The sequence below is a fragment of the Cordyceps javanica genome, chromosome 4 (genome assembly GCF_051103115.1).
Source record: "Cordyceps javanica chromosome 4, complete sequence".
NCBI classification, from domain to species: domain Eukaryota; kingdom Fungi; phylum Ascomycota; class Sordariomycetes; order Hypocreales; family Cordycipitaceae; genus Cordyceps; species Cordyceps javanica.
The window spans coordinates 1341280-1583135 of NC_139298.1; the positions used below are offsets into that span (position 1 = coordinate 1341280).

The 241856-nt window shown below is 53.4% G+C and overlaps 77 protein-coding genes across 77 annotated transcripts; 30 read left to right on the forward strand and 47 right to left on the reverse strand.

The window, feature by feature from the left end:
* Window positions 1–2977: 2977 nt before the first annotated feature.
* On the forward strand, window positions 2978–4324 carry V2A60_006286 (iron permease FTR1/Fip1/EfeU; the record flags this gene model as incomplete). The annotated part of the gene is made up of 4 exons (XM_083257580.1): window positions 2978–3133; window positions 3273–3715; window positions 3765–3963; window positions 4025–4324. The coding sequence occupies 4 exons, from the start codon at window positions 2978–2980 to the stop codon at window positions 4322–4324; spliced, it is 1098 nt and encodes a 365-aa protein (XP_083113706.1).
* Window positions 4325–6126: 1802 nt separating this feature from the next.
* On the reverse strand, window positions 6127–8577 carry V2A60_006287 (uncharacterized protein; the record flags this gene model as incomplete). The annotated part of the gene is made up of 2 exons (XM_083257581.1): window positions 6127–6303; window positions 6352–8577. The coding sequence occupies 2 exons, from the start codon at window positions 8575–8577 to the stop codon at window positions 6127–6129; spliced, it is 2403 nt and encodes an 800-aa protein (XP_083113707.1).
* A 2591-nt stretch (window positions 8578–11168) lies between these two features.
* V2A60_006288 (DUF2470 domain-containing protein) lies at window positions 11169–11840 on the forward strand (the record flags this gene model as incomplete). Its single annotated transcript, XM_083257582.1, has 1 exon — window positions 11169–11840. One exon carries the CDS (start codon window positions 11169–11171, stop codon window positions 11838–11840), a length of 672 nt encoding a protein of 223 aa, XP_083113708.1.
* Window positions 11841–11924: 84 nt separating this feature from the next.
* On the reverse strand, window positions 11925–13507 carry V2A60_006289 (P-loop containing nucleoside triphosphate hydrolase protein; the record flags this gene model as incomplete). Its single annotated transcript, XM_083257583.1, has 4 exons — window positions 11925–13127; window positions 13174–13208; window positions 13258–13376; window positions 13428–13507. The coding sequence occupies 4 exons, from the start codon at window positions 13505–13507 to the stop codon at window positions 11925–11927; spliced, it is 1437 nt and encodes a 478-aa protein (XP_083113709.1).
* A 1229-nt stretch (window positions 13508–14736) lies between these two features.
* Window positions 14737–17680, forward strand: V2A60_006290 (RAM signaling pathway protein-domain-containing protein; the record flags this gene model as incomplete). Its single annotated transcript, XM_083257584.1, has 3 exons — window positions 14737–15170; window positions 15224–15335; window positions 15389–17680. 3 exons carry the CDS (start codon window positions 14737–14739, stop codon window positions 17678–17680), a joined length of 2838 nt encoding a protein of 945 aa, XP_083113710.1.
* A 639-nt stretch (window positions 17681–18319) lies between these two features.
* Window positions 18320–19150, forward strand: V2A60_006291 (uncharacterized protein; the record flags this gene model as incomplete). The annotated part of the gene is made up of 1 exon (XM_083257585.1): window positions 18320–19150. One exon carries the CDS (start codon window positions 18320–18322, stop codon window positions 19148–19150), a length of 831 nt encoding a protein of 276 aa, XP_083113711.1.
* A 311-nt stretch (window positions 19151–19461) lies between these two features.
* Window positions 19462–20536, reverse strand: V2A60_006292 (trans-2-enoyl-CoA reductase (NADPH) TSC13; the record flags this gene model as incomplete). Its single annotated transcript, XM_083257586.1, has 3 exons — window positions 19462–20126; window positions 20179–20403; window positions 20500–20536. 3 exons carry the CDS (start codon window positions 20534–20536, stop codon window positions 19462–19464), a joined length of 927 nt encoding a protein of 308 aa, XP_083113712.1.
* A 3184-nt stretch (window positions 20537–23720) lies between these two features.
* V2A60_006293 (40S ribosomal eS8 domain-containing protein) lies at window positions 23721–24545 on the forward strand (the record flags this gene model as incomplete). The annotated part of the gene is made up of 2 exons (XM_083257587.1): window positions 23721–23784; window positions 24001–24545. 2 exons carry the CDS (start codon window positions 23721–23723, stop codon window positions 24543–24545), a joined length of 609 nt encoding a protein of 202 aa, XP_083113713.1.
* Window positions 24546–25200: 655 nt separating this feature from the next.
* Window positions 25201–28038, reverse strand: V2A60_006294 (rab-GTPase-TBC domain-containing protein; the record flags this gene model as incomplete). The annotated part of the gene is made up of 4 exons (XM_083257588.1): window positions 25201–25263; window positions 25317–27490; window positions 27550–27847; window positions 27955–28038. The coding sequence occupies 4 exons, from the start codon at window positions 28036–28038 to the stop codon at window positions 25201–25203; spliced, it is 2619 nt and encodes an 872-aa protein (XP_083113714.1).
* A 3165-nt stretch (window positions 28039–31203) lies between these two features.
* V2A60_006295 (E3 ubiquitin-protein ligase TOM1) lies at window positions 31204–43279 on the forward strand (the record flags this gene model as incomplete). The annotated part of the gene is made up of 4 exons (XM_083257589.1): window positions 31204–31251; window positions 31315–38128; window positions 38183–43129; window positions 43185–43279. The coding sequence occupies 4 exons, from the start codon at window positions 31204–31206 to the stop codon at window positions 43277–43279; spliced, it is 11904 nt and encodes a 3967-aa protein (XP_083113715.1).
* Window positions 43280–44037: 758 nt separating this feature from the next.
* Window positions 44038–45634, reverse strand: V2A60_006296 (40S ribosomal protein eS6; the record flags this gene model as incomplete). The annotated part of the gene is made up of 5 exons (XM_083257590.1): window positions 44038–44133; window positions 44203–44370; window positions 44752–45114; window positions 45321–45407; window positions 45629–45634. 5 exons carry the CDS (start codon window positions 45632–45634, stop codon window positions 44038–44040), a joined length of 720 nt encoding a protein of 239 aa, XP_083113716.1.
* A 516-nt stretch (window positions 45635–46150) lies between these two features.
* On the forward strand, window positions 46151–46612 carry V2A60_006297 (chromosome transmission fidelity protein 8; the record flags this gene model as incomplete). The annotated part of the gene is made up of 1 exon (XM_083257591.1): window positions 46151–46612. One exon carries the CDS (start codon window positions 46151–46153, stop codon window positions 46610–46612), a length of 462 nt encoding a protein of 153 aa, XP_083113717.1.
* A 114-nt stretch (window positions 46613–46726) lies between these two features.
* On the reverse strand, window positions 46727–47623 carry V2A60_006298 (kinase-like domain-containing protein; the record flags this gene model as incomplete). Its single annotated transcript, XM_083257592.1, has 1 exon — window positions 46727–47623. One exon carries the CDS (start codon window positions 47621–47623, stop codon window positions 46727–46729), a length of 897 nt encoding a protein of 298 aa, XP_083113718.1.
* Window positions 47624–48011: 388 nt separating this feature from the next.
* Window positions 48012–49473, reverse strand: V2A60_006299 (2-(3-amino-3-carboxypropyl)histidine synthase; the record flags this gene model as incomplete). Its single annotated transcript, XM_083257593.1, has 2 exons — window positions 48012–49183; window positions 49248–49473. 2 exons carry the CDS (start codon window positions 49471–49473, stop codon window positions 48012–48014), a joined length of 1398 nt encoding a protein of 465 aa, XP_083113719.1.
* Window positions 49474–50077: 604 nt separating this feature from the next.
* On the reverse strand, window positions 50078–51385 carry V2A60_006300 (galactose mutarotase-like domain-containing protein; the record flags this gene model as incomplete). Its single annotated transcript, XM_083257594.1, has 2 exons — window positions 50078–50457; window positions 50530–51385. The coding sequence occupies 2 exons, from the start codon at window positions 51383–51385 to the stop codon at window positions 50078–50080; spliced, it is 1236 nt and encodes a 411-aa protein (XP_083113720.1).
* Window positions 51386–52992: 1607 nt separating this feature from the next.
* On the reverse strand, window positions 52993–54885 carry V2A60_006301 (H(+)-transporting V1 sector ATPase subunit B; the record flags this gene model as incomplete). The annotated part of the gene is made up of 7 exons (XM_083257595.1): window positions 52993–53788; window positions 53842–54167; window positions 54222–54383; window positions 54444–54479; window positions 54534–54553; window positions 54607–54691; window positions 54787–54885. 7 exons carry the CDS (start codon window positions 54883–54885, stop codon window positions 52993–52995), a joined length of 1524 nt encoding a protein of 507 aa, XP_083113721.1.
* A 991-nt stretch (window positions 54886–55876) lies between these two features.
* On the reverse strand, window positions 55877–57054 carry V2A60_006302 (hydroxymethylglutaryl-CoA lyase; the record flags this gene model as incomplete). Its single annotated transcript, XM_083257596.1, has 2 exons — window positions 55877–56728; window positions 56797–57054. The coding sequence occupies 2 exons, from the start codon at window positions 57052–57054 to the stop codon at window positions 55877–55879; spliced, it is 1110 nt and encodes a 369-aa protein (XP_083113722.1).
* Window positions 57055–57445: 391 nt separating this feature from the next.
* Window positions 57446–59327, reverse strand: V2A60_006303 (tubulin alpha chain; the record flags this gene model as incomplete). Its single annotated transcript, XM_083257597.1, has 7 exons — window positions 57446–57671; window positions 57722–58145; window positions 58206–58736; window positions 58836–58911; window positions 58992–59018; window positions 59093–59133; window positions 59303–59327. The coding sequence occupies 7 exons, from the start codon at window positions 59325–59327 to the stop codon at window positions 57446–57448; spliced, it is 1350 nt and encodes a 449-aa protein (XP_083113723.1).
* A 1672-nt stretch (window positions 59328–60999) lies between these two features.
* Window positions 61000–61829, forward strand: V2A60_006304 (uncharacterized protein; the record flags this gene model as incomplete). Its single annotated transcript, XM_083257598.1, has 2 exons — window positions 61000–61284; window positions 61398–61829. 2 exons carry the CDS (start codon window positions 61000–61002, stop codon window positions 61827–61829), a joined length of 717 nt encoding a protein of 238 aa, XP_083113724.1.
* A 477-nt stretch (window positions 61830–62306) lies between these two features.
* On the reverse strand, window positions 62307–63650 carry V2A60_006305 (WW domain-containing protein; the record flags this gene model as incomplete). The annotated part of the gene is made up of 3 exons (XM_083257599.1): window positions 62307–62840; window positions 62900–63220; window positions 63312–63650. The coding sequence occupies 3 exons, from the start codon at window positions 63648–63650 to the stop codon at window positions 62307–62309; spliced, it is 1194 nt and encodes a 397-aa protein (XP_083113725.1).
* Window positions 63651–64977: 1327 nt separating this feature from the next.
* V2A60_006306 (uncharacterized protein) lies at window positions 64978–66195 on the reverse strand (the record flags this gene model as incomplete). The annotated part of the gene is made up of 1 exon (XM_083257600.1): window positions 64978–66195. The coding sequence occupies one exon, from the start codon at window positions 66193–66195 to the stop codon at window positions 64978–64980; it is 1218 nt and encodes a 405-aa protein (XP_083113726.1).
* A 4780-nt stretch (window positions 66196–70975) lies between these two features.
* V2A60_006307 (uncharacterized protein) lies at window positions 70976–73656 on the reverse strand (the record flags this gene model as incomplete). The annotated part of the gene is made up of 3 exons (XM_083257601.1): window positions 70976–73118; window positions 73170–73539; window positions 73596–73656. 3 exons carry the CDS (start codon window positions 73654–73656, stop codon window positions 70976–70978), a joined length of 2574 nt encoding a protein of 857 aa, XP_083113727.1.
* A 1575-nt stretch (window positions 73657–75231) lies between these two features.
* V2A60_006308 (ubiquinol--cytochrome-c reductase subunit 2) lies at window positions 75232–76770 on the reverse strand (the record flags this gene model as incomplete). The annotated part of the gene is made up of 4 exons (XM_083257602.1): window positions 75232–75327; window positions 75382–76226; window positions 76282–76456; window positions 76516–76770. 4 exons carry the CDS (start codon window positions 76768–76770, stop codon window positions 75232–75234), a joined length of 1371 nt encoding a protein of 456 aa, XP_083113728.1.
* A 570-nt stretch (window positions 76771–77340) lies between these two features.
* V2A60_006309 (DNA-directed RNA polymerase III subunit C82) lies at window positions 77341–79400 on the forward strand (the record flags this gene model as incomplete). The annotated part of the gene is made up of 3 exons (XM_083257603.1): window positions 77341–77349; window positions 77407–77469; window positions 77544–79400. The coding sequence occupies 3 exons, from the start codon at window positions 77341–77343 to the stop codon at window positions 79398–79400; spliced, it is 1929 nt and encodes a 642-aa protein (XP_083113729.1).
* A 636-nt stretch (window positions 79401–80036) lies between these two features.
* V2A60_006310 (mitochondrial carrier domain-containing protein) lies at window positions 80037–81416 on the forward strand (the record flags this gene model as incomplete). Its single annotated transcript, XM_083257604.1, has 7 exons — window positions 80037–80097; window positions 80209–80246; window positions 80309–80350; window positions 80450–80697; window positions 80777–80954; window positions 81012–81266; window positions 81330–81416. 7 exons carry the CDS (start codon window positions 80037–80039, stop codon window positions 81414–81416), a joined length of 909 nt encoding a protein of 302 aa, XP_083113730.1.
* Window positions 81417–82008: 592 nt separating this feature from the next.
* V2A60_006311 (uncharacterized protein) lies at window positions 82009–87768 on the forward strand (the record flags this gene model as incomplete). Its single annotated transcript, XM_083257605.1, has 2 exons — window positions 82009–82109; window positions 82239–87768. The coding sequence occupies 2 exons, from the start codon at window positions 82009–82011 to the stop codon at window positions 87766–87768; spliced, it is 5631 nt and encodes a 1876-aa protein (XP_083113731.1).
* A 406-nt stretch (window positions 87769–88174) lies between these two features.
* V2A60_006312 (DASH complex subunit Dad3-domain-containing protein) lies at window positions 88175–88740 on the forward strand (the record flags this gene model as incomplete). Its single annotated transcript, XM_083257606.1, has 2 exons — window positions 88175–88270; window positions 88498–88740. 2 exons carry the CDS (start codon window positions 88175–88177, stop codon window positions 88738–88740), a joined length of 339 nt encoding a protein of 112 aa, XP_083113732.1.
* A 509-nt stretch (window positions 88741–89249) lies between these two features.
* Window positions 89250–90925, reverse strand: V2A60_006313 (mitochondrial 37S ribosomal protein uS5m; the record flags this gene model as incomplete). The annotated part of the gene is made up of 2 exons (XM_083257607.1): window positions 89250–89470; window positions 89605–90925. The coding sequence occupies 2 exons, from the start codon at window positions 90923–90925 to the stop codon at window positions 89250–89252; spliced, it is 1542 nt and encodes a 513-aa protein (XP_083113733.1).
* Window positions 90926–94712: 3787 nt separating this feature from the next.
* V2A60_006314 (uncharacterized protein) lies at window positions 94713–97084 on the reverse strand (the record flags this gene model as incomplete). Its single annotated transcript, XM_083257608.1, has 4 exons — window positions 94713–95406; window positions 95459–96061; window positions 96170–96802; window positions 96858–97084. 4 exons carry the CDS (start codon window positions 97082–97084, stop codon window positions 94713–94715), a joined length of 2157 nt encoding a protein of 718 aa, XP_083113734.1.
* Window positions 97085–103832: 6748 nt separating this feature from the next.
* V2A60_006315 (tRNA threonylcarbamoyladenosine dehydratase) lies at window positions 103833–105179 on the reverse strand (the record flags this gene model as incomplete). The annotated part of the gene is made up of 1 exon (XM_083257609.1): window positions 103833–105179. The coding sequence occupies one exon, from the start codon at window positions 105177–105179 to the stop codon at window positions 103833–103835; it is 1347 nt and encodes a 448-aa protein (XP_083113735.1).
* A 766-nt stretch (window positions 105180–105945) lies between these two features.
* On the forward strand, window positions 105946–107373 carry V2A60_006316 (uncharacterized protein; the record flags this gene model as incomplete). The annotated part of the gene is made up of 1 exon (XM_083257610.1): window positions 105946–107373. The coding sequence occupies one exon, from the start codon at window positions 105946–105948 to the stop codon at window positions 107371–107373; it is 1428 nt and encodes a 475-aa protein (XP_083113736.1).
* Window positions 107374–107739: 366 nt separating this feature from the next.
* V2A60_006317 (uncharacterized protein) lies at window positions 107740–110714 on the reverse strand (the record flags this gene model as incomplete). The annotated part of the gene is made up of 8 exons (XM_083257611.1): window positions 107740–108000; window positions 108057–108712; window positions 108772–108887; window positions 109334–109430; window positions 109484–110400; window positions 110453–110462; window positions 110518–110590; window positions 110643–110714. The coding sequence occupies 8 exons, from the start codon at window positions 110712–110714 to the stop codon at window positions 107740–107742; spliced, it is 2202 nt and encodes a 733-aa protein (XP_083113737.1).
* Window positions 110715–111873: 1159 nt separating this feature from the next.
* V2A60_006318 (thioredoxin domain-containing protein) lies at window positions 111874–114183 on the forward strand (the record flags this gene model as incomplete). Its single annotated transcript, XM_083257612.1, has 3 exons — window positions 111874–112123; window positions 112178–113788; window positions 113846–114183. 3 exons carry the CDS (start codon window positions 111874–111876, stop codon window positions 114181–114183), a joined length of 2199 nt encoding a protein of 732 aa, XP_083113738.1.
* Window positions 114184–114525: 342 nt separating this feature from the next.
* V2A60_006319 (dynein light intermediate chain-domain-containing protein) lies at window positions 114526–116521 on the reverse strand (the record flags this gene model as incomplete). Its single annotated transcript, XM_083257613.1, has 7 exons — window positions 114526–114610; window positions 114661–114815; window positions 114879–115519; window positions 115571–115664; window positions 115718–116103; window positions 116159–116308; window positions 116368–116521. 7 exons carry the CDS (start codon window positions 116519–116521, stop codon window positions 114526–114528), a joined length of 1665 nt encoding a protein of 554 aa, XP_083113739.1.
* A 506-nt stretch (window positions 116522–117027) lies between these two features.
* Window positions 117028–118107, forward strand: V2A60_006320 (IST3 family RNA-binding protein; the record flags this gene model as incomplete). Its single annotated transcript, XM_083257614.1, has 3 exons — window positions 117028–117083; window positions 117140–117645; window positions 117704–118107. 3 exons carry the CDS (start codon window positions 117028–117030, stop codon window positions 118105–118107), a joined length of 966 nt encoding a protein of 321 aa, XP_083113740.1.
* A 39-nt stretch (window positions 118108–118146) lies between these two features.
* On the reverse strand, window positions 118147–119458 carry V2A60_006321 (phosphatidylinositol-3,5-bisphosphate binding protein HSV2; the record flags this gene model as incomplete). The annotated part of the gene is made up of 3 exons (XM_083257615.1): window positions 118147–119037; window positions 119101–119198; window positions 119350–119458. The coding sequence occupies 3 exons, from the start codon at window positions 119456–119458 to the stop codon at window positions 118147–118149; spliced, it is 1098 nt and encodes a 365-aa protein (XP_083113741.1).
* Window positions 119459–120831: 1373 nt separating this feature from the next.
* Window positions 120832–123143, forward strand: V2A60_006322 (fungal specific transcription factor domain-containing protein; the record flags this gene model as incomplete). The annotated part of the gene is made up of 6 exons (XM_083257616.1): window positions 120832–120846; window positions 120896–121135; window positions 121192–121288; window positions 121345–121497; window positions 121806–121896; window positions 121952–123143. 6 exons carry the CDS (start codon window positions 120832–120834, stop codon window positions 123141–123143), a joined length of 1788 nt encoding a protein of 595 aa, XP_083113742.1.
* A 592-nt stretch (window positions 123144–123735) lies between these two features.
* V2A60_006323 (FMN adenylyltransferase) lies at window positions 123736–124721 on the forward strand (the record flags this gene model as incomplete). The annotated part of the gene is made up of 3 exons (XM_083257617.1): window positions 123736–123941; window positions 124045–124474; window positions 124542–124721. 3 exons carry the CDS (start codon window positions 123736–123738, stop codon window positions 124719–124721), a joined length of 816 nt encoding a protein of 271 aa, XP_083113743.1.
* A 1373-nt stretch (window positions 124722–126094) lies between these two features.
* Window positions 126095–127734, forward strand: V2A60_006324 (Septin-domain-containing protein; the record flags this gene model as incomplete). Its single annotated transcript, XM_083257618.1, has 7 exons — window positions 126095–126106; window positions 126289–126361; window positions 126455–126571; window positions 126625–126712; window positions 126774–126911; window positions 126963–127427; window positions 127485–127734. 7 exons carry the CDS (start codon window positions 126095–126097, stop codon window positions 127732–127734), a joined length of 1143 nt encoding a protein of 380 aa, XP_083113744.1.
* Window positions 127735–128549: 815 nt separating this feature from the next.
* V2A60_006325 (inhibitor of apoptosis-promoting Bax1-domain-containing protein) lies at window positions 128550–129581 on the reverse strand (the record flags this gene model as incomplete). The annotated part of the gene is made up of 3 exons (XM_083257619.1): window positions 128550–129041; window positions 129116–129289; window positions 129396–129581. 3 exons carry the CDS (start codon window positions 129579–129581, stop codon window positions 128550–128552), a joined length of 852 nt encoding a protein of 283 aa, XP_083113745.1.
* Window positions 129582–133137: 3556 nt separating this feature from the next.
* V2A60_006326 (TLC domain-containing protein) lies at window positions 133138–134814 on the forward strand (the record flags this gene model as incomplete). The annotated part of the gene is made up of 4 exons (XM_083257620.1): window positions 133138–133354; window positions 133502–133815; window positions 133873–134160; window positions 134215–134814. The coding sequence occupies 4 exons, from the start codon at window positions 133138–133140 to the stop codon at window positions 134812–134814; spliced, it is 1419 nt and encodes a 472-aa protein (XP_083113746.1).
* A 632-nt stretch (window positions 134815–135446) lies between these two features.
* V2A60_006327 (uncharacterized protein) lies at window positions 135447–137669 on the reverse strand (the record flags this gene model as incomplete). The annotated part of the gene is made up of 2 exons (XM_083257621.1): window positions 135447–137285; window positions 137529–137669. The coding sequence occupies 2 exons, from the start codon at window positions 137667–137669 to the stop codon at window positions 135447–135449; spliced, it is 1980 nt and encodes a 659-aa protein (XP_083113747.1).
* A 908-nt stretch (window positions 137670–138577) lies between these two features.
* On the reverse strand, window positions 138578–140692 carry V2A60_006328 (serine hydrolase domain-containing protein; the record flags this gene model as incomplete). The annotated part of the gene is made up of 3 exons (XM_083257622.1): window positions 138578–139445; window positions 139568–139952; window positions 140086–140692. 3 exons carry the CDS (start codon window positions 140690–140692, stop codon window positions 138578–138580), a joined length of 1860 nt encoding a protein of 619 aa, XP_083113748.1.
* A 470-nt stretch (window positions 140693–141162) lies between these two features.
* On the reverse strand, window positions 141163–142524 carry V2A60_006329 (uncharacterized protein; the record flags this gene model as incomplete). Its single annotated transcript, XM_083257623.1, has 1 exon — window positions 141163–142524. The coding sequence occupies one exon, from the start codon at window positions 142522–142524 to the stop codon at window positions 141163–141165; it is 1362 nt and encodes a 453-aa protein (XP_083113749.1).
* A 1344-nt stretch (window positions 142525–143868) lies between these two features.
* V2A60_006330 (nucleotide-diphospho-sugar transferase) lies at window positions 143869–145023 on the reverse strand (the record flags this gene model as incomplete). Its single annotated transcript, XM_083257624.1, has 2 exons — window positions 143869–143921; window positions 143973–145023. The coding sequence occupies 2 exons, from the start codon at window positions 145021–145023 to the stop codon at window positions 143869–143871; spliced, it is 1104 nt and encodes a 367-aa protein (XP_083113750.1).
* Window positions 145024–148636: 3613 nt separating this feature from the next.
* On the forward strand, window positions 148637–150649 carry V2A60_006331 (uncharacterized protein; the record flags this gene model as incomplete). The annotated part of the gene is made up of 2 exons (XM_083257625.1): window positions 148637–148989; window positions 149044–150649. 2 exons carry the CDS (start codon window positions 148637–148639, stop codon window positions 150647–150649), a joined length of 1959 nt encoding a protein of 652 aa, XP_083113751.1.
* Window positions 150650–151018: 369 nt separating this feature from the next.
* V2A60_006332 (nicotinate-nucleotide diphosphorylase (carboxylating)) lies at window positions 151019–152012 on the reverse strand (the record flags this gene model as incomplete). The annotated part of the gene is made up of 2 exons (XM_083257626.1): window positions 151019–151095; window positions 151166–152012. The coding sequence occupies 2 exons, from the start codon at window positions 152010–152012 to the stop codon at window positions 151019–151021; spliced, it is 924 nt and encodes a 307-aa protein (XP_083113752.1).
* Window positions 152013–152783: 771 nt separating this feature from the next.
* Window positions 152784–154183, reverse strand: V2A60_006333 (epoxide hydrolase; the record flags this gene model as incomplete). Its single annotated transcript, XM_083257627.1, has 4 exons — window positions 152784–152861; window positions 152916–153071; window positions 153140–153305; window positions 153360–154183. 4 exons carry the CDS (start codon window positions 154181–154183, stop codon window positions 152784–152786), a joined length of 1224 nt encoding a protein of 407 aa, XP_083113753.1.
* Window positions 154184–155038: 855 nt separating this feature from the next.
* On the forward strand, window positions 155039–156706 carry V2A60_006334 (uncharacterized protein; the record flags this gene model as incomplete). Its single annotated transcript, XM_083257628.1, has 1 exon — window positions 155039–156706. The coding sequence occupies one exon, from the start codon at window positions 155039–155041 to the stop codon at window positions 156704–156706; it is 1668 nt and encodes a 555-aa protein (XP_083113754.1).
* Window positions 156707–157056: 350 nt separating this feature from the next.
* Window positions 157057–158763, reverse strand: V2A60_006335 (autophagy-related protein 22-like protein; the record flags this gene model as incomplete). Its single annotated transcript, XM_083257629.1, has 1 exon — window positions 157057–158763. The coding sequence occupies one exon, from the start codon at window positions 158761–158763 to the stop codon at window positions 157057–157059; it is 1707 nt and encodes a 568-aa protein (XP_083113755.1).
* Window positions 158764–160477: 1714 nt separating this feature from the next.
* Window positions 160478–161419, reverse strand: V2A60_006336 (uncharacterized protein; the record flags this gene model as incomplete). Its single annotated transcript, XM_083257630.1, has 1 exon — window positions 160478–161419. The coding sequence occupies one exon, from the start codon at window positions 161417–161419 to the stop codon at window positions 160478–160480; it is 942 nt and encodes a 313-aa protein (XP_083113756.1).
* A 2768-nt stretch (window positions 161420–164187) lies between these two features.
* On the reverse strand, window positions 164188–164988 carry V2A60_006337 (FMN-binding negative transcriptional regulator; the record flags this gene model as incomplete). Its single annotated transcript, XM_083257631.1, has 1 exon — window positions 164188–164988. The coding sequence occupies one exon, from the start codon at window positions 164986–164988 to the stop codon at window positions 164188–164190; it is 801 nt and encodes a 266-aa protein (XP_083113757.1).
* Window positions 164989–169079: 4091 nt separating this feature from the next.
* On the forward strand, window positions 169080–171566 carry V2A60_006338 (RNA 3'-terminal phosphate cyclase-domain-containing protein; the record flags this gene model as incomplete). Its single annotated transcript, XM_083257632.1, has 2 exons — window positions 169080–169248; window positions 170482–171566. 2 exons carry the CDS (start codon window positions 169080–169082, stop codon window positions 171564–171566), a joined length of 1254 nt encoding a protein of 417 aa, XP_083113758.1.
* A 515-nt stretch (window positions 171567–172081) lies between these two features.
* On the forward strand, window positions 172082–173531 carry V2A60_006339 (uncharacterized protein; the record flags this gene model as incomplete). Its single annotated transcript, XM_083257633.1, has 2 exons — window positions 172082–172170; window positions 172253–173531. The coding sequence occupies 2 exons, from the start codon at window positions 172082–172084 to the stop codon at window positions 173529–173531; spliced, it is 1368 nt and encodes a 455-aa protein (XP_083113759.1).
* A 632-nt stretch (window positions 173532–174163) lies between these two features.
* On the reverse strand, window positions 174164–175570 carry V2A60_006340 (uncharacterized protein; the record flags this gene model as incomplete). Its single annotated transcript, XM_083257634.1, has 1 exon — window positions 174164–175570. One exon carries the CDS (start codon window positions 175568–175570, stop codon window positions 174164–174166), a length of 1407 nt encoding a protein of 468 aa, XP_083113760.1.
* Window positions 175571–176758: 1188 nt separating this feature from the next.
* V2A60_006341 (leucine-rich repeat domain-containing protein) lies at window positions 176759–178336 on the reverse strand (the record flags this gene model as incomplete). The annotated part of the gene is made up of 1 exon (XM_083257635.1): window positions 176759–178336. One exon carries the CDS (start codon window positions 178334–178336, stop codon window positions 176759–176761), a length of 1578 nt encoding a protein of 525 aa, XP_083113761.1.
* Window positions 178337–178805: 469 nt separating this feature from the next.
* Window positions 178806–179607, reverse strand: V2A60_006342 (thioredoxin-like protein; the record flags this gene model as incomplete). The annotated part of the gene is made up of 2 exons (XM_083257636.1): window positions 178806–179490; window positions 179543–179607. The coding sequence occupies 2 exons, from the start codon at window positions 179605–179607 to the stop codon at window positions 178806–178808; spliced, it is 750 nt and encodes a 249-aa protein (XP_083113762.1).
* Window positions 179608–180129: 522 nt separating this feature from the next.
* Window positions 180130–180687, forward strand: V2A60_006343 (40S ribosomal protein eS27; the record flags this gene model as incomplete). The annotated part of the gene is made up of 3 exons (XM_083257637.1): window positions 180130–180132; window positions 180369–180431; window positions 180505–180687. 3 exons carry the CDS (start codon window positions 180130–180132, stop codon window positions 180685–180687), a joined length of 249 nt encoding a protein of 82 aa, XP_083113763.1.
* A 4173-nt stretch (window positions 180688–184860) lies between these two features.
* V2A60_006344 (ribonucleotide reductase inhibitor-domain-containing protein) lies at window positions 184861–185532 on the forward strand (the record flags this gene model as incomplete). The annotated part of the gene is made up of 1 exon (XM_083257638.1): window positions 184861–185532. One exon carries the CDS (start codon window positions 184861–184863, stop codon window positions 185530–185532), a length of 672 nt encoding a protein of 223 aa, XP_083113764.1.
* Window positions 185533–185819: 287 nt separating this feature from the next.
* On the reverse strand, window positions 185820–187317 carry V2A60_006345 (SIP1 domain-containing protein; the record flags this gene model as incomplete). Its single annotated transcript, XM_083257639.1, has 2 exons — window positions 185820–187035; window positions 187094–187317. 2 exons carry the CDS (start codon window positions 187315–187317, stop codon window positions 185820–185822), a joined length of 1440 nt encoding a protein of 479 aa, XP_083113765.1.
* Window positions 187318–187615: 298 nt separating this feature from the next.
* Window positions 187616–189139, forward strand: V2A60_006346 (glutamyl-tRNA(Gln) amidotransferase subunit HER2; the record flags this gene model as incomplete). The annotated part of the gene is made up of 1 exon (XM_083257640.1): window positions 187616–189139. The coding sequence occupies one exon, from the start codon at window positions 187616–187618 to the stop codon at window positions 189137–189139; it is 1524 nt and encodes a 507-aa protein (XP_083113766.1).
* A 267-nt stretch (window positions 189140–189406) lies between these two features.
* On the reverse strand, window positions 189407–190183 carry V2A60_006347 (PRP38 family-domain-containing protein; the record flags this gene model as incomplete). The annotated part of the gene is made up of 1 exon (XM_083257641.1): window positions 189407–190183. One exon carries the CDS (start codon window positions 190181–190183, stop codon window positions 189407–189409), a length of 777 nt encoding a protein of 258 aa, XP_083113767.1.
* Window positions 190184–190483: 300 nt separating this feature from the next.
* V2A60_006348 (uncharacterized protein) lies at window positions 190484–191152 on the forward strand (the record flags this gene model as incomplete). The annotated part of the gene is made up of 2 exons (XM_083257642.1): window positions 190484–190541; window positions 190650–191152. 2 exons carry the CDS (start codon window positions 190484–190486, stop codon window positions 191150–191152), a joined length of 561 nt encoding a protein of 186 aa, XP_083113768.1.
* A 1513-nt stretch (window positions 191153–192665) lies between these two features.
* Window positions 192666–195165, forward strand: V2A60_006349 (uncharacterized protein; the record flags this gene model as incomplete). The annotated part of the gene is made up of 6 exons (XM_083257643.1): window positions 192666–192965; window positions 193027–193229; window positions 193303–193543; window positions 193612–193974; window positions 194024–194231; window positions 194315–195165. The coding sequence occupies 6 exons, from the start codon at window positions 192666–192668 to the stop codon at window positions 195163–195165; spliced, it is 2166 nt and encodes a 721-aa protein (XP_083113769.1).
* Window positions 195166–198020: 2855 nt separating this feature from the next.
* On the reverse strand, window positions 198021–198806 carry V2A60_006350 (uncharacterized protein; the record flags this gene model as incomplete). The annotated part of the gene is made up of 1 exon (XM_083257644.1): window positions 198021–198806. One exon carries the CDS (start codon window positions 198804–198806, stop codon window positions 198021–198023), a length of 786 nt encoding a protein of 261 aa, XP_083113770.1.
* Window positions 198807–211508: 12702 nt separating this feature from the next.
* On the forward strand, window positions 211509–213833 carry V2A60_006351 (uncharacterized protein; the record flags this gene model as incomplete). Its single annotated transcript, XM_083257645.1, has 1 exon — window positions 211509–213833. The coding sequence occupies one exon, from the start codon at window positions 211509–211511 to the stop codon at window positions 213831–213833; it is 2325 nt and encodes a 774-aa protein (XP_083113771.1).
* A 192-nt stretch (window positions 213834–214025) lies between these two features.
* On the reverse strand, window positions 214026–215018 carry V2A60_006352 (uncharacterized protein; the record flags this gene model as incomplete). The annotated part of the gene is made up of 1 exon (XM_083257646.1): window positions 214026–215018. The coding sequence occupies one exon, from the start codon at window positions 215016–215018 to the stop codon at window positions 214026–214028; it is 993 nt and encodes a 330-aa protein (XP_083113772.1).
* A 714-nt stretch (window positions 215019–215732) lies between these two features.
* V2A60_006353 (cytochrome c oxidase assembly protein COX16-domain-containing protein) lies at window positions 215733–216264 on the reverse strand (the record flags this gene model as incomplete). The annotated part of the gene is made up of 2 exons (XM_083257647.1): window positions 215733–215819; window positions 215998–216264. The coding sequence occupies 2 exons, from the start codon at window positions 216262–216264 to the stop codon at window positions 215733–215735; spliced, it is 354 nt and encodes a 117-aa protein (XP_083113773.1).
* Window positions 216265–216918: 654 nt separating this feature from the next.
* Window positions 216919–219165, reverse strand: V2A60_006354 (uncharacterized protein; the record flags this gene model as incomplete). Its single annotated transcript, XM_083257648.1, has 1 exon — window positions 216919–219165. One exon carries the CDS (start codon window positions 219163–219165, stop codon window positions 216919–216921), a length of 2247 nt encoding a protein of 748 aa, XP_083113774.1.
* Window positions 219166–220077: 912 nt separating this feature from the next.
* On the forward strand, window positions 220078–220634 carry V2A60_006355 (reactive mitochondrial oxygen species modulator 1-domain-containing protein; the record flags this gene model as incomplete). The annotated part of the gene is made up of 5 exons (XM_083257649.1): window positions 220078–220138; window positions 220195–220221; window positions 220282–220311; window positions 220366–220456; window positions 220508–220634. The coding sequence occupies 5 exons, from the start codon at window positions 220078–220080 to the stop codon at window positions 220632–220634; spliced, it is 336 nt and encodes a 111-aa protein (XP_083113775.1).
* A 479-nt stretch (window positions 220635–221113) lies between these two features.
* V2A60_006356 (DHS-like NAD/FAD-binding domain-containing protein) lies at window positions 221114–222386 on the reverse strand (the record flags this gene model as incomplete). Its single annotated transcript, XM_083257650.1, has 2 exons — window positions 221114–222180; window positions 222233–222386. The coding sequence occupies 2 exons, from the start codon at window positions 222384–222386 to the stop codon at window positions 221114–221116; spliced, it is 1221 nt and encodes a 406-aa protein (XP_083113776.1).
* Window positions 222387–222924: 538 nt separating this feature from the next.
* On the reverse strand, window positions 222925–223721 carry V2A60_006357 (negative cofactor 2 transcription regulator complex subunit NCB2; the record flags this gene model as incomplete). The annotated part of the gene is made up of 4 exons (XM_083257651.1): window positions 222925–223032; window positions 223145–223404; window positions 223539–223565; window positions 223700–223721. 4 exons carry the CDS (start codon window positions 223719–223721, stop codon window positions 222925–222927), a joined length of 417 nt encoding a protein of 138 aa, XP_083113777.1.
* Window positions 223722–225207: 1486 nt separating this feature from the next.
* Window positions 225208–226161, reverse strand: V2A60_006358 (uncharacterized protein; the record flags this gene model as incomplete). The annotated part of the gene is made up of 4 exons (XM_083257652.1): window positions 225208–225244; window positions 225295–225665; window positions 225727–225885; window positions 225979–226161. 4 exons carry the CDS (start codon window positions 226159–226161, stop codon window positions 225208–225210), a joined length of 750 nt encoding a protein of 249 aa, XP_083113778.1.
* Window positions 226162–226518: 357 nt separating this feature from the next.
* Window positions 226519–227652, reverse strand: V2A60_006359 (Homocysteine S-methyltransferase; the record flags this gene model as incomplete). Its single annotated transcript, XM_083257653.1, has 1 exon — window positions 226519–227652. One exon carries the CDS (start codon window positions 227650–227652, stop codon window positions 226519–226521), a length of 1134 nt encoding a protein of 377 aa, XP_083113779.1.
* Window positions 227653–228496: 844 nt separating this feature from the next.
* V2A60_006360 (uncharacterized protein) lies at window positions 228497–230772 on the reverse strand (the record flags this gene model as incomplete). The annotated part of the gene is made up of 5 exons (XM_083257654.1): window positions 228497–228604; window positions 228722–229530; window positions 229688–229961; window positions 230321–230509; window positions 230659–230772. 5 exons carry the CDS (start codon window positions 230770–230772, stop codon window positions 228497–228499), a joined length of 1494 nt encoding a protein of 497 aa, XP_083113780.1.
* Window positions 230773–232873: 2101 nt separating this feature from the next.
* On the reverse strand, window positions 232874–235508 carry V2A60_006361 (Zn(II)2Cys6 transcription factor; the record flags this gene model as incomplete). Its single annotated transcript, XM_083257655.1, has 4 exons — window positions 232874–234122; window positions 234189–234346; window positions 234471–235289; window positions 235407–235508. 4 exons carry the CDS (start codon window positions 235506–235508, stop codon window positions 232874–232876), a joined length of 2328 nt encoding a protein of 775 aa, XP_083113781.1.
* Window positions 235509–236451: 943 nt separating this feature from the next.
* V2A60_006362 (orotidine 5'-phosphate decarboxylase) lies at window positions 236452–237552 on the reverse strand (the record flags this gene model as incomplete). The annotated part of the gene is made up of 1 exon (XM_083257656.1): window positions 236452–237552. The coding sequence occupies one exon, from the start codon at window positions 237550–237552 to the stop codon at window positions 236452–236454; it is 1101 nt and encodes a 366-aa protein (XP_083113782.1).
* Between the last annotated feature and the right edge of the window lie 4304 nt (window positions 237553–241856).

Here is a 241856-nt window from a genome sequence, read left to right on the forward strand (position 1 = left end):
GGGTTTTACTACTGCAGCTTGGTGGCAGGAGCGATGAACAGGCGGGACGATGGCCATGCGGCTGCAGAGAGCCAAAAGCAGGACAGGGAAGCTGGACAGCGAGGGGACGGGACCGGGGGTTGACTTACAGGTGTGGGTAGCCTGCCTAAGTACCTACTTGCCTACCTAGGTAGCAACCTAGGTATCTATCCAGTCGCTAATGGGCCATTGCCGGAGCAGAAGATGCAGAGAGGTACAATAACAGAGAACAGAGAGGCATAACAGCGGCATGGAAAGGCACAGAGAGGCGAGAGGCAAGAGGCTAGAGCTGCCCGAATGGGGCAAGCAGCAGGGATTCTTTTAGTGGACTGACCTCCCCCCTCTATTTTAGTGGCGTCAAGATTGCCAGGGTGCGTTTTTTTTTAAGTGGGCGGCCAGCTGAAAATCTGCCACAGGGTCGTGTTGTACTCCTTGACCGGCCGGGACCTTGTGGGAAGCGGACAGTGCACAATGCTCGGTTGTCGGAGGGGTAAGTAAGTAGGATTCCCTGGCGCAGACGGCAAAGTACATCGAATCTGGCTCGGCGTGTTGTTGAAAAAAATCATGTCCCGTAAAAACCAAAATCGACGTGCTACCGAGTGACTGTTGGATGAATCGCCTGCTGATTGAGCCGACCCATGCCATGCTAGTCATGTACATTAAATACACTTCGAAGCCGTGTGTATGTGTGTGTGTGTGTGTGTATGTCTGCTCAAAAGTCTCATTCTAGCTTCTGACAGGAATCTTCCGGGCCGGTTGTGCTATTCCCTGCTTTGGTACGGAGCACGGATTAGAGATTAGAGAACTTGAGCCGCTCCAGCTGGTCCAGCGGCTCCAGCTGCTCGAGGTAACATGGGATCGGCGGCACATGGCAAGATGGCCTGCCGCGACAACGAAACAAGCAGGGGAGGGACCCGCTCAAAGAAGCGTCTCCGCCAGCAAAGAAAAAAAAAAGAAGGACGGTGGCAGGTGACCTGATTTCGCTTTTCCCGCGAGCATCACCAATACGAATATAGCTTTTTCGCGCACCTGGGGCTTATAGGTTGCAAGGCTGGGCCCCCAGAACCGCGGGCTAGGCTTGATGAGGCGTCGCGGGCGAGCAGCGATTGGACAGAGGGATCTGATTATCATGGGGCTTGGATGGAGTGGGAAGAGCGCCACCGCCGCGTTAATTAGTCGTGGGTACCATCAACTGATTGATAAGTTTTGAGGAGAAAGAAGAAGAAGACGAAATCTTTTGACCTCGTATGTACGGGCAAGGGGTATCCATCAGCCAGGGTTGTTGGTGGTACTCGTGGTGCGTGCAGGCTCTTCTTCCTCGCGTGGTCGATAGCAACCATGGCAGTCTTTGGTATTGATTCTCTATATTGATTGGATTGGCACTGGGGACCAACTGACCAGAGCAGGGCGCGAGTGGTCTGATGGCGGCCGCCTCAGCTAGTCATTGCCATCGGCGTTGCTTGACCTTGATGGGACCATCGGGAGATGTGTCATGACACGGTAATGTGTGCTGATGTGGCTGGTGCGTGCTGGCAAAAAGTCAAATGAAGCCGAGATGGATGGATGGAGATGAATAGATGGAGATGAATGGATGGAGATGGCTTGGGTTGGTTGTGCGCGACAAGAGCCAAAGTAACTTGGCTGGCCGATGTGTAGGTACCAAGTAAGTAGGTAGCCGTAACTACTGAGAATGGACATCCCGACTGTCGATGGCTTTTTTTTTTCTCAAGGTGCAGGGCAACAAAGACACCCACTGTATTTCGGCAACTGCCCGGCGGCCTTGTGCCCCGCCAAATCGTTCGCCAAGCACCACCGTCACCCGTTTGCATCGATGCAAGTTTGCTTGGCTGCTTGGCAGAGCGAGCTCTTCAAGACAAACAGGAAGGACCCTGCAAACGCATACTACGCTGTCTGACCCGGCATCTCGGTTCACCCCAAGCCCAAACAATCAGCATCATCCATCACAAGAGCCATTCGGTGAAACAACAGAAACAAAACGAAAAGGTTGCATGGCAACTAAAAGTCACCCGGACTTTTTCGCTTCCAAGCAACCGCACCACTACATACCACCACGGCATAAAACTGCCGGTGGCTGGATGGAGACTTTGCACGAGAGCTTGGGGCGCGCCAATGCACCTAAACCCAAACGCTAACTACCTAACAGAAAAACGATATAGAAACGAGGCACGGATTACTCCGTATAGGTCAAAAAGATAAACAAAATGCACTAACAGAAATCCCTCCCCACCAACCCATACGATGTCTACCATACCATGGTCCATACCTAGCTGCTAGGCACTAATAAACATGGCTCTTGACTTGCCTGCCTGCCTCCCTGTCTTTGAACCTTGGTATTAATTCAGGTAATGCGAAATCGCTTCTCTCGTCCTCCTCCTCCACTTCCACCTCAAGCCATCTTCACCCGACGACCCTCATCAAACGCCACAGACAGACATCACCGCCTCTCCATTCCTATTATCTGATCCGAACCGACCCCCTCGGTTTCCGCGCCTCGCCGTTTTATTCTCTTCCTCTCTATTCCCCTCGTCCCGCACTCTGCGAATGACTATCCCCAGAGAAGCAACTCCAACCACGACCGCAACCACTTCCATCTGTTATACCTCCCCCCCACCGCAGCTGAAACCCTGGTCTCCTCCGGTTCTCACCCTCTCTCTCCATATGGTCCCTTGATCGACCGTTTTTTTTTCTTCAACTTTGGCAATTGCCGACTCGCATCAAATTTCCCTCGTGGCCTGTTTTTTTTTTTCTTTTTTGCCTCGTGGCCGGCCCATCTCCTTCTTCTCCTGGTGCGGACCCGAGCTCCATACTTGCCCTTGTTGCTCTCAACTGAACGCAAATCGGCACAACCACAAAACCAACTCGCCATCCTCTGCCGCGGCCTGCAAAACACCAGACTATCTTTTTTTTTTTACTGGCACAGCAAACATCACCCGCAGCCATGGCCAACAACGTCTTTGCTGTCCCCGTGTTCATTGTTGTCTTCCGCGAGGCTCTCGAGGCAGTCATCATTGTCTCTATCCTCCTCGCTTTCCTCAAACAGGCTCTCGGTGGTCCCGATGGCGACATCAAGGCTTATAAAAAGCTGCGCAAACAGGTATGTTCTCGCTGGAACCCAGGTCGAATTGAACGAAAAGAAAAAGCAAAAGAAAAAGCAGCCAGGATCAACCAAGACCAAGTTGCAATGAAAAAAAAAGGGCCACAATCCCTCACTAACACGTCTCCTTGCCTCACAGGTCTGGCTAGGTAGCTTGGTTGGCTTCTTCATCTGCATGGTTGTCGCCAGCGGCATCATCGGCGTCTTCTACACCGTTGGCCGCTCCTCCTGGAGTGAGAATGGCCTCTACTACGAGGGCGCCTTCTCCCTTTTTGGCTCCATTATCATCACCATCATGGGTGCCGCCCTTCTCCGCGTAACCAAAATGCAGGACAAGTGGCGCGTCAAGCTTGCCAAGGCCGTCGAAAATCCCCTCCGCGTCGGTGGCCGCAAGGGTATCTTTAAGCGCTTCTTGGAAAAGTACGCCATGTTCGTCCTGCCCTTTGTCACCGTCCTTCGTGAGGGCATCGAGGCTGTCGTCTTCGTTGCCGGTGTGTCCTTTACCGCACCCGCCACCGCGTTCCCGCTGCCCGTCGTCTGCGGTTTGCTCGTTGGTGGCATCGTTGGTTACATTCTCTACCGGTGGGTGCTACTTTTCATTACGCATTCTTCCGCCACTAACAACATCCAGTGGTGGTGTTGGCACCAAGCTCCAGGTCTTCCTCGTATTCTCCACCTGCCTTCTCTATCTCGTCGCCGCTGGCCTCTTCTCCCGCGCCGTCTGGGCCTTTGAGTCGGCCAAGTGGAACAAGGTCGTCGGCGGTGACGCTGCCGAGGTCGGCAACGGCCCTGGCTCCTACGACATTGACAACAGTGTCTGGCACGTCAACGTGAGTACCACTCTGCTCCCATCTCCCTCTAAAATCCCGTCCTCATACCAACTCTCCATAGTGCTGCGGTCCGGAGGCGCCTGGCACTCAGGCTTGGGGTATCCTCAACGCCATCTTTGGCTGGACCAACTCGGCAACCTACGGCTCCGTCATCTCCTACAATGTCTACTGGATCTTCGTCATTGCCGGCTTCATCATCATGCGCTTCCATGAGTCCACCGGCCGTTACCCCTTTATGAAGGCTAAGGCCAAGGCGTCCGAAGAAGACAGCGACCGAAACAGTACCAGCACCGGCAGCCATGGCGGCGCTGTTGAATCCAAGGCTCAGATGCAAGAAAAGACAACAACTGTCTCTGCTTAATATTATTCGGAATCAAAGATGCACGGGAAAACAAACAGCCATTCTTGTTTGATCAAGGAACGAAAATTTATCGACACATATACCACCAAGTTGTATTGTTTATATCGGCTTTGCTAACCGACGACAAGTACGTTGTCATTTTGGCCAGAGAGAAGATGGATACAATATAAAATTAAGACGGCTTGGAGAAATCACAAAACCACTTTGACAGATACCTGCATACTTGAAATGAGATTAGCATTAATAATTTCCAAAAAGCTTTTTTTATGTCACCAAAGTGTTTGCGGAACTTGCTGTCTCATTGCTGTCTCTCTGTGTCAGCAACCGTACGCATCAGCCCTTTAAAACGTGTCGATGGGTACTGCTCGATCCTGTGTACTCTTGGAAGCCGGCTGTACGTGCTGTGGCGAGAAATATGATGATGCATAGACTCGGTCGCGAAGGTTTCGTCTTCCGAGAAAAGTAATTGCCAATACACTCATAACCATTAGGTAGGAGGAAATTGGTACCTGAGCGCGACGTCTGTGTGTGCAACTTGTTCATGGTCAAATGCCCTTTCCAGTGTGCCGAGGCCGCTCGCCATAGTTGAGAGATCTCCTGATATGAATGACGGTCATAAATCGTGTACAGTAATCAACATACCGCACAAGCCTCTGACACTCCTTGAGAAGCCACCCATTGTCCCGGTCTCGAAGCCCTTTCCTCGTCGTGCATCAGATCAAAGATGTCGGGGCTCTGATCGAGAGCCAGCGCTTGGCCGTTTACGCCAGCACTGTGTATGGTTGCCCATCTGGCGAGAAGATCTGACCAAAGCAGAAACTCGGAAACAAGCCCTCTAGACTGCTTCCTGGGTGAGTCCTAATTTCGTTCGTTCCATTGTCCAAGCAACAAAAAAAAACCGCCACTGCCTTTTTCCGTTCTTCTGTCGGGCACTGCGTTTAAAGCGACTGAAGAAAGTAGACGGGAGCGAGGGAGAGTCTGGAAATCTACAGTGCTTTTGCCAACTCGGGTCTGAAGAGAGGCCAGGTGAATTCGTGCGCGAGCTTCTGGTCCCTTCGAGGCTCGTATAGAGGTCATCACAAAAGATTGCGGGGCCACGGAGAGCGCAGCAACCCGCGCGACGGACTGAGAAATGCAAGTCGAGTGGAAAGATTGTTCATGGTCTCATTTGCAAAGCCGGGCCCAACGCAGATCGAGGGTGCCGGTGAGCGTGAAGCGTATCGGCGTGTTGTCATGTTTTCAGAATCGCGGAAAAGAGATCCATTTTCTTTGAGCAGCTGCAGGAACTGGGGAGATCACAAATATTCAAGCGCGATTTCCCAGTCCCCCCAGGCTTCTGGTATCACTAATATACAGGCTGCATCAAGGTAGGCTTGAGTAACCGGAACGAGATAAAACAATAGCTTTGTGCAGAAAGAACAGAAACAAAAAAGAAACCAAAAAAAGACCCTTTGAGTCGTCAAACATGGAAGAAATTGCACATCAAAAACTCCAAAAATCGCAATCCAGCCGCCTTTTTCTTTACTCCTCTTGGGGAGAATCATTCCATGCGTGTTTTCATTTCGATTCAAGTTCGTGTACGTTGCCACACATGCACAACAAAGGAGACGCAACGGCAACTGCTCAACCAAAGAATGGTTCTTCAATCTCGCAGAGACCTTTTCTCCAGACATCTGTTCTCCGATCTATAACCCGCAGAAAAATACAACGTCAGCCTTGCTTGACAAAATATCTCTCCGCATCGTGACGGGCCATTTATGCCACTAAGCTGGACCGGAAAGAAAAAAAAAACGCTGTTGGTTTCAGCCGAGCTCCCAAGACTCACCCCATAGCTCATTCAGATTGATGCCTAGCAGCTCTAGGCTCGGGTCGAGATTGAAGGGCTGCGTGGTGTCACCATTGTTCATGAGCCACGGCGCAGAGGAAGGATCCATTGGCGCAGACGGCATTGATGGCGTAAAGGCAAACGGTGTAACAGACTGTAGCGCGTTAGGATTGTCTGCAAAGTGACTGCTCGGCTTGCATACCTTTGGTCTGTCGGGCACATCAAGAGGTAGCCCCGTGCTTGCGCCCGTGGCCATGGGCGGCGGCATGGTCATGCCGACCTCGGCCAGCTGGCTCGACGATGTGGGCGGCTCCTGGTTGGCCAGCAGACGATAGTGGAGGTTCACGAAACGCTCAGCAGAGGATGACTTGGCCACCTCGGACGGTTTAGTGCCCAGGTGGGCTTCGAGAAGACCCAGGGCGGCACACATGATGGAGTATCCCCACGGCTCGTTGTTGCCACAACGCAGTAGCCGGTCCTCCTTCATGTTGAGACACTTTTCAATCAGCTTCAAGGTGTGATGCGAGTTAATCATAATCATGTTGGTGGATCCTTTGGGTTGCAGCATTGTGACGCTGCACAGGTTGATGGCCGTAGTCAGAGCATCCTCCCGCAGGAAGTTGAGCGCGCGAATCCCCTGCTCGTAAAGTTTGTCGTGCAGCAGCACGATATCTCGTGCGGCATTATAGTAGATGATTTCCGAGTACTGGTACTTGGAGTTCTGCTTGCGAAGCTTCAGGTATGGCTGGTGCAGGGGAATTATGTACTGTCGCAGCTGCACATGTAGCAGAGTATATGCGATGAGGGGATTCTTCTTGCTCTTGGTCGGATCCACGTTGGTATCCCATGATGGAAGGGCATCAATCTCTTGGGTCAAGTCGTTGGTGTAGCGAATGACTTGGTCGTAATCAATATCGGAAGTCGGGCCTGTCAGCAGACGGCTGAGCTCCAGACGCAGTGGCAAACTCGAGCGCGCCAGATTTTGGAAAGAGGAAAATGTGTAATCCTTGGCAGGCTTGGAGGGTGCCAACTCCGTTGTGTTTTCGTCAAAGTCCTCGTCATCGAGGTTGCGAGGTGGACTGGTGTCGTAGTGCAGCTGACTCAGCAGTGTAGGCAGACCGTGATCAAACGACGCCTGCATGTCGAATTCCTGTATCGTGGTCCAGATTCTGCGACGCATCTCCTGATTGTAAATTGTAATCTTGTTGGCCATGTGGCTCGGCTCACGATGGAGGCCGACAGCAATGCCATTCTGGATCAGAGCGCCGGAGCCGGTCCAGAAGCGCTTCTTCTTATAGGTATTGACACGTTTGGCCAAGTACAGTAGGCAGGCAATTTGGTAGTGAATGAGGCGCCGATGTTTCTGGCTCTGATTGTTGTGCCAGTCGTCGGCGGCCTTGATCCATTTCTCGGCGCAGTGGCGGGCGCTGGACATCATACCCACGAATTTGAGGCTCTCGTGGGTATGCACGGTACTGGTAACGGCCATCATGGCCAGAAGCATGGCTGTAAAGGCAGAATAGCGCTTGTTGGCGCCAGGAGTCCAATAGGCCTCGTACTCCTTCTTGAAGGTGGGGATGTGCACAATTCGATGAATCTGTTCGAATTGGTCAAGATAGATGCTGACAAGCGCGTCGGCCTCCTCCTTGCTCGGTAGCAAAGTTTCAAGCTCGGGGTCAGGCTGCTCAAACATGAGCTCTCGCTCCTCCTGGCGACGCTTGCGGTCCTTGCGATCGTGAATAATGACGGGACGGAGCCACTCATCGGCGGTCTCGCGCATGAAGGGGCAGAGGCCGGTCAGCTCAACAAATGCCATGCTGGCATTGTGGGGACCAAAATAACGCGTGCGGAAGCCTTTGCCGCGGAAGAAACGGAGCTCGACCTTTTCGTCGGAAGCATTGGTGGCATCGATGCACTCCTGCACTTCCGGTCGGGGAGCGTTGGGGTCCGCTTCGTGGGGCGACGTTTCGTCCTTTTGCGTGGCGGGCGAGTTGGTGCCGGCGACGGTGCTGCCGTCAAAGGAAGCGGAGGCGCCGGGGCGGAGCAGCTGGGTCTTGAGCTGGGCAATTTCCAGCTCGAGGCGGCGGATGCGGTCGTGATCCTGGCGGAGGACATCCGGGTCACGCGAGGCGAAGCCGGCGACGGCGTCGGCCAGGCCAAAGCGGCGGGAGTCGAGCTGAGCAAACTGCGGCGGGACGCCGGCCGACGCGTTGACGACCTCGCCGGTGCGGGACTCGTATGAGCAACGGTCCGGCGTGCCGCTCTTGATGCACCGCTCGCACGGGAAGCCGCGGTCGCACGAGAGCTTGCGGCGGCGGCACTCGAGACAGCTGAGCCTCACGCGCTGCCTCTTGCGGGCGGGGGGCTGGTCTGCGTGGTGGGAGCCAGACTCGCCGTCAGAATCCGGGGAATCGCTGCGATCAGACATGGTTTTGCGGTTCGTTATATATAGTTCGGTCGGAGAATGAAGCTGTCGATGCGATGGCAGACGAGAAAGCAGTCGGAGTTACGACATTTGACGTTGAGAGAAAAATAGGGGTGGAATTTTTCGTGGGACGCCGGTGAGGAGCGCAGGACTGGGCGAGGGCAGTCAGGGCTGGGGTTCGGACAGGCAGGTTTTTTGGTTCGGCCAGCTATGGCGCGAGCGGAGGGGCGTGAATGGGCAGGGTCAATTTTTATCAATCTGATCTGATAAGAAACCACGCAGAAAACTTTGCGCCGAGACTAGTGGGTCTTAACGCCGAGTCCAAATCCGAGCCGGCATCGGTCTACAGCGCCCTTTTCAGTGGACTACTGGCGACTTACAGCGTGCTGAAGTTTGTTTTAGCGGTACTTTTGAAGGAGCCGGTGTGGATCACGCTGCTTGGCAATGGTTCAACGGCTCGGAAGCCGAGCTATTTTGTAAGTCACGGCAACTCAAAAGGCCGTCGCTCCAGCATAAGTTGATGGGTTCTTGAATATCATTTAAGTCTACTTCTATCGTCATCTAGATGCCATGCTGCAGGCTTTGCCACATGTGACCCGCGCGCCCCGATCTCGTTAATATGGCACAAGCTAGAAACGAATTTAACGGTCGATACATAACCCCGGAACGCCCTATTCGGCTAGCAAGTCCGGTTCTTGCAAGTCGGCTTTTTGGGCAGTGATATAGAGTGATTTATTTACATTGGCCTTGGACAGCTTGCTACTCCGTACAACCCTACGCCGGAATGCCATGAACGGCCAATTCGTTGACAACCACAACTTATGACTCGTACAGCAAGTACCCAACAAGCACTGACAGCAACACTGCTGCCTCAGTCTCGTTTTCGCACATTCTCTCTCTCACTTGCCGTCATTTGTAAGCGGCAGTCCAGCTTCAGCTTTCAGCTTTTAGCCTCGTTTCTCCCCTCAGTGGGGTCCGGCTCGTGTAGCCCCTGCTCTCGCCATCGAGGTTTCACACACCTTCATGGACATGGGGGGATCGGGGGACAAGGACAAGCTCTTTCTTGGTTGTGCGCCGCTTGACTCACCGCCAATAAAAAGTGGTCGACTCACGGTGGTTCGTGGAAACTTAAAACACTGACTTATTAGCACTGGGCACGGGATCAACCAAGGAAATCATCCATCGCTGATACCAGGCGGAACCATTCCATCCGACTTGCCTGATTTGCCCTCTCCGGTACTCGGATGCCAACAGGTTTCGGCCTGTAATAAAAATAAAGCACTGTAGTGGCCGTGAAGTCATACCAGGCCTTGGCGTGGCGACCTTCACGCCGACTTTCGGTCTACTGATGCCTGACTTGGAAATGACGGGCCCTTGACGGCCAAGTTCTACATGCCTATTTTAGACAGGCTAGACCTTTTACAACGCAGTTATATTCATATGTGCATAGACCGTCGTCAAACATATGTGGGAGCCGCAAATAGCTTGTTCTTGTGCATTGTTCCGCGTCGACTATCCTTCTACAGGAACCAGGGGACGTGGCGGATGGGTATGCGACCAAGTACTCTACCACGAGCCTCCAACCTCTACTTAGACGGCACCACATAGTTCAACGAGAATGACGAATGATCATTTTCATGTAGTGGAATTCGAGTCTGCCGTTTGCATTGCCACAGGACCAATTTTCGTCTGCTTTTTCTTCTGTATTCAACACTAATTCTGCTCCTACCCAGTTGGCCGGCGTGTTTCGAGTTCGTAAAAGGTCATGTGGCTTCGCTCCAATTCTTGCCAAACACAAATCCAAGTAGAATGTAAACAGTTTTGCACTGATCCGCTCTCCAGTTCACGGATTCCGATCACATCAGTGTAAATTTCCGACTGCGTGACCATCTTGATAACCTGGTCACTTGACCGACCCTAGCCAAGATTAACGAGGGCGTATATTAGTGACAAAAAAATTGATTGCAATGAAGATGATGCAGCTTGAAGGCGTAGACCCCATGAAGATCATGACGATGAGTGAGGGGCCGCTGCATTCTGCCTTTTCCTGCGTTGAATATAAAATGCTTCTTCAAAGAGTTAAAAGGCGGTATGGGTCTAGAGGCTCCTCATTACCATTTTCTTTGTTCGGGAAGTAGGCTCAAGACTGAGCATATCGTAGCCTAGACGAAGCGCCGTTCGTGCTAATAGGGCACTTCGACTCGAAGAACATGCTTCGGCGACAAAATGTGGCTGCTTTAAAAATCGGTCGTTGTCGTCGTTCGTCTCCTGCTGCTGGTGGACAGTATCCCCACGCGTCTACAAAGAAATTGAAAGCCAACAGAGATGGCCGACAGCTATTTTGTGTCAAAAAAAAGAGCAGAGGTATTTCACGGGCACTGTGGACTAGAAGACACATTGAAATAGCTTTGAGATGCAAGTATAACCTAGAGCGGTAGTATGCGACGATGATGCAGCCCCTGATAATTATGAGAGGTCTAGGTGCTCCACCCCGCCCCAACCCCCAAACTTGCATCTTAATCAACAATACCAGCACTATTGTCTACTTGGCATCCTACCGATACTGAAGTCGTCAATCCGCTCAACTTTTAGCCATGGCTGCGGCAGAGGAAGATGAAGCCCGAAAGGACAGGATCATATCGCACATGAACCGCGACCACACGCGCGAGATGAGCAACTACCTCCGGCATTACAACAGCCTCTCCAAGCGCCAGGCCGCCAACCCCTCGATGCGCGACGTCTCGCTGGACACGATGCACATCCGCGCCGGCGGCTTCAACCACACCGTGCCCTTTGTCCCGCCGCTCCAGAGCTGGAGCGAGATCCGGCCCCGCCTCGTGGCCATGGACGCCGTCGCCCGCAAGGAGCTGGGCATCAGCGACATCACCGTCACCACCTACGTGGCCCCGCGGCCCGGCGACTGGGTCGTCTTCCTGGCCGTCACATTTTACTTTGTCAGCGCCGCATCGCTGCCCTGGATCGTCCCGGGGTCGACCGCCTGGAGCCTGCTCGACAGGGGCTTCCCCGGCGGCGCCGCCATGTTCCGCTGGCTGGTCAAGGTCATTTTTGTCCCCGTCCTGGGCATCCACGTCACCGAGTGCTATCTACTGGACCGCCTCCGCCTCAGCCGTCACGGCGTGGAACGGTTTACCGGCACATGGCTTCTCTGGGAGGTGAGCTGCTTCCTCGAGGGTCTCATGACCTGGCGTCGCTTTGACGAGCTAGTTGCCAAGAAGCAGCAGGAAAAGGACGCGAAAAAGCATTGACCGGTGTGTGTCCTATCTGTCTTGCAGCGAGCATAGCATGTATATTTGATAGAGGAACCGGTACAAGTGTTCTCTTTTCTAGCTTCAATAATCGTCATAGTATCCATCATAAGTCCCTTGCATTGCCTGGGTGCTTACCCATTCCTCACTTGCCAGTCCCTCTCTGAATCGTTCTTCCAGATCCTCTGCATCCTTGTCAAAGTCGCAGGCAAAGTCACATCCTGGTATCACAGCTTCGCCAAAATATTTGCAAATTTCAGCATGTCGACAAGATTTTATGTTCTCGCAGTAGAGCGCGAGCGCTTGCAGGCTGCGAAGCCGTGCCTGGTAGCTGGTGCCGTCTTTGGAGTCCCCCTTTACCATTCGCGTGACCCGTTCTAGATCCTCACGGCTATAATACAAGAAGCAGTAGCTTGCGTTGCCATCCCGCCCAGCACGACCTGCTTCTTGGTAGTAGCCCTCGAATGACTTTGGCAACCGCCAGTGCACGACAAAGCGTACATCGTTCTTGTCAATACCCATGCCGAATGCAGTCGTAGCCACGATAATATCGTAGCCCTGTTCATTGTTAATCCATCGGTTGAGCGTATCTTCCTTGACTTCTTTCGGCAATTTTGCGTGGAAGGGCCGCGCACCGATGCCTTGAGCTCGCAGTGCAGCCGAGAGTGTCTCGCATTCGTCCCGAGATATTGTATAGATGATCCCCGGAACACTCTCGATCCTTTCTCCCAGCTGCCGGAGTTCTTCTTTGCGAGGCTCCGCCCTGCGGCGATCGTATACAGATTGCAGCCATGCCAAGAAATCTGATAAACGATTGTCATCTTCATCCCTTGTGTACCGTATCTCTATATGCAGATTCGCTCTTGAGGGGCTCATCAAAAACATCCTCATACGTTCTGGAGTGCCATCAAGCCTCAACACGCTGAGGATATCCTGACGCACTCGAGGGTTTGCCGTAGCCGTCAAACACATGATCGGCACAGTGGGAAACGTCTCGCGAAACCAGGAAAGCCGTTTAAAATCTTTTCGAAAATCATGGCCCCATTCAGATATACAATGTGCTTCGTCAATTGCAACTCGAGCGAGCTCCTTTTGCTCGTGTACCTTTTGCAAACGCTCACGGAAACGCGAACCGGAGCATAATTCAGGTGTTACGTATAACAACCGTGTCAATGGATGGCCTGTTTCCAGATCACGGTGTATTCTTTCCTTTTCTGGATATGGCGTGTTGCTATTCAAAGCGCTCGCATTAATTCCAGATGCACGCAATGCTTCAACCTGGTTGATCTGTAAAGGTCAGCCCGTGCCTCCGTACAGTCGATGGGGCAATTACCATCAATGAAAGAAGTGGCGACACTACAACAGTGACTATGACGTGTCAGTATATTTTCTTCTTTCGTTCTATCAGTAGACGTACTACCAGTGTCAATCACTGCGGGGAGCTGAAAGCATAAGCTCTTGCCGAAGGACGTGGCAGCCTGCACGTAGATATCAAACCCGGCCAAAGCTGCTTCGATGATTTCGCGCTGATGGGGTCTCGAGATTTCGTTAGCATTACAGATACAGTCATCAATCCATTACGGTTACCTGAAGGCAGGTTTGCCAAACTGACGCCGGAGCGTGAAGCCAATATCCGTGCATGAGTTGGTCCGCTGGAGTGTAGGCATGATTTTGCAGCTATCGGTGGAATTGGCGCTCAAGAGCTCTCAGAAGCTATTGTGACGCATTCTTGGCGCGCTGAATCGCACTATAGCCTTTATTTAATGTCTTTTCTCTATTGGACGCGTCAATCTAGTTCGATTCACGTTGTATGAAAGGGTGCGGTTAAGTTAGCGTACAGTAGCGCGCCGGCAGCGAAGCTCGCGGTCCACCAAGCTACCTATGCAGTTGGACCTGCAACCATGAAACAAAATTGAACAAATTTAAAGAAAAAGGGCTGGGGCTGGAAAACAACACATATGCTGCGTCTGTTGGCTACCAGAATATTGCCACTTGGGAATTAGGCGACTTCCCAATTTTACAAGTATTCAAAAAATTAGAGGTCGCCTATAGTGGCCCAAGAGGCCATGCACGAACAAGGATCAGTCTATAATTAGTACAACAGAGCAAAACAAGAAGTTGTTTCAACCACCGGGCGGCAAGGGGGCAATTATTTGCCGTCTGTCTCCAAATTGCATCATTCGAAGGACAATTGGCTGTTGTTGAGAGATCGTGTGTTACAAGTCGGATGCCTCGCACTGTACAAGCCCAGCACATGCGGCAAGGGCTCTACCGTCCACTGCCAGCGCACAGCACTGATCGCACTGTACGTCCACTCCTGCAAGTGCCTCATTCGTCCGAGCCTAACTAAATTAAATGTTTCTGTGAGCAAGTCGGGAGACAAAACTCTGCACGCGCCCAATACTCCAGCCAGTATTCAGATCCAAAAATCGTCTGTCTCGATACCGAATTAGGCCACTGTACGCCTCCGTGAAGGCGTTGAGTCCCGCTGGCGCGGCCATTCTGACTGACAGCCCAGAAGAAACACCACGACGCCGAACCCACCAGCCCGTCGACAGGCAGAGCTCCCTTCCTCCCCTAAACCCGCAGCTCCATCCAATTCAACCGTCATGCGCAGCGGGCCCGGCCCGGCTTCAATTTGATAGCCTCAGATCGGCTTTTGCAAATAATTCGCTTGGCTTTAAATTCACCTGTTTGAGACTTGGAAACGCTGCCGTCTGCGCGACAGAGGGGCTTCTCCTGAAACATTGCCGCGCCCGCCCTCCGTCACCGAAACTTTTGGGTGCTCGATCATCGAGCCGCGCTGAACCGTCGCGCACCGTCTTTCTACCTTGAAACGCGCTTCTAGAAGCTGCACCAACCTCGCGTGGTCGCTCATCCCATCGAGTTGATTGCCATGGAGCGGCAGGATCGCACAGATCGGGCACCGCCTCCCGCGACTGTTGCTATGACGGCGGCTGCGGCCATGACCTCGACCTCGACCTCTGGTGTTCGCGGCCTGCCTGAGAATCCTGCTCAGGGTCGCCGACCCGTCCCAAATTCGGCCGCTATGTCCAACGGTTCAACCCCCCCACCCCCTCCTCCGATCCCGACCGGTATAAGCGCTCCTCCAAACGGAAATCTCGCGGTGTCCAGAGCTCTTACGCCGACGCAAGTAATAGGCTTGGCACGCGATGCTATGCGCATGGCCTTGGAGAGTGAAGGCCAGACAGTCGAAGCCAGCAGCGTGGGAACTGGCTTGAAGTCCGGTGTGACGGTTGACCTCAGCAGGAAGAACATACAAAAGCTGCCGGAAGAGGTGGTGGACATAGTTAAAGATGAGCTTGAGCGGTTCGTACAGGTTTTGTAACATCTCTCGGATCAGACTTGCTAATTCGAATTAGGCTTGCTCTTTCTCACAACCAATTGTCGGCTCTCCCAACTCGATTTTCCGAATGCACGTCCTTGCGCTACCTGAATATACGCGGCAATCTCATCAAGGAGTTCCCCATGACTGTTTGTCCAAACCCCGACCATGCCATACCCCAGCAGCTACTGATCAATAATAGCTATGCGACCTGACTTCCCTAGAGATCCTCGATCTCGGGAGAAACCAACTGCGTGCTCTGCCGAACGAGATCGGAAGGCTCGTTAGCCTCAAGGTCTTATCCGTGCCCAAGAATCACATACGTGAGCTGCCAGTATGCCTTGCCGATATGGTATCCCTTCAAGTCTTGAAATTCGAAGGAAACCCGATCAGCTTCCCGCCCAAAGACGCGTTGCGGTTACAGACAACCAGTCCCTCCAACGAAGCTAGAGAAACTGAGTTCACTGAAGTAGCTGTGACCGCTCACATCAAAAAGTTCATGCGTCAATTCGCTCTCAGCGGAAAGATGGATGGGGATGGCACTGGTGATGAATCAAGCGAGAATGCAGAGACTCCCCGCTATCCTTTGAAGCGTGCAGCCAGCGGCCGGTTCCCAATCAAGGTTAATGGATCTGATCCGCCCGATATACGGTCCCCAAATCTTAGCGCTAGAGCTCCTCCTATCCCCTCTCGATCTCATTATCGTGGCCTCTCGCAGCAAAACACAGCAATCCGACGGCCAAGTGTGATGCCTCTCACGATTGGCAATGTAAACGAACGTTTACGAAGTAACTCGGAGAGCCTCTTGAGACCAGATCGGCCCGATGGTCGTAACCGACGCATGGGTATAGTTTCGAAGAAAACAGAACTCGACACCCTCGAAGAGGCGGAGCCCAATAACAGATTCAGCCACTATCGCGGCTTGAGCCATGGGTCCGCGATGCAAGAGACTCCAGCAGGCACGAAAAGTCCGGCTACTCCGACTGATAGCATCTTGCAACGTCCTATATACGTTCGCCGATTATCAGTCTTGCCAGAGCGGCGGCGAGAATCAAAGGTTTACGATCCAGTCATTGAATCTGCGAAAGGAATTCTCTATTCTGTTTTCCAAATACACCCTATGATCCAAATGCTCATGACGTTGACGAATGACGGGTCAACGAAAAGATCCAGCCTCGAAATTGTTTTCTATAATACAAACTCTCACGTGGAAGAACTTGAGCAAGAGATTCAGAGATATGAAAGCGCCATCTTGGAGGAGGGCGAATATAACACAAAGGACAATCAGAACGTGCACCGCGCATGTCAGACGTTAGTCAGTGCGTACGGTCATGTTTGCACACTACTCGCAGACAACATTGATACGTTTGTTAACAACGGAGATGCACGATATATTCGGTCACTCCTAATGTTACTTTACAACAGTATCATGGAACTGCGAGTCACCTTATGTTCTGTAACTTCGCACTCCGGCCAGGCCATCCCACAACTTCAATACGAGGCCAACAACGACACCATTAAGCCGTACACTCAAAATGGCCAGGCCCATTCGACCCCGATGGATAGAAATGGGCAGCAGCGCAGCCGTCAAGGTACAATACGGCACAGTCCAGCCAACTCTAGATCTTCTTCGGATCACCAGGGCCCATACATGAGTGGCCCCCGACGGCCCAATGCATACATGCCCAACGATCAGATGGGCCAGATGGGCCAAACGGGTCTTCAGCTTTCTACTTACAATACTGCGGAAGATGATATGCAATTCGAGAGAATATTGGTCTCCCTACAAAAGTCTGCCGACATTGTTCTGCAGGTATTGCCTAATTTCAGCATGCAATTAACTGGGCGACTTCGTACTGCAGCGCAGCAACGAGCTCCTGAGGGCGCCTTGCGCGATTTGAAGGGCCTTATCAATATCTGCAACGACACCGTTCAACAAAGTGACGTTCTGAAAAATCAACTGGGCACTTTGACGCGAAAAGACCCGAGTTTGCGTACTCAGCCTGGGTTTGGAGTAATGTGCAGAAACTTCTTCTCCAGCTGGGCAAGCACTGCTGGAATGGTCAAAGAATTGACTAAGCGTCTACCTCTGCCACCGGACACTCGTGTGCGATTGCGGCCGATTCAGCTGATGATAAAAGACACAAGCAACTTGATTGTGCAGTCTCCTTGGCAGCACCTCATTCGAGCGCCTGGTCCTCCTAGCATATATCCTAGCGGCATTATGTCGCCTTCAAATGTTCCTATTACGCCGCAGAGCGCAGCCCTCGGCCCCGCGATGCAGGCTACCGTGCCCGTGACACCGCAAAGCGCATCTTTTGCTCGGGCTTTCCACGGCAATGTCTTTGATCGGGCCGACGCGCTAATTGCCAATCCTGGCATCTCCATGTCGAGGAGCGGCCCAATGAGTCGAGGTCATTCAAACCTCAGTTCATTGTCCTCAATATCCTCCATCTCTTCGGACGGTGCTCCCACGCCATCTTCCAATTATTGATGATTTGAATTCAGTACTACGCACATGCGACTTTGGATTATGTATTATGATTGTTGATTGTATTAGCGGCGGAGATTTTACGACTGCCGGGCCAGCATAGCAATGGCGTTTGGAATGATACGGATTTAGTGCCGAGTATTGTGTATCTTTGATGTAGCAGCATTTTATAGGAGGGCGGGCTGGTCATTCAGCCCCTGTGATAATATTGACTGTAATATACATGTTCTCGCCATCATGAGTCGATAGTACGATGTTTGATGGCTTTGGAGATGAGATGCATATCAACTATCCGTACAAGGAGCTGATATGAACGGTTCATTGGCTTTCATGGTTGCATGATTGCGCCCGTTGAACTTCAGTTTCCTTGCATGGTGCCTGCATGCAAAGAAGGGGACAGAGGGGCAGCCCAGTCACCCCACCAAACTTACATGATCACCTGCAGCTGCACGCCCCCAATTGATGAAACACGGTGTGCCATAGGTAGTACGCATTGGTCTCGTTTTTCATTCAACATCAGATCGGATTTCTCAATCACGCTCGATTTGAAGGATGTCCGGAGCAGCTGGGTCACCAGCCGCCATAGCGACACGGGAGCAACGACAGCCCAGCCACCACCACCAAATGCAACCGCAAGTCGCCATGAGCGCCAGCAGCGCCAGCAACACGAGCACCGGGTCTTCACGTCGCGCCGCAGCCTCATCCGCCGCCTCGTCGTCTCACTCGGTCAGTCGCGCCACGCCTGCAACAACCATGAGCGCGCGCAACACCGCCGCGCATCTGCAGCACCCGCAACCGCAACCGCAGCAAGCCTCTCCACGGCCGCCGCCGCCGCCGCCGCTCCTTGAGACGCTGCCGTCGGCCGAGACACAGCGCCACATTGCCGAGGCCCGCGCGGCCGTGGTCGCGTCCATCGGCAACATGCTCGACACGGAGCTGCAGGGCCGCGCGACCATGCTGCACGACAACGCCGGCGCGCTCGACAAGCAGGAGCGGGACGTGCTGGCGGCGACGGAGGGCCTGCGCCGGGAGCGCGAGAAGCTGGCGCGGGAGGCGGACAGCGCGGCGCGGCGCCTCAAGGAGGTGGGCAACGTGCAGAACTGGGCCGAAGTGCTGGAGCGCGGGTTCCTGGTGCTGGAGGAGACGGTGCGGCTGGCGGGCCGCGGCGGCGACAGCAACGGGTCCGGGTCGTGGTCCGGCTCCGGTTCGGGCAGCGACTGCAGCTGTAGCGACTGCGGGCGGACGCTGGACGGAGAGCCCGGGGTCGAGCACGAGATGGACTTGGATGGCGGCGGGAAGGAAGACCCGGTTGCGGCCACGCGCAAAGGGAAGGAGGCGGATGTAGTGATGATGGACGGCCTGGAGACCATGTCTGAGACAAGTCGAAGCCTGTTTGACGGGGAGTCGAGCACGGCTCATGGCACGGGCAAGGCCAAAAACTCGGAGACCGCGTCACTGTCGACAACAAGCTGATGGATCGTCCTGGCAGACTGAAGGAAGCTGCCAAGACAGCATCCACCAATTGAACGAACTATTGAACGAATTATTAACGAGTCATTGAACGAATTATTGAACGAGTCATTGAACGAATGATAGGAACGAATTATAAGAACAAATTTGATACATATTACGATGATTCTTAATGAAATTGGTTAGAGTTTGTATTCTTCATTAGCATGTACCACATGGCCGGCTCACTACAGTCTCTTCCTCAGTACACCTCACGGTTCCGGTAGCTAACCAGGCTTCCAATCACATTTAAACGTCTTTGGTAGTGATGGTATCTACAGAAGACCTGGCAGAATGGCAAAGCGCTTCTTCTTATACTTGTCTCCAAACTCCTTGCGATAAGCCTTTTCCTTGCCCTTAGCCCAAACATACATCTGCGCTCCGCCAATCGCAATCGAAAGCGCGACGGCCCAGTCGCGGCTGACAATGACAATTCCAATCCACGCGAGGATCTCGTACATGTAGTTGGGGCAGGTGACGAAGCCAAAGCCATAACCTGCCGGGATCTTGCGCTCAGTGCCGCCTGGGGAGCGGAGGGTCGACAGGTAGTAGTGGACGAGTGCGTTGCCAATCTCGCCAAAGAGGCAGAGGGCCGTGCCGACGGCATCAATGGCTGGCTCGCTGGCCTTGGCAGCAAGCGAGCTGGGCCAGTAGAGGGAGACGGCGGAGAGAAGGCCGAAGAAGGCCCAGTAGAAGAAGCTATTCTTGAAGACGTTGGAGACGGGCATGGTGTTGGCAGAGAACTTGTGAATAAAGGCCGTCTCAAACTCGCGCTTGAGGAAGTGTGCCACGATCAGGGAGAAGCTAAGCCACTGTGTGTTGGACATGGGCGCGTCGCCGCCCGGGAAAATGTAGGGTCGGGCGCCGATGACGGCGGCATGGATGGGGATTGGGCCAAAGTACTCGATGAGGAAGACGGTTCGCCAAGCAATCTGTGGACCTATCGTTCAGTCAGTCTCTTGTCACCTTTCGGGTAGTGTTCTCATGCGTACCGAGGTCCTTGACCAGCACCTCGCCAGCGTCAGAGACGGCAGGTATGTCCGCGACAAGGGCCCGACGGTCCTTGAGGGTCTTCTTGGTGGCCGTGTCGAAGAGGCCAATACGGTTGAAATCGCCCACTCCCGCCTGCTTGGCGATGGCCTTCTTCACATCCTCGACGGTCGAACCGGCAGGCAGCTCGACGCTGGCCGGAAGGCGCTTGATGGGTTGCTTCGGAGCTGTGGCGGGGGAAAAGGAGCGGCAGTTGTTAGCTTCGAAGAGTCGCACGAAGTGCTAGCAGAGCAATCCGGATCGAGTTTGATTGAGGGACATACAGCGGTTGGTAAGCTTGAGCGTGATAGCAGCTGCCATTTTTCCTGGGCCGTGCTTTATCCAGAGCGAAGAATGAAAACGGGTGGCACAGCTTGGAAGAAACAAACAGGAATCTAGCCTGATTTACAAGAAGTTTGTTGAGAGTTCCAGCACAGTAATTTGTAGGTTTAAAGTGGGCCGATGTGCACAGGGGCCGGCATTTACAGTCAAGTCCGTTTATTCTTCAAGGTGACAGGAAAACAAGATAATGATTTAGTAACTCCCTCGCTCTCTTCCTCTCCTTCAAATTATTACCTCTTGAATTTCTGCATCCTGGCCCAATATGATGCCTTGAACTTGCATCATCAACTAGCTGTACCGTTGTGGCTTGTCACAGACAAGGCCGGGTCAGTGGGTACCTCACTTACACAGCGCATCACATGCTAGGAATTGTTGGGTAGCAAGTTGCTTGTTCGGTTACCTGCATTGTATTTCCAAGCCTAAGATCGTACATTTTTTTTAATACCTTGTTACAGGTCAATCAATTCCTGAAGCCAATCGGGTAATTCTCTCACAGACAGCCCAGTTCTCCCACACTGAGCCTCCATGGCTAGCCCGTCATCCACGGGCCATATGCCGAATGATAATTCACCTGAATCAGCGCAGAATTTCCGCTGCCAACTCCCTCCATATACCTTTTCAGGATGGGGAAGTCGACGCCTCGTGTTGTCCGCGCGTCTGTCTCCCTCCTCTTTGAGCTGAACAATTGTAGGCCAAGCCTCTCCATTTTTTGTGGTATTATCTCCTTCAAAGCAGTTATTCGTCAAGACAAAGAGCGAGTGGCCTCTCATGGGCGTTCTAGGGCCGAGCTTCCCCTTCTTGGATAGCTCCGCCGTAAGTCGCTCGACCTTGATAGCAATAACTTTTCGCCGCTCCTCTGCTATTGTGACCTTCAAAGCGGCCAGCTCGACTGCATTTTGGGGCAGAAATGGCGAGCGGTCAGCGCCAATATAATGAATGTTTTGACGCATCTTGTGATATGCCATGAGCTCCTTCTTCTCGCCGCTCGTCCACCGTTTCGAGTTAGACCATAATAGCGATGCTCTGCTGTCAAGAATCTTTTGTGCATCGCACTTGAAATTTCCGGTCTCTCGACGCCGAAGACTGGAAGGCTCCGGAGGGGCATTCGTTGGTGCCCGCCGGCCCACCTGCTCCGGTCGGTCAGATAGCCTTCCAGCAGTGCCTCGCGTTGGGCTGTTGCTTGCCACAGCTGCACAGGAATTTTCCGATCGGGCCGAGAAATGCGAGGCATTGACACTCTCACGCCGAGAGCTGCGCTGAGAGTTCACATTCGAGCCGGTAGGTGATTTGGCATGCCCTGAGGAGTGGGAGCTAGTGGACGAGTTGCTTTCGTGTGAGTACTAGTTGCCACGACGCGGACCCCGTTTCATAGCGATAGTTCCAGTACACAGCGACTCTATCTCTCGATTTACGACAGTCGCATCTGCTTCTCGAGCAGGATTGTGTCTGCTATAAGGCGATAACAGGTAGTAGTACTGATGTAAAGGGTTCGCGAAGCCTAGAGGTACCGATGGCGGCCAGGGCGGCAAAGGATGATGATACTGGGGGCCGGTTGTTTGTTTATACTGTCCAAGTGAGTAACTATTTACTGACAACCCGAAGGTGAAGTCAGGCAATGCGTAACACGGGGCTTCTCGAGGCGAATAGTCCATAGACAAGCCCAAAGAAGGATGAGCCGCGTACGTCGTATCGACCTAACCACCGGTCAGCCACAGGGGGAACAGCAACGCCTGTGATTTTGACCTACAGGAAGAGGTATAGCCAGGGAGTCTGAAGGAAGGTCAAGTTTGCTCGAGTCCGGCCCACGTGGGTCTTCTTCGTTGCACAGGACGAGAGTGTCTGCGCTACGACGCGGCTGTGTACTCGACCCATCGGGCTCAAATACTGCAGCGCAGGGATTCATCGGCTTTAGTCGCGCGGTTCAGGCGTCCCGATAAGTATCTTTAGTAAGCCGAGCAAAATGGCCGAATATTAGCAACGGCGTCGTTGATACGGTCGAGGACGAGGAGGAGTAAAGCCTTAAGGGTTAGGAGGCTCCTAACCTCCGCAGTAACAAACTCAGTTGAGAATCTCTCCAGCAACGTGGAGCAATGGTTGGAGAGTCACAAGTAGAAATGGAGGCCTTTTCCAATCTCCCTGGGGCTGATCTCAAGGTCGCAAACGGGTATCAACACTTGGCAGACAACAAATCTACAGCAGCTAGTGTTTAGTTGACAGAGTTGGCAAACGAATAACTTCAATTCGACGATGAGACATATTAGCAGAATATGAATAATATGCATCAATCAAGGTTATTTCGCATGCGAATGGCATTTGATCTTTTAAATCAATAAGAGATGTGAAATCGCTGATCCAGCTGTTCACCGCATTACGAAGAACAGTGGTTAGAGTCACGGCAGGAAATCGCAGGGTTCATTTGGCGGTGTGCTACCAGAATAGTTTTTTTCTAGTTCGGTAAGAGAGTCTTCCAGACGCGGCGAAGAGTGTGTGGTAGTCAGAGCTCGTGAAATAGTGCTTAACCAAGAGGAGAGGGAGCAAACGCCGTACACATAGTTCTGATCTGCACTCGGTATGGAGTATCCGTACGGACAGACTACGGATACTGTTACAAGATCTGGGACGGTCCCACTTTCCATTTTCGATCTCGCTTAAGAGCGAGGGATCGCACGTGACTTTGTTCCAAAGGTCGGCGGAACAACCATTCGCCGAATCACTGTCGGTCTGCAAGAAAAGCCCTGACCGGCAGGGTACGTACCTGGGGCTAGCGCAGCCCCCAGCCCACAACCACAATTTTCCAGTTGTGCCCTCCACCGTCAGGTCCCCAAAGTCGAAAAGTTCACTTCTCCCACATCCGACAATTTTAGATTGCAACTGGTGACCAGCAGAATCATCAGGTCAGTGAATCTTCTTGTACGCCTTGTACAGACCACGACGAAAGCAACGACGACAACGACTGTTCTTCAACATATCACTAGCGAATTGAAGCCAGCCTCGAATATCACAATTCACTTCTGGTGTCGCCCAGTGCTGGTTGAAGCGACTCGTCGTTTTCGCATTCCCATTGCCAATCATCGTGTCTCTGGAGGCCTTGTCTATCCTCTCTTTTCCGTCTTGCACGTTCAATCGTTGCTAACTTCGCACTCTCTCCGCAGAACTCGCAATCATGGGTATCTCTCGCGACTCCCGTCACAAGCGCTCCGCCACCGGCGCCAAGCGTGCCTACTACCGTGCGTACTGATCCTTATAACATTCAATGCGAAAGAATATATCTGTGTTTTGGGGAGGAGAAGAGCAAGGAAGGGGCTGCCGAAATGCTACTCTCTCTGCGTAACAGTGGAGAGGTGAAGGTTTTTCCTGGTCGCTCCTTGCTTGACTCTTTTTTGCCGAAAGCCCGTATGTTTCAGCATTTGCTTGAGAACATGCGTTCTGACCTTTGACAATAGGGAAGAAGCGCGCTTTCGAGGCTGGCCGCCAGGGTTCTAGCACCCGTATCGGCGCCAAGCGTGTCCACACCGTCCGCACCCGCGGCGGTAACCACAAGTACCGCGCCCTGCGCCTCGACTCGGGTAACTTTGCCTGGGCCTCCGAGGGTTGCACCCGCAAGACCCGTGTCATCGCCGTCGCTTACCACCCGTCCAACAACGAGCTGGTCCGCACCAACACCCTGACGCGCAGCGCCGTTGTCCAGGTCGACGCCGCCCCCTTCCGTCAGTGGTACGAGGCCCACTACGGTCAGCCCATCGGCCGTCGCCGCCAGAAGGCCCAGGGTATCAAGGAAGAGGAGGTCAAGCGCTCCAAGTCGGTCGAGAAGAAGCAGGCCGAGCGCTACGCCGCCCAGGGCAAGGTCGAGAACACCATCGAGAAGCAGTTCGAGGCCGGTCGCCTTTTCGCCATCATCTCCAGCCGTCCTGGCCAGTCCGGCCGCTGCGACGGCTACATCCTGGAGGGTGAGGAGCTCGCTTTCTACCAGAAGAAGCTCCACAAGTAAACGTTGCGCTCGCGCGTTTACTTGGTTTGTTTTAAAAAACGGAAAAACTTGACATTGGCTCGGCCCGGAGGACATTATCGTCTGGTAGCGGTGGGCTGTTTTCTCCATGGCCTCTTTGGTATGGTGTTCAAGAATTTTTGTCCCTGTCTTTTGCACATTCTACATTTGGCATTTGCAGGGCATGATGAGCTTCACGTAAGCATCGGAATGGGTCCATTAGGGAGTTTGCAAAAAAAATTAAACTACATGAATTCATTCATCCGGTCCACACGCTTCTTAGCGCTGGCAGTCGTGATTCCTTGTGTAGTGATGTATCATCATTAACCATGCTTTATTGCTCTTTGATGAAGGATGCATGATCGTGAATCTATACGTCATGCGTAACTAGGGAAAAAAGTTTGACTAGGCATAAATGGTTTGTGCTTCTTCTAGCAATCCTGCGCTGCCCAGTGGAATATAATAGTGCATGCCTGAAACACTACCACTCTCAAAATTCATATCTATTGCCACCATCCAGTTCGTTATTGTATAACTCCAAAAAAGCGCGTCTCATGCGCGGCTTACCAAGAGAATATGTACAGTTTCAACTGTTCTACAGTCATTTTTCCCCCTCCGGATAATCCGCGTCGAAAAGAAGACAACGGCGGGACCCAAGTTATGCGAATTGTCGCTTAAGATCACTCCATTTTCTGTTGAGCGTCTCATGCTGAGAGTTAATCTATACCCGGAAGGTCAGTCAAGAATTCGAGGACCAAGGAGGGGCCAACTCACCTCTGCGTATTGCATCTTGGTCCGAACGAGTACCTCCTCCAACTCTGCCAACTCTTGCTCCAACTTCCTGTTTTCTTCATGGACGTTTTCGTTGCGCTTCATGAGACTGTCTCTTTCGAGCTTCCAAGCTTCTTCTATCTCTAATGGCTGCTTCTCAATCACGACTCGAAGCTCCTGGACTTGACCTTTGAGACTTTCATTTTCATCCTTTAACTCTTGGTTTTCGACCTTTGTGTGTACGAGCTCGGTTGCAAGATCAGCTTGTTCGCGATCGCAAGCCTCGACTCTTTCTTCCAATTTGCGGAGCTGGATAGCATAACTCTGGTTGGCCATTTTCAGGTCTTGAAGCTCTGTCTCGCGGTCCTTTTCAGCCTTGGTCTTTTCCTCCCACTCCACGGTATACATTTTCAATGTTTCGGGAGTGAGTTTGACTTCAGATGCATCCTTGACTAGCTGGTCCGCCCTGTAGACTTCCTTGTCCATGCTGGCACTTGAACTGCCGAAGAATCCATTTTCCAGCAAACTTCCCGCACTAGGGTCTTTGTCAATGTACACATCAAAGACCTTGTCCTTGAGATGTGTTGTGAGCTGTTGCATATCGGATATGGCGAGTAAAAGATGCGCGTTTTTTTGCATCAGCACAATGCCAAATCTCAAAATAGCGGAGAGGCCCTCAGAGAAGATGAGATCGTAGATGCGAAGGACAAGCTGCAAAGGGAAGCGGTAAGCAAAAAGCGTGAGGAACCATTGCGTGGCATAGAGGTGGGAAGAAATCCCGCGACGTTTAAGATGGCAGTACAGGGCTGGCTCCACGTCCTCGAGGAGTCGCTCAAATTGATACAATCTCATGTGAAGACCAGGCATATCCTGAATGAATAGTTCTCGAAGGTCGTAGTTGTGCATGAGACGGACAAGCAAGCAAAAGGCTTCTTCTTCCGGCATATTGAATAGAAGTGGCATTATGAGAAAGTTCATGCCTTGCGCATATCCGACACCTTCATCGTAAAGAGCGTATGCTTTGCAGACGCCAAACAAACCATCCTGCAGGCCTGCTGAAGCAGCGTACTTGGAGTAACTGGTTCTGGCGCCAAGATCACGCTTGATAGTCTTCTCAAGCTTCTGTAAAGCTGCAGCCTCCTCCTTTTCCCTCTTCTTGCGCTCAGCAGCGGCTACAGCCTGCGCCTTCGGGTTTGGCTCACTTGTCTTCTCAGCTTTTGATGACGTGCTGGTATTCGTTCCAGAGCGGTCAGATTTGACCGAAGAAGCTGATGATGTAATGGTCTCTCCATTCTGAACGCTGTTTCCGCTGCTTGATGCGCTGGCAGTAGTGCTGCCGCTGTGACGTTTTTTCTCCTTGTCTGTGCCCTTGACAACCAGGTCCTTGTACGCAGCTTCCAGCTCAGCGTTCTTGCTTTGCGCTAATACTTGCCAAATAACACCTCGGATCGCGCTAGGAATTCCCGTAGTGATGGCGCGGTTAAGTTCCTCAGCACTAGTGCGTGCGACAACAGCAGGACCTTCGTAGACAACCGACTGCCACAGGTCCCAGTCTACCAGGGCCTCTGGCATTGCAGAAGGGCCGGCATTAACTCCAGATACAGTTCCAGGTGCGAGATCCACCGTGGGAGTCGGTACAGGGCTAGGTGAAGCCAGTTCGCTGGCAACTGATCCTGTGTCGCCGCTGACCAATCCGAGACCAGCCCCATTGGTACCATTATCGTCCTCCAGCACATGGGGAGGAATGCCGGCCTCTTGCTGTAGGCGTAGCAGTTTGAATCTGTCCTTGAGACTTTTTCTGGCTTCCGTTTTGCCATTCTCGGTTTCTTCTTCGAGCTTGCCAAGCATCATTTCAGGGTTGCTCGTCAGAGTGCCGACGGAGCTGGCAGTGTTTCGTCGCTGCTTAGTCTGTTGGGTCGGCACCGCATCTTTAGTAGATGAGTTTCGAGACAGCCACGAAAAGGCCCCAGTGAGTTTTCTGGTCGGCGGTGGCGGAGCTTGCGTCGGTACAGCGCTAGATGGCGTAGCCGTTGTGGTGGTAGACGATGCTCCGGGGCTTTTTGCGGGTGATGTACCGCCAGGCGGGGACCATGGCAAAGAGGGAAGCGCGCTCGTAATGCTGCTAAGGGACAAGGTCTTAGGGGGTTGTTCGCTTTCGGTGGAAACTTTTGATCTTGCTGTGAGCGAGCCATTAGCTTGCTGAGCAACATGCTTGAAGTATACAAGTATATTATACCATCAGCCGAGGGAGCAGCTTCGTCATCTAGATTGACATTATCGAGGTTCGACGTGGTAGACAGCCGTCTAGACAAGGGAGATGATTCGCGATGCGACTTGGTATCGGTTTCTTGAGCGGCCTCGAGTTCGGTCTGGCGTGCATGATTGTGCGTACTCTGCTCGGTTTGCTCTTCAGGGGTGGGCTCTTCGGGAGCAGGAACCTTGGAGGTTGAGGCGGTTCTCTTGGTGAGAGATCGCACTGACACGGAGTCAACATTGTCAACGGCGTCCTCGAAGGATTCTTCATTTTCGACAGCCTGCGGCATGTTAGTATCGTGGCAATCGCAGCGGACACTTGGCCGTTCGTGTTTGCTCAGTAAGAACTGCAACATTCGCATAGCGGCAGCGCAAACAAAGCACGTACAGCTTCTCCATCAGATGCTTCCGGTGAGCGCTTGTCCTCGACAGACTTGCGTTCTTCGTCGTGGGCGGTACCGTGCTGAGACATGCTTGCGTGGTACTTGAAGGCTCGGAAAAAAAGGGCGATTGCTAGTCTTGTGACGCGGTGATGGTTCGAGGCCAGGGACGCACGTGCATCCGCGGCAGTGGTATGCTAGGCCAGCTAGGCAATGGAAGCAGGTATGATGTTGTATAATCTGAAGGGTATCTTTGCTATGGCAGTAGAAGATGCGTAGCTGCGAGAGAAGGGAACGGTGGCAGCAGCGTGAAGGATCAACGAGAGGGGCCCGGGCCTCGAGGACAATGTTTAGTTTATTAGGGTGGCGCTGGTGGGAGTTGGCGATGTGGCCGGCCCCCCATGGCCCCCTTGCGATTCCCCTTAACTGGAGCCGCTGGCACGCTATTTACGGGCTGTGGGCGGAGAGATGCGTTAAGCCGGCTGGGCTCGTTGAAATGACTTTTTTCAAGCAACCCATGGCGTGTGGTACCGCGATATACTGCCTCTTATTACCATGGATGACTCGGGCGAGGCAGAATGCTTTGAATTGTTCCTATGCCTGGTTCTGGCAACATGCGGCCTGCGAACTGTTAGCGCCGGCAAGGGCTCAGGAACCGGTCTGCAGCCAACAGCGAGTGGGCTGGCCCCCAGCGCCGCCAGCCGTTGTTGAGGTTTAGCGTCGTTTCAGGCCCCTGTGACGCTCATTCTCGGAATCTTTTTGGTTGCGTGTGCCCTGGCAGCATTGCAGGATCTCCGGGGCACTCAATGCGCTGTCTGGGGGGCGCAGATGTTGTGGCTACTGTGGTGGATGTGCGGGCGCGCCGTGCTTCAAGACGTCGGTTGTACTACGTAGTACTCAGTACTCCGTAGCAGATTTAGGCGGGTTTACTAGCAAAGAATGGAATGAATATGTTTTGTACAAATATGTACTCTATTATAATATCAAATCTCGCTTCTATTATCTTTCCATTTGATTTATGTTTTTGTGGATTTGGCAATCATGCGTCCATGATAAAATAGCTGCGTTTTGGCCTATGTAGTCAGTCATATAGGTAGGGACATGCGTATGTGCTCCGTTTTTTACACCAGGCATAACCAGAGGCAGCCAAACAGTCGACTCTTATTATTACAACTTGATGATACGGTGTGCACTTGCCATTTTAGCGGGCTTTATACTTATTCGTCCTTTCCATCTGGTGTGTTGGCCATGTACTCACTCATCAGGCATCTTTCTACACAATCCACCACCACGATCTAGTAGCAAGCAGGACGAGTACCGACAGCCCATTCAAGTGTCTCTAGCAATAAATTGCTTGTTGGGCTAAGTACGGAGTACTTAGGTAGCTTCCTTGCTTTGCCGGCGGCTCCGTCTTTCATCAACCACGGATACGCTGTTAATGCTGGTGTCACGCAGAACACACGACACTCAATCTTTTCAGCTTGTATTGCACCTCTCCCATTTCCCAGCCCAGCTTTGACGTTGCCGTTGCCGTCGATCGACGCCGTATCCGTGCCTAATACAATACACGTCATACTCCCCTTGTCAATACTCTCTATTTGGGCACACTCACGCCCTACAGTTACTGCATTCCCTCTGATTCTTACCAACCACTCTCTCCACCAGAGCATGACGTGGCCTGCGGTGCCGACTTCGCGACTGCTTTTGATTGGAGACGATTTTCTCTTATATATATATATATATTGGCGTCAGCAGGCCCATACCTGACTTTGACAGACCTCGAGGCATTGGCAGATACCTTATTCGCGGCTTCGGTCAAAAGATTTATGATTCGTAGGCAGGATTTTGTGCTTCTCCAGGTGCTGTATTCCGTTGCGTGACATGTCAGTGTGGTAATGGCGGCTTCGTACCACAGAAAAACTACATTAGTTGTGTAGGCGGCTGGCTCCCGAGTGTAGCAGGGCAGCAAATACAGAGCACTCTCGCGAATTAATACAATCCCCTAGGGCACACTGCCTAAAAACCAAACTCAGCCCAAGATTTGTTTGGTCACTGTGGAATTGACATCGCCCGTGCTTGAGATCCTGTTAGCAAAAGAGAAGCTTTTCTACGATAAATAGAAACATTCAAGCTCACAGGTACAGGGTATCATCCGCTGAATTAACTAGCCTAGCTGCAGATTAAAACCTCGTGGGGGTTTCCAGCTTCACCGAAACAAACTGCTGGCTTTGGTGCTAGCGCCCCTGCTACTTAGGTACCGCACCAATAGGTCGTGAGATACTAAGCCAACTATGTTTACAACCATACACTGTAGGTAGTGATTCATCTCTTAGTACAGATGGGTATAGGCTACAAACCACCTACATACTAATATACTGTGATGCTGTGTGCCTGATCAACCTTACCTCTATTCACGGAGGCTTGGAAGCCTAACTGATCAGCTGGCATATCACTGCCGACCTACCTACCTACCTGCCTACCTACGGTAGGTACCTACCTCCTAGAGGTTGGTAGGTAAGTACCTTACTTGTCAGTTACCTGATAACCATCGCTTGTATGTACATTGGTAGTCGCGCTACACCCAAAAGGTACCTGCTCGCCAGCGTTCCAAACTGTCCACTGTGCTCCGTCGTTTGACACGCCCATTACGCAAAGGCCCACCTCGTGGCACCTGGACCAGGCCTTGCCTGGACTTTTTTGATACCGCATCTCTTCTCCCCATCACCACCACCAACAACTCTCCAACATCGTCATCCAGTTTCTGCTTCGTGTTTTCGCACGCGAGCAAAGCTGGCTTTCTTTTCCGACTGCAGCTCGGTAGCACGACTGTCCGAAATACCCACCCACCTACTATCGTCTACGTCACAACTAAAGTTGGGAAAAGCTCTTTGACGGCGACCTGCACCCGCCTTTAAAGTTGCGCCTGGCTGACGTTCCGAGCTCTTGCAAAGAATTTTATCAACTCTGCTTACCCCCAAAATCCTGTCAATACAGCCCTCGCTACTAGTTAGCTTGATATATTGAAGCCGGCCGCTGTTCTGCGAGTCTCACGGGTTGTCCAGAACCGAAGCTAAACTTTTCGTCGCCCTCAACACATACGCACGAAACATTCCAACCTCAAATACAAGAGGCCCAGGGGTTGTCCATCCGAGGACACTCCGCCCACGCAGGAAAAGCTGTCGCCGCAACAGACTGATTAAGAGAGTGGAGGGGACGCCTGTATTTGTTCATGCGGCCCTGCCGCTTCTGCTTTCACGATGGGCAAGATCACAAAGGAGATGCAACTTAAGCATCGTGATAGTTTGGTAATCCTATATACGTCCCTGAAAACATCTTTGGTCTTGACACACTAACCCATCGCTTCACAGTCACCATGGCTCAAGAGCTATGTCGAGGTCGCCTCCACAATATCCCTTCCACTACTGCCACAACACCTCGCTACATACCCGACACGATGGCCATTTGGACGGGGTGATTTGTATCACTGGATTCCTCTCTTGAATCGCTTTGATGCTATCTTGGAAGTGTTCTGCACCACATACAAGCTGAATCTTGGACCCCAGACCGATGACTTCGACTCATACATCCTTCGCAACCTGTCCGGGCAAGGAGCGTTTGCCGACGAGAAACAATGGGACGATCAAGAGCTGAAAAAGCTCGGATATAGCCAGGAAGGTGATCGAGAGCTTGTTGAAGCCATTCTGACATTCTCTCGTCTACTGCTGGAGCACTGCGGCAACAGAAGCATCTACGCAAGTAGTGCTCATCTTAGCGACCTCCTAAACAGCAAGGCTCTGTCGCTCTTGATATCTGCCCTTGAAGTAGGCTCTGAGCTTGCACAGAGATACCAGGCTTCGGTGAAGCGAATCGGCAACTCCTCTAAGCACATTAGCGCAGCCCTTCTCGCCAATCACTACAACATTGATCTGGATCGCGTCCAGCAAATAGCACAAGCCTTTTCCAAAGCAACGGTAGTAAACCTTGCTGACCCGGGCCCAGTGACGACACCCACTCCGCGCTCTAAAGATAAAACGCCGGTGCAGACCAAGGGTACTACGAAGTCTCATGCCACGGATTTGGTAGCACTCGCCACATCTGAAGACCAGCGCTGGTCAGATTGGGGCGATGTGCGGGTGCGATATTACCCCAAAGATGCCAGAGTATCCCATGATGTGCTTGCTGAAGGGGGTCGCTCTTCCCAACCTTCCACGCCGACACCTCTGCGGCGCAGTTCGACAATCGCTGGAACACAACACACCCCCAAGCCTCGCAACACCCACATCGAGGAGTCATCTCCTTCGGTATCCCGTATGCCTGGCATGGTGGATGAGGTAGATGGGTCTGCGCAGAAGACATTTGACATTCCGCAGTCGATACTTATTTCATCCAGTATGAGTCAGCTATTGGACAAACTTCCAAATGACATGACCGAAGCATCCAAGTACGAGGCCTTTCACCGATTCCGAGTGGCCAAAGCCCTTACTGGATCTCAAAAGTCTCGCCAGAAAATTCTTGGAGCCCGCCTGCTTGCCATTACCAACTTGGCCTATATTCACACAGAGTCAAATTTTGTGGAAAAAGTGTTGAGACAAGACATGGACGAGACACGCCGATACCAACTTGTTTACCAACTTGCAGAACTCATTCATCCGTCTTCAGACGGTAACGCTGATTCACCGTTATGGCTTCAGACAATCTCCCTCGCTCTCATGGAAGCAATGTCTAGCTTTCCCTGTCGGGCGCAGGATGTTCTGTCCGCTCTCAATGCCAACGTTAACCATGGTGTTCTTCTTTACGTCATCCGCAAAGCTGTGGCTGGGATGGAGGTTCCCAGTGCTGAAGACGATGGTGATCAGGTAACTGAGACCGACAACTGGCGCAACAACCTGTTCTCCCTCACGCTCAATCTATCTATGGCAACGAGAATTGGAAGCGAAATGGCTTCTGCAGGTCTTATGGAGATCCTCGTTCACATCCTGAATATTCGCTCATCAGTAGCTGAGCGGCACCACTCTATGGTTCTGGCGTTCTTGGATGGTTTGATCTGGGCATTCTCTCCCGCGTTCATGGCCTTTTTCAGTGCTGATGGTCTTGATGCTGTCTCGAAACTGGTTGTTGATACTGTAGCTGAGGCAAAAAATTTGGTAGCAGCCTCCAAGGGTATTACTCCGGAGCACCAGTCAAGTGCGGTTGACTACGAGGTGCCATACTATCAGCAACAGACGCTCAAGTGGCTCTTGAAATTTATCCACCGCATCATGTCCAACTCGTACAATTATAGCGGCAACACAGAACGATTACTGCGAAACCTGGCTGAGAAATCCGATCTCCTTGCTAGCCTACGTGACATAATCGGAGATAAGACGTCTTTTGGTTCTGTTATTTGGACGAACTCTGTTCTTATTTTGAGCGACTTCATCAATAATGATCCTACCAGTTACGCAGCCATTTCAGAATCTGGAATGATCAAGACGTATCTCGAGGCAATTACTGGTCGAAGTATTACCGATATGTCGCCGCAGGATGAAATCAGGGATGCAGAAGAAGGTTCAAACGAGGCTTCAGAGGCGTCTGACGTAACAGCCATGATTGAGAGAGATCAGCGACCGCATCCCCCGAGTGAAGAATTGCTTCGCACCTCCAAACATGGTGACGTTACTGCCGGAGGCATTCTAGCATCTTCCGAAGCCATAAATGTGGTGCCGCAAGTACTCAATTCCATCTCTCTCAACAACTCTGGAATGAAGCTGGTAGTATCTTCTCGTGCATTTGACAGTTACTTGGAAATCTTTGAGAGCCCCGAGCATGTCAGGTGCATGGAGCTAGATATTGATCTGCCTAATGCTATTGGCGGAAGCTTTGATGAATTGGCTCGCCATCACCCTCCTCTCAGGACTGCTATCTCGAATGCAGTCATCGACATGGTTGCTAAAGTGCGCTATTTTGGCATTCGCAAGGCAGAAGAAGATAACTGGGGTGTTCGCCTGCTCGGTACTGATGAAACCGGAAAAGTCGTTTCGATCGATCAACATGGGCATGTTACAAGAAAGAGCGAGGATCTCACACCTGCGAAGCCAACGAGGAACTCAGATGTAACCATGCAGGACTCGGCGACTCCTCAGATTGTCGAAGATGACACGAGCGAGCCCGTCTCAAGCAGGAAACCGGATACTATTACGCCTTATATTTATGCCTTGGCCACTTTTCTCACATCATATCTTTCCAGCACCTTCATCAAGACCAACTTCGTCGAAAAAGGCGGCATCGAGCTGCTTCTCGACATCTGCGAGTTGCCCAGTCTGCCCGCTAACTACAGCGAATCTCCAGCGGCTAGATCGATGAATTTAGTTGTTGCGCAGCTTGTAGAGCATGCCCCTGTGCGAAGTCTCCCGTCTCTTTTGAAACGTGCTCAAAATTCGATTGACACTCTTCGGCCTCTAGCCATGAAGACGGAGGCGCTTCCGCCATACTTCGGCCCGTTTCTCTCGCCAAACCTGGAACTGCCCGGCCTAAATCTTCCAGAGCCGCTGCTGTCTGGCACCAAGATAGTCAAGGCTCTCTTGAACGCGCAAAATTTCATCAAGATCCTCTCTGACTGCTTCAACTCATCTCGATCGCATTCGCTCCAGTTCTATCCTGTCAATGCTTTTGATTACTACCTGCAACTAATCAAATCCATGGGCCCACTGCTTCGGGGAGTCCTTGCTGAGGAGGCCGGCGAACTGGCAACTGTTCCCCAGCACTGGTCAATCAAGCGTGGTGGATCGAGTCCTGAAGGCGAACCACCCGTCAACAATGCGGTCTTCGGCAACGACAGTACATCGCTGCCCGACGTTTTGAAAAGTACAGGCGCTTGGAAGCAACCTGAAGGGGCCGAGATTCCGAAGTCGCCTACAGAGGAGGAACAGAAATCCACGCGATTCCACAACTACGAGGCTCTCAAACTGCTCCTGCATCCTATGATCCCAACTTCATTCCCGCTCTTCCAGAATATCGGCAAAGCGCTGGTTCCAAGACGCGAGGTAACTCACGGAGACCCATTCCCTAGGCCTAGACATTTGGAACTGGCAAAGGAGTTGGCAGCTACTGTGCTTGATCAGTTGTCGCCATCTGTTTCGACACCTAATCCAGGTTCCAAGGAATTCCACTACTGGATTATCATGATGCATACCATTCACGAGATGCTCATCGACAATCAGCCAGGCCGACAGCCTGACCGAACTCATGTCCATATTATAATCCCCGTGCTTCTTGCTTTCAAGGAGCAAGGAGGCTTAGACGTGCTCAATACTATCCTCAGAATCTTCACAAATGCTGTTCGTGAAGGCTCGAATGCCAGCCGCCCTGATGAACTATCGAAGGCCAAGGTCGCGGCATTCGGCCTGAAGAAGATTCTTGAACTATATGTTCTACTTGTCAACGGCAAGTACCTGGTTGATACCAGTAATCAGTTTAACCTTCAACGCCACACCGACAGAAATCAGGTTGTGTCCAACATTTACCAGCAAATCGTTGTGGAATTTCGCTGTGCAATTCTGCCGCCAATGCTCGAAATGTGGGACTCGACCTTGGTCGAACATGTTTCGGATGAGACGGCAAAGCGGATTTTAGATATCCTCAAGCTGGTTGCTACTGCCGAAAATGAACCCGCCTCAACGCCCAAGGACAAGGCTCCCTTTCTGCTTCTCAACTATACCGATGTTCGCTTCGATTGGCGCCCTCTCCGTGGGATCATAAGTGATTTATCAAACGTTGGGTTCGACGCGGATCTCGTCCACGAAGCTGTCTTCCGTGCAAATGGCAATCCGTCCAATGCTCGAGAATACTGCCGAGCTCATAAAGCCGGTCTTGCAGGGCCGCGAAACCCTATTCCAGCAGAGGATGCCGATGTCAATACAAGCAAAACTCCAGAATCATCGAGATCTCGACAGCGGGCTCCATCTACCGGAACTAGCACTTCCGAACCAGACCGCATGTCCTTGGATACATTCACGGAAGGTTTAGATGATGACGGTCTTGTCGACACAGAAGCTCAAGCTCCGGAAGAAAGTGATTGTGCCGCTGGCACAGCCCAAGCCCAAGTCAACGAGCAAAGTTCCAGACCGGTCACAAAAGATGGCCTCGCCCAAGCCGAATTCTCAGGCACCAAAGAGGAGCTTGATGCTTTGAGGTTGAGGCTTCGCTCCAACCTGATTGATCACTCTTTGGATGTCATACGCACCCACCCTGACTGCGCTATTGAAGTATCCGAGTTGATACAAACGATGGTTTTGCAACACCAAGATCAAGAAACTCACGAGGAGGTTGGCAGTGTGCTCACGTCTGCTCTCTCATCTTTAGCCCTCGACCCGGAGGAAAAAAAGAAGAACGGCAAATGTATTGCCGCTTATGCTCACTTGCTAGCCTTGCTACTTCAAGACCAAGCCTTCTTTGAGAACAATGTTGATGGGTTACGAGACAAGGTTGGGGAATATGTTGATTTCCTCAAGGTTCCAAATTCTAGTGCGATTGATGAACTGTCGCCTTGGATCCCTTACATTTTGCTTGTTCTGGAGCCGCTTTTGTCGCATGACGAGCGACCAGTCGCAGCTCAGTGGTTGGCTCCAAGGACTGTTGATGATCCCGTTCAGCCTGCTGTGGTACAACTCGGCATCTCTCTCATCAGTGACCAACAGCGCTCAGACATTCTGGAATCACTGCTAGACTTACTGCCGCGCGTTGGGAAGCAAGAGATTCTGGCGACCTCCATTTTGAGAGTCTTGGTAATTGTTACCCGCAGGCGCTCGCTCGCAAAGCAAATGGGACGAAAAAAGAACCTCCAGCGTCTATTTCTCATGGCCAAACAATTGGCAGGGCATGGTTCTGAGAGAATGAAGCAAATCCGTGCCACGTCGCATATTATTGCAATTTTGAGGCATATTGTTGAAGATGAGGAGACTCTCCGGCAAATTATTCGCGCCGAGATCAAGGCCGAATTTCCAAATGTCCAGCGTAACAATCGTGGGCACGCAGACGTTTCTACCTATTTACGAACGCTGGCACCTATTGCTCTTCGGGCGCCTGAGCTGTTTGTGGAAGTCTCGAACGAAATGCTTCGATTTTCTAGATGGTCTCCCGCTGAGAGTGAGACAGCAGGCAGATTGAATTCTGTTGCTCTAAAAGACGGAATTGGTGCTTCCAGCGATTCTGGGCCTTTAGCCGACGCTGGAAGCAGCAAAGACCAGCCAAGCGGAACAGATGCCTCAAATACTGCCGATGAGGTCAAGCCATCAACTGAGTTGACTGACAAGGAAATGGCTGACGCCCCTAAAATCACTGACAGCAAGCGTCCAGTAGTTGAGAACCCAGATGGCGTCGTTCATTTTCTTTTGTGTGAACTGGTCAACTACAGAGAAGTCGATGATAAAGAACCAGCGGCAAATGCGTTGAAAGATGCCCAACCGGAGCTTGATGTGAGTGACGCTGGCTCTGAACAATTCGAAAAGGAGCCAACCACTGGCGAAGGAGGCGACAAGAAGCAGATCAAGCCACAGTTCAAGTCCGAGGAGCATCCCATCTTTGTGTATAGGTGCTTCCTGCTCAATTGCTTGTCGGAGCTTCTGCAAAGCTACACTCGAACCAAGGTCGAGTTTATCAACTTTAAACGAAGCGCTCCCCCGATTTCCACTGGAACTCCCATCAAACCGAGAACCGGAATTCTGAACTATCTCATATATGACTTGCTTTGCCAAGGTAATCTCGCTGGCACCGCGGACAATATAGCTGCGAAGAAGAAACTTGCCACCTCTGCACAAACTCAACGTGTACTGGTTGCCTTGGTTTCCAAAACAAGCGAGAAACCTGCGAGCCAAAGCCAAGAAAAGTTTGCGTACGATGACGAGCCAGACTTGCTCTTCGTCCGCAAATTCGTGCTCGACACAATCTTGAGAGCTTATGAAAGAGCTCCTTTATCTGACGAACCTTTCGAAACAAGATACTCTCGAATGCAGTCCCTCGCGGAGCTTATGATGCACATGATTGGCGATAGAGACAAAGACCAGCATCGACCCGGCGCCAGGAACGCGGAGAAGAGTCAGTCTCGCTCTCAGGCACAGATTCGTCGTCTCATGTATGAAAAAGGCTACTTGGACAAGCTGACCACATCCATCGCCGAGCTTAGTCTGAACTACCCTGGTGTCAAACGTGCCATTAAATATATTCTGCGAGTGCTTCGAATTTTGACTGACACCGCAAAAGAGCTCAGTCACTCTAACTTGGTACCCTCTGACCCAGGTGCTGAGCAAAGCGAAGACGAATGCGATGAATCCTCTTCATCCTTGTCTGATCTCGAGGACGATCGAGAAGAAACACCAGATTTATATCGTAACTCTGCCCTGGGGATGCTTGAGCCAAGAGATGAAGATGATGAGTCTGAGTCCGAAGATGAGGACGAAGATGCCGACATGTATGGGGACGAGTATGATGAAGAGATGGACTATGGGGATGAAGAAATGTCTGATGGTGAAGATGATATCAGTGACGACGACGAAGAGTTGGGCGAGATGGGCGATATCGAGGGTCTGCATGGGGAGCCTGGCGTCGTGGAAGTCATCATGGACGACGATGAGAATGACGAAGATGAGGACGACGACGAAAGTGACGGCGAGGGTGACTCTGCCGACTCGGCTGACATGGAAGACATGGAAGACCGTGTGGAGATTGTGGATGAAGATGGTAACCCGATCGAGGACGATTCCGCTTGGGAAAGTGACAGTGATATGGACGAAAACGATGAGCAACCAACTGAAGACGTGGACTATGAGGCAGAAGTGCAAGATGAAGTAGAAGCGCGTATCCACGGCATGGGGCCAAGAGATCTTCTTGATAACATGGCGCGCGCTATTATGGGTGACGATGAAGGGTATGGCCAGGAGATTATGGATGGACTTGACGACCATTACATGGATGAAGATCAAGATGATGTCGAGGATGATGAAGAAGATGAGGAGGAGATTGAGGATGAAGAGTACTTCGACGAAGACGACTTTTACGCTCCTGAGGACCATCTCCCCCATCTACCTTCTGGTGGATGGGATGGCATGAACCCAGAGGTTGATGATAGACACCGACTGCTACTTCTAGAAAACAACCGGCGACCAGTTTTCACTAGAATGGAAAATCGAGGCGGCCTCCCCGCCCGGTTCGTTGGGACGCATCGTGACGGCGGCGACTTCAGAAGCTACTTTTCTCGCATGCACCGCCCGCCGGGCCAGCAAAGCCACCCCGAAGACGGATCAAACCCCTTGCTTCGCCGTAACGATACTGAAACTGAAAACTCCTCAAGGGCAGGCAATCCCAACTCATTTGGACTTCGCTTGCCAGAAACGATTTTCACCGGAGGCGGCCGCCACATGATCGATGGGCCTATGAGTTTTCTAGGCGAGCTTATGGAGTTCTTGCCAATGATGGGTCGTAATAATAACGGCCAAGCATTCCACGTGCAGATCAGCAGACCGGGCGGTCCTCGTGGGGAATTTGCACCTATCCGCCCTGGCAGACATGACGCACGACGAGAAGTCGCCCAGGAGCCTCACCAAGCAGTTGCCTTCACTACGGAATCAACTGTCAGCCGATACAGCGAAGAAGCAAGAATGATCTTTGGAACGAACCATGTTCTCGAAGCATCCAAGCTCAGCAACGCCATCAGTGCTGCCCTTACTCCAGCAGCTGTAGAGCATCAAAAGAAAGTCATGGCTGTTGATGAAGAAAACCGCAAGAGGGCAGAGGAGATCCGCCAGAAGCTCGAGGAAGAGCAGAAAGAAAAGGACGCGAAAGAAGCGGAGGAACGTGCTGAAAAGGAGCGACAAGAGAATGAGGAGCGAGAACGTCAGGCAGCCCTCGATGCAGCTGTTGCAGCCGATGCGGATCAAGCGCAGGATGGCGAACAAAGCACTGCAATGGAAGGCGTTGAGAGCGCAAATAGCGGAGGACCAGTAAATCAGCCTGAAGCCAGCTCGGCCCCCAGAGTCACGACGACCATCAGAGGAGAAGAAGTCGACATCACAGAGCTAGGTATTGATCCGGATTACCTGGCAGCCCTCCCTGAAGAATTCCGCGAAGAAGTGATTGCTCAAACCGTCAGTGAACGACGCTCCCAGGCGCTTCAAACAGCTCCTGCCGGAGAATCCACTGAGGTTTTTCAGGAGTTTCTTGATGCCCTACCGGAGGAACTCCGCTTGGAAATTGCGCAGCAGGAGCGACAAGAACAGCGCCGACGCGAAGGAAACCGAAGACAAGCCGGTAATGCTGGTATCGCACGCCCGGCTGACATGGACACGGCCAGTATCCTGCAGACTTTCCCGCCCGAGCTTCGTGACGAGGTTCTGCTTCAGCAAGGCCAGAGCCTGATGGATCAGCTGACCCCCGAAATGGCGGCTCAAAGTCGAGCGCTCAATCAGCATACCACACCCGCGGGCCTACAGCGCGGGCTACACAGCGCGGCTCCCTCGGGCGGAAACAACTTGAATGCTGAGGCTGGCAAAGATGCAGAGAGCAAGCCACCTCGGAGGACAGTTGTCCAGATGCTTGATAAAGCGGGCGTGGCAACTCTACTTCGGCTCATGTTTATTACGCATCAAGGGTCCTTCAGAAACTACCTCTTCGCTGTATTCGCTGATGTGTGCGAGAACCGACAAAGCAGACTGGAAGTCGTCAGCACTCTCCTTCAGATTCTACAAGATGGCAGCACGGATGTCAATGCCGTTGAGCGCAGTTTTGGACAGCTGTCCATTAAGGCCAAGCGACTCAAGGACAAGGAGAGAGAGATCGAACCGCGTACTCCACAAAGTCTCAAGCGAACCTTAACCTCTCTCAGTGTCTCCAGCACTGCACAGACCAGTTCCGAGACCTCACCATTGCTGATCGTCCAGCAATGCCTGGATCTGCTTGTGGACCTTTGCGCTAGAAACCCTCATATTCCATGGCTCTTTTTAACTGAACACGAAACAGTTGGTGCCTCGCTTCGTAAAGCTTTTGGCCGCAAGGGCAAGGCGAAGGACTCCAAGGCCAGCAAATATGCCATCAATGCACTGTTGACGCTGCTGGATCGCGAACTCATCACTGAGAGCTCTTTGGTCATGACTCATCTCGCTGACCTCCTGAACCGAGTGACGCTGCCGTTGCAAAACCTCGAGCGTCGCCGCAGAGAATCGCTCGATGCCGTCACTACCAAGCCAGAAAAGTCAGGCGATGGAGAACAAGACGGCGAAGTGCAGTCGGGTACCGCGGGAGGTGCCAATGAGGGCCCAGCAAGTGACAAGTCTCGGAAGCAAAATAATGTGCCTCAAAAGCGTTCTCGGCAACTACAGCCTCCCGTTATCCCCGAAGAGAATCTAACACTGGTTGTGAGAATTTTTGTTGCCAGAGAATGCAGTTCTAAGACTTTTCAAAACACGATTGCTACCATCAAGAATCTTTGCGCTATTCCTGGAACAAAGGCTATCTTTGGGCAGGAGCTCATTCGCCAAGCCCGTGCTCTGAGCGAGAATATCGTGACAGACCTGAACGAACTCCTGCCACACATTCTTGCAGCCAGCTCTGGAACAGAGATTCAAGGAGTTGCCCTTGCCAAATTTTCTCCAGGAGCTTCCGATCAGAATAAGCTTTTGCGAGTGCTTACTGCCTTGGACCATCTTTTCGAGCCAAAGAAGAAGGCAGGTCAAAATACGTCTGATGAACATGACGAGGGCAAGCAAGATTTGCTCACCTCTCTGTATCATAATCAGACATTTTTGAGTATGTGGGACAAGCTAAGCAGCTGCTTGAGTGCCATTCGACAACGCGAGAACATGCTTAGCGTTGCAACAATCTTGCTACCTCTTATCGAGTCTCTCATGGTTGTCTGCAAAAATACGACTACCAAAGATGATGCTCTTCCCAGTCAGCAACCCGGCGAGGAGCCACTCGCGAGCCCCGTGGCCGAATCACAGACCGCCAGTTTGTTCTTCTCTTTTACTGAAGAGCACCGCCGTATCCTCAACGAGCTTGTTCGGCACAGCCCCAAGCTCATGTCCGGTACATTTGCTCTGCTCGTGCGAAACCCCAAGGTCCTCGAGTTCGACAACAAGCGCAATTACTTCAACCGGACTGTTCATTCTCGAGCTGCGCATGGCCAGAGTCGACCCTCGTATCCGCCCTTGCAGCTATCAGTTCGACGCGAATCCGTGTACCGCGATTCATTTGCTAACCTCTATTACAAGAGCGGAGACGAGATCAAGTATGGCAAACTTAATATCAGATTCGGTGGTGAAGAGGGCGTGGATGCTGGCGGTGTCACAAGAGAATGGTTTCAGGTCTTAGCACGCCAAATGTTTGACCCAAACAACGCCTTATTCATCCCGGTTTCCTCTGACCGAACCACTTTTCACCCCAACAAACTCAGCAAATTCCATTTGAACGAAGATTCCAACGCTGGCGAGAGCACTGACAGTATCCATTTCAAGTTTATTGGCAGAATCATTGGCAAAGCCTTGTATGAAGGCAGACTCTTGGATTGTTTCTTCAGCCGTGCCGTGTACAAGCGCATTCTTGGCAAGTCAGTGTCTGTCAAAGACATGGAATCCTTTGACCCCGACTACTACAAGTCTCTCTGCTGGATGCTCGAGAACGACATCACCGATATTATCACGGAGACGTTTTCAGAAGAAGAGGATGAATTTGGTGTAACTAAGATTGTTGATCTTGTTCCAAACGGTCGTGAAATTCCCGTCACCGAGGAGAATAAACAGGAATACGTACGCCTAGTTGTTGAACACCGCCTGCTGACGTCGGTCAAGGATCAGATGGAGAGCTTTTTGAAGGGTTTCCATGAGATCATTCCCGCGGAGCTGATCTCCATCTTCAACGAACAGGAACTGGAGCTACTGATCTCGGGTTTGCCTGACATTGATATTGATGACTGGCGCAGCAATACTGAGTATCATAACTACACGCCATCGTCCCAGCAGGTCCAGTGGTTCTGGAGAGCAGTGCGCTCCTTTGACAAAGAAGAGCTGGCCAAGTTGCTTCAATTTGTCACCGGGACCAGCAAGGTTCCTCTCAATGGCTTCAAGGAGCTTGAGGGTATGAACGGTATCAGCCGGTTCAACATTCACCGCGATTACGGCGATAAAGATCGCCTGCCTACATCTCATACTTGCTTCAATCGTAAGTGACTTTGTAACCTATTCAAAGTGAACTGTATACTAACGGCCTATGATAGAACTTGATATTCCGGAATACGACAGTTATGATACACTACGTGCTCAACTTTACAAAGCTATAACGGCCGGAAATGAATACTTTGGTTTTGCCTAGACTTAACACCGTATAGAGCCAGAAGTCGTTCTGTGCGCCAAGCGAGCAGGCCAGTCTCTTCACGACAGAAGCGTGGATATACAATTTTATTCTGGTAGTGCAGGTTCTGATGAAAACGAAAGAGGGTTCATGGGAGGTTCAGCCACACCGCGAGCTAATTGCCGTGCGAAGGGGAAGTGCAGGCCCCCAGAGCTGGCAAAGTGGTATTACGCTGTGCAGAACCTAGGAAGTTACGGATTGTAGGAGTTCTTTTCTTTTAGCAATGGTAAATAGAGAATATCGGACCTCATTAATTCATTATGCCTCGTGGCTTCTTATGATTGAACAGGAATGGTTTCGAGTCCACGAATTAGGTTATCTTGGAGCGTTCGCCGTGAAAGATATGAAGCACAGAGGCATTTTGAACCAAGCAAGTCACTAGTTGAAAGCTGACGAGATTTCAAGCGCTGCAAAAGTATATTTTGCCGTTTCCATCATGTGTCGGTACATTCATGAAGCAGTGCACAGTATGCCGATGCCACAACGATTGGGGAGCGCCAACAGTTTATTACTCCGCCTATGCATTACACGACACAATGAGGTGTAGGATTTCTGATTTTTTTTATTTCCCCGCATGAACTTTCCTAATCTTTGATTTAAAAAAGAAATTTTCTTTTCGCTGAAACCTCTTTTGACCCCGTTTTCTCAAGCATCTTCATTACAAAAGAGAGGATAAAATGGGGGACCAACGCCTCGTGAAACACACGCATACAGCATATTTACTTGCGCATGGAGGAAGCGCGACGCTTGCGGGCGTCAGCCTTGTCAGCCTTGGCCTCGGCGACACGCTTGGCAAGGATCTGAGCGTACTCGTTCTGAGAATTGGTGTTAGCTACAATGCCGGGAGAATTTTTTTGCTGACGGGGAAAAGCTAGATGACTTACGGCCTCGTCCTTGACCTTCTCAGCCTGGCGGCGCTTGAGGGCGGCACGGTGGCGCTTATGCTGGAGACGCTGGGGGGTGACGAGTCTCTGAATCTTGGGAGCCTTGGTGTAGGCGGACTTGCCCTCGCCCTTGGGCTGGACCTCGCGGCGAATGACGTACTTGCGGACCTATTGAGGGTTGGAGCGGTTAGTTATCATGTTGGGGATACGTAACTCGGGAAACTCGTGCAATCGTTTTGCCCTTTGGTCGACCTTGGATGGAACAAGCTTCTTGTCCTTTTTTGTCATCGCATTTTCCATTGTTCCTTTCCCTGCCCGTGGGAAATTGCAAGCAACAGGTCCAAAATTGAATCAAAAAGAAGGAAGCAAGATGCTCGTCCCACCCGAGGGGACATGCCAGGTGCAAAAAGAAAACGACCGACTTTTCTCACACTCTATCCCGGCCGGGCATGCAGGATGAAGACAGAACATGCTGTCCCCTTCGAGCACATCCGGCGCGTGATAGGCGATGACCGAGTATGATGGAAGGAAGGGCGCGAAGCAACATACATCGTCATCCTTGGTGAGGCCGAAGAAGCGGCGGATCTTGGTGGCGCGCTTGGGGCCGAGACGCTTGGGGTGGACAACGTCGGTCAGGCCGGGGATGTCGGACTCGCCCTGCTTGACGACAGAAAGGGCCAGGACGGAGAGGTCCATGCCGGTGATGCAGCCACGGACCGACTTGCGCTTGCGCTCGCCGGTGCGGCGGGGGCGGTAGCACGAGTGGCCGGTGGCGAGCAACAGGCGGACACGGTTGGGGGCCATGACACCCTGCTTCATGGGGAAACCCTGCTTGTCGTTGCCACCAGTGATGCGGAAGATGTAGCCCTTGAACTCATCGCCGAGGGAATCGCCGGGAACCTCAGCACCCATCTGGAGTCGATTTGTTAGTGTACGGTCGGCAGGGGAGAGAAAATATTCGAGATTTTATCAAGCTCAGATGCCCGCCTGTCTCGACGACAATTGCTATCCGTGACAATATCCATTGATTGAACATGTGTTAAGATAGAATCGGGGCAGTCGAGAGGCTGGCACGAGCGGTGAAAGAAAAAACTCTTGATCGAGGGGTGTCGACATACGCGCTTCTCCATGAAGGCATTGAGCTTGCGCTCGTCCTCGACTTCGACGAGCTTCTGGCTGCCGTTGGCAGGGTAGGAAATGTTCAGCTAAGGATAACGAGTCAGCATTGGCATATCCTTCCATTGTACATGTGTGAACGTTCGAATCCCATTTTGACGACCAGCGACAACAATGCTCTTGCAAGCTCAAGGACAACGGCAGCGTTGATGAGTTCGCTCATGGCATCGTCCGCTTGTGCTCGTCGTCGTCGTCGTCATCGTATGGTGCATCTGAGATTCATTATGGAGGAGGTAGGGAGATCTCTTACCTTCATCTTGCCAGTATGTGGTGGTGCAAGTTTTGTCTTGACCTGACTGGAGTGAAGTGTCGTATGTGGTTGACGGGTAAAAGGCAGGCGGAGCGAGGCGGGCTTTCGCGGTGTGGGAAATTTGGCGCTGCAAGAAATGGAAAATTTTGTGTGTCGCTAGGGTTCTGAGAGCTGTAGGACCAATGACATTGCAGAGGGCTTGAAGCGCTATGGGGCCGTTGAATGTAGCGAGAAGAAGGGAAAAAGATAAGTGGACACAGCTGTGGCTAGTAATACAGACTGTGCCACAATTAGCTCAAGCCATAACTTTGCTGCAACTCGCATCGCGCTAAACCCAAAGAGTCAGAATGCAAAGTTACTTGTTGTCCAAGGCTGGCCCCCTGCCAAAGTGAAAGCTTCATTCAAAGTCATTCAATATACGTGCCCGATGAACTTTCTCTTTTAAAAACGAAAGAAAATACCCCGCAGCCCAGTTTTTAGAAGCCTTCATATTGGGTCTCGCTGTATAACTTGTCCGCCACCATGTCAACGGCCAGACTGGAACCTCCCCGCGCAGACAGACAGCCAGAAGGCCCCAACCCTCTACCACAACTCATTCAAACCCCTTCGGGGCTGGCCCTCCTCGAGCTGCAGGGCACCATAAACCTGCCCCAGGGCAAGGATGGGCAGCCTCTTTCCGATGTAGAGATTGGGCGCATCGAGTTCCCCGACTATGACCCCGCGGGCCGTGATGCGGCGGCGCAGGGGACGGCATGGATGAAGCGCGTGCACATGTTTGTCGGCCAGCACCAGCGGCTGACGGGCGAGGTCAAGAAGCTGCCGCGGGCCATTGCCGTGGTGCGCAAGCGCGAGAACAGGATGGAGTATGGCTCGGGCGGCGCACACATGGAGGAGGGCGAGAACCTCGAGGTGGTGGAGATTATCAAGTACAAGCTCATGTTTGGCAGCAGGCCGGAACCTGTGGGCACAGAGAATGCCGTATAAGAGGGGGGCCATAGATTGGCCGTGTACATTAATACATATGCGAGCAAGAGACACTGCCTTGTGGAATTCACGAGCTAGTCGTGGACAATCATGGGTTGGCCGTACACCAGCTTGCTACGCTTTCAGCACCTCGCAGAGCTCCTGCACCCGACGGAGCGCTCCCACTCTCCTCTCAGGATCCGGCGCTTCGGATACAAATACCAACGCGAGCACCAGCGCCGCGTCCAGCCTCAAAAATGCCTCCTCACGCGCCGACACTGTCTCCAGCGCGCGAACGCTCCGGTATCCCGCCAGGAAGGGCTCGCTACGCGCTCCCCACTCCAGGCTGCGGTACACGTCGACGACCGGTGGCGCGAGGAGCGCGTTGGTCCAGTCGAAGACGGCCGACACGCGTCCGGCGTTCATGCGCACGTTGACGTGTCGGAGGTCCATGTGCAGCAGCGCCGGCCCAAACCGTCCCAAGAGCGGCCGCGCCACCGCGCCCAGCGTCGCCTCGTCCACGGCCCAGCCCCTGGTCTGCGGCTCCAGCCCGCCGAGCACCGCGAAGCGTCGTCTCATGCGCTTCAGAAATAGCGCCGAAATCTCGCCGCCGCTGCTGCGATGGCCCTCCATGGCCACGAGCGCGACGGGCCAGTCGGACGGGACGGGCGTGGCGTGGATGAGGGCCGCCATCCGGCCGAGCGCCGCGTCGTCGGCGGGCGCGCTGTCGCCGGGCATGTACTCGCACACCATTGCGGGGTAGCCCTCAATCTCGTAGCAGCCGTACGGTCGAGGCACGGGGACGTCGGTGGTCTGGAGGAGCTCGAGGATGGCGGCCTCCTGGCGGACGAGGTCCCGGGCGTCGGTATCGGGGTCGTTGGCGTTTTGGAAAACCTTGCACTTGGGCACGCGGAGAACGACAGCGCCATGCGTGGGCGACTCGGCCTTGTAGACGTTGAATTCGAGGCCCTCGGCCAGGCTTTCCAGATGGCTCAGGCCTGCCTTGGCGGCGAAGGCTTGGGCTAATTCCATGTTGTGTAGGCGCGATTGGGTGAACGGCGAGCTATGACGGCGTAGCCTCGCTATGGCTGTTCTTGTTTTAAATCTTCTCGATATATATAGATGTCGATATTCTGCGAGCACCGACTGCTGATCAATGCTTCACGAGACACACAGTCTGAGGTGCTCCAAGCTGTAGAAGGCAAGTTGAGATGCTGCGCAGCCGACATTGACTCACTCACGGCTAGTGCCTTTCGGGCACCAGCAAGGATATCGCAGATCGGGTCAATCATCAACATCAGATGAAATGCCCAAGTTCAAGTAGCGACGTACGATCCGGTAGATGGGCTTCAGTTTCAAACTTTCAACTTTTTTTCTGTATTGTTTTATGAATTTTACGTTTTGTGGTATTTTTTGCAAGTTACGTCGCAGCGGCAGCGTCCAGAGGCTTTGTCCGTCCCAGACCATCCTTGCCGTAATAATCCATCGGGTAGACGCCGCCGCCGCCGCCCTCCTTGTCTGTCCAGTCCTCAGCAATGCCAAGCGTCACCAGCGCTTCGTACGGGGTCAGCAGCGGGCGGGCAAAGGCGTAGCCCCAGTCGATGCTGAGGCGCGGACAGGCGACCTGGACCCAGCACTCGACGTCGGCCATCATGGCCAGCTTGCCGGGGAATATCTCGCTCAGCAGCAGGTTGACCCAGGGGATGCCGCGGGCGCGCAGCTGCGCCTCGATGAGAGCCATGGTGTGCGGGTTGCCCTGACGGCCGAGCGAGCCGAGGATGAGCCCCCAGCGCCGCGCGCCGCGCGCCGTCCGGATGGCCGTCCGGCGCACCGACTGCATCTCGTCGTGGCCGTACGTCTCGCGCGTGAGCTTGCGCGAGTACGGGTCGTAGCGGTACGCGGGGATGCTCGGGTTGTGGATCATGATGCTCTCGAGGTGGAAGCGGCCGTCGCCGAGGTACAGGATCAGGTCGACGCCGTCCTCGTCGCGCAGGCGCGGCGACGTGCAGCCCAGGATCTCGCCCTTGCTGAGGGGCGCAATCTGCGGCACGAGGACGCGGAAGCCGGCGGCCTCGAGGCTGCCGCGCACGCCGTGGATGGTGGCGTTGAACTGGATGGTGCCGACGAGGGCCACGGTCTTGCCCGAGGCAAAGTTGCGCTCGAGCGACGCGAGCAGGTGCGCCGTGTCGATGCTGATGTCGACAAAGACGTAGAGCGTCTTGATCTTGGTCACGTCCACGGGGATGAGGCAGCTGTGGGCGTAGTGCACCAGCAGGTCGCAACCGAGGGCGCGCGCCGTGTAGTCGTCGATGCAGCAGGCGCCGTACGTCACGTCGCCCATGATGAGCGTCTCGACGCCCGGGCAGAACTGGGTCAGGATGTCGGAGATGGTGGTGGCGAAGAGGAGCAGGCCCTCGGGCATCTGCAGGGCGACCTTCTTGGCGCCCGACGTCTGGATGCGATGGATCGTCTTGGGAATCTCAAAGCTGTAGTTGGCGGGCAGCAGCGCGATGGCCTCCTTGAGCTTGGGGTCTTCGGAAATTTCTGGCGGCACGCGGTTCAGCAGCCTTGGTGCACGCCTGGGTTTGGCAGCTTTTATGAAGAGCTATGTCAGTATGGTCTCATTTGAGCATTTGCGCCAGAGTGAGGTACTCACTCTGCAGTGCGCCACTTTCTCCTGTAGTGCTTTGCACGCCATTTTTGGCCGCTGCTTCAGCAGCCGCCCTTCTTCCCACAAAGCGCTTCCTGGGTTGCTTGACGGCTGGTTCCTGGCCGTTGAGCTGTGTCGTATGATCCTGTGTTGCGGACTCTGCCTGAAGCATCTGAGACTCTTCTATATCTGCGGCCAGGCCGAGATCGACCTGGGCCCTATCGTCCTCCATACCACTTGTATAGAATTTTGATATGAAAAAGAAAAACGCTTATCAGTATCCTCATGTGAGATTTTCCGCCACTTCTGCCACTATCTGCCGTCAAAGTGAATTTTTGGTCGTCGTTGAATGAGGTGAGTAAAGTGGTGGTGGTTTACATTTTGCGCCAATGGGATTGGGCGGCGTCGTCCAAACTTTTTGGTGGAGCGGGTCTCGCCACTGTGAAGCACGACCAGGCAACGCTACTATTGATCAAGACTGAGAGAAGGGCTGCAATGTAAGAAATTAACTTCTACTGCTTTTGTAAAGCCATAAATCGGGTTTCTCTCCTTGCAGGCTTGAGAATGTAATTACAATTGCTCTAGCGAAACCATATAACAATAGTCCAGCCCGTATTATAGAAGCAAAACTTGTCCGTATAAGAGAAAAACGTCAAAATCATACAAGTTTGGTATTCGGTAATAGAAAATAATAATCATTAGACATAATGCTGGTCCTTTGGTGTTTCGCCTGCTTGCATAGATGCAAAGCGGCGCCGGCTTCACGTCACCAAGTAGCCGCTTCTCGCCTTTGCCAACCAGGCACCACAGAAAGTAAGCCTCTTCCCCAGCTTCCTTTATTCGCTCGACTCATCCTGGTCCTTGCTGACCTTGAATTTGTATGTGGCCTGAAGGACGTACGGGTCGTCACCGGGGCCAAAAATCTGGCGGTTGCCACGCATCCACTCGGGGTTGTTGATGCCATCAATGTAGTCCTGGACCTCCATGACGACGCAGCCGTACTGGGGGATAGTGCGGGGATAGCCTTTGCTACCCTGAGTTTTCTTGAGCGCGACGCTCCCGTCCATGCCGTTGCAGCTGTAGACCTGGAACGCTTGCTGGTCCGAGTAAACATCAATGCTGATGCCGGACCACTGGGAGGCAAGGCGGGCAACGGGGCCCTCGGTGCGCCAGTCATACGGACCGAGATGGTCGCGGTTGACGAGGAAGCAGTTGTCTGTGGGGGGGTTTTGTTAGGTTGCTGGTGTTGCAGTTGAGCGTTTTTGGTTCTACTGGGTCGAAAGCTTACCGTAACCCGTGCAGTTGAAACCGCAGTTGTTGACGAGGTCCTTTTCGCCCATGGCGTGGCCAATCTGTCTGGGCTGGCTCCAAAAGTCGTTGACGGAGCCGTTTTTGTTGGACCAAAACTCGCCGTTGGGGATGAGGATATTGTCGACGCCGACGCGCTGGCCGCTGTAGGGAAGGTGCAGGGTGTGGTTGAGAGCCGTGTTGGTGTCGTTGTTGGCGAAGCCGTCGAGATTCCAGTAGGTGTGGCTGCTGAGCATAATGGGCGTCTTCTTGGTCGTCGACAGCGCAATCATCTTGATATGCCAGTCCATGCCCTGCAGGGTGTATGTGACGTAGGAGATGACCTCGCCGGGAAAGCCCTCCTTGCCGTCCGGATCCAGGATCATGAAAGTGATACTGTTGCTGGTGTGAGATACGACGGTGAAGTTGCGCCAGTCCCAGCCGTCGGGCCCGCCGTGGAGCGTGTCGACGCCGTCAGGGTGGTCGGGCGTCGGGTTCTCGTTGGGCTTGATATGGTAGGACTTGCCATCAATCTCGAAAGTGCTATTCTTGATGCGGTTGGCGTAGCGGCCGGGGACGCCGCCAAAATGCGGGTGCAGCTTGTCCTCGCCGTAGTAGGTGGCATTGTCCCAGCCGGCGACGATGTCGCGCTCGACGCCGCGCTTATCCTTGAGCAGCACGTTGGAGACGGAGGCGCCGTAGGGTATGAAGGCGGCGCGCAGGCCGTCGCCCTCGATCCAGTACTTGCCGTCCTTGTCCGGGCCAGACGATGTCGAGTTGGAGGTGGCGGCGGCCGAAACGAGCCAGGGCAGCGCGGTGACTGCTGCGAGTGCCGCGAGAGGGGGGGCGGGCCTCATGATGGCGGGCAGCGTGTGTATATGTGTATATGAAGTAGATGTGGTGGTGGTGGTATCAATGTGCACAAGTGTAGAGATTCAGTCAAGAACTCTAGAAATGGCTAGCAAGAGTAGGGAACGGGCAGTGGTAATAGCTCCTCCCTCGAATTACAGAAGAAGATAGAGACGAGAGAGACGAGAGAGATCAGGTTCCGGAGGCTGGAAGGGCGGAGTATTTTTATCACCGGTTGCGTTGGACGACATGCGCGTAAAGGGTCGGACAAGCTACAGCCGAGTCGAGCTACCCCAAGTGTGAAAATGGGCCAGCAAGAGGCTGGATCGCCGTCAGCGCCCCCGAGCTAACAATGTCTGACCGGCCCTTTTCTCGTTGTATTCTTTTTCAGGTGCGTGGAGGGGGAACGCGGGGAGAGACGTGAAGGATCTAGCTTCAATACCTAAAGGGGCAATGAGCTGCGTTGAGGAGATGGTTGCCGTTGTCCCACTACGCATCCGTAATGAGAACCATGATAGTCTGGGGTTGCGGGCCAGCCAGCACGAGGCAGCCAAACAAGCCCAATCCAATCCGAAAGGCCCCTTCAAAAAGGGAAGAAAAAAAAAGGACAAAGAAGAAAACTCAATAGATTTTTTTTTTTCGACTTGCCATCTGCTGCCCAGTTTCATTCAGACAGCCCATCAAGTATAGGGCTCACCCAAGTCGTACAGTACAAGGCCGACCGAGCTGGCAATCGTCTCGGTCCTCGTCTTAAACCAGACAAGGATGCATCAGGATGCATTGCGAAGCAATGTCCCAAAATCAAGGTTTTCAGCTCGCATAGAAACCTCACGGTCGGCGTCCATGTCTCCTCAATCGAAAAGTACCTGCCTGTCCCGTTCCATGCTGCGCTTCGCAAGCTCTCCTATGGTTCCCCAGCCACTGCCTATCCCAGCTAACTTGATGTCACCCGACTTGCCCGCTAATAAAAAAGGCAGCCACTCGCCCAACTTGCCGTCGATTTGGCGTTCCGTCGTACTGGTGGTGTACTGGTGGCTTGCATTGCATCGGCCCTGGTTCAGCCCAGAGAGAAAAGTATCACCGAACAACAAGCCCACGAGCACACGTTTCCCCCACCTCCTTTCAACTACTTATCCATCACATTGCTAGACATCTCGGGCTCTCCCGAGAAGCTTCATAATGCGGCCTATCTGGTACGATCAGCGAGGTGTCGTCTTCCCTCCTATTTTATGGCCAGGCTCGCCGTACGCTGTAGTTATCGTGGCACCTGCTGCGTTGTAAACGCTATTCTCATCCTCTGTCACCATGTTGAGAATCGTACACGGAAATTGGAGCTGTACAATTCAACTTCAGCGTCTATTGGATTATAGAATAACAATGACATTAACAAAAAAAGCAAAGCTTCGGCTTCGTACATGCGATCTCGCGCGCAACAGCTTGGTACACAACCAGCCGGGCCCGCCCTGTGCAGATGCCGGCACAGGCCAACAGCTTCCGCTCTACTTGGTCTTCGCAGTAAGCTGGAAACAGCTTGAAACTGGCCCGGACCGCCCCTCCTCGGCCTCTTATTTCCAGCTCCGGTCCTATACTTGCTCCACTACATTACAAAGTGCGTCTAAGCGTCAATGAGGTTGCCCTCCTCTTGTTGCTCATTCTCGGCGCGCGCTTTGCCCTTGGCCTTGGCATCTTTGTGCGCACGCTGGTAGTACTCGTTGAGCACCTTGGCAGGAATGCGGTTCAGGAGGTCCTTGGGGAAGATGCGCAGCAGGCTCCAGGCAAGATCCAGAGACTCGTAAATCGAACGAGACTCGTATTGTCCTTGGCTGATAAATTGACGCTCAAATTTGTCGAGGAATTCCAGCGAAAGTTTGTCCTCTGCTGACAGAGCCTCCTCACCGACAACTGCCTTCATAGCCGCGGCGTCGCGACCAATAGCGTACTTGGCATACAGCTGGTTGGACACATCGCCGTGGTCCTTGCGGGTCATGCCCTCACCAATGGCAGATTTCATCAAACGAGACAGCGAAGGCAGCACATTAATGGGAGGGTAAATGCCACGGTTGTCGAGAGCTCTGTCGACAAAGATTTGACCTTCCGTGATGTAGCCAGTCAAATCGGGAATAGGGTGGGTAATATCGTCGTTTGGCAGCGTCAGAATAGGAATCTGAGTAATCGAACCGTTGCGGCCAGCGACACGGCCAGCACGCTCATAAATCGTCGACAAATCAGTATACATGTAACCGGGGTAACCACGACGACCGGGAACTTCTTCTCTGGCAGCAGACACTTCACGAAGGGCATCGCAATAGGCAGAGAGATCGGTAAGAATGACCAGAACGTGCTTCTCAAGTTGGTAGGCGTAGTATTCGGCAGTTGTCAGGGCAAGACGAGGAGTGATAATACGTTCGATACTGTATTCTGCGTTAGCATCATCATCGAGAAGAGGCCAGCCACTGTCGCATACGTAGGATCGTTGGCAAGATTGAGGAAGAGCGTAGTCTTTTCCAGGCTACCGTTTTGCTCGAAGTCACGAGTGAAGAAACGGGCAGTTTCGAGGTTAACACCCATAGCACCAAAGACAATGGAGAAGTTGTCCTCGTGACCGTCGTGGACACCCTTGTTGGTAATGCCCTTCTTCTGGACCAGACCAGCCTGTCTGCAAATCTGAGCGGCGATTTCGTTGTGAGGAAGACCGGAGGCGGAGAAGATGGGGATCTTTTGACCGCGGGCGATCGAGTTCATGGTATCAATGGCCGAAATGCCAGTGGAAATCATCTCCTCGGGATATTCCTGCGACAAGTCAGTTTTCCGGTGGTCATTCGATCGCCGTGCGAAGGAACGTACACGAGAGTATGGGTTGATAGGGCTACCATTGATATCGAGGTAGTCCTCGGCAAGAACCTTGGGGCCCTTGTCGATGGCACGACCGGAACCATCAAAAATCCGGCCCAGCATGTCCTCAGAGACACCGAGCTTCAAGCTCTCGCCGGTGAACTCAACCTTGGTCTATTACTGACGATTAGCGTTTGTGACGTAATCGTGAACAACAAGCGAGTGCATGCATACCTTCTTCACATCAATACCAGACGTGCCTTCGAATACCTATCGGTGTAGTATTAGGAATAGCCACGGATTATCCACACCAATACTTCATACCTGAACAACGGCTCGGTCACCTAAATTCCCGTTAGCAAAGCCTGGGTTCTATGAAATTGCCAGTTGTGCCTACCTCGAGCTTCTAAAACCTGACCGGAGCGCTCCGTTCCATCGGGAAGCGTCAAGTTGACAATTTCGCTGAATTTGGGCAGTTTAACCTGCCGGCCGTTAGCATCCAAGATCCAAAATAAGCCGCAACGTTGCTCGCCGCCGTTGCAGCAGCCCGACTCGCGAGGCATAAGAAGCATCATACATTGTCGAGGATGACAAGAGGACCGTTGATACCGCCAATGGTATTGTACCGAATTCGCGGGACGATGGAGTAGGACGACGACTCGCGCGGGTCCGACATGGTGGATGTGATGGTGTCGTTGACGAAACCGTTCGACCTTTCCGTAGGCGGTGGTGGGGGGGAAGAGCGGTTAGTGAGAGGCAGCCGGCGCAGCCTCCTCGAGATGCGGTAGGGAGAGGATGAGGATGGGAGAGCGCCTTGGTTCGTCCCGCAGTCGATGTGCCTGTGCTGGGATTGCAGTCACGGAGGATAGGGCAAGTACAGATGGCGATTGTCGAAGGAGCCCGGAGCTGGAGACAAGGCGAGGTTGGAGGAGGTTGAGCTTGGTTACGCTTCGGTGGAGCCCGGACTGGGTCGGCGTGGCCCACGCTCGGGGAGAGGCAACTCTCATTGCAACGACGTCACATGACTGGTAGTCGTCAAACGGAAGCAACTCAGTGCGGCGAACCATGCCAGGTCATGGACAATGCGTCATAATTCTTTTGCGATTAATTTCTGGTCCATTCATTCGAATTCCCTCGATTAGAGTTCAATTTCCTGATTTTTTTGGGTAGCACTGTTGAGCACTGAGCAACAGTTCCAACCAGTGTGTCTTATCACAAATTGTCAAGCTAATGTCACAGTGTTGTCACTACATGCAAGGTCATGCAGCTGGCAGCCATTATGGTCTGAGGCCGTTCAACTTTGACTATCTAGACCTGACTTCTCTTTGTAATATAACCACAAGTTTTAAATCAGATTCATCAGGCACCTCCAACGATGCGTACTCTCCAGACACAGGCAATGGACTACCACAGGTGCCAGAAGCCACGAGATGAGTAAAAGAAAAAAGGTGCTTCTTTCATCATAGTATATACCACAATTTGGAGTTTTTTGTTGCCACTGCTCCCAAGTCACAAATCATCTAGCAAACAAAGAAAGAAAAGAATTTTCAAAATAGCAGACGAGTAGCAGTCTTGCGACTCTGACTCTTCCCTCTCCGACGCCATAAACCTACGCTATATACTCCATCCCTCGCAACCACACCTATATAGAGTCAGCTCTGCACTAGCTACTCTCCTTTGGCCGCATTCGCTGCCTGCCGGGCGCGCGCACCGAGCACCGCCTTGCCGACGCTCGAGTCGTTTGCCTTGCCGATCTCGCCCGTGATCCAGGCGCCAATGTCCGCGACCGCGTCGAGGTCCACACCCGTGTCCATACCCAGTGTCTCCATAAAGTAGACCATGTTCTCGGTGGCGACGTTGCCCGTCGCGCCGGGGCTGTACGGACAGCCGCCAAGGCCGCCGACGCTGCTGTCAAAGATGCGGACGCCATGCTCGAGCGACACGGCCGTGTTGACAAGGGCCTGCCCGTACGTGTCGTGGAAGTGCATTGCAATGTCCTCGGTACGGATGCCAGCAGCCGCCATGCACTTGAGGAGGTTGCTCGTGCGCGGAGCCGTGCCCATGCCTGTCGTGTCGCCGAGCGAGATCTCGTCGGCGCCCGACTCGAGCAGGTCCGTCGCGATCTCGGCCACTTTGCGCGGGTCCACGTCGAAGCCCTCGAACGGGCACCCCAGCACTACGGACACGTACGCGCGCACCCGCAGTCCCAGCGCCTTGCTGTCCTGGATCACCGCCTTGAAGCGCTCAAGGGAGGTCTGGATATCGCAGTTCAGGTTCTTTTGCGTGAAGCTCTCTGTTGCCGCGGCGAACACAGCAATTTCCACACCCGGCTTCGGTGTTTTGTCACCGGGCGGTGCGGGATCGGCCTGCGTCGTGAAGGCCCCTTGGTGCTGCTTAAGCAGAGCCGCGGCGTTTTGCAAGCCTTTGGTGTTGGGTGCCAAAAAGGCATATGAGATCGGAACGGGGGAGTGTATCTTTTGCTGGAGAAGATGTTCAAGAATCTCGCTGGAATTGGCCATCTGAAACGGCAATGTCAGTAAACACACTGGCTCGTGATCGGTCGATAAAGGCCGCCATCGACACGTACCTGAGGAACCCATTTGGGGGACACAAAGGATCCAGCTTCAATGGTATCCAGACCAGTGCGCGCCAGTCTCTCAATCAGCTCAATCTTGGTGGCGAGAGGAATGGTCTTCTTCTCGTTCTGTAGACCGTCTCGGGGTCCGACTTCGACTAGCTTGACCCTGTTGTCGCGTGGCGAGGCGCTGGCGGTGGCAAAGCCACGCTGGGTTTGGAATTGGGTCCGTCTGCATGCTCTACAGACAATCGAACGTAAAAGAGACATTTTGCGTCGGATATGAGATGCGAATCGGAATTGGCCAAGGTCGTGTGAGGGAGCAAGTTGAGTGACGGTAGATGGAGCTAATAAGGTCCCCCGCGGTGTAGCGCGCGTACCATCGGCCCCAGCTTGACCCAGCAGTGCGGCAACCACCGGCCCTTTAGCAGTTCCCTCTCAACATCACAAATGCACAGCCGCGTACTGGTCAAATGGACATGGGGTCGGCAGCAAATTTGTGCGGCATTATACAGTCTCGATCTTACAAGGGAATTTGACATTAAAAATGTTTGTGTTTATGGAACTATAACGTGATTACACCCCCTGGGGCATAGAGAGTGGGCAAATCTGCCTCGAAAGAAATTAATCCCCCTAAGCAGTATATAGCGTTTTCACCCAATTAATACTCAATCTCGCCCTCATCCTCGCCAGTAGAGTCGGCAGCAACCTCCTCGTAATCACGCTCAAGAGCAGCAAGATCCTCACGGGCCTCGGAGAACTCGCCTTCCTCCATACCCTCACCAACGTACCAGTGAACGAAAGCGCGCTTGGAGTGCATGAGATCGAACTTGACGGAGAGAGAGGACCAGGCCTCGGCGATGGACGTGGTGTTGGAAAGCATGCAGCTGGTTCTTCTTAGCGGTGCTGATATTTTAGACGAATTTGGCAAACTTACACAGCACGGTTGACCTTGGCAAGATCGCCGTTGGGGACGTTCTCGGGAGCCTGGTAGCAGATACCAATCTTGAAGCCAGTGGGGCACCAGTCGACGAACTGAACAGTACGCTTGGTCTTGAGGGTGGTAACGGCAGCGTGGGCGTCGTTGGGGACGACGTCACCACGGTACAGCAGACAGGTAGCCATGTACTTGCCGTTACGGGGGTCACACTTGACCATCTGGTTGTTAGGCTCGAAGCAAGACATGGTCATCTCCTGGACCGAGTTGGCCTCGTGGGCAGCCTTATTGGCTGAGATAACGGGAGCGTAGGCAACCAGAGGGAAGTGGATTCTGGGGTAGGGAACCAGGTTGGTCTGGAACTCGTTGAGATCGACGTTGAGGGAACCATCGAAACGGAGAGAGGCGGTGATGGAAGAGACAACTGGTGTCGCGTTAGTACGGTACCAACGAGGCACGGTAGGTTACATGTAGCCTGGCTTACCCTGGGCAATAAGACGGTTCAGGTTGATGTAGTCGGGACGCTCAAGACCGAGGTTGCGACGGCAGATGTCGTAGATGGCCTCGTTGTCGACCATAAAGGAGCAGTCAGAGTGCTCGAGGGTAGTGTGGGTGGTGAGGATGGAGTTGTAGGGCTCGACAACCGAGGTGGCGGTCTGGGGAGCAGGGTAGACGCAGAACTCAAGCTTGCTCTTCTTGCCATAATCGACGGAAAGACGCTCCATGAGAAGAGCACCAAAACCAGAGCCAGTACCGCCTCCGAAGGAATGGAAAACGAGGAAGCCCTGAAGGCCAACACAGTTGTCGGCAACGCGGCGGATTTTGTCGAGGACGCCGTCAATGAGCTCCTTGCCAACAGTGTAGTGACCACGGGCGTAGTTGTTGGAGGCATCCTCCTTGCCAGTAATCATCATCTCGGGGTGGAAAAGGTTGCGGTAGGCGCCGGTGCGGACTTCGTCGACGACATTGGGCTCGAGATCGCAGTAGATGGTGCGGGGAACGTACTTGCCCTGGCCTGCATGTTCGTGTTAATATTCAACAAACGGTAGAGACGGCATCCTTTGCGTCAATGACGTGACAGAGTTTCGGTGTGGGAGAGAGAGGGTTGCCGTACCAGTCTCGGAGAAGAAGGTGCTGAAACCCTGGTCCGGGTCCTGAGCCTTGCGCTCCTCGGTGAGGTAACCATCAGGCTGTTCAAGTCGACGGTTAGTAAATGCTACTTTTGATCGCGGCATCCGCGTTATGTGAAGTCAAGATCGGATCATGTTACCTGAATACCGTGCTCAAGGCAGTAGAGCTGCGAATAGGAGTTAGCCGGCGCATGTTTACGAAACAAGAGGGGAAGAATAGGGGATATATGCGTCAACGTACCTCCCAGCAGGAATTGGCAATCTGGCAACCGGCCTGGCCGACTAAACATCACCAATGTCAGTATCACCATGATCATGGACGTCCACGAGAATCCGTCGGCTCGGGAGGGGGGAGAAGCGGCGAATGGGTTGGCGGCGGTGAGCAAAAACGCGTTGCCTCGCCGTGCGTAGGGGAGAGGAGGGGTAGATTCGAAGGGGCTGCGCAGCATACCGTTGATACTGATAACCTCACGCATGGCGATGGATTTGTTGTTTGAGACGTGGAAGATAGATTCGATGAGTGGATGGGGAGGAGAGAAGGAGAGATTCTGGGCAAGCAGAGGAAGTAGAGCTAGAGTCTGGAAGAGAGGGTCTGGCGGGTTTCGTCAAGTGAAATCTGCCCGGCGAAGGCTTTTGCAGTATCCAGTTTGGGTTGCTGGGGTGGGTGAGCGGGTGGTGCGGCCAGAGGGATGCACGGGAAAGAGAGCGAGCCAGAGAGAGCTACCAGGTACCTTGCCTAGCTGCTGCCGAGCTACGGGTACCTCCCTAGCAGGTGGGGGAAATTGGGCGAGACAGGGGGAGCCGAGAGGAGGAGGGACCTGGAGGGGGGGATGTTTGGGTGAGCGAGGGCCCAAACTAAGCTGGCCGGGCAGCTTCTGGTTGGTTGGGCTGAAGCAGTTGGTGCGCGTTTCTAGTGGCTTTAGTGGTTTAGCTGGCTGTTATTAGTGGCCCAAGGTTGCAGTACATGCGGTCTCGGCTGATGCACTTCGCTGTATCTCGCTGTACTGCGCTGTACCGCGCTGTGCACCAGAGGCGCATTCACTCACTGCAGGCAGCTCCTGAGTTTCCCCGAGGTACTTTGTCGTCGCCCCCCTCCATTGTTCATTTGTTGACTTTTTATTTTGGCCTGGCTAACCAGGCGCGTTTCTCGCAAAATCAACCACCACCCGCCCAGGGTCTTCACCGCTACAGGAAACAGGGTATAACGAAAAGCACCAACATGTCTTTCCTTTCTGTGCAGGGTTCAGCACGGGACAATGCTACTAGTACGTTGGACTCGGTTGATATGTAAGTACTAAGTAGTTCGTACGCATGATCAGTATCAATCGCAACAATGTCGAACACAATGTATATCACGCGCGGTACGGAACACCAAGCAAAAAGTATCAATAAGTACTCAGCGCTCACTGGGGGAGATACGAACATGGTATAAGTACCTCCCTAGCTACCCCTCCTTGTCTCTCCGCCAAATTAGACTTTTGCCTCTCAATACTCACAAAGGGGCCTTGCCTCTCCACCAACGAGCGATATCACTTTGAGCAGTGTCCGTACCTCGGCGGCCAAGACGTCACGCATACTTGTGCCATCGCACCGCCTTTCGGTGTCCATGTCCTACTTCTACCACTCCGTCATCAGCCAAGCCCAAAGAAAATTTCATTCCCTTCCTCACTTGTTCTTGTCTTCTCTTGCTTGTTGCTTGCATCATCCTTCTCCTGAGCGTCCGCAAGGGGGGAAGTGTCGCCTGCACGAGCCCATCTCGGGAGCTTCCCCCGGGCACCCACTCCAGCCCAGTATTTATTTGCGCGCCCACTGTTATTTTTTCCTGTGTTTGGTGGTGTGCGTCTTTCCCCGTCACGCGTCGCGTGTCACTATGTACCTTTCTAGGCCACCGAACGTCGGGCTATTCTTCCTGTAGCTGGTACATATGGCACTGAAATGAAATCCTGCGCCACAGCTACCGAGCTTTGCCACAACTGAACTGTAGCCTTGCGAAGAGAAGCCACATCTCGTCTGAGCGCAGAGGTTGAGGCGAAACAGTAAGGCGACATTGTACAAACTGCAAGGGTGCCATCGAATGAAATTGATGCGGAATTGACACTTCCCATCGCAATGTATACACATATAAGTACACTATTTAGTTTCCTCTTGATGCTGGCAGCATTCACCGGCCATGTCACCGCCAACGCCGACAAAATCATCTTCACGGGCCCAGAGCCCGTCACCTACCCTTTAGCTTCGCCCTCACTGGACGATCTCAACCTCGACGTCATCAGGCCCGGGAACCTATCTATCCGCACACATCTCAGTCGCGTATTCCACGATGACTCGGATCCGGAGCTCAAAGGCAAGCCGCGAGGCCGCGCGAGCTGGTTCCTCCTAGATGATCTCACCCCAGGCCAACGCTACGAGCTACGCGTTTGCTGGGCCGCTATTGTAAGTGCAACCACGGCAGCCCGCACGGTACCCTCCAAGCACAAACGGATGGGAGACGGTTGAAGAACGAAGAAAAACAAAGCAAACGCATATTCACCATGATTGTAAAACAGGAGCCCACAGAATTCACCATTGATGTGCATGAGCTGGACAGCGTCTGGGAAACACCAGATCTCATCCTCTCTCTCGCCAACTACTCCTCCGCGCGCCAAGCTGACGCCGAGGATCAAACACCTCAAGTCCGCCGCCGAGGACAGTCTCCCGCAGATGCCAAGGAGCGGAAATCATCTCTCCTTCTACTCCAGGTGCACGCCGCCGCCGACTACTTCTCACACCACCCGGAGCTGATGAGTAAGCCCCCTCCCGTGCTCGTGGACTTGATCCTGGACCCGTACTTCCTCAACGTCGTCCCTGAGTCCCTGCTCTTGACGGCCGGATATGTCGTTCTTGTCTCTGTGGCGACCTTCTTCCTAGCAAGGTGGATCACGAACCGCATGACCTCAATTGCTATGACCGAGGAGCGTTTAGCAAAGAAAACGGAATAAACATGCGCGCGTGTATATAAAGCGATTATTTGGTCTGTCTCTTGTAAAGCTACGTGTGATTTTTTTCTCATATTCTCCGATCGGACGTTTCTTTATATACATTTGCATGTGCATGTTTCTAAGACAAATAAAAATACTGAAAAGACTGTCACGTAATTTTGAGGTTTTATCAACACGATACTCTGTGATTATCGTAAGAGCCTCAAAAAGGGAAAGCTGATGCCATTAGACACGCGTCATTATTCATTCATCCAAACGTCCTCACCCAAAGCGCCGTATTCCTCGCCCTTTGTATAACAGTTGGACACTAAAAAACATCGAGGCGAAAGGAATTCCTTTTTAATCCAGAGTTTAATCAGAAAGGCCCGACACTCTATGTCATGCCGACACCAAAAGACTCAATGGGGGTATATGCCTAGGCGTAGGAGAGAGTGATGAGAGGTAAACTGCTCACCGGGCTCTCTATGCCCACATGCTCTAGTAACGACCGCTGCCATAGCCCTGGCCTTGGCTTTGGTAGCCGCCGCCGCCGCCGCTGTAATGGGACTGGCTGCCACCGTACTGGTTGCCAGAGCTGTACCCACCGCTGTGTTGCTGGCCGCCATGTTGCTGGCCGCCGTATTGCTGAGCTCCTTGGTGTTGACCACCATGTGAGCCGCTATAGCCATGCCCTTGACCGCCATGAGACGACTGGTTGTAGTTGGTCTGGCTCGAGTAGTTTGACTGATCGCCGCCATAGCTATGCTGACTGCTGTGCTGTGACTGGCTATTGTAGCTGGGGGGCGGCTGAGAGTAGCCACTATCGCTGTACTGGCTCGACTGGTGTGATGGCTTCTCCGAAAAAGATTGGCTTTGCGAGGCGCTTCCGTGTGTCGTCTGGCTGCCGTGGTTTGAGCCTGAGCTTTGGTGGGAGCTCGGGATGTTGTGGTTCGAACCGGGTGGGTTGTAAGTCGGCGCGGGGCTGTTGGAGGAGTAGGTGCCGCCAGTGCCGGTGTTGGAGTATCCAAAATTCTGCAATGATACTGGTCAGCGCCTACCGTTGGTAGAGGGCAATATCATCAATGGCGTACCTGGTTACCAGAACCCTGTTGTCCGCCAAACATACTGGCCACACCACCCATTACGGCGCCAGCGAGACCACCCTGCTGGTGGCCTGGTGCGTTCTGATTCTGGCCGCCGTGGTAATTTGATGGCGCTTCGGGCTTGTCTGAGGGCGAAAATAGGTTCGAGGCAAGTTGGCCGACAAGCTTACCACCGATACCAGACGAGGTCTTGCCACCACCGCCACTGCCGCCGCCGAGGAATTGATTCGCGAGGCTACTGAGGCCTGAGTTGCCACCACCACTGCCACCACTTTGTTTGCCGCCAAGAAGAGCGTTCATCGCCATGGACTGAAACGAACAAGGGTTAGCGCAGACTCTGAAACAATACACAGCGCAGCTAAGAGCCATTGAAGGAAGGAAAAACGGAAAGAATTCTTACACCAAAGCCACGGTCTCCCGAAGGGCCGTCGCCCATACCTCTACTACCATCGGCCATGATGGGTTCCAAGCGCCCGTCCGCGTGCTTGACGGTCTGGGAGCCGTCGGGATGCGTGATAATCTCGGGGGGAGGAACGCCGTATGGGTGATCTTCGTGCTGCGCAGGTGTGCTGCCGGTTTTGGCGGCCTCGGTAGGAATCTCCCACTGGGAAACGCCAGTGGCGAGCTGGACGTAATAGTACTTTCTGCTGGATGAGTCCCACTGAGCAATCCAGCCGGGAGGTAATTGAGGAGGCGCAAAGGTCGGGCCTTCTGTGCTTGGCGATGCCGGCCCAGTCATTTGGATGTGACGAGGCTATTTGGAGGCGCGGGGGGGCGAGTGTTTCGACACAGAGAGAGAGGAGGAGGAGGAAGAGGAGGAAGCACGGCCGAGGTGGAGGGGCGGAAGGGAGAGAGAGGGTTGCCTGTCGGCTTTGCGGGAGAGGTTGGTCGCGCGATTGTACCCTGTTTGGAGGGGGAAAAGGTGGCGTCGCCGGTCGCTGGGGGGCGGGATCTTGGTGGGCGAGGTGGGGGAGAGAAGTGATGAGGAGGAAGGGCTTTCAACACAGGGTAGTTTGACTGGCGAAACTAAAATAAGTTGTGAAGAAAAGAGAAGATTGAAGTTAGAGAGAGAATTAATGAAAGAGAACCCAAGGAAAAACAAGGGAAAACGCCAGCCGCAAAAGAGCCCTGTAAGGCAATAGGTACTTTATTGTAGTGTCAGTAGGCAAGCCTCTCTGAAAGCGTTGGGCTGTCTACTTGATTAAGTGCCTTGGGTAGTACTGTTAGTGTTTACTAGAGGGAACAAGCCTACTGCTATCGCCATGCCCTTGAGGCGCAGCACCTCGCTAGCCACACGGCTGTACCGCCACTAATATATAGTTGGCTGCCTCTTGCCAGCAGAGAATTGTGCATCGATAGAGGAATCGGTAATGAATAACAGGTAGATCTTCTAGAAGAACGAACCTGAAATCATGTACTAGTTCCATCATTGCTAACTTACTAAGGTAGGTACGTTGCTGTGCTCGTCTTTACGTCTGGTCCGACACAATCATTGGCTACCATCACACTCGCGGTAGACAGGCTCCATATAAGGTGCTATAAAAGCAGTGGTTTATTCGCAAAATTGGCTCGTCTATCTGCACAACTATATCAAAACTCGCCGCAAGGCTCTCTGCTTTGTTTCCTAGCGGCGCCGAGGAAAGCTAATCCTGATACAGCCCGAATCTCGCTCTGCTTGCCACCCGCTCATCTCTCTCGCTGGGAGGGGGTGTTGGAAGCAAGCAATCACAAGGCCAACCCTGCTTAGCACAGATGCATATAAACACACATGAATTTTTCTCAAAGAGGTAAAATGACTGAAGATGGAAAAAAAGACAAAGCCAAAGGCTTCCAATGCAAAAATATCAGAGTTGCCATAGGCAGAAACAGAAGTGAAGAAGAAGAAGAAAAAGAAAAAGAAAGGGTGGCGTTGCAGCGCAAAGTCCAGTAAAATGTACAGTACAGATGCAGGAGGCAAGGGGGTAGTTTCGTTATGTCATTTCAAAAGTTCCTCTGCTTTCCTGTCCAGCCCCCTTAAGTACAAACAACCCGACCACCACTGGCCACTACTACTCTGCCGTTGCGTTTTAGACAAAGGTGATGACTTTGGAGACACCGGGCTGGCAGGCGGTGCCGGCGGCGAGACCCTGAGCGGGGGACCAGCGGTTGCCGGAGCCGCAGCGCTGGAACTGGGTGCCGCCGATGCAGTTCCACGAGCCGAGCTCGTCGCAGGCGGCGCCGGGGGCGTAGCCGGAAGTGCTGTCACCACCACCACCGGCGGCAGGAGGCTGACCGGTGGGGACGGGAGAGGCCGAGATCTGCGAGGCGGAGGGCACGGCGGGGACAGACGGGTTGCCGGCGGGGGGCGCGGTGCCGGCGGGCGCCGAGGGGCGGATGCTGGTCTGGAGGGTGGGCTGGGCGGAAGGCTGGGCGGAAGGCTGGGCGGAAGGCGTGGGATCGGAGCCGAGGCCGACGGTGGCGAAGACGCCGCCGGGCACCGAGGGCGTGGGCTTCTCGGTGTTGCCGGGGGCGGCAGAGGTCTTGGAGGCAGAGGGCTTGGGCTGCTGCGAGGGCTGCTGCGAGGGCTGCTGCGAGGGCTGGGGAGCCGGGGCGGGGTTGCTGCCGCTGCCGGTAGCGCACTTGCCGGTCGGGGGGCCGAGCTTGTTGCCCTTGGTGTCGACGTCGGGGCCGGGGTCCGGGAACTGGAGGTCGGTGCCCTCGGTGGTGCCGCAGCCGTTGCCGACATTGGCGACGAACATGGCGGGGCGTCCGCTCATGGGGGTGCCGCGGCGCTTCTTGCTGGCGCCGGCCTTGATGTTGACGACGGCGCAGTTCATGTACATCTCGCGGTTGCCAATCTGGTTGAACCAGGACCAGGCGAAGACGGCCTCGCCGGCGGCGGCGTCGGCGGGCACGGGAAAGTTGTAGCTGGTGGCGCCGGGACCCGTGGGGCAGCTGCCGAGCCACGAGTAGATCACGGTCCAAGTCTTGCCCTTGTCGTAGGAGAGCGAGGCCTGGCAGCTGCCGCCGCCGTGCCAGGCGCTGCCGTCGATGCTGATGGTCTGCTGGGAGCCGGCGGCCCACTCGGCGACGGCCTGGCCCTGCGGGGTGCCGACGAGGCCGATGGAGCCCTTGCAGGGGAAGTTGCTGCCGTCGGCGTTGAGGGGCGATGTCATGTCGTAGTCGACGTTGGTTGAGAACTTGTTCTTGGGCGAGCGCAGAGGCGGCGGGTTGGTCATGGCCATGTGCGCCTGAGCAAAGGCGGTCATGCCGAGGACGGCAGCGAGAGAGGCGACGACGTGCATGTTGACGGTGTTGGTGATGTTTTTTCTTGTTCTAATATCTCAAAAGAAGTTGTTTGGTAGAATCCGACAGTCAATGTCGAAGTAATAATGAGTGAGTGAGTGAGAGAGAGCGTGTGTGTTTAAAGATGCGTGTGCAGGCAGGCGTTGGGAGAGCTTTGTCTGTGAATCTCTTGTCAAAAGAGATTGAGAGCGTAAAAGTAACTGTAGATTCGGGCGTGTGTTAGTCGTGAGAACCAGCTCGACGAGGGCAAAGAAAAATGGCCAAATGGAATAAAGAACCCACGGAAGAGTAAGACGAGGCCAAGTTGAAACCACAGGCAGCAAAACGGCTTTTATAGCACAAGGACGGGAATGTCGGTGTCAGTTTTTTTTAATTTTTTGGAAAACGTGTGTGAGCACAGCTCAGCTTTGCAGTGAATGAGTGGACGAGAAGAAAAATAAACGGTTTGCGTAACAGGAACTGCTGTTGTGAGACCAAACGAGGTTCAGATCAGAGAGTTATTGTCCAAAAGTGATTTCCTTGCTAGCAAAGAAGTGAAAACCGAGAGAAGGGAACGTGAAGGGGGGGAGTGTTTTTAGAAAGGAATGTAGAGGAGCGAGAGAGAGAGTGTGCGTGCCTGCTTCCAAGAGAGAAAGTGAAGCCCAAGTGATGGGCCGACAGGTGCCTTTTGTAAGTCAACCATTGTCATGAGAACATGGCTAAGTGTCTGGGATGGTTGGCTAATAGGCGCCAGGGGGTCGAGAGGAGGACGACAAGGAGGGGGGGGAATGAATTACTTGGATGGTGGTGGCGTCGTGCGTGGGCGGCGCCTCTGCTGTTACGGTTACAATGGGGGAATGGGTCTCAGGGTCGAGGGGTGGAAAGAGGTCGGGTTTCTTTTTTTTTTTTCTCCCAGTCACATCATTCTTCCCTTCTTGTTCCCATAATCAGGAACATCGAGGCTCGGCCAATGGCGGTCCTGCATGTGCTGCTGCCAGCGACGCTGGACGACTTGTTACTGTGCATCATGAACCTGGTCTGACGTCGACGGGATGGGTACAATGGCGTTTCCTGTCCGGGGCAGGTTACATGTCTCCTGCGGGAACTATTGAAAACTGGATTCCCAGGCCCTGCCGACTATACCCTTCCTTCTTTGAGCCTGTACGGACTAACTAGACGGATGACTCTTTGAATTGTGTGGTATGAATCAGGACACTGGCTGACTGACTGGCCAGGCAGGCAGGCCAAAGATGGTCGGTGGCGTCTAGCATCTTGGTATATCTGATGCATGACATGATCCACCGTACCTATTCCCCCTTGAAGCTACGAGTAATCATGTTGGCGCGCCTGCTCCTCCGCCTGCTCCTGCGGCCCCCGCCTCCCCTCCCCACCGTTCCGGATTATGCATTCCAGCCCAGTGACATGCCGTATGGAGAATCATTTTCGGAGAAAAATTGATTTCTGCGCCTCTGTGTGGCTGGGCGCGTGCCCTTGGCCATTCCCTTTCCTCCCCAAATATGAGATGGAAATTACCACGGATGGTTGGGATGGCTCTATCGCTTCATATTTTCTGTCGGGATCAATTTTTTTTTCCTCCGTTGTGGCGGCAAGGGAACAAGCCATGTGGAAAACCGGATAAGTCGGTATCCCTATACTTTTTGTTCCGCTGGCTGGCCTTGCCTTAATCGGGTGTGCTGCGTGTCCGAGAAGCCTTCCACTTTCCAATAGAATTCCATTGCACCACAGCCCCGAGTCCGTACTGTAACACCGAGACCTACAGAGAAAAGAAAGCACGTGGTGTTGCCCCTTGTCCCGGCTGCGAATGACGTTTTTCTTTGCCTTGTTGTGCGCCGTGACTGGTGGTCGTAGACCCCAACCGATGCAGTGGTTACATATCTTGGTACCTAGCGCGAGCGGCTAAAATGCAGATCTACAGCGATAGGATACGGTAGGTTGGCCGAACGTTTAGCGACAAGGAAAATATGGGCGAATAGTACTCCGTAGAGCGTAAACAAAAGAGACGAAAAGTGGCGAAAAAAAAAGGGGAATAACAGAAGAAAAAAAGGAGGGAAGCATAAAAGATGATCCCAGTCTTATAGGTTAGCAAGTACCAATAGTAGTAGATCGACGGGCCCGACAGTCCGTCCGCCCACGAGCAGGCGCCCAGCGCGGCCAATCACGGCGCCCCGTGACCTCCGTCCGCCCACCGGCCGAAACACTACCAAAAAAGGAGCTGCGTGGCCGGCCACCGCCGCCGCCGCTCCTCCTCCTCCCCCCCCCCTTGTCGGGGTGGACTGACGATGGCTGACGACCTTTTTTCTTCTTCGTTCTCTTCCTGAAACCATTCACGTCGGCGCCCCTGTTTCGGTTCTCGTCACTTATCACTCGCCTTTGTGACTCGCTCCCTCTCTGCACCTCTCTCCTTTTCTTCAAAGGGGGAGGGGGGAGGGGGGGCGACACATTACGAAAGAAACAAGAAAAAGGAAAAAAAAATATGAAGAAAAAAAGAAAGGAAACAAAAGAAACAAAAGAGAAAACCGTGCAAATGTAAAGGAGGGAAAAAAAAAAAGGAGTCGGACCCTGGTCGAGTCAGGACGTGACAGTCATTCAACGTTACTCTTTTGCCTGGCCATTTTCTCTCGGCCGGGCCGGTCGGCGGTTATAATAGCTACATCTAGGCTTATTCGCAGAGGGAAACAACCCCAGCAGCACCTAGGTACGTGCATGAAAGATGTCCGCTCTGTCGCCCTCCCTCGCGCCGCGCAAACCGCATCGTCTACTGGTACGGGCATGAAAGTTGTTGTTTGTTCTCGCGCCCTCCCTTGCGCTGTGCAAAATTCCCATCACTGCTACAACCTTGAAGAGTGATGTGCCTGTTTATTATAATGCATAAGTACCTTGTACCTACCTGTCCTGCGTATACACTCGATAAGTACCTAGTACCTACCTGCGTATACACTCGCCCCTTGTTAGTTAGCCAACCGGGGGGGCTTTCCTTTTGCGCATGGAAAAAGAAGAAGAAAGAATAAACAGAGCCGTCTCCTGTCCGCCATCCGCCGTCCGTCCGCGCCCGGCCTTGTCGCTGTTCGCTGTTGTTATTCTTGTTCCTGTTGTTCTTGTTGCCCTCTCCCTCGACGTCGCTCAGCTAAGGCTCGCCGGCCCAGCTACCGCCCCGCCCAGTGTCATTCTCGACCACCCTCCGGCCCACGTATACAAGATAGCCACGACTCTCTCTTGCCCATGCACTTGCCCTTACTCATTTACATGTAAGGAAAAAAAAAAAAGAAAAGGATACAGTGTACAGAGCAAACCGAAATCACCCCGCCGCCTACAAACGACATCAATGAAACTGAAACGAGCCTTTTTTGAATATATTGCCATGCCCATCTTCATTCCTGCTTGGCCCGCCTGTGACCGCCGTTCTCCTCCTCATCCTCCATACGATGATGCGCGTATAAGTATATGTGTCAACGGATTCAATAGTAATATAATTCTCTTCGCTGCCCCATCCCTCAAACCGAACTGCTGCTCCTTTCATGCTCGCCGTAATTTCTCTCTCTTTCCAATATTCTCCCAATACCACCAACCATGTCTACCCCCCGCTCTCTTCTTGGCCTTCCTCTTTTGGCTCCCTCAATCCTTGCTCGCGACCGGTTGAACATCCACATCCTTCTTCTTCACCCTGTCCATGGACTTCCCACTTCAATATGTAAGCTTCTTTGTGGCGCGTTTCACCATTGACCTATATCATATACTCACTATGTACGCAACCCATCGCCACTCCGCTACCCGCCGCCCGCCCTGGCTTCCGCCCCTGCACCTCAAGTGCCCAAGTCCTTATTGAGTATCCGTACCTACGTGCCTGCTATTACCTAGCTAATCGTCCTCGCCTGTCGCTCAGCTTCCCTCAATCACCATGCATCACCTGTATAATTGGCGCTCGAGCCAACATGTGCTGCTTTTCATGGCTTGTTTTAATTCTCCTAGCTGCTTCTGCTTGCTGAACCCCCGTCTACATCGGCCGCTCTTCGCTTTCGCTTCCCATCCACTGCGCTAACGTCGCCGCTGCCCCTCTCCTCATTTGAACAAAAAAAAAAAAAGTTGAGCATGCTTCGGCATGGTTCATGGCCTTCACCTTGTCCAACAGACCGTCCAAGTTGTCCATGCCCGTAGAGCTTTGATTTCTGCCATCCACCACCTCCCACAGTGCCAGTCCTATCCATATACTTTGTCGCCGCATTGCCTCCCAGACTTCCTCGACATGTAGCCTTGGGTGAACCTGCAGCGCTCTACCTACGGGCTCTGTCCACGGCATACTTGCGTCTGAGCCAACCTCTTTACACAGCCTGCCACCTTGGCTAGCATATGACTATCCAAATCTGGCCCTAGCTTTGTGCGTGAGGTAGTCTCGCGTTCCGTCTCATGCAAAAATACAGGATTTAGAGGATGTGATGCTGTGATTTCATGTAAAGCAAAGAAAAACAAACAAACAAAGAAAATCCCCCAAACGTTCGGACAACCCGGTCAGGCCCATCCTTGCCTCAGACTCGGGAGCAACTCCGTCTTTTGTGCTGGATACGCAGTTCCAAGTAAGAATTCTTTGCCCTGCCTTGTATATTGCTGCTGTCGTGACGCACTGACAGGGCGGCTCTTCCCACGGTAGGCGTGTATGCTGCTTCATTCGCCACAGCAGAAGACGCTTCATGGGGGCTCAGCCCAGCTTGTGCAATTGCAGTAGTGTATCCGCACCTCGCAGACCGCTTCACTTATAGGTAATGCCATCATTTGTTGTCGCCGATCTCACTGGCCTGGTGCGCCGCCCTGCCCTTGTCCGTAGGCTGGCTGGTTGTACTGTACATTCGGACTCATGGCATACATAGGCTGGCCCTGCTGCGAGCCCTGGTGAACCATTGCAGGGGCCGAGGGTCGTCCCGGGCTGGGGTAGCCATTCACTCCAGGACCTGCTTGTGGCGGGCCCGCGGGCATGAACTGACCGTGTGCACCAGGATACATCATCTGGGGGCCGCCAACCATGCCTTGAGGAGCATGCATAAAGTGCGGTTGCACCATCATAGGCGTTTGGTGTGGTGCGTATTGAGGATGGTTGCTGGAGAAGCTTCGGTACTGGTTCATCTGTTGTCCACCTCCAGTCAAATATACTGGCTGGTTGTACGTCATCTGACCGGGTGAATTGTAGCCCATTGGCATTGGTGCCATCCGAGGCGACGCAAAAGATTGCTGCGAGTTCGAGTGCATCATGCGGTGTTCGTCATTTCCATACTGGCCGTGAGGGATGGGGCCGTGATGAGGTGCGTGCATTTGCATTGATGGCAGGGCAGGAGACTGGCGCTGGCCCATGTTGTGTGCGCCTTGCTGAAGATGAAGAGGCAGTTGGTGTTGATGAGCCATATGAAGAACAGAATGCGGAGGGTTCGGAGTTGCCATTGCAGGCCCAGAGAATGGGCTTCGTTCAAAGTATTCCTTGTATGTGAGACGCATTGTTGAGTCAGATTTCTCGTCATCCCGTAGTTGCCGCCACGTTGGAAGGGTATCGTAAGAAGGTCGCAGCCCGCCATTGTCATCCCACTTGCGGCCCTGGGGAGGGGCAATTTTCTGGATGTGAGAAAGAATATGACACTTTTTAACATCAACGGCCTTAGTCTTGCGTCGGATAAGCTGACCGTTCACGGCAGCAGCAGCGTTTGCATCGGGCACGTTGTTGGCAGCAGAGCGAGGGCTCGAGCCTGCACTGGCGTGGCTGTTGGGGTTGAAAGAAGGGGCAAATGGACTTGGCCGGAACTCATGGCTGTTAGGATTCAGCTTTGCACCCATGTGGCCAGGTACAGCGCTGTGTCGGCGGCTGAAGTTTGCATCGCTCGCGCCGGCAGGACCCGTGGGTGGTGGCCGGGAGTCTTGACCAGTGGGCGTCTGCTGAGCCGCGGGTGGCTGCGAGAACTTTTGCTGCTCAACATTGCGCAATCGCTGGGCAAGGCTACCAGTCTGTTGGGCAGGCATGTTGTGTGGGCCGCCACGGCCGTTCCTGTAGCCCTGGCCATGATACTGCTGAGGGTATGGCTGGCGAGGTCCAGCGTGTCTGTTCGGCACACCGGCTGGCGAAGCTCCTTGTGGTCCAGCTGGAGTGCGCGAGTTTCGAGGGTCGTTGACAGGAGCCATAGGGGTTCCCTGCTCGCCGCCGCCTTTTGGAGGTGTACCTTTACCACTAGCTGGCGAGCTTTTGGACGAAGCGTCCGCTTTAGATTTCGCGACTTCCTCTGCGTTCCTTATTGCTCGAGCTTGGATTTCCTTCTGCTTGACTGGGTCTTTCGCAATAATAGACACCAGATCGTTTGGAACGGGCGTTGACAGCTTGAAGTTCGTAGCAAACTTTCGCAACTCTGTGAGTTTGACCTCTTTGTCAGCCTTTGCTTTGCTGTTTCGGACCTTTTCTGCGTTCATTCGCTGCTGGGTGGCAAAAGTCTTGAAGGAGTTCAGAACGTCACGCTCAACAGTTAATGTGGCACTTGTAGGGGCGATCTTCTCAACCGCGCCAGATGCGGGCTTGGGAGCAGGGACGGCAGGAGCAGTAGCCGCTGACAGGTTACTCGGAATCCTGGTTTCTGATATTTTGGAATCTTTTGGCTGGGCTGCTGTGATGTCTGTTGACTTCTCGTCCACAAGGTGCGAGTCCGTAGTCTTGGATGTCTGTTGCTTGGTGGCGGCTTCGTTCGTCGTAGTTTCCAGAGGTTGACTACGAGTCTGATCCGAAGAAGCAGGTGTTTGCTTCTTATGAGGCGCTTTTATCTGCGAAGATATAATTGCAGGGTCCACAGGGGCTCCTTTAACGTTAGACTGAGCAGCTGGGGCCCTCTTCGCGGGAGGTGTATATCTGTTCTCCCGGCCGCCACTGAGGGGTGGAAAGTCTTGTCGACGCACGCCGCTGTATCTATTGTAAAGTTAATACCAAAAACGCGGACCATAGCAAGGCGTAGCATACTTGTCTTCTTCATTATCATCTCCGCCGCCAGAGCCATTGTAATCCATGACCCGCTCTTCGGCCACATGTGCAGTTGTAGGAGCACTTCGTTCGATTTCCCGCGCCTTCCTGTCAGCCGCGGCTATCCTTTCACGATACTGCGGATGGTTTTTGTTGATAGCAGTCGTGTATATGTTTTCATCGTAATCGGTCTTAAGTCCGAAAAGTCGCTCGTTTGCTGCGAATTGATCCCAAGCACCACTGCCTGTGGTCCCTTCTAAACTGGCGTCGAGACCGTCACTGGAATCTGGAACCCAGGGCTGAAGAACTCGTTCCCCAGCCGCGCCCCTGTTCGAAATGGCTGTGTCCGTTCGGAAGCCGGGTCGATGGCCTAATGGTTGCCCGTTAAAGAGTGTCGACGACACTACGAAGGTCAAGTTGACATACCATTCTGTCCGCGGCCTTCACCCTTGCCGCCAGAAGAAGCAGTATCCTTCTTTGGTGGCATTGTGGAGCCTGTGCCGAAGCGAACCTCAAGAAAAGATGGCTCAGAAGAATGTCCCGAAGAATACCGCAGTGCAGAAGTTTCCTATTTGTCACGCAATTTGAAGTCAGCCATTGAATTTTCTTAAATGTTGCCACAAGCCTCTAAAAAAGCCACCAACGCATAATTCCCGACTGCCGTGTCGTGTGACAGGTAGGCAAATCAGCATTCTCTTGCGTTAGAAACCGAGTTCCTTGTGCGAACAGTCTGAAAGGCTATGCGGATAGGAATGCGCAAGACGAACCTGTCGGCGTGTGCGGGTAGCTCGGGTTGAATCGTCGAGGGTAGGATTGACGTATGCCGTCGTTGAACCGAGAAATTTGGAGTATACAAAGTTGTATTCCAACTAGACCTGCTCGATTGAGTGATTAGTTCTTGCAAAAAGGTCGCGCGCAGCATCTGAATCGGAGAGAGGCGATGGGGGGCTCAGGGGTTCGGTCGGGCACCTGTTGCAAACAAAAGACAGAGCCACGGCGCGGGCAACAAAGGAGTGTGCGGCAGGCGGCAGCTTACAGGGAGGGGCAACTTAGGGAAGCCAGACAGGAGGATTCTCGTCACCACCGTATTCACCCAGCTCGTCGCCACTAGGATTGCCTCTGAATAGGCGCCGCGGGCATGGAGATATGGTTTGCAGGCGAGAAAGGGACTGAAGTCTCGCTGTGGAGATGGTTGATGAGGCTTTGTTTTCCCCTACCCTGTTCGCTCTTGCCCGACTAGTGGGAAAAGGGCCTGGCTGTGTCCACAATCTGGGCGGGACAGCGGGAGGGAGGAACCTAGGTATACTTCTTCAGGGCTTAGAGATACTGTGGCTGTACAGTGTTTCTACCGCTCTACGCACGGTATAGTGACCTGTGGTGCTTCCTGTTTGCCCCTAAGCCTCAGCAAAAGCCCCCTGCGACCAAGCTAGTGTACAGTGCTAAAAACATTTGATTGTGCTAACAGGTACTTTCGGTCAGAAGTAGCGTTTGGGTACCTTTTCCCTTCTGTCGTGGGCAGAAGCTTCCAAAACCACCCAAAACTTGCCGCGCGTGGGACGACACACGAGACCACCCTGATTCTTTGTCGGGGGAAGAGCTTCTCAATAAAAGGTACATAGCCTCCATCTAGGCTTCGCGTGTGGCCGTCCGCACAGATGTCGCGCCGGGTAGGTCAAAGATACCTAACATCTATCTACCTAGGTACTTATGTGCTTGGGTACCTAGGTACTAAGGGACCGACCTGGCCTGTACATCAGCAGTCTTGTGCCTCCTGGGGACGTACCTGAGTAGGTGGTAGCAAATTCTTCCTAGCATATCATTCGCGTACCATCCTTTTCTTTCATTAATTGACTTCCATCAACTTTGCCTATGAAAGCCACGGTGGCGCATAAAATCACACGCAACGGCACAGAAGGAGCCCTAGATGCAGTATATCTCACACAAGCAGAAATACAAGAACAAATGAGATTTCTTTCTACTACAGTTATTGACAATAAGACAACGTCCTTCGCGTCTAGTCCGCTCCGACTATTGGTACATAAATTTGTGTTTGCGAACCCATCTATACCCGGAGGCCAAGCTCCTCAGCGTATGGGAGAACGAAAAGATCACCGACAGTAGAAACGGTGGCCTTGCCATCAAGGAGAGTCTTGGCAGTCTATCGCATGATTAGTGATCAGATTGCAACGAGACGAGCAGCAGGTTTACTTACAGTCTTCAGCTTATCAGCGCTGACGGCATCGAAAGACTGGCTAATGCTGGCAATATCCAGAGGCTTGCCGCTGTTGACAATGCCGTTGCCAGCCAGCAGGATGCTGGAGTCGCGGAGCTGAGCCTTGTCAAGGGCATCGAACTTGGCGTTGGCAATGGCCTTGGTGACGTCTTCCTTGGCGACAGAGCCCTCAGCAATGGCCTCAAGGGCCTTGACAGCATCCTCAGCGCCCTTACGAACGGAAGCAGCAGCGCCGGTGAGTTGGATAGCCAGGAGCCCAGCATCTGAGTAGGCGAGACTCGAGGCGGAGGCGGACAGACCGGGTGTGGTGGCAGCAGCCTTGGATAACAGGCTGAAGCCAGGAGACCACTTGATGGAGGGCTGGTTGCCGAGCAGCGAGGCAAGGACAGCAATTTCGGGCTTGGAGGCGTTCACATCGGAGCCTGGGAACGCAATGACGATGGAGTTGCCGGCAGGGTTGGCAGTACGCTGCTCACCACCAAAGTATTTGGTAGCCTCTGTCTTCAGAGACTGGCCACTCTGGGAGGAAGCTGGGACATCCTTGAAGAATTGGCTGGTCCAGCGCGACAAAGTCTCAGTGTTGGCACCATCAGCGACGATGGCGATGTTGGGTTTGGTGTAGACAGCGTCGGCGTAGCTAGCTACATGCTCCTCATTCAGATATTTCTGTGCAGGAACAGCAGAGTAGGGAGCGAGAGGAGCTCCAAGGCCGGTGTGGAAAGCAACAGCGTGGGCATTGTCGAGGGCAATAGCGGCAACGTTGAAGCTGTTGGCGGCCTGGCGAAGGTGCAGCACGCGCTCAACGTCCTCATGAAACTCGTGGGCTAGCGGCATATATCAGTATCCTGGCTCCATTGATACGTTGTAATGCCATCTTACTGGTGTACTTGGTCTGAGTAACAACCTCGGCAAGGAGCTCCGCGAAGTAGGGGAGATCATCCTTGAGGAAGCTGGCGCCGATAACAAGGGCCTCGCGGGTGTGGGTGGCGGTCAATTGACCACCCAGGAGCTCGGATTCGCGGTTGATACGCAGGGCAGATCGTTTTTGCGTGTTCTATCGGAACTCGGTTAAGAGGCAAATAGAGGTAGGATACTACTGACGTGACAACCTACCTTGAACGCAAACTCCTCAAGACCGACGGTCAGGCCGGGCAGAGGCTGGTAACGGGTACCGGCCTTGGCAACGATAGCCAGCTTGGTGGTCGGGCCGTGAGTGTCCCTGGAAGCCACCTTGAGGCCATTGGCATCGGTTGTTTCGAAGGCACCAGACGAGGCCGCGGCGAAGCCTCGCTGCTGGGCCGGGCGGACGCTGCAGGACCTGCGCACTGCCTGCTGCGCGTTTCTCGCGAGAACCGATCTCGAGATCATCTTCGGGTATCGTGGCGTAGGCAATTGATCGAACCTTGAGCCGTCGTCGAGGAGCAATTGAGCACCGAAAAGAAGTGCCTCGTCGAGTTGCTCCCGTCTAATTTTCGGACATGGGGATTCGGCCAATCACGTGATGGTTATTATTCCGCAGTCTGAGCCTCTAAGTACTTACCTACTTAGCTTACTCTGGGCTTGCTACTTAAGTACTGAGGCAAAAGCTTACTTTCAGCCAATGGTAGGGTAATTGTCAGGTCACCAACAGGTACCGCTAGGCTGTCGCACAAGTCCACCAGTTACCAATCAGCTACCAAGCCTAGGTACCTATTCTTGTGACCCCGTCAAGCCCACCCTAGCAAAGGTGGGCTTCTTCGGCAGACGGGCAGAAAAAATTCAAGAGAGTCACATTTTCTAACAAGCTTCTCCAGACTGTATGCGCCCACCTTGGATTCTTGTGATTTCGTCGCAATCTATTGCTCATATCAGTGCCTCATTACACACACACTTCAATGACTTCAAGGTAGCCATTGTTGAGCTCTAGAGATAGTGAGAGGATCTCTAGGAGCGATCGCAATGCTTGTTGTTAGTCCACGCTGACTACGCGTGCTACCGACGCACTGAAGCTAACCATCTGTTTAGACAAAGCATGCAGCTGAGCTCTGTGCTCTCCTCGTGAATGATCTCTATGGAGAGCTTCCGTCGGTACGATCTCTCAACTATTTATCATCTGCGGCAGCGACGTCGGACACTTTGCTAACATACTCTCCCCACCACAGCGTATTCTGGTGGCACTCCTTACCAAAGGACGTTCTACTATTGCGCAGCTCGCACAATATACCTCACTTCAACCAAGATTTCTTCGAAACGGGTTGAGTGTTTTGATTCAACAGAATCTTCTTTATCATCATACCGATTCTGACTCTAAAGGGACAAATTACGAAGCAAATCCCGATGCGTGTTATAGCCTTGTTCGATCTGGCAAGATTCTAGAGGCTATAGAAAGCCAGTATGGTACTGCCGAGCGCGACTTGGTACAGACGCTGCTGCAGCTTGGATTTGCTCGGATTGCAGACTTGACTCAGGCCTTCAAAGGTAGAGCACCCAAGTCGAATGGCCACACGAACGGATCGACAGATGCACCATCTGGGCTGATTGAATCTGAGTCGCATCTCAATGCCGTTCTTGGCAGATTGATTCAAGCTGAGATAATCGAGACCATGCGCGCTGACAGCTTCCGCAACCCGCGCGATATCTATCGCGAGATTGAACAAGAAATGACAAGAACGGCCCCTGGTGAGAAGACGAGTAAAATTACAGTGGAGCAGCAAGGCCAAATCATGTCAAAATATCGCACATTCAAGGAGCAAGGCAAAAGTCTCAAACGCCAGCTGGACATTACAAGGGGCACTACTGGCAAAAGACGAAAGCTTCACAATGGCAGAGGCCGGCAGCTGGACGACGACTTGGACGCACCCCCGCTCAACCCCAACATCGTTGTCAGGATAAATCATGAAAAGTGCCTGGTTGAGCTCCGCAATCATCGCATGGCCACATTTGCTGCAGATATGCTCGGTGAGGTTACCGGTGCGGTCTACAGAACGCTTCTTGATCTCTTGTCTGTCGACATTTCAAAATGCCGCGCGGATCCGCTGCTCGAGGAAGAGACGCCCGGCTACCGATCGACCGTCACGACTATGGAGATTTTTCAACACCTGGACGAGTCTGTCAATGTCCAGAGCGGCATTGGCAAGGCCCCAAAGGAAAAGCTTGATTTCCAGAGTGCTGAGAGAATCAGGCCCGAGCCACAAGATTCCGATAGCGATTCGGACGCTTCCGACAGCGAAATACCTGTACGGCGGCCATCCGCTACCCCTAGAACTTTGGATATCGATATGCACAATGGCTTTGGATCGGATGAGGAGCACGAGAATGGCGGGCCCCATACAAATGGAAATGGCAAACCAAAGGTCAAATTTGAAGATGACGGAACGTCAAACAGTGACCGTATTGAACACATGCGCCAGCATTTATTGCTCCTAGCGGAGAGCAAACATCGATTCGTGCGACATTCTGGTGTTCAAGGCCGTGGGCAGTGGACTGTTGACTTTTCCAAAGTACTGAACCGGTTGAAGGAAATAGAATTGGATGCGTATATTGAGCAGTCTTTTGGGAGACATGGGCTGCGACTGACGCGCATTCTTCGAGAAAAGGGCAAACTAGATGAGAAGATGCTTCCATCCGCGGCGTTGATGAAGAAATCGGATGTCCAGCTCAAGATGATTGCTATGCAGATGGCTGGACTTGTGGACGTGCAAGAAGTACCCAAGGACAATAGCCGGATGGCGAATCGAACGCTTTTTTTCTGGTTCTTTGACAGAGAAAGAACCGAGTCCCAGGCGCTTGATGACATTTACAAAGCAATGGTGAGGTGTCTGGAAACGTTGCAGGTGCAGCGCCATAAGGAAAGAAACATTCTTTCCTTTGTGGAGCGGAAAGATGTGCAGGGTAAGGAAGAGGAAGTGATGACGACAGAGCATTATGAAAAATACAATAAACACCTGGATGTGCAGGAAAGGCTTCTTGGACAGGTCATGCGCCTAGACGAGATGGTTGCTGTTTTTAGGGATTATTGAAAGGTATGGGGTTGATATCCAGTTGCACATGTAATGAAAGACGCCAGCGTCATGATTGAAAGAATTGGTCCTGACTGTGAGACATGTGATAAGTAGCGCACAAGAAGCAAAAATGCCGCGAGATGTCATCTAGCTGCTATCTGGCGCTGCGTTAATATGTGTAGAATATATACCTCGTAGGTGGAGGCTGATATGACCGGTTTATCGGGGGCTGGCACCTACTAATAAGGTACTTACTGAGAACTAAGCAGGGGTCCTGCAGAAGCAGAAGGAACAGCCGAACATGTGCTAACAGCTGCACTGCAGGATACCCAATTGTCGTCGCATGCTTGGAGCGCAAGTCGGGAGAGCTAGCTGTTCATCTGTCTCTGAGCGAACCACTTAGGCAAGTATTCATCGGTACTACCTACCCAGGTATCCGGCTTGATTCATTATTAGAAGCGAATCTGGTTCGAGGAACAGAGTGAGTAGTAAGTAGTAGACCGCTATCGGCACCTTGACTTGCATGGTCGTCCCGCTACTAGCTGCTTCCCTTGTCGGCCCCCATCTTTTTTTCTTCTCCTCGCTCTCCAAAAATCAGGAGCACTTGCGACATCCTTCCACCACACCAGTCAGACCCGAATTGCTCATTCCAAAATGTCTCCCGCAGCTGGCGCAAACGAAAAGGAGTCCAACTTGGCTCGAGTGCTTGGTTCCGGTATGATGCACTGCTTCCTGGGCGGCTTTTCCTTTGGCATGCTCAAGCTGCAGAGGCCCGGCCGATTTATTCCGTTGTCGCACACTACAGTTCGCTAACTGACCGTGACAGGTTCTGCTGGTATCGCCGAACTGGCCGTCTTCCACCCGGTGCGTCTGACCGAAACCCAGTTACAGCTCTCTCGAATCGCAATTACTAAAACGCTGCCCAGGTCGACACAATTGCCAAGCGACTGATGAGCAACCAAACCAAGGTACGCTCGCGCACCACATAGCGCTGACACGGACCGGCGCCTTTTTTTCCCACCGCTTTCTGCTGTTGTAACCTTTTGCTAACTGCCTGCCGGGACTAGATTGCCAATGCTAGCGAATTGAACAAAGTCATCTTCAAGGACAAGGCGGCTGCGCCCATCGGCCGCAAATTCTTCTCCCTCTTCCCCGGTCTTGGCTACGCTGCTGGCTACAAGGTCCTCCAGCGTGTATACAAGTATGGTGGTCAGCCTGTGGCCCGCGACTGGCTCAGCCAACACTATGGCAAAGACTTTGAGAATACGTTCGGCAAGAAGACCGGCAAAGCTGTCATGCATTCGACTGCTGGCAGGTGAGTCTGCCCCCGCTCGGGGCATTCCCCGGCGCTGGCGAACAAGTTCTGTGCCACATACTAATATGCGATTTCCCAGTTTGATCGGTATCGGTGAAATTGTACTCCTCCCCCTCGACGTTCTCAAGATCAAGCGCCAGACCAACCCCGATGCCTTCCGTGGCCGTGGCGTTCTCAGAATTATCGGCGACGAAGGTTTTGGATTATACCGTGGCTGGGGCTGGACTGCTGCCAGAAATGCTCCTGGTTCCTTTGCTGTATGCTTTCCATCCAAGTGGTCGAATCCTTTGCCACCTGCTAACATATGCCTCTAGCTGTTCGGTGGTTCTGCCTTTGCAAAGGAATACATCTTCCACCTTGAAGACTACAACAAGGCCACATGGTTCCAAAACTTCATCGCCTCTATTGCTGGTGCCTCTGCTTCCCTCGTTGTTTCTGCTCCTCTCGATGTCATCAAGACTCGTATCCAGAACCGCAACTTTGAGAATCCCGAGAGCGGTTTTCGTATTCTGTCCAACATGGCCCGCCACGAGGGCTTCTCCAGTTTCTTCAAGGGTCTCGTGCCAAAGGTACGACTAGACTGCCTCTCACGATGCCAATTTTAGAACATGCGCTAATCTGCTCTGATGTAGCTTCTCATGACTGGCCCCAAGCTGGTCTTTTCTTTCTGGCTGGCTCAGACTTTGATTCCCGCCTTCGACGTCATGTTCCGAAAGTAACAGTCTTAATTGACTTAGCAACATGAAAAATTTAGCTAGTATTTTATTAGTTGCGAGAAGATCTGGACGTCTTCAAAGTGCAATGAAGTTGGGATATACTTGGGGGTTATCATTGGACATGCGGCAAATGTAGACACGCGCAGCATATAGAAGCACTCAGCTCTGTAGAATAAAAAGGGGCGTTTGAATTGTTTGATCAAACAAATTTTTGATTAGCTACTATTGAAAGAATGAGTGCAAGACCCTTCTTTATTACGAGCAACAAGGGTGTGCATTGGCATGGCCCTGGCAGTGGTCTCCTGCACCGGTGCCCAACGAGGTCGCGTTGGTTGCCTAGCAACCACAACCTGATCATAAACAAGCCGCCAATAACTCCTCCGCTCCAAGTTAAGATGACTAGCCATCGCGAATCGAACTTCTTAACCACTGAGCAAAGCATTTAATTCATCACTACATTCTATCGAATCTTACAAACAGCGCGGCCTTTTGTACCCTCTAATTGCCTTTCCCGTTTCTAGCATTCGCTACTTACTGTGGATGCGGGCACCGTCCGCATTCTTGCTATCCGCGCTACATTCCAATTACCAACATGATGTCCCCTACAGAGTCTGAAGCCTCACGCGAGGCGGAGAGGCACGCCAGACATCAACATTTTGCTAGTGTCGACCTCCGCTCGCGGGCCCTTGTACCCATGTGCGTCCCCTATTCTGTTCCAAATGCGTTCGAGTGTGTGTGTGTGTTTGTGTGCGTGTGCGTGCTGCACCACAACTTCGAACAACCCAATAGTGTCAGTGTGCATTCAAGAATCTAACACGGAAACAGGTGGGACAGTTCTGACCCAGAACGAGCGCCGCCACCTTTACCACTCAATCCACAGTCGCCCAAACTCACCTCGCGGACCGGCACTTCGAGCGCTATTCAGTCCGCTCATGCCGCCCTCAACGAGCGAGCCCGCGAAAGCGCAAACACCCACACATCCAACCGTCGCTTAGACGGCTCCCCGGAGAGATCGCTCGTCAAGGGCGGATCCCATCGTCGAATGCAGTCCCTACAACCCGGCAGTGTACGGGATCTTAGTTGGATGATCGAGCAGGGCTCGAGCCGTCCTTGCACCCCCACTGAGTCTATTGCCTCCTCTGCACCTCCTGCTCCAGGTCCCAGCCTGACGCCGATTGTTCGACCAGCTCCTCGGCGTCAGGCAACCCAGAGCATCCTGGGGGAAAACACACCTCCTCCTTCGTCTACTATGCTTGCCCTGCAAAACATGCCCTCCCAAAGTTCCCTGAGGGGGGTCGAACCTCTCTCGAATGTTACAAATGCGTCTAATTCGTCTGAAAAGCCCCATATCTCGTTAGACGGTCTGTCGTCGCAGTTGCTCAGCCTGACGAGTATTGCCAGTGCACTGCAGAAAGAAATGGCTGCGTTAACTCGTCGAAGCAGAGACAACGCCACGGACCTGCTTAGCCTCAAAGAAGCCACCACTACGAGAGATGAAGACATCCGCAAGAGCATACGAGACTTGGTTGGTCGTGTCGATGACCAGACCAGCCGTCTCTCGATTACCTCGCTCAATAATCTCTTGCTCGACAACAAACCTCACCCGACCTCTCCACAGACCCGGTCAATCCACCTACCGAGAATACCATCGCCCAAGAGCTTTGCCGAGTCCATCGATAGAGGATCAGTCAGTACCCCGTCACTGACCGGAGGTGAAGCCTCTGCCTCCGTTGTTCTTCTGGAAAGGATTCTTCGTGGGCTTGGCACTGCAGAGGGTGAAGACTCTCTTGTCGGCATGCTCGTACAGCTTTCGCGAACGCTTTCTGGCATGGCGACTTCGGCCAAAGTTGATGAGCTGGCTCAATACGTTCGTAACCAGTCTCAGAGCGCGGTGGTACAGACAGCAGCAAACAACGTGCGACCAATGAGCTCTAGTGGCTTGGAGCTTGATCTCCCTCGGGGTGCGATGACCCAGCGAATGGAGCATTTCCTCCAGAATGTTGACAGCCGCCGCTCGTCTGCTCCTGGCAGCCGGGGGGCCGATCTGTTGAATGACGACCTTCTCAAAATCATACGCTCCGTCAAGGACAGTGTTGCGCAAGGTGGTGGACTAACCGCCGAGGTTAAAGCGCTGGTGCGTGAGCTCCGTGGAGAGGTTCTTGGTATGGGCCGAGAAATTGCAAAGCGCTTGGAAACAATGGACTCTATACCTCGAGGGGAAGAAGAACCTGACCACGAAAGAAAGGATGAAGTCTCACGCGTTATTGACCAAGGCCTTCTACAAATGAAAGAGCAACTGAACAATGTTCTCCGAGAGCACCGCCGACAGTCCGCATCATCATCATCATCTCAAAAGACGGCTGTCGACTACCAGGAAATATACAATGCTATGCGCGCTGCTCTTCGGGACAACGAGGCGACTCGCGGCGATATGCCCGATCTTAGTCGTGAGGATGTCATCGAAGCTGTGCGCGACGCTTGGGAGGCCTACAAGCCAGAAGTTGATGTCGGAAAATCAGCTCTAGAGCGCGAGGATATCATGGCTTGTCTTAAGGAAGGTCTTCAGGACTACCAACCTCACGATGAGCGCCCTCCGGCTGCAACCAGAGATGAAGTTTTCACCGCTGTTGTAGAAGGCCTCAAGCACTTTGTCCCTCCTCAGATGGATACGCCGGCTTCGATGTCTAGGGATGAGATTATTGAGGCTGTCCGAGACTGCTTGGAAGAATTTGAATTCCCTGTAGCTGCAGCTGCTATCGGCAACGGTAGTGACATGACTCATCAGGATGTCGTTCATGCTGTCAAGGAAGGCCTCAGTGGGTTCGAGGCTCCTCGAAGCGGCAACTTTTCCAGTCAGAGCAATGACGAGATAATGAGCCGTCTCCAGGATATTATGGAGTATATGAAACTTGAATTCAGAGCTGTTTCCGAGGAGGCAAAAGACAACGTGGCTGCCAACGGACGCGACACCGAACAAGTCCTCGATGCAACCAAGGATGGTCTCGAAAATCTTCGAGTTGCCATCGAGAGCTACGTTGACCGTGCCTCCGGCAACTCTGATAACCAAGATTACATGGATGCCCTTACCCGTACCATGGAGGAATTCAAGGAGGACATTGGCAAACTTGTCTCTGAGGCCAACGAAAGCTCCCGAAGTCAGCTTCAGAGCGAGCTGGAAGGCATTCGTGACATCGTTAATACCTCCATGGTTCCAGCTACTCCACAAGGGTCCAACCACAAAGACATCATGGAAGCCCTTCAAAATGGCATCAACAGTCTTCGACAAGACATCCACCGACCACGTGCCGATACTAGTGAGATCCTTGATGCTATTAACGATGGTCTAAATGACTTGCGTGCAGGCATTGACCGAGTTACCAATAAGCCCACGGATCTCACTGCAAACGACGAAATTCTGGATGCACTCAAGGCTGGGTTGGACTCTGTTCGATCAGATATTGAGACTCTCCGCGATAATAGCAATGATCGTGCCGTGGCCGCTGTCCCTCGAGAAGAAGAGGATCATAACAAAGCGATGATCCCCGTCGACACGGCTAAGCAAGACGATATAAAGAACCTCGAGGTCCTTATCACCCAGCTGCGCATCAAGGTGGAAGCTATGGAACCCGACGCAGAGACTGTCCATAAGGATGACATTGCTCGCTTGGAGGATATGCTTCGAAACGTGCAAGAGGGTGTCGACAACATTCATGCACAGGAAGGTGCTGGCTCTGCCAGATCTGTTGCTGAGGAAGAATCAGAGCGTAGCACTGGCGACGCTGCTACAAAAGATGATGTAGTCGCCATTGAGACCATCCTCCGCAACACCAAGGACCGACTTGATGATCTCATTGAAGGAGATCAGGCTGTCCGCAAGGAGCATATTGACGCGATCACCGCTCTGTTGTCAGAGAACAAGGATACTATCGGCGCATTTTCTGGACACTTTGATGGCATTTCTCGCAAGGAAGATGTGGCAAACTTAGAAGAACTCATCGCACAAGTCATTATTGGAATTGAGGATCTCAAAGAAGCTGGTCCGAAAGATGCCGAACTTGACGAAAGTGTCAGAAAATCCGATGTTGAAGCTATCGAAGCACGCGTACTCGAAATCAAGTCCGCCCTGGATGGCCTTTCTGATATGGACTTTGCTGCAATTTCCAACAAGGAGGACGTGTCCGGTCTTGAAGCTCTTATCAAGGAAGCCAAGGAGAAACTTGATGAATATGCTGACATCTCTACCAAAGCTTTGGAGGATCGGCAAGCCGAGATTGCCGGAGTTGGCGAGCGTGTTGCTGAAGTCAAAACCTTTCTGGAAGAGTTCCAAACAGCTATTCAGACTAAGCTAGATGACGGCGCCACAGGTGTCGAAGCTCTCGGCAAGGTTCTCGAGACTATTGGCGAGAAAATTGACAAGAACGAAAACATCGGTGATGACCTCAAGGAAATGTTTGAAACAATGAAATCTGAATTCGAAGTTTCGAAAGAGGTTGTCGCTGGCGCCAGACTTGAATCCGACGAGAAGCTCCAAGAAGCCACAGACAGCATTGCTTCTAAGATTGAGGAGAAGATTGGCGAGCTCATTGCCAAGTATGACGAGTACCAGTCTCAGCTGGACGAAAAAGCCAAGGCTGGAGAAGACCGCAATGTCGAAATTGAAGCAGCTGTCGTATCAACAAAGACCGTTTCCGAAGAACTCAAGCTTTTGGTTGACACTCTCGGCTCTGCAGTCACAGAGTCTCTGGAAAAGATGGAAGAAGCCTCCAAGACTGTGTTTGAGAAGGTCGAGGAGCTCGCGTCCAAGTCTGGTGAAGCAGAAACCGGCGGCAAGCTTGAGCACCAACAAACTCGTGACCAAGTGCAAGCCGCTGTCTCTGCTGTTGAGGGCTTACAAGGCGAACTAAAAGAATACCAGCCTCAGATTCTCGAGGCCGTGAAGGATATTCTTCTTCTAGTTGGTGAACATTACGAGCACTCCAAGTCATCCGCCAGTGATATTCAAGAGAAGATTGTGGAAGTCAAGCCTTTTGATCAAGCTATGCTTCCACCTCCCCCCGAGAAGTACGACGACTCGGAAGTCAAGGAAAAGCTCACCCTCCTTGCCGACCAAAAATACGACGACTCAGAAATTCGTGAGAAGCTTGACCGTCTGGCTGAACAAAAGTTTGATGACAGCGCCATTCATGAGAAGCTGGATAGACTGGCTGACCATCACGCATCCACTGCCGCCGCGTTTGCTCAGCTCGAAACGCTGGACAAAGTTCACAAGACTGTGAATGACAATGCAGCTCAGCTTTCCCAGTACCTCGCCAACCAGACCCAACGCATTGCAGATGATCACGAAGATCGTGAAAAGACTCTGCAGGACACTTGCCTGGCTCTGGAACGGAAGCTCGCAGAGCAGGAGCACTTGACTGCGTCGGTTGCCAGTCTACAGGATGAAGAGGAAAGGATGAAGCAAAGTCTTCTTAGCTTGCGCACTGAGCAGGAGAGCTTGATTCGCCAGCGCACCCGCCTGACCGGAGATGTCTCTTCTCTTGAAACAGCTCTGCGCCTCCGCAAAGAGGAACTGGCGGACATGGAAGCTCGGGCGGAGCGTCTGGAACGCCGTATTGTTGAAGGTGTTATGGATCACTCCCGAGTACTTCTCATGAGCAAGAGCGCTTCAAGTGGTCGCGACAATATGAACCGAAAGAGAGTCAAGAAACCAGCAGTTGTCGAGGGCGAGCCTAAACCCTCGCCAAGGCCTGCTGCCGTCAACATGGCGCTTTCCACACGACGCAGTCTTGCCCCGGCTGCACATAACGGTGCTGGGCGGCGTATTGCATCGCTCAGCCAGATGACACCCAGTAACTCGACTTCTTCTGTCAAGCGAAGTCAGAGTGTACGTACCCCTGGTGGCATATCTGCCCACAGGAAGAGAAGCTGGGGTGGTGGTTTGGGTAAGGGTTTCGGCATCGAAGATAAAGAGAATGTTCGGGTCGACGAGGCTCTTGAAGAGGTATCCGAGATTGGCAGTAGGGCTGTCTCCCGCGAACTGGCCTTACAGGGGCGCAACAGCTTTGCTGGTACAGAGCTGTCATCGTTGCTCGACTCTGCAAGGGAGGAAGATGAGGACGATGTAACAGAGCAGGATGAAGATGAGGCAGAAGATGGGCACAGCGATGCGGATACCATGCGGAGAACCAGCGGTGGCACGACAATCGTGTCTGGTAGCGACTTGTATACTGAATCCGACGTGTACAGCGACTACTCGGACACGGCCAGTGAATGGACTTCACTTGTCGCTGGTACGGCCAGTTCAATTGGAGCAGCAGAGGGTAATGAGCTGACGCTTGCCAATGACGTTAACTGAGAGGTAGGGAAAGACAAAATGAAGGATCTAAGGGCAGAATGAGAATTTCTTGAGCGAAGTGCGTTTTTGGGCTAGGACGGGATTTTCATTTGGCGTTTTTGTTTTAACTCTTCTTCCTCTTTACTTTGTGTCGCAGCAGAGGTTTATTTTTATGAAGTGTATAATGTATCTACACATGTAAGTGTGCACATGTTCATGTGTACTATCCTTTGTCTATACAAAACAATTCTTGAACTAGAAATGGGATGCCGTCTTTACGTCGTGGTATGATTACTGATGGCTGTTAGTGAAGTGGGTGGCAGTCTTAACGCATCATAATGCCTGCGTGACGCTTCTGCCCCGCCATTTTTCTCTCCATCAACGAACGCATCCACGACAAAGCCTACCTCAATCTCAGCAGCCAGCCATGGCGGAAGAAAATTACCTTTCGACGCCCGACCTATCACCTCTCGAGCAAGAGGTGCTGGATGAATATGAGCGATTGGCAAACAACATGAAGCAGGTAAGCGCCGTTCCCCGACCACAAGCCCATGCACCCACCCATCCATCATCCCTCCTCCGACCGACGCGACGCGCTACGCGACGTCACCTTGTCTCCCCAACACCCATTAGAAGATGAGCTTTTTTGCCCTTGTACCCACGTAATGTCTCTCTCTGCAAGTCTGCTTTCCGTCGTACCATGTAGTTGACTCAATCTCTCTCTCTCTCTCTCTTCTTTTTCTTCATCAGCTCGCCACGCTGCTCGACAGGCTGGCGTCTAACCCGACGACGGACATACTCGACGGCCTGCGCGACCTCGAGCGCAAGACGAGCATGGCCTTTACGCTGCTCAAGGCCAGCGTGTACAGCATCGTGCTGCAGCAGGAGATTGACTGGGGCGCGGCCGGGGAGCAGGGGGGGGAGGACGCTGGGCATGGGCAACAGGGGACGACGACGGCGTCGAGCGCCATGGGCAGCGACTACGACGACTAAGAACGACACGAAGAACAAGCAGCGTCTTCTTCTTCTTCTTCTTTTTTTTTTGCCCGCATGCGCTTGATTTGATTGGTTTCCTTGTTATTTTTTTGATACCCGACGTCGAGTCAACTTGTTCGAGTTGCTACTGTATATAGACGCAAATAAAAATGCCTTGGGATCCTGAAAGAAGAAGAAAAAAAATTTTGGCCATTGTGGCGTAGATGCTGAGTTTTCTTTATTTATGCAATTGTACAGGTTGGAATACATACACTAGACCGAGCGTCCTTTCTGAGAGGAGCACGCATCTATAGTGGATTAAAACAACAAAACAGGAAATTGGCTAGATGGAAACAGAGGATGAAGATCTCGGTATAGATGGCGGAGACGCATTCCATCGTCTTTTTGAAAGAGTCAAGTCTTGTCCTGCCTTGCCTGTTTTTTCTCTTCTTTCCCAAAAAAAGACGTGGGTAAAAGGCAGAGAGAAGAGGGCATTCCTCGTTCTTCCTCTCCTCCTCCTCGGGTGATTAGTGTACAGAGCCGCCGTAGTAGACCTTGCGGGCGTCGGCGAGCTTCTTGCCGCGGCCGCGAGCAATCTCCTCGGGGTCGGCCTGGTTCATGAGGGCCTTGTAGGTGGCGAAGACGGAGTTCATGGGGTTCTTGGCGCGGGGCATGCGGGCGGCCAGGTCGTGGAGGCCTACGGCGCGGCACATTTCAAAGAGGCGGTGGGGGACGCGGAGACCAAAGCCTGTGTGTGTGTGCGTTAGCCAGTTGTTTCATCCAAGACAGGAGTCGGGAGGAGAGAGAGGTTGAGGGGGGGGGGGGGGATTGGATTGAGGTGAGAGTGTGTGTATGATGATGGTGTGTGTGTAGCATTCGTACCTGGGGGTCGGTTGAAGAGCTCGACGACGGTGGCGCCGACCTTGGCCGTCGAGTCGCCGTAGATGGTGCGGTTCTCGTAGCGGCGCACGGCCTTCATGTTGCGGATGGCGAGCATCTGGGCGGTGACGACGGCGGTGTTGACGTCGGTCGACTTGGCCATGCCGAGGCCGAGGCGGCCGGCGCCGTTGCCGGCGATGGCGACGATGGAGGAGCTGCGGATCTTGCCCATGCGGGTCTGGTTGCTGACGGAGCGCGTGACGAGGATCTTGCAGTAGAGCGACTTGATGTCGGCCAGCGCCAGGCCCGTGACGCGCTTGATCTCGCGGTACTCGCCCAGCTCGTCCTGGCCCGCGTCCTCGGGGTCCGCCGCGCGGTTGTACCGCCCCGCCACGCCGGGGATCTTGCCCAGCTCCGGCGCCTCGGCCGTCTCGGCGCGCTCGAGGCCCGCGGGCCCGCCCTCGATCATCTCGATGCTCGTGGGGGACACCTCGGCGGCCGCCGTCCTGTCGTCGGCCACCAGCGCCTCCAGCTCCCGCTTCCACTCGGCCTCGATGGCCTCGTCGAGCTTCTGCACCTGCGCCTCGGTGAGCAGCGCCGACGGGTCCTCGCCCTCGCCCTCGCCCTCGCCGCCTTTGTTGCTGGCGGCGGCGTCGTTGGCGGCACCATCCTCGACGAGGTACTTTTGCAGCGCCTCGGGGTTCGTCTCCAGCTCCGCGAGCTCCTCCTCGGTGAGGTCAATCATGTCGACGCCCTGCGCGTCCTTGACCCGTCGCAGCGCGCGCGCCATGGCCCGCGTCAGCTGCGCGTCCGTCTTGCGGTCGGCCAGGTCCGAGAGGCGCGCGGAGAACTGGTCCATCCAGTCCTGCTCGCCGAGCCACTTGTGCTCGCGCGGCTTGCCGTCCCCGTCGTCGGCGGGCAAGAGGTCGAACCGCGGGTCCAGCTTGGTGTAGTCCTCGACGTAGGTCGGCCGGTACGGGTCGTCGCGTATGCGGCCCTGGATGAGCATGTCGTCGGCGTCGACGGCCGCCTCGCCGGCCCGGATGGCCTCGACCTGCTCCCGCGTGTACCTGCCGCGCAGCCGCTCCAGCTGCTCCTCGCTGTACTCGGGCATGTATTCCTTCTTGTACCGGGCCATGGCGGCGGGCTCGGTCAGGCCCATCTGCTCCGCCTTGACGTTGCGGAAGCGCGGCTGCCGCTTGGCGCGGGCGGCGGAGCTGTGCAGCTGCCGGCAGGGGGTGGCCGCGACGGACGACGATGCTGCGCTCGCCGGGGCGACGACGCACCTGCTCAGGGCGCTGCGCGCCGGCCGTACAACGCTCATGGCCGCTGGTGTGTACTGTTGTGTGGCAGCTTGTGCAGTAAAATTGGCTGCACGGGAAAATCACACGCTGGCTGCTGGACAATTGGGGGTTTTCTGTCTCCTTTCGTGAGGTCGCGATGTCTCTGCTCACAAATGCATGGGAGATTTTCCCGGCCCCGAAAAAGTGTGGCTGAGAAGAAAGCATCAGCCACATGCAGGCGACGCCACAGCCTGCCGCTAATGTGGAGCGACGCCTCGAAAGGTGTGTGTGTGTGTGTGTGTTTTTAAAGTAAGCTTCTAGAATATTACCAAGTTGGGAAATGTGTGGGGAGTAAGCATCGAGTACATCTTGACGTTTACTTCATCCCGACTACATACTCCGCAAGACCTTCAAATATGCTACAACTCTTTCAAAAGCTTCCCAAAATTGTCTGGGCACTTTTTTTGATTCCTCATGTTACGTGAGAACTGTCTTTTTATTCCGCCCTCTCCACCTCAATGACCAACCTAATTCCGCCATCGACCTACGTCACCCAGTGCCGCTTTACTCTGAGCCGATAGAGGCATAAAAAGACCCGGCCGGGCAAGGCCACACTTGGCGACATGCCTAAAACTCTTCCGGGCTGCAGATTCCGCACAACTGTGTTCGAATTACAAAATTACGAGCTACAAAGGGCGTCAATAGACATCGGTACGCAGTGGAACCACGTATACCATGCATCGCTGCCTGAGCTGCCTGAGCTAAAGGGGAAGGGGGAAAGGGGGCCGGCTTTTGTCGTGCACGCCGGCTGACGTCGTGGAAAAAATGACGGCTGGCTGCCGAATCTCGCATGAGGGCACGCTTTAAAAGTAATAAAAAAGCTGCGAGCGGCTCGAGGGTCTTTTCGTTTGACTAAACGAAACTAGGGTCCGAGTTGGAAAATGCGGGCGCCCCCCCCCTCCCCCGTGTTGCGCCGGGCGCAGCATTGGGGCTGAGAGAACGTCGTCCGAAGAAGAAGGAAAAAAAAGAAAAAAAAAAACCAAGTCACCGCAAAAAGTGGTTCGCCTACAGCCTGGGCACGCGATGCTCAAGGCAACCAACACGACAAGCTTCATCCATCATGTGACGATGATTCTATGCTAGTGCTCTCGTTGCCTTTTTTTTTTAGGACGGGAAAAACAAGAGGGGTATGGCTTTTCCAGAGGGGCGTGAAGAAAGCAAGTTCAAGCTCGTGCGGGGTTTTACCACAGTTTTGAGGCTTACACGGACGGGTTTACTAGGGACACGGCAGAGGGACAGAGTGCGCAAGAGTTGCCTTGCTCAGTGCAAGTGACAAGTGACATGCCATGTGAGCTTATTTTCAAGAAAAAGGAGTTTGCTGGTTTGCTGGCGGCAAATGTCACTTGTCTCTTCTCTTTGTCTTTGACTTTTTCTTGTCTCGAATTAGCCAGCGCCGCGTGTGCATTGAACGGTTGGGTAGCAACTCTGGTGAATGTAGGGACCCATTATCCGTAGAAGCTGCCAAGCCCGGTTCCTTTCCATGCAGGTTGACGAAAAACATGGAATTAAATGCAATGCAGGCTGAGCTATTTCATGGGCAATGATTCCTCCTCACCCCTCCCCCGGCCCAAGATAGGATTGGCATGTCCTGGCAAAATGGCGCCGCGGAGGGGCCCGGGGCCGGGGGGGCCCGGGGGGGAGAAGCTGCAAGCTGTCAACAGACATGCTCACACACACACACACACACACAAGTTTGAAACAACAGACAAAAGATGATCAGGCTATGAAACTGTTTTCCGGCACGTAAGCATCCGCCCGGACTGTCGTGTCTCTCGGAGATCTGCATGATGGAAATGTGTGTGACAAGCGGAGTCTATTTTCGACTGGATGCGGGGAAAAAAGTCAGAAGTGCATCCATAGCCTCACTTTTTGTGTGTGTGTGTGTGTGTGTGTGTGTGTGTCGGAACCCTTCTGATGGAGGGGGCGGGGGGGAAAAGGAAGTGGGGAGAGGATCTTATATCATGATTTTCTGTGTGTAATCTGAAAAAAATTGTACTTCATTGAACAAAAAAGAAACGAGGTCTGAGACGTGCTGATCTGAAAGGCAAGCAAGTCTCAGGTCTTTTTTTTTTTTACGCATGTGGAAATCCTGCAGCAAAAAGCGAGAAAAAGAAAAAGAGGCGGGCGATGCGTCGTTTTCCACTCACCGAATCACAAACACATACACACACACACACATAGAGAGAGCAATTTTCCCCTTGTCCTTGGTCTTGACTTGAGGATCCTAGATGACGGCCCAAGGAGAAGACGCCAATATGCGACGGGAGTATACCCAACATCACCCTCCTCCTCCTCCTCCTATGCCTGTGACTTCTTGTCGTGGTGTTCGATAAAGAGGGGGCCAATTGGGCAAACATCACGGGTCTCCTGTGTATAAAAAAATGGGCGAGAGAGAGGGGGGGGGGAGGGATTGCGAGGGCCCTGAGGGGTAAATTGAGCCGAGAGTACCACGTGTAAAAACGTGGCCGGCTGATCGTCAATCAGTTACGGCTTTAAATGCATGCACAGGCACCTTGTTCTCTTTCACGGATGGACGGAGAGACGGAGAGACGGACAGAAGAAATAATGCTTGCCTTACTGGGCTTACTTTGCGAAAGAAGACTCACTCGCTACGGAGTAAACACAACAGAAAGAACGGGGGCCACGGGGGCCACGGGGGGCTCGGATGTAGGGTTCAAAAAAAAAACCGCAGCCGACATTACATCATTGGCATTTGAGCTGTTTCTTTCTTCTTTCTACTTTCCTCTTCTTCCTCTTCTTTGTTTTTGGGGGGAGAGGCGGGGGAGGGGGGGAGACGTCAACAAAGTGTATTCTTTCCCGTCCAATACCAGCAACTTACACATTTGTGATGGCTTTATGCACACAAACACATAAACACACACACACACATACGGTGAATGGCTGGGCAACCAAAAAAAGGCGGCAAGGGACAATGTCCGTTTATTAGGTTGCCTTGATCGCTACCAGTAGCGCCACCGAACAGGAGGGTGGGGGGAGCCGGGAAGTAGGGGGGGTGAAATCAGTAAAATAGGAAAATAATAACAAATGAAAATTGAATGACAGAGACGCCTTGTCCACATCATGAGGCTCACACTTTTTTTTTGTATTCTGCCCTTCATCGTCCTGGTTGTAAGTAGCTGAGTGAATTATTGCTTCAGGCACCACCAGCATCCTCGCGACGGTTGCCTTGGGTAATGGGTCGGCGTGAAGTGGGCTCGATCGTGATCCAAAAAAGTGCCGGTAGTTGGAAAACTGGGGATCGATTTCGAGAATATCGATTTTTTTTCCTACAATGTAACGGTGTGACTGGGGCACAAGGGCCGCCTGCCAGTAGCGCTATCGTCAACGAGGGCAGCATCCAAGGAACCGCTTTGATTTTACTATAGCTATTACTCTGGTCTAATACTACTACTTATTTACTCATCTATAGAGACGACACACCATTCCGATTGCGTAGGCGACTATTCTGCAAGAGCCTCCAAGGCTCTCATATCCCATGGCGTATGCTACTCAGGCCAAGCCGATTGACCTGCTTGTAATGGAAACTTGATGCCACCCTGCTGTTGAACTCTCTTGGCTCAACTGAAATCTGAATGTGGCTTCAATACGCTCTTCTCACGCTTACTATCCAAGATGCCATGCTCGACTCCCTCGAGACAGCGCTATTGATAACTTGTACTTTCGAAATTGTCTTTATACCGGTTCGAGTTTGGCTAGCCATGGTCACAGTCTCTGCGGCTGTTGTACAGTAAGCTTGCGTCCGAGTATTCAACTCTCAACGGTCAAGCTACTATCCCTGTCATATGCCGGATTGACAATGAACCGACTTGAGCCTTCATCCCACTCGAACCAGTTTCCCACACTGCAAATCCGGCGTCCAAGCCAGAGCAGACGTTGACGTCGCTCGTCTCCGAGTGACGGTGGCTCAAACATCTTCTCATCATCTTCCAGTTTATCGCTCGAAAACCAATCGGGAGGAAAGTACTTTTCTGAAAGTGCGAGTCCTCGCATAGCGTAGTCTTCGGGGAGAGGGCGTAGAGGCTCGTTGCGGGGCGGCCGCGGAAACGTTTCACTGGCCATCCTCGGTTTTGACATCAGTGCAGGATAGGCCTCGTTAAGAACTTCGACTACCCGTGTCCATGGAAATTCCTTCTCGATGAAAGCTATAGCCTTCGGCCGCTGAGCTATGTAGTATAGAGATACTAGTATGGTATGAAAAAAAGGGAGAGCGTTGATATCTGCTTTGCGACGAAAAACGATATCGCACGTCTTCATCACGAATGGTCGAGCACTTTCGAACTGAAGCTGAGCCGTCTTTTCAGCCACGCTGTTCCCGGCGGCGTTTCTAGTCTCATCCTGATGAGGAGATTTCTCTTTAGGTTTTGGGAGTTCCTTGGTAATGGGATTGTTGGGATCACCGTAACCGAGAAGTGAGCAGATGAGAGAGATGGCGATCAAGTACCTATTACGTATTATATTAGAAAAATCAAACGAAAAGGGAGGTTAACACTCACCCTGAGCGGAGCCATTCTTTATTCTTCTCTGCGATCTTCTGATCCAAATCCTCTAGAAATTTGTCCAGGGCGCTGTCGATTTCCTCGCTTGGACGCAGAGCAAAGATCATGGCATGAACTCTGACAAAGGCCTCGTTGAATGGATCTGGATCTATGCGAGTGGTGGTTTCTTTCAGAAATGGCCTAAAGAGAGTCATTATGCTTTGTCGAGCGCTGTCGAATGGCGCCGGGACGCATAACGCCTTGTTATAGTAATATAACTGTTCCAGAGTATTGGGTCGGGCTAGAATAGCCAGGTGGTGATAAAGCCGACCGACCTCTGGTGAGCGATCTGAAGCCTGTGAATACCAGTGCTGAGATACGGCTGTCCAGATTTCGCGATCCCGAATATCGTCGTCCTCGATAGCCATACGGTATCTTCCAAGGTCCCCAAGACACTCAATCCAGGTTAATGCAAAGACGGGAACAGTTTCGTACAAAAGCGTCATAGTGTTATATGCAATGCAAATGAATGTGAGCATATGTTCCCGTGAAGCAGGCAATCTTTTGCGAAGGAGCTCGAGAAAGGACTGAATACCGTGGCGCCACATGCGCGCTGGCATGCTATACTTAGCGGGCAGACGGCGTAGTGCGGCATTCGCTAATGGGTGTTGACTTGCGAGAAAAAAATCGTGATGCTCATGTAAAAGTGTGCGATGTAGCCCGATTAACTTCTGGTACTGCTCTATATTGAGCTCTTGATCTTCTGGTATCCTGGTGTTGGGCGAAGCACTTAATTCAATGCATTTAATCTCAACCAGAGTTAGGCCTTCATAAATACCCTTGACTTCGCTGATCAGCTGCTCCTGTGTAATAGGTTTTGTCTCGGGTTGGCGGAAAAGACTAAAACCAGGCATAGTAGACATGTCGGCAGGGTGAACTTCAGAGGGGCCGACCTGGCCAATCGAACGAGGGCGGTTGCTTTGCCTGGATCGCCGCGCTGTTGAAGGTTTGGCACGGGAGCCGCGACGGCTCTTGGGCTCATCGGCTGGGTTCCAAAGTTGTCGGCCAGCAGGGTTCTTGGCCACATCGCCGCGGTCGAAATCGCTGGCCACGCCGCTGCGGCGACGGGGGCGGCTTGGCGTAGTGGGAGGCGACGAGGCGGGTGCCAGAGATGAGGGTGGTGAGCGGGCCTTTCGGGGTCTGGGGGATGGGGTGGAAGCTTCAGGCTGGTTAGACTTCATTTGCTGGCCGGGTTCTCGAGTGACGGTGTCATCTTGGTCTTCCAGGCGTCGCGACTTTGACTTTTTTCGGGGGCTTGTGGCTGAGCTGGCAACGCCAGACTTGGGCGAGATACTTGCTGACCTAGATGTTTTTCAGGATTGGGTTTTGAGAATCAAAGGAAACGGAGTGAACCAACCTTTGTCTGGGGGGCTGGATAGCCATTGTTCGAAATGCCTCTACAATGTCGGCGTCTCCAGTGAGTGTCTCGTGCTTGGCTTCGTCGGCGCGAACGTGGGCGCGGAAGGCGTCAATGTTGGGCGAGATGTCCTCGGCGCAGAGGGGACAGCGGAGACTGGGCTCCGAGGGCTCATGACGAGAGTTGTTGCGCAGGTGGGTGACCCAACGATTCTGCAATTCAGCCATGACCAGCTTCACGGCAAGTGCCGCGCAAGGGCTGGACAGGCTGAGAAACTGGAGACGAGGACGTGTGACTCGCCTCGGCCTGTGGGGGAGTGGCAAGCCTAGGAATGCGCGGGTTGAGGGAGAATGAGACGTTAGCGGGGTGTGCTGCGGGCGCGATAGTGCAGGCGTCGTTGTTGGAGATATCAAGAGGTGAGACTGGGCAAAGGTGAGAGCGGTAAAGGTGAATAAGCTTGGAGCCCAATCGGCGACTGGTGCTTATTGCGGCGCAAGACGAAAACCGGCGCAACGCTAGAGGCGAGTCAGCAATTCATGTTAGCTGGTGTGGCAAAGTGTAACGAGACAGGTCGAGGCTGGGAAAATCAAAGACTATTTGAGCAAAGAGAGCCCAAAAAAAAGGCGAGGAATCCAACACATGCCAAGCCGATAGCCGCCGTTACTATAGATTTTGTTCTGTTGAAACAAGCAACAAAACCTAAGCTGGTTATGAGTTTGCGTGACCAAAGTATAGACTTGTTTCAAGTAATCTGTGCCACGACAAGACGGGCAAGGGCCGGCCGTTGTGGACACAGCGACAAACTAGCACCCAGCAAGCTGCCTAGCTAGGGTATCCTGGGCTGGCCAGCGGCCAACCAGATTCCGTCGGCGGGAGATGATATACTCATACAGGAATGGGGAGGCCAGGCTGCAGGTGGACACGGCTTTGATGCGGCAACAATTCCAGAGCAACACCTGAGCGAATGGCGAAGCGAAATGTGATGGTATGCAAGGGGAGCCAGGAACATGAGGTGGAGATGATGGAAAGGAAAGGAAACGACTGGCAAGGCAATCGAGTGATGCAGTAAAAGAAACGAGACAAAAAACTTTGGAAGAGAGGGGGGGAGAGACGCGAGGTGGGACAATGGAGTATAAAACCGTGTAAATACGTACATACGTGGGGTTGCGTCTGGTTAAGAGTAGAGTCCTGTTCGAGGGTGGTCAGATTGTGGTCCAAGGCGGATGATAGGCGAGGGGCTGAAGTTGGCTGACAACCAGAAAGGAAAAGCAGACGAGTGTATTGGAAGACGGCGCGGGCGGGCCGATAGAAGAGGAGGGCCGTTGATGCTGATCGGGATGCCAGGGCAGGAGAGGAAGGGAAAGGGAGGGTAGATGTACCTCCGAGCGAGGAGGTCAATGGATGCTGTTTTTGGATGAAAACAAATTAGCGCTTAACCCTGGGTGACGAGGAGTAAGGTCGGCTTTGTAGCGGAAGACAAACGCCTTGGGATGAGTGATTAGATGAGTGGTGGTGGAGGTGTTTGCGGTGGTGGTAGTGCGGCGAGAATGACAAAGACTGGGATAGTTTGGTGTGTGTGGTGGTGCATACAGGTTGTGGCGGGTAAATGATAAAAGCAGCGGCAAGGCAAGAGCCATTGCAGAAGGAAAAGTGGCTGAGTGGTGGCTTGAGCGTGTCAGGGGGTCTCGGGTGGGAAAAATGGTGATGTCGGCCGGGAGGAGGGCTGAAGGAAGGGGGGAGGGGGGGGGGGGGGGGGGGGGGGGTGTTGGAAGGGCCAAAGGCAGGTAGGTAGCCATGCAGGTAGAGTACAGGGGGAGCACTGCCTGCTGCAGAGCCTTGCAGGGCTCTCTTCTGCAGGGGAAGCGCCCACGGTCACTGGCATGTCCCCGCTGTAACAGAAGAGAGGCTCTGTAGCCACTAGAAGCCGTTTATCGAGAAGCCACAACGAGGCAAACGGTCATGCTGTTGGCCACTGAGCCATTCTTTGATCGAGCACACATTTGTGGTTGCGGCCTGGCGGCACTGCAGGGTACCTCGAGGCAGGTAGGTAGATGCAGCATGTGGACAAGTATTCATTCCACCGGGTGCTGCAATGTGACCAACACCCATCATCGCTCGATTAAGGGGGGGGGGGTTGGACTGTCTGCCTATCTGCACTATAAAAATAGGCGGATGGCAACATTGGACAAGCGAATGGGGATGGGGAGGCAAATGGGAATGAAAATGGAAATGCCATGTACATGCCTTTTTGGTTTTTCGATCCAACCGTCTTGCCGCCTGCAGCACAGCAAAGTCAGTCGTCGTTTGTCGTTCGTCGCTCGAGGGAGCTCGGTCCGACCGAGATCTGGTAAAAACGAGGCTGCATACCTAGGTCACTATATAGAACCGATGCGAACCACACGCGAACCACAATTCATCCAATTTGCCCGGAGGTTGGGGGTTGGTTTGGTGTTTGCTTACTGATGGAGCAATGGAGAATGGCAGTGAAAGAGATCTTTTTTTGTCCCTTGTTCCTTGTTCCTTTCTCGGGATTTTTTTCTTCTTTCCAGTCTTGTCTTCCTTCTTTCCTCTTTTCGTCGATCAGCATAATTGATTGTTAGACAGGGGAAAAGGGAAGGGAGGGGTAGAAGAGGGGGGGGGGGGGGGGTAAAGGCGGTCGTCTCGTTCCACACACGGCTAGCTGAGGCGGCAGCACCGCTGGCCCCCTCGACGCCTGTCCGCATGCAGTTCGCAAAGGCGGCACGCAGTGTTCCACTCCCGTCCGGATTCCGCTGCAATGCTTTTTTTTCGCAAGGTGCAGAATGAGAAATGTCTCCAGATGTAACAAGATTCTTTTGCTATTTTGTTCTTTTCGAGCTTCACTTACACGGTAGTCGGGCTCAAATGGCAAGCAGGCCTTGTAAAAAGCTGGAGGACGTGAAGAAGAAGAATTGGCAATGGTGGTGGTGGTGATGATGCTGCGGCTGCGCCGTTCTGCGCACAAAGAATAGCGTAGAGAGTGTGCTTTTCACATAGCCATCACATGGATCTGCAAGAGAAATTTCATGTCTTAATTGACAAGAACGAATTGGATCAATAGAAAAGAGTCGACTTCAACGGTAGAAACATGACATGTTGACCCATATCTTATTCTTCATTTCTTCCCTAGACAGATCACTGCTCTCTTATATACTTTTGTTATTCGCACCTCGAATCAATCCTCAGGTAGCGTCATGCTTCTCAAAGAAAGCACTGGTTGCCTTTTGGCCGCCTTGAAATTGTACATCACCTCCATCGTAAATAATAGAGGTGAGACCTAGCGACAACTTCAAGGTTCCGTCGCCTGGCGGTGTCATATCAATACCAGGCAAGATTATACAGACTCTGGACAAGGCAGGGGTCGCTAATAAAAACACTCCCCCAACTCCTCCAGCCGACGGGGCCATTACTATGTATGTATCAGGCTGCCGGATCAGGCCAACGAAATGGCCATGCGAGCAGCATTTTCAGAGTTATCATGACGCTGTAATAGGACATGCGTTCGTCTCACTCGCGGGCTGACGACCACAACAAGATGCACCACACCGGCTCCGATCTTTTTTGGTTTGCAGCTTTATATGCCACCATTTTCTTCTCCATCCGTCCGCCGCGTGATTCCCTTGCAGTCTGCCATTTCGCCCAATTCTCTTTCCATATCGAACGACAACAACAACAACAACATTCTTCTCTGGTCTCCCCTGTCGCTGCTGCTGCTGAGCCTTCCCCTGCGGTATACCCCATGTCCCGACAAGTCTCAGACCGGCCATGCATGTTGTTTATACTCGACGCGAGTTTACTCAAAGCGGAATAAAAGAAACAAATTTTACATGTACAGCGATTTAATGAGTCGCAAACGGTGTGAGGGCTGCGGAAGAGCCCCTCCATCCCGGACGCACAGAGTAACACCACAACTGCATGATGTGATGTGCCGCGTGATAAATGGCGACCCTTTTGTGCCGCCATACCTCTGCCCATCATACCAAGACAAAAAGGATCCCGTGTCTCCAACGTCCAGGCTTGGTCAAGAGCCACATTTTTAGTGAGGCGAAGACAACATATAAATGCGAATGCTCCAACAGTTCAGCTTCCATCATCCTTCAAAACAGCCACCGCACACGGGCCGATGCATGCAACTGACGCCGTCTCCGGCAGACACAGCCTATCCAATTGCCTAATAAAGCATCTACTTGAGACTTTTTTAATCCTTTTTCCCCACCCAGGATGCCGTTTATATATCAGGCAAACCAATATAAATTCTCAAAGGGCCTTGGCTGAAGCGCCAAACTGGGGCCAGTCGGGCAAAGCTGGCGAAAGGGCCACGCCCTGGATCAGACGTTGTCTGTAGGAATCCAGTGCAGATAACTGAATCAAGCCTTTTACTTGTATACCTTACGTTTTGTTTTGTATTTAATGGTCTCTTGTGATTCCTTCTGCTCCCTTCTTTCTTTGACTAATTTCGACGTGCCCGTTCCGCGGTATCTGGCCCGACTGGTGTACAACCGTGATGCGCAGGCACACACGCCTCACCAAGTCCACGATATGTAATGTTTCGAATACTTCTTCGTCCAAATTAAAAGAAAAAGGCATATGTGGCTTTTGCCTCATCTGCAGCAGCATCTGCGTCATGTACTCGTTGAAACCCGAGCACAACCAACCGTAGACCGGCGCCGCTCGAGATGAGTGCCTGGTCACACAGCCTGCCGCTTTATGCCTCCATGGCTTTCAAAAAACCACATCAGGTAACATAAATCCGACTCTAGTACAACGCACCTGACCAAGTAATGTGTACTTTAGGCAGCCAAGAGGCAAAATGGCCATGAGTCACAAGGGGGGCGCATAAACCACCACTTACACCAATGGACGGACCGATTTTCACTCTCTGCATCATCACTCGTTCTACACTTTGACGATTCATACCTACTGGGTGGGCTCTTCCTGTACCTGGAGGCTTCAAGAGACAACTGAGAAGCCATTGGGTCCATCCAGAGTTTTCAGGCCCCGTGCGACACATGTCCGTATCACTGGTGGTGGCACTGACGATGGCCTCTCCAACCGGCCAAGAGAAATCCATCCAATGAATGGGCATAGCGTTTTATGCTGTGCCACCCGAACACGCGGCCTTATTACTACAAATCTGCGCGTCATATTGCTATCGCCGGAAGTCTTGGCCAGAGCGCGCGCTCACTGGCCATGGACGAAAGCAAGCGTGTTGATCGCACGGAAACGAGACCCATTCAAGGCTCCAGTGGATGGTTCGCGACCAATCTGCAGGGCACTTTCATCTCCGAATGGATCGCAATTGTGTCACAACGCGAAAAAAAACAAAGAGGGGGGGCTGCTTAGAGCTCCAGCTTGGAGTGTGAAGGAGTGTATATAGAGCTCGCTTGTGCCCAGGACCGACAGCCAGTCATCGAGCACCAAACAACAGGCACTCCGGCCGGCGTGCACAAAGTGCGCGCAAAGAGAATGAGAAAACTGATGAATCACTTCGGGCAAAGTCTTTCTCGTCTCTTATTTCCCCTGAATACGGCACATCTCCTGTTTTGACTGGCCCAGTTCTCGCCACTGCTCGATCCAACACAGCTGTGATGAGCCAGCCGTGGCGGCGGCGGCGGAGGACGCGACGCGTTCCCAGCTTTACCACATGCAGGACACGAGCTTCATGGAGAGAATAAAACAGCACACCCATTCCTTTTTATCCTTGAAGGGATTTAAATGCCCGGGTTACACCGGCAACCGCCCTGGATTCTCGCTTTGTGCCCGACCAGACTAAGAGATAGGCACGCGTGCCCAACACGTTTGCAGGAATTATACATGACGTAGCTTTGCAACTGGGTAAAAAAAAAGACGCAGCCCCAATTCAAGAGAGAAAGAAGAAGAAGCAGAAGAAGAAGAAGGAGCATGCCTCTTTAGCATTTCTTTCACCTGGAATTTGCTGCCGCTAACCCGCGGACCCCTTTTGCCGTGACGTCTGAGCTTTGCTTGGCATCTCCTGATGTTATATCAAAACCCCATGATATACACTCACGTGTAATTCCTGGTGCCAATTTGAAAACATTTTAATAAAGACACCTCGGTCTCCCGGTCTCGGTATACTGATACCTGGCACATGTAATGACTAGAGCTCTTGACTCATGTCCCTCTTCCTTGTTTCTACCCTCTTCTATTTGAGACTTGGCCCGTGGCAAAGAAAAAAAAAACAATTGCATGAGTGTGGTCTATGCCGCAATATAAATTTTTTTTTACGGTGGCGTGCTGCTTCTCCATTGGCCGCCCGGCATAAGTCGACCGCCAGCCACGCATGGCGCAGTCAAGCCCGCCCGCCAGCCAGCCATCAACAAGGCACGCGCACAGCTGCACAAGGGCAAAATAAAAAAAAAATCTGCAGGGGTCCTCGTCTTTTTATTGTTATTAGTATTATTATTTTGTTGGCCCTTTTCCCTTTTACGGTCATCTTTCTCGAGCGTAAACTCCAGCTCTTTTCCAGCCCCGGATCCGCGGGAGCGGCGGCCATGGCGTTGCGAGCGCTGATGCGAATTAATAAGACAGAAGTCATAGGAAACCCCATGTTGCGAGTTCGAGCAGGGATGTGGCTGCTCACTACGGAGTGCTAGTCCTGCATAAGCTGACGCTCGACGACTGGGCGGTGTGTGTGACGGGAAAATGCATTGCAAACTCACCGGTCCGTCCGAGATGACAGCCGTTACCGGTGGACAGTTGGTTATACTGATCGGACTCGAGATTTCGAGATTCATAACATCTGGCTTCAGGGCCAGTTTGCATGTTAACAGATCCGTGTCTCAATTGATCAAAAACGGGCAGAGGTGACATCTTACCCATTGCGAACCTTTCATCTAATTGCTCTTATACATGGTATCTAAAAGTCCCCCAAGTTTCATCTCGTGCTTCGGGTAAAACGTAATACTACCACCCTCGGCAACCGCCTTACCGGTTCCATCACCATCGGTACTTCTCGTACTCCGCCGCCTGCGCCATCTTTTTCTCGACCCTAGCAATGGTCTCTGTATCATACAAATCCTCCAGCTGAACCCCTGCCTTGAAAATTTGCTTTTCGTGGCGAGTTGCCTCATCCTTTGTCATGCATACTAGGTCACGCAGCCGGATAGTCGAACACTTTTGCACCTCCTCGCTCTCATCTCCGATTACGGAAACATTGATCGCCTCCGGCCGCCGCCAACGGATAAGCATGAGGCGGGTCGGGATGCCGGTAATGGCGCTGCGGGCACGGTACAGCTCTTCCGTCAAAAATGCCACGTCGCCAACGGTGATTGGGGACCGCAGCCCGACAAGATCGGGCTCAAAGAGACGCGCGAGCTTCTCTTCTGAGCTCTGAATGTAGTTGACGATCCCGTCATACATCTTGTCCCTACCCTTGGCTGGTGCATAATCGACGGGGTAGCCAGTGATGCTCAGAATGACGTGGTTGGCGACCGTCATGCCAAAGATGGCCGGCATGGTGCCTAACACGGGAAGAATACGCACACGAAAATTGGGCATCACACCGAGGTCACCCACGGAGCCCTTTTCAAATTCGGCTTGGTCAAGTGGTAGCAGCTCAGCCTTGCCTTCACCAGATTGTTCGGTAGAATACACAACCGGGATGCCCTTCGTAATGCCCAGGAGTTTGAGACGCCTTCGTGTAGCTCTAGACAGGCCGTCATCGGTGCTATTTCCAATATCACCAATTACAATCTTTGTAGGGTCGCCTTTGCATCCGGCTCCCATGGAGCTTATAACAGGCAACTTGTTGTCGTGGCAGTACTTGAGAAGGGCAACCTTGGTATCAATGTTGTCGATGGCATCGATGATGAAATCAGGCTTCTCACCGTCTTTCCAAGACCCCAGAAGCTCAGCCGCCACATCACCATCAAACTTTTGTTGCCGCAGGTCGAAGTGCACCCATGGTGTAATGGCCAGCAGCCTTCTTCGCAGACAGTGAACTTTTGGCGTGCCTACATCTGCAAGTGTCGCAACAGAATGACGATTGAGAGAGGAGAGAGTCACTTGGTCAAAATCAATGAGTCGCATCCTGGACACACCTGATCTGGCTAGCGAAGCGGCGCAGTGAGACCCGACGCCGCCACAACCAACCACGACGACGAAGGATTTGCGCAGTTTTTCCAGGCCCTCAGGAGTCAGGAATACCTGGTTGCGGGCGAGCTGTTCTAGAATAAGCTCTTCGTCGAAGTCGCCAGCCTGCGCGCGCTGTGCCAGAGCCAGGTTTCGTGCATCCTCCTTATCCTCAGCGCTTTCATTTGAGCCCCCGAAGCTGTTGAGCTGCATAGTTTCGTGTGAGCCATTGGCCTCAATTATTGAGACACAGCTCTTGGGATTTTTCTTACCTTAGTCGTATGATGTTTTCCATCAGATACTGACGGGATCGAATTTTTGAGAGCAGAGAGCCGCTCCTCTCTTTCCAATGCCTGATATCCAAAAATAAGTGTAGCCACGGCTGCGCCAGAGACAACAGCCGTTGTTGCAAGCTGCGCTCTAGGCGTAGAGAATAAGTCTGATATATATGTACTCATTCTTCAGACATCATCTCAGAGAGTGTAAAGAGTTTTTTCAGCAATTTTCTTGTTCCTCGGAAGTCCCATTTGTAACGTCGTGAGCGACTTGGTAGTGAGAAAAAATAGCTTAGTCATCATTTTGAGATTGTCCTGAATTAAGCAGGCATGACAGCTTCAATACGCCACAGCGTATCTGTGCACTGGCGCTTCTGTATAGGCATAATCACAGCACTTCTTCAGAGCGCATGAGTCAGTGACTTCCTCGGAAAATGCTGCGCCCAAGGCTCGCAGTTCGGCGGCAGATACGCCCTGCGCTGCCAATAAACTTGACAGCTAGTGCCAGGAAGAGACGAACCATATGCGCGAAGTCCCTAACAATACAGGCACAACCCTTGGCGACAAAGGCGCGACCGAGCCTCCCTTTCCTAACTCCCCCATCATCGGCTCCCACATCAGTGCGCTATTTTACTTCCACGCGCGGCGGATGGATCAGGCATGAGGTCAAGCTGGCTGCCCGCTACACGTTCACTCTTTGGGGCATGCTGGCCTCCGGCCTGGTCATTCTCTTCTTCGTCCAAGAGGAAATTCTCGAGCGCGAGCACCCTACACCGCACGAGTGGACGTACATGACGAGGAAATACCTACGCGACGCGAAAGAACTAAAGGATCCCAAAGATGGCAACATCCAATGGGCCAATTCCTTGGGACGAGCACGCAGTGCGCTGATGCGCCTGAGTGATCCGCAGAAGGACGGCGCTGGCTTAATCGCACTCTCCGATGTCACTGACCCCAAGCTTGAGGATCCAATCGAATTTGTTCCCTACGATATCGCCGCAAAATCAGAGGAGTGGCGTCGCGGCTACTTCGAAGCCTTGATGACGGCGGCCAAGACAGCGGAACATGTGGACGGCTGGGTACTCGACGTGACGCGCAACATGGTCTCACCTGCCAAATTCGTGATTGGGCCTTCGAATCCTAATCCGGTGCCAATTCCGCCAGGAGCGGCCCACGCGCCTCTAGAAGAGAATTGCGTAAACGCATTCCCCTCGGCGGACAGATGGTACATGAAAATTCTGGGCACTAAGGGCTTTACCGATCGACAGCGCATCGATGCTGCTTTGGAATATGCGAGCTTTATGGAATACAAGGGCCAAGCTGAAGCAGCGCGCAGCCTTCAAGAGCTGGCACTAAACGAGGCGACAAAGGGTATTGACGCTACCAAGCTCCCCTATGACGGCAAAACGCTGGCCCTGAAGGAGGGTGCCGAATCACCGTCGCTCAATCTTCTCGACGTCCTGAGCGCGATCGCAAACTCAAAGGCCCGTAGCGGCGACATTACCGGCTCGCTGCCTATGTACGTGTCGCTGCTCAAGGCCCGCCGTGAGCTCTCTGACCAGCGGCCGCCGGCGCCACGCCGCAACCGACCCGGTGATGTGTCGCTCTACCAGCGAGTACTTGATTTTGTCAAGCCGCCCGCTTACCCCTCGCCACCGCCTGACGGGACGCAGCCCCCCTGGCGCAGCGCCGAGGAGCGGTGCCAGGAGGCCTCTCTGCAAATTTACATTGGCGAGATCCTATATGCCACGTCGTCCAAAGAGGATGGCCTTTCATGGACCAGAGATGGCGTTGACCTCGCCGAGGAGCAGCTCCGCGCGCTCGGCACCGGCACCGGCGACGGTGCCACCACCAAGAGTTCCAGGAAGCTCTGCCGCGAGTGCTTAGGCGCTGGCCTCGACAACTGGCGCACTATGGTGTCGAGGCTGGCCGCGGTGGAGAGGTCCAAGGAGGCCGCCGCCGGCGCTGGGAACAAGTCTGGTATATTCTCATTTTGGGGCAGCACAAAGGAGCCTGAGAGTAGATGGGCGGCAGAGGAGGCAGTGGTGCAAGAGAGAGTACGCCGTACTAAAGAGCTCATGGAGGACGTGACTCCTCCGAAGGACTTTATTACCAATTGGTTCAAGGCCTAGACACCGAAACGGGCGATTGGAACACTGTATCTACTTGGTTCTTTGGTCATTGCAGAGACAAGACTGTATTTCTACCTAATACCTTATACCATAGCAAAACCCGCATCGAGCAAATAAAACAGTAGCTCAGCAAAGAGCATTGCACTGCTCACAGAAGTAAAGGAAGTTTCAGGGTACCTCGTCCCATGGCCTTACTGGTAGACTATTCCCGGCCATCTCTTCCTCCATGTCAAATTCCTCATCGCTGTCGGGCACGCTTCCATTCTTCTCGAAATATCTCCATCTGCGTAAAAGTCTCAACTCCTCCTGCAGTTTTTCCTCGTCCGCGGTACTTATGCTCGGCTTCTGATCTGGGGAGAGCGCATCCTACGCGCTCTCTACGTCCTCGGTCATTGCACGCTCGACAACGGTGACGGTGGGATTCTCATAGTTTGGAGTCTCCGCCACTTCATCGAGGTATGTGAGCCCGTGCTCCAGGGCGGCAACAAAGCAGAGCTCGTCATAACGTGACTCTCCTGAAGAATAGCAAGGGAAGCCAAACGCGGGCACCTGTTCTGCGTCATTGCCATCTGGTCCGGAAAGAGGTGTACCGAGTGGCGACTCAGACAATATGTAGCCTCGGGATCTCTAAGAAGGTCAAACGTTAGTGAATCTACCCGTCCCGGTGCATAATGGTACCCCACCTCTGCAAGAAACTTCCTCAGACCGTCCTGTTTCTGTTCATGGTAGAATGCAGGGCTGTAGAATACGGCGCTTTGGAGAGACGCGCCCCATTTTATCCACGTCTCTTCTTCATCCAGGAGAGAGACTATGACCTCACAACTGTCCCCTATAGCGATGATCGTAATTTTCGCATCTTTATTCGCGTACTGTGCAACAGCAGTGTTCAGGACAGTTCGTGCATGACATAGAGGGCTCTCGGATCCTGGAATGTCGTTGACTTCGGCATGATATTTGATCCCCATGTGGACCAAACTAGGCATCGAGAGGGCAGCACTGTCTGCTACAGTAACGGCCCTCTTGTGTTCTGGAGACCAGTATGACTCGCCCATATTGGCCAGAATCATTCCTACCGAGTCGTGGCGCTGCATGGCTTTCACGGCCCCAACCATGGTGCCCTTTTCGATGCCACCTGGACCACCGGCGATTCTACTAGCAACCATCCCAAGCTCCTTGGCGCATTCACCAAACACTACAATAATGCGCTTGGCATCTTTCAAATTCTCCGAAACGAAGATGTTGACGTGTTGAGATTCGGAACCTGGCTCGACTGGTGGTAGGGTAGTCTTGCGAAGTCCGAGAGACTCCAGCCGTTCGTGGACGATATTTTGAACAGCAGCTACGATGAATCAGCTAGTCATCTCTCTCGATTTAACATCATTTAAAGCTCTAACGTACCATGAAACTGGAATCGTTGACGGAGATTGACTCGCGGGTTTTTGTTCAAGAAATAGTTGAGGTAGTAGTCTGGGTTGGCGATGGAGCGTACTTCATCCGCTTCATTAACAAAATAGCTGTGCGTAGCTTTAGTAAACATCGCAAACCGTGAGTGCAGGCACAGAAAGAGTCAGAAAAGCCCACCCAAGCTCTTTTAATCCGGTCGGGAAATCAGCCTCACGAGGAAGGCCACACCAGTTGCGACGAAACATTTTAGTTGCGACCTTCGTCAGATAAAGGATGGAGGAGTGAAAATGGGGCATCGTGCAAAAGGAAGAAATACAGTGTTTGTATTTTGCGCAGTGCGCGTTTGATGCGTGGCGTAATATGCAGTGATCCGGCGGCTTCTCCGTATCACCACACCAGTTACCCATCAGATACATCCTGTAGCACGGTATTATTGTTTAAAACTACACGATAAAATCCTATCAATAGAAGTTTTCTAGTCCATTTACGCAAAACGCCAGGCTGAAGTGATAAAACTGCCGGCTTGAGGAATCATTTGTTCGAGCTCGGTTTGTACCGGCTGCGGAAAGCCTGGCTTATACTGAAGCGACTGCCAGCGCCGTGCATATGCGATGCTAGTGCTTCTTCCAAGGCAGACTGTGTGACGGAGGCATCTATGATTCGTTGTTAGCGTCATAACATGTAGGATTAAAACTAGAGAGCTTACCATCAAGATCACTAAAGCTACTTCCCATGCTTGGCGTTCCATCGCTGCCCTCATGAGAGGAAAGTTTCCCTTTGCCGGAAGGACTTCGCGCTGACTCGGCAGCACCATGGTTCGAGGATTGAGATTTTAGGCGGCGTGGGTTGTTTGACTCGGCGCCGAGGGCACCAGATCCCGCAGAAGAATCTGATGTTTGAGACTGGTGAATACGTCCCCGGGCGAGTTGCTTATTGCCTCGTCTGGTTGATGTACGGCTGTCTCCTCGCAACGTAGAGGCAAGGTCTGAGGCTGAATTATGGTCTGCAGTTGACTTATACGGCTGGAACGCTGGCTCAGATTCATCGTCTCCATCATCATCAACTTGAAATGCGGCGTCGTTTTCTTGATACCGAGGGGGCCGTCGGATAATTCGTGATTGTGCAGGACTAGACTCATCCTCAGAGGACTCTCCCGAAGTAGAGTCCGCAGGTCCCGGGGATACCACTCCGTCTCTACCAGGATCTTGATACACAACTGGCCTTGGGCTCGGTGCTGCGATGGGTAGAGATGACAAGCGGCGGCGACCGGCGGTCTCTGTTGCAGTGCGTGAGGGCAGCTGTTTGCTCTCTGGGCGCGGAGAGGAGCCAGCGATATCGCGAGAGGTTGTGTTGCCGGATCCGCCGCGGGAGATGGCAGGACGTATCGTTCCGTTATTTTCGTTGCGCGGCATGGGCGAATCGCGGCCGATAGGTTGTCCGAGTTGCGATCGTCGATCGGCAGCGGTGGAAGACTCTGCAGGGGGAACCGGTGACGGCGCGGCAGAGCCCTTGGCCGCTGCAGCCGCTTTACGTACTTGAGCCCTTACTTGCGAGGCATGCCTTTCCGTGAGGTACGCCACCTGCTTGAGAAGAAAGTCGACCGTAACATCGAATTTAGCTGCGCTGAGTTGAGTCAGTGGTAAAGCCGATGGGCAGGCTCAAGGTGGGGGCCTACATGTCATTCCCTGGTAAAATGTCAGCACAAAAATTTCGTATAGAATAATTTGAGGTTATACTGACAATCGATTTCTTTTTGTGTAGCGCTGGATAGAATGCGCCACAACGCTTCATCCTTTTCAGAATCCCAGTCAACCTAGCACATGATTAGGCACGCATCTGGGGTAGCCATGCGGCAAGCACCTTACCTGCGGGGGGTCAACGAAGTCCCCGCGTGGAATAGGGACCCGCACGTAGATTGTGTACTTGGGTTCAGTCATGATGGATGAATGTTTGTGAAGATGAAGAATGGAAGAAGCGGGCGAAGTTGGGGCGAAGATGAAGCTGAGTATCGATAACAGTATGTCACTGCCTGGCCCACAGCCCACGCTACTGGTGGGGGCAGCGATGGGTTTGTGAACTACTGATACTTACAGGCGAGCCTCAAAGGGTGGGAAAGGTAACCCATGACGACAAGTTCCGCCTTTTCCTCTTTGAGGATTTCGTCGTTGGAGAAACTGTTTGATGAATTCCAGAGTTCGTGTACGGGTGTCTCAGGGTCTCATCAGAAGGACAGGTTATAGTGACCGTTATACCGGGAGAGTGCGAAGAGTTGTAAAGGAAATGAACAGAACACAATAGGTTGTGAGCATACTCAGATCTCATCCTTTGAATTTCTCTGGTCCTCCTGTTGTAGGGTTCCCTCACTGTGCTGGGCTGCGCTTTGTGTCAGTATGACTGGTTTGGAGCGGCGGTAGTCTTGACAGCTTAGATGCGTGTATTTCGTTGCACATCGAGATTGCGTAATTATTCACCTCCTCAAAATCGGGTCCATATCGTGATAAATAGAGGGGGTAATTCTTTTTCATTACTACCAGATAATGTTGTCGCGCGTTGTGGTCGCCATATCAATGGACTAGAACAACCAAACAACGGAGAGTCAACGTGTTCAGCGAGAGCTCCGGTACTAAAGATGCAAAAATAAAGATACTTTGCTGTTTACTATTAATATCATGAACATTAAAGTTATATCCAGACCTTCATTCCGTACCTTACTACGTCAACCTTGTTCCTAGTACAGGGTAATAGCCGGAAACAGAAGCCAGTGTTTGCTTACCTAACCAGCGGAGATTTAAACAGAGGCAGACCCGAGGAATTGACTGCCCCGCGATGCCGCCCGCGGCTGGAAGCGGCGGCGGGGAGGCTCCAATTATTCCAAACCCAACTCTTCCAGCGTCGTCTTGCGCCAGCACTTGTACCGTGCAAAGTCAAGGTGGCAGCAACTACGGGCTGACGTCGTACAAAATTCGCTCATATACTCAGACTTCTGTCTGTGTTCGCAATATCTATCTATCGAAAGTCCTTGCACGCAGATAACGTGACATCATATGACGATATTGACCCCTCCACACGATTCGACCAGATCTAGCAACTGACAACATGGTCCTCTCGGAGCTGACAGCATCCGCTGCAGCCATGAAGTCGCTACACATAGGAGAAGCCGCGACAGCTAACACTACCATCTCCGCCGCTCCGTTGAAGAATCGCGCCGCGGAAAGCTCAAACCCTTTCATTCGTAGTTTCGAAGGTAGCCCCGTCGCGTGGCAACCATTGAACGACGAGACGGTGGAACGCGCAAAGAGTGAGGGCAAACTGTTGTTCCTGCACATTGGATACAAAGCTTGCCACTGTATGTATACAGCTCCTGTAAAATGCTACTTTATATACTAATTGTTGACATCAGACTGTCGGCTCATGTCGATCGAGTCATTCGCCAACGCCGAATGCGCTGCCGTACTCAACGATGCTTTTATCCCGGTTCTTATAGATAGAGAGTCTCGTCCCGACTTGGACACAATCTACATGAACTACGTACAGGCTGTTAGCAGAGTTGGGGGCTGGCCACTCAATCTTTTTGTCACACCAGAGCTTGAACCTGTTTTCGGTGGCACCTACTGGCCGGGGCCTAATGCTGCGCGCCGCGCACCTGATGAAAATGCCGAGGATGCTTTGGACTTCTTGACTATTGTCAAGAAAGTTCGGGACATTTGGAAAGAGCAAGAAGCGAGATGCCGAAAAGAAGCGACGGAAGTTTTGGCCCAACTGAGAGAGTTTGCGGCCGAAGGCATCCTGGGGACAAGACCGATTGCGCAAGCACAGACACTTGCGCCGTCAGGCTGGGCAGCACCCGTCCCGAGCGAGTCTGCGCGAGACCTCGATAAATCTGCTGCAGTATCAAGCGAACTTGATTTGGACCAACTAGAGGAAGCGTATACACATATTGCTGGCACTTTTGATCCCGTATATGGGGGCTTTGGTCTAGCTCCCAAGTTCTTAACCCCGCCGAAATTGCAATTTTTGCTCGGACTAAGCAATTCCCCGGGTGCTGTCCAGGACATTGTGGGTGAGGCAGAATGTACTCACGCCAAAGATATGGCGGTTGATACTCTACGAAAGATTCGAGATGGAGCGCTGCACGATCATGTCGGAGGTACCGGCTTTGCGCGCTGTTCTGTTACCCCTGATTGGACGATACCAAATTTCGAGAAATTGGTGGTGGACAATGCACAGCTTCTGCCCCTCTACCTTACGGCCTGGCACAGTGCTGGCGGACGAACAGTCAGCGAATTCTACGACATTGTCCTGGAACTAGCGACCTACCTGACATCCAATCCCATTCTGCGATCAGATGGCTTACTTGCATCCAGCGAAGCTGCTGACTCCTACGTCCGTAAAGGCGACAGAGATATGAAAGAAGGCGCTTTCTATCTCTGGACCAAGCGGGAATTCGAGAGCGTCATCGAAGCTGCCGAAAAAGGCGCCAGCCAAGTCGTTGCTGCTCACTGGGGAATCCAAGAAGATGGCAATGTCGATGAGCAGCATGATCCAAATGATGATTTCATGAACCAGAACATCCTGCGGGTTGTTAAGACCTCTGCAGAGCTGAGCAAACAGTTGAACATGCCCTTGGACAAGGTAGAGCAGTCTATTCGCACAGCCCAGAAGGAGCTCAAGGCAAGAAGAGAAAGCGAGCGAGTGCGCCCTGAAGTTGATGATAAGGCTGTCACTGGATGGAACGGCTTGGCGCTGTCTGCTCTCGCTAAGACGGCAGAAGCGCTGAAGACGGTAAATCCCGATATCAGTGCTAGATGCAGTTCTGTGGCAAGCAGCATCGCCTCTTCTATCCAAGGTCATCTTTGGGATTCTCAGGCCAAGGTGCTTTATCGGATCTGGACGGGGGAGAGGCACATCGAGGGATTTGCTGATGACTACGCGTATGCCATTCAAGGCCTGCTGGACCTATTTGACGCTACCGGAGACGAGACATTGATCGAGTTTGCTGATCATCTGCAACGTAAGATTTGATAGACTTTTGGGAAACTGGAAGAATGCATACTGATTTGAGAGACAGAGGCACAAGTATCGTACTTTTACGACCCCGCAGGCGGTTTCTTCACCACCACTGCCCAGTCGACCTTTGCTATTCTACGACTGAAGGACGGCATGGACACCTCGCTCCCATCCACAAACGCCGTCTCTGTTTCCAACCTGTACAGGCTGGGAACTCTCCTCGATGACGACATATTTACAGGCATGGCCCGCACCAGCATCAATGCCTTTGAGCCTGAGATGCTCCAGCACCCCTGGCTCTTCCCTGGTCTTCTTGGCGGTGTTGTCACGGCTCGTCTCGGTGCATCCAAGGTCCGTGGTGAGGATGTCAAGTATAAGGCGACGAGAGTAAAGGCGTAGAGCGCTGTGTTGTTGTAAGAACAGGGATATGAGTAAGACTGGCTCTTGTGATACTTGAAGTGTCTTTCCATTTTACTCTTTGCTGGTTTTCATATATACCTTTGGTAGACTCAACGTTTTTTCTGAGGGGGAGCAAGGCGTAGTCGCTAATGAATGGGGCGAGGGGAGTTTCCAATCATTCGTTTTCCGGGTAGAACAAAGCAGGAAATTATTGTTCAAACAAAGTCATGTATGGTGATGCGAGATCGAAAAGACTTGACAAAATTCACGTACTATATTCACATCAAGGGTATCTAATTTACAGAGGTGCAACGTTGGCTCAACCTCGATCCTTGTCCTTTTCTACCAGACTGTTACGGCATTTCTGGCCTCGATGGTCTTTTTGACTTGTTCTTTCATGAAGATTCTCGTCTTGATAATCTTTCTCCTGGTTAGGGCGGTTGGCGCGGCAAAATTTCTCGCGTATTTCTCCCTCACCGAGGTGACTCGGCGGCGCCACCGGTTCGGTTCATCAGCCCACTGAAAAAGTCGTGCAGTTGTTCATTGTCGTATTCCTTGGTGATGTTGGGCGCGGGTGCCGTCTCCTCCTCTGCGGCCTCTTCGTCGTCGGAGGCATTGTTTGCATTACGGTCCTAAGGGATATTCACGTCAGTTGTCAAGTTCTCGCGGTCGCAGATCTGCATCAAACTGCTCACCTTGAGCCGTTGCAGCATATCGTCGGCGTCAACCTGAATTCCACCCATGTTGAACTGCACGGGGCCGATGTGCTCGCTGATGGTCTTCTCGTCGTTAAAGTCGGCCCGTCTTGAGATGGTAGAAATGTTGTTGTCGGGTGTCTTATCCGGCGCTTTGGCTTTAAAGGCTTCGAGAATCTTGAGCTGCCTCTCGAGGAACTCTTGCGTGTCTTCGCTGTCCACGCCGACCGCGGCGCCACCACCCATGGCGCTTTCGACGACGGCCATGCCGCCGCTGTTAGGATCGCGACACCAGTCCTCGTAACGAGCGATGGCACTGTCCTCCTGCACGTACTTGCCTGTCTCGGAGGCTTCCGCTCGGGCCTGCTCCAGAGCTTCAAGACTTTGCAAAGTCGAGCCTAGCGGCAGTTTGATATCCTCAGCCCAGCCTTTTGAGGCTACCTCAGTATCAAAACTACCACCCAACACACGAATCTTGCCCCAGGAATCCCAGTTCGGTGGCACAACAATCTTGTCTCTGTCGATGACGTTATGCTTTAACGGTTGACGCTTGAGTAATGACGTGATGCCAAGCGTAGAATGGATGAGAGAGGGTAGTTGAGAAGGAATATTCTGGCTTGTGTAAATAAGTGAGCCGCCATCTGCAAGAGTGTTAGATTTCATCTTGCGACTGAAGAAAATATTGTACGTACGGCGCAGCAGCACAGTTCTTAAAAATTGGAGAACTGTATCAAAGTCGGGCTCTTTCCAGCCTTGATTTCTTTCAAGAAAGTCGATTTTCTGGGCCTGTGAACGTTTGAGCAATGCGTCTAGAATTGACAAAAGCGGAAATGACCAACATTTTGGCAGACTACACAAAGAGGTAGTCCCAGGGGCTCGGTCCATTCGCCTGGTCCCAAAGGCAGAGAGCCGTCGCTGTCAACTGCGGTTGCTGATGGCGTGCCGTCCAGGTTTGTGGAGCTGCCGCCACGGCCGCGCTCTCTCCAAGATGACATCGTATCTTCCATCTCGCTGCGTGCCTCCGGAGATGTGTGGCCCATCACCTCTTCTAAGACCTGGATCCAGCTCCATATCTGCCTGAGCCAGAGATGGGGTTGCGCCCAGTCCAGTAGTATGACCAGGGCAGTATTCGGTATCGTTTCTGGAGTGAGAAGTGGCGATACTAGCGAAGCGAACTCGCCTGAGGGCTGCGAAAGCAGGTACAGCGACACACGAGCGAGAATATCTAATCAATATTAGTCATACTGTCCCAACCATAGAGATGAAGCAGGCCTCCTGACCGTCTTGATCTGCGTCCAGCACGTCATAATATGTATAACCTAGCGCGAAGTTGTTGGCAACCGGTGGCATCTTTTGCCGCCCAGAGTTGCGACCATCTTGGTCAGCCGAGAGTGCTTCGAGGAATCCTCTTTGTGCGTCCGTGCCGCCGCCTGCACCTGTGTTAGCTTCCCGAATGGTAAAGTAAGCGCCGCTTGGGAAGACAGCCTACCCAGTATCAGTAGATTCTTCTCTGGAAGCCGCTTGCCGCTAGCGACCGATTCCAACATCGACGTCCACAGGTTCCTCTTTGGTTCACCATTGCGAGCATCAGCGTCGCCTGACCCAGCGGTGTAGGTGGACGCCCGCTCCGTTTTTGTCGCCATGCTACCGCAGAGCGATAATGTCTAAAGTGTCCGTCTCGAAAAAGAAGATTTGAATGTCGAGAAGATATGTACCTCAGTTGAAGAGCCGCACACGACTAGATTGGCGAATGGTGTGCACGTCGTAGAGTTGTAAAGGTACTAATCAGGGGCCCTCTATGACGACGAGCCGTGCATGGTGGCCTCGCGTTTTCTTTGCAGGGGAAGCAGCAGCTATCAGTTTTGTAATGCGCCCGCACGGTTCGATAAATCCAGGCCAGGATCCAGGCTGCGAGACTGTGACTTCGAACCGCTCGTACTGAGGATTGCGATTGTCGATTTTGGATTGTAGGGAGCCTTGGTTGGCCGCCGGTCCGGAAATTGACCCGCGCCAGTGCCAGGGTGTGACGCGCGCCAAAGAGCTTGCACCTGCGTCGTGGAGCGAGCTTGATTTAAAAAGTGGACCGCTGCCCGGCTTGCGACAAACTTGGATCTTAAAACACAAAGCTCAAGAGTTGAATTACGCTAAGATGAACCAAATACGAGCAATCCAGGCGCTGAACAAGAAGGAGATTGAAAATGGGATGTAAGTTGAAACATGATAAGGTATTGTACATTCTGGCAACTAAGCAGGTCTCTCAGCTCCCCCGAAGCCTCGTGGCATACCGACTACCGGGATACAGCGTACGTTTACTTTGGTGGCCTGCCGTACGAGCTCTCCGAAGGCGATATCATTACAATATTTTCGCAATTTGGCGAGCCCGTATTTCTGAAGCTCGTGCGCGACAAGGAAACGGGCAAGTCCAAGGGATTCGGCTGGCTCAAGTACGAGAACCAAAAGAGCACTGATCTTGCGGTGGACAATCTCGGCGGTGCAGAAGTCGGAGGACGCCTTGTACGTGTGGACCATGCTAGGTACTCGATGCGCGACGACGAAGACCAAGACGAGTTCAGGGTTGGCTGGGAGGACCTCCAGCGCAAAGAGGGCAAGCCGCTGTCCGAAGACGAAAGCAGCGAAGACGATACGCCACAACGGCCCATGTTGCAGGAAGAGCGCGATCTAGCCAAATTAATACATGACCATGACGACGATGACCCAATGAAGGCGTTCCTCATCGAAGAGAAGAGAAAGGAGGTGGACGGAGCCCGCGAGAGAGCTGAAAAGAAGGAATCAAGACAAAAGCACCGATCCCACAGGTCCCACAGTACTAGGCATAGCGACGGTGAGAAGAGAAGGTCTCGACGTGACAATCATGATTCTGAGCGGCGACATCACCATCGGAGCGACCATCGCAGTGACAGACACCGCGACGGAGCCGAGGAGCACCATCGAAGCAGTAGGCACGACAGCGAACCGAACGAGTCTAGATCGCGGCGTAAGGACGAAGGTGAAAAAGGGCGGGATCATGACAGGAGCCGCGGGCGGCGCTACCGAGAAGGAGACGACGAACGCCGGCACAGGAGACACGCAGGCGGAGACGATGAAACAGATAGGGACTATAAGCGCAGAAGACGCAGCCGCTCTCCGAGACGCAATCAAGATTAAGGAACGCAATACGAATATCCAATATAGCAATCAAATCGCACCAGTCGCTGAAAATTGCCCCTAGTGGCCAGGCGTTCAAGACTCACTTCACATATTTACTTGATTATGTATTTCCAAGGTATCGTTTCCAACCTTCCCTTGTGCAGTATCGTTTGCCGTCTTCTCCTTCGGTGATGGCAAACTTTTCCCATCGAGCATCTTGTCCTGCCCCGATCACAACGAGACTGTCATTGCTTGTCCAGCCAATGACACCTTTGCAAAGTCTCGTTGTCCCTAATGTCGAGGCCTCGGAAAACGGAATTCCGCCAATCATTCCCTCATCGCCTGCCTCGAAAGGTGCAGAAGCAAAGGAGTAGACGTCAGAGAAGACGCGCGGCATAAGAGGAATCTTACCTAGAATGCCCCATTTGCCAGGATCTGACTCGTTGCCGCTACTGAGCTGTTGACTGCGATGTGGCGCTGTACGTCGCGGGTGAGGGATGTCGAAGATATGGAGTGTAGACTTATCAGAGGTGCAAGCTAGGTAGTCTCCGGGTGGAGAGAAGGCTAAGGAATAAATAGTGGCAGGGTCTATGCCCCGACGCAGCTCGGCAACCTTTGCACAGTTGCTGGTAGAGTAGACGCGAATCAAGGTGCCTGTCTCACTGGCACTAGCGAGAAGCTCACCGTCCGGACTGAGCTGGATAGCCTTGAGAGCGGAAGAGTGAGCTGGAATGATGCTGACATTGCCGGTGGCGAGCTCGACGAGCTGGATCTGGCCAGCGGTGCGGCCCGGGAAGGCAAGCTTTTTGTCCGACATGCAGCACAGCCCGGCGAGGTTGTCTGCCGTTTCGTACACATGCAGTAGGTTGGGAGGCTTGGAAAAAGAGTAGACGCGAACGCTGCTCTGAAGCACCACGGCTATGCGCTCGCGGCCAAGCTGGACACCCCGGACGGAGCTGAGGGCGGCAATTTCTAGCGCCGCCTTTCCCTTCATATCATCCCATATTATTGCCTGGCCAAGGCTGTCAGCACTAAGCACTAACAGTATTGTAATTTGGATGCGAATATAACGAACCTTGTTCATGGCAAATTTTGGAGAGCGCCCGCCTCCGACAAGTGCCAGGTAATTTGTCATGCCCATCATTCGTACCAGGCCAATACCAGCATTGAAATCTACAAGTCGTCAGCTTGAAGCCCAACGGCATGGAGGAAGGCGCACGATACCTCTTGATGCCTTTAAGAGACATGATTTTGTGTGGAAGACTGTACGTGTAAGCGTGGGAATGTAAGTGGGTAGCGAGCGAAGCGTCGCCGCAATACATACTGCAGATGCCTGATTCGAGGCCGACGGCGAAGCAGCTGGCATCGTTGTTGAACGAGACAGACAGCACGGCCGTTGGGCTTGATGACTCTATGGGTGGTCGAACGTTCATTGTGATGAGCTGAGACTGCCGCTATACACGGCAAGTAAAGGTGAAGGAGGGATGCAGCATATGGTAGGTAGGTAGGCACTCTCAGCAGTAGCTGGCCATGATGGCTGCGCTGAGTCCGTCTGAAACGAGCAGCGGTGCGGCCAGCCAGCGCTGAGCGACGAGATGCAGCGACCTCGCAGGTCTCTGTAGAAGAAAGAAGGTGCTTGAAAGAGGGAGAGTAAAAATGTGAAGAGTGGTCAGCTCGGATAGAACCGCGTGAAGTGGACAGAGAGTGCGGCGTTGGTGTGAGATGTTGGTGGTGGTGGTGGTTGCTGATGCCGCCTGGATGCTGGCTGGCTGCAGTGGTATTTGTGCGGGGTGGCGCTGGCGCTGGCGGGTCAGGAGCAGGCGCTAAAACAACACCTGCCTGCAAGCTTATTACCCACGGGCGAAGTATGCCTACCTAGGCTATAGCGAGGTCTGCTCCCTGCAACGACACAATTTCAGGGTAAGGCAGCTGACAGGCGCTGGGACACCCTGGCCAGCTGGATGCCCCGCTGTAGGCCCCTGATGGAAGCCTGCGGCTGAGCCGATCCGTCCTTGACCCGGTGACACCCCCATTGATGGCTCCCACCAACCAGGTCGACGATTCTCGTCAGGGCAGGTAACAAGGCCATTCTGGGCTAGCGGCGTCGATGTTGCCCTACATCCATCACCCTCTACATCGAACAACGGCCCCATCATCACGCCTCACGTACCTCATGGCATCCCTCGAACCAGCACATTTATACCTCTCGGCCGACGTCTGTCAACTTGATACAAGGCTGCTTCCCCGGATACCTCACCCCACTTCACCTCGGTATTGCCACGGATACCAATACAGTACTGGCCGCAGCATGCCGGCATGGCCATCGTTAGTCTCGCACTAATCCTTGATTGATATATAGGTACGTACGTGCTACTGCATCTGCGACCTTGAGACAAAGCCCCAAGCCGGCCTTGTTCCGTTGCCAGTGCCAGGGATCACGAAGGAGATCCAACTCTAACATTGCATGTTTGTCGTACGCTGGCTGACCACGCCCTGACTCTCAGTATCTAGGTATGTATGTAGTCACGGTTCTCAGGCTCGGACTGCCCCAGTAATGTCGCAACTTTATTTATCGCGCTGTTTCGATGACTTGCTGACGAGCGAGGCTAACACTCCGCCTAGTCCCCCCCCGCTTGCCACCAGCACGCCATGGCAATACTTGTATCGCAATAATGGAGAGCAATTCCTCGAGGGCTGCCCGTAGCCGCTTATCCTGTAGCGAGTGTCAACGCAGGAAGCAAAAGGTAGGATAACGACCGGGTAGATTCGAAGGCCGTGGGCAGACCAACGCCAGCACACGACTGCCATGTCCCACGCCATGGTAAAATTTGTCAACGCAAGTACATTGACGCTAATGACGGTTTGTACAGTGCAACAGGGAATGGCCGTGCAATCACTGTTTGAAGCGTAAAGTCGCGGACAAGTGCCGATTTGCGTTGCCCGCCGCGAATGCGGCAGCCGAGCCACCAGCTGTGTCAGATGCCCGCAAGCGACAGGCCAGCCCGGATGAAGAGGACAACGTTGTTCACCCTCCTGATACCGACTTCCAGCCTGGGACTTTGGGCTACAACACAGCAGACCTGCTCGCCAGCCTCGGCCTCGAAGACAAGGCATGCGTGCTCAAGACCCCTCCTAACACGGTTATAGAGACTAAATGCCAAGACAGAAAGATGCTCCGGAAGACAACCAGTACTGGACGGACTTAGCTTCATGTGCCGTGCTGGGACGCGCATTCAAGGACTTTCCGAAGCGGCACTGGGTTGGTAAGTGTTGTCCCTCGGCCTGTGCCCCTCGCCGCATGCCTCACTGATTATCATAGACTCGCTGCTTCGAATATTCTTCAACAACGTCAACAACCAGTTCTATATTTTGTACCCGGCTGCCTTCTTTGACGAATATCAGAACTGGTGGACTAGGGTGCAAGAAAACAGGCCCGTGGCTCTCCAATTTACCGCCCTCCTCTTTACTGTTTGTGCGTGTTCCATTCAGCATGCGGACGTATCTCTCAAAGCCGTAATTGAACGAGATATGGGTGAGAATACGGAAATCTTGTCAGAAAAGTACCATAACCTCGCACGAGAACTGGGTAGTGTGGTGCCACCTGGGTACAGCCATCTGCACAGTTGTCAGAGCATGCTTCATTCTTCGTATTGGTACATCTCACAAGGCAAATACCCAGAAGCATGGCATGCGCTCAGTGCTGCTGCTCGGGAGTGCCAAATACTTGGTGTGTTTTGAAGTCGTCGTAGGAGGTGACTTACTAATTTCAATTTACCACAGTACGGGAGAAAGACCAAGCCTTCCACCAGCTGCCTTCTTTTGAACGAGAAATGAGGCGCAGGTTATGGTGCATCATCCAGATACTGGATTGGTGAGTGATGTACTCAGAGCTCATGCATATCGAAAACGTACTGATGGCATCATAGGCAAATATCTGCTGGTCTGGCCCGTCCCACCATTGTTAATTGGTCCGCTGTTGAAGTCGTGCTTCCAGCCCTCACGATGGAGGCATTCTCACCATCACCGATGCTGCATATGAAGATACAATCACAGCTAATCTCACAGCTGGCTGTTACGTACCCAAATGACAAGGACAATCTAGAACCGAGCAGAATATGCCAGTACCAAGCCACGGTAGAGGCCTGGGCAAGAGCTTTCCCCCGGGTCTACGCTTTTGACAACCCAGACACGTCTAAAGACGCAGCAAACCCTTGGATCATCTTCAACAGATTTTACCTGTATACAATGGCATATTTTCTGCTTCTTGCCGCCATCCGACCTGTCATGCTGAAAGGATATACTTCCGCGCTGTCAGAAGAAGAACAAAGCATTTGCTCAGATGGAATCAGATATTGTGCGAAGAATATAAGAGTTGGAGTTCTCTGGGCCGATCATGTCGACCGACATGGTGGAGGCTACCATTTTATGATCAGTTCGGTCTTCGATACGGTTGTTCTTCTATGCACGTGCATAATGAAGGATGTGGAAAACACAATGACCAAAGAAGACGAAGTATATGAGGAACTCGATAATGCCGTGTCCTTGTTTGCTCGACTGGCGCATACATCTTCGATTGCAAAGTTTGCTTTCGGCAATGCGTCTCAGCTGACATCTAAGCTGCAGCGCCCTAATGGAGCGCGCAAAATGCAAAAGCGACAAAAGACCGATACCTCAACGGCGTCGCCGAAACCAACGACTTCAGCGGGCGGCCTTGCTGCAGCTCGAAGTCCTGGTTTGGCTGAAGAAACGGGCTCCGAAACATCACCAGAACAACTCAGCAGAGACCATTCAACGCCAGGGAGTACGTCGGATAGCTGGCAAGGATCTACCAATGACTTGCGAGGGACGTCTTCTGTTGGTGTTGGCGACCCTAATCCGCCGAGTTTCGGCGCCATCGACGGGTCATTATCCCCTTGGCCGATAGACAGCTACGACGAGATGACAGCTGCACACGAAACGGCTGCTATTGGCGGTGACTTTGCATTTACGCTTGAGGAGCAGACGTCAGATGATACGAACCAAACAATGTATCTTGACGACTTCGCGGCATTGTGGGACTGGGATGCCCTTGGCCTTGGAACTTATCCGCTAGGAAAACAAAGCGACTTTGGAAACTAAAATGCGTCAATATGAGTAATGATATTATATTTTTTCGGCATGGTGCTAATGCGAGTGAACCCGATATTGTCTGAGACATGTTAGTCGTGCATAGCCTCTCGTTATCGAATGTAACTCGAGCAGAGGTGATCACCGCCGCATGGCTGGTCGAACCAACTCGCAATTCTCAAAGCTAATCAATCGTCTATGACTTTAGTCCTGATTGTCCCGTATTCGGAATACCTCATACCCTAGTTCCCCTCGTGATAATTGCAACAGTCTTCATCTGCCTACTTGCCGCACACAACGAGTCATTGCTAGTTCGAACATTGCCGAGGCCCGCCAGCATCAATGTGGTGCCGTCGCCACGCTAGTCGTGGCGGAGGCGGAAATGGCAGCCTTCACAAGCTCTGCGGGGGGAAACGTGCATCGAGGCCCCAGACCCCAATTTCTGGGCTTGAGGATGACAGCGCTGCCCGCGGAAGAAAACAACAAACTTTGACCAGAGCAAACTCTCTCTCTCGCTATTCTCGACACCCCGATGCGACCCTAAATTTCACTTCTTTTCTTTTCTACTTGACTCAGCAGTGCAGTTCAGGGAATGACTCAAAATATGCCGAGCCTACAGACAAACGGCGCAGTGCACGCCGCCAAGGCCGGGAACGGCGGCGCATCGACATTGCCGGCCGTATGCGCCGAGCTGCGGCGCAAGGTCCTCGCCTTTCTCGACATGCCTGCGCCGGACGAGACGATTAAGAGAACACAGGAGCAGACACGTATATCCCTGCAAGTCATGGAGGAAGCCCTAAAGCGTTACAAGTAGGTCTACTGGCTGAACAACCCCGCGCAGTCCCGAAGGGCGGGGGGATGAATAGTCACCCAAGGACTGCGGGCTAATGACAGGCATCTGTCGCGCGCTTAGATTTGAGGAGCTGTCGCTATCTTATAACGGCGGAAAGGACTGCCTCTGCCTGCTGGTGCTTCTGCTGGCGTGCCTTCCGACGCTGACGGCCGCCAACGGCAGCAAGGCCTCGACGCCAGACAGGAGTACCGTACCACGAATTCAAGCCATGTATATTGCGCCACCCGACCCTTTCCCTGAGATGGGAGAGTTTGTCTCGCTCTCGACGCAAGAGTACCACCTGGACCTGAAGCAGTACACGATGGCCATGCGGCCCGCACTGGATGCGTACCTAGCCGAGACGCCGGCGCTCAAGGCCATCTTCATGGGCACCCGGCGGACTGACCCATACAGTGAGCACCTCGAGCACTTCAGCCCAACGGACGCGGGCTGGCCGCAATTTGTACGGATCAACCCGATGATCGATTGGCATTATGTGGATATCTGGATTGTAAGGAGCCCACAGGAGAAGAAAGCTGCCCGCCGAGAGAGGGAGAAGAACTGACAAGAAACGCTAGTTCCTGCGCCAATTGGAAATCCCATACTGCAACTTATACAACCTCGGATACACATCGCTCGGGGGGACGAGCAACACGAAACCGAACCCGAAGCTCGCCCTGGATGCGGAAGGCACCAAATTTCGACCTGCGTACGAATTGACGCGAGATGAGGACGAGAGGCTGGGGCGAGGCTGGTAGTATGGGGTAGCAAGGCACGGGATGCTGAAGAAACCACGCTGGACTTAGAGGTACACATAGACTATAGAGCACCACGCAGTTTGTACAACCAATACATCGAGACAAGATACTTTGTTGATATTTGTTCAGTGAGGCAGCCAAGCGTTATAGCGTTGGCAAGCACTGGGATAAGTAGGCGAAGCGATAGAATTGGACGGCAGAGCGTCCTAGCTAGGTACCAGATTTGCTTTTGGGAGTCGAGCTATCTCATGAAATTGTGAGTCGGGCGCGGTATGTTGGACAGGATTTGGGCAAGACATTTCGAAAACTGCGGAACGTCATTCGACGATGGAAGTAGCGCCATTCTCTTCATTTCATCCTAGTAATTTGGATTGTGTTAGTGGTGCGCATAGGAGTCAGGCATCGGCTATCCGCAGGGTCGTAGATCGCAGCTTTGAGCCCATGCAATCACTTTTGGAGAAACCAGAATCAGCAACAAAGCAACGTTTATTTTGATGTGAAAAGGAGGGACAGAGAGTGACGCACCCAGAGATATGTAGGAAGCGAAGCATACCTAGGTAGCTAACTAGGAAGTCTTGTTTGGGAATGGTGTCGATAAATTGCCAGCAGGGTCGGCGCACGGGCCAGTGGTACTCGCAGCTCTCATAGTAGCAGCTGCAGACGATCAGGTACCGCCCTTGACAGCCACAGTAGCTTGCTCCGGAGCAGCGCCAATCCACTCCCCGGGGAAAACGGTGGGCTCCAAGGGCAGAAGGGGGATGTTTGACTGGGGCGGTGGTAGGGGCGGTCAATCATACTACAGCGAGGGATATGAGCGGGTGGCCCCTGAGCCGCACTCCATCGGCAGACACCAGGCGCTATGTATCTCCCAGCGGAAGTGCCCCTAGGTAGGTCGGCGGCTGCCACTTGCTGGCTACTAACCAAGCAACCTGGCAACTACTTGGGCTGGGGCTGCAGCTGCTAGAGCTCAGTACTGTCGCCGCGGGGCGGTACTAACAGACGCCCAACATTGTGTGGTCCAAGCGTGAAATTACTCCCGCCTAAGTAAGTACCTATACCTAGACACCTAGCCTCTCATCTTCCTGCCCACCTAAGTACCTGCTCCCCTTTAAGCAGCCAGCACGCACCGCACATCCGCTCTTCATCCACCCCTTGAGCCCTTCCTCAATCCATCATTGCACCAACCGTTTTTTTCCTCTTCCTCTTTTCCCCCGTGACAACAACAGCTCGAGCATTTCTTCTCGATTTTATCGCAGCTTGGCTTATCTGAAAGCCAATCTGTCCTGTTGCCGACTAGCCCTCAGCTTGTATTTTACCGTTACCGTCGATTTGCGACTACCAGAAGCCTCAGGGGCTAAGAACCGTTTGTCAATATGTCCGCTGCTGTACGTTCCCTTTCTTGCCGACGCCCACTTCGCCAACCCGCGAAGCTCGAGCGCAGATGACATTGTCACCTGCCCGGGACGCAAATGTCAGCTTGCCTGCCTGCATCTCAAACGCTCCATTTCTCCCAACTGTCGGCAGATGCCATCGTATCACATAGCTGACAACCCCACCCTACCTACAGATGATCCGCCGAAAGAAGAATGTCAAGAAGGGTATCCAGTTCTGCCTGATGGTTTGCGGTGCTTCCGGAACCGGTACGTAGCGATAATTCGCTGAATCTACAGGATTGGACGATGGCTGTCGATTTGTCGCCTGCCCCGTCCCTTCACAGCTAACATTGCTCGTAGGCCGCACCACTTTTGTCAACACCCTCTGCGGCCAGGATGTTCTTCATCACAAGGATGCCGATGATGCCCACGATGCCCACGTCGAGGACAGCGTGAAAATTAAACCCGTCACCGTCGGTACGATACAATCTAATACACCCTCGCCCCGTTCTATTTCTAACGCGTCCCAGAACTCGAGCTCGATGAGGAAGGCACCCGCATCTCCCTGACCATTGTCGACACACCCGGATTCGGTGACCAGATCGACAACGAGGCTAGGTACGAACCGACTCAGCAGTAAAGCTCCGATGTTCAACATTCAACAGCTAACGCTCCCTAGCTTCTCCGAGATTGTCGGTTACCTCGAGAGACAATATGACGATATCCTGGCTGAGGAGTCTCGAATCAAGCGTAACCCGCGATTCAGAGACAACCGTGTGCATGCCATGCTCTACTTCATCACCCCCACTGGTCACGGGTATGTTTGGTGCTGACTATTCCTACTATTATGGCCTCTAATCTCTAGTAGTCTGCGCGAACTTGATATCGAACTCATGAAGCGCCTTGCCCCCCGTGTCAACGTCATCCCTGTCATCGGACGTGCCGACTCCCTCACTCCCCAGGAGCTTGCTGAATCCAAGAAGCTCGTCATGGAGGACATTGAGCACTACAGAATCCCGGTTTACAACTTCCCCTACGACGTTGACGAGGACGACGAGGACACTGTCGAGGAGAATGCTGAGCTCCGCGGCCTCATGCCTTTCGCTATTGTCGGCTCTGAGGATGTTGTTGAGATTGGCGGCAGAAAGGTTCGCGCTCGTCAGTACCCTTGGGGTGTCGTCGAAGTTGACAACCCTCGCCACTCCGACTTCCTCGCTATCCGCTCTGCTTTGCTGCATAGCCACCTTGCCGACCTCAAGGAAATCACCCACGACTTCCTTTACGAGAACTACCGTACCGAGAAGCTCTCGAAGAGCGTGGATGGTGCCGCCGGGTGCGTTTTACACATTCAGGCACGATGAAGGAATGATAATGCTAACTCTGTCATTAGCGTCGACAGCTCCATGAACCCCGAGGATCTGGCCTCGCAGTCTGTCCGTCTCAAGGAGGAGCAGCTCCGCCGCGAGGAGGAGAAGCTCCGCGAGATCGAGCTCAAAGTCCAGCGCGAGATCAACGAGAAGCGCCAGGAGCTCCTGGCCCGCGAGTCGCAGCTTCGCGAGATCGAGGCTCGCATGCAGCGCGAGGCTTCCGCCCAGGCCAACCTCAACAGCGTCAACGAGAACGGCAACCAAGAAGAGTAATGGACCTACCTACGGAGTGTCTATATCACGTGGGGATCTCGGTCTGTTTATGCTTGAGCCTAGGGCGTTGGTGTTTTTCTGTTCTTTGATTGAAAAACAGAATGTACAGACCGGTATTGACCTGCCGCGTCTGAGCTTTGATTTGAGTTTTTCTCCAAACATGTTACAAAAAGCTGTCTATGAATGCAACGACTTTGGAGGCCAGTGGCCAAATATTGCGACCAGAGCGCCGTTGGTAGTTGATGTGGCCGAGAAAGCAACATGGAGAAGTGTGAGATGGACTGGGAGCGACTCGGGCTCCTTAAAGTGACAGTTGGCATGGGGCTTGGCCGGGCTGGCTATGTGTGAAGGGCAACAAATCATTTGAGCCGCGCGGAATGTGACTTGTCCAGATATTCATGCGTGTATACCCGTCCATGTCGGCGCATTGCCTAAATGGCCGTTTAATTATTATTTCTCTTAGTTTTCTCTTAGTGGACTTAATGCAAATATCCGATATACTTGTGCCTGGGAGAACTGCAGTTGGGGAAATACTTGTGTTATTTGCTTTACCTAGGTATGGACGCTATTAGATGAGGTGTGTAAAGTGTGTGTGTGGCTAGGTAGCTGGATTCGGACGGATTATCGCTACAGGCAACAGAAGCAAAAGTGTGACGAGTCAGAGATCAGTGGCACGCAAGAAGAACTAGACAATCTCTCGAAGCAGTGCAGTGAAAAAAAAAGCGCCAAGACCATTACATTCCGTCATCGAAACGGCATCTTTTACCAGCCCGTCTCCAATCGTTTGTGGGAACGTTTTGCTTTATGAGCTGCGCTTAGTCGCTGGACTGGGAGTTGAGGATGCGCAGGATGGCGAGGAAGAGGTTGATGATGTCGAGGTAGAGGCTGATGGCGGCGGCAATCTCCTCCTCGACGTGGTGCTTGCGAAGTACCATTTGGGTGTCAACGAGAACGTAGGCGCTGAAGATGAGGGCAGCGGCACCGCCATATAGCAGCTCGCCGGTAGAGCCGTACGGGAAGAACATGGACATGAAGCCAAAGAGCAGGAGACCCCAGAGGGCGCCAAAGAGGTAGGGCATCCAGGACGTGAAGTCGTACTTTGTCTGGCAGGCGAAGAGGGTGAGGGCAATGAAAATACCACCGGTGAGTACAACGGCGTTGAGGACGATGCCGGTGCGGTAAAAGGAGACGATGACGGAGATGGTATAGGCCTCGGCAAGGGTGAAGAGCGAGAGGAAGAGGAGGTTGGTCGGGTAGGACTTGCGCTTCCAGTACGTGAGGCCGAGAAAGATCATGGAGCCGATGAGCTGTTAAGCGGGGGTTTCGGTTAGCGACTGTCTCCGAGAGCTTAGAGGATACGGAGAAGGGAGAAGTGACATACGGAGACCCAGACAACGCCGGGGTGAGCCTGGATCCAGGACTTGTACGAGGCGCTGAAGAAGGTGAGGGAGCTCACGCCGGCAGTCATGAGAAGCTGGACAGTGAGGATGGTGTACACCTTGCGGACGAACTGGTTGCGAATGTCGACGGTGGCCTCGGCGACGGAACCGCCAAACTAGACAATGTGGCCGGATGGGTTAGCAAGGTGCCTTCTTGTACTCCTCGCAACGGGCGGGCGTTTGCGGGAACTCTGGGGAGTGGACATGGGAGGCCGGCCGTACCTTGAAGTCATCGGGAAGGTTATCTTCGCTGCTGCGCGCGTGGGCAAAGAGGCCCTGCGCCGCGATGCCCGCGCCTCCGGCGGCGGCGGCGGCATCCTGGGACGAGGAGCCGTAGGCGGGCGGGGCGGTGGTGTAGTCGTCGGGCTCGTCCTGCGGCGCAGGCTGGTACTTGGTCGTGGAACTCATGGTCTGGGCGAGCAAAAAGGGGGGGAGGGGTCCCGTACGCGCACGCGCTGTTTCGGAGAAGGACCGTTTTTTTCTTCTTTGGTGATGGGAGAGTTATTGCAGTTGATGATGATTCGGGAGGATGGAGTGAGCCGTTTCTGCGTGGCGAAGCCGGTGACGAACAACGGCGCGCTCTGTGAGGTCAGCGGGCGGGCCACCCTGCTGAATAAGGTAAAGGCTGCGTGGCGCTGATGTGGCGCATGACTAGTAAGTAGTACTGGACTACGGTCCTACGGAGTACTGATACTGCGTTCAAACAGCTAATAAAAGTAGCTGCCTGGACATCCCCAGTTTCTGTGTGGCTGTAGCTGCCGAAATGGACGCAGCAGATACATCTACAAGTAATAAAAGTGAAAAGGGAACGTTAAAGAGTCAAAATGTTGAGGTATATAACGGTCGAAGGTGTTGCTTGCTCCAAGCCGAGAGTATTTTAGGGAAAGAGAATGGCGACATGATAGTAAACACGGACTTTTCTCTCTCTTCACTTTGCAAGAGCACATCAAAGAGAAATACGGCCGGCCAACGTGTTCCCCGCCAAAAATAATGTCACCTACCCCGAGTCGTAATGATTGGAAAGAGCAAGACGAGGTGTAGCCTCACTCCTCGAATTCGAACAGTGGAGAGTGGATAGAAGGAAGGGCGATTTGGCATCCCCTGCGCGCAGAAAGGAAGGGTGGAGGAATTTTTCAAAGTATCAATGAGTTTGCGAAATGCTTCCGTCCCGTACAGAGTTCTTGGTAGAGAAGAACGACGACGTGACGGACCAATATACCTGGCAGGACACGCCCAACTGTGATCGGATGGTGTCCCGCATAAAATGCCTATCTTTTGCGCATGGCTGAGACATGAGCTGTCCCGCACGGGCAAATGTCTAGAAATAAGGCAAGGAGGGGCAGGAGGAGGAAAAGGAAAAGGGTGGCTCTACCATTTGTTGGGGATTATTTGTGGCCAGTTGGTGGATGGACGACTGGGAAAGAAGCTCGGGTGAGACGGTTTTCGAGCGATGCTCGCCGCTCTGAATCGAGCAGATGCAGTGAACTGGCTCTTGTATCATGAGTTGGTGAGCTGTTCAAGTGACGCATCTGCAGGGCTGATGGTAGTAGTGTCGTTTATTTCACGAATCTTGAAGGAAATTTCGTCATTTCGTCGTCTACTAGGATCTGAAATGCGTTGCGACAAGACTGCTTGCTGATCATGGACAACTGAAGGGGACATTTTGGGTCGAGCGGGAGCCTATATGCTTGTTCTCTTCTTCTGTCCATCCTTTAGTTATCTTTGCTTTCTTTTTTATCCTATCAGCTTGTTGTCTCGACAAACACCGCTGGAAAAACACATTACTGGTACTTGGTTGCGGAGTGTGGCATGTATCCGACCGAGGTGGCAACCAAGTACTTACTAGTTGGATAGAGAGAACGGCAGCCAGTTATTTGCATTCGGCTCTGCGAGTTTTTTGCGTGGCTGATGCAATGGCCAATGATGAATGAACGGACATACTGGTGCATTCATTCATTTTGCTTGGTTATTTCTGATGAATATACCGATGGTGCGATAAAGACCGGGAGTTTACCAGGTTGTCAGGGAATGCCAAAGGCAATGTGGCCAAAGGCTGGAGCTCGTATGTATGTTGCGGGTAAGTACTCCGTACAAACGTGTCGAGTGTCGACTCGCCTCTACTTGGGCTTAGCCATTGTGGGCAGGTGGATAACGCAGAGAGACAGATATGTACTGGTACCGAGTAGTTTGGTGCTGGGGCGAGCAGAGTCTTGAATTGCATGGAGAAACTCACCGCTCCATCTTGATAACATCCGGCGCGCGGATCATGAGTTACTGAGAAGTGCACTTACGTGTACTCAGTGAAATAGGTACATAGCGACAGTAGGGAGACAAAAGTGTAGGTAGGTACTTACCTAGGTCGGTATCTACTGGGGGTACTTACCTCACTACCTAAGTACTTACGGATACTGACCTTGGACAGAAAAGAAAGAGATGAGAAGAGTGGAGAGTTGATGGAGCTGGAGCTGGGGGAAGCAGAGGGGTCATTTTGAATACAAGCAAACTGTTCAATTCACTCTTTTTGTGTCTTATTTTTCTTCTCTCTCGTCGTTGTTTTGTTTGGCAAATCCATCAAAATCGAGTTTGTTGCATGCCCCAAGTACATCCACTACTTCGGCGGCTGCAGGGAGAAATGGGGACTGGCAGTATGGGATCGGCCAGCCGGTGGCTTAGAGAGTACTTTAACCAGTAAGTAGCGGCTGGTGGCTAGCTGGCAGCTCGCCTGGCTGGCAAGGGTTTCGACGTCGAGGTGGTGAGGCAGCATCTAAGGAGCAGTAGAAAAGAGTCGGCAAGTTGGGACGTCATGATGAGAAACAGGCGAATGCTTTTGAACCCTTTTCTTGCATTTCTTCTCTTCTTTTTTTTTTCTCGAGTATGCGGAAAGCTAAGCAGGTCTATTTGTCTTGTCCTCCAGGCCCTGAATCAAAGCACTACTGGTACTTACTGAGTATTCAGGTACTTGCATCGCTGCAACCCCACCTCCACCCCCCCTCTCTTCTCCCCTCCAACAAGTCGCAGTGCATGAATTGCATCGTCTCTGTAAGTATTCTGTATGGCTATCAAGCTGTATGTCACTCTCTCCCCTCTCTACGCTGCAACAATACTTGCCCAACAATATCAATCCTTTATTCAATCACCTTATCAACGTACCAAATAACGTAGCTGCCTACCTACCTAAAATAGGTACTCATCACCCATAGATTTCAGTACATGCGACCCCTCTCCCTGCTATACAATCACAATCTTCCTCCTCCACTGCCAACCTCCTCCACCCTCCCTCCACCCTCCACCTACCGTTTGTTTCTCTCGTTTCTCCATCTTCCTCAACTCGACCCCTGCTCAACACATTGCCGGTTTCGAGAGAAACCAGTTTTCTTCCTAGGAATTGCCTCGATATTAGCCTCCTCTCTCCCGTCCATATATCCTCTTTCCCTCATCGCCAATCTTGTTTTTAGCAGCTCTTGTCCTGCCAGTCGTCTGCTCAACATCACATCACCTCCTCTCCTGGTCCCGCTCCATCTATTTTCGTTCAAGTGGCGCTCAGACACTTCTCCTTAGCTCTTCGCAAGCAACTCGGCCCTATGCTTCTTTGCCTCCTACGAACCGCAACCTCGCCCTCGCAGTCTCCTCTCGTCTCCTATTTCTGACTGACATCAATTCCACGGCATCTTTTTCATCATTGCTCACGCCATCTCCCTCTACCACTGTCCACGCCTACGCTGGGTTACTGTACCAGCTGCGAGTGTCAACTCCGTTACCGCTTATTATTAGCTGCGCTTCGAAACAGAAACCAGGGCAGCAAAAAAAAAAAAAAAAAGCTTGAACACCCCGCCAACCTCTGGCTGCTTCAGTAGCTAGATTCGGCCACTGCACATACCCGGTCGCCTATATCGCTCGATTCTGTTTCTCTCAAGCCTCAGTTACACCATCACGACCAACCAATTCCATTCCGCACCCTGTCACAATGGAAAAGGCACCCTCGGCCCCCCTCGACGGCCGGCCTGCCACCGGCGCCCGATCGGCTCATCCTACAATCAAGACGGGCTCCAATGTCCCCAACATGAACGGCCCGCTCTACATGCAAACCTCGGGTTCCAATGCAGTCCTCGTTCGCAGGTTGAAACGAAAAGATGAAGGCACTTGGAAGCAGCTGTCGCGTTGGTTTGTCGAGAACCAGATCGGTACGAATTTATACTTTCTGCCCCTGCCCTACTTCTGGATGGCGCTTTCTAGCGTCTGCATCCACGCAAGCCTAACCGCCTTCGTTTCACGCATGACGGCCAATACAGAGCCTTGAAAATGCTAACCACCTACTTCGCTTCCACCAGGTCTCTCGTTTAACCTCCTCGCCTTGCTCTTCCTCGCCCACGCCTTTATCCCCAAGGCTCGCGAGCACACCAACAAGTTCTTCCACCTCTCCTACTTCAATCCACAGTCTGGCGACTACGCCATTGGCATCGACGATGTCTACCTCATTACCTTCTTCATCGTCCTCTTCACCGGTCTCCGCGCCGGTTGCATGGAGTACCTGCTCGCGCCACTCGGCCGATCTCATGGCATCACCAAGCGCAAGGATTTGACCCGCTTCACTGAGCAGGGCTGGCTCTTTGTATACTACAGTGTTTTCTGGACAATGGGTGCTGTAGGTGGATTTGCCTGCCAATTTGTTATGTTATCCGCGCTGACTCGCTCCGTACAGTACATCTATTACCAGTCCCCCTACTGGCTCAACCTCCGCGAGCTCTGGACCAACTGGCCCAACAGAGAGCTGGACGGCCTCATGAAGGGCTACATTTTGGCGCAGTGGGCTTTCTGGCTGCAACAGATCATCGTCATCAACATCGAGGACCGTCGCAAGGACCACTGGCAAATGTTCAGCCATCACATCATCACCACTTTGCTCATCTCCTCTTGCTACTGCTACCACCACACCCGTGTCGGCCACCTCATCCTTGTCATCATGGACGTTGTTGACCTATTTCTTCCGGTATACTCATCTATGCTCTCCACGGATGCGAATTCTCATGCTAAATGTTTCTAGGCTGCCAAATGTCTCAAATATAGCGGCTTCACTACTGCATGTGACTACGTCTTTGGCCTGTTTATGGTTTCATGGTTTGCGGCGCGTCACGTCATCTACCTGATGGTCTGCTGGTCAGTTTACGCGCACATTCCGCAAGTTATGTCTTATGGGTGCTACTCCGGTTCCAACGCCAACCTTGTCGGCCCTGAGGACCCTCCTAAGGGTCTGGGCTATCTCCTTGAACCATACTACAACAGTACTGGCCGTGTTTGTTTCAATAACACTCTCAAGTGGGCTTTCCTTACCCCTCTTCTAGCTCTACAAGCCATCACTATCGTCTGGTTCACCATGATTATCCGCGTCGCCGTCAAGGTTCTGCGCGGCGACGGCGCTGAGGATTCCCGCAGCGACGATGAGGATGAAGAGGAAGAGGTCGCAGAGTTCGTGTACGAGGAGGCACTGGAGGAGGATGTTGGTGTCGAGGCGCTGGACTTTAAGAGCTGGGAGCGCCGATCCGGCATCAGACGGCAGGCTAACAGTTCGGGTGTCAGCCTGCCCGGACACAGCGATCGCAAGGAGCTTCTTGGCCGCATTGGCTGTGACAAGCAAGTTGAGTGACGCAAACCAGAAGAAAAAACGGCGTCGTTTGACTGCGCCGGGAGGAATTGATCTTGGGTGTTTTGGAGTTGGTATTGTTCTTGTCTAGAATGGGTGCGATATTCTACGTTTATATGGTTTTTGACATGGCTTCTGGAAGCCATGAGCTGGCACTCGCTTCGGATGTTTGTCGTTGTCCTCCATTTTTGCTGTTCTCTATTCTCTTTCTCCATCACGAATCTGGAATACCTACGTTTGGCCTCTGCGGTAGACGTTTACATTGCACTGAAATGACTGCTTTTTTTGGGCGAGGGAAAACAAAAGACAAAAGACTTTGCGTTGTGACCATACCTGCTAGAACAGCTCTCGACTGCATGAGCTTAGAATAGTTTAGATTTGTTTTCTTTTCTCGAAATCTTTTCACGGCGACTGTTTGCCACAGCGTGGTGATGGGTGGCGTATTGGTGGATTCCACATTTTTTTTTCTTCATTGGATGTATAATATCAGAGTGCTTGGCAGGGAAAAAGAAGCTTGACATGAAAATAAATGCTCATCGATCCCCAATATATGCTGTTGTTACTACATGGTATTCAACGTCTCCCACAAATCATGTGCGGTTCATCTTTCCAGCAGCTCGCCCCGAGCGGTCCCTCTACTTGGCCTCCTCTGGCTTCTCCTCTGCCAGCAGTGCCTTGGCCTGCTCCTGCAGCTTGAACTTTTGAATTTTGCCGCTCGCCGTCTTGGGGTACTCGTCGACCCAGAAGACGTACTTGGGCACCAGATGGCTGGACAGCCTCGTGCGCACCCACTCCCTCACCGCCTCCCTGGTGAGCATCTTGTCTTTGCCGGCGGCGGGCTCCGTCGTCGTCGTCGTCGTCTTGGCTGCCTGCACGGCGGCGGCGTTGCCGCCCTCCTCGACGGTCCACTCGCTGCGCGCGACGACAAAGGCGGCGACGCACTCGCCGAGCTTGGCGTCGGGCAGGCCGACGACGCTGGCCTCCTTGACGCCGGGCATCTGGAAGAGACAGTCTTCGATCTCGAGCGGGTGGATGTTCTCGCCGCCGCGGATGATGAGGTCCTTGATGCGGCCGGTGATGCGGACGTAGCCGTCGGCGTCCATCTCGGCCTCGTCGCCCGAGTACATCCACACGGCGCCGTCGGCGTCCTGGCGGCGCACCTCGGCCGTCTTGTCCGGGTCGCCGTAGTAGCCCTTCATGACGAGGTAGCCGGCGGCGGCGAGCTCGCCGCGCTCGCCGACGGGGAGGACGCGGTCGCGGTCGAGCGGGTCGACGACCTTGACGGAGGTGTGGGGCATGGCGGTGCCGACCGAGGCGCAACGCAGGGCGAGCGAGTCGGAGGGGCGCGTCATGCAGCTGACGGGGCTCGTCTCCGTCATGCCGTAGCAGATGACGAGGTCCTGCAGGCCGAGGCGGTCGTAGATGCGGCGCATGAGCGACTCGGGCGCGGAGCTGCCGGCGACGATGCCCTTGCGCAGGTGGCGGGGCGGGTGCTCGACGCCGGCCGCGCCCGAGTCGAGCGCCTCGAGCACGGCGACGATCATGGTGCTGACGCCGTAGAGCCCCGTGGCGTCGTGGTCGACGCACATGCGTAGCGCGGCGACGGGGTCAAAGGCCGGGCTGGGGAAGAGGATGGCGGCGCCCGTCGTCGCCGTCGCCATGTAGCCGAGGACGGACCCGAAGCAGTGGAAGAGCGGCGGCGGCACCACGATGCGGTCCCCGGCGTCGAGGCCCATGCGGTCCGCGATGAGCAGCCCGTTGTTGAGGATGCCGGCGTGCGTCAGCTGCGCGGCCTTGGGCGCCGACGTGGTCCCCGACGTGAACTGGATGTTGATGGTGTCGAGCGGGTGCAGCGGCGCCGACGGCGTGACGGGGCGGTCCGACGCGGCGCCCGCGGCCTCGAGCAGCTGCCGGTACGGCGTCAGCACGCGCCGGCACGCGTCGAGGTCGAAGCGCACGCCCGGGTGACTGGCGCGGTTGTCCACGACGAGGATCTTGGTCAGGCTCGGCACGTCCGGGTTGGCGACGCCGCCGCCGCCGCGCAGGTCCCCGCCGGCGAGGGTCTCGAGGAGCGCCTCGTTGCTGCGGCCCCGGCCGGGCCGGTAGGCCGTGTCGGCGACGGCGCCGACGACGAGCACCTCGACCGACAGGTGGCGCAGCGCGGCGCTCACCTGCTGCGCGTTGAAGCTCGGGTTGAGCGGGACGAGCACGGCGCCGAGCTTGAACAGCGCGTACGTGAGGGCCGCGAACTCGGCGCCGTTGCCGAGCGACACGGCCACCCGGTCGCCCTTGACCACGCCCAGCGACGCCAGCGAGGACGCGAGCCGGTTCGACAGCAGGTCCAGCTCGTAGTAGCTGAGGGCCGTCTCGTGCGACGACGGCGTGGGCGACCGCGCGATGACGGCCGGGCGGTCCCCGTGCTGCGAGACGACGGAGGCAAAGTGCTCCGGGATGGTACCCTTGAACAGCGGCGGCTAAAATTTTGTTTTTCCTGGTGTGAGCGAAAGAAAAGCTTGCCAGGATTATGAGAGATAGTGGTGATACGTTGGTGCGAGGGTGAGTGTGAGGCCATCGCGATGAAGCGCGGGCGGGGGGAGGAGGGTTTGGGAAACCAATTGCGACACATGGCTCGGCTTCGATTTTTTTATTTTAGGTTCCCCTAGTCGATTGAAACAAGGGGAAACATGTGAGGGCTCAAAAAGAGGTTCACGACGTACCTCACTCGGACCTGTGCGTATGCTCAGTCTTTCTTCCGTCGCCAGGTATCGTCGCTGTGCCGCGGAGACGGCGACACTTCTCCGCACGACACCACCAGCCGAGGCGGCGAATGACGCTCTCCTCGAGGCGGCGGCTAGCATGATGGGCCGGATAAGGAGAAGCAGAATAAATGAAAAAGAAAGAACAAAAGGCGGAGAAAAGAGAGAGAGACGAAAAGGACGACGCTGCGGACGATTCGACAAGAGCGCTGGAGAAATAGGAAACAAGATAGATATAAAATGAGAACAACGTCTAGTTACCCTCCCAGATGCTATGTGTACGAACAGCTGCTACCTAGCTGTAGCTACTCACGCCGCGTGTGGGGGAGGTTGGAGAGGGGAGAGGGAGATGAGTAGATGGGGCGTTTTTTCTATTTTCCCCCGGGGCTAAAAAAAAAAGACCGCTGTATTCCGCTTTACCGAAAATGGCAGGGGGGCCGGTAAAGCGGTTTTGTTTTAGCGGCTGAGAGAAGGAGGAGTGAGAAGAGAGGTGCGAGTTGAGAGGGAAGCAGAAAGAAGAGAGGGAGGGGGGGGCAAGGCGGGCACGGCGGCTGGCTGGCCTGTGGAAATCCTGGGGCCGAGGCGGGAACCCTGTTTTGGGGGCCAGCACAAGTAAGCAGTTGACTGGGTACCTACCTATGATAAAATCATCCAATAAATAATAGCAAACAGTGAATCGGCCGGAAGGCCCGGGATATTATTAGCGTGGTTCCAAGAATCTGGGGTAAACGGGTGTGGCGATGAGCCGCATTGACCTTTGCTCAAAGAGTCCGACTACACAAGGAAACGATGGCAATAGTATCCGTATAGACCTAAACTTTCCAACTCTGGATTCCCATTCATGGTCGGGATGTTTCATTTTCCATGACAGGGTAGATGATACCAAGTAACAGAAAGGCCCAAACCTTGGGCAGTTGGTATGCATACAGACGCAGGCATACGAGCACACACACACACACACATATATATATAATAATTATTCAGTCAACCGCGGCACTAGTCAAGACACCCTACTTCCTCACATACGTCTGCCGCATGGTACGCGCCGTCACGGCCGTGGCCTTGCCCTCCGAGTCGAGCGTAAAGACAAACTCGTCGATGCCGATACCGCCCCATTGGTACGCGTCCAGTAGCTGCCACGCCACGTCGTCGACGTTGCCCACCCGCGGTGCCGGCGCCGGCGCCTCGTCGCCCTCCGGCGGGCCGTCCAGCGTCGTCTCGATGAGGGCGCGGTAGGCGCGCTGCCGGCCGTCGCGGGCGGCCAGGTCCGTCGGCACCAGGCTCAGCCGGCGGAGCGTGCGCCCGCCGCTCTGCGCGTACAGCCGCAGGCCCGCGAGGGTGTCGACGCCGCCGTTGGTCCACGCTTGGATGGTCATGCCCGACGCGTTGTCGTCGTTGTCGTCGTCGCCCAGAACGAGCATCGAGCGGCCGCCGCTTGTGCCGTTGCGCGGGGGAGGAGGAGGAGGAGCCTCGTAGGTACCGCCCAGATTCTCGCCGGCCTGCCGCCGGGCCGCACCCTCGAGCGCGGGCAGGAACCCCTGAAGCACCCGCTCCGTGGCCGCGCGCACGGCGGTCGCGGCGTCGGCGCCCGCGGCGAGGATGGGCACCGCCACGCCATAGTCGGGGACCAGGATCAGGATGCCGCTGTAGGCGCCCACGTCGCCCGACTTGGTGTAGAGGTCGACGGCGTGGCCCTCGGTCGTGCGCGTGCGCGTCCGCACAATCTCCCACGGCGCGCCCACCGACATGCTCCAGAGCGCCGTGTGCGCGTGCGGCTTCATCCAGCGGCGCGTCTCCAGCGGCGACAGCTGCTTGTGGCCCAGGATGGCCCTGCCGAGCTCACCCAGGTCGTGTACCGAGGAGTACATGCCGCCCGTGCTAACTCCCAACCCCCCGCCGTTACATCAACTGGTTAGCTTTTTCTTTTGGATGATGGAGAAGAGGAGAGACTTCGTTTGGCTCCTGCTCAGCTTTCTCGTGTTGACGGGCCGTTTACTCACGGGGTATCGTCGCCCAGAGGCATGTCCCAGCCAGAGTCGCCGCCCGAGGGAATCACGCCCGTGCCGTTCTTCTTGGGCGGCGCGGCGCTCGTGTGCGCGAGGCCCAGCGGCGCGAGGACCGTATCGCGCAGCGCGTCCGCAAAGGGCGAGTTGGTGAGCGTCTCGAGGACGTAGCCCAGCAGGTGGTACCCGGCGTTGGCGTACAGGGCCGTCGAGTACGGCAGCTGAACCGGGTGCTGCTTGAGGTAGCCGCGGAAGAATTGCGCCCGCGTGCAGGTCGGCTGCCGGGCGTTGTTGGAGCATGGCGGGATCTCGTCCGGCGCCAGCGGAGGGAGCCCGGCCGCGGCACCGATCATGGGAAGGGACGCCAAATCTTGCGTAGAGTCTGCCCATTTTTTTTCGTTCGTTTCTTTGTCAATATACATGAACCTCTTTCTGTCTTCTTACACACCCGCGGACGGCATAGAGACTCGTGCACGCCATGCAGGCTCGAGGGAGGTTACAGTGAAAAAACTTACAGCCAGCACTTATGCCGCCCAACTGCGAGGCCAACGCCCCGACGGTAACTTCATCCCACCGCGTCTGCGCAATATCCTCGCCGCCCTCCCTCTCGCCCCTGAGCTCCGGCAGGATCTCCGACACGGGCGTGTCCCACCACTTGCGCCCCTGGTTGACCAGCAGCGCGTACGCCGTGAACAGTTTCGAGATGCTACCGACTCTATACACCGAGTCGCCCCCGACCCCGCGCGCGCTGCCCGCCGAGGTGTTGAGGTTGCCCGGGTTATGGTGGTAGTCCAAAAGCAGGCCTCCTCCTCCTCCTCCTCCTCCTCCTCCTCCTCCTCCGCCACCGCCGCCCTCGCTGCCGCCGTCGAGGGACAAGACTTGCAGGGACAGCGCCGTGTTGTTGGCGCGCAGGTTTCCGTACGGGGACCGGCCCGTGCGGAAGAAGTCGTCGAGGAGCGCCGTCGCCTCGGCGGCGGCGGCGCGTATCGACGCCTCCCCCGCGAGCTTGGTCGGGGCCGCAAAGGCCGGGCCGAGAAGACCGGCCCGTGACGGCGACGCCGTGGCGGGAGCCGCTGCGCAGGCCAGAACGGCCACCGCGGCCACGGTATACTTGTAGAACATGTTTGGGGGGTCGACAGACAAATGAGTGATTTAACAACTGCCAGTTAGCGTGCCGAGCAACTCAGTACTTTTCACCGCTTGGGAGTCCCCCGTCATTTATAATATAAATATGTGCGCCCGCTTACTGCATCCCCCTGATGCTGTGCTTGGCTGAGCCAACCATCGGCTTGTGTATACGCACGGCCGGATCGGGGGTAGCCCAATCAGGCTGAGGCTATGTATATCATATATATATGTGCCTCGTATTGCTAACGACGCTATCAGCAACATAAATTGCACATTTTAAATGAGCTCGGCAGCACGACCCGGTCTTTTATTAATAGCTTAAACAGGGGCGCTAGGGTCATCAACTGCATCCAGCCTTGGCTGCTGATGTGGTGCTCAACCCCTCACAACGGCGAATATGTCGCTCAACTTTCAGTGGTTTTCATTTCCCAATCCTTTCAAAGACCTTCCCAGATAAAGCTCTCCTACCAAGCTATTTCTCGGATCTCCCCGGACCATCCGCCGTCTAGGGCTTGCTTGGTCCAGAATGTCATGGTGCCCACGTCGTCCACGCGAAAGTCGCCCGCCACCGCCGCGACCCGATGCCCGTTGCAGATGAATGTGTAGGCCTCGCACTCGCACTCGCACCCTTCTCCTTCTTCCTTCTTTGAGGCGCAGCTGTCGGCATCGGCGTGCTGCTTGGCCCGCCCCGGCCCTTCCTCGATTTCGGCCCACCCGACGGCGATGGCGTGGCCGAGCCTGCTGTTGCAGAGCCCCTCCCTAGCATTCTGCCGACGCAGCAGCTCCAGGGCGCGGTGGCGCACGCCGTACTCACGGCAACGGGTGGCGGTCAAGACGAAGACATCCATCATGGAGGACGAGAATGAAAAGACCCGCCCGCCGTCTTGGCACAGACTGTCCCGCAGCTGTTCGCCGAGGGCCACGATCCTCGCAAAATGCGGGTTGAACTCGTCCCATGTACTCTCTTGTCCGGCTGGATCCCTTTGCACTTCGATTTCCATACCAATCTGTCTGGCCTCTAGAACAAGTATGGCCTCCTTGTAATTCGGAGTGTCCACAATGCCCTTACGTTCTCGCATTGCATTGAACTTCAAGGTCCATTCTGTAAGCGCCGCCAAGTACGCTCTCCGAACTGGATATGGCGGTTGCTTCTCCTCCGGGTCCGTGATAAACTTGTTATTCTCCCCGAGCTCAAAGTACGCCTTGCATAGAGGCTCAAACTCGTAGTATGCGTCCTCCGGGGAGTGAAAAGGATCCTCAGAGATCACTGGTGTCTCGAGGCCTCTGTAATAGTCATCCGACCACGGCTTTTGTCGGATGTTGGACGACTGACTGATCAGTCGACCCATAACTGCCTCCACGCAGTTGGGTGTAAGGAGGCCGCTGGATGAGCATTCTCTGTTGCTCACATCTATCGCTTGCGTCGATGCAATCTTGCTCTTCCATCTGTGCAATATGCGTTGGCCATTAATAACATGAAGCACCGCTGCCGGCACGTCCCCTTGCAAGCTTGCTATGGCCGTGAAGAGCAGCGTCGTTGTCAGTAACACTTCGAGGTCAAGGATAGACAGCTCCGCAGATCTCAAAACGCTGACCACACCCGCGATGGATTCGTTATACTGCTCCAGGGCAAAGTTGCGCAGGCTCTGCCTCTTGACTAAAGTCTTGTTTGCACCAGTGATGTCGCTGTGCTTGGCGGCAGCGGCCAAGGCTTCCCGCTGGTACATGGCGGCCAACGCGCAGGACGCATGCCACACAATCGGATGGAAGCTCGTTGCCTGCAGCATATCGCGGGAGCAAAATTTCTGATCGAAAACGCCGGCCATACTGGATGCCGCAACTTGGCGAAGGAAGTGAAACTGCATCATTTCTTGCTCATTCGTCCTGACACCAGCCGGACTGACTATTATGTCGGGTTGGTGCACCAATCCCCCTTGGCACCCAGCGGTAGGTAACCTGCCACTAGAGTGCTTATCTGTCAAGTCAAGTAATAATGGGACAGAGTATCCTTCCCCGATACATTCTCGTGAGGCAATTTCACAGCTATAAGAAAAATGTGAGCCAATGTGACTTAGTTGTCGGCAGTGGGGATGGCTTGTACTGACCGACGGCAACACGGCTTGCCTTCATCGCATTTTACACGACGCTGCCTAAAGAACTAGACTATTAGATACAGGACCATTGTTGCAGGTCACCACTTTCGGAGCATAAAAGGCGACTCGGTAGACTCTACGTTCAGCTACTCACCTGCACGTTAAGCAGCCAGTTCGCTTCTTGGGTGCCCACCTGCGTGACCTCTTCTTGGGTCGCAAGGCAATCGCGTCAGGATCGCTTCGGAGTGTGTCATTTTCTAAAATAAATGCTGCCATGCCATGGATGCATACGGCTGCGCCGATAACGTCAGATACAAGATTGTGCTACTCGTCGATGATTTCTGAGACAAGAAGCAAAGGTGAGAGGGGAGTTGGCAATTGGCGTTGGTGAGTTATAAGGCTGGTGCGAGTGGGGCCGGCAAGTCGGACCTTGGTCATACAGGAGCATGGTCCGAGTCCCGTTTGTTGGCTAGTAATAAGTCGATAGAACTCGGGCAACAAGGAGAACGGGTTCAGCTAGAACATGAAGCCTATAATCAGGCTACAATTGGAAAAGCACCTGACCTTGTCCATCATCAGAACACAAAGACGTAGATCGCTGTTGGTCTCAATGTGTCTATTTTTATCGGATACTAACAAATGTATCCAGTCATACCAGGGCCAAAAACGCCTGCAATCGATTCTATGGTGATATTGTACAAGATAAAACAGACCCTTTCGAGGAGCTGTGAAAAGATAGTTGCACACGGCTTATATCCTCTTGCCTCGAGTGCAGCACGGGCCTCGCCTAGTCCAACTCGTCGTCTTCCTTCTATAATCTCCAGCATTCGCGGCCGTCATAACAAAAGGACAAAGCAGTAACGCCAGAAACGATCGATCCGGCCCCTACCAGGGAGAGACAGGGAGTATTGCAACGAAAGTGCAAGGAACCAGTCCAAGTCGTAGTTGTAATGGGAATTATATAACAGTCGAAAACAATAAAAGAACGCCTCGTGTCAAATCCATCGCACGTGGCGAGGTTTGAGATGCAGTTTTGTTGCGTCTAGCGGATAATTTAACGAGAGGGGTAAACTCCCGTTATGAATTTTGTACTTCGCCAATGTGTCGCTCGCTTTCCGGTTTCCAGGTTCCTGCGTGCTCTGTTAGCAATGGCTCGTCGAATGAATGTATCTGAGACTTACCCTCGAAATCATGCTTAACAAAAGCCGCGGGGTCGTCGATATCCTTGGCACCCATCTGGCCGACACCGGGAGAAAACCCAGAAATGGGAAGTACGACGACGTCACCAACGCGCTTGCTCGCCTCCATGCCAGTAAAGTTGTGATAGTCGATTTTGCCTTGTGTGGCAGACATGTCAAAGAAACGAGGGTCGTTGAAATAGTCCATGATGGTGTCAGTCCAGACGGCAGGGCCAGTCAGATCAACGACACCTTTACTGCCATGCATGCTGCTCAGGCTTCCATTGGCCTTGCGGCTAAGGGTGGCATTGGTAATGCGGGCGATGGTGTCGCGCAGAACAGGGTGGCCAGGCTTGCTCTGAATGGTCCACTGGCAGAACTGAATGCGGCGGCTGTACCAATCGGCCCAGTCGGGACGGTCAGGATCGGCCTCGATGCCGATCACCAATCCGATACTGTCACGGGAGATGGCCTTGGGAATCCACACGTCGGCGCTCTGGAGAGCAACGGTATCAATGTCGGAGTAAATACCACCACGGGCAAAGAGGATTAGATAGCGGAAGAAGTCGGCCTTGAGGACGGGCAAGGGGAGAGCCTCGTACGCCTCAAGGACCTCAGGAACGGCGGCGTAGAGCATGCGCAACAGGCTGAGAGCAACCGAGTCGGTAATGACTTCGTGCACAAAGCCGGGGTGCAGAATAGTCCACGAAGCCTCCTGGTCGCGAAACTGGAACTCGCCGTCGGCAGGCGTGTACTTCCAGGTTTGCCAAATGTAAGCGGGGAACTTTCTTTCGATATCGTACGGGTAGGTGTACGAGAGCTTGTCGGTAGTTGACATGTGTGTCATGTCAATCAATGGCTTCTGGGCGGCGGCTCGGCTACCTGATCGCGTCGCGGCGTCTGTGGAGGAGTCGGCGGCGGTGGCGGCTGTCGTTGCTGCAGTTGCGGCAGCGAATGTGCCCGATGAGGTCGACGATCGGTGCGACTGTGATATCAGGAAGAATACGGTCAGCAAAAATGCTGCCGCAATGATCGCGCGACGCAGATTCAACATCTTTTCGGGAGGAAGGCTTGAATGGTTGACGACGTGAGAGTGGCGAGTGGTTTCGAATCGTTCGTATGTATACGTGGTAGTACGTGTCGTCTGCCGGCGAAGGCGGAGCGAAGGCACACCCTGTGAAGGAACCAAATTGCTAGTATACTACAACAACATGGATAAGGTTTCAAGTTGCCGCAAAGTCAGAGCATAAAGTCCGCGGGGAGCCACGCAAGCCAGATCGAGGTCGAGAGTCAAGTTGCCAAACAAGTGTTGGCGGTGGGGGCTGATGACGACGTATGCTTCGTCTCAGCCGGAGGCGCAGTTCTCAGCGAAGGGGTCTGTAACAGAAGTAAATGGGAGGTGACGGTGGGAAAAGGTGAAAAGGCAAAGGAATGGGTGAGCGAAGGGAGTAATGCTTTTGAGGGTAGATAGGCAAGCAAGCCCCAAAAGAGCACGGAAGAAACGAAGACGGAAATTAGGGATGGACGAATAGAAAGAATCTGAGAGGGAAAAAGTCGTATAGAGGTAGGTGGTGTTTTATTTAGTGTGAATGCGATAACTTAACTACTTAGTACTCAGTACAGGCCAAGTAACGCCGAGGGCAGGAAAAAAAAATAGGGGGCCAACAAGGATCTGTGTGGGGGGAAGTACGGCTGTCTGTGACGCTGTGGCCACGCAGCCACGACAGGAGGCTCTTTTAGTTTTATTTTTTATGCCGTTGGTCGGCTCGACCGTGGATTACGAGGATGATGGTACCTCGAAAGAGAGGTTACCTGGTAAGTCGTATTTTTCGAATAAATTGCCACCAACTCAAGTACCCCTCAGCATTTTTTCCCCGCTGGCAAGCTGGCAGGGTACCAGTAAAACGTGCCTTATTATACCCACGAACTATCTGCACGGATAGATATCCGATACCTACCTTTAGTAGGCAAGGTAGTTGCGTAAGTAGATACCTACCTACAGGCACTAATAAGGCAATAAGGGCAGGCAGGTTGGTGTAGGTATCTAAGTACCTAGACACGAGATAGGGAGGCATAAGTACCTAAGTATCGTGGTCAACAATGGACGATAGCGGCTCTTTCAGTGGCTCCAGTGGGCCAGTGAGCAGATGGTGGACCTCGCCGCCTCGAGGCGGGCGGTCCCCTCTTGCCCCTGTAGGCTGTAGTTCGGTCCGTTTGAACTTGGCTCAACTGGCAACTGGCAACACTGGTCGCTGTCAACCAACTGTTCACTACTTGACAACCTACCTACGGATACACTTGCCACACCTCTAATAAGTAGCTGCAAACGGGTGCATAGTGGGTGGTGCCAGCTGGCAGCAGATTTGCTCGCAGCTGGCAACCCGGCCTTGTTCCTCTCGCCCACACGCACCGACCGGCACCAGCGAGAATGTCCATCCTCAAGTTGCTCAAGGTGGATACTGATTGGCACTCAGTGCCACTGATAGGCATTGATGAGCACAACTTCCAAACTCGCGTCCCTCGACTCGGCCAGTCGTCGTTGCTGTGATGCTGTTTCCTGCTCACTCGTCCCGCAATCAGCATTTGTTTCTTCTTGTTTTGGTATTCGCGCCGGTTGCGCGATCCTCAGAATTCAGGGGACCTGTCTTTTTCCGCCTAGCCTCGCGCGCTCAACTCGAAACTCGGACGCCTTCAAGTACGAACATGGATTCAAGACCCGGCGATCCTTTTTTTTCTTTTCTTCCTGTGCTTCTGCTCGGCTTGCTCATCGTTGTTTCAGCAAAGGAACACGCAATCTGTACACCAATTGATCGGCTCCCGGTTGACCCCCATGCAAACAATCTCCTCTTGTCACGTAATTCCAGTCTCGACAGCCGAGATGACCTCATCTCATTTCCTCACTCTGCCGTCCTTGATGGAATGCTCTCGTGCGTTCACCACGCCAGCTCTGCGCTAGCATCCGGCATGGCCCAGTCCACCCTCGCCATTGGCTATACCATGGGCCAACTTGCCCACTGGCGCTCTCATTGTTGCTGAATAGCGTGGTTTGTCCGTAAGAAGCCCATCGCTTGATGCTACTGTTTTGATGTCAATCCCGACCAAAGCCCAATAGGGATCAGCAAAATAGACCGCCTTCATCCAGGTCGCGAGCTCCCGACCGTCGAGTGGCCCTTTTTCTCCGCCAGTACAAAATGCGCATCAATTCCAGACGTGAATACCATCTATGCATGTTATTGTTTTACGGTGGCCTGCTCATGCATTTCTTCAAATTGGCACCGTCAACGGCACCATGGTCGGATAGCAACAAGGCTTCTCCAGCACGCGCACTCTACTGGTAGAGACAACGTCTGTGTACTGAGGTATGTTGCTAGCCCTGCAATCTCGATATCCAAGCGCCGAGCCTCAGCATGTACATACCTGCCACATGCTTGCCGCAGCCATGGGGATCAATCAGCCTCCTTCGACCAATTCGCCGTAGCCGACAGAAGCAATCGCCAAGGCACGACATTCGACTTTGGCTTTGCGCTTTGTCGTATCGTCTCATATACTTTATGCAATTCGAAACATTGGCCTTTCAACGCTGTGGCGTTGAATGCGACGGGCTTGGACCTGTCTCATGCCGCTCTCAGGTACTGAGAAACTAGGTAGTATTCCCCCGCTGCTACAGCTCGACTTCCCGCTCCAAACTGCCCGCCTCTGGTCCTTGGTTTCACTAGCTCACGTCTGAGCACAACCGGCAGCAAGAAGTAAAGAAATGAACCACGCCTCAATTAGATTGCGAAATAAAAACAAATAATACAGCATGCATACATTTCTTAATCTTTGTAATCACAATGTATAACGAGCGATCCAAGAAGCTCCGTATTCAACCGCCAGGGCAGCCGACCACTCGCTGCAACTCGGAAATTCTATATCATGATACGGATACATACTCCATACATTGGACGAAAATTATGACGCGAACCACGCGACACAGCCTTGTCCGTTCTTTTTACACTTCCTCTCGTTCAGCGCCAGTCACCAATTCTATAAGCCAACATCTGGTTTGTCATCCATCTGTCCACTTTCCATGTACCTCAGAGGGCGCTCCTTCCTTTCGCATCAAATGCGCTCGCTCTAGTTGCAATAACTGCTGTATAACCATTCAAAATGAAAAATAGTCGAGACTTGGCTGCCCAAATCATGATACCTTGCCACACCATCACCACAAATAAGGCTTACCAGCTACACCAGATACAAAAGCAGCGGCTTTACGGGCTCCGCGGATGCCGCACGCCAGAAAGCTGCCACCCAATAAGTTGTTTTCATCATCGAATCCGCAGCTTTTCCGATGCGTGATGCGGAGTACTGTTCTCATGAATTAACTAGTTCTGGATGCTGTGGTTCGCGTTGCTCCACCTGCAGCTGCAAGATGTGCTGCGGTTGCTATAAAGACCCGACATGAACGAGGAGGGGCAATTAATGATACTCTTATATACTTGCAACGCCCACTCGTCTCCCAGATGCATTGTTAGCTTGTCTCGCAACTTGATTGAAAATATTTCAGATCCAGCTCAAACAGCCAGGAGAACCCGGTCGGCGTTTCAGTTCACGAAGATCCGTAAAGCTTGTTCTCGCCTTCAAGCTTCCTCAGCATAATCAGTCGTGCTATAAAAAGAACGTTCCAGATGACCGTCGTTGTCACAGCCCCGCATCCGCTGGCGGAGCTGTCCCAGCTTGAATTCGCCAGGGCTCGGGATGCCATTCTAAAAATACACGGTGCCGAGCAGCCGCTCTTCTTCCGTACCATCTATCTTCAGGAGCCGGCCAAGGCGCAGCTGCTGCCGTTCCTCGAGGCTGAACACGGTGGCCGTCTGACAGACGCCACCCCGCGCCCCGCCAGGACTGCTTTTGTGGAATACGATGTACTCACAGCAGATGCTCAACTCTTTCACCGCGCAGTAGTCAATCCTGCTACTAGTGAGGTTCTCTCGAATGACGAGATCCCCCGAAAGAACAATGGCTTCCCCCACTACAACGTGTAAGTTGATTTGACCTGATGCGGCTGCAGACACGCTTGCTGACCCGTCGCCAGCAATGAATTCCAGCTCTTTGAAGGTTACTGCATGAAGTCTGAAAAGGTCAGGGAAGCTCTCAAGGAGTATACGATTCCTGAAGGCTTTGAGTACTGCATCGATCCTTGGCCATATGGCGGTCCAGACGAAGACAATGGCATCCCCAAGGTGATGCAGGGCCTCATCTTTGTCCGTGATGCTCGCAAGAACAATCCCGACACCAACCACTATGCGTACCCCATTCCACTGATCCCAGTGATGGACTGGTCGACCAAGGAAATCATCCGCGTTGACCGTCTTCCTACTGGCGGTACCGAGGACGGCATGGAACCATCCACTGCATCCAAAGAGCCAAGAAACATCTTTTCCAAGTCTGTTCCCGCGGAATATGTCCCTGAACTGATTGGCATACCTCCCCGTGCCGACCTGAAGCCTCTCGACGTTGTCCAACCCGAGGGTGCGTCGTTTAAGATTCATCCAGACAACCTCATCGAGTGGCAAAAGTGGCGCTTCCGCCTTTCCATTAGCCCTCGCGAAGGAGCAGTTCTGCACGACATTTGCTATGATAATCGCTCTGTGCTCTACCGTCTGAGCTATAGCGAGCTCACTGTTCCCTACGGCGACCCTCGCGCGCCATTCCACCGCAAGCAGGCCTTTGACTTTGGCGATGGTGGAATCGGCCGTGCCGCGAATAGTCTCAAGCTCGGCTGCGACTGTCTCGGGGCTATTCATTATGTTGACGCCTGCTTCCCTGCTGCTGATGGGTCGCCAACTAAGCTAGACTCTGTTGTCTGTCTTCATGAGCAAGACGGTGGTATTCTGTGGAAGCACACCAATTTCCGCACCGACCGCGGCGTTGTCGCTCGTATGCGCGAGTTTGTCGTTCAGTTTATTGGAACGCTGGCAAACTATGAGTACATATTTGCCTTCAAGTTTGATCAGGCTGGCGGCATCACTGTTGAGACACGCGCTACTGGCATGGTGAGCGTTGTTGGTATTGAAGACGGCAAGACCAGCAAGTACGGCAATATTGTTTCGCCCGGTATCTTGGCCCAGAACCATCAGCACATTTTTGCGGTGCGCATTGATCCTGCTATTGATCTTTTCGGTAGCGAAGACAACGGCCACACCCAGGTCGTTGTTGAAGAGAGCTGCCCTCACAAAATCAACCCAGAGACCAACCCGTACGGCAACTACTACGAAGTTCGACGGACCCCTGTAGAGAGGGCCACATGGGTTGATTCCGAAGTGCGTCTTAACCGCACTATCAAGCTGGAGAATCCAGCAAAGAAGAATCCAATCTCGGGCAAAAATATTGGCTACAAACTCATCTCGCCCGCAACTCAAATGCTACTGGCTGACACGGATAGCCGCATCGCACAACGAGCGCGGTTCGCCGAGCACAATTACTGGGTGACCGGACATCGTGATGGAGAGTTTTGGGCTGCAGGTGAATTCACAAATCAGAGTACCTTCGAAGAGGGGGGTGTGTCCGATATGGTCAAGCGAGGTGATGCCTTTGCCGTGGAAGGCGTACAGCCCACCGGTCAGACGAGCGATCCCGTTGTATGGAGTGTATTCGGCTTCACTCACAATCCCAGAGTCGAGGACTGGCCAGTGATGTAAGTCTTCTGTGTGTGCCTGTTGTGGCTGTATTGTTGCTAATGTTTCCCAGGCCGGTGGAAATCCATCAGCTGCATCTCCGTCCATCCGATTTCTTCGCTGCTAATCCAGCACTGGATGTACCTACCAAAAAGAACGATACCAGCGTGTTAGTTTCATGCTGCAGCAGGGACGAAGCGGAAAATGGAACAAATGGTGTCAGTGGTGCCAACTGATAGCGTCAGCCGGATGCATGCTAGCGAAGGGTATCACGCATGTTTCGTCACACTTGAATTGAATTGAAGCAATCCTCTGTCAGTTTCTAACTGGTATTTTGAGTTCTGTTTGTGCAGAGTGTCTGAGTCTATTGTACATTTTTTCATTGTCGGCTACTTAATGCTCAATCTTGAGCGAAAAGTCAACATGAGGAACGCCTTGGTGAATAGAACTTGTGGAGATGATATCAACATCTGCGTTGTGGAGAAGAAACAGTTAGCGAGCTACTATATATTCCAGTGTTAAACGTAAAGCACGACGTACCATTACACACGTAGGGGGTGACGTTGTCCAGCGTCAGGCCGCCCGAGACCTCGAGCAGGAAGTGCTTCTTGCCGGCCCAGCGCTCCTTGAGGCTGCGTGCGGCGGCGCGGACGCCGTCGCCGGTGAAGTTGTCGAGCATGACGACGTCGGCGCCGGCGGCGATGGCCTCGTCGGCCTGGGCCTCGGTCTGGACCTCGACCTCGATCTTGAGGGCGAAGCCGGCGACGGCGCGGGCGGCGGCGACGGCGTCGGCGATGCTGCCGCGGCTCCAGACGTGGTTGTCCTTGAGCATGACCATGGAGCTGAGGTCCATGCGGTGTGCGTCGGCGCCGCCGGCCAGCATGCCGTACTTCTCCACGAGCCGGAAGCCGGGCGTCGTCTTGCGCGTGCCGGCCAGCACGCCCTCGTAGCCGGCGGCGCGCACGCGCTCGACGACGGCGCGGCTGCGCGTCGCGACGCCCGAGCACCGCGCGAGCGTGTTGAGCGCCACGCGCTCGCCCAGCAGGATGCCGCGCACGGGGCCCGTCACCGTCGCGGCCCTGACCTTGCCGCCGGCGTCGCCGTCGCCGTCGCCGTCGCCGACCCGGATGGCGTCGCCCTCGGCGGCGTGCCACTCCACCGCGCAGCCGCACTGCGCAAACACCTCGTCGAAAAAGGGCCGCCCGGCGAGGACGCCGTCAGACTTGCACCACAGCGTCGCGGCGCGCTCGCCCTCGCCCACGACGAAGCCGCCGTAGTCGCACGACGGCGTGTCCTCGGCCAGCCACGCCGTCACCTGCGTCTTCCAGCTCGGAGGCAGCAGGTGGCCGAGCGTGCCTTGCGAGAGGGGCGTCGGGCTGGCGGGCATGGTTGCGTGGCGTGTGTGTGTTTTTTTCCGTCGGTGATGGCAGAAGAAACGGGAAAGAAAAAAGCAAGACAGAGGCGGGGGAGCTTTGGGGGGGGAAAGTTGTTGGAAGAGGTATTTTATTCGGTTGGCTGGACACTTGCCGTCGTGAAGAGTCGGACGCCATCGCGGAATGGCGGGGCATGTAGCGGGGCTCCGTAGCCGGGCGGTTCACGGCCACGGGGATGAATTACCTTTGCGGCCATCTGACGTTATTGATTTGACTCTTTGGTTTATTTGTAAAATTTTCCAACGATTTCTTGTATGCAGTTGTAGATGTATATCACCGTTTTTGGGAATCGGTTCCACCAAATAAAGCAGGAAACTGGGGGAGTGTCCTTTACCGAAATGCAATGCAGTGAGGTGGGTAGTTGACCTGCGCCACAGACAATCTTTCGAGAGGCCTTCATATTCTTAATATACTACGGAGCCGCTTCTATCTCATGACAGCTTCTTCTGCTCCACTGTGCCGCGAAATGGCTCTCGCGTTGAGAAGAGAAACTGTTGACGTGCTATCGACACAAATCTATAAATGCATTGCTGAGTAGAAAAACGACACCAGTTGACAGAAGCTAGTGAGGGGCTGTGCGTCCCTCGAAGAAAGGCGGTGGGCGATCGAGAACTATGTGATACATTTCCACGAAGCAGTAGCAAAGAGGTAGCAATTTTATTGAGCTTGTAGTGAGCAAATAACTCGCGGGCGCAGTAACTGGTACCAGACCATCCGGTTGACGTCTAAGCCTCCACCGGGCTAAAAGCCAGCTTCGCGAAGCTTTCGATATCTTCAAGCAACGCCATAGGTTGTTCCATTGCCTACATTTTGTTAGCAGCAAGCTTCTATAATTTGAGAGAAAAAAACCAACTTACTGCAAAGTGGCCACCCTTCTCATGATGCTTAAAGAAGACAAGGTTGCAGGTTTTGGCGGCCCAGCTGCGTGGAACAGGGATAATCTCATGGGCAAACATGGAGTATCCAGTAGGTTTCTGAACAAATGGGAGATTAATCATTGACATGGATGTCACCTATCATATTGTCAGCTTCTCGTCCCGCAAAGTCTCAGAGGTAAGAGTTGAAACGTGTGTAGACTCACAACAGATATGCGGGCCATCTTTGGCTCATCGCCAGCACCGGCCATTGCCCGGTTATGCCAAAACGAACGCGAGATGGTGTCCGTCATCCAGTACAAAGTGACAGTCTCGAGGATCTTGTCCAGAGGGGGGTCTTGGTCGGTCCAAGCTAGCATCTTCTCGCCAATCCTAGCTCAATGTCAGCACAACCGAATTTACAGAAAATACCGGGGTCAGGCTCACCAGGCGAGTAGTGCAAGCGGGCTCGCGCTGAGAGCAAGCCCGATTGTTGCTGGACGCGTGCCCTGCTCCAGGGCGAATGCCATGCCCGTGTCGACGGCCTCTTTCGCTTTGCAAAGCGCGGCTCTCTCCAGATCGTCTTTGGGCTCCTCCCCCCCCGGGATGGTCATCATGTTGACATGCATGCCTTTGCAGGACTCGGATGTCATTGCTAGAATCCGGCTTATGAAGCTTCCCAGGTCACCGCCTTGCACCAGATAACCAGCCTTGAAGCCAAGCCCAATCATCAGGTTGTCAATGGCACTAGCGGCTTTGTCCAGGCCATAGTCCTTGTCCATTGGCGGGCCAGAAGAGTAGGCGTAGCCCGGGAGCGATGGCACAACGACATGGTACGGCAAATCTTCCGGCGAGTACTTGTTCCTTAGAAGGTCCAAGATATCCATAAAGGATGCAAAAGAGCTTGGCCAGCCGTGGAGCAACGCAATTGGAATTGCATCTTCCCGTTGAGAGAACAAGCCCATAAAGTGCATGTCAAGACAGTTGCCATCCGCATCCTGGACTTTGGCTTTGAAGTTGGGGAAGGAGTTGATGCGAGCCTCATACTTGCGCCAGTCGAAACTATTGAGCCACCCTTCCTTTGCTTCTCTCAAACAGTCTCTTGTGATGCCATATGCGCGGCCGTTGTGTGTATTTTCATACACGGCGGGCCCGATCGGAGACAGGTCAAGAAGCTGCCTAAAGTGCTTCACTTTTTCTTCGGATGCGTGCGCGGTAAACGAATGAACGGCCAACGTGGCCGCCGCTGGGATCTTGGAGAAGTCAGACATGACGTTGTAATGGATGCGAAAGAGGGGGGCCAAGTACAATATGTGCAGCCAAGCAGTCAGAGTCAGTAGTGATGAAGAGCGTGTCAGGAAGTTGGCCTGCCGCAATGCACCAAGACGCTGGGGATTCTGTCAACTAAATAGACGAAACCTGCACAAGGCACGGACAAGACCCGTCGCGAATCGCAGGTTTTGCCCGAAAGAAAAATATGCCAGAATAAGCGCCGATGCTCTAGAATCATCGAGAAGTAGCTTTTAATCTCTTAAAACTCGTCAAGGGCGGTTGTATCGGCGCATGTCCTTTTTCGGCAATGATCGCGCCAGGCAGACAGGCAGATCACCTGCGGCTGAGATTAAAGCCGGCCAAGGCCTCTCGATTGGTCAAATGTTGATTTCTTGACTAGGCAACTAGGGTAGATGGGTAGATTGTTTAGTTGATAGTCGCTATATCTCACCGAAACATGGCTCGCAAGAACACCAATCTGCCTTCCTTAGAGCGTTGCATTTCGTTCCTGTCCGCCCTACGGCCAAGAAGATTTACTCGGTCTGGTTATAATAGATGCTCTCACTTGATAATCCAGAAATTCGAACAAGAGCCACCAAGACGCAGAAAGCCAGCAGTCTTTTACTCATGTATTTTCTTTTAGCCGTGGATGACGGATAAATCTGCTCCCTGGCGTCACTCAACCCCGCGTTCTTCATCATTGGGCCCGAGCTGATGACAGAGGGCGCATCCTGGTCGTTCTTTTGCCGTCTCCATCCAACCCAGCAAGCCAGCTAGCCTTTAATCTGCTCAAAATATCTCATCTAGCACTAAGAAAAACAGCCGCCTATATATATCACATCGTACATGCCGTCATGGAGTACTACAATCTCGGCACTCATTCCCGCCCCATCACCACAACGAGCAAAGACGCACAGGCATGGTTCGATCGCGGCCTGGTCTGGTCCTACGGCTTCAACCATGAAGAAGCCGCCAAGTGCTTTGAGAATGCCATCAGCGCCGATCCAGACTGTGCCATGGCCTACTGGGGCCTCGCCTACTCGCTCGGTCCCAATTACAACAAACCATGGGGGCTCTTCGAGGCGGACGAACGCAAGTCGGCCACGCAGCGCACGCACGACGCCATGGAAAAGGCGACGGCTCTTTCAACAGAGACGATCGTCGCGCCGGTAGAGGGAGGGCTGATACACGCTCTACGCTATCGCTACCCGCAAAGGGAGACGCCCGCGGCTGGCGAAGACGAGGCAAAGACCACCATCTGGAATAAAGAGTACGCCGACGCCATGGCCGCTGTCGCCGCCAAGTTCCCAGACGACCTGGATGTCGCGACATTGTACGCCGACGCCATGATGAATCTGACTCCCTGGGCGCTCTGGGATATTCGTACCGGCAACCCTGCCGAAGGTGCCAGGACGTTGGAGACGAAGAGAGTCTTGGACCGCGCTCTGTCGCTTCCCGGGGGCCGTCAGCACCCGGGTGCTCTGCACCTGTACATCCATCTCATGGAAATGTCCACCACGCCAGAGGCCGCCCTTCCTGCTGCCAACCATCTCCGCGGCTTGGTCCCGGATTCTGGTCATCTGAACCACATGCCCAGCCACATCGACATCCTCGTCGGCGACTACGCCGCCGCCGGCCGCTCCAACACCGCCGCCGTGGCGGCCGACGAGAAGTTCCTGGCCCGCGAGGGCGCCCTCATGTTCTACACGCTCTACCGCAGCCACGACTACCACTTCCTGCTCTACGGCGCCATGTTTTCCGGGCAGATGGGGCTGGCGCTCGACACCGTGGCGAGGCTCGAGGCGAGCGTCACGGAGGAGCTGCTGCGCATCGAGTCCCCGCCCATGGCGGACTGGCTGGAGGCGTTCCTCGCCATGCGCGTGCACGCCCTGGTCCGCTTCGGGCGCTGGGACGACGTGCTGGCGCTGCCGCTCCCCGGCGATCCGGACCTGTACTGCGTCTGCACGGCGCTGACGTACTACGCAAAGGGCATGGCCCACGCCGCCCTCGGAGACGTCGGCCGGGCGAGGGAGCAGCAGGCGCTCTTTGAACAGTCCCGGGCCAGCGTCAAGGAGTCGCGCACCCTCTTCAACAACCAGTGCACCGACATCCTAAAGGTCGGTGCCGCGCTTTTGAGCGGCGAGGTCGAGTACCGCGCCGCGAATTACGAGGCCGCATTCGCGCATCTTCGTGAAGCCATCGCCCTGTACGACGACCTGCCCTTTGACGAGCCTTGGGGGTGGATGCAGCCGGTGCGACACGCCTACGGCGCGTTGTTGCTGGAGCAAGGCCATGTGGAGGAGGCGCTGGCCGTGTACAAGGCCGACCTGGGCTTGGACGACTCTCTGCCTCGCGCCCATCAACACCGCCACAACGTATGGTCTCTGCATGGCTATCACGAATGCCTAGTTCGTACTCAGAGGAAGGACGAGGCGGAAGCAATCAGTGAAAAGTTGAAGGCTGCGCTCGAGCTGGCCGACATACCTATCAAGGCGTCGTGCTTCTGCAGGACCAATGTTTAGTTTCCTTTACAGGGTGTGGGAACGATTACCAGAGTTACAAGATTACAACTCTTTAGCTACTAGAATCACAGCATACAGACTACATTGTCTAGGGCTTCTCCTATTTGCAAGAAAATATGCCGCAAGATTATGGGGCAGCTTGCTGGGGGGCGGAAGCTTTAGACCGACTGCTGGCGCAGTATCTGTTTTCCTGTCATGATTTCAACAGCTTGTGTAAATCACGAGTTTTAAAGGGAGAAAACAGCTGCAATCGAATTTTACCGACGTCTTCAGCCAAAATGCGTGATCAAACTCAAAAAATAAAAATAAAAGGGAATTCTAGTCTTTCTCCCGGGCTCCTTTCTCTGCTTTCATGCCGTTGCAGCAACATCGCTATTGTCGTCTTCGATCCTGGCTTTCTCTTTTGCCAAGAATACTTCCTGCTCGCGCGCGCTCTTTTCGAGGTCGAGAAACGACCAAAGTCCCACAGCGCTGAGCAGACTCAGTGCGAATAGAAAGTAGAAGGGTGCGCTGTTGTTTGTGCCGCCCGGCGTCGCGTCAATGATGCGGCTGCTGATGAGCGGCCCGATGAAGCTCGAGGCTTTGCCAATGATGTTGAAGACGGAGAAGAAGAGGAACTCGTGGCCGCGCGGCGTGACTGAGGAAATCATAATCTGAGAGTAGCTGTACCACGGGCAGACGGCCAGGCCGTAAAAGGCCTGGTACAGCCAGATTTCCCACTCGTTTTTGAAGCCGAATTTGTTGGTCCAGTTTCCAATCATGCCCCAGCCATCGAGAAGCAGGATGGACACCATGACGGCGTTGAACATTGTCTTGGCGCTGAGGTCCATGCGCTTCTGTATCAGCCAGAACAGGCCGATGCCGACGGCTTGGGCGGCGATGCCGACGATGAGCAAATAAGTGAGCTTGAGGGTGTCGTACGCAATGACTTGATTTTGCAGCGTGGCGATGACTGTGACGGTGGTGTTGAGGGAGTCGCCGAGCAGAAAGTAGCCGGCGAGGAAGATGAGACTCTGCTTGAGCTGCCACATCTGACTAGCCGCTTCGTAAAGCTGCCAGAAGCCGACGGTGACAATGTTGAGTCCCGGCGGGACCTTCATTCCCGGCCGCGTCTTCTCCATGAGAAACCAGGGCAGGGAGAGCAGCAGCCAGACGCCGGTGGCGAAGGCAATGAGCACCGAGAGGCCCCAGTTGTTGTCCTCGGTGCTGCGGCGGACGTGGACGGCGTACATGATGCCGACGATGACGGCGAGAATGAAGATCTCGCCTACCGACTGGACGTAGAAGCCGACGTTGCTGAGCCGGCTGCGCTCCATCTCGTCGCGACGGTCCATCTCGCGGAGCGTGATCTCGGCGTTTGCGTAGGCGGCGCGGGACTCCTTGATCCAGCGCGTGTTGCGCGCCAGTGAGGGGAAGGCGGCGGTCCAGTAGGTCAGGGTGAGCTGGTAGGCGATGAGGCCGACAATGTAGAGGCCGGCGGCGACCTGCCACTGGCGCGGGTCGTGGACGCCGAGCCAGGCGAAGCCGATGGCGTAGGCGATGAGGGACCAGACGACGAGGACCCAGCGGCGGCCGGTGCCAAAGTCGGCCCACGCGCCGATGACGAGGAAGAGGACGGCCTGCAGCGCAAAGGAGATGCCGTTGGCGAGCAGCACGATACTGTTGACGTCGCGATCGGCGCCGGCGAAGCGCAGAAGCCCCTCGTCCCCGCCGGCCGCCTGGCTGAGCAGGTTCTGGAAGGCCGTCGGGCCAAAGTTGAAGAGGGCCAGGCCGTTGGCGCCCACGTAGTACGTGTACCAGGACCAGATCTCGGACCTCGTCGTGGTCGGGATGTCGGTGTCGGTGAGCGCGGGCATCACCAGCCCGGGCTGCTCGTCGGGCATGTTGGCGACGCCGCCACCGACGCCGCCGCCTCCGCTGGCAGGCTGTCGCCGGCTCTGCGAATGAGGCCCCGCGTTCGACGCAGAAGACGACACCTGCTGCGCCTTGAGGTTCTCCTCCTCCTCCTCTTCCTCCAACGCCAGCTTCTTCTCCTCAGGCCGTCGGACAGGATCCATGTCGTGTTGGGAGGGGGGGGTTCAAGTCGAGATTATATCGAGTGCTTCATCCCTGACGGCAGACTTGAGTCCATGCAAAAGGGGAGAAACAGCGCGGAAGCTTTGATGAAGGAATGTGGGAAATGATGAAGAGGAAGGAGAAGAAGAAGAAGACGGCGCCGTGGGGGAGGGGAGACCGCGGGCGGGTAGCTTCCTCCCGTGCGGCGCTCTCAGCTTTGCAAATCCCATCCTGTTTTTTTTTTTTTTTTTTTGCCCGGCCACTTTCGATCGTTCTGGGGATCGTGGTGTGCACTGCAGCAAAGCACCAGCAGCTACAGCAGCCTCGTTGTTTTTGGGGGGTTGCGCGCCCCCCCCCCGGCCGGCCATCTCTTCGGTGGCTCGATCCTGATTCAGACAGGGCCCAACGGGCTAACCGGGCATTGGCTTCGGTTAGTGCAGTGTAGCGCAAACGGGGGAGCTGGACGGTGATAGGAAGCGCCGAGGGCTAGCGAGAGGTTTAGCGGGCACGGAACATCCATCGGTCGACGTCAGATTTACGGGGAGGGGAGGAAACCTTTTCTCGTCAAATCGTATTGGTCAAGTATTTGTTTGCGGCCCCCCCGGGGCTCAATCGATGGGAATGGCCAAGGGAGGAGGGAAATGGCGCATCCTTTGCAAGATGGGTGTCGAAGGTTGCAATGCGATGGCAGCACAAGGGCTTATTTGATGGAGATTGGAGCTACTGGGTACAAGCATGCATGCAACCCTGTCAAGTTCACTTACATTGATGGGAGGAGTATGAGCATACTGAGTAGCATCTGGATTGTTAGTGGATTAAAAGTGATTTTTTTTAGTTTAATTACGGACGTGGCGACGTTGTTCCATTATCAACTGGACGTCTTGCTTGTAAATTAAAAGACGTAACCGTTTGAGCTACTCGTGTAATAAACGTACTAGGTTACGGGCAAAGTACTCTGCTGCGTCGCTACAGTGATGTGATTCTGCGACGTCATAGATTTAGCCTTGGATGGCTTCCCATTTTAAAAGGCCCGGACAAGGCCGTTTCCGCCGCTTAAAGTTTTGGCCATGATGTGCTGCACAAGTTTCATTTGATCCATTGGAAAGGGGGGAAGGGGGAAGTTATTCCGTACGACGACGAAAAGTATACTTGCTCTACTTAGTCGCCCAGAGGCAGTTGAAAACGATCGTCCCCTTCAAGGTCCACTCAGTGGCTGCGAGCCTGCGTCCAACTAAACAATAGAGTGCTGTACTGATAATACTACCATCTCAGCTGCGGCAGCGGGCGGTGGCGCATTGTCTCGGCGTTGGCTTACTTATTCCAGGACGCACAGAGGAGTCGCGAAGCTGGCATTGCCAGTGGCTGGATTTTGTTTGCCGGTTCACTCATGTCTCAAATGTTCGTTCGACTTAAGTAGTGTGTCATGTCAAATCTCGCGACGGCCGGACGTGCCCGAACACACAAGTACATCGTACAAGGGTACATGGCAGGAATGAAAAAGCAAGAAAAGAAGAAAAGAAAAAGAAAGGAGGAGGAAAAGGAAGGAAAAGGACAGAAAAGAGAAGAAAATGGAGAATGAAGAATGAAACCACATAGTGAAATGTATGTACCATGAAAATAAATGCTGTATTACCCATTACCCAAAAGGAGAAGAAAAAAAGTCATCTTCATTCTATGTACATGATATGCCTCCCGGATGGACATGAAACTCGCCATCTACCATGGCAGCGTCGTCCCGTCATAATTGTAAAAGGTGGCCGAGTTTTGCGGCGTCAGGTTGTTGACGACCTTGAGGATGCCGGCGGCGCTCTTGGAGACGGGCATGCCGCCGTCGCCCGAGATGCGGCCCATGTCGGTGGCGACCCAGCCCGGGTGGATGGGGACGACGGTGAAGCCGTCGGAGGCGTGCAGCTCGTTGTGAAGCTGGACGGCGACCATGTTGAGGGCGGCCGTGGAGACGGCGTAGGGGCCCCTGAAGCCCGTCTTGGCGTCGACCTGGCGGGTGATGGAGCCCGAGGTAGAGGAGACGAGCACGATCTGGCGCGTCCTGCGGGCCCGGAGGGCGGGCAGGAAGGCCTTGACGACGCGCAGGACGCCCGTCACGTTGACGTCCATGTACTCGGCCATGCGCGCGTCCGACGTGGCCAGCAGGCGCTCGTCGTCGCCGATGGCGGCGTTGACGATGAGGGTGTCGAGCGCCGCGACGGCCAGCGCGGCCTCGCCCACCGACTTGGCCGAGGACTGGTCCAGCGTGAGGGAGCGCACGTTGGGGTGCTGCTGCTGCTGCCCGTCCCAGTCGGCGGCGCTGCGCACCGAGACAATGACCTCTCCGCCCGACGGCTGCTGCTGCCGCGCGAGCTGCTGCGCGAGCTCCCTGCCGATGCCGCGCGAGGCGCCGACGACGAGCGTCGTCCTGGGCTGCGGGACCGAGGCGCCGGTGCTGCCGGACATGGTGGTGGCGGCGGCGGCGGTAGCGGTAGCGGTAGCGGTAGCGGCTTGCTGCATCAGGTGTTGATGGTGGTGATGATGGTGGTGTCGAGGTGCGTGAGGAGGAGGCGCCAGTCCAAAGTAGTCTGGAGGTGTCAGGTACATCTGGACGCTACCAAACCCGTCCATCTTGTACCGCAGCGACTGGCTCTTCAACCCAAAGACCTCCATTGTGCTAGCTTGGGCGGCGGAGGCAGAGGCGGAGACGCTGACAAATGCAGTATCGCAGGTAGACGCCGCATCAGGCGAGGAGATGTGTGTTGTCTAGCGCCGTGATCCTGATTGGGGATGGCGGGGAGGGGTGGGCGAGAGAGAGGCGATTTGATGACGATGAAGCGCGAATGCTGATGAGTCCTTTTGGTGTTTGAAGAGGAAAAAGAGAGAGAGTGTGTGTGTGTGTTTGCTTGAGAGGGCACCGGTCATTGAGTGAGGAGGAAAGCCGGGGAGGCGCCTGATTTTGCGGGTTTGCCCAGGCTGATGGGCGCAGCCCCCTTCACTCTTGGCACTCTTATTTTTTTCCAAGGTACTAATAATGAAGTGCATGCCTTAAAATTCTTGGCTTTTTTTTTTTTGTTTTCCCTTGTCCCGGTTCTCGCACCCGTTTAATTACTGTTCTGTATTCATTGGCCCCCTCTCTTTGCCAAGCCCGAATTAGGGTCAGCTCGCGGGGGGGCGCGGCGCAGGGAAGAGAGAGGAGAGAGAGAAGATAGAGAGAGAGAGGTTGGGCTGGCTGTACTGATACTTAAAAACTAGTTAGTGGATTCGTGCGAGACCTTTTTTTAACTAAATTTTCTGTTTATTTCCCAAACTCTGCGGCTGCGGCTTTCCGTTCCGGGTCAAGTCAAGGCAATAAGTACATAAGCTTCTTTGCATAGCTTAAATTTCTTAAATTTCCTCCCCCCCTCCCGTTTCAATCGTTTTGGCGCGCCCGCGGGCCACCGACTTGCGACCGCCGCCTCCCATGGCCCATCATCTCCATCACACACTCACTCCGCCACAACTGGTGGCTTCTTACCCGTCCACATATGCAAGCCCCTACTTGCTTGAGTACTTGGTGACTAAAACTCGCAGTACTCCGTACTGGTACGCAGACGCAGACGCAGCGACGGGTGAGACCAGAATCATGTTATGCCAAGAAGGCCTAGTGCAGCACGACCTTTTGATGCCTGTTTTCCTACATGGCCACTCGCTTCAACGGGTCACGCAATGGGCGCACCTCTTGGCTCCATGCATCTTACTGATACAAGGTGCGCGTGTCTAACAGTCCACACACCTCTGTCCCCGTCGTTCATGTGCAGCCTTCTTCTGCGCCAGGCAGAAACATTACGAGTGGTGAGAGTGCGTACAGCACCACGGTTTTGTCGTGTTTCGTTTTCTGGCAATCACTGTGCTCCCGTTCCCCCCCCCCCCCTTCCCCCCTCCCAAGTCACCCGACGCCGAGCGATCACAATGGGAAAACAAAAAAAAAAAGTCGGCGGGCTCCCTGCCCTGTCCTCTTCCCTACACCAACGGGGAAGCGCCCGCCGTGTAGCTGGACAGGGCTACCTACCCTCGGGGGCCGGGAGGAAACGAGACCAGAAAAGTGTGCCTCTTGCATCCCGTCATTGCGCCAAATCCTTTGCCGATGATCTCGCTATCGATCACGGCCATCCGGCACAGTTATCAAAAGTTGGCCGATCTCAACTCCCTCGGTCCACAAGATTCCGAGCCGCGCCGAGACTGCACAGCCCTTGTTGATCCACTGCCAGCCAGGTCACCGCGCGCTGACAGCAGCCAAATAGTCAGTAGCTTGTCGGAAAGGTTGCCTAGTTGGCTGTAGGACATGCATGGAGCATGTCAGTAGTCTGGCTTTCTTTGTTGCTATTCGTCAACCTGCTTTTCGAAAAGAGAGCATCTTTCCATTTCGTATAAGCAGCACCCTTGTCTCGCAGCTTACACGCTGCACTGGCGCACGGATAGTCACAATCGCCAAGATGTCAATGCTTTTGTCCAATGGAGACGCAGTATTATGTGCATATATTACCAGGTTATCGAGTTGCCCGGTCTCAACACACTTCTGGGGCGCTACCAGCCCCCCCCCCGACCACGATCTTTTCATGTAATAAATGCCTTTTCTGTCGTTTCGGTTCTCGCTGTCCAACTCAGGTCAGACATGTTGGATGTGAGCGCCTACAGAGTATGTATATCTGGGCCTCGCACGTCAAGGATGGACCATGTCGTGGCCACGACCAGATGTGTCTCGGCTACTTCATTCAAGAATTCAGAAACTACTCCAAAGTACGCTTGCCAAGGGATCTCGACAGGTCAGTGGCCCATCGGCCACCTACCTACCTACCTATCCGTTGGTCACGAGTTGAGTTGCAGTCCTGACATGCCATGCATGAGTCCTTTTTGCCTACACATGTCGGAATTTGCACTTTACAGACCAAAGAATGCTGCAGCTTACCGTCATTCTCTTCTTTTATGGTGGCTGGCTTACTAACGCGGGCTTGTTGACTGATATAAGCCACAGCAAAACCACCGCTCTCATTTTACTGTTCCATGGATACCGAAAGAAGTTTAATTTTTTTGTCCGGATGGAGGTTTGGTCGTCACATATTCACTGTTGTTCATTCCGCCATCTCGTTTGAGGAAAAAAGTAAGAGTGGCACATTTTGCTGAGAACGGGGAGTCTCTGTTGCCATAGACATTTGGCAGGTTATCCAAGAGCAGACCGTCTTGCTGCATGTGAAGCGACAACGCGCGTCTACTTGCTGACGCGTACGGCAAATAAGAATGGTGGAGTTTGACATGTAGACTGTTATTCTGTGTACAAACAACTGGCTGGTACCGAAGTGACTTTTTTTTTCCAACGTTTTGCCGTCGACCATTACATGATGCTGCCGGATCCTGGTGTCGCAGGCCCACGCCAACGACAACGCGCCCGCCCCCTCGCTCACTCAATGAGCCGGCTGGGCAGCCGCTTTCCTGGCCTTTTTCAGCTCCGAGCGCTCCTGCACCAACTCGGACATTTTCGTCCCCAGCTCCGTGCCCAGGCTCCTGAAGCCGGCAACGACGCCGGCGCGGTCGCCCTCGCTCATCTCCTGGCTCATCTTGAACTTGCCCTGCAGCCGGTCGACGGTAATCTCGATGCCGATGATGGCCTTCTTGAGCCGCTCGACGTACGCGGCCGGCGCGTCGGCGATCTTCCACGCGCCGCCCGTGTAGCCCATGATGGACCGCTCGCCCGCGTCGCTCAGGTCCGAGACCTGCCGCCCCAGGAAGCGGCCCGCGTCCTCGCTCCCGCTGTCGTGATGGACCCTGATCCGGCCGTAGACCTGCACCGCGGCGTAGTTCCACGTCGGCACCACCTTGCCCGTGTCGGGCTTGGTCTCGGTGTAGAACTGCGGCGTCACGTAGTGCTGCACCGGCAGGTTGAACAGCACCAGCACCTCGTGCTCCAGGCGGCCGTCGTCGGGCGAGCGCGCGCCGGCGGCGGCGGCGGCGGCCGCCGCCACCTTTGCGGCCTCGATCAGCGCCTTGCTGTGCGGGTTGGCCCGCGCCATGTGGCCGCGCAGGGTCCCTTGCTCCGTCTCGCTCGTCTCGTCCTCAATGTCCAGCAGGAAGGGGATGTGGGAGCACTGGATGAGCGGGAAGCTGTCCGACGGGAGCGCCGTGGTGAGGATGCCCAGAGGGTTCTCCCGGATCAACCGACGCAGCGTGGCCGTGTCGGCATCCGCGTGATCAGAGCGAAGATACATTGGTATAAACGATATTGACGTCTGCGAGGATTCAGAAAACAAAGTTCAAGCCTGGGTGACGTGAATGATATATGTGTCGAACCCTCGTATGATTTCTACGCCCTTGCCTTGCATACGCGCAGCATGTCGGAGCTGGTGGGGAAACGGGTGTTGCGCCGTGTACGGCGTAGGGCGTGGACACGGCGTGGGCCGGAGGGCTCCGGACCAATCCGAAGAGTTGGAATTGTCAATCGAGCTAAACCAGAGGAGCAAGCTTGCGGTTGTGACATCACTAAAAAGATATGGATCATAGTGTGCCATTTCTTGTCACAACAATTGTCATAATTCCCGTGTAGCCTTTCCAACGGCTTATATACGTATCGAGACCTGAAAAACTTGGCTGCTCTCGCCGGTCGCGCAATTATGATTCCCTTTTTTTTTTGAACGCGTTTGCTGTTGGCAAATACCCTTGCATTTGCGCCAGCTCTCTCGCATCTTTCGCAGGCAGGTCGCCGTCCAATTTCGTGCAAGCTCCGATCAATGTCTGCAGGTCACCTCCATATAGTGACAGTCTTTGCTGCAGGGGCTAGCCAAGCACGCCCTAGGTAAGCGGCTATAGAAGTCGGCCGCCATGAACCAGTCATTGTATGCACCGATCGCACAAGACGTTATTATCATTAGAGCTATCAACCAGGGGTCTGCCTATGGAGTGAGTGGTTACCGCAATCAAGTCGACGAATTATCGGCGGCCGCGGCGACCGATTCGGCAGCTTGCGTTTGAGGGCTGAGCTATTATAAGTCGCTCCTCGAAACTCTCATCTCCGGAAAACCCCTACGTGATAATCAGAATCAAGAGGGCAAGGCTTGTTATACTTTTGAAAACTCGGTCGAAGCCGCCGAGTTGCAGAACCGGCGTCATTGCAGGCCGGCACCTGGACGTTCAATGACTTTGCTGTGAAATTTGACACCTTTTTATCACTTTTGAGATGCTTGTCGATACCAGTTCTCAGAATTGTACGAACCGTACTTACTTAGGGGTTGTCGCTGCACCTGGGTAAAGGCAGTACCTACTAGACGCCTAGGTGTCAGTGTCTCCCGGTCAAGTCAGTACTTGCCGGCAATTAGTGAAACGAGCTTTTTTTTTTTTTTTTTTTTAAGAAAAAACACGTCCAAGATGTGCTTTCGTAAATTATTCTCATTTCTGTACACATCAGTCCGCGGTCCTCTTTTCAGAAACTTATGCCAGCAATGCGAATAAGTCAGTCACATCACGCCATGCGAATCCTGGGCTCTCGAGGCTGCCTTTCACGGTCGGCCATGAAGCAGCCTGGCATGCTTTCGGTAGGTGATTGTATCAGTATAGCCTTTACCAGCAATCGCGTTCGATGTGTGGCGTCAAGGGCCCCCCCCCCCCCTCCTTCCTCCTCCCTCCTCCCTCTTTCCGTCCGTTCGAGCTAGTGGCGGTGGGATTCAGTCAGTGTTAATTCGGACAGACCGAAGACAGATCGAGAAGTGATGCGATGCAAGGCGCGTCTGTAGCACGGGAAGAAGTTCCAATCATGCAGCATAAAACCACCAGTCACTAGTTCTATGATGTGTCAGTCATGATGAAGCCAAGCCCTCTTCGGACATTATCTTTGTTCGATGAAGCCGGGCGGCCAAGTGTAAGTACCTGGAGCCGTGCTTGGATCGGCGCCGGCATCCTGGCGATGCAAAACCGGCGCAACCCCCTGGGCGGCAGCAATCCAGGCCGCGCAGATAAACTTTGCTGTATCGATTCCGTGCAGAAATCAAAAAACGCCATGTTTGCCTCCTGCGACAAGGGTACTGGTATTGTGGCTTGCCAGCTGTAAAGAAACATTGAGGCGGGTTTCCGCTCAAGACTTGTAGATCCGACCGCGGAGCAAATCCGTTTCCGCCAAATGATTTACATGACCCCTATTGGCTACGCTTAGGTCTCTTTTCTCTCTCACACATGGCCAATCTCTCCTTCTTGTTTTCTCCAAGTGCCCGTTTACAACGTCATGGGACTCTGCTCGCAAGTCGGCACTTGCGGAGTGAGTGGCTGGCCCGTCGATGGCCTCCTTGGCACTTTTTTTTCCCCTTTGTCCCCTTGTGCGGACACCAAGCTGGCTTATTACGTATTGTTCGTTTTGGACGGTCACGTTCGTTCGTCTACAGGAGCTAGTAGCGGCCCGTCACATCTGCATCTTGCCGCCGTTATTATAGTCTCAGAGGCTCTGTCTGCCCTTGCTTGTCCGCTGCAGGAGCTCACAGATATTGGGAGGGGGGCGGGGGACGCGAAATTCGGCACGCAGGATGATCTGCCGAGAGAATAAAGTTGGCAACGGCTATTACGGCTAGTAACGGGACACTGCGAATAGCTCTCTGGTGTAAGCGGCAGGATCCGCATTGTGTGCTGTGCAACGTGAGTTTCTGCCCGACCTTCTTCTAGACTTGATCTTGTCTGCTACCAGCCGTGCCTTCTGGCATGCCGAAAATGGACATGTCGGCTCTGGATAGATTCCCAGCTGGACAGTCCTACTCGACGCCACATTACCACCAGCATCGCGACGGATCCTGTTTTCTAGTCGCTCGCCCTCTTCCCCACGTTGATGTTTTAAAGAGTCAGTAGCTTCCTCACCGATGTGGAACTCTGGCTGTTTATGCCGCAAGCATATTGACGGTTGGGCACCTCAAGACCTGTTATAGAATGAAGGTGTGGTATACGGGGACCCACGGGATCTTGCGACTGATGCCGCAAAACAAAGTATGCATGTCCAACCGACGTCATTTCGCGGGGGGGGGCGGGCATTTGGGGGTGATACATAGGTACGTCTAACTAGTGAACAGAATAGTAGGGCTGCATCTAGTTGCTACTGCTTCCCTATAATCGCTGCATTTTGACCATTTCTCTGCCATGGCAGACTATTTTTCTTACCGCTCAGTGATGAAGTCCCTACTTTGGTAACCAACGTCACAGCTGTAGCCACACCCAGGCTTTGAAAGCTCGGTCAACCGCAGACGACTTCCACGCACATCACACCCCTTCTATAAGCTGTCGCAAAAATGAGACAATCAAATGCATGTGAGCTTTCTTGTTGGTGTCCACATTGACCGCTAGTTCTTCTGCATAGACAAAGAAAACTCCATCATGGGCTGAGCGCGCGCCGCAGACTCATTGGCCGGCTCCCTTCAGTTCCTGACCAGTTGGGCCCTGTGCGACACATCTATGTAGTTGATCCTACGTGGCTCGTGGTGCTGAGTGTTCTGGCAAAGGACTGAGCATTTCAGCGAATAGAGATATAGACAACTCCACGCGCCGAGAAAACAAGACACCTACCTACACCGCGTGTCACACGACTGTTTTCTCTGCTCTCCACGGCCGGGGAGGATGATCCAGCCAATCATGCAAGCCGGCTTCGTTCTGCTGCCTTCGGGCGCCCAAGTGATAATTGGTCGGGGTATACAGTTATTAGATTACTGCTAGAATATGGCCGGCGAAAAAAAAAAGAGGGTGGTTGTCGATGGAAGCCTGCGATCTGAATGGCAGCCATCAGGCCGCAATTCCATACACCCAGCGCAGTTTACATTCATATATATATATATATATATATACATACCTTGCCATCTCCTCGGACTTTTACCGCTTCACCAGAATTGGAACCCAGGGCAGCCCAATCTTGACCTTCTACCCTCACATTCATCGGTACCATTCCTGAGCAGACTACTGTCCGCACAGTAAGTATCCACGCAGATGGTCCCCTTCATCGCGCTGACATCCATCTTGTATCCGGGGCCTTGTCGCAATGTCCAGCTCTCAAAAGCAAAAACAGACCTCAGACCAGCAGACAAGTTCTGTGGCAGCGGGACACAGTACGTCAGCCTCAGCAGCCACAATAGCACAACCTCCAACTGCTGCAAGAGGGGGGGGCGCGCAGGGACAGGCCGTCACCGAGGCCCAAACCTGCGGCGACTTGACAGAGGAGAACCCGCGACAGACTCCCGTGGCCGTGGGGACCGAGCAACAGTCGAGTGACAAGTTGTCCCAAATCGTTTGCACAAGGTAATTTAATCTGCTTGCTGTCAGTTGATACCCGAATCCAATACTCATGGACGACATTAGCCAGACCGATGATCAAGAGGGAAACATTAGTCAGACCGATGGTCAAGAGGGAAGCTCGGGAGAAGAAGAAGAAATCTCGTCCGACAATGTTTCCGACGAGCCCTGGGCAATCTCCCAGTTTCTGGAGGACTATGACAACGTTCCAGTTTGGGACCGTACGCCGCATGCATCCAGGCGCGCAGCAAAGCAATTCCACAGGGCCAGAGCCGTGTCCGTCATTCGTGACGTCTTTTCTTATTTTCCCATCGCGCCGCGCCGATAGCACTCTTTTCACTGTCGGCTTTTCGTGTCACCATTTGGCTTCTTATTGTTCGAGGATGTTTCATCTTCCTGGGCGGCATCAACACTTATATATACCCATTTACCTTAGACATTCGGCGAGTGGTTCGCGGTTGAGCCACCGTACACGAGTACTTGAATTTAATTCTCATCATTTTTCAAAATAAACTCAATCAATCACACCAGCTGTGTGACTCGGCTGCACAAGATGCGTCGCGGTTTGTTCGTCTGATTGTGGAGCGTCAGGGCAAGGGCATATCGTCATCCTGCTGGCTGTATGTAAGGCTGAGGCGGCTGTCAGGCTGTCAATGCCAATCCCCGTCTGAACCTCACACCTCTTCATTTCTTATTGGCGTTTTTCAACGAGCGAGCCCAAGGGCATCACATCTGCGAGCGTGCCTAACACCGGTCTTCCCGAATAGGAAATCCTGAATCGATGGCCCACTCGCCTCCGTGAAGATCTTAGCACCGGCCCCGGCTATTAGTACTGATATACTCATCGGGCATTTGCCAGTACCTAGCCAGCCAGACGTCGTGTATTAGTGTTCAGCTCGGTGCTACGCTACGGCCATGGTCGGAGAGCCGAACTGGACGAAAGGGAATACGCCCGGCTCCGAGACTGACTTGAGAATGACGGCAGAGTCACGCAAAATAATCCCGTATATAGAATCCAGTGGTTTTTGAACTCACTTTCGATACCCCTAATAAGGTGGCGAGTGACCTCAATTCACTATGTTAATACTGATTAAGTGTGGTGAGGCAGGACGCCGCGGCCCCACTAACAAGCAACCTTGGGTGCTGTTGACTCACACCGTTTCTTATAAAACCTGCGCTATCGCGCCTCAAACTCTCACAATATGCCACAGCTGGGACGAACACAATTGACACAAAATGAAGCCAAAGGTTATCGAATTAGATGGTCGAACGGGTGAGGGCGGCGGCCAACTAGTGCGTGTCGCGGTCGGCTTAGCAGCACTTACTAGTCAACCTGTCAAAATCACCCATGTACGAGGCAACAGAGAGGGCGGACGTGGTGGTGGTGAGTTTGCTGCTATCTTTGATATTTTAAGAAAAAACCGAGAGGAGAGAGGAACTAACTGTTTTCCAAGGCCTCAAGGTTCAACATGTGACGTCTATTCAGTGGCTAGCAGATGTTACCGGCGCAGAAGTGCAAGGGTTAAATGTTGGGTCCAAGACACTCACTTTCGTCCCCAAAAAGGGCCCAGCAGATCTTGCCGGTCGCTCATTCGACATCAAGGCGGAAACAGACGCGGCCAGTGCACTCCTGATCCTGCAGGCGATATTCCCGTTCATCTTGTTCGCTAGTGATGGCAAGGGCGAGCCGCTGAGCATTACCATTCATGGAGGCACCAACGTGCAGTGGTCTCTGAGTTATGAGTATTTTGACCAAGTCTTGATGCCCGCACTAGAAGCGCGATTCTGTATCCGAATAGATAGGAAGCTCAATAAGCGCAGCTGGAACTACGGCAAAACATCACCGGGGTCGATAACGCTCACGATACAGCCCGTACCGAAAGGCGAGAAGTTACATTACAATCCGCCAAAACGATACGTGTATCCCGCGTCGTACAACATCAAGACTGTCCAGATCAGCATTCTTGCTCCCGGTTATGCCCATGAGCAGCTTCAGAACCAGCTTTTCCAAAATCTAGGCGAGCTGTATCCAGATGCTGACCTACAGGTGAGGCTGGTCGAGGATTCTGGCTCTGATCAAAAGTGGAACGTGCTTCTTGTCGCAGAATCTCAAGATGGCATTCGATGGGGTAAGGACATCCTGCGCGGCATGAATAAGAAGATGAGATCATCGGATACCTTTGTGAAGCAGGTGGCAAGCTCGGTTTGTCGCCACCTACATGAGGAGATACTGCTAGGAGGACAAGTGGATGAGCACCTGCAAGATCAATTGGTGGTTCTTCAGGCGCTTTGTGACGGGTATTCGTCTTTTCCGCGGGGTGAGGACCCGGTCGATGCGGAACCAGAGGCAAGCCTTTCGGGGGCTGTTGACAACCTCTCGCTGTCCGGGGATCGTGTGCGGAAGGATAAGACGTATGATCCGTTTGGTCATGGGTCGATGCATACACAAACGGCGCGCTGGGTGGCTAGCCAGTTGCTGCCAGCCGCCGAGTTTTACAACAAGGGAGACTTTGTGAAGGGAGTTGGGTTCTCATTGTAGAGGATGCCAAGAGGAAAATTGGCAAAGTCTAGCATCAATGTACGATAGGCCGTTGGAGATGTGATGAATTGGTGAGGATGACCTACGTAGCGGAAATTACAGCAGTCCATCACCCTAGGTACTTACTGAGAATGTAGGTACCTGTGTCAGGGAACGCTTGCCTCGGTGCTGTAAGTCCGCCTTTCCAGCGTCAAAGAATCACAGAGGTCGCTCACCAAGGCTCCTGAATAGCGCTGAACTTATCCGTGTAGGGTACCTGTACTCCGTAAAGTACCTGAAGTATCACCTAACAGGTTACAGTGCAAGTTCGGCGACGGAGAAACTCAGTTCTCCACATTAACAACTACGTGGGTACACTCGCCAAGCAAGCTGGTTGCTGTGCCAGAACGACTCCAAAGAAATTTAGACAGCGGAGGTCGAGCTTGCAAGCACGTTCAGCGAAGCCAGGCATCACTACCTCGGTTTTTTTCGCACATTGCACGGTTTCTCGCATCATATTCGAACCTGGCACGAAAATGCCCTTGATTCTTCACAATGTTCCCGATGAGGAGCGCTACGTCGGTGACGACGGCCTCACGCGCCCTTATGCCATGATTTTTGGCCAGTAAGTACTGGCGCCCCCCGTTGGCCACGACGCAATACTCTTTGTGCAGCCAACACTCATCGCTAACATTACCACGCGGCAGAAATGAAGGAGGCCCTGCGACCGGCACGCGCGCACGACGGGCCGTGGCAGAAACTGGCTCTTTCGGCAAGTCAACACGGCGCTCGCGCTCGCGTACCGGCACGCCAGCCAGGGGCACCAAGGAGAACCCGACGCTCGCCGCAGCCGACAAGGTCTTTGGCGACTGGCTGTCGAAGCAGAACATCAACAGCAGCAGCAGCAGTACTACCGGCGGCGGTGGTGGTGGCGGCGCCTCGGCCAGAAAGTCCGCCGGCCAGGAGGACGCCGCACCAAAGCGCACGATACAATCCACGCCCGTCGAGCTCACCTTGCGCGGCTACCGCTCTTCGGCGCAACAGTACGCCGCCATCTGCCACTACGAGGAACTGGCCGGCCCGGTCCTCGAGGACTACCCCCGCGACCCCCCCACGACGCAGCGACGCTACAAGTCGGACCTGCGCGACCCGGCCTACACTCGCCGACGCAACCTGACGCCCGACGAGCGCGCCCTCGTCAATCGCGCCGACGGCGGCGAGCACTGGGTCAAAGTGACATTCGAAAGCACCGAGGCTGCCAACGCCGCCATGTACGCCAGCCCCCAGCGCATCCTGGGCCACCTGGTCTACGCCGAGCCCTACCGCGGCGTGCCGCTCGCCAGAGATGAAGCCTGCCCGGACACTGGCGATTTCTTCGGGGACGGTGTTGCTCCAGGCATGGGTGGCCTGCCTAGATCCCAGAGCGTCCCCGCCAATGTTGGCGATGCCGGTCCCCGACGCATGACGGCCGGGGGCTTTGGCGGCGGTGGCGGCGGCGGCGGCCTGCCCCAGTCGTTTAGCAGCCGACTGCTTGACCTCACCACCGGGCCCGAGTCGCGCCGAACCAGCGACACTCTCGACACAGCCACGCTCTCGCCGTCCCGGGCTTCAACTGCTACTGCCATTGACCCCTTCAGCGCCAGCACCAACCCTGCCGGCGCCGCCTCGACTACCGCCGCCGAGCCTATCGAGATCCCCCCCGAGGACAGCATTTTCTGCCGTCGGATACCCACGGCGCGCCGCGCCCGCCTGCTGCCCGCTGAGCAGGCGCTTCTCCCGCAGCAGTCAGTCATGCAGCGTTTTGTTGGCGCCGTGCCGTTCATCAACTGGTTCGGCGGCAGCATGATTGGCAACGAGGTGCCGCGCACCGAGACGGGCGAGTTTGACTGGAACCGCGCGAGCCTGTACTGGAAGTTTATCTGGTGGCTGGACGCGACGTTTGGACTGTTCAGAGGCGACATCTACAGCATCGATAAGGACGACTGAGACACAGCCGCTGTCAGTTTCTTTTGACGCACACATTCCTCGGCGGCCGAAGCGTCTGGAGGCTAACATTTTACGACAAATTATTTTATCTTTAATTTTCTCTGCATGCACATGGTGGAAAGGGATGGAAAATGTTGTTTCGGACTACATTTGGGCGTTATTGTATTTTATTTTATTCTTTACATCTTGATAGATGGGACGGCTTCCCTCCTGTTCTGGTGTTTTTTGGCATACATTCACAGAATAAGACTACTCTTGCGCGCCCTCAGTGCGCGGCATTCATGGAAACAACAGCCACAAAAATTTGTTCGGGTTGTACATGTAGCGGAAACTTTGAGACTAACTATACAGGATGCAAAAACAGTGTATCAGTCCTTCAAGACGCCGTGTGAAGGGCACGATTGAATAAATCAGAACAACAGGCCAGCTCCCAAATCAAAGAATAATGAGAAATGAAATGACACGCGCAATATGCCAAGACTCGTCCAACGTGCAACACTTGCAGACGAGTAATAAGCGCTGAAGAAAAAATATGATAACAAAAAGACCAAAGATGAGCCGCGATTTCCGTCGACTTGGAGGATATGCAGACTTGTGCATTCCACCACCGACAAGACGCCCCATCATGCCGCTCAAGATCCCCATCCCCCTCCAGGTGAAGTGTCGTATGTTGGTATGACACTGTCGTCTTGAGGCTCTGGCGTTTTCGACCACGATCGCCTCCCACGGTCGTCACCCTCGTCCTCTTCTTCCTCGTCCTTGGCCGTGACAGTCGGGTCACCATGCTCCGCGGTGCTGTCCTCGCCAGCCTCCTGCGGCTGCACGTCGCCGTTGCCGAACGCGCCGAGGGAGTCCTCGGTGATCTCCATGGGGGCGCGGCGGATGGGCTGCGGCGAAAAGGGCCGCGCATTGCGCGGCTTGTTGAAGTCTGTCGACGGCGCCGGTCCCTCGGCGTCGGCGGCAGGGCGCGAGTCCGTCGTCGCCAGCGCCGTCAGGGACTGGTACCGCTCGGGGTCGGTGAGGAGGCTGTCGCTTCTAGCGTGGCCCCCACGCGATGAGTCCGAAACGGTGTCGGGCAGGATGCTCTTGGGCGGCAGGATCGAGAAGAGCTTCGCGCCGTCGCCGCCGACGCCGCCGCCGAGCACACTGCCACCCGCGTGGCTCGTATCCGTGTCCGCCGCGAAGAGGTCCTGGCCCTTCTCCAGCAGGTCCTCGAGGCCGCCACCCGTCCAGCCCTTCTTGGCGAGACTTTCGAATATGTCGACCTCGGCACGGACCAGGCTGCAGCTGGCGTCGACGATGCGGGCGCTCGTGTCCTGGCTCTCGCGCAGCATGGTCCGCGCGTGGTCCGCGTGCAGCGTCGACATGCCGTCGAGCTTGGCCGTGAGCTCGACGAGGTGCGCGCGGAAGCGGGCGACGTCGCGCCGCTTCTGCCGGTGCAGCTTCAGGCCGTCCTTCTCCAGGCGCTTGACCTCGCGGGCCTGGGCCGTGATCTTGTGCTGGTACGTCGCCTCCTCGTCGTCAATGACCGACTGCCACTTGTCGAGATCGTGCAGCAGCGGCACCTCGAACGAGCGGTAGACCGTCTCCGACAAGATTTGCTGGTGGTTGGCGATGAGGTGGTGCAGGCCCGAGGCGGCCATGAGCGTGTCGGCGGTGCAGGCGCCCCGCGTCGTGGTGAAGCTGGCCGTCATGCTGGCGCCCGCGGCCGCGGCGCTGATGGGCTCGGCGCGGGACTCCTTGAGGCGGGCGCACGACTCGAGCGCCGTGCCAAAGGCCGACGCCGCCGTCGACAGCGTCGCCAGCGCCTGCCGGTAGGCCTTGGCCGACGCCACCAGGTCCGAGTAAGCCTCCTGCGAGCGCTGCAGGTCGGCCTTGGTCAGCACGGCGTGCGCGGGCCGCGGCGGCGGCGGCAGCGGCAAGTTGAACTGCGAAATAGGGTTTGCTGTCGAGGCGATCGAGTATACCGGGGACGAGGGCACTGGCGGGAGCTGCGACGGCGATGGCGACACCGGCCGCGACTCTTGGGCGGATGGCATCACGGATATTGTGGTCGGGTCTCGAACAAGGGGCGCTCTTCGTCGTCTGCGATTTTTTGTTTCGTCTCGTTCTAACGTCTTTCGTCTCCCCTCCCGTCTCAACCGTGGGCGTGGGGCCGGGAATTCCTTTGTTTTGTTTGATATTTAATCGAGCATGGGGTAGCTTTATGGAGGGGAATGTATCCAGCGGCGCGGGTGGTGACAACCGTCGCCTATTCTGCCAATGAGTTCTCGGTGATTCAACTTTTGGAATGGTCAGATGTAAGAAACGAGCAGCGTCATTATTTCAGAGAACAAAGAGATCAAGCAAAATTGTCAACGCTGTCGACGAACTCCTGTCTGCAGCGAGTGGTAATCAATTTAGCCTGTTGCTGTGCGGGCCCCCGTTCCTTGCGGGTCTTGAGGCAGCGTCACGTCACCTGGCAGCTGTTATCTGCATTAGCGGGACTCCCTGAACAATGCAGGTGATTTGCATCCAAGACTAGCGGGCGTGGGTGATCAGGACTGGGTGGCATTAAAAGATGAAGAAAATCAACACTATCCTTTATTAACATTCTTGGCGTTTATTTTCCTTCTGTGGCATGTACTACCCTTGTTTCTTCATGTGTGATCTTATACTCCGTCGTCCATACTCTTTATTAACTAGAGGCAATTTCATCAGAGCTTGGCTGGCAGATTTCCATCAAACCAGTGTTGACAAGGCTGCCTGACAAATACCAAAGAGACATAATGAACACCTTACACGAGGTCAAATTCCGAGATTGTCTTCGGTCAAAAAAGTCACTAATTCTAGTCACAACACACAAAATTGCCATTTCAATCCATGCAGAGCCTGTAGAAAAAAAGGCCACTGTGACTCAAGGCTTCTCTCCAGGGTATCTCGCTGTGAGCTTGAGGGTGCTACGTAATCCGGGGACAGGGCGACAGCCAAATAGCAACCAAAGTCTACCTAGCCTTCATAATTATTGACAGGTGCCTAGGGACCTATAAGCCCATCAACTCCTATACAGCAATTTCTCTCTCACGTTCGGGATATCACATTGACTAAGAAGCCGCTGCAAACAATATAAAGGTTACTTCGAACGAAGCCTGTATAGGCATGTATTTACCCAAAATGCTCGCCAATCGAAATACAATATCTATACTCGCTTTCAATGCCCTGTATTTATACATTAAATGTACCCGTGCTTACTGTTCCAGAGTCTTGATATCAAAGTGCCGACTCCAGCCCAAATCGAGCGCCCTGCTCATCGGACCACAACCCCAAGAACATGCGCGATGCAAGAATGGTACAGCGATCTCCTCCTGTGCTCTACTCAGAGGGATCAGTCTCGCTGCGATATGACCTGCGTCGATGTCGCGGCCGCCAGCTGCTTGCAGCCAGTAGCAAGTGCGCAAATCGCGCCATTCAACCCACTCGACAGCCGGCATCACCATGTGCTTTCGGCAGGTACTGCAGTTGAGACCCCCCGAGTGCTTCTGGTCTCCAGCCTGGATAACCAAAGCGCGTAGCTGGTGCAGCTCGTCAGGAATATATTGTGCCAGGCTCTCTGGCTTAGGGATTCGGTAACAAGACCGCAGAGCCGCCTCAACCAGGCTCGGCACATATCCCTGTTCTGTGGCGATTAAATCCTCACTACTTTCGAGTACCACTTCCGCGCTCTCACCAAGCTCTTGTCTGGCAAACTCAACAGGAAGCCTTCCCGTTTCAAATGACAAGGTAAAGCTCGATGTACGTCGGCCCTTGGAGGTCGTAAGCTGCAGTGGTGTCTGGCCGAGGAACCTTGCCAGAACTGTCGGCCGCATGGAACCGATGGGCATGCTGACGACATAATCGTGTACGTCCATATTTCCATCATCCGCAACATCACCGATGGCTCGGTCTGGTTGCGCAAACGGGTTCGGGAACAGCATCAGTTTCTTCAAACGCCCAGTGGGACCAATGAGGTCCAGAAGTTGCGGAGGCAGGGCGCGTAGCTTATTCTGGGCCAAGTTGAGCTCTCTCAGATTGGTCAACCTTGCGATGGATGCCGGGATTTCCGATAGCTTGTTGTCTCGGAGGCTCAGAACAGTGAGAAAGGTCAGGTCGAAAAGACTTCCTGGCAAACGTCGCAACCTATTCCTAGCGAGATAGATCTTGAGCTCCGGGTCTTTTTGCTCAAATGCGACATCGCGAGAGACCTGCGGGATGCACGACAACTGTGACAGCGGGATGATCGTTTCGTTTGAGATATCGTCCAAGCCCATTGACCAGAAGTCGATCGATTCGTTGCCTTGCTCAAGGCATTCGCGAATCTTCTCTTGAGCCATGTGCTCGGCCTCAGAAAAGGTGGGAGCTGGCGGTCGCTCGAGGCGTGGGAACTTGCTATGAATAGGAAGCTCCATCATATCGGGCACACTTTCACTGTCGGTTGCGCCATCACTGGCTAGGAAAACGCCACTATCCAGATGCCTCTTCAGGGTCCGTTTGGGTCGCGGTAAGACTTGCTGGGTCTCGCTGAAGGTTGAGTCCGAAGATGTTGGGAATTGCTGATACCACGATCCAACATATTTTCGCTTACGGCGGCCGCCAACATAGTTATCCAGGCCAGGATCGTCGTCGCTGGAGAACACCGCGGGGTCACTCGAGTTGTATAAGCCGGGCGCTGTGGTACCCGTGTTTGGATGCACTGGCCTCTGGCGTTTCCGAGAACCCTTAGCAAAGGTTTGTGACTGCTCATTCCAAGAAACGGCGGGAAGTGCCGGAAGCGTGGGTTCCTCAGCCATAGCAGTTACTTAGCCAGCTAAATTATAGTATAGAGTTGAGAAAGTCAACCTTGCCGGTCTTCGTCTATATAATATAACTTGCCGGGGGACGCGTCGAGACGCGATAAAGTACCCGCACGTGACGCTTCTCCAACTCCCCCACCTCATGATGCGGGGCTTCAACGTTGTGGCCCAATTCCAGGGTCTTTATTAGTGCTGGCTTCTTGATTCGAAATCATTTGCCTGGTAAGCGTAAACTCGGACGCGCCCGGACGCGCCCGTATATATATTTCACTTTTAGGTTTACCAATGTTCATTCTCCAGGTCCGATTACTCCCCTAATCGTGGGGTCGCAGATTCTCACTTGATGTTATACATACCAACGAACTGCACTCTGTGTAAGATCGGTGGCAAGGTTCGAACTTGCTTCGATTCGTTCAGCGTCATCCCATTCTATTTAGTCCCAATCGTCATCGTCATCATTGCCTCTTTACCGACCAGAATTTCCAGTTCTAATAGTTTTTCCGCCTGCGAGTCGCTCTTCTTCTGCTTCCTCGGCAGCCTGCCGCCTCTTTATGATGCGCATGTCAGATTCTGGCACAGCGCCAACCTCTACTAGCATATCATCAATATTGCGCATTGTTACGCGCACCCCGCCAATAGTCATGAGCGTGACAACCTGTTTCACGATGTCTCCCTTATTGTACACCAAGATGGTGGGACAGTTGCGGTCGGGATAATTTTCGATGGCCTGATTCGCGCGGATTTCGCAGAATTTGATGTCGCCGTACTCTTGTGCCGCCTGTCGCCAGAGTTCGGACAATACGCGTGACTCAACATTGGTGCCCATACTCGATGTGAGATTCACAAAGACGGGACCTTTTTCTGAAGCTTCCGTGACCTCGCGTTGGTAGTCTGGTTTTGATATCGGGTAAACGCTGCCATGTATAGACTTCTTTTGCAACTGGTTAAGCTCTGCCATGCGCTTTTTGCGGTATTCTTCGAGGAATGCGTCATCCTCTTCGTCTTCGAGCTCGTCTAGCTCGTCTAGATCTTTGCCTTCGAGTCTGTTCTCGTGTGCAAGTCGCCTGCCTTCGAGAATCGCTTCCTCAATCATTGGCGTGGGACTCGGCGGTTTCTCCGGAATAACTCCATGTTTACGAAGGATATCATTCCTGTTGTGTGTGTCAGAGAGTGTTGCAGCTGATTGCGTGTTTGGGCACTTGCCATTCTGTGTCTGCGTTGGGGTCGTCGATTGGCACTGCTATTCTCTGTTCCGAGGGTGCTGCCATTTCGATTTTCGTGTCCGATTGAATGGAAGAAGCAAGAAGCTGCTGTTTCAGTATGCTGTAGCCTAGGCAGAGCTCACGTCACTGCGAAAGCTCATTCCCCTCGCTGGCGCAGACTAACAACCCCACTATAAGCTCCTCAAGTCTATTGGTGTCTGCCTGCCATCTGCCTGCCCTGCCTGCCAAACCATCTCTCGCACAGTTGCACAAACAGACCCATAATTATTTGCTGCATAAAAATTTCCCAGAATCCGCCACGATGAGTAACCCGGGCGGACTGCTCCGGCCAATCAACTGCACTAAAACTTTCATCACGTGCGGATGGGTAGCAAAACCCTATGGCACTAATCTGCTTTGGACGAAATTCTGAGCCGGAGGCGAACCAGAAGGCCCCCTCGAGTCCACCGAACTTTTCCTCGCTTAACTCCTTTCACCCATCTTGCGAGCCTTCAAATCGACCTCGATTTCGTCAAGCATCTCGTCCCTCGCAAGAACACCGATAATTCCTCGAGATAATCCGTCAAGATGGTAAGCGACTCTTCAAATTCTGCGAATTATGGAATGTGAGCCCTGCCGGAAGGAATGGACTTTACGACTGAGGAGGGATGGACTGAAATTCGGCAACCGACAACTTGTCATCACGAAGAGAAACCAGCGACAGACGCCTACGATTCGACGACCATACTGAACACTGGAGGGACAGGGCTCGTCATTCAGCAAGGACACCGTGTATTGTTTGAGATGCTAATCGATGGTCCGTTTAGGTTCTCGCTGTTGATCTTCTGAACCCTTCCGCGGCCACCGAGGCCAAGAAGCACAAGCTCAAGGTACGACGCATATCGACAACGCTCGACAAATCCGAACCCGACGGATTGGTTCCTAACGTATCTTTCTCCGCAGACTCTTGTCCCTGCCCCCCGATCTTTCTTCATGGATGTCAAGTGCCCCGGCTGCTTCGTCATCACCACCGTCTTCTCCCACGCCCAGACCGTCGTCATCTGCCAGGGCTGCACCACCGTCCTGTGCCAGCCTACCGGTGGTAAGGCCAGACTCACCGAGGGTTGCTCTTTCCGAAGAAAGTAAACTGCTCGCATCGGGGCATGTTTCTTTTCCTTGGGTAAATTGATGACTCTTACGGTTCAAATCACATGGTGATTCATCTCGGATCTGCAAAAACAACTACGGATTCTTTCGGGCGGTGGGCGATAGACAACCTACTTACTGGCGAACATAATCAATCTCTTTGCAGATAGAAGATGGGACACCCAGAACAGGGGCGTTTGGGGTCTCCGGATATCTTGCATGGCACATCATTCTTCTCGTTTTTGCGACGTTAAAAAATAAAGCCTTTTTGTACCAAGGAAGTCGTTTCTTGAGGCAGGAACAATCAAAAGCACTGCATGGGTGGACAGCTGGAGAAAAGCGTTTTTCACATTGAGTGTTTGGTGCCGGGGTCAAGACAACCCTCCTTTGCACTGGATACGAGGACGTGGTACTGCTGATTTTTGAGGATCGCTTCATACCCGGGTGCAGTGTATTGTGGTAGAAGGCACTGTGCTTTGCGAAATTCAAAATGTTTCCACGATCAATCTGCAGACCCCATATCTTCTCGTGATGGAGCGTATGCTGAATTCATTGGTTAGTGACTGTATGACTATCGACGACGAATATTACAATCATAGACGGACCCTTGCCCATGCCTATCCCATGTGCATGTAACCTGATCCACGCGTATGCATCTACGACGGGGGGGTCCTTCGCAGTATCAGTACACCATCCCCAACTAGTTCGAATCCTTTATGCTTTCGTGTAGCTTTAGCTGATCTATTCACGTACTGGCCTGTATGCCGTTGGTTCATTGCTAGCATCTCCATCTTGAACGGGGAATCGGGATGTAGCGTGGACGGCATTGCGCTGAAACATGTGCCACCAATGCACACTGAAGCATTACGAATAAATATTCGAGTAAGTTTTAATTGGTGGACTTCAACGCACTTAGAGCAAACAGTGTCTGCTAGTACGGTAATTGCCCACATGCATTGTGCTATGTAAGTATAGGTAGCCATAAGGGTTCACGCCACGCCGAACCGCTGTTATTGGCACTTCAAAATACATGTTTCTATCTGGTTACCCCTCTTTTCACCCATGGATATTGAGTTGGATCAGCATATTATATGCGCCTCTGTAGACACGTATGCACGAATGAGGGCGCGCCTGTTCAGCGCTTCTGAGCTCGTTTTGCACTGCGTCGACGTGAATATATTGCCCAGCACATGCGAATCTATGCTATTTGCAGCCTCTGTGAATCACTGTTAGGATCATGCACAGCACTTTGTACGGTAAAACGTTCTGTGAACAAATACAATCTTTCCATGCACTTGCCTGGCCCAATAGCCAGAGTTGCACTGCAGTAGGCCTATTTCGCACCATTGAGTGGCTCACTATATGGCTATCTGCTGCGATGAAACACAAGCAGCACTCGAGCAGTTTGAGGTTACGAGAGCGATTCAATATACAATGAAAAAATCAGAGAGGAAAAAAACAGCCTCTTCAAAGTAGCATTGCGCTGTATCTTACAGAACCAAGATCAAGCAAGACGCGGGCTAACATCCAAGTCGGGCCGCGGCTTTGTTCGCTCATATGACTTTACCGCTTTGATCGATCGAGCTACCTGATCGTAGAGAGTAACTCTTTCGAAAGGCTTTTCACGTAGATTGGAAGGTAAAAATTCGACAAGAAGCTTTTGCAAGTGACGTTTCACTTCGCGCTGGCCATAGTACAAGCTGACTTCGGCATGGGAGAAACTGATTGGCCTGTGGATCGATCCGCCCGTGCTGCAGGCTGGAAGTGTCACCCCGCTGAGACAATGCATGCTTTGCACCAGCTACACATTTTCGAAAACTGGTCATCAGTTGAGACTCACATAGATCAGGACCGGTTCTGTTCTTTAATAGCGACTCAATAGGTCGTCCGTTTGCTACCGCTTTCTCACTGCATCGCAAGTTACCAGGCTGTATCTTCAGCATATTATTTCGGCGGCACCGACCCAGCCAGCCATGCTTGAGTCCGCCGTTAACTCGCCCGTGAATCACAAAGATTACGGGCAAAATGATTTATTCCAGTTGGTCGGAGTTCTCGCTCAAAAGATCATTCTCAACCATCCATATCAAGACGGCAACAAACGAACGGCTCTTTTCGCGGCGGATATGTTTCTCAAAATCAACGGTTACCAGCTACATAAATTACCGATGGATGTGAATGATACGGCATTCAACGAAGGGCTGGCTGATGCTCACGTTTTAGTTGCCACCAGTCAGTGGACATCAGAGGATCTTGGGAAATATTACTCGAGCATTGCCCGACGGCTGACTGACAGTGGACATCAGAGGATCTAGGGAAATAGTACTCGAGCATAGCCCAACGGCTGACGGCTACAAGCACAGAGATTGAAGAATGTGTCAAAGACACTGTAGAGCACCGGGAGAACATGCTAGCGCGAAGTATATCAAATAGAGAACAAGTTTCTATATAGTTCTATTAATTTTGTAGAAAAGTGTCACAGGCATAGTTAGTCAAGTGGGAGGAAGCTACTATAGACGAGCGACATCGCGGCGAATATTTACTGAAGGGGGGTTCCCTCCTCCTGTGATCAGTAATCTTTTACTACGAACCTCCTGCGAGATCCAGGCGACAATCACACATGATTATAACTGTTGGCCATGTTTACTTCTGCTTCTTCGTGCTAGCCGCGTTCCTTGACAAAAAAGACTACTTGGATTTCACATATCCCGTAAAAGGTCAGCAGCCCCCTTCAACCGGGTATGACTTTCTCTCGAAGACTCCTCAAAATCATCTATCAAGGAAATTAGCTTATGCCCTTTTACCTATATAGGGGCAAGAGTATGTACGGTCTTTCGTTCCATCTAACGTGATAGAATGCGTTGCACCCCAAAGCCAGAGAGTTGCAGGACTCATATTTGTCTTATTTTGGCGTGGTAAATCTCTCTCTATAGCGATACGTGGATATGGTATAGTATCTAAAGGTACGGCACTGTTAGCTTAATTATATTGGGAATGGCGAAGTACGTACTATGCGCAAAACATCTTGAATCATGAAAGAATGTTAACGGAACTGTCTCTGGGTCCGAAGAAAGAGACATGCCGGCTTGCTGTGTAATAGAAGCTTTCATAGCGAAGCCTACGTCTTTGTTGAACATGATGTAAGCTTCCCGAGGATCTCCGATGAAGATATCGATTTGTTTTGAGGTAAGAGACCCCTTGCTATTCAGGGTGATGAAATCTCCCTTCGCGGTGTGAAGGGCTCTGGAGAGATTGAACGAGCGTGCCGCGCGGGATCTAACCGTGAAACGGTAGATCCGCGGTCCGAGAAGAATGCACATAGCTGCTTGACTCACGTAGCTTTTCGACCAACACTCACGGATGTAGTTGTGTATTGAGGTCGAACGCTGACAGCATGGGCGCAAGAGGGCGGGAAAATATTCAGCCGTTGTGGTTCCTAAGCTACCTGGAACTACCTAGTCCGGGGGGAACATAAAAATAGGTACTTTTATAGATACCTTTCGCCGTCAAGATAAGTACAAGCACATGTGAATACTAAGTAGCTATCATAAAATAAAAGAACTATTTACGAGCGGAATTGATAGGCTAGCTAATAGGTACGGAGTAGACAAGGGGAAAATAACCAACGGCCTAATCCGGGTGTGGGTCCTCAGCGCCGCTGGTACCAGTAAATGCCAATCCTAGCTTTCGTAATTGGGCAGCACACTTGCAACGAACGACTTTACGCGAAAAGTCGCGACAGGACGCGTCGAGGATGCTGACGAAAGGACCCGCTTTTTCTCACCCCAGCAACCTGGACCATCCCCTTGCTACAGCCGGTTTTGGCCAGGAACCAAGACAGAACCCTCGTCGACCCTGTTTCGCTTGCATTTCCAACCAGGCCCTGCATCTGTGACGCAACATCCTCGCCCTTCACCCCTCTCAGACCATCTCCACTCCCCATTGCTGCTTCTTCTTCGACAAGGCTGCATTTCTGTTTGCGATACTTGACATTTTCATTTTCATTTTCATTTCCATTTGCGTCGCCGCATCAGGGCCGAAAACCTTAACTGACACCCCGTTCTCCCTATTGCGGGCAAACAACCACCGCCGCCGCTGCTGCAGGCCAGCTCTGACAAAAAACCAATCTGTCCATCCCACGACACACGCATCATCGTTCTATTTATCACAGCCATCATGTCCAGCACTGCCCGAGTTAAGCGTCCGTTTGCCGGTGCCTCGGCGGACCCGTCGCAGCGCCAAATCACCTCGTTTTTCAGTGCGCAGTCTGGTGCTCCAGCAGTTGAGCCCTCGCGCCAGCAGGCCGTGTTGCCGGTTGACATTCAGTCGAATCTGCTGAGCGTCGGCATGCGCATTCGCAAGTCGGTCCCTGAAGGCTACAAGACCGAAGGTCATAGCGCTTTCAAGCTCTGGACCGACAGTACCACCCCCAACGCTCCCAAGATCCGCAACAGCACCAGGGTGACCTCTCGAGAGCTCCTTCCATTTTGCGGAATCAACAAAGTTGGAGGATTCGAGTCACAGCCCTCATTTGTGCACGATGACGTTCCCGCTGAGGATGCCGTGCCCGAATTGACAATGTCCCAAGAGACTGTCGATGGCAGTGAGAACACCACTCCCTCGCGGAAGCGTATCTACGATGACGATGAGGATGCGCAGCAGCTCAACGGAGAGCTTAGCCCTGGGAGCCGTGGGAATGCCCGCCTCTTGGCTGTCCCTCACTCCCGCATGAAGAAGAATACCACCAGCAGGACCTTTGGACAGGAGAATAGGACTCTGGACCAAGACTTTCAGGATGCTGAGTTCCTAGTCTTTGATGAGGAGCAAGACCTGGATATGATCGCTTAATTGAGAGCCTTGACCGAACGGTGGGGTGTACGCTACGTTGGGAACTGTGCAACAGGGCGAATCTTTTACTTTTGATCTTGATTTGGATGGCGCACGGCGTTGGGACTCGCGGATCCAGAAAGGCTGTAGATATCGTGCAGTGGCTATACCTTTTTGGCTTTCAAATTTTTGTTTTATTACATACATGCTTTGGCTCTCGCCAGGGTATCTTAGCTTATGCAACCTGAAAAATAATGTTGACCAAACGGAATGATGCAATGCCGTCCTTGCAAGCCTCCTTCGTGAGCTCACATCCCGACAAATGGTTCCCGAAACTCCAGTAAGTCTCTTTGGCCATAGTACTCGCCTGCCACCGTGAGAATCATATTGAGCGTGGCACGCATATTCATGCGAGATCGCTCTCTGATGGCGTCAAGGTTGTCTTCCTCATCGTCCTCAGCATCATCGGAAGCCCGTGCTTCGATCCGAGCCAGAAGGGCAAGCTTGGCTTCCTCTAGTGAGTTGTTGTTCTTCTCGGGATGCCTCTCTTCCCTGTCTTCCCGAATCTCCCCCTCGTCCGAGTCAGACTCGAGATCCATTGCCACGTCCTCTGGCCCCTCCTCTTCCACCACCTCGCCGGCTTTCCCCACCATATATTCTGCTGCTTGACCATCTGTCGTTTGAGATGCCTTTGCATTTGAAGCACCGTCTTCTTCGTGGCCAGTAGCCTCGGCCGCAACGACCTCCTCATCACTGCTACTATCGTCGACAGCATCATTCACTCCGAGCCCGCCCTCCGCCAGCTCCTCGCGGAGCGCAGCCATCTCGGAGAGACTTCTTCCCAGTAGAACAGCCCTTCGGCCAAGGTCCCGTATCCACCCGATTTCTGAGTAGTTGAGTTCTCCCCGCTCTGGCAGCCTTGCCAACAAAGCCCATATCCAGCGGCTGGTCCGTTCGGGGACTGGATAGCCCTGTCGCAGGAATTTACCGCCGAGCATGATGCGCAGTATTCTGATGACGGTGTCTTTTGACATGAGGGATACTTGAAGAGGGGTAGGATCAGTGTTACGAAGGAGTGGTGGCCAAGTCTTTATCACTGTTGACCCTGGACCAAATGCAGCAGCATATGTAGCCTGCGAAGACGTCATTCGCTTGGCTGCATCTGCTGGAGGCTTCTGGTTCAGAACAGCACGCAAGTTGTGGTATTGCTGCATGATCGCACCAAAGTATGCTTCTTGGACAACTGATTCCGAAACTTTTCCATCTTCGTCTTCAGTCTCATTCCAATCATCGCCGCTATCGCCTTCCCAATCGTCGCCTCGACCGATATATGCTCCGTCTTCGTAGAACCCCCTGCTGTCACTAATCCCTGTGTTGTATATACTTCTATCGACTCGATCGTCATCTTCGTCGTCGATTTCACACACATCGAAGCCTCCGTCTTTAATCATGTCGCGGGGAAGCTGTGGACCGATCTGTAATTTCGGCGCTGCAAGAACGTGTGGTATTCCTGATGCTTGAGTTCTGATGTGCCATCGAATTAGCTGAGAACGTACTTAATGGGTGAAAGCGAACGTCTCACCTCACAGACATGAGATATGCCATGGCGTCACCATCGTCCTCGAAATCGGACTCCTCTCCAACAGGAATAGTCGTTGCATTGTGATAGTTGGCGAAAACATATTTCTGACCAGAGTTGGGATCTACCGACGAGCCTTGCTTCAGTCGCGCCTTGCGCGCGCGCTTAGGTTCTGGCTCTGACAGCTCCGTATCGTCCACATCCTCATAATCGCGCTTGGAAGACATGAATGTTGATTGTCAAGGCAGGCTATTCCATAATTCCTGCCCTTTGAAACGAGAGTTTTATCTCTGGTAACGGATTGCTGGGTGTGGTGAACTCTGACGGCTCGCTGCCTAATAATGTGCAACGCCAAAATTGTCGAGTTCCAGCGGTGGAGTTCCGCACCATAGCGGAAGTGCGGACCCTCCACTTTAGAAAGCATCACTGCGACCGACCTCTCCAACTCCATGGTCGCAGAATAATCGTGACGGTCGCAACAATGCGTCAGCTGGCAAGATTACCAGTTAGTGCGAAAGGAGAATCATGCAGGAACGCAGCAAGTTTGCGACGAACGTTTGCCTCATCACGAGCTGTGCAGCTGAGCACCTACAATCACTTTGTTTCCAAAGGTGCGCGTCAAACGTGCCGGCCAGGCTCTACAAAGCAATTGCTGACGAGGGCTTTACAGATGACACGATTCCAAGCCACAGCAACCTGAATACTAAACTTCGCTTGGCTGTCAAAGACAATATCGCTACGATCGGTCTTCCAACACAATGCGCCTCTGGCATACTCGGGACACATGGCTCGCCCTTTGAGGCGACCATTGTGAAGCAACTTCGCGCCCGAGGTGCCAAGGTTGTCGGCAAGACAAACATGGACGAGTTCGGTATGGGTTCGCATTCTACAAACTCTGTTCATGGCGCTGTCCTCAATCCACTCTCGAAAGGCGAGCAGCTATCCGCCGGGGGCAGCTCTGGTGGTAGCGCTGTCGCTGTGCAGCTCGGCGATGCAGATATTGCGTTGGGCACAGACACAGGTGGCTCAGTCAGATTGCCAGCCGCTTATACGGGGATAGTTGGCTACAAACCTAGCTATGGACTGCTATCAAGATTTGGAGTTGTACCATACGCCAATTCTCTAGATACTGTCGGTATCCTGGCCAAGGATGCCGCTGCGATACAGGATATCGTTTTCAACACCGGTCTTCACATGGAGCATGACCCCAATGACCCCACATCATTGAAATTAGAGACGAGACAGCGCTGTGCCAAGGTATTCCCGTCTCAGCTACCTTCACTGCAAGACGTTACAATTGGCATCCCAACAGAATACAACATAGAAGAGCTTGAGCCCGCAGTTCGCGATATTTGGGCCTCAACCGCCACAAAGTTGGAAGAAAAGGGTGCTCGAATAGTTCCCGTATCGCTGCCATCTACAAAGGCAGCTCTATGCGCCTACTATGTCCTCGCTCCGGCCGAGGCGTCCTCAAATCTAGCCAAATACGATGGCGTGCGATATGGTGTGCGGGGCGAGAATGGAGATGCCGCAGGCGATACGCTATACTCTGAAGCTCGCGGCCTTGGATTTGGAGACGAGGTGAAACGTCGCATCCTGCTCGGCACGTATAGCTTGAGTTCGGAGGCGATTGATAACTATTTCATCCAAGCACAGAAGGTCCGTCGGCATGTACAGCAAGATTTCGACAAAGTATTCATTCTCGAGAACCCTCTGTATGAGCCACGACAATTTGATCTCAGTGAGATGTCCGCCGACCTGGAGCTTGCAGACAAGCGAGGGCCTGTGCAAGTCGATTTTCTGCTTTGCCCTACTGCCCCATCATCCCCCCCCGAGTTGAAGGAATTGGAGACAAAGAGCAGCGTTGATGCATATACGAATGATATTTTTACAGTTCCTGCTAGCTTGGCCGGCCTACCTGCTGTGAGTGTGCCTGTATGGCCCGAGCAGAGTGGGTTGCCCGTTGGCATGCAGTTGATTGCGCAGTACTGGGATGACCAAAGACTATTGAGCATGGCTAGCAAGCTGCAGCAGATGCTAAGCTCTTGAATGAGCGTGTATATTATATTGTATATAAATGTCAAACTTATGCAGCTCCTCACCCGAGCTCAGAACTCACAATGTGAGTCTGCTTCGTTTTTCATTCGGGCATGCCGTAGGGATTGTACCGCTTTGCTAAGGGCTCCCCGTTCTGTACTTTGCTTCGGCCACTGCCTCAGCCGATTCGGCTTGTTGGGCTATTGGTGTGTAAAATGGTGGCTATACAAGGGCGTTTGCGCTCGTGATTGCTGACCTGCAACATGAACGTATTGCGTCTCAAGGACTCCGGCTGTCACTTCTGCGGCCGGCTCCCCTATCGATGTCCATGCCCTCGGGCTCTGAGGCTTCGCCTGACTCCTCGCGTCCATTCCTGCCATCCTCGGAGTCATCTCCCTTTTCCTTTCCGTCGTCTTCGTCTTCGTCTTCGTCTTCCAGCAAGTCCTCCAAGTCACCCAGCGGGCTGACGCGCGGCTCCAGCACTTCCAAGTCTTCCAAGATCTCGCGCTTCGGCATCTTCCACAGACTTGTCGCGCACACGCGATCCTTGGTGAGCAGGTCGTCGACGAACTCGTCCATGTGTGTCAGGGTCGTGCGGTCGCGCCCTTTGCGGCGCAGCTTGCGGCGGTCCTCGAGGAACGGCTCGAGCGTCTCGTACACGTCCTTGGCCTGGCGCGTGAGGCGCAGGTAGAAGCACGCAAGGGCGCGCAGGTACTTGAAGTGCTCGCCGCCATACGCGAGATACTCGGCGAGGATGGCGTCCGACGGCGACAGCTCGAGCAGCTTAAAGGCCAGGCACAGGAACGGGCTGGGCTTCTGCGTCATGCCCGACGTGCCGCCGATGAAGCGCACGTGCTCGACGACGCGGTCGACAATGTCGGCCTCGTTGAGCGCGAAACACTGCTCTTTGTAGAAGTAGCTGTCGGTGATGCGATCCTTGACAGCCTTTTCCATAATGTTGGCGGGGTTCAGGCCGTTTGGCGCGAGACCGACGTTGCTGCCGCGCTCGTCGAGAAAGCGCCGTGCATCGGCCTGGATCGTCTCAGGTTTTGACATATCGGGGATGGGATATCAATTTGTAGGCGTTGAATTAAATCGGCCTCGGCTGAACTCCAGATTTGGATTGCGATCGCGACGCGGCCTTGAGCTTCGTGCAGTTCAGAAAAGTTGCGCCGGCTGCGATAAGATTGTTGCTGTGCCAACGTGGGGCAGTGACGCCACCCGGTTTGTCGTTCGATGAGCAAGTTGGATGAAAACGACATGAAGTCATGCATATATGATTTAATGAACTCGCATTTACTGTCTTGTTTCACAGATTGTTGATTTTTCCAAGCATTTATCGTCTTTTATGACAATATGAAGAGAATTCTGCTCACATCGTCTCAAGTCTCCATCATCTTGACGGGTATCGTTAGTGAGTCGCATTCCATCCGGCCGCATACCAACGGCACCGAATAAACGGATTGATTGTGTAGATTGGACAAGAACATTTGAGACGATTGCTAACTTTTGGATATTCAAGTCTTCTTGTGCACCGTGGCGCTCTTTCTCAGCGGCTACGTGATCCAGCAACGGACAGTCAACGATTTGCGAGAGGCAGTCCGCCCCCGGGCTAGGCCCGTAACGAAACCGCATCTTCCAGAACGGTTCAAGGCACGCATCACAGAACTAGAGGATGGAACCATTGTATTTTATGAAAGCGAGGCTGATGAGGAAGCCCGCATACAGCGGCAACACATTGAGATACGCGAATCCAAAGACCAAGAGCCGCAGCTCGATGCAGAGGAGATGCGAGCCAACCAGGAGGAAGAATTGAAGAAGGCGACGAAGAGACAGCAACAAATGTTGAAGGATATTCAAAGCAAGATTGCCCGACAGTCGTGGGCGGTGGAGAACCCAGACCCCTGGGCGAAGAGCAAGGTGCCTGTCGATGCAGTGGAGCGCCGTCAACTGATTAGGGATGAATTGAAGCGCCTCTCAAAAAGCGACGGGCCTGTTCCATGGTCGAAGCGTGTCTGGTATTGAATATGGCTTAACGCTAGGAACGGAGCGAATCTCGCGGCGACGAGGTATATCAAAATATATGCTAGAAAATGACTTGTAATGTAAGGCATGATTTCCTGAAACTGGAATAGTCAATGAATATAGAATGTAACGACGAGGCAATATTCTACAGTGACACATTAACATTGGAACCTTTTGTCATGACGCATACGCCACATCTTCGTGCGCCGTACCCACGCATCCTGCCAAGCCAAATAGTCTGGAGAGAACATTATCAGTATACTATACGGCAGACTGCCCATCGACTGTACATTTCAGATTGAAGGGGAAAAACAAGTATGACTCTATGTATCCGTAATAAACCAATGACTGAGAACAGTCCGAGGATCTTGGATGTTGCACCTGTCGGAAATGAGGGTTGGGCGAAATGCGGTGTGCTGGAGGCATGGGGTTCAAGCATGTCTCAACATTGCACAAACACTGCGGAGGGCTTGTAATAGTGACTACTATCACGGCTGTCACGGCTGTCACACATTTGTCATACAGCCTCGCCCATCTTCATTGTCATTGCCCGCTAGCGTCTCCTTACAGCCTGCTTCGACACAAAGTAGCTATGCGTTCAGCTACTTACTGCATGGTGACAGCCGTATATGCGTGCCCCGTCGCAGCTCCGAGGTCCTTGACCTACCCATCTCCGCGGCGGTTTACCAACCCGATGCTCTCTATTGGTGCATGCCATGCAGGCAGGAGCGAATGAAGAGCCGATATTACTGTCTGCATGGCGCGGGGGCGAGACAAGAGGCGCAGCGAGCTGGCTAAGGATTTGCCCACACGCAGATCGTGCCTAGAGACAATGGCTTTGCGCTAGCTTAAGCATATCCAGCGCACTGCAACTCTCCATCGCCCAAAAAGTAGAAGAATCAGCGAGATGGACACGGATCGTGCCCTTTATGAGCCAATGCTGCCTTGGCATGGAGTATCTACTGATTGAAGCAATCGAGACAGGTGCGCTCTTACAACGGTTACCGACCTTGGTGTTTGCTACATGAGTGTCCCATGGCCTTCCATATAGGTTTGGCACGGAGGATTGGCCCCTGATATCTCTTCTCTCGAGTTTTGATCAAAGCCCGTTCATACTGTGTGCTACCTGGTTTCCCAGAGACTGAACTAGTTACCGCATACATGCTCAGGACGGCAACCAGGATGTATGCAGCCAAGCAGCCACGGGGCACTCCTGTCCTCACAATAATGTAACTCCAGCCACACCCCGTATATATCGTATGGGCTGACTTGAAAAATGCGTCGGATGCAATGCTGGTAAGAAACGTGGCCGCCCGGCGGAGAAATTAGTTAGATGCGCCTGTTGTTCAATGAGGATGCTTTGTGTGACATGCCTCCCGTACCTGTCGTAGCAGCTCCCCAATAGACCTATAAAAAACATGCGTCCGCACCCAGTTCATTCTCTAAAGTTCTTTGCATCTTTGCGTAGGCGAGAATATCGCAGCACTTGACCATTGTCACGATATTGGCAGTCATGGTGCAACTCTCTACCATCACCGGCGCTCTGTGCGCGATTGGTCTCGTGAGAGCCCAGTGCCCATATGCGAACCCTGCCTATTTGTCGCGGAGGGATGAGTCGGCCGATGCCGCGGGCCAGGGAGGCTCGAGAGGCCACATGAAAGGCTACGAGGTGGATGACTCGTCCGGCTATCTGACCTCGGATGTGGGCGGCCCTTTTAGCGATCAGGAAAGCCTCAAGGCAGGCGAACGGGGCCCGACATTGCTCGAAGACTTCATCTTCCGCCAGAAGATTACTCACTTTGACCACGAGCGCGTAAGATTCCCCGCGCCAAAGTGTGCCGAGTTGGCTCGCTTGCTAATCGTGGGTCGCGCAGGTGCCGGAGCGAGCCGTCCATGCCCGGGGCACCGGCGCGTACGGGACCTTTACGAGCTACGGCAACTTCAGCAACATCACGGCCGCGTCGTTTCTCGGGGCCAAAGACAAGAAAACCCCAATGTTTGTCCGCTTCTCCACCGTGCTAGGATCACGAGGTAGCACAGACACGGCGCGAGACATACACGGATTCGCAACACGATTGTAAGTGCGACCTGAACTTGCCCCCTCCCCCTCCCCGGTCTGATGGTACTCAAGGGACTAACACGGCTCATAGTTACACCGACGAGGGCAACTTTGACATTGTCGGAAACAATGCGCCAGTGTTCTTCATCCAGGACGCCATTCAGTTCCCCGACCTTGTCCACTCACTCAAACCCGAGTCGAACAATGAGATCCCACAAGCATCCACAGCACACAACACTGCCTGGGACTTTTTCAGCCAGCAGACGACTGCGCTGCACGCGGTCTTTTGGGCATTGTCCGGCCACGGCGTGCCACGAAGCTTCCGGCACATGGTATATCCGCTCTCCCAGGCCGTCACGATCCGCCGTTTGGAGACCGCGCTGACTCTGAGTTTTGCAAGGATGGCTTCGGCGTCCACACGTACCGCCTTGTGACAGACAAGGGCGACTCGAAGCTGGTCAAGTGGCACTGGCGGTCGAAGCAGGGCTTGGCCTCGCTGTACCAGGAAGAATCGCAGCACATCAGCGGCAAGGGCGCCGACTTTCACCGGCAAGACCTCTACGACTCCATCGAGGCCGGAAACTATCCCGAATGGGAACTTTGCGTCCAGGTCGTAGATGAAGAGAAGGTGCTGGCCTTTGGATTCGATCTCCTAGACCCGACAAAGTTTCTTCCGGAAGAGCTTGCGCCTCTGCACGCTCTTGGGGTTATGAGACTGGACGCCAACCCTGTCAACTACTTTGCTGAGACGGAGCAGATCATGGTACGTGCTGCGCCGGCAACTATGGGCTGAGATGCTGACTCTTTGCCAGTTTCAACCTGGGCACATTGTTCGTGGTGTCGATTTTTCAGACGACCCGCTGCTCCAAGGTCGCATCTTCTCGTACCTGGACACGCAAATCAATCGCCACGGCGGTCCCAACTTTGAGCAGGTCCCCATCAATCGTCCCATCTCTCAAGTGCACAACAACAACCGCGATGGTGCGGGCCAGGCCTTTATCCACAAGAATACAGCACCATGTGCGCTTGCCCCCCCCCCCCCCCCCTTCTTCCAATCTACGATTCATCCCGGAGTGGCCTGCTAATGTTCTTTTCCATTATAGACTCGCCCAACACCATCAACAAGGGGTTCCCCCAGCAGGCGGACCAGTCACGGGGACGCGGCTTCTTCACCGCGCCGGGCAGGCAGGCCGGCGGGCACCTGGTGCGCAAGCGCTCCGGGACGTTTTCCGACCACTGGAGCCAGCCGCGGCTCTTTTACAACTCGCTCGGCAAGGCGGAGCAGCAGATGCTGATCAACGTGCTGCGCCTGGAGCTGAGCGTGGTGCGCCCGGCGATCCAGAAGAACGTGCTCGCGCAGCTCAACAAGATCAGCCACGACATTGCGCGGCGCGTCGGGCAGGCCATCGGCGCGGAGGCGCCGGCGGCCGACGACAGGTACTACCACGACAACAAGACGGCGCGCATGTCCACGTACGGCGTGGCGCTGCCGACGATTGCCTCGATGCGCGTGGGCATCCTCGTCGACAGCGGGTCCGACGCGTCCGTGGCGCAGGGCAGGGCGCTCAAGGACGGCTTCGGGGACGCCAGGGTCTTTGCCAGCACGATCGGCGCCAGGACGGTGCCCGGCGTGGACAGGGCGCTGTCGGCGACGGACGCGACCGTCTTTGACGCCGTCATCGTGGCGGACGGCGCCGGCGTGCTCTTTGCCCGGCGCGGCGGGTCCGCGCTCTACCCGCCCGGGCGGCCGAGCCAGATCGTGACGGACAGCTTCCATTGGGGCAAGCCCCTGGGCTTCCTGGGGACTGGCAAGGACGCCATCAACAGCACGGATGTCAGGGCTGGACCTGGCGTCTACGTGGGCGGCGACGTCGGTTCCATGGTCAAAAAGGTCAAGGAAGGGCTGGCGACGTTTAAGTTTCTCGATCGCATAACGTTGGATGAGGGTCAGTAAAGCAATCCGTAGGTTAGTGGATGATTGAATGCAATAATAGCAGCGTGCTACGAAAGATGAGCCCATAAGTTGTCATTGATAACCTTACCTCGCATTGTTTACTATGTGTAGCTCGGGTCGGCATTTGTTGGAAGGGACTCCCATCACGTATCTCACACGACAGTGCATGCAACGTCTTGCTTGTGGACCATAACTTGCCTGCATCAATTGCACATGGTCCGAAAATAACTTTGAGAGACAATTCTTGTATAGAGTGCACCTCTTGTTTGCAACCGTTCAGCGGCAATTCCGGTGTAAGTGGCCGGCACGTTGTACGAGATGCGAGGAGCCACTTGACAGGCCAAAGGGAAGTGAAGACCCTGAGGTTTCAGGTTGGATCACATTCCAGCATGAGAGCACGGGTTCTCCGCGGCATGTGAGAATTAGTTGAAAGAGTACTAATATCAAGCTCGTAAGTAGAGAAGCTACTCCATTCGGGTGGGAGCAACCCAGCATGCCCAGCCAGGGCGCGTATAGTGAGTGATGGATGGACATTGCACTGGGATTCCGAAAGGCTTCAACGTTTTGAGACAGGAGAAAAGAAACAAGCTGATCAGCAACCACTCTACGGACCCTTGTAGATGTCACCAGACGTCACCAGATGCGAAAGCATGAGACAGGTAACAGTCAGTCCAGCTAGCCATGCCATCTAGCCTGCACGGCTTGGAACGGGCTCGGTCGCTCCCGCCGCTGTTTTGTTTTGCTTTTCTTTTCTTATGCCGAACGGGGCGTGCACATACCGCGCCATCCAGGGCCGGCAGGCTTGGATACTTGGTCTTTTCAAAAGTCGGTGACTGCTAGGGTAGGCGGAGGGGAGGAGGGGCGGATCATGAACAAAAAGAAAGCAAAAGCGTGCAGGACGAAGGCGACCTCCGCAGGATCGCGTGAGCCCATTCTGCCCGCATACGTTTTTGCTTTTTTCTCGGCCCTCGTGCAGCTATCAGTACTGATACTCAGTACTCAGCACTCAGCACTCAGTTTCCTAACCCATCCCATACCCCCCTCGAATTCACGCAGACCACGACCCCACCGAGAACCCCTGAATGATATGCTCGTGAACGTGCAAGACATTGTGACGCCGATTTGGAATGCGGATGGGCGGGGTGTGCCCCCTGGCGGGAGGGGATCGATGCGCGAGTGTGTTTGGTTATTTTGGTGGTTATGGTGGCTCGCATGGGTCATGAGACTGGAAGAGCGTGCATGATGAGAGAGACTGGGACTGGGACTGAGTATGCGGCCCAATTTTGCCATACAGAGAGCTTTGGAAAAGGAAAAAAAGGTAAAAAAAAACAAGAGAAGAGATAATCAAAAGTGGTTCGATAGCGTGGCATGAAAGCAAAGCGCTCAGATGAGAGCGGTCAGCTTAATCTCGATGCCTAAAATTACCTGGAAAAGAAAAAGAAAAAAACAAAATGAAGCAAGAAAAGAAAAGAAAGGCGAAAAATAAAAAAAAAAAAAAATGAAAAGAAGAAGAAGTATCAGTAGAACAGCCACAAAGCGGCGCCACGCCGAGTGAGAAGTGAGATGAGTGAGTCAATTTGGCGCGATTACCAGCGTTGGGGGCGGCTTTTCACGAGTCAATCTATTTTTGAATCCCCGTGCGCCGAGTACGAGGTTCTGCTCGAGAATGGAAACAAACGCGCACACACCATGGCACCCCAAAAAATAAAAAATAAACAGTAAAAGACATGTCCGGAGAGCAAGGGAGGCTCCGCGGGGAAAGATCCTGAGCCTCTTCTACGATGTTCTTGGTTTTTTTTTTTTGGCTCTTCCCTGCTCGTTTTCGCATGAGTCGCTCCGCCCCGTTTTGGTTGATTGAAACATTTCCGTCTCGTTCTCGGCAGTCCGGGAAGTGGTCGAAGCCAAGAAGCAATCATCCGAACTGAAAAAAACTTGGGCATGAAATAGCCAAGAGAATGAAAACAAATCAAAATAAAACAACACAAGGCAATAATTCAAGCTTTCAATATTTCAAAAGATGGACGGGACATGATTGAATATGAAATGAGCAAGGCGAGGGAGAGAAATTGCGAGCGGGATGGTGACAAATCCACCGATGACGTGACGTCTCTCGACGACCAGTGTTCAAACCTGGTAGTTCTGCCAAAATTTTCAGGGTCTTTTTTTTTCGTTCTCCATCTGCCCTTGTAAACTTTTTTTTTTCCAAAAAAAAAAAGGGTAGTTATACTGCCGGAATGCTCGAGTGGGCGAGCGGGCAGGGCGAAATTACACGGATCCACAGCAGCCCCAGCTCCCAAGGCCCGGAGAAAAAAAAGGGCTGAGAGCAACGCACGCTCGATTTTAATCTCGAAAAAGACTGTTGAGACTAATGTTACCCACACAGCTGGACAAGGATTGCCTCAGCTCAATGTGGTAATTGGGCAAAGCAGGGCGCGATTCACGGTGGCTGACAAGCGAGATTGCACGATCAAAGCAGAGAGAGACTGAAAAAGAAAAATTGGTGTGCTGGTCATGACAAGAAAAAAAGGTTTTGGTAGCATTGTTTGCTAGCGGCGGGCCTCTGGCGCGCTGGTATCAAGAAGAAGAAAAAAACTATAGACATAAAAATAACAAAGATGCTCAGATGGTGACTGGGACTAAAAATATCTGTAATGAGGCATCCGGAAAAAGGTCGGGACCCCAATGAATAGCAAAGAAAAGGTGGTATTGTAAATGCGCCGGTGCTGTGTATATCCAATGTTCCCAAAGCAATGCTGCTAAACTCCAAGAAGAGATGAAAAGAAACGAGACGTGGCGTCAAGGGTAGTAGAGATTGTGTGTGTGCATGTGTGTGTGTGCATGTGTTGAGCAACACACTAGTTCCCATCCGCAGGAGCAATGTTCTCCTGGTTGTCAAGCGCAACTGCTTTGCGCTTCCAGCCGCCCAGCTTTGTCAGATGCTCGACGCTGTCCATTGCCCTCATCCGAGGACGTGCGGGAATCGTGTTGTGCTTCCAGCTAAAATTGGGTAGCATCATACGTGCCTGCTCAATGGGGTCCTCCAGGCGCTCGGCTGGAGTGGCAATGTTGCTGGCGGCCGGGGTGAGCTGTGCGAGCGTTTGGATGGTGGACTCGGACCAGTGCGAGCGAGGCAGCTGCGGGCGCTTGGAAAGCTGCATGAAAAAGTAATCCTCGTCATCAGACTCATCGGCTTCGTGGTCGATGGGGGTGGCCATTGGCGGCATGTCGGTGTTGTGAGCCTGCTCCATGGTGCCGTCCTCATCCTCGTCGACCTCGGTGTCGCTGTCGTCATACTCGAAGACGCTGACGCCGTACCCCGACCACTGGCCGTCGCTGCCGGCATCGCGGCCGTCGAACAAGGTGCGCGGCGAGTCGTTCTCGCGACGCTTAGGGGAGGCAATGTAGGCACGCTCGTGCAGGCGGGGTGGTGGTTGGACGATGGGGTGCAGGCGAAGAGGATCGTAGCTGGCGTCGCTGTCGGAGCGGTGATGGCCGGGACCGCGCGCTGTGGAAGTAGAGGAGGCAGAGTCGATGGAGCAGCCGGAAGAAAGCGAGCAGCCGGAGAAGGAGACCTTGCGAATATGCAAGTCTCTGGGCTTGCGCGTCTTGCGCCGTGTGCTGAAGCCGTTGAGAACGTGCATCGTGTATGTGTGCGTGCGTCTGTGTTGTGTGTGTGTGTAGACTGAGTGAAGAGCCCGTCGAAGCAATGCCAAGGAGCTCTTATATATATATATGTTTAGATATATATATATAGCTCTTTGCCGGATGGCCCGAGTATGGACGGATCAGTCGGCGAGAGAGAAGGTCTTGTCGAACCTGGTCGTGAGAGTGATGATGACAGTGGAATGGTGTAAGCCGGACGACAATTGCAGTAGTCGTCGTAACGAGTCAAGACCAAACGGTAATGCCTCTGGTATACGGCGAAGAGGATATGAAGACTTTGCAGGATCGTATATATTTGTCGAGCAGGAAGAGATGTCGGCGGATGAGGCGGGCGGGCGATGAGGATTACATATATGTGATGGGGCTTCACTGCGTGCGTCTGTCTGTCTAGGCTAGTATGACGAGTGGAGATGGATGACGATGGCTCGTGGCAGAGACGGGAGGGGCAGAGCTGGGCTGGCGCAGCTGGGCAGGCAGCCAGGCTCCGGGCTAGGCTAGGCTAGATTACCTGGCCAAGGCAAACGAAGACAGCCTGGGGAGGGGTGGGAGGGGTGTAGCGACGCGGCGGTCAGCAGGGCAAGCGTCTCTTCCACACTCACTCGAGGGGGGTGGGGAGAGCGTACCAACGTGCCTAGCTGGCCCTGTGGTTGTCGTAACAGTGTGGAATCCGCAACAGCCGGAGGGTGTGTGGGGAGTACGTATACGTGGTGCGTGTGTGTGTGGCAGCTGGCGGAAAAAACGCCGCCACGCCGCAACTGGCGGACCGCCAGCGTGCAAACGAAGGGGCCGCCAGTTGGCAGCAAGAGATTTCTGCCCTTGGCTGTTACCAGGTACCAGATGCCAGGTGTTGGGTTGCCAGTTGCCAGTTGCCAGTTGCCAGGTGCCAGTCCTAGGTGCCTGCTCCCAACTGCCCGTCGCTGTTTGCGTAAAACGAAAAGGTGGAGACCGTTTTCAAGGGCGATGCAGTCAGTGGAGCCAACTGGGTGGGGTGTCCCAAGGCCTGCCAGCCTGTACCTGCTACTCAGTACCAAGACTTCGTTTCTCTTGGCTCTCGTAACGATTCCCCATTTCTCTGCAATAATATTCATTCAACTTTTCTTCTTTACCCTCTCTTTTCTTCTCTGCCTCATTCGATGAAACGGCCCAGTAATACGAAGCTCTCGTTATCGGCAACTTTTTTTTTCTCCTCCGTCTCCTCGGACATGAGAAAACGACAACCAAAAACATCTCGCACATTCAATGCCGGATTTGTCAACTGAACAGCTTATTAATTTCCGCCCAACTCTGTCCACTGTCCGCCCTCTCAGCCGTAGTCGCACTCAGCCCAGATTAGCCGCAGCCTTCTCCTCGGGTTTTGCTTTTCTCGGCCTCGGCCAAGTTCCACACTCTCTGACTCTTTGTCTCGTTCTCGTTCCTGACTTGTACCTGACGACGGGCCACCGCCCAAAGTCCGAGACATTTCTCGCTGGCGCATGCAGCAAATTAAAGTGGTTGCTTTCTTTTTTACTTTTTTACTTTTTTTTTTCTTTTGCTCTTCTCAACGACCAATTTAGCATCCGGCGACCAGAACGCGTTCTCCGACCCGAATTCACGCGGCCACCTCGATACATAGCGGTCATGCCATCATATTTGACAGGCTAGTTCTAGATTACTGGTCTCTCCCGTTACCGTCAACGACGCCTCTCACCAACTTCCCTTGCTCATTTACTCTAATTCCGCTTTCATGTCTTATGCATTCTTCAAACATTCACTCTCTTTCGCTCATGTTTCGCGGCCCGGCCGACACTCCATAAATTAGTAAAGCACTGGCCTCACTTACACAAGCAAGGGCGCCAACGCAACAGCTGAATGAGTTTCGCGGCATGGTCAAAGAGCCCGTCAATCGATCGCATATCCGTACTGAACTTTGTTTCAATCTAAATGAAATGTGCATAGCGTCAGCTGCTACCCCCCGCGATTGCTACGGTTCGATGAATACGCAAACGTCAAGATGGCGGCGAATCGAAGGGATGAAGTTCTATCCATGTATGACGCTGATCTGCACCCGGCCAACACCTTATTGGCACGCTGCGGCTCTGCTCTAACCTTTGCATCCCACTTACAGCATGATTCTTCGCAACCAATCACCGTGCCCATCCAAGGTTTCGGGCCATCTTGAAACTTGCCAATCCAACTCTCTCTTTCTTCTGTGCTGCGCCTCCCAACGAGGCCGGCCATTCGCCGCCCTTCCGAAGCAAAATCCCGGCTGCGGCGCGCATGCTCCCCCTCCGTCTGCGACGGACCTCAAGCCTGCCTGCCAACCTGCCTGCTCAGTGCTCACTCACCTCACCAGACTCACCACCACACCATCAAACCGTTAGCGCATCCCGCTAGCGTGAGCGACACGAACATCTAGTCGCTCAGCCAGTCATCGCTTGCGACGGACCAAGAGCGATGAGGCGAGATGTGCAGGCACTAGCCCCAGAAGGAGCATCCAAGTTGCGAAGACACAAAAAAGGGCTGAGAGCCACACACTTCGTATACTGACTGACTGAGCATTAACTTTCTCGTGTGAAACTTGCAGCCGCCAACCCCGGCAACCCGGCTATCATCGAAGAGCTGTGTTGCTTGGGGCTTGCGTGCAGAGCCTATTTCCTGCCGTGCATGGCACGATTATCGTCATGGGTATCCACGCAAGCCTCGCCTCACTTGCTTCCTTCTCCCCTCTTTTTGCATCCAAAAAAAGCAGCGGAATTGGCTCAGTCGGCCGATGTGAATCCGCCTATTGGACAAGTCGCAATCTTAGCTCCAGCTCTACCAGGATGACGGCGATAAGTCGACGCCGACGAGGACGGCAAGAAAAGTCACCATGTATGACGCTTGCTGCCTTCAAACAAATCGTACTGAGCCTCGCAACTTGCGAGACCTGCGTGCACGGCTATTACAAACTTTTGGTCATCATTTGCTGCGATCTTCATGTCCATCACAAACACAATCTCGGCTTCAACGCCAAGCTTCGTGATTTGGATTTTTTTCTTTCTTTTTCCTTTTGCCCAGCTTACAAACTCATTCCCCAGGTTCATCTGCTGGCGGGCTTGCACACTGGCAACCTCACGCAAGGGAGAGTGTGCTGCTCAAAATGGTGTCGTCACAAACAAGTCTTGTTCATCACCCACCAGTGACCACTACTTAATAATCTCCCCGGTGGAGAGTTCACCTCTTGTTCCCTCGGCACCCCGCTGTACCTCTTGGCGGAGGCTGTCAGTTTACCAAGTTGGGTGTGAGGACGAACCGGTGGGCTGCCCCGACCTTGTTCTCGCACATTTAACTTACTGAGTACCACCTAAGCAAAAGTACGGAGTAGTAGGTAGGGTACTGATACTGAGTACTCAGTCATCGGTCAAAGGAACTCCAGTGGGTTTGTTCCCATCGTTACCGCACTATTACTCCGCAACGGGCTAGATGGGGAGCCCCAGCATCAAGAAACGAGTACGCCAGGTAAGTTACCGTTACATCACCGCTTTTGTGAAGGCGATCTGTCGTTTTGTCTCTACTGGTAGTAGTTGTCACCCCAGTTCATCAACTTGTCGCCAAACCCTCCCGGCCCTCGTCTAGCAAATCGAGTCATGGGTTATTGCTGAGTAGTAACCAAGTGCGGAAATTGGTCCAGCTGGTCGTCTATTTTGCCCTTGCCAGGCACCATCTCACCAGGCACCATCTCACCAGGCACCACCACCTGGGCTTGCCCGCTTTGAGCCTGGTCTTGTCCAGCGTTGCGCTTCCGTTCCTGGCCCTGACATGACGACTGTCCAGCTGACCTGACATAGTTTCTCCGCACAACAGGGATCTCCCAAATGCGGCGGCGGAGAGCAAGCTTGCAGCGCTAGCAAAAAGCCCAGGCCATTATTGGCTTGGTAGCATCAATGAAGTCCACTTGCCCACGTCTGCTGCTACTGTGGCCTGGCTGGTTCGAGGTTTCTGAGATAGCCTCATCACAAACCATTGATGTTTTTTTTTACCGCGTGACATGTCTGTCTGGCAATACTCTTGTCAAGTTGCAACTTCGTGACGCGCCTTTTTTTTCTTTTTCTTGTCTTTGCTCAGATGTTTCCTGAAAAGTCCCCTTGTCACCTCAACTCAACGTGATATTAGTGGAAAGTTTGATGAGTGCACCATCTTGCATGGTAAATAAACGAGGCAAGGAGATCGGGTGACCGCAAAATCAACCCTCCACGCATGATGCCCGACACACCGAAATTCGTCGCTCGCTCTCATTATGCCATTGTATCTCTGTCGTTCTGCTTGCTCTTTCGCCTCCGCACACCTGCAGCCCCCGTCCGCCGCTGTGATTGAAGCGGTGAGTTGGCCAATTTGGCCTGATTTCTTTCAGCCCAATGATCAATTAATCAATCACATTGGTATAGAGCCCCTCTCCCCCGGAAAGACATTGCGCCATGCTTTTTTTTTTCTTTTTCTCCTTCTCCTGCGTGTGTGTTGGCCCGTTTCTGCTCTTCAACGGACGGCATGGGCCTTCCCACACTCGTCACCGCCAAATCTACTCAGCATGCGACGCCCACAACATTTCTTTGCTTCTTGTTTTTTGGCCCGCACGATTTTGCTTTTTTCTCTTCTAGTCCCGAGATACGCCGCTATTTGTTCCTAGCGTCTTCTAGAGCTTTCAAATACCCCCGCCATGTATTTGCTTCTTCAACCATGATGTGCCTTTTACCGCTCCATGCGGGTGGGCGGTGATGTCCTACTCGTCCCCATCGAACCCTTACTCCAGAGATCTACGGAGATGATTTCTCTGAAACTCTACCTAAGTAAGTACTTGGTGTTCTATTCCGCTCTTGTCAGGTGGACACTTTGATATGTACAATTCACACCATCAACCTAGTCAGGCTCTTAGCACTCGCACAGGAGCTCATCTCGCAAGACCGGGAGAGAGCGGTAAGAGATGGGCAACTAAGCTGCCTTGACCCGTCGACCTGCGTTGCTGATACTGCAGGGCGCTCTTCCTTTGCGAAACGTTTCAACGTATTGCTTCCCCGCATCAGATGTACTGGTAGTGTGGCGGTCAGACAACGGGCAGACAATTAAAATGTATGCATGTACTGGTATGCATGTAATAAACGCTCTGCTGTGCAGCTTATCTGTCTCCCTGCATTCGCCCAGGGTCAGCTGGACAAGATAATCAATCTGGGACTGGAAGTGGTTATGCACTTGTCATGACACTCATGCAGTTGGTCATTTTATTGCTCCAGTCCATTACGTTGACCGCGCGCTCCTTTGCTGGCTGGCTGCCTCAAAGTGAACAACGTTGGGCCGCTCTCACAGTCGTCGGCCACCTCGTCTCAGTTTACCAGTTTACAGTTTACACCCGTAAGTATCTTGCGCCACAAATCGTTTCCGTGCGTTGATGGCTCAACTTTACGGTTTGTCCTTGCGTCGTTTCCTAACCAGCATCGACGCAGCTCCAACTCAATCGCTTTCCCGGGCGCCATGAATCCACCGTGGGTTGGTTTGAGCGCGGAATCTCCCTCATTTAATTTCCGTGAATGCACGGTCACTGGCCAACTCATTTCTCACAAAAAAAAGTTGCAATCGAGACATTCTGCACATACTGAAAAGTGAGAGAGGGTCGTCGCAGTACGGAGTACACGTACACCCGTTGGAATTGTCAAAAACATTTGAGCCTTTTCCGGTTCTATTCGGGTTCAAACTCTACTGGTAGTTTGAAAGCCACGCCATTCAGCTCGGCGTCGGTTAAGTAGATCTCACAGCATTTTTGTCCCCCTCCTCGAACCCCTCCTTGAACCCCTCCTCAAACCCCCTCCTCCACCAGTCCTACTCAGTACTTTCGCATTCCGCGGCAGGTAACCCTGCCCCAGACTTTTTCTCTCTTTTTTCTCGCTTTCGCGCTATACCAAGTTTTGATGTAACGCCGGGCGCATTTTCAGGACGGACATGTCCATCAGTGGGTGCCTTGCAGAGGCGCCCTCCACCTCTTCGCCAATCGGCCGTTGTTGGGCCTCTGCGTGCACGCACGGCCTCTGGCGGTGAATTCCCAAATTGCCCAAGAACAGAGAAATGGCCTTGGTCTCCACACAAACAGTCCCAGGAATGCCCAGTTATTTGACCGCTGATAAATGGGTTCTTGGCCGTTACCTATGACTGGGGAGGAAGGGGGGGTGCATTCAAGATGATGCATATGTTCAATGGCAGCCTCTCTGGAGCGCGCGGCCAAGAAGGAAAAAGTTGTTGGGTATGGCAAGAAAAGAAACATCCACTGCTTTTCTGCGCCTTTGATGTCGCCCAATATATTCCCTCCCCTTTCAGGTAAGTACTCACCTAGCAACACAACCAAATTTGGCATTCATCCAACAGCCCACTGCCAACTCGACTGCAAGTGGCTGTTGTCCGTTGGCCCATTCATACAGAGCTCTATCTCAATGGTTGGGATACCTGCATACGTCATTACGGCCAACTGCAGCACTCGACCTCGCGCTGCTCGCAACGTTGATGATGTTTTTGTGGCCGCTACCCACTCGCAGACGTCGACACATCGAGGCCACCGCTTACACTTTGCGTATAGATTTGCACTCATTGCGTATCTACTAAAGTAAGTAGGCCATCAATTCGCCGGTCGAGGGAAGCTGAGGCAGGCGGGGTAGCTCTGAACTCTAATTTGGCCGGTCTGCCACCCTCCGCTGTATTGCCAAGCTTTCTCGCTCTCTCGGACGGTGACCAACCACATTGCTCCTCCGTGTTGCTCAAGGCAAAAAGCGCGAGCCACTACCATCGAAGAAACGGAGGGTATCGATGAATTTCTTCTTCCACGGGATGCCAGGGTCGTCATACAAGTCTAGGGAGCCAAGCTTGTCCTGTGACCAAATCATGGTCACAGAGTACAGAGTGAAGGCCCCGGGCATTGCGCCCAAAGAAACCTTTGACTTGTAAATCTCAGGTTGCAACAGTGTATATACGTCTTCCTCTCTCGTTTCTCGAACATGTTTGGGGAAAAAAAGCAAAACATAATGCGGGGGAATTTGCGATCTGACGGCCAAGCCCTCTATGCTTTCCGTGAAACTCTGCCTCGGCAATCCCGACTACACGGAACCGGCTTTGTGGCAACCATTGCATAACGTCAGAGTAATAAATAGTAGCTATTTCGTATTACTCAAAACACCCATATTCGCCTCGCATGACTGTGCCGCACGGCCGTTGCGGCAGTAATCGTAGCCGGATTTGCCGCTCAGCCACCACCACACATCCAAGTTCGTCAGCGTTTCAGGTTTTTCACTTATTTTCCTTTTTTTTCTTCCACCTACCCGGGCAACGACGAGAATCAAAAGGCCGTCAGCATAGAAAAAGGATGGATAATTCTCACAACTCTCGCAAACAAACTCGTAATTCTCTCCATGGCGTGATCAGAGCGCATGTTTACCTACCCAGTAGTGAGTGAGTAGCCCGGTCACGAAACTCGTCAGTAGGCCAACACGCCGTCATCACCATCCCTTGGGTGGCAGCACGACACGTCATGCGCTATATACAATGAAAACACGCATGGCAGACGAATATATGCAGAAAAGTAAGTACAGCCTTGCTTCGCGTAGTTGGCAAGCCATGTGTGCTGCGCCGCACACTTGCACGCAAGCACGCCAGGTAACCAACATTGCCAAGCGGTACGGTGATGTAATTCGAAACGTGGTCGACTACATCTTGATTTGCGTGTACAGGGGCAGCCGCACTCGCTTGCACTTTCATGCAAAACCAACCATGTGTGCCTGCATTATGCAGCTCTAATTTTCTCCGACTTACACTATAGCCAAGTATCATGATTGTGTACCACTATGCTGTTCCATTGTACCAAAGGGAAACTCTGACATCAGCTGCTCGTCTGTATACAATTGTATTTGGTCATGACATGCTAGCACATTTCGACTTCATGACACTCTCGGCAAGCAATCTACTGCATTTTCCAGATCCTAATGGCTGTCCGTGTTGACCAGGAGACCAAGTCTGAGGCCGCATGGGAGCATCTTTCTGGATACGTACCTATGCGTTCTTGAATGCAGCTACTCGGAAGGTCTCGCTCCATGCCTGATGGTGACGACCGTGTACAAGTATTTAGAGCATCTTAATGTAGAATGATCCAAGATAGCCAGTATCATTTAGTTAAGATGCAGGGGCCAGCGCCCTCCCCTACCTCTGATGGCTCAGTAGCTGTGGCGCGAGCATCATCGACTTATTAATCCTATAGGGTAGGGCACACTTCCTAGCCCAACAGCTATAATGGAAGCCTAGGTCAGTCAAAACAAAACAGACTGTCGTTTTTGGTCTCTGGAGTACTTTTACAAGGGCATCTGGTGTGTCAAATTGGGTTGCGAGATACACCCTGATACCGGTGCCGAGGAATCTTGGTGAAAATTCGCATGTACCGACGTCGTATTCCGTTCGCTCGTTTGGATGAAGTCGGGAACCCTTCAGTAGACACCACGCCCAACCTCTATTCTCAGGAGATTCTCAGGAGACCAGTTAATTGTTCTTCTGCTGAAAAGGAAAAAAAAAAAATCGCTCCTACCTGTCTTTCAGTGTCTTTATTGTCTTTCCAAATATACATCTTCAAATTATCTCTTGGGAAGCTCTCAGATACCTTGTTTCATTTCTGTGTGTCAGAACTTTCTTTGCTGAGAAGAATGATCTCGTCATGAGCATTGTTTGATTTCCTCGATCCCCTCTAAAAGCAGGTGTTCTGAAGCTGGACCGAGCAACGACAAGAGCTCCGAAAGGTACTTCAGATCGCGAAATTCTGTCGTATGCGCATCGACAGGATCGAACAGTCAGCCTTCGACACCTTGATCCCAGAGCTACACAGTTCGGAAGATTGACAGTTATGAATCAAAGAATACCTGGCCGGCATAACATATTATTACGTGCATGCTCCAAATATCGGCACTACACCAGCTACCCAGGGACAAGGATAACGGAGCACGCTACATCTCTTGTTGGATGGTGACGCTAATATTGACCTTGTCCGAATACAAAAAGACCGAGCCAGGCGATCTGGATGAGATAGGTTGTTTGAAGAGTGCTGATTCTGTTGAGCAGCGGATTTCGAAATCTATCTAGCACATCTCTTTAAGAATGCTAGGATACTCGAGTCTATTTTGTGATATCGTCAAGCTTCGAATCTATCCTTCGGTCAGCCTAATTGAGCAACTCCTGGTGAGAAATTTTCGCAACCATTTCAAAGGACCTGACACGCTGCGTACTGGTGATGGAAACCCCAAAGTGTGATGTAGATGATGAGCCCGAGAACGTTGGTAGGTATTACGTCGTCGGCAAAGTTGCTGCAGTAGGGCCACAACAGCTTACACAAAGGCTTAGGGATGAGGCGTGAAAAGTGTCTTGGTATTTTTTTTTACTAAGAAAGAAATCTCAAAGATGGCGCAGACAACGTAGCCATTGCGCGCACTGTAATACTTCAATGTCCGCGTCAAAATGGCGAGTCCGTTTTCACTAACATTGCAAAGCTGAATCAAAGCCGTCACGGCGAGATTGATGGTTGCTCACAAATCTCTTGCTCAACCAAAGAAGTCTACACAACTTCCTGTATCACGCCCGAGACGCCAAGGGTCACTGAACTGATGCAGATGCAGATCTCGAGCTAACCATAGGCTGGGTTCGACCCATTACCAACTCCTGTTGCTGAATATTACCGTGATGGCAATTTCCAGCCTATCCATGCGCGAGTAGATCAACCGAGTGTCATTTTATATCGTCTTCTTTTCGACAAGAAGGTCGAGATCCAGTTGTGTGGCAGGGGCTCGCGGCGGCGGCCCTGGCCGATGGATAGAAAACCTTGAGTTTCTAGAGCTTGCCTGGCGGTATGGTTGAAATGGGAGACCAGTACCGAGACAGGCGTGCCGGAAGGGCGATTCGTATATTCACAATCGGCAAAGTTCTTCGTACATGCATTTCAGTAGAATTGGTTATGGCTGGTGAGTTGTGCTGCCTCACTATGTACCCAGCAAATGTTGATAGACAATTAACGTTAGAACCCTGACAATCTATATCAAGCAAAGATAGCTCTATGCCCAGAGTCCCAGTAATAATATGCCACATTTTTCTTCCACTGTAGCATTATAATCAGAGCCCTCACATGTACTACGATGTGAGGCAGGGGTAGGTGACTGAAGCTAGCTGAGGCACTGCTTAATTAATGGACTTGCCAAAGCCGTCACAGAAATTGAAGCGTATGACAAGAAAAAAAGTAGGGTATAGAATTGAGTCAAGACATCTATATATATACCTGGGCATTTGAATGAGGTACCATGGGGGTGAGAGCAAAAGCGAGCGCTTTCGCCAAAAGCCACAACCTCTATCACCATAGGGAAATAATCTATAGAAAGACAGAAAAAATACTATAGTATAGTAGAGCCATTAAGGTATCTATCTTTAATTTTAGAAATCGGATTATTATACCAAGTATAATATGTTGTGTTTAGTTGTGTGTAAGCGTGGCTGGAGCGCTCGAGTTTTCTCATGGTACATACGAGTATACGAATAGTCAGGGAAAGGATATCCGGGATGCAGGCTGCCAGGTCACGGGCATTGTCTCACTCAAAACTATAATGTGGATCAAATCTATGACAATACGTTGCACAGCTTGCCCGGTCAAGTGTGCCTTGTGAGTCCTTTAGACTGCATCCTTATTTTATTTGTTCGGCTATATGGAGTACCAACGAGATGGCGATTGCGAAAAGCAAGGGTTGTGCGATGCCGTTCATGTAACCTGCAGCATGATACAACCGTGATCAGACCCGGCAGTCGACAGCCATTTTGAATGCTAAAGGAGCGCTCGCTCGACACTACATTGAGCATATGCAGATGGTATAGCCATGTCAGTGTGAGGAAGGGTGAAGCGAGGCCCGACTGTGAGTCGCTTCTGCTCTGTCGCAACTCGCAGACAGAAACACTTTGTCTGTGAGCTGGTTCGCGCTCAAAACTTGATTGCTGCGCCAAAAATTCTAAAACTTTGGCTAGAGAGTTTATCGCTCAAACTATTTTTAAATGAACTACTACGACCCGATCGCGTCAGGTTTTTGCCGGCTAATAAGCTCTGCTCGGCACGGCGCAGAGTCGCATCGCAGTAGCCGATCCCAACTTTACTCTTTTTCCTCATCATCAGTTTCCAAGCAAGTCCTATTCCTTATTGTGACCGTCTTTCCCGTTATTTTTAGTGCCGGGCATGTATGGGCCTGAACCGAGGCTCACGGTCCGTTGTTCACTGATCACTCACGAATCGAGCACCCGCAAGGCCCTGTCGCACAACAGGAAAGTCGACTGGAAAGCAGTGGTGAGAGAGAGTCCGAGCCCTACGTTGCATTGTTTTCTTTTTTGTCTCATATTGGGCATTCTTTTCATGGCTGTTGCCCAAGCTCCACTTGGACTTTACGCATCACAAAAACCCTTTGTCCCAATCGACAGATGCAGCTTGACAATCCAGACCAATGGAAGTTGTTGCGACAGATAACAGTGCTGCTTTTGCTAGTGGCGTGAAACCTCTTTTTTTTTTTTTTGTTCCATTTGCAGCTATTGCCTGTGTCATTTCCGAGTACTGTACCGGGAAGCCCGGCCGAGTACTCCGTAAAGTTGATCTGAAGAAAGCTGAAGAGCTGTCATGTCTGTTCCTGTCCGTGCGCAATTCCAGTCATCCATCCGTTCGCGGTGTGGCGTGTTGGGACTCGACCAGACTACAGGGACCGGGGCGGTTTTGACGGTTCCTGACTGGCTGTCCAGAATCCCCCCCTGGCTGCTTGGCATTTGCGATTCATGATGATGGTCTGCGGTCTGCGGCCTGCGGGCTCCCATCCCTTCTTTCTGGGGCTCTGACCGAAAGATACACGGACGCGTCGCGAGGGGCGCAAGGTGAGCGGCGAAAGAAAGTGCCATGAACTGTAACCGAGACTTTAAATCAGGCCAGTCGGTAACCATATTTCACTGTCACGATGTCGCCACCGTGGAGTGATGGCTACTCAGTACACCGTGGTGAGGCTTATAGACTGGCGTTCTTCTTCATCACGCGGCCCGTGCGAATCAAGTCCAGAACATCTCTGCCCGCCTCGCTGCTCACTACTCACTACTACTCAGTAATACGCGGAGCAATTTCGAGCAATGCGCTCTGACCCTTCCCCCCCCCCCTTCGCTTGAACCAGTTGGTGATGGCTTTTTCCGATCCACCAAAGTTGCTTGTTTCAAAACGCCACACGAATGCTAGTGTCCGCGCCGCCCGTACCTGCACAACCCCCGGTGCAGCAGGATTTGCAAACCTTCTCACTTGTACTTTACCCAGTACTACTTAGAATGCGGCGATGGACTAGCAGCTACTAGTTGCCAGTACTGCCGCCACGGCACTGGCAGTACGCTGCGTCTGTGCGCAGTGTCATGTTAGAGAGCTTCCCCCAAAGTCCACAGCCTGACAGATCCCCCACACAATGGCAGTTGATTAAAGGGGACGGTACTGGTACATGCGCAGGAACATTAATATATCGGAGACTCCTATCTATCTCATCTCATCGTATCGTCCTTGCTTATTCTCGGATCTCGTCCTAACATAGACCTACTGGTAGAGACGAAAGGTTCACCCAAAAACATCCCTCTTACTGTTGGGTCCTCTTATACGCAACTTGGGCAAGATGAAGATTCTCTTCTTTTGCACTGCTTTCAATTCCTTGTCACAACGTGCGTACCTCGCACTCTCAGAGCAGCACTATGTGACGATAGAATACGCCTTGTCCGAGGAACTCATGGTTGAAGCCGCCGAGCTCGTCAAGCCTGACCTCGTCATTTGCCCGTTCCTTACAACACTGGTGCCCGCTCAGGTGTACACGAAATACCTTACCCTCATCGTCCACCCAGGCCCTCCGGGTGATGTTGGCCCCAGCGCTTTGGACTGGCTTCTCATGGGAGACGACGGGACAGAACCGGACAGCAAGAAGCTCCTTCAGCGCACATCACTGAGCGAACACGGACGCCCTTACTGGGGCGTCACCGTGCTGCAAGCCACAGCCGACTTTGACCAGGGCCCTGTCTGGGCCTTTGAGCAGTTCGCCGTTGACATTGACCAGCCCAACATCACAAAATCGAGCCTCTACCGAGGACCAGTCACCCGCGCCGCCGTCACCGCCGTGCTCAAGGCGGTGGACCGCATCACCATCGCCGCCGATGTCAAGAATGTCGGATCCCACAGATCAGCTTCGCGATCCAACAGCCCCGGCAAGGGCATCAACGAGCGTTCCAACAAGGGTGCCGCCGTCCTCCCGAGCCTAGCCGCCAACGCCGTGTTCGCCCAGCTCTCCGTCACGTCGGGACAGCCGTTCCAGGGAGGCAAGACGCTTCACCGACCGCTCCTGCGCGCCGCGGACCGCAGTTTCGACCCGAGAACCCACAACGCCGTCGAAATCTCCCGCCGGATACGCTGCGCCGACTCGCAGCCCGGGTGCCTCAGCAGCCTCTTCGGGCCCAAGCTGTACCTGTACGGCGGTATCGTGGACGGCGGCAAGCAGGCCGCCGGGTCGGCCCCCGGCACCATCATTGCCAGCCGCGACGATGCCGTCTGCATAGCCACGTGCGACGGCAAGGGGGTCTGGATCACCCACGTCCGTCGCGTCAAGGCCAAGACGGACGCGGCGCTGTGGCCCAAGGTCCCGGCCGTGCAAGGTCTCACCGAGCTCTCGGAGCACAGCATGGGGTACCGCAACCTGCAGCGGGTGGCGTCGATGCGCGGGCGGCAGCTTACATCCGAAGAGGAGTGGTCCAGAGCGACATGCAGTACGCTGCAGGACGTCTGGGTGGACTTTGAGCCGGCCACCGACAACGGCAGCAGCGTTGCCTACGTTTTCTTTGACTTTTACAACGGGGCCATGAGCACGAAACAATGTCGAAGACTGCTCAGAGCGCTGCAATACGTCCTCTCCGTGGCGGATCAGAAGTCAGTCTGTGCTCTTGTATTGATGGGAGGCTCGTACTTTAGCAATGGCATTCACCTCAACGTCATCGAGTCGGCGGCCGACCCGGCACTCGAGTCCTGGTTCAACATCAACGCCATCGACGACCTCGTCTACAGCATCTTGCACGACTTTCCCGGCCGCGGCATAAAGACCATCGCTGCCGTCAGGGGAAACGCCGCTGCTGGCGGCGTCGCACTGGCCACTTCGTGCGACTTCGTCCTGGCCGGCGAGGACGTCGTCCTCAACCCGGCGTACCGAGCCATGGGCCTCTACGGCTCCGAGTTCCACAGCCTCACATACAACGCGCGATGCCGCGGCGAGAACGGCAAGCGGATCCTGCGCGAGATGATGCCCCTCAGCGCCAGCGCCGCCGGCCACCTGGGCCTCGTCGACCACGTGCTGCCGGGCTGGGGTGCCAAGCTGGACTCGGCCGTCAAGGCGCAGGTCAAGGCCCTCACGTCGGCGCCGCTCGTCGGCGTGGCCGTGTCGTCGTCGTCGTCGCACGGCTCGCACCAGGACCCCCCCTCCTCCTCCTCGAGCGGCGCGGTGGCCGAGTGGAAGCGCGGCCTGGACCTGTCCGGCGAGGCGCTGGCCCGCATCCGCGCCGAGGAGCTCGCGGAGATGGCCAAGGACTTTTGGAGCCCGCGCGCGCAGCGCTACCACCCTCGCCGCTCCGACTTTGTGCGCAAGGCCAAGGCGGCCGCCACCCCGAGGCGGTTTGCCCTGCACCGCAAATCGGACGGCCTCGTCGACGAGGAGGACGACGACCGCTTCGACTCGGTAGAGTGGTTCGCGATGAAGAACAACAACAGCCTCCACCAGCAGCAGGCGGGAACAGGCCCCGAGGACTTGGCTGCTCCGAAGCAGCCCGAGAAGGCGTATGCACGCAGCAGGAACGCAGATTCGTCCAGCTACGATATCATGGATGAGAAGAGCTGGGGAGGCACAGAAGCTGTGCCCAAGGCAAAGACGCGAGGAACTATATTTTGCTGCTACTATGACGCCGACTAGAAGAAGCAGGCTGGGAGTTGCAAGCATCGTTTTTTTGTTTTCAAAGTAACCATGATAATTATTACATGCGCTGGCGTCAGGTTATTAGGACATTAGTCTACTGTATTTCCGAGCATGTATGTCTTTTATTTCCACTCGTTGCTTTAGTACATAATAGCACTCGCCCAGTGGGCCAGATTCCTGGAGAATCTACTAATTCTTTTGCCATGTGCCATCCTGCAGGGACTTGATAATGTTTTCTCCAGTGTTCTTCAGGTTGGACAACGTCGTTCCGTTGCGCGGCTCCTGGGTCGGGCCTGGGTCGTTCCATGTCGACACATTTCTGGTGAACTTGTGGCCAATCTCCAGGATGGTGCCGCCGGGGTGGTCCTCTGATTCGAGCAGCAGCAGCAATGCGTCGGCCACCTCCTCGACGTCGATGAGCACGTCCAGGTCGTCGTTAAAGACGTCATCCTTGTTGGGGTGCTCGTTCAGCATGGGCGTGCTCACGGGACCCGGCGCAATGGCGCTCACGCGGATGCCCGTTGCGTCCTCGAGGGGCGCCATGGAGCGCGTGAAGCCGACCACGCCGTGCTTGGCCGCCACGTAGAGGGGGCAGGGAAAGACGGGCATGTAGCCGGCAATGGAGGCGACGTTGACGACGCGCTTGGGCGTCTCGGGCGTCTGCCGGGCCGCGTTGTCCGGTCGCAGCCAGTGCTGGAGGGCCAGCTGCGTCGTGCGGATCGGATGCGTCAAGTTGACGTCGAGCGCCGTGTAGTGGTTGGCGTCGACAAAGTCCCGGCTCGAGTCGGAGCCGGGCGGATGCCAGAAGTTGGACGTGACCGGTTCAAAAACGCCGGCGCCGGCGCACACAATGTCAAAGTTGCCAAACTCGGAGACGGCCGTGTCGAGCATGGTTCGCAAGTCTTCCCACGCGGTGACATCCGTCTTGACGAAGACAGCGCGCGGGGCGTCGCCGGAGGAGCCGCTGTGCTTGCTGATCAGAGCTTCGGCTTCTGGACGCAGCTTGACGTCGGCGATGACGACATTGCAGCCTTTGCTGAGGAGGAGTCGTGCGAAAGCAAAGTTGATGCCTGTAGGGACCATGTTAGCCGGTGCCTGGTGGGAAGCATTCCAGATCTTGTACGTGCCTGAACCGGCGCCGGTGATGACGGCAGTCTTGCCTTGAACGGAAAAGGGAGCCATTCTATGCTGGATGCCGGTTCGAGTCGTCCCGGATCAGGTTATAGTAGGATGTAAGAGTTTTGATAGCGCGGCTTGCCTAGAGTTATATGTAAAAGGCACGCTTGCAAGCAATTGGGGTAAGGCGGCACGGCACTGTTGAAACATCAGCTGCGATATATATGTGTTCAGCCGCGATTGATACGTAAACGGCGCCACCGAATGGTCGCCCGATCCACCACAAGGCTGCAAGCCGTCCTTGAATTTGATGATGCTAACCCCTCCACGAAAGTCTATCTCCTAGCGCCAGCGTCACATCCCACGGGCACGGACTGTCTTGCTACTCCGGAAGAGAGCGTCATTGCAACAGCCGATGCCGTTCGGATGTGGAACATAATTTATTTACCTACATATCAAAAATTCACATTCCACCTCGCATTATGCCGGGATCCGATCTAATTCAAAGTGGTACTAAGTAATAGTACAGGTAGTATACATCGAGGATGCATAACCGCAGTTCCCGCATATGCAAACGCAGATGCAAATGTAAAAAAAGGTCATCCGGGCCATACATGTTGGTACTTCACAGAACCTTGGCACCGCCTGTGGTGCCGTTGGTGGTCCATTGCCTCTCGTGGAATTTGGGAATTGTACTGTCGTGTTTCGATTCGCTCGGCTCTGCCGGGAAAGTATGCCGGCTATGACCGAATAGTAATGTCGTCGGACTCTGCCGTGTCTTCATCTTAGGATGCCGTCGCTTTCGCCCGGAAGTCGTTCTACGCGCTTCTGCTCCCAGTTGTCCAAGTCTTTGCTGCCGGCCAACCTCTGCTCACATTAGTTAGCAAGTGCACGCACCCATGCCGGGGGCAAAAAGAAGAACAAAATGTTCGAGAAAGGGGTTGGATATGAAGAGCCTGGAAATAAATATAGAAGGGCAAGAGGAAATCCCCCCGTCCCAAACAATCGGAAAACGTCTCTTCGCCCTGCTGGCAGCTGCACGTACATAGTATTCCTCGCGCATGTCCACCTTGCGGGCCGAGCGACGCACGTTGAGCTCCTCCTCACGGGACATCTGGCGCACGCGACGGTCATGCCGCTCGTATCGGATCGCCGTCGCGGGCGTCAGGACAAAGGAGCCGGCAACAATGACGGCCAGGAACGGCAGGCCAAACATGAGAAACGGGTGCTTGCTCATGACGGCGCGGTACTTGGCGCCGAAGGCGTTGGCCTCGCCTGCGGACCGGAACTTCTTGCTCTGAAAGGTCGGCATGCTTCGTGCTTTGGTGGGCGAGGGCAAGTAAATCGTTAGCTGTGGACTCCCATTGATCCGGCGTGAGGGATGCAGTAGAGAGAAGCTGGCGGTCAGCAAAATTATGGCGATGTCACATGTGGAGCCAGCCACGAGAGCTTGCCTACCTCTACGCTGAAGACATTGTGCACAGGCTCGACATTTCGTAAACGTCATGAAATTAATCAAAAATCAGTACTTTGATATGTGTATTTACAGTGGCTTGCAAAGTGACATCGCTAAATAACATGCCTTCGGTCGCTCTCTCAGCTATGCAAAAACCCCCAACAAAAAAAATATGATGACAACTTCCAAAACAGCTCGACGCATTCTCATGCTCAGATTCCCTAGTCGTAACAAAAATAGTAATATAAAAAAGAATATTCGAGCTCATCGTAAGTTCAGCGCCCGCGCAAAGTGCAAATTCCATGCTTGGTCCCAAAATGCAAGCTCAGCATGTATATGAAACTTGGTACCAGTACAAAACAGGAAAGAAAATAAACCCGCTAAAACTTGTACAGAGGAGATAGATCGTGGGAGACGGCCACGGCCGTTGACTCTTGCAACTTTGTTACTGTGCTGTTGCAAAAGCACACTTCGCAACATCTGCTTGCGAAAGCCGCTCGTAACTTGGGGCTATCTTTCGAGTCGTGGCGGGGGAGATTGCCATCCATTGATCACTGCCATCATTCCCATACCAATCAAGACAACCCCTAGCATTGATGCGTATGGCAGCCCGCTGTAGAGTCTGTCATCTTGTAGCGAGCCCCTTCTATGTGCGCTGAGAGGTGTGATGGTATTGGCTCTCGATATTGTCGGGTTGTCTTCCAGTTGCTGGGACTCGTCGGCAATTGTACTCTCGCTCTTGGCCGCTTCGGTAGTGGCAGAGCTGATGGTGGATGCTGTATCCTTTGCAGATCCAGCTTGCCTCCCATCCTCGGTCAATTTCGATTGCAAGGGGCTGGAGGAGACCTTCTCCTCAGCCGCAACTCTGCGAGCCTCCTCTTCCCGCAACTTGGTGACCATCTCGGCTAGTGATTCTCGACCGCTATCTCGCTCAGTCTCTGCAGCTTCGCAGCGTGCTTTCCATTGCTCCATTTGATCTCGAAGCTCGTTTACCTGTGCTTCCATGGTGCTTAGACGAGTCTGCAGTGCGCTGTCGACCTCATTTTCTCCGTTGACAAGGTGTTCGGTTTCGTCAAGTAGGGGTTCGTTGACATCTTTCGTGCTATCTGTTAATATGGAGCTTTCTGGCACTGTTTCTTCGGCATCCTTCGCAGGTATTATGGCAGAGCCATTCATTTGGCTCTTGGCTGATTCTTCCAGACGCATGGCCAGGTCCTCGGCCAAGACTCTTGCTTCTCGCTCTTTATCCAGCATCGCTTCAAGTTCGCGCATCCTTGCCGTCTGCGTGTCAATATCACGCTTGGCATTGTTGAGGGCCTCCGTCAGCTGAATGATCTGACTAACATTATCCTGCCGTATGGGAGAAGACATTGTGGGGCCAGATTTTGGCCGTTCTCCAGCTGCGCGTTTGAGTCCGGGTACATCAGGTTTCTCTGGCAGCGGTTGCTGTGGCGGCGGCGCAGGAGGGTCTGAAAACCGCGTCTTTGCATCTGTCCTCAACGAAATTCCATTACCATTGACCATTGGGGAAAGCTTCGGAGCCTCCTGGGTTTCGGCCTTCTCCAGGTCTTTGATGTCGTCCTTCGACAAGAGAGTCGTAACAAATTGATTTGTCCGACCCAGGTCTTGCGCTTGTAGCTTTGCATTGCGCATTTCTGTAGCTAAACGCTTCATGATCTGATCAGTTGCGATGGGGGAGACGAAGAATGATCGTTGTTGCATCATGCCATTCGGCTGTGGATTTGGCACAGGTCCATTTGGCATCATACGCCCATTCGGGCCCATTCCGGTATTGCTGTTAGCTTGCCGTCCTCTCATCTGCATTTGTCCCGGCGGCATCATCATAGAGCCATTCGAGGGATCAAGTTCGCCAAAGCTCATATCCATGACGTGATTGGAAGCGGCCAAGAACCCAGCGTGCTCAACTTTTGCGGCGACTTTGTGGTGAACGACTGTCTTTTGGTCTTCGCTAACAATATCAATGCCAAGTTCGAGGTGGTCGGCGGTCTGCAACTCATGGGGTTCAGACTCCCGATTTTCTTGTGACAAACGTGTGCCATTGACAAATGTGCCGTTGGAGGATTTAACATCGCGAATAAATATTTTGCCATTTCGCTCGGCATAGATTTCAGCGTGCTGTCTCGACAGGACCTTGCTGTCAAAAAATCCATTTGTGGGAGTCGGTACAGTTTTCTGGTTCGTTTGGCGACCGATTCGCAGGCTCTCTGGAGCAAAAGGCACAACTATAGTCTTGCGTTCGAATGTACCATTCAAAGAAAGAAGATATAGGACGGGCTGGCCGCCCTGAGATTGGTCCGATCCGGCGGGTCGCATCCCCTGTTGTGTCAGTTGAGCTTGTCCGCCGCCGCCGACCGACTGCTGCATTATGCCATGAGGCAGCATGCCATTGGGTCGGCCGTTGGCTACTCTCGGAAACTCGGTCGGCATGTCTCCTTTTCCCGTGGGCCACGGATTCTTAGGTTGTGGCCGTTTTCGCTGCGGACCATTGGCTGACCATTGGCTGACCTCGGATGTACTCGATAGGGGCGTACCGTTTAGCTGCGAGCCGTTGGTGGCAACAGACGTATTTGAAGAGTCGGATGATATCGACGATGATGAGTTGCTTCGCGCAATGTTCTTGCGAGGAGCAAACATGCCTCGCACTTCGTCTGGGTTCATGGGGCTGTTCCCATTAATAGTACCCCATGATGAACGCGACACTTGAGGAAACGCTAACGGATTGGCGACTGCAGTCATGGGGAAGGATCGAGGCTGATGGCGTCAGGTTGAGATCGTCCTTGGAGGTAGCACGTAGATCGTTCCCGCCAATGTCGTGTCGTGTTGCGGAAATCTATGACCCGAGCCGACGAACGACCATTCAGTCGGAGCCGCAGTGGGCTTTTCAGGCGTAATTCTTGATAGGCGCTCCACAATATACAAATTCGATGATAATAAGGGGTTATAACAACGCGGTGGACTGTTCTATGATGAACGAGACTCGGTCAGAATGATTGAAACATCGATCGGGAAAGAGCGTGGAGCTGGAGAAAACTGCACGGAGCGCTCCGGGCCATGTTACACCACAGAATGCAGCGATGCACGCACGATTCAGCGACTTACCGAAATTTCCAGCGAAGTTGGGTGAACTATCTATTTTGACGATGTTGATTAACAGCACGGGGGCTTTAGCCGGAGCGAAAGATAGTGTTGGACACCTACCCCCGTCTTGCCAAAAGCGCTTCTGAGGTCGCACAGTGGACGGTGCACCTAGCTGCTTATGGCATCTACGTCACGCCACAGCTACCTGCTTCACGAAGAACACTTTTTGGTACAACTAGCTCAAATATACTATTGAAGAATCATCTTGGCCAATATTCCGCTCATTTTGGACTTGACTTCTCCGTTCTTCTCCTCCTCAGATTCCCTTCACGTGAGGCGTCTATACAGTATGTTTAGCGGGAGGTTCGCTAACTAAGCACTGTGAGGGGCCACTAACGGGGCGCAATAATAAATTTCCGCCGAACTGTAGGCTTCCCAATCAGCGTCTGGGGCCTGGAAGCAAGCTACCCAGACTTGGTGAGGGTGGTGTCTAAACATCGAACCTGTCAGTCTGCCATTCTCCCCCGTCTACAAATAATAAGACGACGACAGCCAGCGCAAGCAACTGAAATGCCTCCTGTTGCCAACGTTCCTATGGGCGGCCAGCATGGCCCGTCCAACTTTGACAAGTGTAAGATCATACCCGCAAAACATTCCCTCGACAGTGTGTACTAATAAACTTTATAGTCAAGATGGGAGCCATGATGGGAGGGAGTATGCCTGACCATGTCACTTAAGCATTGGCACGTTAGATCGCTAACAATGTACATAAAGCTGTTGGCGTCATCATCGGCTTCATCTACGGTAGGTTGCCGCGCCGAGGTACAATGTGCTGAATCTTAACTAACAGATACGCAGGCACGGTGAGCATTTTCAGGCACGGCGCAGGATCGCAAGGAGTCTTCAGAACCCTGGGACAATTCATGGGTGCCTCTGGTGCTACCTTTGGGTGAGTCGCGCGCCGCTTGCCTCGGCATTTGGCATCCCTAACCGTCAGCAGATTCTTCATGTCCATCGGTAGCGTTATTCGATCCGACGCCGACCCGAAACTTCGCGAAGCGTACATGCGGGCGCACCGAAGACCAATCATCATGATGGCGAGCCCAGCCTGGAGGAAGAGCTCATAAGACGCCGCATGCGGGATAGAAGAGAATGCTGGCGAAATACCCCGATGGTTTCTTTTCAACTGTAACTATGTGAAAACAAAAGAGATGGAAACATCATGTGTACAATAGCGAAACCATGTCTTCGCACCACTCACTCGAGTTTGTATAGGCTGATTCAAATGAAATGGATAGCGGCCAAAGCATTGTTTGTTGCAGGAGGTGACAGCGTGATTAGAGCATGCACTATGGAAGCATAACTCGCCGCTGGCCGGATTCTGCGGCTGCGGAACCAGTTGAGGAGGTGCAAAATAAACCCTGATATTCCAAATGTGCTATTCGCAGTGCGCAATTGAAATTATACTTTTTCGTCTATTCATGATCTATCATCGCGCGAATCGCACAGCAAGGACCAGGCTCTTGACCTCGGTCCAGCCCTCGACGCCTTTGGCTTCCAAGTCTCCAAGTTTCCACGTATCTGACGTATGTACTGCGGCTTATCTTCATTCTTTTCGAAATGCCGACTTGGGGACGCTATCGCCCCTTATTGCCGAACTATCCTTTGCATCCAATGCCTTATCTGAGGGTGTTCCTGCCGCCGGCGCTGAAGTTTCGCCACGTTCCGCAGAGACCTCTTTTTCTGCAGTAGTAACAACCCTCCCTGTCGAGCTGTCGTCGCTGGGTTCAGCTTCCTCTGATTGGTGGGACTTGGACGCTGTCGTCTCGTTGCTGGCTGATTCATCGTCGTGGATTTTCAACACAGTCTCTACATCCTCGGTGAGTTTCTGGACCTCCTCGTCGACCTCTTGGCTACGCTCCTTCTGGCTTCTCAACTGCTTCTCAGCCTCTTCGTCCCCAACGATGCCACGCCACATCTTCTCCAGCTCGTCACGCCAGCCAAGCTCGGTAGCTAGCTGGCGGACGCCGTCATCGCAAGGCCCAAGCGACAAGACGTCATCCGTCCTGTCGCCAATCTGTCCGACTCTCTCCATGTTGAATAACACTCGTGGGATTGACTCACGCACCATCTTGGGCAAACCGGCGAAAGGGTAGACTTGTAGACTCGTGCCGATGATGAGAACCAGGTCAGCCATGGCTACCTTGTGGCTCTGCTCCGAAAAAGCGCGTGGCAGTGCTTCTCCGAAGAATACAATATCTGGCTTGACAAGACCATTGCAACTCATGTCTATGCATCGGGGCACCTCTCCGTTGTGAACGTGGGTCTTCATTTCATCATCAGGAAATTCCTTCTTGCACTCGACGCATCGTTGAGTGGCAAAGCTTCCATGGGCCTCTACGATCCTCTCAGGGGGTACACCAGCAGTTCTTTCCAGACAGTCGATGTTTTGCGTAAACAACATATGCAGGAGACCCTTCGTTGCGAGGAGAGAGAGAAACACGTGCGACACTGTGGGGTGAAATTTACCCGGATACAGCTCTTTTGCGAGCACGTAGAACGGCTCCGGGTTTTCTTTGAAGTAGGAAATCTCAAATACCGCCTCAGCATGGGGCAGGTTCAAGCGGGCAAGATTGTTGTATAGCCCAGTCTTTGGCGATCTGAAATCAGGAACTACAGGGTAATGGTTAAAGGCAAGTTTCGATACGCTGCGGGGTCATCTTACTTCCTGCAGCGGTAGAAATCCCAGCGCCGGTCATGACAACAATGCGCTTAACATCACCACTCTTGATATACTCGGCAATTGCTGTGAGGCTGCGTTCTGAGAGTGTCTGTGGCGGGGTAGACTCATCCACCATGCTTGATTCCTCTTGGCCCATTTTCAATCACGCCCAGCGCGGAACCCGGAAATGCTGCTGGTGCTTTACGTGGCGCCTTTGCCGTTGTTTTGCGACTCGTACACAATATGTAGATAGAGACGAATCAGGAGCGAAAGAATGCTGTGGGCGGCCCCTTGGTTCTGGTGTATGTAGAAGACTTGTGAAGGCTGTTTCGGTACTGTCAGGTTACATCATTTTCACAGGGCTTATCGATAAGAATCCGCAGAGGAGAGTGAACGGGCAAGCAGCTGAGAGAAAACGGTGCTTATCAGTGAGAAAATATGCCATGTCTTAGGTAGGCTCTATTACGCTATACAGAATCGCAATCCCCCCTGCTAATAGACTGTGGTATGTAGCAAGGTGAAATAGGCGGGATATGCGGACTGACAAGTCCAATGGCGCACTGAGTGAGCACGGCAATCACAACGCGACAAGTCCAAGTTGGAAAATGCAAAGAGATGAAATTCAAGCCGTCTATAAACGCCAAACAAATGATTCAAGCCACAACCTAAATGTGACATCAATTGCAGCAAATGAATTAGCCGTGGCGTTGCCTGGCCTGGGCAAATTGTTCTTCTTGGAGGCGAGCCAATTCTTCCATGGACATGCCACTGTTTGCGAATTTGTCTGATTTCTTCTCTCGACCCTGGCTTCAGGTCAGCAGGCTGCATTAAAGAGAAAAACTGGCAACAAAAAAAAGGAATAGAGGACGTATATGATTTGTCTCCGGAATAGGGTTCTTGCATGAGGTCGCGTACCTTTTGTACTTCTTTGTGTTCTGCAGCCGCTTCCATAACAGCTGGTACGTAATCAGAGAAGCCAAGCTGCTCAAGAGCCTTTGTGATGTGATCACAGGCTATGGTTTTTTTGGCTTCCTTTTCGGAAATTTCGTTGGCCTCTGATGAGACTAGGGTGATGAACTCGACGCAACATTCAATGAGCAGATCGCGACTCTCTCTAGCAAAGGCGACGCCAGCAGCAGGCGGCAAGATTTCTGTGACAATTTTCTGGACGGTAGCTTGGGCCGAAAGTTAGTTGCCATGTCATGCTGGGTGGCGTGGGACGGAATCGAAGGGGCCAACAAAGAGATGCGCAGAGTCTGGCCAGGCGTTGTCGCTTTGTTTGCGACGCGGGCATTCTTTACAAACATACCTTTTGGCAGTGAAAGGTCATCATTGCCTAGATAAGTGGTCAATATATCAGATGCAGATAAATCGTCAATGGCAGAGGTAAAAAAAGGCCACAGCGCGTGGTGGCGCGGCAACAGTCGCATGCGCAGGTGGCTTGTTTATGTACCAGGGAGGGCCTCTCACCTCCAAACTCGTGGTCCGACATGGTTGCAAACGCGCAGTTGGCGGGAGGGTGAGCGATGGGCGCAACAAGGAAAACGGGAGAGGAAGAGAAAAAGAAAAACAGGTTTCCAGGAGATGATTACGGTATCAGAGGAAAAGTCGAGATGCGGATGGCAACGCGCGTAGGAATCAATGGCGAATAGATAGCACACCTGATAAAGAGAGAGCCGTCGCCAACGAGGTTCGATGAGAGAGCTGTTTGGGGGCTGGCTTGGGCTGCTTGGGATGGTGGGGTAGCGCAGTCAGTTATTATAGCACCTTTTCGGCGCGCCTGGGAATGCAGAGGGCAGAGTGTCGAGCAGCCAACAGGCGGGGAGTGGGGGAGGGAGAGAGGGCCAGGGTAGGCGGGCTTTTCTTTTAGGGGGAGGCGTGCAGGTAGGGCGCGTCTTTTAGGCCTGGCGACCAGGCTGTGCGGCATCAGAGTGGCGCTGGCGCTCACCTCTTTTTCTAATTGTTTTTTTTTTACCCTTCCCGCACTGCTCAGAGCACATTGCTGCAGTGCTCAGTTGTTTGAGGCATCACTCATTGTATTTCCTTGCTTGCTGGGCTCGAAGTTCGCAGCGCGTCAAGACTCAGAGGCCCACCCCCCAGCTATCTTGGCTTGGTTGGCACCTCATTAGTACCTAAGTTACTGGGCATACAGGTACCTTATTAGCAGGTAAGTACCCTGCCACCCAAATATGGGTTCTTGCTGCAAAATGCTGCCGTGCACGGACCAGCTCCACGCTACACCTTTTTACGTGGAAATTTTGGCTCCGAAATTTTCCAGACCTCTTTTCTTTCTTTCCATCACCACGAATGCTACGCCCGCACTTTCTACGCCGTCTTCTTGACCAACTCGATTGGTCTTGCGAGAAGAAAGATGTCGCATCATTTTCTGTGATGCCAGCTGTACTCTTCCTGGCGTCTCTTTTCCCATCAGGTAAGCTCCAGCTCCGTACTTGCACCTCGCGAGCTTCCCCTCCGTCCGCCATCACCCCCGGGTCTTCTATGATGAGATATGTTGTCGCCCCAGGCTTAGGAGGTCCGACAAGCTTCCGATGCCGAATGACCAAGTCAAGCCAAATGACACTTTGCTGAAACGACTACTACCGTAGTTGTGTGGCTACCGTGCTCGCGTCGTCTTCAACGCAAGTCCAACTCGAAGCTAACAGAATACTGTCTAGGCTTCCTTGACCATCACCGATCGAGATCTGTCGAAATGTCGCTCTGGTTTACATTTTCGCTTGCTACAATGGTAAGGACTACATTTTGCATTGCCGCCGTGATACCCTTGCTATGATGTAACAATCTTATTCCATGCTAATACTGAAATTACACTGTGGATTAAAATAAGAGCTTTTCATCTTTCGACTGATTGCAATTCCTTTCATCTATTTGTCTATTCATTTACATGATTTAGATGTGAGGCTAACCTGTCTTCAATAGTCTTCTATTCTATCCGTACCCTACCTTCGAAGCCTTGACCCCTACTCTTGGTAGGCAGCCAGCTCAGGTGAGTTCCAACTGCTTCATGTTAGCCTTGATTCGTCGTATGCAGATGCGTCTCGCCTTACCCTGTAAACTTGCCGCTGAGCTCTTTGGACGGCGAGGCCACGAATCGTGCAATGACGTTGCCAGGCTGCTCCGGCTTGAGAAGCTCTCCCTTTTCCTTGGCTTGCACAAAGGTGTCGTAGACGGCTTTGTCCATGGTGTTGGAGCCCGTGTCCCGAATGAGCTGCTGCATGTCGGTGTCGACTCGACCAGGTTGGATGGCAACACTTGTGATATCCCTTTCCTCACTGGCGAGATGACTAGACAAGGAATTGATGGCCGCCTTGGAAGACCCGTAGCCGCCCCAGCCCTGGTACGTCTTGACGGCGGCTCCAGATGAAACCCAGACGATGCAGCCTTTGCTCTTGCGCAACTCGGGCAATGCCGCCTTGGCCTGTCATGTTTTGTCAATTCTACACAACCATGTCCACGAGTTCTGGCGTTTCTCATCCTACCATGGCGAAGCAGCTGACAACGTTGATCTCGTACATGCTTCTGAAGTTGTCCACGCTCATGTCCCCCAGCGCCGTGTTCTCCAAGACGCCGTGGTTAATCACGACGCCGTCGATGCGACCAAACTTATCAACGGCGATCTTGGCCAGTGTCGCGGCAACCTAACTCGTGCGAGAGATTAGTTTCTAGCAACCCTTGGCCTTGTCCCCTTTACTCGATTGCCTAGCCAGCCGAAAAGGAAAATAAAATCGCACCGTAGGATCCGCCATGTCGCCCGCCACGTATTCCACCTGGCCTGGATGCTCCGCCCGCGCGCGCTCGAGAAGGTCTCCCGAGCGTGCCGTCAGCACCACCTTGTGCTTCTGTCCGAGGAGGTGACGCGTGACGGCGGCGCCGATGCCCTTGCTGGCGCCGCTGACGATGAAGACTTTGGACATTGCTTTTTGGCTGTTTTGGCTGCCGGCTCTTCTCAATCGAACTCCTGGAATTTTGTTGCAAGTTCAAAAATATATAAAATAAAAGCCTCGTCCGATTTTTTTTCCCTTTGGTTTGCATCTCAATTGTGGGGTTTGATTGGATTTCAACACTAACTTAGTAGCCAAGGGCTGGCTGGCTACACGACCACTACCCAGCTCATTCTCGCTGCCACGGCAGAGTGAATATGCTCCGTAGTTGCTGCTCTAGAGACTAACAATGAAAACTGTTTTTTTCTGTTCTTTCTTCGTACCGTCATATTCTGGACACTTCCCCTCCTTTCCTCCCCGCGGCCGTTGGTAGAAATGTAAACTTGGTGGCTACAACAGCTCCGCCCGCAGAGCCGCAATGTCCTCGGCGCCCGCCATGCAGCACCCGCCGACGACGATGTGCGTCCAGCGGCCGCGGCTCCTCGTGGCCCGCACCACCTCCGCGAGCTGCTGCGCCCAGGACCGGCCGTCCGCGCCGCCCTGGTCCGCGTCACCGGGCGGCGGCCGCTCCCACGTCTGCGTCGTCGTGTTGTACACCTCCCCGTTGGTGCCGTCCGGGTAGAGCACGAGGGCGGGCCACGCCCGGGCCACGCCCTGCCGCAGCAGCGACGCCACGGCGGCCTCGTACCGGCGCAGCAGCCCGTCCAGCCTGTGCACCTTGGTGCAGTTGATGCCCACGCCCCAGGCCGGCGGCGCCGGCGCCGGGTCCAGCATCGCGCGCAGCGCCGCCTCGACGGGGCTCCCGTCCGGGAGCCGCCCGTCGTCGCCGGGATACAGGCACGATGCCCAAAACGGGAGCGGCGGCGCTGGCGGCGCAGCACCAGCACCAGCATCAGCAGAACCAGTAGTAGCAGCAGCAGTAGCAGACAGCCCGACGTCGGCCAGCGCGCGGCGCATGGCGACCAGCTCGTCGACGCGCGGCACCGTCTCCAGCGCCACGAAGCTCACCCGCGCCGGCAGGTCCCCGACCGCGGCAAAGAGCCGCAGGCGGTCACGGTGCCACGCAAACAGCGCCTCCTCGGACGCGCCGCCCTCGTCGTACGCGCCGCTGTACTCCTGGCTCGGCACCATGCACGCGCCGTACGGGCCGACGCTGAGCGCGAGGCGCGTGGCCGGGCGCGGCGCCGCCTCGCGCGCGATGCGCACCGCGGCGTCGATGTAGTGCGGGATGCGCGCCCGGGGAATGCCCTCGTCGCCGCCCTCGCCTGATGCTGCTGTTGCTGTTGCTGTTACTTCTGGATCCCGGGTCTTGGCAAAGCCGGCGACCGAGACCTGGTACGTCGCCGTCAGGAGCACGTCGACGGGGACGCGACCAAAGTCGGCCTGGCAGCGCCGGAGCCGCGCCGGGTCGGAGACGAGCAGGTCCGAGGACCACAGCGGCGTGGTGTGGTCAAAGGTGCAGCCGTATTTTTGCTCGAGCGACGTGCCGAGTCCGCCGTCTAGGATGAGGATTGGACAATTCATTGGAGAAGGGGGTTCCATTTGCCTTTGCCTTTGCCCTTGTCTTTTTATTTTTTATTTTTTTTTATTTTTCATTTGAAAGGATGAACGAGACGGAGCTGGTGTAAGCCAGGTTTTAAACCCCCGCCCCCGTTGAAGAGGAGAGAGGTGCGACGGGCCTGCGCCCTACAGGTCCGAATCTGCATGTTGACGGAGGGGGTTCCAAGGCGCGCGGCGCGACCAGACCACCCCCGTTACGGGCTTTTCACTCATCCTAGAGCCAGACCAAGGAAAAAAAAAAAAAAAAAAAAGAAAGGTACATGTGGCACATGTAGAAAAAAAATAAAGTTGACAGCAAACGTGATTGTCCAATAGAGCTAAAGCTGAATTCCTACACTGTGTTTTCTATACTAGTACAATCAAAAAGAGCTATGCGAAAGCCAAAGCTAGGCTGGTGCAAAAAGAAAAAAAGCGAGTCCTCCTAATAGACCAGCAACAGAACTGGCATCCTGACCATCCTTGACATCTGAAAACAGCGAGTAATACAAGATTAGAGAGGATGAAGTGAAGAAAGTAGTACAAGAGTGTCCTTTTCTTTGGTGAGAAGAAAAAAAGACCACTTGCAAAAAAAAAACAAACATGAAAAGTAGAAAAAGCCAAATAAGCTAGAGCAGACGTTTCCTCATGATCGTTTCTTCCTTCCTGAGCAAAGCTTGTACAGAAGAAAAAGAAGAACAAGGAAAGAAAAAGGACAAAAAAACTGATACAAATTTCTTAATTTGGTTGCAGCAACATGTTATTCTCTCTTGGGCAGGAAAAAACTCGTTGGCCGAGTTGCATGCAAAAGAAGGCGTACTTTATGGTGAATTTATCGGCTCGACGACTTGGCCGAGGTGAATTTCGTTCCGGGTGGATGCTGGCTCTCGTCAAATTTACAATAGGGATGGGTGCAAACGCCATCTCTAATGCTTGGGCACTAAGTAACGTGTTAGTGATGCTGTTCTGGGTTGAAGAGCAGAAAGCCGCTTGCGCTGCTGGGATAAAATGGGGTTGGGGGGGGGTTGGGGGGGGGCGCAACAGAGCTCAAACGTACGTGGTGTCCGTATATGCATTCCCAGTTCTCGCAATCTTGGCCGTGCGTGCACGGGTTCTGGCGGGCCAGGACGGCAATGGCATTAATCTCCTCCGAGTTGGGCTTGTAATCGTGCACAAAGTTGCAGCCGTCGCCCTTGGCACAAGGGCCGCGCAGGAAGTGGTTGTTGCACAACTTGTCCGTGTCCTTGCGCTTCTTGACGGCGTCCATGACGGCAACGTTGACAATGATGGGTTCGTCGAGGCCGCGCGGGCCCGGATTCCAATCGGGCTGCTGAGGCGGAATCTTTTGGAACTGGGCTGAGACGACGCTGCCGCTGCCGCCGGGCGAGGAAGCGGACGGAGATATGGAGGGCAACGAGCCGTTGGGGCTCGTCTTGGAGCGTGGACTGGGCTTACTGTTGTTGGGCGCGAGCGGGATGCTCATCGTCGGCGGAGGCGTGCCGTTGGTAATAGCATTGGCGTACGAAAACGTCGACGAGTTGGCACCACCACAGCCACCACTCGAGGCGACGCTACCGGCGGGACTCGAAGTGCGGCCGATGGTGGTGGCGGCGTAGGCTGAAGTGCGCTCGACGAGCCTGTCGGCGGCGCGAAAGAGGTCCTTGTCGAGACGGGTCGTGTTGACGCCGATGGCCTTGAGATCAGCGGCCAAGGGAGTGCTGCCCCCGTCGATCACGCTGACGCGGTCGCGGGCAGTGCGGTCGGCGCGGAACAGGTCCTCGAGGAAGGTGGCATAGCCGCCGTCGTGGGCGACGCCGAGGAGGATCTGCTGGCAGTTGTGATTTTGCAGGTGCCAACGAGTGTTGTCTATTATCCCGTTTGTGTTAGCCAACACTCCCGTTTGGGCAATGTGGTGCGGCCGACGGGAAACATGTGAAAGAGAAGGAGGAGGAGGAGGAGGAGGAGGAGGAGGAGGAGGAGGAGGAGGAGGAGGAGGAGGAAGAGTGTAGGTAGGGAGACTAACCGCGGATCTTGGGATCGGCGGCGCGACGCTCCTTGCCGCTGCCACCAACGTCGACAAAGTCAAAGGCGGCGTTGGCCTGGGTGAAGCCCACGGCAAAGTCGCGGAAATCATGGCTGCCGAGGGTGCGGGCGAGACCGGCCCAGTTGGCGACCACCTTGGCGACAATCTGCGTATCTCGGCTCTTGTCGGTCCACTGCCTGGCGATGGAGCTACGGAGTGCATTGGCAGCCTTTTTGCCGCCTTCTATACCCTGTCGAATCCAGGCATCTTGGAACTGAGGATGGTGTTAGCCTTTATTTTCATCTTTTCATCTTTTTTTGCGGCAGGGGGGGGGGGGGGGGGGCCCATTTCCAACATGTGTGGTGTGACTAGGTAGCAGAGATGGGGGAAAGCTCACCAAAAGACCGTCTCCGTCAATCAAGACGACAATATATGGATTTCGAGTCTGCGCCAAAAAAGAATGCTTGTTAGAGCCGAATGCCTCTTTCTCACAAATACAGGGGTGATGCTGATCGTCCCCCCTTCGCCTCATTGGGTGCGTCGCACAAAAAGGATGCCACGGCATCGCTGCCCAAGCGGGTTTTGCGCAACAACCAGGTGCCATCACGATCCACAGCCACTACCGCTACCCACCTTGTATGTATCATTTTCCTTATATAGAGAGTTGATTTCGGATTCGCTATGTGATAGCTTCTGCTGGAGCTCGCGGCGAGAGGCGTTTGCGTCTTCGAGGTCGAGCCGGCAGTTGCGCAGCTCGCCTTCTAGGCGGCCCGTTTCCTGGTGCAGGGCGCGCTCGAGACCTTGGCAGTATAATAGAATATCCTAGAAAGAAGGAGAAGAAGGAGAAGAAGGGGGTCAGGTCAGCTGTACTGTTTTCTGCTAGCTCGCAAGATTCTGTGTGTGTGTGTGCCTCTGTCTCCTTGCTTCGCTGCGCCGGCTCGGCTGCTCTTGGTACTCTGGGCGTCGCATACCTCAATAAGCTTATCTGTAGAGTCACGGACGTGCATCAAATCATTATAGCGGTGGACAAAACCCATGATATTGTCCTGGCTCGGGGCCGATTTGGACGGCAACGCTTTCGACATGTTGCTTTCCGGGTGCGTGTGTATGTGTGTGTGTGTGTGCGCTTTCGGCCGTATATTTGAAATATTGCTATATATAAGAATTCGTATGGAGGAGTGATTCGTCGGCGCCTTGTGCGCGTGCTCGGGATAATATATATATATGTATATCGAATCGGAAAAAGAAATCGCAGTGGCGGGAAAGAATTTTGCGACGATGTTTAGAATGTTGTAGTTTATTTCTCTTCTTTGGATATTCTTCAACCCGACGGGGCAAGTAAGCTGGCAGAGAGAAGGAAAAAGAAAAAAAGAGGGAAAGGCAGGGAGAGAACAGAGAGGAAGCAAGGCGAGAGGTGAGCCGCAGGTGAGAGTAGCGAGGTCAATTAGCCCGGCAGAAACAGCCAGCGCACAAAGCTGCAGGGTGCAGTGGTGTGCAGGTTTATGCGTTAAGCGCCGGGTTGGGAGGATCGGTTGTAATTATGAATCACGAGGACTCAATGGGTGGTGGTGGTGGTGGTGTTTGGGGTTGTGGTTGTGGCCTGGTGATTTTTTCTTTGCCCGTTTTTTTTTTTGAATCTTCTGTTCGTCAAGACGAATCGACATTAACTAGCGCGTGCCCGCGCCGCGTTGTTCCGCCCCAGAAAAGCGAAGCCAAAAAGGCAAAAAGAATTGGCCCCGGTCCTCTCAAGAGAGTGTGTGCCCCAGTAAATATTTTTTTTTCTTTCATGCCTCGAATGGTCCTGTACTGATACGGGAGTAGCTTGATGCCTACAAGTGGTTCGAACTCTGAGTACCTTACTCAGTAAGCAGGTGTCTGCTGTGCGTACCTCTACGTGGGCAATTCGTCACTGACCTAGGCGGATGATGAATTCGAAATTCCCCGGGCCGGTGGCATAATCTCGAATGCATCTGCCTAATTAAAAAGGAGGAAAATCAGAAATGAAAATAGACCAAAGAGAATAAAAATAAGATAAAATAAATAAAATGAATAAAAAATATCTAGCAAGTGGCAACACTGATCATTGCCTCGCTTTTGATTGGTTCGGTCCATCAGGGCACTCATCATGGAGGCCCCCCCCTGACTGATGAGTTACGATTACGTTCGGCGCTAATAAGCTGATCTTTCATTCTTCATGGACGGCCAGACAATGAATGACGGCGAGAGGCAGTTTCATCCAGGCCGCCTACCTATCATCGTATGCACTTGGTACTTGTGTGCATTGCTGGGAAAATCTGCTCTGTATTGGTATACTTTGTACTGGTAGAGCTTTTGTGGCGTTCCGTCTAGAAGCTCATCTGTTTCACTTTTCCCTGCCGGTTTGCCAATCAGCCCATCCTCCATATATTGACGCTGACTCTAGTACATACCTAGGTACGTAATCTGTAATCTGAAGTGATGCCTTCCTTGATCAGGCGGTTAGAGATATCGCCCTCCCCCAATGCGACATGCCACATTGCACATTGTCATATGCAACACTCCCCCTCTTCTGTCCTCTTCATGGACGGATAGCCATGGTACAAATGTGCAAGGAAAAAGAAAAAAGAAAAAGGAAAGCGCATGCTGAAAAGTGCCGACAGGTTTTCTCCTGACGGCCAAAACTACTTTGAGAGAAACGAATTCTGATACCTGGGCGGTTAATTGCAGCCTGAGAATTCTTTCACCATCTTGGATAGCGTACGCAATGCTCGAAACCGTTTTTTTTTTTCAGAATTCTTTTTCTTCCCCCGTTGTTTATTAGGAACTGCCGCTTTGTGCGCCCAGATGTTGTGCCGTGTCTTACCCCGTTACTAATTAAACTGCCTTTATATTTTGTATTAGCATCATCTGTGCGAGGGTTGTGCAGCAGCGCAGCATTGCATGGCTCGATCTATGCCATTCAGCTCATTCCACAGCCAGTTCCTTCATCCGTTGTGCCGCGTTCCCCTTTTACGCGTCCTTGTAGTAAATCGCAAGTTACATTGTAGATGTCTTCTATATTTCTGGTATCAATATTTCGCTGCGTACGCCATTCAACTGCCCGCAGCCAAATTCTTGTCGTCTACAAACAACGCCCCGTGCCTACCTACTTATCCATTTACTACAAACACAATAGTCACTGGCGCCAGCCGCCCCCCTTCTTCAACGTCAACTCGTAAACTCGGGGTTGAACTGATTCATAAACTGCCAAAACGTGTTATCCGCTGCAAAGTCTCCGTCAAACTGGCACGACAGGCCGAACCCGTCGCCCGCCATCGGCGGCGCGCCAAACTGGTCCGCCGCGCAGCCGGCCAGCTCCGTCTCGCCGTTCTTGGCCACCAGGTCGTTGAAGAGGAGATCCGACGTTGCGTAGATGGGCGCCAGCGAGGACAGGCTGTCTTCCGGCAGCGACCACGCGCCCGGCCCCCACGGCTCCGGTAGGCTGGCCCCGTCGTCGCTCGGGGTGATGCCTAGAGACAAGCCGTTGGTCGAGGCACTGCCGCTGCCGCCGCCGCCGCCGCCGCCGCTACCCGTAGCCAGACCTGCTGCCCGGGCGCCATTCTCCACCCCCTCTGGCGTCGTCGTCGCCGCCGTCGGGTCCGCGTCGTCGCTGTCCTCCGCGTAGGGGGGGCTCGGCGCGGGCGTCCCGCCGCCGACGCCGCCGCCGCCGACGGCCTTGATGAAGCGCGCCCGGATTGCGTTGAGCACGCCCTGCGCGGCGCGCGCCACGGCGTTGTGCTCCCGGATAGCCTCGAACTTGGCAATGGTCCAGTGGAAGCGCCGCGCCGCGCGGTCGCGCAGCTCGGGGCTCTCGTGCGGGAACAGGATGAAGATGGACGCGATGACGACGACGGCGTCAAAGCTTCCAAAGAAGAGATGGAACCCGCGCCACTGGATCAGCGGCAGGCCGTCAAACGTCCGGCGCTGGACCCCGAGCATGTTGACGGCGGCCCGCAGTGCCGCCGTCCGGCTCGCCCGCCGGTGGAAGATGTACGGCCGGTGCAGCGCCATGATGGCAAAGTAGTGCAGCTGCTGCAGGTACAGCCGCGTCGGCCGAATCCATCGCGCGCACGCCGGGTGGTCGTCCCACCGCCGGTCCGGGTTCTCCAGCCGGAACGCGGCCGGCACGTCGTCGCGCAGCGTGTCCATCAGCTGTTGCACGTGGTCCACCTTGGAGAAGTCTTTGGGGTGCGACCCGTCGGGCTCCAGGTCGAGCACGTATCGCAGCGTGTCGCCAATCTTGAACAGGAGCAGCTGCCGTGTGATGAGCGTCGGCGGGTCCGACGCCTCGTCGCGCGACTCAATCGGCGTTTTGGAGCAGTCGACCGGCGTCGGTGCGTCGACCGGCAGCGAGGGAAGCCCGTGCGCCCACACGACGCTGCCCGGACGGCCCAAGAAGACTGCCATATTGATATCCCTGTTACGGAGTAAGCCAATGGCTCAGCTGAAGGGGGACGGTCGAAGGACCAGATCGGCAACGTACCATGTCACCAGCATCATGTACATTTTCCTTCTATGTAATATGCGCCACTGATTTTTCAGTATACTTTCGACGCTCGAATCTTGGGGTTTCGGATCCAGAGAATCGCGGTGCATGCCCAATTCTTGCGCATCCCGAATGGCGGCCGCAATTCCATGCCACTGTAATGCAAACGTCAGTCATAATTTGCCAATAAAGACGCAAGACTCTGTCAAACAGCGAGTAGAAGCAAAAAACGAAAAAAGAAGAATGAAAATTAACAGATAAAGAGCGACTGCAACGTACACATTCAATTACGTGAGCCGTGTATTTCTGAAACAGCGCCCGTATAAACTGCGCCTGCACAGTCACCTCGTCCAGCGCGCTCTTGCCAAAGAGGTTGACAATGGCTGCCCCCGAGTCGCTGTAGTCTGTGGCCAGGTTCTCAAACGTCATGCCGCCAGCGTACTTGAGGGGGTCGAAGACGGGGTCCGGCGTGCCCGGGGGCAGCAGCAGCAGCGCCGTGGCGAGGATCTGGAACAGAAGCGCGGGGAAGAAGCGCATGGGTGGTGGCAGGTCCTCGGGCGTCGAGAGCAGCGCAAAGGGCAGCCGGTTCCAGGCTGCGAGCTGCTCGAAGAAGATGTCGCGGTCGATGAAGTTGTACTGGTGGTGCAGGTCCTCAAAGTACATGCCCACCAGGCGGTCAATGTACGTCTTGGCCGGCAGCTGCCGCACCAGGCCCTTGTACTTTTCGCGGATCGGACCCAGCTCGTTTTGGTTGCCGTCTCGGTGCCGTGAGTTGCCGCCGCCGCCGCCATTGTCGGGTTGCCGGTCGGCCGTCTCGATGGTGCGGAGGAGGCTCAGCGTCGACGGCCGCGTCTGCGAGTAGCCCAGCGCCGCGGCCATGGACGACAGCGTCGGGTCGCCACTGCGGCCGCCGCCCGCATACCCGCGAGGAGGGCTCCCTGTCGGCACCGAGGCGAAGGATAAGGTGGTGTTGGTGGTGGTAGACGCCGGCGCGGTCGTTTCTTTGAGGCTCTTGGACGTCGGAGCGCCAGCCTCATAGGCGCAACTCGCTTCTCGATTTCGGGCGACGCAGTTTCCGCACGGTAGTTCTCTGTCGCACTGGAATGACGGCGAGGAAGCGGGGGAGAATTAGCAAAAGTCATTCTCTGGAGATAACAAAAAAAGAAAAAAAAATGGAAAAATCGACTTTCTGTTGCAAGTGTCGTTGCTTTGTACCTTTTGCTTGCGCCGGTGGCATTCGAAGCAAGATATGACAACCCTTCTCCTCTTTCTCGCTGGTGGGCGCGACTCGACCATGATCCCAATCATGTCGGCCATGGTGGGGGACCTGGTGGGTGATGTTGTGAGAGGCCGCTAAGCCAATCTGCTACAATATAGAGAAATATGAATTGAGGGAGCTAAAATATCTCAATACGCGCGACAAAGCGGTGACTGCAAGGCAGAAAACGATTCGCAGGGAGGACGGCCGAGGGAGCAGCACGGGTAGCGGCGACTATGTCGTGGGTGGCAGCGAACACTTTGATGGCGAATGCGATGCGAAACAGTTGTCAACCTCGGCGTCGCTGGCAAGGAAAGAGAAGAAGATGCTAGAGCGAGGAATGCAGGGAGAAGGAAAACCACGTCTCCTGTATTAATAATGACCTGAAAATTGCTGCGGCGGGCGGCCAAACCACTTGCCTGAAGAATCTCAAAAAGGTTGGATCTGGTGTTGTCTACAGCCGTTAAGTCCGCGGATTGGGTGGGGCGGAACAACTGCCGCTTGACCTGCGTCACGCAACAAGACTTGTTTAAACTCTCAGAGGACCAAAACGGTTCTGCCGAATATACAGCGAAGCTAATGATGTGTAGTGACCTGCTACTCAAGTGCAGTGCGAAAATGAAGTGGGAGTGTATCGGTTCGAGAAAATCTTGTCCTCTTTCAATTTCGTTTCATCTCATCTGTCAAGAGCGTATCATGATGCTTTTCCCTTTCCGATGCTCCATGCCTTGGTAATAACTTTTTTTCTTTTTCCATCTTGGTGTGAGGAGAGAGTATCAAGTAGAACAAGCAGGTTAATAAAAACACACACACACCCACACACAAAAAGGAGAAAACAAATAGATAAAAAAGTCCCTTCACGGCAAGCTCACTCATACGACATCGTTAATGCAAAAGGCAAGACAAACTGGTAGTAGCCCAAAAAAAATCCGAATAGTCGAAGCAAGCCAAGTATATGCAAAACAAGGTAAAAAAAGAGGGGGGAAAGACGCGTTGATGCAATCATCGCAATCTCTCCGTGTATGCTTTCCACGCAGCCGATCTGTATCGCTCAGCCTCCTCATAAGGATCATTTGCCTTGAGGATACCGCGGCCGACAATGGCAATATCGGAGCCGGCGACGCCAATAATGTCAGCCGGCGTGTTGTACTGTTGGCCTTTGCCGTCGCCCTTGACAGTGCCGTTGGCCTCACCCTGGGGTGGCAATTGGCAGCCCGGAGTCATGTGCACAAAAATGTCATCGTCCTTGGTGTTGAGAGACTCTTGCGAGACAAAGCCCATGACAAAGTCCTTGTGCTCGCGGGCAGCCTCGACGCAGGCAGCCGTGTACTCCTTGTTCATGAAGTTGCCTTGGCTGGACATTTGCGCGAGGATGAGCAGACCACGTTCCAGGGGAGCCTCCTCGATGCCCGGAAACAGAATCTCGTCGTTTTCGCTTATGGACTTGCTCATGCGGGGTGACAGAGCAGACTCGTATTTTTGTGTGACAGTGGTGACAGAAACGATGCTTCCCTTGCGGCCATCTTCTCGTCGAGACGTGGGGGGCAGGTCTTGGGTGTCTGGGGCGGCATTCTGTTCCTCCTCGTCCTGCGCAAACTGATCGGCGGTCGGGGTACCGACGGTGACGGACGTTCGTACCTCGCAAGGGTAACGCTCGAGCCATCTGGAGGCAGCGTTGGCCAGCGAGGTGACGGAGGCCTTGCCAGGAACCATGTTGACGTTGACAATGTGAGCCCAGTCAATGATGCGGGCAGAGCCGCTGGTGTACTGCAGCTCGACGGTATTGCCAATGTCTCCAAACTTGCGATCCTCAAAGATGAGGAAGCCATGGCGGCGTGCCAGAGCGGCGAGCTTGGCGCCAGTGCCGTGCTCAGGGTGAAAGTCCCACCCCGAGACCATGTCATGATGGGTCTTGAGGACGACAATGGCAGGGCCGATCCTGTCAGCAAAGTAGAGAAGCTCGCGGGCGGTGGCGACATCGGCACTCAGGCAAAGGTTTGAAGCCTTGAGATCCATGAGCTTGAAGAGGTAGGCGTTGAGAGGATGGGTGGCTGTGGCAGCCCTCGAGGCAAAAGTCGCCTTGAGAGTCGGGTGAGCCACCATGGTTGCAGTAGCTTTCTGGGGTTGACGATTTCTGAGTTTGAGATGGAGTAAAGAATTCGATAGATGAAGCTATCCCGCGCCTCAGTCGCAAAGCACAGCGGGGAGAAGAGCAGAATGAACAGAACAAGGTGCTGAGGTGAGATTTCGACTGAGAGCGGCAGTGGAGCGGAGGCTGTGAGCGGCGCGGGATGGACGATGAACGACGGACGACGTAGAACGGGATGACCGTTGAGGGCTGAGAGAGTCGGGCCCAAGAGCGAAGCGCAGCCAAGATAAGAGGGAGGGCGTCAAGAATAGAGCAGAGAGGTGGTGAGGATAAGCTGGAGGTAGGAAGAGAGCTTCAAAGGATAGAGTTTTGGGCAAGACGAGAGCGGGCGGTTTTTTTTTTCGACGCCTTTGTTGGTCTAAGAGAGTGGGCCTAGATATAACTGAGAGGAGAGAACTGGGGACGGTCAAGAGGCAAGCCGGGGTCAGTCTAGGGGACCGGCATGACAGTCCCAGGTTGGGGTATCGCAGGAACCAGAGCGGGAACGAAAATAAAAGACTAAAAGAAAAGAAGGAAAAAAAAAAAGAAATAAAAAAAAGAAAGGAAACGTAGGCAAGTGAGGGTGTGACGAGTGTGCCAGATCCTCTCTCCTCCACCGAGGCGGCCCTTTTCCCGGCCGTGAAAAGCAAGGCGGCTAATTAAGATGGTACGAGGAGCGCACAAAAAGTGGACGAGGGATGAGGCCTTGGAGGGAGAAGGGGGACGGGGGTAGTGTGTCGACGGTGTGTCGATGGTGGTCAATGGTTGTAACAAGCATGAATAGAGAAAAGTACAGAGAGGCCGGTGTGAAGGATGAAGCAGTGGGCAGTGGCTGGACCGAGCTCCGTGGTATATATGGTTGGGGCGATGAAACTGTTCAATGGGTTGATTGTATGGTAAGAGGATAGAGTAATGATTGATACAATGATGGGCTGATGGTGGCGGCGGCGGCGGCGGCGGCGGCGATGATGGTGGTAGTGTTGAGACGAAGAGGAAGTGTTGATAGTACGAATTACATGACTAGCCACGTAAATGGGTAGGTCTTTTCTGTAGTTTGGGCAACAGACAGCAAGCGTGATGCACGGATGAGGACGGTTTCGAGATGGGATCGGTCAACTGCAGGCGGCGTTGGAGGCAGACAAGTCTATTATTTTGTTTAATTTCATCTCTCTCTGTGTCTTTCTACGTCTCTCGCTCCCTCCCCCTTCTCTCGCGCTCTATATTTTTCTTCTACTTGTTGAGGTGGCTAAATTAATTTACATGGGGAACAAAAGAGGAACATGCCAACAATGAAAAAAAAGGAAATAAAGAAATAAAAAAAAACGCAATAAAAAAAAGAGATGGAATTGGGGGAGGTGGCGGGTTGGCGGGCAAATGGTCCAGGGAAGGGGGGTAAAAGTCAATTAATTAGGTATCATGGTATATACTGCCGCTCCTGCGCCACTTTTATGGCCATTATTCACCGTACCGAGTGACTTGAAAGTATGGGTTTGTTTGACAGCTATAGGTACCAGATGCTTATCAGGCCAGCGAGGCGACAAGAGGGCCAAACCCCCCCCCCCCCCCTAAAAAACTAAAAAAAAAAAAGAAAGGAAAGGAAAAGGAGAAAAAAAAACTCACAAAGTTCAGAGTACGGATTGCAAAACCATGACAGTTCCCCACGGCCCAAGCCGGCAAACATCCGATAGCTCGAGTTGAGTCGGCCAGGATATCCATCAGATACCCATACCTGCCTGACTAGTTGGTACGCTTGCATGCTCAAGCATGCAAGCATGCTTGTCCAGCTGGACTAGCTCTCTCTATGATGCCGCCTGTCAAACCTGTCCGTCCTGCGAGTCTGTCACCTTGCACCTTGCACCTTGCACCTCGTTGTGCTTGTTACTGGTAGCTTGTTGCTTGTTAGCTTGCAGCAAAGCTCCGCTGCGGACGACCCCACCTTGCTGCAGCCACATGCTGCAGCCTCAGTTGACAGCGTCTGGCAAGGGAGGCAGGGAGGTAGGTACGTCGTATTGAACCAAGTACCTACCTCTTACTTATCAAGCAAGCAATCAAGCAGACAATCAGACAAGCAACCAGACAGGCAGACGGGCAGGGTAGGTAGGATAAAACGTAGTAGAGGCACAGCTAGTGAAAAAGAAGGGGAAAAAGAAAAGGATTAGACCGTTACCTTGGCAGGGTAGATTGATAGGATACGTGGTACTGGTAATATAAAAAAAAACCACCTATTTACCAGCCTACCTATCTAACTTACTTACCCAAGTTACTAACTACTTACTTACCTGACATGTAGGTAATTGGGTAGGTAGGTACCCAGTGCCAGGTAACCACTACCGTAGTAGGGCATGTACACCCCACTGTATACCTCGCGACACCTAACCCCGCCCCCCAAACACCCCCCAAACACACCTTGGCCTGTTCGCTCGTCGTCCCTCTGTACCTGGCAGCTGGCAGTCGTCCAGTGCTGCATCATGCTGCAGATCTCGTCCTGTCCAAAGTAGGTGTTTCCATGCCACCACCACCACCACCACCATCATCATCAATCAACCCTCCTCCTCCTCGACTGCTCCTCGACTCTGCCATCACAAAAGCCCAATGCACAAGTGACTTGCACGATACCTCATTCCCTATCCAATCGACACCCGACTCCTCCGCCTCCACAACGCCAGACCTGGCCACCACCACCACCATCACCACCTGCCTGCTTGGGCGCGGGGCTCCGTGATCCACCACCCACCACTACGATCCAGACTCGCCGCCATCTTTTACAACAAAACGTACAAACACTCCATACGCATGGGCACCGATATTCAGCCAAACTTGTTCCACCTTGCCCGCCATCCCCATCATCAACCATCCACCTTTTGTGCGGACCAAACCGCGCCTCCATCAACACATCCAGCCAACCAGCCAGCCAGCCAGCCGGCCGGCCGGCCAAGCCGCCATATAAATCGCCACTTATCAAGTATTGACCCTCCAACAGGTACTTGCTACCTGGGTAGGCAGGCACGGATAAGTAGGTAGTTACCAAGCATCTATCCCGCGCACCCCTGCCGCCAACGACCCTCTCGCCTCTCTCCTCCAAGTTGCATACTTACGAGACGAGCCTCAAGGCTGCGAAACCTACCGAATCATGGTACACACCATTTCAACAATACCAAAATCCCATCCGTCATCCACCATCCACCACCCGTCGGCTTCAATCAATATTCACGGCCCGTCTGGGGATCCAAGCTCGTCTCCCGCTCGTTCTAACTGGCTCAAGTGACCGGCCGGACGGCTCACACGCTGACGTGTTCTTCTTTCTTGCAACTGCACCGCTCATCCATCCACACTCATCAAGGCCACCAACTAGAATCTGGCGTCGTTGATTCAACTGACACAGCTCCACGAAAAATCGCCATGCTACTAAGTAATGCAGCAGGATTGCCAGTACTAGGATGTGAGACATCAGACAAGACTAAGACGCCATGCGCGATTAAACACTGCCAACTACCGAGCCTGCCACCCCCCCTTCCAAAACACTGTTTGACGAAACGTCCCCGACTCCTACGGTGGCCAGTGCAAGTCGGACATGGCATTCAAAATCTTGTACGGAGTACATGCCGTTGAGGACCCGGCCGTTTACGGCCCCGCCATTTAAGTATGACCTACCGTCGGATTGAATATACTGAGAGAAAATCTTAGCAGCGTCAGAGCCATGAGCCACTCCTGCAACTTCGCATCGTTCAATCCCGAAACTCTTATCACGACTACATGCGTCTCGACGTTTCTGACGTGGCCTACTCGATCCCCGTAATTGACATTGCCCAGCCTGAGCCGCATGTCTCCAATGCGACATCTGGAGTCTCCTCGGCGCTTCCCTACTCGACGATTCTTGTCACATCGCACAAAGATGCAAACTTTTTCACAAGGCTCTTCACCCACCCCAGCCCAAGCCGCCATGCAGTCATTGCTTTTGACGCCAAACCCAGTGCAACGGTCTTGGAACGATACATGGTACTACCTATATACCAAAGCGCCTCTAGTCTCCGTTACAATGCGGCATGGAACCCGGCGGCTCCCATCTCGTCCGTCCCTGTTCTTCTCTCATGACCTTAAGCCGGGGCGGGGATGCATCCTGCAGTTACATTCTCGTACAAGCTGACCGTCCTCGGGTATATCGATTTCGGCGACATACCATCACGTAAATGATTTGATGCCAGCATCGTCATGGTGCTGTCGCAAATTGGCCACAAAATAACGATGGTTGCTGAAACAACAAGTCATGCCGGGTGAATGC